A 286,756-nucleotide genomic window follows, 5' to 3' on the forward strand; every position below is an offset into this window, starting at 1 on the left:
ACTGCGCCACTCAGGGCCTCAACATTTGCATCCCAAACTAGCTGTCAGGGGGGGTTACATCTGACTGTACAAATTCACGAGGAAGTAAGTAAATGCTGCTGAGTAATTAAGGACAAACCCCTTAGTCTTTATATGATGCAGTCTCAGATTAAAGGGCTCCTGGGCGTGGGAGGGTTACACCAATTTCATATAAAACACTGCACTAGCGAACGAACAGCCTGGTACCCTGGTGTGCATGAGCTCCACTGAGCATTCTGAAATCATAAACAAACAAGGCAACAGACCCTCCGCAGCCACGCTCTGAGCAAGAGCTTCCCTTGGGGGAGTGAACACCGAGGAACAACCAGAGCTAGTGCCGCACTTCTCTTTTGTAATGTGCTGGGGAGGCTCTAATTCACCACTGCTGACCCAGCCTGGCTACCCTCACAATCACTGTGCTCAGTGCACGCAGGCCCGCTCGATCGCTTGCTGGCCCCAGGACTGACTCTATACAGCCCTACAGTATGTCCATGTAATATTTGTGTTGCATTTCAAATTTCCTTCAGCAGCACCCATTAGAAAGGTCACTCTCGCTGTTAGAAGTGACCTTTCAGAAGAGAAGCCCAGTACATGGGCAAACTTTACACTCAAATCTACAAGTCTTTTCCTTCTTTTACATCATGATTTCAATTCATCTTAAATATGTTGCAATTTAGTCTAGAATGTCCTCCAAGGGAAAAAAATCTCAAATTATACTGCAAAGAAATTAATGGGAAAAAATGCAATGCGGTCACTGTTTCTACAGGGCCTCTGAGGTTGTGTGCTCAGTGCTAGTGAGCCAGGAGAGGGACCCATCACTCACGCAAATCATCAGAAGCTCTACTCTTCCTGTAGAATCACCATGTGAATTTGCAACATGCTCACAGAAAATTTGTGCATTTTCTTTTGGGATCAGGGGACAGTGAAAAGATTTACGTTAGTATTATAGAAACATACTAAGAAAAATAGCCTGGAATGGTTTTGTCTTTGTGGGAGATGGGTGAAACGAATCCATTGTTTCCCACTTTTGAAAGCCAAGTCCCCCTTCAAGAAATCCTAGCCACAGCCCCCTTTAAACTCACCCTGCTAGGGGGCAGCATGGGGGAAACTAGCTCTACTACTGTACTACATCCCCCTGGCTCCTCCTCTGTGCCCCACACTGGTCCAGTCTATTCAGACAGCACAGAGAGCTTTTCTGCTTGCATAGTCTTGGTGGAACTGTAAACTGACCATAACCCAAAACACCTGTTTGAAATTCATGTCTCTGTAGCTTGCCTATTAACTTAGCTATACAGACATTTTCAAAAAACACTGTTTGGGTTGAAAGAGGACTGATTACAACCAATGAAAGTATAACATGAGGATTTGTGATAAGATTTTGCACACTTACGTGCTGATCCTGCAATGAGCTGTGCACCATTAGACCCCAGATCTTGCATGAAACCTTATTGACTTAAAATAAATATTCAAACTCTTGCACCGCTTATTAGCAGGGTTACATAAAGAGCAGCTCTGCGTTTACACACTATCACTAACAACATAGCTTTCATTAGGCATATTTATTAATAATATTAGGAATACCATGTTCTGTAACTCGGGCTCAAGGCATATTTTAATATGACTGCAATAACCATATCAAATGAATCCAATTTATTATGAAACGCAGAACTGAGTCTGACTGGTAACAGGCTGAGAAGCCAATCAAAATTCTGCCTGATATCTGGGGATCTTAGTGAGTCTGACTCTAGGGTGACACAAGAGTAGTGTTCTCTTTACAGGTTTCAGAGTAGCAGCTGTTTTAGTCTGTATTCGCAAAAAGAAAAGGAGGACTTGTGGCACCTTAGAGACTAACCAATTTATTTGAGCATAAGCTTTCGTGAGAAACCTAAGAGACTTACTATTTTACAACAAATATTGCCTAGCTTCTCATGGTTAATTTGATTTTCTAGACCTGCTTCTGTTTATTGTTCAAAAGCAGAGATAGACAAAAACTGGAGCTACTCTGGGGTTTTGGACGAATGGAGAAAAGATTCAACTCTCTTCCCCTGCTTCTGGGTTTGATTTTGCAAAATAAAATCCTGACTCTGCAGTTTTTGTAGATTACCCATTTACTAATTTTTCATTAACTGCACCAGGGAGCTGAGCTCATTCAGTGGAGAGGGCCAAATTACATTTTTAATTAGGGTTGATGCACTGTGACTATAAGGACATATAGTACCCTCCACAGTAGATTTCCCAATGATATTGAGGGCAAACTATGACCCTGACGTAGTAATTTGATTTTTAGGACCACTGATATTTCTGCCCTTTGTTTAAGTGTCCACTTATGTGTGGGACTGAAGTAACTGTGCATATGAATTACACAGGCAGCTGCAAGCCCATTCTGTATGCACAATTGTCCATCTATGTTTCTAGGACCCTGGGATGTAGCCATTAGGCTTCAGAATCACAAACTCATCAGCATGAATAGGAGACGCTCACATCTTTCAGAGATGTTGCAGTCGCATCACTCTGAACGGCACAATGACCCTCACCCCACAACCTACAGGGAGGGCTTTGGACTTGACTGTGAGCTGCTCCCCCTGCCCAGAACCTGGCAGCCTAGTGCCCCCTAAATCCCCAGCCCTATGGAGTGGCTACATCCCCCAGCAACTCTGAGCCCCAGGCCTCCAATTCCACTACAGATCCCTGAGCCCCCCAGGTCCCCCCCAGCACTCCCCGCCCCCCCAATGCCAGAGGCCCCCCCAGCACTCCCCACCCCCCCAATGCCAGAGGCCCCCCAATGCCAGAGGCCCCCCAGCACTCCCCGCCCCCCAATCCCAGAGCCCCCCCAGCACTCCCCGCCCCCTCAATGCCAGAGCCCCCCCAGCACTCCCCGCCCCCCATGCCAGAGGCCCCCCCAGCACTCCCCGCCCCCCCAATGCCAGAGGCCCCCCCAGCACTCCCCGCCCCCCCAATGCCAGAGCCCCCCCAGCACTCCCCGCCCCCCAATGCCAGAGGCCCCCCCAGCACTCCCCGTTCCCCCAATGCCAGAGGCCCCCCCCAATGCCAGAGGCCCCCCCAGCACTCCCCACCCCCTCAATGCCAGAGGCCCCCCCCGCACTCCCCGCCCCCTCAATGCCAGAGCCCCACCCAGCACTCCCCGCCCCCCAATGCCAGAGCCCCCCCAGCACTCCCCGCCCCCCCAATGCCAGAGGCCCCCCCAGCACTCCCCGCCCCCTCAATGCCAGAGGCCCCCCCAGCACTCCCCGCCCCCCAATGCCAGAGCCCCCCCAGCACTCCCCGCCCCCCCAATGCCAGAGGCCCCCCCAGCACTCCCCGTTCCCCCAATGCCAGAGGCCCCCCCCAATGCCAGAGGCCCCCCCCGCACTCCCCACCCCCCAATGCCAGAGCCCCCCCCCGCACTCCCCGCCCCCCAATGCCAGAGCCCCCCCAGCACTCCCCGCCCCCCCAATGCCAGAGGCCCCCCCAGCACTCCCCGCCCCCCCAATGCCAGAGCCCCCCCCCGCACTCCCCGCCCCCCCAATGCCAGAGCCCCCCCCCCGCACTCCCCGCCCCCCCAATGCCAGAGCCCCCCCCCCGCACTCCCCGCCCCCCAATGCCAGAGCCCCCCCCCCGCACTCCCCGCCCCCCAATGCCAGAGGCCCCCCCCGCACTCCCCGCCCCCCAATCCCAGAGCCCCCCCCCCGCACTCCCCCTAGCGCCTGCCCCAGCGAGGCGGGCCCCCGGCCCGGGGCGGGTTAACCAGGGGGGAGGGGGACGAGCCCCGCGTTCAACCTTAAACCGGACCGCGTAGGCCCCACCTTCGGCTCCGCCCCTCACTTGTTATTGGCTGGCAGGGAGACCCGCCCCCGCATGCCCCCTTCTCTGAATGGCTGCTGGGCTCCCCTGGCCACGCCCATCCCTCCGGCGTCGCGACTGGGCGCCTCTCCCCACCCCCGCCCCTTGCCGTGCGGCCGCGCCCCCAATCGCCTCGCCCCTTGCCGCGCCCCGCGCCGTGAGTGGCTGCTCCCCATCCTCGCCCCGCCCTTCCAGCGCGCCGGTCGCTGTGATTGGCCGGGGCCGGCCCTCGCCGCGCCCCCTCGCGCTCCGCGCTCCCCCTCGCCGCGCGTGGCCGCCCCCGCCCCCGGCCCCGATTGGCCCGGCGGCCGGGGGGGCGGGGCGCGCGCCGAGGCGAGCGGGCCGGGCGGGGGGCGCGGCCGGGATGAGGGAGGCGGCAGCAGCAGCCGGGGCCGCGCGGAGTCGGCAGCACCATGGAGACGGGCGGAGGCGGCTTCCTCGTGCCGCTGCCGCTGCTGCTGCTGCCGCTGCTGCTGCCGCCCGGGGCCGCCGCCGAGGAGGGTGAGTCCGGCCCGGGGGCGGGGGGTCCGAGACGCGGGCAGGGGGCACTGGGGGGCAGGGGCAGTGGGGGGAGGGCAGGATGGGGCAATGTGGGGGGCTGGGCGGGGCAGTGGGGGGGCAGAATGGGGAAGTGGGGGGCTGGGCGGGGGGAGGGCAGGGTGGATGGGGCAGTGGGGGGCTGGGCGGGGTGGATGGGGCAGTGGGGGGGCAGAATGGGGAAGTGGGGGGCTGGGCGGGGGGAGGGCAGGGTGGATGGGGCAGTGAGGGGTGGATGGGGCAGTGAGGGGCTGGGCGGGGTGGATGGGGCAGTGGGGGGGCAGAATGGGGAAGTGGGGGGCTGGGCGGGGGGAGGGCAGGGTGGATGGGGCAGTGAGGGGCTGGGCGGGGTGGATGGGGCAGTGGGGGGGCAGAATGGGGAAGTGGGGGGCTGGGCGGGGGGAGGGCAGGGTGGATGGGGCAGTGGGGGGCTGGGCAGGGTGGATGGGGCACTGGCAACGTGGAGGAGAGGGTGAGTAGGGGCAGCGTGTGGGATGAGTGGGGAAGGGGCAATGGGGGGAGGTAGGGATGTGACAGCGAGTATCTGTGTGGGTGGGAGGATTGATTGTCATTGGACCATGAGCTGGGCTCTGTCATGAACACCTTCAACCTCTCTGTGCCCCATGTGGTTCCTCCCAGCCTCCCTAGGAGGGTCCTTTGCCAAAACAGGTGCATTGAAGAAAGGGGAACAGTTTGGGGATGAGGCAATGGGGACTTGGGGGATACGATGAATAAAGAGTTTCTGCCATCTGCATATAAATAAAGTGTTTCCAGCATGTTTATAAATAGTTGTTGTCGTCGTAAATTGCATTTCCTGAATTTCCCTATAAACAGCAGCCAGTCCTCATCCTCCTTTCCCTTCCCCTGAGCAGAAAGGAGGGTAGCTGGAGGCTGGGATCAGGGGAGTGGAGTCTGCAAGAAGCCTTCCTTTCTGTGGGGAGTCTGTCCTGGACTCAGGTTGCTCATCCCTTCCCCCTAGACTCGGTGCCTAGTCCCTTTCTATCTTATGCCTGGAGATTCCTTGCACAGATCATTCTCTTTGGCACGTGCAGCTTTACAAGGAGCCCCTGGTTCTTCATGCTAGTTTTGTATGCTATGTGAAGAGAAAAGACAGAATGAGGAAAAGCAAGCAGGTTGCTCAAAAAGTCAACAGCTGGAAGGGTACACTTGTTTCCCAGTCTGCCTCCAAGATCCAAAACCTCTGTAGACTATTATTCTGGCTGTGTGAACTCCTCCTGGTTCATAATGTATGGGATCAGTAGCTAGAGAGAACATATATAATGTGAAATCATGGTAGAGCTGTCAATTTGTGGTTGTAAAGATGTGAATTTTTAGTATTGTACTTGTGCTATTGTGGGGACAATAGACCATGTGACGGTAGGTGAGTTTCGTTAGGCTGTGCAGTTATCATTCCCTTCTTAACTGACAGAATAACACAGAGAGACACGGTGGGTGAGGTAATACCTTTTATTGGACCGACTTCTATTGGTGAGGGAGACGAGGTTTTGAGCGTACACAGAGCTCTTCCTCCGGTCTGGTTTGAAGAACAGAATAACACAGAGGCTACAGCCAGAGATGGGAAAAGGTTGCAGTGTAGTCTGGCCAAATCAGTGAATTTTCACTTCCTGCGTCCCTGGACCTATAAAGTCTAATTTAGCTGAGAGACGTGTGTAGCTTAAAGATTTGGACAGCAGTTTTATGGTTTCCAGGAACAAAGAATCGAAAGCTTCCATTCTTGTCTGATTAATTCTTACTGTGTTTGCTGGGTTGTAATCCCATCACTTAAGGAGAGTGTAGAAGATGGACACCTGGTGATGTGAACAGTAGAGTCACTACTATCTCTAAATTCCAAGGCAGACTGGCTGACGTTGTGGATAATCTGGTAAACTAAACCATGTAGATTGTGTACTTTACGCACAATTGTCATTCAGGTGAACTAACATGAGGTACTAGTATAGAGCTTGTAATTAGTGCTGTAACCAGTCTGTCCTTGTATTATTGGTGAATAATGCACTAAGTGAGAACATGATATATGACTTAGGCCCTATGTGATAAAAGTTCATAATTCAGGTAGGTATTGCAAGTTCCCCAATACGTTGTTGCTTGACTGGAGTTTTTTTCCTCTTTGCCATGCACGTGTATAGTTGGAGAACAGTTCTGCTTTTCTGTGGTATGCAGAAGTTAATTTAGAGTCCCAAAATTCTCCCAAAATTTACATGACTAGAATATTCTCTGGAGTGGAAACTCTAGATTCAATTCCTTTTCCTTTCTTGAATTAATCTAGAGGAGATCCTGGTAATAAAGTCTCATCAAGTGTAGTTTTTGACTTGAAATACTATTTCTGGCTGCTAATTTCCTGTATGTCTAGGTGCCACATGACTGCCATTGCATTAAACTGCACGACACAGCTCTGTTTTGTGTTGAAAAGTGTGAACTGCTGCTTCTGTTTCCATTGCCAATGCAGTGTGGATTCTCTGGAGTCCTACACTTCAGAGCATCCTTCATTATGGGTTCCCTTTTGGCTTACAAAAAATGCCCCATGGGTATTGTGTGTGGTTCCCCATCTGGTCACTTACCCAGCTGTGTATTTATCTGTAGATAGACACACAAGCTTGCCAACACTGGCTGCCTCCTCCAGGTGTTGAATAGATTACCAAGAGCAATGCTACAGACAGTGGATCTCACTGGAACTCTGCTGAGAGAGTTGAGTGTGCCCACCTCTGGGATGGGACAGTATCTGATAAAAATACACAACCCTGAGAGTGGAGAGGGGGAAGGAAAGTGAACTCCTGTAGGTTAGGACTGTGCTTGCTATACTAAATTTATCCTGAGGCTTCAACCTTCTCTCTAATCCCCCCATCTTCCTGCCCTTACCTCTGCCCACCTCAGCTGCTGCCCCTTCTTCATACTTTTGGATGATGATGCTCCCTATGCCTGGAAAGACCCTCACTCCCGCCATGCTCTTCATCACTGAACTCCCCTCCTGGACTGTCTTCTCCTCCTCCTAGCTCAGGCTCTGCTTAAAAGTATTTGAACAGATCAGATTTACTTCCCTCAGTTCCGCCTCTGTAAAGAGTGATGATAATCCTTCCTTTCTTGATGGTAAATTCTTCAGGGCAGGGGCTGTCCCATGCTATGCTTGTGCAGTGCCCCGCACAGCAGGGCCTCTTACTGCTATTGTAATACTAATAACTGGCTTATATTTTAAGCTTCTTACCTTCTCCCTGTATCTATCACTGCTGTGTTCTATGCTTCTCTTCTTTAGAAAGAGAGCTCCTTGGGGCAGTGACCCTCTCCTGCAATCCCTGGAAAATGCTGTGCAAAGCTATGATGTTGCATTAATGGTTAACAATACGAATAACAGGATGCATGTTGAAGCTATATTTGAAAAGTGTGGTTCTGTCTAAGTGTTGTGATCACCTGGAAATTCTTGCTGGCAAGTTCCCTTTCTTTACACTTGGTTACACAGCAGCTCTCTGAACTTGCCTTCTGGAGGTACTTAAAAATGTCCTAGGAGGAAAACTCAGATAGGCTGACTTTGTTCTAGGCTCTTGTCTCTCACCCCTCTACCACCTTCCTGCTTTGCTTTCACACTCAGAATCATTGAATTCAATCTGTCTATAGCATATTGATCTGCTTTCTGCGATATTTTTCATTCAAGCAGGCAAATAAATGGCTAGGAGTTCATATACTTTTTTTCTAAATGAGCCCAGTGAAGCTTAATTTAACATTTGCATTTCTGAAGAGCTGAAGTTAAAATACACTAGAGTCACTAGTGTTGCTGAAATTCCCATTTACACCATGAAGATGGTGCTCAGTGTTGCACTGTGGTGTGAAGTGGCCCAAGCCCTAGAGGATGCTACATGTTGTAGTTCTGTTCTGTCTAGAAATGGCATGGCAAGCTTGGTTTCTTTCCCCATTTTGCCTCTTGCTTTCTGATTACATTGCACTCTGCTTTTCCCCTAACATGGAGCTCTGTGCTCATGTTGGCCTTTGCTTTCCACTTGCATGGTTGTTCTGATGGGTAGTGGTTTGATTTATCACTGATTGATCAATCTATTCTGTCCTGCGTGTGCTCGATGCATTTACAAATTCCCATGGGGGAGAGGAGCCAAGACTCATCTGAATGTCTGTGCCATTCTCTTCACAGCAGAGGGCCTTAGCATGGGAGGCTGGACAATGAAGATCTGACACTTAAGATAAGCCTTCTCTCTTTCCTCTTGCCCCTTTCACAATTCATCCATGCCTAAAATACTGTATTGGTGCCCCAAATCTTATAGTGTTGTCCTTGTCACAATATCCCTCTGGGGGTGTGGTGGAAGCATCGGAGTCTGAACACAGTCCACCAAGAAAGCTTACGGTACGAGGATAGAAACATGCTGAAAGCCCAGCTGGATCTGGTGGTCGAGTGGTTGCAATGTTCATATTAACAAAGCCTGATTTAAATCTTGATCTGCAATTAAAATGACCCCCAACATCAAGCTGCAGTGCTGGTTTTCAGCCAAGATCATTTGACTGAACACTCTGGCTTATTTGAGACGGCTCCTCTGCCTGTCTTCCCCTCTCAGTAATTAGGGCAGGTGCAGTCCCTTGGAATAAGGCAGTTTGCTGTCTGCCAGCCTTGTATGTTTTTAGCTTTGCTTCACTCTAGTGACGCCCTCTGGCGGCTGCAGCTTTTTCATTCCAAGTAATCCCACTGATTACACCTATTTAGTTCCTGACATGGGTTGCATTAACCTTGCCTGTTAGCCTCTGTCGGCTCCAACCTTTTGCTTTTCCTCTAGGATCCTGAGGAATTTGGAGCTGTCTGTTTACAGTACTCAGCCTTATAGGTAGGGAGACCAAAGAATGACTGTTTGTAGCTTTGTCGGTCCCAGTATATTAGAGAGACCAGGTGGGTGAGGTAATAGCTTTTATTGGACCAACCTCTGTTGGTGAGAGAGACAAGCTTCCGAGCTTACACAGAGCTCTTCTTCAAGTCTGGGAAACTCATTGATGAATTGATCATAATGCTCCTTTCTTGCCTTCGAGTCTACAAATCAAGGAGTCCTACGCTGACTGTGCTCTGGGATTGCTTTCATATTTAATGCCATAAATACCATGTCTAACTCATCTGCAGAACTTGGCATCACAGTGCTATGGAGCCTGGGGAGCCTTACTGCAGGATTTTGACCCTAGTGTACCGTAGTGTACATGGTGGTATCCCTACATTCCCACTGTTGGAAAGCTACTGAACTGTCACAGGTTTCAGAGGGGTACCCATGTCAGTCTATATCAGAAAAAAACCTAAGGAGGACTTGTGGCACCTTAGAGACTAACACATTTATTTGGGCATAAGCTTTCGTGGGCTAAAACCCACTTCATCAGATGCATGCCTTTCACAGTGGCTTCACAATGAACTGGAAAATGAAAGGATTTTGCCCAGTGTGCTAATTTAATTTCCTAGACACCTGCCTGTCTTTCTTTCTGGGTGTCCCCTCTCACTTTCCTGGGGTGATATGTACTTGGTGGGGATCAGTATTCACTTCTTCGCTTGCCCTATCTTTTTGCCACACTCCTTAGATGTCCAGGAGACAGAACCACTTGCCTTGAGAGGAAAAGAGCTTGAATGAATGTTGTTAGCAAGGGATGAATGGAATCCAACAGAATAAACTGATTCTTAGTCTCTGGATGATGATTATCAAGAGAGTTTATATGCCTGTGTCTTCAAGATGTGTTTTTCAACAAGAGTCTCCTTATTACCCAGCTATATAAGGAATCTACAGGAAGATGAGACTCTGAAAGGCAGAAGAGAAAAATAGAGACAGAAGAGTGACACTCAAATGTCTAACTATGACATACAAGAATTTTAAGGAATCCATGTAGCACTTCAGTCATCAGGTTCCTATGGCCTGCCAGGGATTCTCATCCTTCTACAACTCCTGTAACCAGTTCAGTCATCCGGGGCCGAGTTCAGGTTTGCAAGGTATAGCACTGCACAGAGCTCTCCCAAACATGGGCAGAGCTAAGTTGTCCTTGACTATATCTTCTGCCTCTTTTTTAGAAGCATTGGAACAGATGTGTACATAAAACTGCCCGGCAGTCCAGAAATTGTCAGCATTAACCCTTTACAGTCTCTGTCCCAAGCCCACACCTTCAAGCATAGCTGTACTCTGTCTGGACCAATAGCTCCATCTCAGCCAAGACAAAGAGATTTTGAGTATCAATCCTGAGCTGTGACAGTTTCATGGCACCAGAGACCCAGGGGCCAGTCTGATAAAGGAGGTTTCATTATTCTGTTCAGATGTCTCTCCGCCATTGCTATTACACTGTGATAAAGTGCCCTCCTCCAGCATCTGCAAATCCTTCATAGAGTAAGTTAGTGGGAGCAGACACAGTTACAGCAAGGCTTACGATTTAAAATAATAGACCATCATAAAAGTAGTTTATTGCACCAATATGGAGGTTTTCACACACTCTGTTTTTTGCAGAGTAAGAGCTCTGGCTATTCAGCTCCACTGATTTCACAAATTAAACAGAGTTGCCATCCCTTGTGCTGCATCAGAGAGCAGGGTTATTTTTATTCAATCTAACACAGCTCGTAGGTCAACTCTAGCTCCCTCTTGGCAGGAGAGAGTTAGCATTGTACAGCCAGAAGCAGTAGTGGGGGAGAATCACTGTCCTCTTAACCCTCAAGCAAAACACAAGAAAGGTGAAAGCCTCTATTGCAGCTAGCCCCACGAATGAGCCACCCACACAATGGACTGTGCTCCCAGGAGACTGACTGGAAACTCAAGAAATTGGAACAACAGCGTCTCCGTGCAAACCTACTTTATTGGCCTTCTAGTAGGACTATCCCAGCGCATTTCTCTCAAAGCGGGTTGTCACTTAGATAGTTTGAGCTCCTGGGCCCAACTATCCCCAAACAGAATACCTGCAGCTCCTGCTAGGGCCAACCTCCCAGCGACCAGGGGTCATAGTTAGACACTTGAATGTCGCTCTTCTCTCTGGATTTTTCTCTTCTACCTTTCAGTGTCTCAGACATCTGCCTGCAGATTCCTTATACATCTGGTTCATAAGGAAACTTTTGTCCAAGCACACATTTCGAAGACTCTGTCCTCAGGAGGCTGCCCAACATGCTAGGGGCCTTGATGATCATCATTGAGAGACTGAACCAGTTTATTTTATTGGATTCCACTAGTCCCTCGCTTGACAACAATGTTCATTCGAGCTCTGTTGCTCTGGAGATGAGGGCATCTGTTTCCTGGCCTCCAAAGGAGTGTGATTCAAGGAGAGGGACTGCCAATTCAATAAGTTAGCAAGTATTCAACAACTCTGCTGCTCAATTAAATTTGGGAGTTGGTGCCATAGCAACTGTTACGGTATGGCTTAGCCTTCTCTATGCTGAGCTGGTCAGACAGTTTGAGGCCAGAAGGGACCCAAGATCATTTAGTCTGACCTCATGCATGGCTCAGGCCACCAACGCCCACACGCTAAACTCAGCAACCAAAATTAGGCCATATTATCACAGCCCACAGGAGACTAGACTGTTACGTGCCGCAAGCAGAGAATAGGAGGGACTGAGGTGCACCAAAGCCCGAGACGCATTCAGTTGGCAGGGAATTGATTGAGAGAGATACCCGGATAATCCTGGCAAGTGACCCTCATGCCATGCTGCAGAGGAAAGCAAAAAAACCCCTCAGATCACTGCCAGTCTGACCTGGGAGCAATCCGTTAGACCCTGAGCATGTCAACAAGAACCAACGAGGCAAGTATCTGAGAGAGGATGCTCGCCTGCCCACCCGTCCGGTGTTCTACCTCCGGCCAGGGCCATCTCAGAAGAAGAAGAAGAACAAAAAGCTTGCTCCAGAATACATTTGGAGGGGGGAATCCCTTCCTGACCCCTGTGGGTAACCAGCTAAGTCCTGAAGCATGAGATTTTTAGGAACATAAGACATGAACCAGAAGAGACCCCAAAGGCAGCTGACCCCTGCTCTCCTCCCAATCACAAGCAACCCTGCCATTAGGGCCGGATTAATGCAGGGGCTTTAGGGGCTGCAGCCCAGGGCCTCAGGCTAAAGGGAGCCCTGCATAAATAAATCCATAATTATATACAATTCAGTGGTCACCAACCCGTCAATCCTGGAGCCTCCGCTCTGCCAATGGGAGCGGTGGGGGTGGCACTTGTGGGTGCGGGCAGTGCAGAGATACATGCTGTCTCCCTCTCCTCCTCCCCCTCTACTGCCAGGGGCGCGCAGAGATGTGCCAGCAGCCATGTGCTTCTGGGAGTGGTGTGGGGGTATGGCAGGCAGGGCAGCCTGCCTGAGCCCTGTTGTGTTGCCGGCCGGGAGCCACCTGTGATAAGTGCCTCCCAGCCAGAGCCTGCACCTCGCACCCCCTCCTGCACCCCAACCGTCTGCCCCAGGTCAAAATCTCCTGACCAAACTCCCTGCCAGAGCCAACACCCCTCACCCTCTCCTGCACCCCAACATTCTGCCCCAGCCTGGAGCCCCCTCCTGCACCCACACTCCCTCCCAAAAAGAAACTAATATAACAGCTGTTCTAAGGTAAGATGTAGGCTATTTTGAATTAACTATATTCTACATGTTTTAAGACTGAATTGTAACCACAGAACGGCTTTATGTTAATTAAAAGGCAAGTTTAGTATAGCGTTAGTAGCCTTGATGCCATAATTGTGATCATTTTATTTTAATTTAGGAAGAAGACTTGTATACGGGGGCCCCACACAATCTAATAGCCCCGGGACCACAGGAGAGTTAATCTGGCCCTGCCTGCTCTATAATCCCACTCCGATTTGTTCAGAATTTAAGTACCAGGTTGTATTAGATGGGAAATATCAGGTTCTAAGTGCTGGGGAAGATGCTGCTTGTGTGTCGGTTCTGCAAAGTACATAACGCAGCCAAAGTGTGGGATGGAATTTAGGTCTGGAGTTCTGGCATGCTGTGTGCTTTACCTGGTAAACTAGGTAAAGTAGGTTGGTCAGAAAGACCTGGAGCTCTTGGGGAATCTGGCTGCACAGTCCCTCGAACAACCAGCTTGAAGATACCGTTGGAGTCCCCGTTACAAAGTTACCTGGTGGATGTGGTGCACCCTGTGATACTTGAGTTAGCCAGCAGAGCATGCTGAAGGACACTGGCATCGGCTGGCCAGCTGGTATTCAGAGAGCATTCAGTCTTCAGCAGACCACTGAGCTCCCATTGCCCTGTGGGGACTCCAGGAAGAAGGAATGACTGTGTATATGTTTAACCTTCTGCTCTGCCAAACACATGCAGTCAGTGCTCCCCATGGGGCTCAGTTACTAAGGCAGGTAATCTTGGTAGTGCAGACGCCTGCGCTTCACTGGAATCCATGCACGCTGACAGGCGATGATAAACTCTCCTGAAATTGAGAAATCCAAGAATTCAGCATCAAACGATCTATAAATGACGTGATTTTTCCAAAACATCCCTTTGTGTTTTTCCAAATATTACAACACTGGCCATCTCTGTCTCTTTAGGTTCATGTTCTATGACAAGCTAAATGTTCTCTGAAATAAAGCAGAATTTTCTGCACCTTGGGGTGTTCTGTAGCCCATGGATGAGTGGGAAGAGTGGAGCTGCAGCCTAATGCAAGGGGAAGGATGGGCAGGATAAAGCATGTGGGATGCTGGCTTCTGGGACTCCCACCCTGTCTCTTTGCTTGGCACACTTCAGAACTAGTGTCAGTGCCTATGGGACGGTATTAAGAACAGGCATGCATCTGGGATTTTGGAGGGTGAAAGGTAGATCATATGGTGTGAGAGGGGAAGGAGGGTCAGGGAGCAGCTAAAGCAACAGTGTGAGATACTGGGGTCTGAGAAAGCTCCCACTTGTTCCTGTGGCTAGGAGCCCTGGGGCTTGGGACATGGAGTTGTGGTGTGTATGAGAAGATGGAGTCAAGGAGCACAGAGGACTGTACCCAGAGGAGCCCCACAGAGATTTCTGGGACTTAAATTTACTGTACTTGTTACTCCACTGCAGCTCTGAAAGCTGATTTGCATATGCCTGCTTTCTTAGCTACTGTGCAGTGGTAGCACTAAAGAGAGATCTGAAATCTCAATACTTTCCTGTCATGTTGTGGTGCTGGCAAGGAGCAAACGAGCGCTTTGCTGTGCTTTGAAAAACATGCTTTATTGCCACTCCACCAGGAAACAATATTTGAACATCTCATTAGCTTTTAAGGCCTCTCTTGTATGTGTTTTTATTCTCTTATCCAGATGTGCATATATTTGCTTAATTTCTCTATTAAGCTTCAGTATCAGAAACATCTGTCTCTTTGGAGATGGTCTCTCCCAGGGGATCTCTCTTCAAATGGTAGCACAAGTGGATTTTATAAATATAATTTAAAAGGGCAAATAATTAATTTTGTAAAGTATTGATTGCTCCTTTGAGAGCTCCCTAATACAATCATGACGTTCTGTTACCTGATACCAGATCTGATCAATCAGCGGGTCCCTTGGAGAGGGGATTACATATTCCATTACATTTCAGTTACAATACAGCCAAATGGACTGCATACAAATTTGCCTAGCAGGTACGATGATGTGTTGCAAATGTGGAACTCAGCAGCGTTGCCTATTGGTTGAAGCATGTGGTGCAGGAAGGAGAGAATCTAGCTTCTGTTCGTGGCTCTAGAACAAACACGATGTGTCTCGGAGAAGTCTCTTTCCGTTGTCGGCTGAGCATGACACCCACTGAGGTCTGACACACTTGAGTTTATTCATTCAAACCTTTGTCTGAACCAGAAGCATGCCTTGGGATTGCAATCACTATTAAAGTAATGAATGACAGATATACAGAAAAAGACAATGGCCAGCTGTTGTCTCCTGGGGCATCAGCGGGTCACAATGGGTTTCTCCTACAAAGCTCTGACAATCTATTCTGTATTATGCGCATCCAGATTGCGTATTCATTAGTTCTCTTCCAATCACCATTAAGTATCATGAATATTACATATCTTATGTAACTCATACAGTACATGTGTAAACTTTAATTGGTATAACTTCTGTTTATCTTTGCTATTTTCCTGTTGTTATTTCTCTTATCTAATTGCTTTATTACCATTGATCATGTAAATTTGGCCAGGTCACTTTGACCCTTTACTCTGTGTAGGGACTTTTTACCTGTTTTTCTCTAATTGTCTCTTGGCAGTACATTTTGCGTATCTATTGTCCCAATAACTCCCTTCAGTTTCTGTAATATCTGTGGTCAAAACATCCCCTTTGTCCTATGCAGCCTCGGCTGTAAGCGAGTTTGCTGACTAAGAAGTTCACTAAGAATACACTCGAGTCAAACAAAGCTGAAGGCAGCCAGTCAGTACAAACATCACCTTCGTCTGTCCAAACCTACTCAGCGGACATGACTTATAGCACTTCTCATGACCTTCTTTGCCTCTGTTCCTTCATCTGTAAGGCGAGGACAATGTGCTCCTCCCAGGGATGATGTGTGGCTTCATTCATTACTGCTTGTAGAGTGCTTTTGAGGCCTTCAGTAGAAAGGTGCTAGAGGACAATGAGTTGTTAGTGTAAATTGTGTGGTGGTCCACATTATTGACTGTTTTCCTTGTTAGCCTCTGTGTCTGTCACACTTTGTTGCAATTAAATCCAAAGCAGCCCAGAGTAACACTGTTGAGGCAGGGAAGGAAACCCGATGGGGCTTCCTCTTTACCCTCCACCCATCTCTTCCCCATGCCCATTTTACTTCTAATACTATAAGACTCCGTTATGGGCATGTAATGATGCTGCTGGCTGGGTCGTCCATGAGGAGTGAACCCAAGATCTGTGGATTTAAAAGCATGAGCAGGTACTGCCAGAACTCCAGGTCTGTGTCTATTAGCTGGAGGTAACAGCAGCCTCATACCTACCCATGCCGAACCCCGAAAGGGACACAGAGCCAAACTGTGTTAACATGGGTTATATGCAGATGAAATCTGGATCTTTTGCCTAATAATCCCCCTGGAATTGTGGGTACACTGAGATCGCTAGAGTATGTCCTGCTGACATTTTTAACCACAAAGAGCTCTGTCTGGAGAGGGCAGAAGAGTGTCTAAAAAAGTGATGTGAAAACTGAGTCCCCTCTCCTTCCCCCCCACCTCCCCAAATCAGAAACCCCTAAACCTAGAAGAAGAAACTGGTTGCCAGTGACTTGCTCTTGCGGTCTGTTTCTTAAATTGTCATTCATTTGTTGAGGGTTTTTATTCATCGCTCTAGATTTTAAAATAATGAAAGCACCATTACTGGGCTATTTGGTGATTAGGTAAAAAGTCCCACGAGTGTGGTGAATAATAATAATAATTCCTCTAAACGCAATTGTGATCTGGAAATACAGGTGCCTCATTTGCACATTCTCAGCTTGAAATGAAGCTGCAGACCATGAAATGCAGGGAGGGAGGTTATTTGCGAGAAGTACCGGTTTTGTCAGAATTTGTTGCTGTAAATAATTTCAGCACAGCTGTAATCCACTCTACTGTAATGTAGGAAAAGAGCATTATCTGAACTGTGCCCAGTGGATTGTGGCCAATTTGATTGAGTTCTGGAGTAAAATGTATTGTTTGCATTGTAACCAACACCCCGCTGCAAATGAATGATTTGAGGATGGAGAGAGCCAAGGTTTGTTTTCAGTTCACTCTGAACTTCACATCTTACAGATTATATTTCTTTTAAGTATTGCTTATTGTGCTGTCCAGAAACAGCCCTGTCTCTCAATTGGCTGCTCAGATACTGAGAAGCCTAATGCTGCTAAGCACCGTTGGTGGTGATCAGTGGAATTTATGAAGTGGTACAATATGGTGGGTATGGCAGGGGGCATAGCAAACGACCAAATCAGCAGTCATATCATTTGATGGAAGAACTAGCATCTGCTAGGAATGCACAGCAGAGGCTGGCAATTTAAGGCTCACAGATAACTAAACTTGATGGTGGGGGGGAATTCTGATGTGAATTAAAACTTCTTTGATTCAATGGAAACCGAAGGTAGAGATGCGACTAGTCATTCTCTGCTATTCAGAGGCAAGCAGGTCATGAACTGTATTTTGTCTGAATCTCCTGGTTCCCCTCCCCTCTTTCCTAGTCCCTCCCCCCGCCCATTCTCAGGTTGGCTTGGGAATCCCTTATTCTCTGGGGAAAACTTTATACCAAGGATACTTTTTAGTCATAGGTATTTTTAGTAAAAGTCATGGACAGGTCACGGGCAGTAAACAAAAATTCACGGTCCACGACTTTTACTATATACCCCTAACTAAAACTTGGGTCGGGGGGGAGGACAGGGGTGTTGGGGGGTGTGGCCCGGGACTCCCCCTGGTGCTGGGGTGGGGGAGGGTTGGCGGGGCTGGCAGGTTCCCTACCCGGCTCCAACCGGCATGTTCCTGTAGCTCCTAGGGGGAGGGGTGGCGGCTGGGGGGCTCCCTGTGCTGCCTCTGCCACAAGCGCCGGCTCCACAGCTCCCACTGGCCAGGAACCACAGCCAATGGGAGCTGTGGGGTGGTGCCTGAGGTTGCGGGCAGCGCACGGAGCCCCCTGGCTGCTCAACCTAGGAGCTGCAGGGACATGCCGGTGGGAGCCGGGGAGCCCCCCTCCCAGGTTAGCGCCACCCCCCCAGCCCTGAGCCCCCTCCCACACGCCCAAACTGCTGCTGCTGGCCCAGGTTGCTGCAGAAGTCATGGAGGTCACAGAATCCATGACTTCCATGGCCTCCATGACAGACATGCAGCCTTACTCATGAGGGAATCCGTAATGAAAAAAAACATTTTAATTATTGTCTGTTAACTGAATAAACAAGCTACCCTCTGTTTGTCTGTGACAGAAGTTATAGCCATAAATTCCTGAGAGCTTAATATCTTCATTCTATCCGTTTAAATGTTTGACAGTCTTTATATTCCAAAGTGGGTGTTAAAAATGAACATTTTAATGACTACTGGTGATAGTCTCTTCCAATAAAAGGCCCGTGTGGCACACATACACCTGAGAAATGTTTATCACTGTGATAAAAATGCAGATGGTTCCAGCCTATTATTTTTGGCATGAGCCTGTAGGAGATTAGCCTTTATACCCTGTTAGTTTTAGAGGGAATCCCACTGCAGAGAGACGGGGTCTTTATGACTTTCAGACGGGGGAGTGAGTTTGACCCTGCCTTTCTCGGGGTACTCTGCCAAGAGACCTGGTTCACTTCTGCACTGGAACAAATGAATGACTTGGTATATCCCCGGCATGGAAACTACAGCTATTGAGAGTAGAAAAGACCTGCTGGGTCATCTCGACCGTCCCAGGATCTGTCCCTGCTGGTGACCTGTGGTGTTTGGCCATTACATACGGGAATCGAAGTGGGCGTTCATATTTAGTGTAAAATGATATCTAGTATCTGAGGCCTGGTGGTGGCAATGGTGCATTTGGAAAAGGCAGCACCATTTTCCAGTGTGTCGGAAACTGACCTCGCCCAACCCCTTTTGAGTAATTCGGATCAGAAAGTGGGGAAATTTCCAGCAATTCTGTCGTTGTAAAGGTTTTGATGTTTGTAAAGTGGAACACCGTGCTTTGCTCCAAGGAGCCGGGTGGGTTAACCTGACCTAATCTCAAGCATTAAAGTCAATTTCAGTGTGGTATTTAATGTCAAGTGGTTGTCATGGGAGTAGTACTGAAAATCACTTGTTGTAATGTCCTGATATTTCTAGACCAGACTTACATGTGGGAGTCATGTCCCTTGGCTGATGTTTTGGTCGTAGTATGAAGGGCTGTGTGGCTAGGCACTACACAGAGGCCAATGCTTAGGTGTCTTTAGCTAGCTAAAGGTTTTTCTACTAGTGCCCATCACCATGGTATCTGAGCGTTTTGAACTTCTGGGATGAAAGCTGTGCCTCATTGAAGTTAGTGGGACTTTTGCCATGACCTCAGTGACACCAGCATTTCACCACTGAGATGTAATTTTGCGCTATAATGTGTATCCTGGGGTGGTTCTTGCCGCTGTAAAATAGACCACCCTGATAGCTACGATTACAGGGTAGCTGGGTAGGGCTGCTGAAGCTTGGTGAGGGAGCTCTGCCATCGCTGGCTTGTCGGAGGTACACAGGAAAGACTGTAGAAAGGCGATGAAAGGCTCCACGTGAGCAGTACAGTACAGACCCGTTTACGTGCGAATCCGCTGAACGTGCGGTAGCGCCAGGCCTCCCCGTGCTCCCTGTTTAACACGCGAGACTCGTGAACACGCGGTACGGGAAGTTGCTATGTGGTGCTAGAGGTTTGCTCACTAACTCGCTGACATAGCAATCGACAGGAAGTGCGGAGCGGAAACGTGTTGTACGTCTTTACCGCTGACGGGGAGGGAGAAGGGGCAGCAACGTTAAAGCGCTGCCGTGGCAAAGGACCCTGCAGCGCTTTAAGGTCCCTGCCCCTTTTGCCCCCCGTCGGCTGCTGACGGGTGGGGGGAGCAAAGGGAGCAGCTGCCCCGGGACTGGCGATTTAAAAGGGCCTGGGGCTCTGGACACCGCTACCACAGCAGCGGTGTTGGGAGCCCTGGGCCCTTTAAATCACCACGGGAACCCCGGGCAGTGCGGACCAGGTGGCCTGGAAGGGCTGGCTGGGGGGATGCTGACCCCTAGCCCCGCCCCTTCTGCTGGAGGCCCTGCCCCTTCCGGGGGCCAGAGCTGCCCCTGCCCCATACCGGTAAGTGTCCTGAGTTACTTTCACCCCTGTGTAGTAGCAGCAATGTTTTTATCAGATTACACATTTGAATTTATATTCTTGCAAAGCACCATTAACAGATAGGCCTGCAGTATTTGGGACGCTATTTCAGCATGGTCCTCTTAACCCATGGTCTGTTAACACGCAGTTGTGACGGCTTGACTCCCGACATCTGCGTGTAAACGGGTCTGTACTTTCAAGTAAGTTCTTGAACTTAACAGTTCTCTATTCACTTACACGTTTGTAACAAAATATTGGATGGTCTGTTCCCTGTCTTTCTCACCCCACCTGCCCCATGTTCAGGGCTCTGTGGTTACCCAGCGATAGTTGCTGACCCTTCAGCCCCCAAAGCAGCATGCCCTCTGTCAGTTTTGCTGCTGTTGTTGGCACAGTAGAAGTAAGCAAATGCAGAACCTGCAGCTTGGGTCTCAGCTGGTCAGGGAAGGCAAAATGGCCTTTGAAATAGTTTGAAGATGTGACAGTTGTCATCATTAGTCTTTAAGGTGCCACCGGACTCCTTGTTATTTTTGTGGATACAGACTAACACGGCTACGCCCTGATAGTTGTCGTCATTACATTTCAAGTGTCCGCTGGTGACAAACTGGGATTTTAAACTCTTTCAAGGTCTCCTTTAGAGCATGGCAGCGTCACTCCTGTGAAACTGCTCAGTGGGGTGTACGTCTGAGGCAGACTGTGCCCTTTTAAAAGTGAGAAGTGATCCGAATGCCGTTTCCAAATGGTCGAGCCAGCTGGTCATTTCAGAGGCTGGATGTTCAGTGTAGTTCGTCAGGGTGGTTGAGATGGGTGTGAGTTCTATAAATTCACTTTTTAACACATCTGTCTCCCATGCAGTTGTTTTGCTGGATTCTAAGGAGTCACAGGCCGAATTGGGCTGGACATCGCACCCATCGAATGGGGTAAGTAAAAACATATGCAAACATGTTCTGTCGCTATTACTCACCCGTCCCACCCTGGTCAGTCTGGTTAACTCTGATTTAGAGCAATGGTGTGCATCTAGCAGTGGTCTCCTCCTACACGTGTCTCCTGATTCTGCGTGGTGATTCCAGGCTGTCTGTATCTATGGGAAAGGCTTCATGGCTTGAGTGAACTAGCTTCAGCAGCTGAGTAATGCCACCTGTGGAAGTGCATTCGTTGGTGCACTCCCTTCAAGGAGGTGAAGACGGAATTCTTGATCCCTATGATCTCCTCAGGGGTGTCAAATGCTCTGTACTGTGGAGGGCCTTTGCTTTTTGCTATTGCTCATCTAGATAGGTATCTGCCTTCAGCCACTAATAGCGTTAGAATGATGGGTAGACAAAATTCTGCTTAAAATCCAGATCCCAGAGGTGAGCTGAGAAGCAGCAACACGTCTCTGTGATGCGAACAGCAGGCTTGACAAGCTGACACAATGCTGCTGTGACCTGAACGGTGATGTTTGTCAATCCCAGACAGCTGGGGAGAGGAGCTGAGTGAGTGTATTGATTATGTCAGAGGAACACTGCAGATTGAGCATAGCTCATGACAATGCGTTTTGCATTCTTGTACTAAGAAAAGGAACTCAAGTCAATTAAAGCTTTTCTCTGTAGTTCACTTTCCAGGCCAGTTGCCTTAAGGATTCACTCAGTTCCCCGATGAGCAGAAAGGGCCGGATCTCTGGAATTCTTGGGGAACTTGAGCCCATACGTATATGTGACTCCTGCATGATTTATAGTTTGTCTAAGTGAATGGCTGCATTGCTGCCTTTGTCTATAGCTGTGCCCACTTTCACCTGAAAGGGCAAATCACTGAAATCAGATGTTTCTTGCTGCACTTAACTCCCTCATCAGAAGTGATTCTGCATGTTTGGAGCTTGGCTCAGGGGTCAGCTGGACTGGAGCTGTGGGTGGCTGGGAACGAACTCCATTAGGGGGTTTCTTTGGTTATCTCACTGCAAACTCTGCCACCTGTGGAAGGACTTGCTGTGAGCAGCCCTCAGATCACTTCCTTCTCAGGGCTAAGATGATCTAATCACCATCTCATCAATCAGCACTTTCCTGGCCGCTGCAGGGAAATGCTACTTCACTTACACTTGGGTGAGCTTGTTCCTTGAGAGAATCAATGTCCTTGGCCTGCTTTCAGGCTGGGGATTGTCCCTGTTGGGTTTGAGGCACCCGGCTCCTTCATCACCAGCCATCTCTAGCTTCTTTTGATATTTGGCAGTGTGAGTTGCTTCTGGGTGAGAGTGCAAATACTACCTGTCCGGGAAGGTAAAGCCGTGAGAGACAGCCGGCCTTGGGGACTTTGCTCCTCACTCTGACCTGAGTTGCTCAGCGTTGCCGGAGTCATTCTTGTCAGGGAGGGTGGAGTCCTTCCTTCTCCTGCCCACCAAATGACAGGCGAGGAGAAGTTGGTCTGACACTTCCTCTCTCCTTACTCTCTCCCCTCCCCCTCTGGTGCTCTCTAATTAGGAGGGTAGTTTCCTCATTGGGGAGCTGTAATTACTGCTGTGCTATACTAAAATACAGCCTATGACCTAAAGCCAGTGGAGTTGCAGAAAGACTGGCAGTCACCACCTTCAGAACAGTTCGGTTGGTGCTTGGAGAGAAGAGGTCAGTCAAATGGGATTGGAAACTGGCCCTGATAATACACTTAACTATGACATTAGTCACTAATAAAGGGAATGCCATCCCTGGCCCTGCGGGAGTGAACTGGGGGATAGTGTACCTTGCCTCTAGCTTAGCAGACAAGACTTCTCTGGCTTTTAGAAATTAGATCCTTTTTAGACATTAAATTCTGTGTCCATTGTCTGTTACTGACTGTGTTTCTCCCTCCTAAATATTTAGAAATTGGAAAACACTGCAGAGTGGCTGTGTTGGGATTTGTGTATTCTGTGGGCTTCAGGGTTTTTTTAACGCCTGTTATAACGATGCATAGGTTAAGGGGTTTTTAGTGACTGTACTTACAATGATCTTGGTATGGAGGGGGCTTTACTTGAAAGACTGGTTCTCACTAAATAGCGGGTATCAAGATGTGTCTGTTCTTTTTATAGTGGGAAGAAATCAGTGGAGTGGATGAAAACTACAAGCCGATTCGTACCTACCAGGTCTGCAACGTCATGGAGTCGAATCAAAACAACTGGCTGCAGACAGGCTGGATTGCCAGGCGCAGTGGCCAAAGAATCTTCATTGAGCTGAAATTCACCCTGAGGGACTGTAACAGCATCCCTGGAGTGGCTGGCACATGCAAGGAGACCTTCAACCTCTACTACGTTGAGTCAGATTCCGATCTGGGCCGCAGTATCCGTGAGAACAAGCATACAAAAATTGACACCATTGCTGCTGACGAGAGCTTCACCCAGGGGGACTTGGGCGAGCGCAAAATGAAGCTGAACACAGAGCTGAGGGAGATTGGGCATTTGAGCAAGAGAGGCTTCCACCTGGGCTTCCAGGATGTGGGTGCTTGCGTGGCTCTGGTTTCCGTGCGGGTTTATTACAAAAAGTGCCTCTCCACGGTGCAGAACTTGGCGGTGTTTCCAGACACTGTGGCAGAAGCAGCATTTGCAACCCTGGTGGAAGTTAAGGGCACCTGCGTCAATCATGCTGAAGTAGACCTGGATAGTCCTCCCAGGATGCACTGCAGTGCGGAGGGGGCGTGGCTAGTCCCCATTGGGAAATGTACATGTAGTGCTGGCTTTGAAGAGAAGGATGATGGGTGTGAAGGTAAAAATGGCCATTCATGCTCTATTTCTATCTCAGGCCCCAATCAGTCCGTCACATTATTATACTGCGTCCAGCACCCTGGTATCAGAGCACAGTGTAAACACACGGAATTGCATTTTGTCACTCTTGTGTTTGTGGTGTTTTTAGTTCATTATGATTTGCTAATCCAATAACCAGAGTTTTATTTGGGGACCAGGGAATAAGGTATATTGTTTTTGGTGGTGGTGGTGGTTGTACTGTGCCGACTGATTCAGCAGCATCTAAGAATAGCTTCAGGTATTTTCCATAACTTTGTACGTGCCATAAAATGACTCTAGAACATTAATGTCCCCATTGTCGTGCTTTGCACTCAATTTAATAATTCAGTGACTTTACAGCTTGCAAGGTTACATTTAATGACAGCTGTAAAAATGGATATAACCCCTACTTAACTAGTGTCACTTTAATGATGCTGAAATTCACTTCAGTTTCTCTCTTTTAAAATGATGGTAAGAGAAAAACTCAGCATTACCAAGGGGCTGAGTGAGCCAGGGGGCTGGTGCTGTCCTTGGAATCAGTGTTTGGAAATGCTTTTGGAATGGAAGAGGATTATTTTGTTAATGTCTTTTTCTTAGTTCTTGGTCAGTACCTAATCTCAGCATTGTAGCAAATGCTTCTGTAAATCAAGTTAAAAATGTCAAAGTAACTAAGATGCATCTCTTCAAACAATTTCAAGTGGTGCTTTGAGTGGTGTTATCTGTGCAAATACTAGGAAGTTCTTGTGTACCCTTTTGTCACACGTCTAGTCGAGTGTCCCCTCTTGGGCACTGTCCAGATTGCTGTGAGGGGAACCAATTCTCGGATCCCGAGTGCTTGAGGCCTAACAAGTTCCTGTACTGCCCTTAGTCTGGAGTCCCAGCATGCAGATCCTCTGTCTAGCAACCCCTCTTGTGAGCTGAGGCCTCCATGCCCAACGGTCCAGCCCCTGTGGTCAGTGCTGACTCCCCCTCCCACCGTACTCCCCCAAAGCTTAAACACACCCTGTTCCAGAACTCCATCTGTGTGAGCATGCTGGTCCCACAGGTTAACGTTTCAAGGGCCTGAGATAGGTGTAACGCAATGCATATACAGCCTTTGCACAGAAATCTAATATGATTGCTCTTACTTAATCATACAAGAAATACACAGTTCTAGACAAAAATAATAAACTTTTCATGCATTTGCCTTGGTTTCCTCCCTACTCCAGAGCATTCTTTGGGCTGGGGTCAGTCTTCCCTGCAGGCCTCCAGGGTCCTTCTGTGGCTGGTTTGTCTTCCTAATCATGGCACCTCTCTCTCTTTCTGTCCAGGTCAGCTTGCTTTGACTTTGGTTGGTCCCACAGCTAAACTATGGATGGAACAAGCAAGCCATATGAGCAAAGTCTGAAGGAACTGGTTATATTTAGTTTGGAAAAGACGAGATTGAGGGGGAACATGATAGCGGTCTTCAGCTACTTGAAAGGCTGCCATAAAAAAGATGGAGAAAAGTTGTTCTCTTGCCACACAGCAGATTTAGATGAAATCTCAGGAAAAACTTCCTAACTGTAAGACCAGGAGGACAGTGGAACAGACGCCTCGGGAGGTGGTGGAAGCTCCTTCACTGGAGGTTTTCAAAAGGAGGCTGGCTAGCATCTGTCTTGGATGGATTAGACACAAGTAGTCCTGTATCATGGCAGGGGGTTAGTTAGATGACCCTTGTGGTCCCTTCAAACCCTGTGATTCTATTATTCTAAAACTGAGGTTATCTTGGTGACTGTCAGGGTAACTTTATTTTTAAGATTGCAGTGGCTCTGTAGCTATTGCGAAAATGCAGATTGCGTGAAACCCCAGCTACACTCTACTTCTGGAAGGCCATGCAAGGCTGCAGAAATCTCACACAGTGAAGAGGCGAGAGGAGACAGGACGTAAATATGTCCTAAAGTGCTAACATTTCTCTGGTAGAAATGCACCCATGTATTAGAAGAGTGAGCTCTGCCTAAGGACAACGGTTCAGTTGTCAAATGAATACTTGGTGCCATGCAAACCTTAAATTCCCTTTACAGGATGCAGTGTGTCGGCCATCTCACTCTGCTCCCTCCTCCTCCGGAAGGTGGGAAAGCCTTTAATGGTGCTCTTGGTAGTAGTGATTCACTTAATGCCCTCTTTAAGAAGACCATAATAAAACTATTGAATTGAAATCTTGGTATTGTTCATTGCTTCAGTGCTTGTGTGGCAGCTTGCCATGCTCTTCCCATCTGTTTGGAGTGGGGAATTTACATAGCGAGTCCCAGAGGGCTCTTGCTAATGTTTCAGGTTTCTCCGTGTTGAGTTTAAATAATTCATATTCTCTTAGGAAAAATATTTGAAGTAATTTAATGGACATAATTAAGTTTTTTTTTTCCCATTCACAGAAAGCAGGTCATTAGTCACTCTCTGTGGAGCTGCGTCTGATGTCTGGTCAAATATCAAAATAATTTTGAAAAGTGGAGATTTCTTTAAGCCTTGCATTAGCATAGTGCTAAGTGAATAACGTTAAAGATTTATGATGAAAGCATCCAAGGCAGCAGGAATTCTTCGACAAGGACAAAAAAATTAGCTTCACTTGAAGGCAAACAACAATGGCTTTTTGTGGATGTTAAAATCGACTGGCTGTGCAGCAAATCTGTCTCCAGTGCTTTGCTCCCAAGATCTGTTCTGAGAAGGGCCCTACTCCAGGTTAAAGTTTTCCAGGACCTCCTTCCCAGTGAAACTGTGACTCTGATCACTGACACCGGTGCGTTTGCCTACCAGTGAGGGAGAGAATCCAGTGGAGGGAGCAGCAATCCCAGCCCATGTGATTGCGGGCCAGCTCAAGCCGGCATGCCCCTGGGGAGCAGCAGCTCTGACTTGGGATAGTGGGAGCAGCAGCAGAAATCCTTTCCCAGGGTATCATTTTGGTTGCAAGGCACCATGCTGATATGTGAGCTGTGGGGTAAAGGCCAGGGTCTAGGGGAGAGTGTGTGCAGCGCTGTCTCTCACACACTGAGCTGGCCTGCCAGAGCGTTTGCCATGGTCTTTTCTCTCCCCCAAGGAGAGGGCCTCATCAACCCTGCTGGGTTATTCTGCTCCTCTGTCTGTTGAACACCCCCTCCCTTTCCCTCTGGGGCCATGTCTGAAACATGGGGCTTGACTGTTTTGCAATGAATTGCCCTGAGGCTCCATTTGCCTGTGAGTGTCACTGCCTGATTTGGTGCTGTGGCTGTGAGCAGGGCCCTTAATCTTAATGGGTTTCTCTGGTTCACTCTTTGTTGGCATCCGGAAGTACCTGTTCTTTTGTTCAAGGACAGTTCCCCGTTAAACTGGGATTAGCCCGAGGCAGACCATTTGTCTGGTGTAATGGGGGCCTGCCAGTTAGGAGGCCCTGCTCTTTGCCAGGCCTTTCCTCATGTTATGCTTCAGAGCTCCCTGGCCTCTGTCTGTTTATCCTTCGAGACCTTCTTTGACACCCTTCTGGCTGCACCTCATGTTTTGAGATTTGCTGGGAAGAAGTAACATGTACGGGACCACCAGTCACCTGGCATCACGTCTGCAATGAGCTCCCTAGGGCTGGTAACTCTCTGAATGCGGAGGGGCGGTGCCAAGCATGAGAGGGAGAACTGCCCCCACAGTAAGATCCTGCAGGATCATGCAGACTGCCCAGCTGAAATTGTGACCTGCCTGGGGGCTCTGCAGTAAGAGGATGCCATGCCACATGAGCACGTCAGGCAGGAGGCCATAAATGTGCCTGAAACATGGCTGCTGAGGGCACAAGTTCTGTGTGCTTGCTTGGCGCCAGGCAGTGGGTTATAGAGGTGGCAGTGAGCTGGATCAGAGCCGGTGCTGCCCCATGAAGAGGTCAGTAGGAGTCAGGCAACTCTTTGTGGCCTCCCAGCTGCTCTTCCCATGAGGGCTGCCGGTCACTATGAATAGAGTTGTACGGTGATAAAAAGCCATGGCGTGCCAGACCAAATCCAGCCCTGCTGTGAGCAATGGCAGCCCAGCTGACCTGGCATTACACCTACTAATGCAAGCTTGGATCTGGCCCCAGTCTTTTAAAACATGTGGAAACAAGAGAGCCTGCAGCAGGGCTGTGGCTCGGACAGAGCAATGAAATTATTGGAGCACCTCTGCCGGAGTTAACCTCTTCTCAGTATTCAGCCTTAAAGGGGAGTGCTGAGCAAAGCAGTGTCTGTCTGTCAGGACCTGATCCCCCTCCTCGGCCTCTGCTCCTCTCCCCCTACATAAGCCAGGACCTAGTGCTTTTTCTTTTACTCCCTCTTCCAAATGTTTCCTGCCTGCCCTGGTTCTGACGCTGTCATTAACGGAGAGTGCACCTACCCTGCGCCCTCTAGGAAGAGTGAAGAATTAGGCATTCATTGCAATGAGGAAATGATAAAGTAACTAAAGCTAGATGCATCTGAAAGTGTGTGATGCCCTTTGCAGATGAAAAAGCCAGGGCTGAATCTTTCTCCCTTACCAGTGGCACTGGCCCTGCTCTTGACTGGCCTTTAAAAATGAGCCCTTGAAGACAAGACACAAGCTGGCTCCTGAGCTAACTCCAGACCCGGGTAGCTGCCAAGCCAGGAGCCTTTCCCAATAAATCAATTTTTCATTTTCAAAATCTGCCCCATTCTCCAGCTCACAGTAAAAGTGAAGAACGGATTCTATTGTTTTAGATTTGTAATGTGCTGGGTGCACAGAGCTCACGGACAGACGTGTTTGATTAACTCTAACTCCAAATAGGAAGAAAAAATAAATTAAATGGTGGCAGGGAATGAGAACCACGCGAATAGCCCCCCCCCTCCCCCCGGACAATAGCATCCTTTTGTAGTTCTCCTCGGCAACCTCTAAACTTGAGCTACAATGACCCTGGTCGCAAGCATGGTGCACTACATCCAGATCAGAGTCTTGTGAACCAAATGAGCGATGGGGTCTGTAGGAAGCGTATCAAGACTTCTGGTCAGTTTTATTTCCTGTCTTGCTGATCAGTACCTCTTTAGTTGGGTGCTATAAAATTGGGCATTAAAGCTGGCATCTCTAGCAAAGCAAAAGGGATGGGGATCGACACAATGAGAGTTGGATAAAATAAGTGGGGCGGAGTCATGGACTTTGAATGGGTGGGGAGGATGCAGAGCTTAAACTTGATGTGGTAGAGAAGGAAGCTCATTTAAGACATGCTTTTCTCAGTGGGGAAGAAACGGATTTCTGTGTCTTCTTGAATTTGCAAGGCTGGGTTCTAATTGGATTATAACGCTCTAGTATTCTAGTGATTAAAGTACTGAGGTTATTGTAGTGGTAAGGGAACATTCATGGTTTAGCACAGTAATCAGAGATTTTTTAAAAAGGACTAATAGGATTTATAGCATGCACTGATCACTGCTGCAATAAATCCAAATATTTTTGCTGTTCATCTTTCTATACAGTTGCTTTCATCCTAACGGATCCCAAGGCAGGTGACAAACTTTGTATGTGTTCTCATATATTATAAATCACTTCACCAGCCACTGAAATGCAGCCACCTCTAGGGTAGAATGAGGTAGCTGTTGACTGTCTTCTCAAATAAGATGAGGTTCTGTCACTATAAATACATTTGAAACATTCTTCTTGTTTAGCTGGGGCTGCAGCCAGATGCTGCTCTGTGCTTATCTTGATTTTGAAATCTAGCTCCAGTGATCACATAGTGAGTGAATTAAAGGTCTTATTACACTGCAGCTGATCAGACCTGTCCACTCCTGCTTTTTTCCTGACAGGCTTCCCAGCAGCTGTGTCCTTTTACCCTTAATATCATGAGACACATGCTTTGGCCCCTACGTATAATTTACTTTCCAGTGTATGCAATATCTTTTGTGTAACTGAAGCCCTAATGTAGAGACTCTGCCTGCCATTTGTTCTAAAGTTCTCTCTGCTTCATCTTCTCCATCCTTCTCCTCTTTGTATCTGCAAGGAGAATTTCAACAAAGCCCAAGGTTAATATTTACCAGCCAGATTTGTTGCAAATGAGACAACTTCCACCAGAGGGTAAATTAATATGATGGAGACCAGATTCCAAAAATAGCTATCAGCCGCTTTTCTTTGACAGAAACGTAAATTCGTGCTGTAGCTAAGGTTTCTTTTCAATTTATTTCTGCCCCGTTTTGACGGCCCTGGTGGGAGCTGGCTGCGCGTTAGTATTCTGCTGGGCTTGCAGCAGGCACTGGAGAAATAGCCTCTTTGTATGTCGTTCTTACTTCACCTCTATCACCTGCCAGTCAGCATCTTTTTCCCCTCAGGAGGCTATGATCTAATTAGCAGGCAATTCCACAGGCTTTAGGACACCTTCCTTGTGGGGATAATGGCACCGAAACCAATTTGGGGAGGGACATGGAATCTCTACTGCTTTGTCAGGATTTAAAAAATCCTGTTAAAGTGAATTTAGTGCTGGCGTAAAGGGCCAATTTGACAGGTCGGGATGGTCTCTTGTTGCAAAACCATGCTCTGAAGTGTCCTCTGTTTGCCAGAATCTGGGAATGGGCGATGGGATGGATCACTTGGTAAATTGTCCTGTTCTGTTTATTCCCTCTGGGGCATCTGGCATTGGCCACTGTCAGAAGGCAGGATACTGGACTAGATGGACCTTTGCTCTGACCCAGTGTGGCCGTTCTTATGTGCAGAAGAGGTCCAGGCACAGCAGTGGTACTGCATGCTCCTGATTCCTTGGTCTGCCTCAGGGTTAACCGGGCAGGACTGATCTCACTGGAGTTCAGCCTTGTCTCGTATCTGCCGTGCTGTAGGAGCTAGCGAGATGGCAAAGGGACAGTCCACATTACAAGCCACCCCCATAAAGAAGCTGCCTGTGAGCAGTGGATCAGTCTGGAAAGTTTCTCGGGGTGGGGTGGGGGGGTAATAGAATGTGCCAGGATGTGAACCACTGCCGAAGGGTTAAACTATCTATAAATGCAGCAATGCTTCTTTCTCCAAATGCCCACCTCGCTAACCCTCTTTCCCCTTCTCTATCCTTAGTACACTGAAAGCAAAGCTTAGATTGTGAGCAGTCCCCATTTATACTGTGCCTTGCTGCCCCTATAGTTCTCCTCTTCCTCCTAACTACAGGGAGTTGGATTTAATCATTCCTGGTCTCAGGTCACTAGGTCTTTTCCTTAAGAGGTGCTGACAAGAACTCAAATTAAATCAAATACTCAGGTGACATTAATTAGAGAGAGATTCTTGACACTAAGACCCAGCCTACCTTAGAAAGCATGGTTATGACACAGACCATCAGTATGTGTTAATGATGGGAAGAGCACACACTCTGACATGAATATGGAAAGGCTTTAATATTAACATAACAAGCAGGGCACGTTCTAATTGACTCTGTCTTGTGCTCTGCATGCTGAGATGGAAATGTGGATTTTGCTCCTGGACACCTGAAACTGTGCTAAATTTTAATCAAACTTTCCAACAGATTTCTACTAGTGGCGTGGGACATAGCATGGGCTTAGCCCAGTGCTCGGGAACACCACAAATGAGATGGCAATTAGAAATGGACGTGCACACTTAAGAACATCGGGGCACCATCCCAGAGGGGGTGATGGACTAGTATTCTACTTTCATAAGGTAATTCACACTGAATTATGTAAAAAGAAAAGGAGGACTTTTGGCACCTTAGAGACTAACCAATTTATTTGAGCATAAGCTTTCGTGAGCTACAGCTCACTTCATCGGATGCATGTAGTGGAAAATACAGTGGGAGATTTTATATACACTTATGTATCACTTTTAGAAAATGCACTCTTACGTGTCCTGGGCTTGGAGCCCTTTGTGCGGCAAAGCGCTTTTGGGGATGAGGGGCTCATCTCGTGAGCTGCTAATCTGTTCATGGGAGAGATTCCTCTGATTTCTCCTTTATTTGTTTAACATATTGAATGAATTACTGTGGTAACTGCAACCACACTCAGTGTGAAGGAGCAGACTCTAGAGACACATCCTGTCAAACGCTTGATGGTCATGAGTTCTGTCCTGGGCTTATAGTAGTTAATGCAGAGAAGGAAAATGTACGTAAACGCTCTCCTAACAGATCAGGGTGATGGTAACACTAAGCGCTGTGTGCGTCTGTTTTGCTGTTGAGGGACACGCTTGTCCCACAAGTCATATTGGCAACTTACTGGCCTCATCAGCTCATTATCTAAATTGTTGTTGGGTAACTGGTGTGAAACACATTCTCTTCCCAAGTTGCTGATTGGATTTTTGAGCAGCCAGTCAGACTTGACACAGCACATAGCATTGGAGCTGTTAATTCACTGTGTGAGTAATTGCAGATGTTGCTTACTCACTAATAAATCTACAGCAAATAATGGCCCAAATCCCTACTTACCCATGGACTTGGGCTGGGACAAAAACCTCTTTAAATATGGATTTTTTTTTCACTTCTCTGGTATGACATGTTCACTTTATTTGCGGGGCAGGGGAATCTCGTGGTTCCCCCTGCTGTCTATTGGCCATTGAAACCCCATCACCCCACACTGGTGATGGAGATTCTGCCCTCTACAGGAATCAGTCTGTGGGAAGATAAGCATGTTCAGTGAAAAGAACAGGAGTACTTGTGGCACCTTAGAGACTAACAAATTTATTAGAGCATAAGCGTTCGTGGGCTAAAACCCACTTCATCGGATGCATACATTAGGTCTCACCCTTTCATGAGTGTGGAACGTGGGGTGGAGCATAAGTAACTAACCTAATCCTTGCTTGAAAGGTGCCATTATAATTGAGGCCATGCAATGTCTAGGCAGGAGTGGTGGGAGCTTTAGTTTTCTTTCATGTTACGCTCTGTGCAGGTTGTGTACACGACCGTGTCAACAAGCACGGTGTAGTACCCGCTGGGCTGTAATCCTGTAAAATCAGCCGTCCAGCGGAGCGTGAGGGGGTCTCGTGTTCCCATTGCCACTCACTGAACAGTGGCTGTAACAGCAGGACTCTGCTTGACCACTCATCTCCTTTAGAAGAGCGAATGACTCGTCCTGCTGATGGTTAGCTTTCCAAATACACACCACCTTCCTGCCCTGGAGAAGGGCTGTGTAACTGTCTAGTGTTTTGTTGATCCCTGAAGCTAATCGTTTGCCCCGTTGTCTTTTTCAAGTGTGTGCTGGGGTGTCTTTGCCTATATCCAGTATGTTGCTTTCCTATTTTGCTCTTCCCACAGCCCCCTGTTAAGTTAAATTAATACCATCCTACAGGAAATTCTAATAACCCAGTAAACAGAAGCTTCCCCTTGCTGACCATGTCCCAGTCAATGTTCATGAAATTATTACCTTTTAGCATTCTTAGATGGTTACGTAGCAATTCCAAGACCATCACACGCACAGGCAGAAGTGACATTCAGGAACTTCTAACTTGTTCCAGTCTAATGCAAAAGCACCTTTAGAAACAGCGGGAAACAAGGAGAGTCAGCACCACTTGACCAGCCATCTCTCCAAACCCATCAGCAAGTTCCCTGTGGGAGCTCTGTCCTGTGTTGCAGTTACTTCTGAATAACCGTTCATCTTCTGACTTGCTGCATCAATGGCAAAGGCCCCTGGTCAAGTGTGAACTCAGCAGAGGGAACAGTCAAGGTTCAGTGAGAAAAGTTTATTTTGAAATGTTGATAGAAAAATAAAATGTGCAAATGAGAATCCTAGGAAAGGCCTTTTCCCTGATCCTGAAGTTGGAGATACAGCCATGGTCAATGACCAGTAGCCTTACACTGCACCTCAGAGTGATGAACTTCTGTTGAGCTCAGCTCTTCCTAGCTGCATTAGACATTTGGAAAAGGGGAGTCTGTGTGACAGGCTCCATCTCATGCCCTGTGTGCCATCCCTCTGTGAGCAAACTGTACTTCTGCAGGAAGTCAAGATGCTCCCAACGACCCTGCTGTTTCTCCAGGTGTCTCCTGCCTGTTCCATTCCTTCTAGTCTTGCCCAAGCAGCTTCTGCCATGAGACTGTGACAGAAAGAGCTGATGTTGGGAGAGCATAGTAATGGACAAAATGAGTCTGACAAGGGACAGCCAAGCAAAACTTCCTGCAGAGCCGAATGTTTGTTGCCAGGCTTGGGACTCTGTGCCCAAACCCCTACAAATGTTGCACTGGTCACTAGGTTTGAGTCCCCATAGACAAGTCACCTAGCCCCAAACTCTCCTCCATTCTCCCACCAAGACACCTGGGTCAGCCGCTCTTCTATGTCCCCGCTCGTATTGCAAATGTGATGCTTCTCCCACCCGTCCCTTCTCAGAAACATTCCAAGTAGTTTAAAAGGAGCCTGAGGAGGAGGGAAGGGAATGCGGTGGAGCTAGTGGGGTTGCTGATGCAGAACTTTCAGCAGCTGTGTAGATTTTTGCAGCATACACAAGTTTTTCCAAAATTCTGTAGATGGGAAATGAAAGCTGTGCCCCGTGTTGGGGGAGGATTCTGGCCAGTCACATCACTCTCTCTTGCATTCCTATCAGCTTGGAGCTGTTTGGCATGTTTGTTTATGTGGGGATTGCTGTATTGGCCAGAGTCTGTGGGACTGAAGGTAAAGTCATTAGCTGTTCTGGAGTTAGGAGCCTGCTTTTCCACCTGAGAGGCTCCCAGCAATGCTGCTGGGTGCTCTGGGGAAGGGATTAGCAAATGGGATAATTAACAACCTGCAGATATGGTGTGCGCCTTTGGAAGGCTTCCTCACTGGCTGAAAGGGGCCCTGTATTTTGCAATGTGTTTTTAATTAGTAACAGTACTGTGCCCTTTCTAGCACCTTCCACCTGAAGGGTTCCAAGGACTTTACAACCACTAACTCAGCTAGTGTTAGTTATTTTGTTCATCTCTAAGATGCCACAAGTACTCCTCGTTTTTTCAGCTAGCGTTGTTAGCACTTCCCGATGAGAGACAAGGCCCACGTCGATCGTCATTCCAGTTACAAGGAAACGGTCCCAGAGAATGGTAGGTGCCATTGGCACTTGCTTAGAGCTGTGCAATGGGGACAAACAGCTTCGTGCTTGGTTATGCAATGGGATTCTGCAGTGGGCAGCATTGTACCTCTGCTGTGTGATTAGGCCAGAGCATGTTATTAATAGCTTGAATTGGCTGTTGAATCTAACCGAGTGCACAGTATAATTATGTTCTCTGACAGCATGTAATTGTTGTTGGTAATGATGAGACAAGATTTACGATGGCAAAGCCTGGCTTGTTATCGGGGCTCCTCACCCATTCTTTACGTACTCGAAACACTGAACATCCAGAGACACAAGGTGGGGGAGGGAATAGCTTTTACTGGACCAACTTCTGTTTGGTCAGAGAGACAAACTTGCGAGCTACACAGAGATTGCCTTCAGGACCTGAAGAAGAGCTCGGTATAAAGCTCAAAATCATTTCTCTCACCAATAGAAGTTGGTCCGATAAAAGCTATTCCCCCACCCACCTTGTCTCTCTATTAGCCTGGCAGCAACACTGCCCTGTACCTCTAGACTACTGCCCGAGAGTGCAAACGCAGCATGGAAACCTTCAGTCTGCCTGTGCTCTGGGTGTTTCTTTCTCTTCCTTTGGCAGTTGCTAACAGTCCAGCTATTTCTCAGATGCCACCAATCTGCCTCAACCTTTGGGGAAATGCCTCTTGCTGAGCAGCCACCATCTCTGCCCAGTGACCATCCCTTTGTCAAAGGCAAGGACTTTGATTTGCAAATACCTCCCCACCTTTCCCCATCGTAATTCAACCAGCTAAGATCCTGCTGCAGCACAGGCTCGGAACTGTGGTCCGCCAAGGACAATTAAATTGGGCCACGGCCTTTCTTGCGCTGATATATAAAGAAGGCCTGAAGTATCTAGTTTGGTTTTTACTGCAGAAATCTCAGGGCAGAAGTCTTTTCTTTCCTATATTTGGCTTCTTGAGCCCTTTAGCTGAAGGGTTGGTGCGCAGAGCCCTTAACAAAAAGCTTCCCTCTGTAGGACTTCTCTACCATTCAAATTGGTTATGGGTCAACTTGAATCTTTGTGTTAAAAGGCCACACAGTGTGTTGCAAATCTGGCTTTTTAGCGCACGTGATCAGTCAAAGCATGAGCATATAGCTGCAGAACGAGTTATCCTGCAGCAGCAAGAAAATAGCTTTAACTAAACAGGGAAACAAATCTTCACGGTGTCTAATCAGGCCTCATTTACATACAGAGCTGATTGGAATTTTTTACCACAATTTTTTTCCTGTCAAAAAGGGGATTTGTTGAACTGTAACAAGAAAATCTCACTTTGGATTAAATTGTTAGATTTTTTTTTTTTTTGAAGGAAAATTTTGAAATGAAATTAAAATTTTGTTTCATTTTAGTTTTTGAAAACAAATAATTGGTGTGTCCCCATCTTTCTTCCCTCTTTGCCTCCTCTCCCCCTTTTGACACTGAGTGTAATATAATGTATCATGCCCAGGGCATGTGTGGGGATTTTGTTTTATTTTATCATTTTGTAACTTTTCAGTTCTTTCCCAACTTTGGAAGAATTGCAGCGTGGCAAAGTTAGTGTTTCAGTTTTCCTTTTGCTTCTCTCTAACTTGTCCAAAGCTGGGGAAGTTACAGAATGTTAATGGGGAAAGAAAGAATGGGAGAAAACCCAACCTCTGCCTCGGGCTCTGTCCACACTACGCAGTTTTTAGCGACGAGGCTGTGCCTTTACAGCCGTGCAGCTAAAAGGTGCGCAGCGTAGCCGCTGTTTGTCAGCAGAAGAGAGCTCTCCTGCTGACAGAAAACTTCCACCCCCAACGAGCGAGCGGCATTAGCGTTATCAGCAGGACAAAGCACTGTTCACACCAGTGCTGGTCATCGACAAAACTTTCGTCTTTTGGGGGGGGGGGTGTTATTTTAACACCTCAGAAGGACAAAAGTTTTGTTTTCCGCTTGCCAGTGTAGACATAGCCTCATTCATTGTTACAGTCCATGCCAAAAAGAGAAGACCTGTCCAAAATTGATTTTTTTTTTCTGTTTTAGAATACTGATATGAAACAGCAAAATTGATTTGACTCAAAATGAAATCTTCCTGCAAAAAAGTCAGATTTTGAATGAAATGTTTCATTTTGAAATCTTTCACAGGGGGATGGGGAGAGAAGTTGGATTTTCAACCAGCGTTACATGCAGGAGTTGTCCAGTATCTTAACCTTGCTAATTTTCTGGTCATCTATAGAGACTTCTAAGACAGGTTGAACAAGACCTGAATGTCTGTTACAGTGGGGACATCGCTGCTTTTTTAAGAGTATTTGAAAGGGGGAGATTAAACCTTTCAGGCCCTTTCTACCCATCATAGAGAAGCAAATAAAGACACAGTGTTTTCCTGCCACGGACCCTAAGATGGGGACTCAGCAAAAAATGGAAGAGGTTGGCACAGCTGCAGGAACTGAGTTGAGCATCAGTGTTTGCTTGACATGTGAGAGGCTTGACACAGAGAGCTCCTCACTGAGAGGTTAGTGGGTGCTATAATCGCTTACTCCCAGAGGCCAGATGAGGATGAGGGAGCAGCAAGTAAATCCAAATGCCTCCCCTCCAGTGTCTTAAACTCAGGACTTGATTTAGTGTCTTCTGCCAGAAGCTGGCAGTGAAGTTTCTTCATACAGAGGAAATGCAAACATCAGCTTTATAAAAGGCAGTTGCTGGCACTGAGTGAGTTATTGGTAATGTCTTTCCTGTATTGGCACTCAAATGCGTACTGCCCTTTTGTCCTTGTAAATCCTAAGCGTTATTTGTTTGCATTGCACATCAACCCTTCTCTCGCTGTCCTCAGTATTCATCCTGTACTTGAACGGCAGAATTACTGGAATGTGGAACAAATAAGACTGTACTAGAACTAAGACGAGAGGGGCAGATGTGGGGATTCAGGAGCTGCAGAAATAGAATATATTTATTTCTATAAAATGTGTAGGTTTTAAACACAGGTGTTTAAAGAAAGACTCCATCTTCGCTAAATAGGGACAGTGCTTTTGTGGCATCTTTCCACGTGGCTGGGACGGTGTGTCTGAATAGTACTTGTTTAGATGGGAAGTCTGGTGCAACATCTGTCTCTTTGTTCTGTTTGTACAGTGTCTAGCATAGCGGGGTCCTGGTCCATGTTTGAGTTCCTTGGCACTATGATAATACAAATAACTAAGAATAATAATACCTAAATCCTGGAGTGCTCCATGCCATGTTGGGAACAGAGACGCTTACATTAGCCAGGTAAGAAAGCAGAATTCAAAAAGGTTGAAGACCATCTGAGCCTTGAGATTTGATGGGGGCCACACACACTTTCTCCTGTGCCTTTCCTTATGAGAGATGTTTCTGCTGTAAATTTCTTTTTGGAGTGCTTATCAAGCTTGGGGATATTTTATTGTCCTGTAAATACTATTGCTATGTTATGGTGTGTCTGACATAATTAGGGCCCTGGAAATCATGGCAGAGCTAGATACAAATTACCCAATGACTCTTAATTTTAGCATGAAATACTCAGAAAATTACAAGACTCAAACTTGTTTGCATAATTCCTGTCAAGCTTAAGGTTCTAGATGCTGGGCTCCTAGATGGACATACTAATTGTTCTACTGAAAGGCAAGGCCGGTGATAAACATTGCACTCTCAGCCAGGGGAACTCTGGAAGGCAGGTAGGTTCCAGGTTGTTATCTGGGGTAGGCTGGGGATATTCCTGTGTAATGTACGGACTGACCTGTAACTTGGTGAATTACGTTACGAAATTGAAACCGACAACCGTAAACTACAGTTGGCTTCTGTTGATGTTTCTGCTTTTATGTGGCCTTGGGGAGAGCTCTGCATAAATAGAAATGTTTATAAGGGTTTTTGTTCAGTACTGGTGATTGCACTGAATTCAAGTGAATATTTTTGTGGACTTCACATAGTGGGATATTTCAGCGCTGCCTTACTGAATACAGTTGGGGTATTTAATTTTCCTTTAGATAAAATCACTGAATTTAATTTCTCCTAGTAAGAGCTTATTAATATTTCAAGACATGCTCAAAATTCTGGCATCTGGACATAGTTTATTTCACTTGTGTTCTTAAAATTATTTAAGAAGGGCAAAAAACATACTGTAGTGTTGTCCTAAGGATTTCAAAGAGACTGAGAACACATTAGACTGTAGACTTTGAAAAGTATTGTTGAATACCAGTTCTCTAGCAGAAGAAAAACCACCTTTTGATTTCCCTCCTGTTCCAAAGCGGCCCAGTTTGAAAGATCCATTTTAACAGTAAGGTACCAAGATAACAGGAGTTTAAAAGGGAAGAGCATAATTGTCCCTTGAAGAACTGATCCACTGCTAGTATTGATCTCTTTCATACTGACTTTGTCCCTCTTCCACGGGCATGGAGATTGTACAAGATGTCCTTTTCTTCCTCACAGTGGGGCTCTGTTCCAGTATTGCTCACCGCCTGCAAAATATTGATGACACTTTTTGCAATAAGACAAGGCAAGATTGCAAACCCAGCATGTATGGGGAAGACAGGAGAGCTCCTCTGTTAGACAATGACAGTTGTTGACTAGGCTTTTTCCCCAGCTCAGGAGCTGTACCACTGTAATGATGCTGGTTCTGGTGGGACCCAACTGAGAGTGCCAAGTATCAGAGGGGTAGCCGTGTTAGTCTGGATCTGTAAGAGTGGCAGAGAGTCCTGTGGCACCTTATAGACTAACAGACGTATTGGAGCAGGAGCTTTCATGGGTGAATACCCACTTCGTCGGACGCGTTTAACTACATGCATCCGACGAGGTGGGTATTCACCCACGAAAGCTCCTGCTCCAATACGTCTTCTAGTCTATAAGGTGCCCCAGGACTCCAAGTCAGGACAAATTGCTTCAAGCAGGGCAGTTACCACCCAAGGCTGGGGTTTTTTCACCTCTAAGGCAAACCAAACCAGCCAGACAGAGAGGACTTTAGTTTTACCCCACTGGCTAACCACAAGTCACACAAGCAATTCCTTTAGACACTCCAGTTTCCCAGTATCACCACCAGTGCCACTCATTATGGGGATGAATGGTTATGAAAACTAATATCCCAGTAAAAGAAAAAAGGTTCTCTCGATCCCAAAGGACCAAGCCCCAGACCCAGGTCAATATACAGATCAGATCTTACCCACAAATCACGCTGTTGCCAATCCTTTAGAATCTAAAATCTAAAGGGTTATTCATAAAAGGAAAAAGATAGAGATGAGAGCTGGAATTGGTTAAATGGAATCAATGACATACAGTCATGACAGAGTTCTTGGTTCAGGTTCAGTGATGGAATAAACTGCAGGTTCAAATCAAGCCTCTGGAGTACATCCACAGCTGGGATAGGTCATCAGTCCTTTGTGTAGAGCTTCTGTTTGTAACAAGGTTCCTCCAGAAGTAAGAAGCAAGATTGAAGACAAGATGGAGATGAGGCATCGGCCTTTTATATTCTCTTGCCATGTGGTCTGTCTTTCTTTGTTCCAAAGACAAGCATTCCATCACACGGCATGGAAAAACCTGAGAGTTCTGTCCATAGGCATGTCCCTGCACACCTTGGTGAGTCGCAAGGCGTCTACCTTCTCTCTGTGGGTCAGTTGTATAGCTGATGGTCTTTAATGGGGCATCAAGCAGGCTAGGCAGAGCTGACACCAACTTGTGCTATGCTACTGGATGACACCCCAGACAAGTTTGAACTACAGACAGTATAAAGCCAATACTTACAACTTTAAATAAAAAAATGATACATGCATACAGATAGCATAATCATAACCAGCAAACTATAACCTTGTCTTAAACACCTTATTTGATCCCCTTTATACAAGATTTGGTGCCACTATAGGACTTTGGTTGCAACAATGATCTATACGCTCCCAGTTCATGTCAATAACGTCACAACCACTTACACTTTATTATAGATTCCAAGGCCAGAAGGGATCATTGTGATAATCTAGTCTGATCTCCTGTATGGGGGATGTGGAGAAGCCTGTAGAATTTCCCCCACCCTGTCCTGCCCACCCTCTTCGAGGGGGTTCCCGCAGTAGGTGCTGGAGCAGCATATAAATAAGACATTCAATAACATGCCTATATGAGTGGAAGAAATTGCTCTGTAGAGATTGGTGTGTCCTTAACTAATTGAGCCTTCCTGCCGCTGCCTGTCTCTCCTCCACTTCCTTGCAGATGCCAGGTGTTGATTGCTTAGTTACAAGAGGGCTGGTGGTGATTCCTGAGAGGTGCCCATCGTAATGAACGGCAGCTCAGCTTTGATCTGTGGTGCAGGGGCAAAAGTCTGGACAGGAAACGTGAAGATGATTTTTCCCAAGAGCCCTGAGTTTTCTTCTCGAACAGGCCATGTGGCCACTGTTTGATTTAAAAGATGCTCTTCAACAGAGCTGACCCTTATTTTAAAGTAAGACCTGCTGCATTAAGTCACTGATCGAGTGCAACAGTTTTAAGGAACAAATACCCGATGTTTTTTTCAGAAATATCAGGGAGGGGCAATTTCAAGTGGGGTAAACTCCAATTAGCTCCATCAGTGCAAGCTACACGTATGGGTCAGCACCGGGCTAGCTGTCCCACGGGCTGGGCATTGATTGCTGAACAAGAGCTATTCCCTAGCGTAGACCAGGCCTGGGATGAGGAACTGGGAAGGTAGTGAGATCTGTCAGACTTCTGAATGAGTCTGCGTAGAGAGCAATGACACAAAGGCTTCTCTTCCAATTTTCCTCCAAGTAAATTTCCAGTAATGATAGCAGATGTGACACATTGGTATCAGCTGCATCTCCATCCGGATAAGTGTCCTGCACACTCTGCTGGTATTTCTCATCTTGATGTAATTGGTGTGTGTAGCCCAGGAGTAAAACACAAGAGATTGCAGCCCTAATGAAAACACACTTGAGCAATCTATCTCACCTGAAATTACTTCTGTCTGAAGAATAATTTTTTTCTCTTCCTAGGTAGGTCTAGAGAGTTGAACAGTTTGTTCTCTTGTGGTCAGGGGCTGGGCCAGTTTGTGTCTTGAGCAGCCAGATGGTATGCTAAGCAGCAGGCTTGTGTTCTGCTGTATTTAAGCTTTTTCTTGCAGTGCCAGAAAATAAGATATTTGCAAGAGCAGACCAGTATGCTGCCCAGAAATCTGCCCCATAGCTGGGCATACCCAGGGGCAGCTACCTCTGCTGCCTGGTGTTGTGAATTACTGTCTGAGTGCTATGACCCAAATCTGTACATCACCAGGTGTGTAGTGGAGGGAATGGCCCTTCTGCACGCTGCCTGGCAGGGTTTGGAACTGCGTAGGACTCTGTCTGTGCTTGCTATTTGGGAGAGGCAGGGGTCGCTGCTGTTGCCCTCCACCCGAGGGTTTCTTCGCATGACTGTCACAGTGCTGCCAAATTAACCTGATGGCAGTCTCAGCATCCGAGCAGCTGTCTGTCTATGAGTGTGGTCCTTATGTCGGTCGCTCTCTTTATTCGCTGTGGGAGGAGGATGGAGTGGAGCCCGTGCTACCTGCTGCTAATTTGGAGCTGTCACGGTGAGCCTCAGAGAGCCCAAGCAGGGAGCAGTGAGGGCTCTGTAAGGACGACACCTCTTTCCATTCTGACCGCAGACTTGTTCACAAACCCACCCAAAGCGTTAGGATGAAGCTGATGCTGTCTGCAGAGTTACTGTGTGTTGATTAATCCTCCTGCTGGAGTTCACTGTCCACAGTGCGAGGCCAGGTGCCGTTACTTCTAGGGTGACCAGACAGCAAATGTGAGAAATCAGGCTGGGGGGTAATAGAACCCTATAGAAGAAAAAGATCCCAAAATCGGGAATGTCCCTATAAAATCGGGACATCTGGTCACCCTAGTTACTTCCAATTCAGAAACAAGCCCAGGACCTTCTGCGGGGAGGATCCACAGAAACTTGCTTCCTTGTGGGCAATAAAATAAATGTCTTTAGACTCCTCTGCTTTCTGCTGCATCCCAAGAGTGAGCACTAGCGGGGCTTTCTCTCCAGAGCGCTGACTGGGCCCCTACCCGCATGCACCGCAGGCGTCTCAAACCAGGAGCACAGCCATATTCTCCCTTGATGGCCCTCTGCTGAGGGAGATTTTCAGGGCTTCCTGGGGTTGGTCAAAGCAGGCTCAATGGGGGCTGGACGCTATCTACATCCCAGAACCATAGACTGGCCTGCACGTTCTCTGCTTAATACTGGCAAGAAATTCAGCTGTGGTTATTCCAGTTCATTAGACTGGGCTTCTCCTTTCCTTGAGCTCCTCGGCACTGCAGTTAATTGCCAGACACCTGGGGTGGAAGGATTCAAACAGTCAGTATAATGGGGGCGGGGGGACTAGACGGTTCAGATGAGAGGTAATGGAACTTGTGAGGAGGGCCAGCACACACGTGGCAATAGCATTTTACAAGTCAGCTGGCAAAACTTCCCCCGGGGCCAGGCGAATGAAGGGAAGCGGCAGCTCACCTTTGTCAGTAACTGATGCGTCTCGGTAGTAATGGAGGGAAACCCAAATGATGGACAACTTCAGTGCGATGATCTGATGCTCACAGGGGTCATGGCTGCATTGTCCCTCAGAGCTGTGAATCGAACACTCCCATCCTGGCAGCAAGCCGGCAAACTCCAGCATTCAAAGTGTGTACAGTTATCCAGACTGGCTGAGCTTTGCTCGACCTATAGGTTGTGTGTTCCATGGGCTACCTTGGCTCTCGGGTGCCGGCAATGGGTGTGTGTGAGAGAGATGCTTCCTTCCCCCCAGTTGGAAATAGAAGGGAAATGAACGCTGCTACCCCTCCAACAGCTTCCATGGGAAGGAGAGGGGTATGTGGCCAGCTCCCATCCCCCACCCCCATCCTCCAAGCATCTCTTTGGGGGTATCAGGGCTATTCTGTCCCTATTTGGGGTGAGGAGCAGGGCATGATGCTTATTTGGGAGATTGACTGGCCCGTTGTGAGCACCACCACTTTGCACTCCAGATAAGCCTTGGCTGGAAATTAGTTGGCCTGTTTCTACATTAGAGCCAGGTTTGCTGCCCAGGGCCAAGCCACTGTGCTTCTAGCCCAGACTTCCTTAATGATATTTAAATGAAATCTTTAGAGTGTGAAACTTAATTACATGAACTCTGCAGCACCTTGTAGTTCCTGTCGGTGCTGGAGGAGCATAATAAAACCTCTGCTGTGCTCACAGGACAGAGGAAGGACCTTGGTGCTTTGTCCGGGGATTAGTTCCTTGAAGATCTTGGGCTTAAATTTGAGACGGCAAGGGGCAGATTTCCAGAGGTGCTGTGCGTTAACAGCCCAAGTGCTCAGCCTGCTAAAAACGAGACCTTTCATATCTCAAGGTGGGAACCCGAAGTTAGAGACCACTTTGGAACATGTGGGTCTTGGCTCGAATGTGTAGTGAGTGCCAAAAATGGGGACATTTTCCCAGATCCAGGTGATCACCCAGTGGGAATGTCTCTGATCTACCTGGCATGAGATTGCGGGTGAATTTCTCCCAAGTTTTAGTACTTTGATATTCAGATCCATCTCCCGCCGCTCCCCGCCTGCCATGGGGCTTGAGGAATCTATGACGTGCCTACACAGAGCACTTGTAGCTCTTCCTTGACAAAGGTTCTCTCTTCACCCCTGCGTGTTAAGAAGCACACGTCCCCCCTGATAGTCTGATACAATGTTTGAAATATAACAGTGAGTTAAGCTTAATAATGGCAATCAGATGGATGAGAGGCCAGGAGTCAGCCTGGTACAGGGGGCATCAGTGGTAGCTAAAATCCATGGGAAGAACTCCAGAGAGAAATTGCAGTGAGAGCAGGTTTGTAGTTCATACCGCTGAAGGTGACACAAATCACAGGTGCAGCGACAAGGGAGACTGATGTTTGTACAGTACTTCAAATGTCCAGTTTGCTGTAGACCGGTGTAGTTAGGACCCTTTTCCGCACTGACATTAGGAAGGGGGGTGGCGTGCAGCTGTAACTGTGCTTTCATGTTACTTCAGTCACACAGCAGGACACATGGAAGTAGCATCTGTGTAGTCCACACGCAGGGCTCCACCTAGGGACCTGCAGTTTCCAGTATGTGTAAAATGCATAAGACAACCTGTGAAGAGCTGTTCAGTCCTTTGTAATGAAAAGTCACTAACGATGTGTGCGGTGATTGTGCCATAGTTCTGAGTGACCACTTCACTTGCCTTGCACTGGAGGAGAAGATACTGGCTAGGCAAAGACTGAAAGGGGATTTGTGGAATCACTGGAAGAATGTGCTAGGTTTTTCAGATGACTAGACAGCTGAAAGCCAAGAATGCTACTGGGAGAAATGAGATAGAACAGGATCATCACTAAGAAAAATGAAGACTGATTCTTTTATAGGGAAAATGGGCTATTTTAACGGCTGCCCCTCTATCTGTGATTCATCTCTCATCCTTGCCCTTTGTCGGGGAATAGATTATTCAGTTAATCCTTGGCTCACTGTGGGGACCTGTTGCTCACACCCCTCCCTCTCCTACCTGCTGATGTACTAGACCAAATCCAGTTCAATGGATTTTTTCTTTTTCTCTTATAAAAGGTTTCATCCTGGCATTTCATTTAGTGACAGCAAAATCTGTGATCTTATACAATGGACACCAGAGAATTTGCCCTTGTCTCCAGGATTGTTTTTCCTTCCTTTTTTTTTCCCCCCCGGGTGGATGAAGTGAGTGAGTGCTTATGAGACCCCTTGGCTCCTCAGTGGAGCAGAGGCTGGAAGTCCGGTAGTACAGGAATGATTTCTCTGCAGCTAGGGAAAACAAGGCCCACTTACCAGAAAGATCTTTGTCTGTTGGTCTGTGAAAACCCAGTTTGACCCAGTCTAGGAAGGCCTCCCTAGGGGGAGGTGTTTACAAGCTGAGTGATATATCTTAACTCCCCCTCCGCACCCCCGCCCCGTGTTTGGTTCCTGGAGGAGTTGTGGGAACCCTCCCCTCTGGAGTTGCATACAATCTCTGGCCCATGGTGATACATAAACGTAATTCAATGTGGTTCCCAAAGATATTGCATGATATAGCTGTTACAGCTGAGACGGGGGCAAGGCACCAAAGACGATCCCATGAACTGCTGGGTAAAATCCAATTTGCTACCTGGCCGACAGAAGTTTCTGCTCTTCCCTTCCGGTGTCTCCTGTGTCTGAGGGCTTGTCTACAAGCAGATGTTTGTGTTGCCTTATCCGTTTCTCAGCTGATACTGTTTACAGTTAAAGCAGGATGACCTCCCAGTGTGGATGCAGTTCTAGCAGCATAAAGGGGTTCAGGGACCAGGCCACTTTAACTCTTTGTCTAAATCAATATAGTTACAGTGAAGCAAAAGCTGTGCGTGGAACAGCCCGAACACAGCAAAAGCCACTGCAGAGTTTCTTTAACACAGAACAGCATTCGTGTTCTAGACATCCACCTCTCTGCTCTGTCTCGTCTTCCCCAACCTGGCACCTGAGAAGCTATAGGCAGAGTTGGAACTCCTCTTCCCAAAGGAGTGGGACTAAATGTGGGTCCTGCAGCCTTCTGCTCGACTTCTGTTTTCCCCATAGGCAGCGCCAGCAGCTTGTCGGACTCTGACCCCACTTGGGGAGGGTGGTACTGGGTTTCCAGCACATTAGCGAATGCTCTGTTGTCTCCCGCTCAGGGGCTTTGCTTTGAGGCTTCCCTGTTGGGACACACCAAGTTTAGTCTGACATGGACTCGCCCACAAAGGTAACTACCATCTTGAAATGTGGTGGTTGAAGATTTTGGAGAGGGGAGACAAATCTTAGCTATCCTACAGTGTCAGCTGGTTCTGCCCGTGTCTCCCCTCTCCTAGGAACCCGGATGACGAGGCTTGGGCATTCTAATCTATCGCGGACGGTGGTGGAAAAGAAGCCCTCCAGGCAGAGGCAGAGTTGACAAAGTGAGACTCGCGGAAGGGAATGCACTAAAGCTGCAATCCCTCTCTCCGAGCTCAGCAATCCCACTGCGGGTGGGGCTAAATGAGGGGTGGGAAGAGGGGTTTTATGGTAGAGCACCAGTGTGCCAGTGTCCATACTCTGCCTGTTTGTTTCTCTCACAACAGTGTCTGTATTTTCTTCCATCCCAGTCTTATGCCCTTTCTGAGCTGGTCTGTCCAGCCTCCTTGGCATTCAAATCCTCCCTGAAAGCTCCTTCTGCCTCCACCCCCACAAGCGCCCTGCCAGGCGTCCTTGGCTCGGTAGCAGAGCAGCAGGTGCTCTAGTATACGTGCAAAATTAAAGTGGGGAACTAAGACATGTACCACATGCCACCCTGCCCCCTCTACTCCCCCTGCTTTCTCTTTCTCTTTGGAATCTCTGCAGGGCAGGGGTTTTAACCTCCTACTTCTGCCCCAAGTCCAGCATGCTTTGGGTGCCACTGCACTGCATCTGCCTGATCCAACTTGCACCCTGTCAGAAGAGAGACAAGTTCACGTGGTTCAAGACGGGAAGGTAGAACAGCAGACGGGGTGACTGCCCCTGGGAATTCTTCAAGGCGGGGATGATGGCTCCCATTCTCCTTAGTGGTCTCCAGAGCAGTTCCCCTGGTTTTCCATTGTCCCTTCACTCTCATTAGTCTTGCCTCACCCGATCAGACATGTAGTCCATCTAGTTCCATGGCCTGCCTCCCAGGAGCGGCCAGCGACTTCTGATTCAGAGGGAGGAGGCTGTCTCTAGAAAGTGCCTGGCAAATTGTGCAGTGCTGAATGTGCCACCTGGACTTGTCCCAGAGGTGGTGTGATGTGGGTTCTTCCCGCTTGAACTTGTGTGCTGCCCTAATTCTGACCACCCCTCAGTTACGTTTGCACAATGACAGTAGGTGAGTGCTAATTGGGTGGAGGGTGAGGGTAAGGGCCAGAGCCCAGATGTCTGTTCATCCTGGATCATTGGCACCCAATGCCACAGAGCAGACTGGAGCGCTACAAAGTAGCTGACTATGGAACTTTACAAACGTCATTGTGGGGAGCCACACACAGATAAATATTGATTTTTATTTCTCCTCTTTGGCGAAGAGCAAATTAATTCCAGCTCACGTTGTTTGTAGCTATTGGATTAATAGGCGGCAGCGCTGCTCCAGCTGGGACAGTGGCATTTCTCTTTATATGAATAGATGTCAGCTTGAAACATCATTTTATCTATACAACAGAGTTGAAATTTGCAGCAAATGCTCTTGCCTTAGGGGAAATGATGTAACTGTTTTACCGCCATGTGACAGGAGCTGGCTTTGGAATAGGGACTTTGAGGGCGCTCAGCATGTGTGATTCATCACAAGGCCTCGACACAGCAGCACAATTATCCTCTGTGAAAGCCAGTTCCCCTCCCTTCTAAACCTCCATCCTATGCAACTGATGGAGTCTAAGGAGAAAATTTGTTTAGTGCTATGTTCTGCCCTGTCCTTCACCCACGGGGAAACAAAGAACTTTCTCCTGCAATGCTGTGTGCTGGTGTTTGTTGCCACTGTGCTTCAAAGGCGGTCTTTCTACAGTATCTCAATACCTACCCAGTAGTGTGTTAATTTGTGTATAATACCTAGAGCTTTGGGTGAGCCCTGTTACATGAGCAGAGAGTTGAAGGGGCTAGTTTCTGAGCAGAGGTTAAGGGGAACCTAGAATGTACAACAATCCACTTCTCTTTCGCCCCTGCCCTTCAATGTTTTCCCTGCAAGAAACACCCACCACTAAGTGGTCAGCCATGTTCTGCTGGGAACAGATTATCAACAAGCCTCGGAATGAACCTGTAACCGCCCCCCCCACCTCCGAATGCAGTAATGGGGTGTATGATGAGTGTGTGTAGCACTTGGAGTGGATAGAACAAGTTAATCCAAATCAGCTTGCATTCCCTCTCCAGCTAAATAACTCCTCTGGCTCCATGTCAGGGACCTGTTTGAAGGAGGGTGGGCTGGTGGCTCTGTGGCTGGGAGGATGTGAGGGGATTGAAGGTTCCACGTTTAACTCATGAGGACGTGTACATGTGACCAGTAACTGGTCTGAATCACTAGGTTTGGCATGTTTGTCCTGTCATCTCTCCTTTATGGCCTTTTCATGAAGGCATGCTATTAAACATCTCGGCACAGAAAATTAACACACGTTAAAAGTGTACAAACTTAGTCAAATACAATTTCTCCCAAAAAAATGAAAGGAATCGATTTTAGAAGACTACTGAGCTGTAGTGTTAATTATAAATGATCGTATAGGCGTTTGGGGGAGAAACTGCAGGCAGTATTGATTCGTGCTGGCAAGCATACAGCACTTCCACTACAGCTATGAATTAAACAACATGAACAAGTTCAATAGTGCTAATGCATACTGTGTCCTTCAGGTTTTTTGCCTCTCTGCTTTAGAGATGTCTGTAGGGTTTGTGGGTGAACAGAGTAAGTTGAGACAATGAGAAGAATTCAGATCTGTCAAAAACGTTCAAAAAGTAAATGCTTAAGAGGTATATAAAAAAACAAAGGTAAAAATGACCATATTGAACAGCAGAAGAGCCATTGTTAAGGGAAGAGAAGTTTCAGAGTGACAGCCGTGTTAGTCTGTATTCGCAAAAAGAAAAGGGAAGAGAAGAATTCCAGAAAGGGGGAGTCTGATTTCACAGAGACAGCTATCTAGAAGAAACAAACTCATGACCAAAATTTGGCTGCAAAGCCACAGTGAATGTGGGAAAATCCCAAAGAGGAGAGAGGTTTTTTATAGGAGTTCAAGTAGAAGGTGAAAAGCCAGTGTGGCAACCGCTCCAGAAATTGTTTACTGGTCTGAGGATTGGGACAGCGCCCTCAGGCTGTTATGGAAATGTGATGAGGAAAAAAGCAATCTGTTTCCTCCTACACTTACTGTTAAACAAACTCTCTAGATTTAATACATCTGAGCCTCACACAAGAGCGAAAAGGGGAGAGTAGAAAGAATAGAAGAAAACGTGTTTAATTAGAAACTCCGCTTCTGTTAGGGTGTTTGAACTGTGAAGCTCTACCCTTTGATCTGAACCACTGTACATCAGCGGGCAGCTTTCTACCGTCTCTGAATGTGCCGCTGCCATGTGATGCAGCAGGCAGCCCTAGCTTTGGTGAGAAAAAGTGAGTTGGATTTGAGGGTTTTTCTGTTCAAGACTCCAAGGGACCAAGTGGTCTAGCTCTAGCATAACTTCCCCACCAGAGCTGGAAAGCAGACCCTTTCAGGCCAGGCTCAGGCTACAGTGGTACCCCCTGCTGTCCTGTCCGGTGAGCAACGTGCGAATGGAAATCCCATGAACTTCAGTGGGATTCCCACCTGCAGATCAGGCCCCAAAGCCACAAAAATGGTGTTTGTGGGAGACCAGTCAAAGCCAGTTTGAGTTGCATTTTGCAGAGAAATGTGTGTATTTGTCCCATAATGATGCTCTCTCCTCTGTGGGGGCTGCTGCTTGGCTTTGTGGAAAAACATTTTTATGTGGCTCTGGGGCATCTGCTGCTGCTCTGCCTTGTTTGTGGAGGAGCTAGAAGAGGAGGGAATAACCTACTTTCTGCCTCAGAGTTGGGGAAATCTCTTGTAGGTACTTTTGCAGAGAGGGGTCTTGAGAAGAGGAACGTGGCTTTCTGCATCGGTTCGGGGTTAGCATTCCATGTGCAGGGCTCAGAGGTGAAGATGGTCCAGTGCCACTGGTTGAGAAACTGACGAAGAGAGGCGGATGAAGGGCTGGGGGTGTGGCCCAGAGAAGATGTCTTGATAAGCAACTAGGGGAGGTAAATAAGAAGGCGCAAGAGCAGACGTGTAAAAGTGAGGACCGTAAGCTTGGATTTTGGGTGATATGAGGAAGGGGAGCCAGTGGAGAGATTGTGAAGGGGTGAGGTGGTTGGGGGAGAGAGGCACTAGATGGAACACTGGCCTGTTCTTGTGTTCACCATTCAGATGTTGGCATGTCAAGACTTCCCACCACATGAATGCTTAGGAAGCGTGTATGCGAGCAGTCCCTGCAGTCTGAGTCCGCTATAGTCACACGGGGGCCTCCCAATTATCTCCCTCCCATTCCTCTAAACAATGTAATTTTGCCACTTTAATAATCTGAAACTCAAGCTGGGTTCTCCCTAACTGCAGCAAATCAGAGCCCCAAGTCCCTGTCTGTCTGCCCCTCCCACCCATGCTTGTGATGTCACAGTAGTGTTAGATGCAGATCTAGCGGGGAGGTGAATTGGCAGTGGTCACAGTTCGTTTAAAAGCCATTCTCTGAATGCTAGGTGAAGATGTTTGCAACTTCTGAGAGTGCCTCCTTCCAAATCTGTGGGGGTTTCTCCCTACCACTGGAGCCCTGCTAATGCAGTGGGGGGGGGAGAGAGGGGGGAATACCTCAACACTCTTGCTCCGACAGCTTCCTGGGGGGTGCGGAAGGCTGGCAGCTGCACTGAAATTTGGAACTTCACAAATAATTTGACATCCTGTGAGCTAAAGTAGCTAAACTTCCTTTCAGTCAGATCCCTCCTGCCTTCACCATGCTGCTCTCCCTCCTGCGGAGGTCTCCTAAGAACTTCTGTGACATGAATCTTGTGGCTCCTGCCAGGTGAAATGCAAGCTGCCCCCTCCAGGCTGGGGTGTGTCCTGGGAGTTTGCGCAGCACGGTCAGTTATTTTTTGATGAGGGCAGAGCATGTTTCGCTGTTATTGCTGATGGGAGAGATTGACATAACTGACTTCATTTCTCAGGTCTTCTCTTATTATTCTGGATTGACCTTGCCATGAAATCGGTGCTTTCCGTTTCCACAGAGAATGTCTCTACTGTCCGAGGGCTGGATTGGCTGCATGATGCTGTTTTGTGAGGTTCCGAGGCCTGACAGTATCCACAACCATTTAGCCTTTTACAAATGTTTTAAAGTGTCGCTAGAGCATCGGCCTTGCAAGGAGATGGAGCTCCCCTCACAAAGGCCACCTCAGTGTGGTTACATCTGGAAACGGCTCCATGGAGGAAATGTTCAGAACATCCTCCTTTATCCTGCGGCTTGGAAAGATGAAGCTCATATTCAATATGGAGAGTTCCAGATTTTGACTAGACAACACACAAGGCAGCACGGCATCCTGGGTGGGGGGTAGTGGCAAGAGGCTTCGCTCCCAGTTTCAAGGGAAGAGCTACTAGCACAAACCACAGGAGAAGCTCTTGGTTTTTATAAGCAGTGGCATCATGCAGGTGGGCTAAGAAACCCAACCCTGCCCCCTGGGCAGCAGACAGTTGTGATCTTCAAAGTGCTTGTCCTGAAATTCACGCAGAAGGGGAGCCCTCTCCCAGCCCTGCTGCCTGCTGGAGCAATTCCTGATTTTCATTTGCAGGTCCCTCACCTTTTCTCTACAATATCAACCTACCCCTTTTGAAGGAAGGTATGGAGGAGGAGACATGTACCACGGCTGTCGGGGCGGAGAGGAAGCATATAGAAGAGTTTGTTCTCATTTTAGTATTAGCATTAGGCTTCATTCCTACATCCAGAACAGGAAGTGGCTTCCGCCTTGTATTTAATCTCCCCTCTGTGCTCATCCTCTTTATTTTATGCTAAAATGCAATATTTACTCAGGTCTCTGCCCCACTCCTCTTTGCAAAACGATAAGCATATTTCAGTTAGTCAGGTGAATGATAAGGCCACAGAGAATGGATTATTGATTTTCACTGGACTCTACTGATTTGCTGGGTCAGTTTTAGTGGGTTTTAACATGCTTACATTTGTCTGATTAAATACCATTGCATAATTTACAAAGCACTTTGGCTGGCTCTTCATAATGCAGAAGCAGCAGCTGCAGACACCCAGTGTGAACCTGGGAGAGGAGGGGAGGTGTATGGCTCCACTCCAGCTAGCCAAGCCCCATCAAGGAAGGGTTCTGACTTTACCAGTGTAATAAAGCTGCAAACATCTAAATGTGACCGCTGTAACAAGCAAGTGGCTGTGGAATCTGAGCAGAACAGGAGGATTTCTGACCAGGACCCCTCTATGCAAATAAAATTTACTTCCACAACAGACCTTTGTGTACAATTTAACTCAGTGAACCCAACAGCACAGTGGTTCTCAACCTGCGGCCCAATCAGCAGAAAGCTGCAGCCCATGTGACATCCTCAGGGCCATACAGGTAGTATTGGATGCAGCCCCCATAACACGTTGTGGTCCACTTATGTGGTCCCTGATGGTAAACAGGTTGAGAACCACTGCAGCAGCAGGATCACAGCCTCTGCTATTACTTACTCCTGGTGAGTTTCTACTTATTTAGACCTAGCCGTGTCTCCATGGTTCTTATAGCAAGACGGCAACAGAAAACTGGCTGTAGATTTCCCCCCTTAGTGAGAGTGGCTGCGACTGAATCTCTTTAAACTCTTGGCCGAGTTATAAGATGCCACTAGCACTATCCCAGCCCGGCCTCCCGTTCTTGTAGAGAACTGTCTTTCCCCTGGGAGCTGTGTTACTGCCAATACAATTCCATCCTGAGAGGAGCTGCTCTGCGCTGCCGTCTGTCCCGATCGGATTGTGAGCTGCAGACGGGAATGTGGGCGGCAGACACTGACAGTAGCTGAGAACTGCACTTGCATTGTTAGCCATTAGGCTGCAGGACACTTACAATTTCCATCTCAGATGCTATGTTGGCATCAAATTAAATCCCTATGCCAACTGGACTCCATCACTCAGCCAGGTCATGATGGGACACAGTGCAGAGCCTTGGCCTTCGAGTGTGTCTGTGTCCCCCTGGAGACCTGGGGGGAGGGTGGTTCTCATGCTGCAGGTCACAGAGCCCCGGTTACCATAGGTACCACTGCAGAGCAGTCTTCACTTGCCCGGCCTAAGGGCTATGGGGTGTAGCTTTGTGTGCACTGTCAATGGCTTCATGTTTCTTGTGTCTAAGTCACTATCTCACACTACAGTACTTGCGTGGAAGAGCTGGAATCCCATCTGTGGGTCTAGATCAGTCTCTGTTCTAGGGGCCTGGTCTTGTTGTGCAGACACGGGAGTGGGACTCAAGACCTGGGTTCAATTCCTGGTTCTGCCATTCTTCCTGTGTGACCTTCAGCCAGTCATGTGATCTGTACCTCCATTTCCCTATCTTTAAAACGTGGTTAATACTTTCCTACCTTGCAAGGAAATGGAGGATAAATTAATTTGTTTGAGGCTCTCAGTTACTATAGTGTGCTGTGAAACAGAGAGGATATGGCAGTTCTGTTGGGCAGGGGAAGACACAGATGTCCTACCATAATCTGAGCAGCTTTGCCTTGTGCATCTGAATGCTGCATCCCTACTAGCACCTGCTCTCCTTCCAGAAAAGGTCAGGCATGAAAGTTGATGTCACTTTGTTCCTTCGATAGAACCATCTCCACTCCTCCCTCCACTGAAATGCAGCAGCTGTGTATGTAAGAGTGAACCTTCCCACGGGTGCATCTGCCAGGTTATCTATCTGCCAACCTACAGCACAAATCAATGATGCTTGTTTTGCTACTATTTTGAGCGCACACAGTGTTTTAACAAGATGGGAACAAGTGCACTTGCTGTAAAGAATGCATGGTAAGCGAGGTTGCTTGCATGAGCATCAGTGATGGGACTAGGAGGGAGGCAGGCAGTTTGGTGTGCTTGGCACCACAAGTTTGGTCATAGAATGCTACATTTTTGGGTCATTACCATTATTTAACATTTATATTGTGGAAGCACCTGGAGGCCCAGGAGTGGGGTGCAGACGACAATAAAAATTGGGGTGCCATTATGTAAATCAATGGTGTGTCCTCATGTGAAATACTTTGTGCATCATTAGTCCCCCCCCTTTCCGAAAGGATAGGGCAGAATTTGGGGCATGGGAGAAGATTGGAGAAGCATTCCAGAAATGGTTAGGAGGCCTGGAAAAATTCTTCTAGAAAGAGACATTGAAACATTTGGGGTGGTTTTCCTTAGACAGGAGACAAGAGGGGATGTGAGAAAAGTCTATGGCATATCGAATGGTTTGGAGTAGATAGGAGATTGGGGGATTTTGTTCTCCCTAACACAACAAGGGGACATTCAAGGAAATTCTTCATCATCATGGCAAATCCCACAGGAACGTTGCCTCCTTGCAAATCGAGCACCATTCTCTTGCAGCAAGAAGTGAACAAACAGGAAGGGACAAATCTGGTAGAGGGGAAAACGCTGGGCTTGAGCTTTTTGCAAGGTTTGCTTAAAACAAAGACTGCCAAAAATATACACTATTGTGCTCTCTTAAATGGACCCAAGCTAAGAGAATAAGAGCAGGATCCAAAGGACACTAATATTTGTATTCTCTGAGTCCTAGTTTGGCTTCCTCACCATGATTAAGGGCCTGTGGTTAGTTATGACTTGGGCAAGGCATGGAGATCTGGGGAGGCAGTTGTAGGCAACTGCATGCTGCAGACCCTGGTTCCCTATTTCAGTGCATCATCCTGCAGCTTCCCCAGCATTCTGGTGAGTGCCAGGAAGACCGACAAGGAGAGATCAGCTGCTTCAGTGACAAGATTTCTCCCGATCGCTCTATTTTTGCTTCCGAGAATTCTGACCTGACCAGGCTTAGGAGACTTGGCTTGCATCCCGTACAGAAGTAGTGTTGACAACGGCCAAGCAGTTGTTAGTTTTTTGCATGGCTGTAACGTTGTGCAAGAATCCTATTTAATTTGGGTTTTCAGAGAGAAGAGCGGATTCACTGTCCTTTTACAAATAGGGAAACAATCCTCATTTTAAGGTTGAACGCTGCACAAGATGCTATCGGTACCCACTGCAGCAAAGCTCCTCTGCTGTACAGAGCTGAGAACGGGAAGCAGCTCATTGCAGCGCCTGCAATACTGACTGTATGCAATGCTTCCGTTTCTGCCGGCAGCTTAAGAGAAGATGTCTCTTACCGCGCGAAAAAGAAGAGTTACAGACCTCTGGGAACGTGGCACATTAGTCTTGGGAAAACGCAGAGCTGGAAGTCTCTCCCATGCTGAGCAGGACTTGCAGTCTAAGCTGTGACAGCATTTTGCTGTTGTTACTGGACACATTTGGGGAAGCTTGTTGGCAAAGTCTGCTCCATTCTTTCCCCTGATGCTCTTGGTTTGCTTGGCTGGTATTGGGTAAAGCACTCTTGGAGGAGGTCTCACGGACATGTGCTCTGATTCGACACTGAAAGTCTATGGCTACTGAGCATGCTTCTCCTCTTCTCTGGGTGCACATGTACGTAGAACTGAGACAGGACATTGCAGAGATCAGGACTTAAAAATGTGGGTTTGGGGCAATTCCTGAAAGGCCGTTTATGTAACATTTAAAAAAGAAAAATTTCTCTCAGTTGTGTGTTAGACCACAACTCTGCCAGCCAGCAATCCATACCTGTGCCAGACTCCAGGCAGCACAGAGAATGGTCAGCTGAACTTTTCTCTCAAGGAAGAGGAAGGATTAATAAGATGCTTCATGCCCCACTTTGATTTGACTTCCAGGGCGATGTGAATTCTAAAAATACTTTGCAATAGATGAAAATCTGCCTTTCACTTTAAGTGTTGCCTGAGCATTCCATTGCCCTATGAATAAATGTCATCCACAGCTGATGCTGTATCTCTGGTACTTTGTCCTAAGATTACAATTGTAGCTGCCAGTATTCTATCACAGTAAAAAATTAATGAACTCCATGGAGTGCCCTGGAATAATCTCTTGTAAAAGGAACAATCTCAGCAGTGAACTCCTTAACAACGATAAGATAGGGGTGTTTTGTGGGACTGTGCAGCTAGGAAGTTTAAAAGTGATTAAGTTTAAATATTCAGGAAGCTGATGCAGGCATAGCAGACAGCAGCACCTCACAAATGAGAGGAAGGAGAAGCCAAGCAAAGCGTGGTGCCGAAAGTTATGTTCTGCTCACATGTTCGGCTTGAACTCCAGCTGAGTCAATCTCATCGCAGCCCCTATTGGCTCAGCTGGAGGTAGCTCCCGCAACAGACACAGGAGCTGCCCAACATAGCAAAGGGGTCCCGATTGGAGCTCCTGCTCCATAAGCAGCGCAGGAAAGCGCATATATCCAAGTCTGTCTGGCTGATCCCTCCATGACTCTCACGCATTTGTTTTCAGGCTTCTCTCGTCCCAAATGCTTTCAGGGTCACCATTGAAACTACTTCCTTGTGTAGTTGAACCTCAAAGGTAATTGACAGAGAATACATGGGAACCAAAAGTTGTTTGTAAAGTTTATTAGGTGATAAGTTTATATTCTTATCATTCAGTATCGATGACTATATTATACCACCTCACCACCCACAATCCATCTCCTGTGTTGATAAAGCCATACTCCTCCTATTTGCCCAGGCATGCAGCTTTGTGACTTGATTCTCATTTACAATGAGTCTCTTTACACCACTCTGGCAGTGTGAAGGGGCCTTAGTGTAAATGCTCTAGTTGTCATCGTTGGCTCTTCCCTTTCTCAGGGCATGTCTACACTATGGAATGAGGTCGAATTTATAGAAGTCGTTTTTTTAGAAATCGGTTTTATATATTTGAGTGTGTGTGTCCCCACAGAAAATGCTCTAAGTGCGTTAAGTGCATTAACTCAGCGGAGTGCTTCCACAGTACCGAGGCTAGAGTCGACTTCCGGAGCGTTGCACTGTGGGTAGCTATCCCACAGTTCCCGCAGTCTCTGCTGCCCATTGGAATTCTGGGTTGAGATCCCAATGCCTGATGGGGCTAAAACATTGTCGCGGGTGGTTCTGGGTACATATCATCAGGCCCCCGTTCCCTCCCTCCCTCCATGAAAGCAAGGGCAGACAATCGTTTTGCGCCTTTTTTTCCTGAGTTACCTGTGCAGACGCCATACCATGGCAAGCATGGAGCCCGCTCAGGTAACCGTCACCGTATGTCTCCTGGGTGCTGGCAGACGCGGTACGGCATTGCTACACAGTAGCAGCAACCTGTTGCCTTCTGGCAGCAGACGGTGCAGTATGACTGTTAGCCGTCATCATCATGTCCGGGATGCTCCTGGCCACGTCGGCCAGGAGCGCCTGGGCAGACATGGGCACAGGGACTAAATTTGGAGTGACTTGACCAGGTCATTCTCTTTAGTCCTGCAGTCAGTCCTATTGAACCGTCTTATGGTGAGCAGGCAGGCGATACGGATTGCTAGCAGTCGTACTGTACCATCTTCTGCCGGGCAGCTATGAGATGTGGATGGCATGCAGTCCTTCTGCACCGTCTGCTGCCAGCCAAAGATGTAAAAGATAGATGGAGTGGATTAAAACAAGAAATAGACCAGATTTGTTTTGTACTCATTTGCTTCCCCCCCCTCCCCTGTCTAGGGGACTCATTCCTCTAGGTCACACTGCAGTCACTCACAGAGAAGGTGCAGCGAGGTAAATCTAGCCATGTATCAATCAGAGGCCAGACTAACCTCCTTGTTCCAATAAGAACAATAACTTAGGTGCATCATTTCTTATTGGAACCCTCCATGAAGTCCTGCCTGAAATACTCCTTGATGTAAAGCCACCCCCTTTGTTGATTTTAGCTCCCTGAAGCCAACCCTGTAAGCCGTGTCCTCAGTTGCCCCTCCCTGCATCAGAGCAACTGCAAACAATCGTGCATCTGAGTTGAGAGTGCTGTCCAGAGCGGTCACAATGGAGCACTCTGGGATAGCTCCCGGAGGCCAATACCGTTGAATCGTGTCCACAGTACCCCAAATTCGACCTGGCAAGGCCGATTTAAGCGCTAATCCACTTGTCAGGGGTGGAGTACGGAAATCAATTTTTAAGAGCCCTTTAAGTCGAAATAAAGGGCTTCATCGTGTGGACAGGTACAGGTTTACATCGATTTAACGCTGCTAAATTTGACCTAAAGTCCTAGTGTAGACCAGGGCTGAGTACCTCCCTCCCATTCAGACTGTCACTAAATCCTACTGCTGTGTCTGTGTCATCCCTGGAACTTTCCCTGTCCCTCCTGACTCGTAAAACCCTGGGCCATGCATTATTCATTGTCTGCCTCATCCTGCAGCCCCCTCCTCCTTGTCTTTGCTGAGAGCCCCCTTCCTGCCCCCCCCCCATTGCTCTCCTCATGCCTCTCCAACCTGCTGTTGCTAAAATCTGGCAATTGCCCAACTCTTTCCTTGACTCTGCAGATAGATTTCTGAACACTGAGACCCAAAGCAAAGGGGGCCTCAGGAACTGGGAAAGGCTGGTCACTAACAACCGCTCTGTTTGCTTGCGCTGCCAGAACTCGGCTTGCCATAACAGTCTGTCTGTCTCTTCACAGCTTGCCCTACTGGATTTTATAAGCTATTCCCCCGACTCCCTCTCTGCTCTCCTTGCCCCGAGCACAGCTTCACACATCGAGAAGCCTCCACATTCTGCACGTGTCAGAAGAACTACTCCCGGTCCCCATCAGACCCGCCATCTGCCTCCTGCACCCGTACGTCTCTCTCAAGCAACATCCGTGGTTCGGTAACTGGAAGGGAGAGAGAGGAGCCAGCCAGATCTGCCGCATGTGCATGGGGCTGGCCAGGCCCATGGCAGGCCAAGGAGCTGCCCCCCCCCCCCAGCACCTAGGCCACCGGCACCCAGGCAGAGCCGCTTGCCCTCGGTAGCCGTGTCCCAGGGCATTAGCATCACTGGGCATTGTTCTGGGTATTTCAGTAGCACCCACAAGGAGCTAGGTGCTTTCCAAACAGATAGGAAAAGCCAGGCCCTACCACAGGGAGCTCATAGTCGGAGGTTACAAGGCCTGAAATCTGAGGCTATAAACACGCCAGTAAGGACTGCAGGCATTACCCCAATAAAACTGGGGCAAGCTTGTATAGACACAGGCTAGCCTGGCAGACGTTTTTAATTAAATGGCATCAAGTTAATTAAATTTGATTAATAGATACTACGGTGATGGGCACTTTAGAATTGCTTCTATAATAAGAAGCAGACTTCGTGGTTTGACTGACAGCTAGCACGAGTGAGATGTGTCTTATTCTTGGCCTCTCTGCAGAGCCAGATGGCTTGGCTCTGAGCTATTTCACGGTGGGAACCCAGCAAAGCTTGGAGCAGTGTGAGTAGCCGGCATGTGTAAAGTGTCGGCAGGTGTCAGACACTAAGGATATGCGGGCACTGCAAGAACGGGTGTGTCCTTAATCGGGGTTAAAATAGCAAAGTTACGGCGTCTTGGCTTTTAACTCCAGTTAGCAGCTTGAGTTCAACCCCATGCTTCCCTACAGGCTTTCATTTAAGCTGCTAATGCAAGTTAAAAGACAAGCTGCTGTGTCTTCACTGCTATGTTAGCCTGAGTCCGCTAATGCGGATTAGCTAACCTGAGTTAAGAGCACACCTTCCTCTGCACTGTGTAGACATACACTCAGACTGCAGGGAGACTGATCATCAATCCCGTGCTGCCTTGCTCCTCGCTTTCTTTACAACGTTGCTTCAGTGTGGACACTCTCCGTGCTGCACCTCCAGCACATATTGCACGTGGGCGAGGCTGCGGGACCCCTGGTGTGACTGGATGGCGTTACCATTGCCAGGCTCTCTTGGATCCAGCTTTGCCTCTGCCATTCTGTAATTCCCCCTGCGCTCCAGTGCAGGGCCAGCGTGGTGTTATCTGTGATGGCCCTGCACTGGTGCTGCTGGTGGCTGCACCCAGTGCCCAGGCAGTGAAACGCTCACTCTTCTGCTTGCAGGTCCCCCGTCTGCTCCAAGGAACCTCATCTACAGCCTGAAGCAGTCCACGCTGGTTCTGGAATGGAGCGCACCAGCAGACTTGGGCGGCCGGACCGACGTCACCTATAACCTCCTGTGTGACCGCTGCTCGGTGGCTCTCCGGCGGCAATGCGAGCAGTGTGGCAGCAGCGTTGGCTTTGTGCCCCAGCAGACGGGATTGGTGGACAGGACCGTGACCCTGGTGAACTTGCTACCACATGTTAACTACACTATCCGTGTGGCAGCTGTCAATGGCGTCTCTGATTTCAGTGACTTGTCAAAGCCGCAGTACGTGGAAGTGAACATCTCCACCAGTTTCACAGGTACGGGCCACCCCTGGCTGCACTTGCTGCTTTACTTCCCCTCTGCTCCTTCCTGTGAGCTTCTGAAACGTGCCCTTTGTGATGCAAGAATCCTGAAGGGGTAAAAAGGGAGTGCTATAGAGAGCGCCCCCCGCCCAAGTCCAGCGAATGAACCTCCCCCAGCCCACTTGCACTACGAATAAGGTTCCAATCTTAGCCCTTGGTTGCAAAGCCCACAGCCACTGGGTTTAACTCCCCTCAGTTTCTATGAGCTGCACCCAACAGCTGGTGGGATGGCTGGACACGCAGAGCTGGAAATAAACTATAAAGCTGGGCAGGGCTCTGTAGGTAGCTGTTCTTTAATACAAGTAACTAGTGAAACCAGCAATGCCTTGCCCCTTTAAGGGCTAAGCAAAACAGAGCCCACCTAAAGGGGTTACAGGAAGGGGACGGCTCAGCCTGCTAGACAGCGCTAGGACACCACACTGTCTCCCGTCCGCTTCAGTGACTCCCCCGGCTTTCTGCTGACTCTAATGGGAGCTGCCTGGCTACATGCAGTGCCACTCTGGCCAGCGAGGCATGCAGCTGACTGTGGAGTATTGTCCAGCATGGCAGTGGCATAGAATGAAGTTAGTTGGCTTGGAGTTCCTACCATTTTTGTTAATGTAGTGCTCTCCTGGAAAGCCCAAGGTTTTCTGAGCAGCTCTGAGCCCCGGGACCCCCGGGGAGGAACAGTCAGGTTAGCACGCTGCAGCGCCCATCTTTACAGAAGGGGCGTGGGTCACTTTCACTGCTGGGCCAATATGCTCCTCTTGAAGCAAGTGACATATACAGGAACCACTGGGCCTGATATGCAGGTGTGTGATCGAGAGCAGCTGTTTCTGGAATCCCAGACATGCTCTGAGGTCATAGTGCTGGGACGTGATGTTCCTTGGCAGAGCTCCTGGGAATGCCTGGTTGGATGTTGTCTCCCCAGTAACATGAGACCATTTGCCCCTGGAACTGGCCTGTCCAGCACCGCAGCCCGTGCTCCGTGCCGAGCTGTCAGGGTCTGGGCTGGTGCTAGCTGAGGGAGCAGCAGTTTCCATTGTCTCTGAAAGAACTGCTGACCCGTAAGCACTCACTGAGAGCGCTGGGCTGGGGGATACAGTGCACAGGGCTGAGTAGTCACTTCACAGGTCCCTGTATTCCCAAATGTGCTGGTCATGTTCCTGTCCTAGTCCATTTCCTGGCACCTTTACCAGGAAGCCAGAGATCCTCTCATTTGTCTACCTGCTCTCATGATCTGCTAGGAGTTTTTCAAAGATGGCTGAGCGAGCCGGAGGGGTTGACACGCCTGAGCTGGTTTTAACATAGCTTTGGCTGCTGGGAGGATGTGATTGCCATGGTGATTGCTCACGTACAGCTCGGCCAGTGGATTTCCCCAGCGTGAGGACTTGACAATGCCGGCCCCCACCTCCACCCGGGGCCTCTCACCTTCACCCCGTCCGCTGGATACTCAGAGTCACACAGATACTACAGCAGTGATGAGGACCGTACTAGCGCCTAGGCAGATAGATGGGAAGAGATGAAGGCAGCTCTGTGACGCTCGGGCTGGGTTTTCATTGCTAGAATACAGAGAACAGAAGCTTGCTGGGTTTAGAAAAGCCCATTGCTCAGCAGTGAAGATGGCCAGTCGTTCCTCTGCTACAGACAGGGCTGGATTAATGCAGGGGCTTTAGGGGCTGCAGCCCAGGGCCGCAGGCTAAGGCGGGCCCTGGCGCAGCAGGGCTCAGGCAGGCTGCCTGCATGCTGTGGCCTCACGCTGCTCCTGGAAACAGCCGGCTGCTGGCACATCTCTGTGGCCCCTGGTTGGGGCAGGAAGGCAGCTCCACGTGCTGCCCCTGCTCCCAGGGAACCGGCCAGTGGGAGCTGTGGGGGAGGCACCTGTGGGCTCAGGCAGCTCACGGAGACACGCTGTCCCCCTCCCACCAGGGGCATGCCACCCGGCCGTTTCCGGGAGCGGTGTAGAGCTGTGGTAGCAGCCAGCCTGCCTGAGCCATGCTGTGCTGCCGGTCAGGAGCCACCTGTGATAAGACCCCGCACCCTCTCCTGCACCCCAAGCCCCTGCCCCAGATCCAAACTCCCTCCAGACCCCACACCCCCTCCTGCACCCCAACCCCCTGCACCAGGTCAGAATCCCTCCTGCACCAAACTCCCTTCCGAAAAGAAACTAATATAACAGCTGTTCTAAGGTAAGACGTAGGCTATTTTGCATTAACTTAACTATATTCTACATGTTTTAAGACTGAAATATAACCACAGAACGGCTTTATGTTAATTAAAAGGCAAGTTTAGTATAGCGTTAATAGCCTCAATGCCATAATTGTGATCATTTTGTTTTAAATTCGGAAAAAGACTTGTAGACAGGGGCCCCACATAATCTAATAGCCCTGGGCCCACAGGAGAGTTAATCCAGCTCTGTCTGCAGAGCCCTTAGCTCTCCTTGTACTGTGCTATTTCGAAGCTACACAAGGCTATTCTGACGGTGAGGTTCTGAGCTCCATGGAGCTGAGAGTCCATTGCATGATTAAGTTACAGTCTGAATTTATGGATCACAAAAGTGTCTTCAGTTCTTGCAACCCAGCCACGTGAAACTCCTTAACAGAGTGATTCAGCAGCTGGCTGTCCCATAGGACTAGGAGAGCGTTAGAATTATTGGTTACATTGTTTTCTCCAGGCCACAGTTTCAGGGCACAATTTCCCATTGTAAATATCTTCCTTCTCCCTAGGGGCTCACACCTTTAATTTCCTGACCTGAGCAGAACTGAGGAGCCTTTCTGTCTGCATGCCAGAGCCCTTCCCTGGTGGAGAGGGGCTTGTTCTCATTGCTCCAATCCCGTTATATTTCTGCAGGTCCCTCTCCATGATTTAAACCTCCTCAAGGCAAGCCGGCAATGGCTTGTTGTGTCCTTGTCTCTCCCTCTGTTGTTGTTAATTTGCATGAAAATCCATTCCCCAGCCACAGTTAATGGAGATGAGCCATCTCCATGTCCCTCTCCATAGGAATTGGCCAACAATTTAATCTTGAGAGATTAAACTTTGATCTTGTTATGAATAATTTCCCCACTGTTTGATCAAATGTTTTTGCTCACGTAGCTGCTTTTCCTTTCCTCACTCAGTCATTTCTGTGACTGTGCAAGGCCAACATGGACCCATCCTTCCGTACAGGAGACCTCTTCTGACCAGTGGAGGGTCCTAGCTTGGTAAAAAGCTTTTAGTGTCTGAGCTCATGTTAACCCCGTAGGTCCATGTCAGGCAGTCAGATGGCTTGATTCAAAAGTAGAAAAAGTCAGATTAGCCCCCAGGGAAATGCTGCGGCTGCAGGAGAGCTTGTTAGGGGAGCTCTCGGAGAGGCGAAGGTGGGAGGAAGGTGTGTTTAAGCCACTCACAGGTCACTGTCTGACAGATTCTTGCTGCCATTGGAAAAAGACTCTTTCCTGGTTTGGCAGCAAGCAGGCAGAATGTGTTTCCGTGTTGCTTTGACTTATCCACAGGTGGGAAGCCAACACTGGTCACAGCTGACAAGTGGGGAAGGACAAGAGGGCTGATTTGCAAGTTTCCAGAACCAGAGTGTATTAGACACAGGGGCTGGGTGAATCTGTTGGCTGAGAGGGATGAGAAACAGAGAGAAGTTTCTCTAAAGCAGGGGCTCTCAACCTGTCCAGACGACTGTACCCCTTTCAGGGTCTGATTTGTCTTGTGTACCCCTAAGTTTCACCTCACTTAAAAGCATCTTGCTTACAAAATCAGACATAAAAATACAAAAGTGTCCCAAGCACACTAGTACTGAACAATGGCTGACTTTCTCATTTTTACCATATAATTATACAATAAATCAACTGGAGTATAAATCTTGTACTTTTCAGCGTACAGTATATAGAGCAGTATAAACGTCATTGTCTGTATGAAACTTTAGTTTGTACTGACTTTGCTAGTGCTTATTATGTGGCCTGTTGTAAAGCGAGGCAAATATCTGGATGAGTTGATGTACCCCCTAGAAGACCTCTTTGTACCCCCAGGGGTATGTGTCCCCCTGGTTGAGAACCACTGCGCTAGAAGAGCTCCCACAAAGGTCTCCCAGCAGAGGGCGGTCGGGAGGCAGGTGCTCTCAGAATCTGTATCCTGAGCTATTATGTCCTGCAGGATGAGACTAAGACAAAGCTAGGACAGCAACTATTCTGCAAGATCCATCCTCCTCTAGTGAGAGAGAAGCAAGTGGCAACACAAGTCAGATTATCATACGCCCCAGGTGTGTGTATGTAACATGTCCCTTCTCCTTGGTTAATGGGAATCCTGGGTGGTTCTCGCAAACTGCTTAACAAATACATGACTCCTAAAGAAACTGAAATCCAGACAAAGAATATGGCAGAAGTAATCTCGTAAACTATCCCAGATCCGTGTCTCTTGTCAAGCCGCTGAGATTCCAGATGCAGCTGGCAATACAGAAATTAGCTAACCAGCTGAGACTCCTGCACCATTTGTGCTGAAACGGACTTTTATCTAGGTGGTGGGAATCCATGGAATTGCTAGATTGGAATGGTTGATTTTGTTCTTTTTGTGTTTGGTCTTTTGGGGGTTGTGCTGAATTGCAGGAGACCCAATTCCTCTGTTTTGATATGTTGTGTAAAAAATGACTGTGATAATTAACTTGTGCCCACCAACCAAGAAGGAAAAGAGGGCACCTTCCCACACCAAGGTGGCTTACAAGTCTGACTTGCCTGCAACATTCCTGCAAGATAAAAGACCAACCCTCCTTGGTGAAATCCCTGCACCTGTGTGTGTGCTCTGCTCTGGGGTGGTCAGACGGGAAGAGCAGCAAAACTCATTTTGAATGTGCAATCCAAACCCTGGGCATTGCAGTCACAGTGCTCTGGGCCTCCGCTTTGTTTAACAAGCTGTCACTTGCAATTTTCTGTGAGCCTTGATGTTCCCGCAGGAGAGCAGCTCTGTGCCCCCAGTTAAAGTGGGCTATTAATGCACTGCAGAGCATGAGCCCATTCTGCGAACTCTGTCCTGGTGATATGGGTAGGGCTGAAGTTCACACCTGGGGTTCTCTGCAAACAGCTCCCTTTGTGGGGAGGGATGTGCTTCCCTGTGCTGCCAGTGGAACATCCCTTACATAAGGGAAAGACAGTGACCAGAGGAGAGCTCCGGGGCTGTTTATATTCGCTCCTGCCTGCCTGGGGAGAACTGTTTCTTTTACAAGGGCTTTTAAACTACTGGTCGGATCCTGAATGTGCACTGGTCTTGGTCGAGGTGCAATAGAAAAGAGCAGTAACCAGGGTTTTGGGACTATAGTTCGTCGCTCTGAGCTGTTCTTAAGAGACTGGGTCCGAGAATCTCTGAACTCCCGCTATTTCAGAGCAGCAGAGACTTCGGAGACGTGTGTTGGACTGAGCCAGGCACAGGGAGGCTGTAAGGGGGTGGGGGAGGGAATGAGCTAGTGTCCTTTAAGTCCAGCTTTCCCTCTGGCCTCCCACCTGCCTCCTTTCTGGGTGTTCTGCCTTAGAGCCTGGGTACCTGTGCGGCACGCTCTGGCTCTGAGTCTGGAGACAGTGAGAGGCAGGAGGCCTTTCAAGGCAGCATGCTTAGCACATGTGAGGAATCCACCGTATGGCTGGGGACCCTCGGGTACAAAACCAGCAGCAGTGGCGGCCGCAAGAGTTGTCGGTGGCGGCAGCGCTGAGAAGCTCTTTCACGTCTCAGTTGCTGCAGAGTTATGAGACCCTTCTAGGTTCCTGGAGCACCTGTGAGAAGGTTGAGCCTGAGCATCCCTGTCTCTTGTTCCCTTGTCGGGTGCCTCAGCAAGCCCAGAGCTTTCGGACCATTCCAGGCCTCAGCTAGTCTGCTTCACAGGTGAAGAGCATCCTGACTGTGGGCCTGGAAAGAAGCAAAGGGCCTCAGGCTTCCTACATTGCTGAAGTGAGCTGTAGCTCACGAAAGCTTATGCTCAAATAAATTTGTTAGTCTCTAAGGTGCCACAAGTCCTCCTCTACATTGCTTCAGTTACTATCCGAGCACAGATGCACGTGTAGGAGGCTCACTTAGCTAAGGAAGGGGTGTTCTCTTTTTGGCATGAGCCCTGTAAGTTAGGGTTGTCGAGGACTCAGAACAGGCGTATCTCCAGCTGTGTCCTGAACTGCCAAAGCTGCTCTGATTTCCCATGATAGCGCAGTGTGGACCTGCTCTGTGGGAGCAGAGAAGTGTGGAAAGAGAGAAGCCAGGACCAACTGGAAGATGCAGAAGCAGAGGAGACCTTGTTCATGGCTGGGACGTGGCAGCTTCAGGGGAGGAGATCTGCAGCAGCAAAGCTCCAGCTGCGGATATACAGATTCAGAGGAAAACTTAAAAAAAGAAACCAGGTCTTATTTCACTGCCAGGTCCCTGTTCCTGTAAATATAGCTTTGACTAAAGCTTTCAGCTCTAACCACTTCCTGCCCCTTCAGTGTTCACAAGAGGTTTCATTAACATGTCTCCATTGTGTCTGCAGATGCAATTTAGTCCACAGGAGGCAAAATTAACACTGTGTTTTTTCTAATCTGGCCCAGCATGGGGCTAAGTAAAAGTGTTTAAAGAGAGAATGGAGCTGCTTACCTGCGGGGAGGAGTGCATTAACCATGCAAATGTACACTGTAGGACAAGGTCCTTTACATTCCCGGCAGGGATTGGGTTCTGTCTTTTTTAAATTTGTTGCAAATTAATAGTGCGGCCATTGCTGAAATACACTCTAATTTCTGTGTCTGTGGGAATGTGATTTGTGCCCAATTAGGGCCTGGCAGGGAAGCTTTATGTGGCCACACGTGGCTGGCATGCTCCTGACCACCCTGCCTGGACAGGGTGGTAACCGGGTAACCAGACTTCTCCTGGCCTACTGCACAAGTTGAGGACATACTAGGTCAGTCTCCTGCAGAAACACCCCTGGGGCTCTTTCCTATCTGCTCAGAGGAGAGAGGACCTTGGTTTTTAGTGTCTATTTTGAAAGAGCCTCCCAATGAAATGCATGGAGCTTCATTTACAGCTTAGATGGCAAGTTCCTCGTGGCACGAACTGTCCTGTGCAGTGCTCAGTTGGCCGAGGGAACAGTTCATTACCCCAGACAGGCTGTTCTGTGGAATGTGTGAATTATTTTGCTCGGTTCCCTGATCTTCTCCCCACTTATCTCTAGCCTCCAGCAGGCAAGTGCTGGCATCTCCAAGTGCTCGCGTCAGTCCCTCGGCGTTTCCTCGCTGATTTCAGACTCCCTTTGAACCGGCACGGGGCTGGCCATATGCTCCCCTTTGTCACGCTTCATCTGGATGTGCCAACAGCGGCAGGAGATGCAGCTGGACTGTATTAATGGGGGAAACTCCCTCCTGGATTTGAGTAAACCTGAGGTTTTGAACTATAAATTTTACAGTGCTCTATCTTCACCAGCCAATAACTACTCAAAGTGACACTTGTTAACAAGGAAATTCAAATGTCCTCGTTCTTACCAGTACAGGGAGAACCATTAGGTACCAAGCAGGAGCTGGGCACAGCCCCTGTTACAGCAGCAGCTCAGCAAATAAAGGGGAGCCGCGGTTACCTGCAGAATTCCCAACAGGCCTTGGCTTCTAGCCAGCTGACTCAGCTGAACTGCCCTGCCCAAAGCTGCAGTTCAGTCCTGGCTCCCAGGTGGTCCTCACATACCTGCACTGGTCATTGCTGCTGGGTACGTGCGTTTAATGGGCAGCTTTTCTAAATACGTTAAAACAAATTCCAGGGCTTTGTTCGTACTAGTCCAACACAAGCCATGCCTTTGAGTGCTAGCATCACGCTCTGGATCTTCTGGAGGGAATGCTGTCTCCTATGGTGGGAAAAGAAGTCAGGACTCCTGGGTTCTATTTCTGGCTCTGCCACAGGTTTCCTGTGTGAATTCCCCTGTCTGTGCCTCACCATCCCCATCTGTAAAACTGGTCAGCATGATTACCCCATCTCCCAAGGTGCTTGCGTCTGTCAAGCGCTTGTTTGCTGAGCACTCAGTTCTCACTGAAGTCAGTCCCCCTGCTCTCAGGCTCTATGTGTTTGATTTTCAAATACCCTATGGAGTGAGAAGTGGGGTTATTCCTGGTAAATCCACTTCTTCTGCCCCGATATCTGGTCTGTGTGCATAACTGGGCAAACTACCAGGGCAGGAGAGTCAGTGCAGTGCCTTTCAGGGACACTAAGCACTAGATTTATGGCTCTTTTCAGAGTTCATTTAATGTCACTGCCTGGAGTTCTCTGCAGCCAATTCACACAAATTAACAGGTGTGAATTAGTGTTTGTAGCTTAAACTTCTGCTGTGTGTCCCTGTTGTCATTCAGGCTTTGTCTTGCCTCTCTTATGGCTGCTGAACACAATCGGACCTCAGGTATAGAGTGTGCAATGGCTGAATGCTGATTTTTGTAAAGCAGTTCACAAGATAGGAGTGAATAGTTCCCAGCATCACACATCCCCAAGCCATCTTTTCTTTGGCATGTCTCTGTGGCTGTTGGGCTCTGTCCAAGTTCAGAGAGATCAGCTGCCTTTCCACAATGTTAGCTCCAGCATTCGTTCTCTTCCCTTCCTGCCTTCGCTTTGGAACCCTCACGCTAATTTCTTTGGATGGTTTTGGAGTGTGACTTTGGTTGCAGGCTGGATGTGGTTTGCTTCGTAGCTTTGACTCCTGGGGGTCCTGAGCTCTGTCCCTTTGGGCTAGGGCTCTGTCCCATACCTCTCCCCTCCCTCCCCCAGTGTGATAACTTGGAGTGTGTAGCTTGACTTGTGCTTATTACATGTGTTCTCCCTGCATGCCAAATGGCAACAGAGACAGACAGAAATGTCTGTGGAGAATAATATTATCCTCTAAAGCTTTCCTGAAGGGCCCCTCTCAATTCCTTATCCATTAAATCACACGTTAAAAGTTCTTTTGCACAGATACCGTAAACACCATTAATTTCCCGTCTGTGCTTTCCTGGGAAGCTCCCCTGAGAGTCCAACAATAACTGTTCGTGTGCTTTCCCGGTCTGAAAATTCTTCCTTTTGTTTCTGGGATTTTTGATACTGACCCAAACGGGGCAGGATTTTCAGGGACTACTTGCTGAACTTCTCTAATAACACGTTTCAGAGGAGCAGCCGTGTTAGTCTGTATTTGCAAAAAGAAAAGGAGGACTAGTGGCACCTTAGAGACTAACCAATTTATTTGAGCATAAGCTTTCGTGAGCTACAGCATCTGATGAAGTGAGCTGTAGCTCACGAAAGCTTATGCTCTAATAACACGATGGCTCATGCTCTGTTACACCCAAATCCTCGCCAACTCTGTGTATAAACTGGAATGCCTGATCTCATATCTACTGCCAGCATGCTGTGCGAGGAAGCTGGCCCGAGGTGGAGAGGAGTTTAGGCACTGAGGTCTATTATCCATCTCTGGCCATTAAACCCCAGGAATAGCTGCACGTAAGTAGTTAGGTTTAAAATGAAGGGTGCGTCTACGCTGCAATTAACCACCCACGGCTGGTACATGTTAGCTGACTTGGGCTGCAGGGTGGTAAAATTGTGGTTTACACGTGCAGGACCCTGTGATGGGGGAGGGTCCCAGAGGCCAGACTCCAGCCTGAGCCCGAGCCTGAACATCTACACTGCCATTTTACAGCTGTGCACCCCGTGCTGACGTCCGCTGACGTGGGCCAGCCCAGCCACAGGTGTTTAATTGCAGTGTAGACATAGACCACCTGAAACGGCATTACCCAGAAAAACGGAATCCTCCTGGCTCTGAATTTTTTCAGTTTCAAGAGAATTAATGTCTTGCACATTAGCCACTTAGGCTATGTCAGCCTTTCCCAACATCTCATTGAATTTATAATGATAAATACCTTGGGGGGAAGGAGAGTGGGGAGGAGGGAATCTCTTTTACTGCCCTATTAAAGCAATGTGTCCTGTCTCTGCCCTGCAGAATTCTTGGAATTATAAATTGGGCAGCCCCAGACAGAGCTGCTTTCTCCTATAGATGTTATGTTAGTGAAGTGTTCTTTAAGTCTGCTGACATGATGCCCTCTTGGTGGGTGGGTGGGAGCGTTTAAAGCAGCACTGGTTTAGACCTCATGTTACTAACTGATTTCAACTTTGTTTTCTTGGGGTTGCCCTGGCCAGTCTCTGGCTGCATCTGCCTCAAGTCACGTTACAAACCTTTGCAAGCATGTTCATCTTGGAGTTGTTTGGCTTAGACCTTTGTTCCATGCAGAATAAAAAACCTGATATTTCCCTGCTCTGGGGGACTTGCATGATGCCCACAGTTTACAGGGAAAGATGCTAAATTAATGCCACATTAAAGGACATAGGATGCCTATGGGAAGAAATTGAGCTGGAAAATGAAAGCTTCTCTCTCAGAATAAAGCTGACTTGGTGAACTTGGAAGAGAGATCCCAAAGCTCGCTCTTCTGCCATGTGGCACCTTCCCCAGGATGCAGACTAGTTTGCCTCTCTGATTATGATGGAGAGAGGGGGATTTGTCTGGCATCCCCACAGATCTCCTCTGTTTCCCTATTCTCTCCTTTCTGAGCCTCCGCTTCCACTCCCAGTAGCACCACAAGAGTTGCCCATATGCATAGAGAGGAGACTTAATGTCTTTGCAAAGCCTCCCTCTCCCATCCCCCTGGGGAATGGATTGGAGAGACACATTTCAATGAGTGTGGATCCCACCCTCCCTCAGGTCTCCTGGGTGGACAGGAGGCAGGAGCCCTCCCCAGGTATTTAGGACATCACTAGACATCTCCTGCTAGAATCCATATTTCAGATGCAGTTGTTTTCTCAGCAGATGGCTGCAGTGAGTACACCTATTTTTATGCCTTTTCTGCTGGCTGGTTTGTTAATTAAGAGGAACAAAGCCACGCACAGTGAGATGGAGTTTATAAAATCAGGCAGAATGGTGAATAATTTAATGTTTGCTTTTCAGAATAGAGGCAATGTTAGGGAGTTTAAAATATTAATAAGAAACATTTTATTCACAACATGAATTACTCTATAGCTGTATGATTTTTTAATTCCTTTTTAATGCATCTGGGGCTTTACTTTGTAGCTGGTATCTAGCATATGGCACGAACGAAGAAGTCTTGCATACAGGTCTGCAGCAGATCATGGAGTTACCAGAAAAAACCCTAAGTATGATTAGCAATGAATAGGGTTTGTGAGCCGCAGCAACGATTGGAGGCGATACAGAGGTGGAATTGTGTGGGTGGCTCTGATCGTTAACGAAAACAATGTGACTTTCCCCAGCTTGTTGGGAAGCAGAAGGCCCAGGAGCAGAACTGGATTTGGAGGGTCTTTATTTAAATTACGCAGAGCTAAAAAGGCCCAGGCCCTAGGCCCCCTGCACAAGTTAGGAGAGCAACAATGACGATCAAAGAGCAGGCTGCTCTCCAGAAGCCAACAAAACTTGACCTCTTACAAAGCACAAAGATATTTGTCCTCTGACTATAGGTTAACGGCCGTTTGACAGTGATGGTCCCTTACAATCTGTGCTAACTTCTTATGCTAAAGTATCTGTTTGACCTTGTATTTAGCTGTGAGTACCTTTCCCAGACCTGAAGGAGAGCTCTGTGTAGGTGTAAAGCTTGTCTCTCTCATCAACAGAAGTTGGGCCAATAAAAGTGATTACCTCACCCTCCTTGTCGCTCTAAAAATACTACAGGCATGCAGTAGCCACTAAACATGGTGGAGGCGGGCATTTTTCCAGCTGTTCCAGTTACTACAGTTACTGAGGAAGTGAGCTGTAGCTCACGAAAGCTTATGCTCTAATAAATTGGTTAGTCTCTAAGGTGCCACAAGTCCTCCTTTTCTTTTTACAGCTGAAACTGTGTGTGTGTGTCTTTGTCTTTGCAAGGCTGGCAAAAAACTATCATGGTTTCACCTAGAATATTTCTGTTTTTTCTCTCTTGTTGAAAGATTCTTTGCAGGTAAAAATAGTTTCTCCCTCCCACCCTCATTCCTTAGCAAATATTGCACTTGAATTTTTGCCATCACAGAAAATGGCTCTGAGGGAAATGGTAGCCGGGTGTAATTTGCAAGATGCGGTAAAAGGAAGTGCAGAACCGGCAGTAATCCTGTCATATTAACTATTGTTCTCTGAACTACCACACGGGGGCAGCAGGCTTCGTGCCATTCCTGTTGTTCCTGTAACCATAGCTTTTAGTGTCTTTGGTGGGATGGGACCCTTTAATTGTTGACATTTGAAGTTTTCAAATACAGCTCCACACCAGAGACTCTGGTGCAAAGGCCACGCCAGCAAGACTCACGTTGCAGGAATTAGACGGAATCTAAGAGTTGTCCTCTGCCTGTTGTTGTAACTGCCGGACAGACCATACAGGATGTAGAGTTAGCAGCAATGGCAAATGCAGGCACACTGGCAAATGCAGCTTCAGACCACACCTGGACATCCACCTGCAGAGCTGTCACAGGTCTGCTTCTCCGGCTTCATGCTGTCATTGGGTCTTTCGCAAAAAGAAAAGGAGGACTAGAGGCACTTTAGAGACTAACACATTTATTTGAGCATAAGCTTTCGTGAGCTACAGCTCACTGCATCGGATGGCATCATCATTTGGCATCCGATGAAGTGAGCTGTAGCTCATGAAAGCTTATGCTCAAATAAATTGGTTAGTCTCTAAGGTGCCACAAGTCCTCCTTTTCTTTTTGCCAATACAGACTAACACGGTTGCTACTCTGAAATTGGGTCATTAATTTCAAACACAGCAGAATCCTCCCCCTCCTTCCCCAGCACTACACAGGGGCTATCATCTCGGAAAAAGAGTTGCCAGAACTTGAGGGCTCAGGATGAGCCAGATGTTTGGCTTCAGTAATAGGTCATCCTCTGTTTCAGGTCTCCGTTGAGCTGTGGGAATGAGGTCAGACTAGATGATCATAATGGTCCCTTCTGACCTAAATATCTATGAATCTATGAAGCTGACCCTGGTGTCTATGAAAGTCCCAAATGGTCCCTTTTCATTCTGGGCCTTGAGAAGGATTCCAACCTCTGCATTCATTCATGCTGCTCCCACCCAGGAAACTAGGCCTCTTCTGCATGGTCTGTCACTATGTTCTGAAACATTAATAACCTTTGTTATCCTCTTTCCCCATTGCTGGAGTGAATTTGCTCCACCCTCTTTACATATGGAGAATTCAATATCCTCCTAAAGGTCAGTGCGCAGACCTTGTGTATTTACTTGGAGCATTTGTTCTTAAAATGTCAAATAACAACGTCTAGTCAGATTAGAAGCAAATGACAGGTGACCTGTGCAAAGAGAGCGTGCGCGCGCGTACAAACAGCAGCTCCCTGGCTTGCTTTTGCTGGTGGCACATGTTGAGGCTGGTCTGGCCTGTGCCAGCTTTTAAATAGAGGCTGAAAGGACCAGGAGCCAGTCAACATGAATAATTCATCAGCAGGACTTTTCTCAGCAGAGATTAATGAGCTACATAATAAATCCAACATTTCACAGCTACTTAAGTTTGCTTTCCAGGGACTTGTTCCTCTCACCAGAATTCCCTGTAGGATAGTCAGGCTCTAGCAAGCTCCCAAAATCTGGGGAGAAGGAAGACAACATAGAACTAGCTAATTTCCCAGACAGCTTTCCTCAACAAGGTTCCGTTCAGGCTGTCAGCTCAGCCCTGCCGTCCCCTGTGCCAGCTAATGGAGGGGCTGTGAGAGACTCTTGCTCTGATTAACAAAAAGTAAAATCTGTCTGGGCTTTAACGATTGGGGATTTGTGTTTGAATGACCTGGCAGGATATAAATGAGGAAGCCAAAACTGACCTAGGAAGACAGATAGAATCCATGAGAACAGGGCACCCTTTCACATCTTTTTCTGACCTGCCCCAGGCCCCCATTTCCTGTCAATGAGCCGTGTGTGCGGGGGGAGATGGAGGCCTCTGGAGCCGGAGACATCCTAGGTGTGCTCATGTATATAAGAATGCTGGGAGCTCCCCAGAGGAAGGATGCTACAGAAGGGCAAAATAAAGTGCCAGTCCAGTGATTAAAATTCACAGCACTCCTGCTGTGAGACAGGAGGATTCTGGTCTCAGCTTTCCAGAGGAAGACACTGGGGAACAAAGATGAAGCATCTTGCCAAAGGCCACCCACAGTGTTGGTGGTCGAGTTGGTGTAGAACCCAGGAGACCTGACTCCCAATCCCTTGCTCCAGCCTCCCAGATACGGATGCTCCCTCTGACTGTGAGGGAGGGAATGTAGACGCCCAGCTCAGTGGGTGTGATGGAAAATGGGAGCAAACCAGAACTAGGGAAACAGCGAACTCCACTCCTTTGGGGTCTGACCGCTGAGACGGATTATTGCTGCTGTTCTCTGGTGACTACTGAGGATGGGGGAAAAGGAACATCAAAGAGTTTGTGTCCCTGATTTGGGGCCATGGTTCGGCCTCTTTGTTGCTCCAGCAGCAGGTGCAAGCAGTGTCCCCATGGAGACTCTGTTGTGAACAGCCACCTGCGGACCAAAAGTTCCCTCAAAGAAGCTCATTTCAGAGGATAAATCAGTGTAAACTCTCTTCTCTGCTCTTGCCTTGCAGCTTAAAGGGGTGGAATGCGATGGTCTGCTCCTTAGGCATTTCCAGGACCCAGATCTTAGAATGAACAGGGGAAGGTGGGAGGTGATGGCAGCCCAACAAGCTGCAGCAGCCGCGAAAGAGACTTTATATCAGGAGGAACAGGCCAAGGACGGAAAACATTTCCCCTCTCCTGTCAGAGTGATCGGTACTGCCTCAGGGGAGAGTTGGGTTTCTCATTAATCTGGGACAAAAAGAAACTTCAATGGACATTTGTATCCAATGTACTAGAGATGGATTTTCTGTGCTGAACTATTTAGCAAAGTGGTTGGCATCTCCCTGGGCTTCTCCAGTCCAATCAGCCCATTGCCCAGTTCCTGATAAATCAGCAAAAAGTACATCAGTGGGGAGGCGAGGCTTGGAGTCTGACACCTCTATCCCACAGCGGGTGCCCCGTCCCTGACCCCGCTCCCTGTGTAAGCGTAGCCAGGCCCGCAGAGTCAGGCTGTCACACGGGACTATCTGGCCAAATAAAGAGCCGGATTTTCACGTCCTGTGAGCAGGAGCTGTGCTCCTGGGTGGTGACTGGGGAGACACTGTCTGCGTGTCAAACTCTGCCCCGTGTCTGACGCTCGGTGAATGCTAGGCCATGCTATACTGAGTTATGTCCAGGCAGAGATTTGATCTCTCTTTATTATCTAACGGGCTGGAAGGGCCTGACCTGGGCTCTGCTCAGATTTCCTCTTCTAGTGTGAAGCTGACTAATGGGAGTGTTGGTATTTAGTCGTACTTCCCATGGAGTCTGAAGCATTCCAATTGTCTGCCCAGGGGGCCAGTTACTGCCTATTAACAGCACAACAGGAGGCTAATGGGGCAATAAACAGCTGAACTCTGGTCTCCTTCATCTACTCCACGTTCACAAAGCATCCCTCAGAGCCTAAGCAAAAGGTTTTCAGTGAAGAGATGCCAGTGGGCTGCAGCTGAAAATACCTTCCTGCTCTGGTAGCTTGCCAGAGAGTTTGCTCTAAGGTTAGCAGCAACCTGTAGCAGCTGATGGTCTGTGCATGGGTGAGTTTTGTTCATATTTCTCAAATGACTGGAGCTTTCTCTTGATAAGCCTTGAAATCCAGCTAGTCGTTCATCATGGTCAATGGCAAGACAGCTCTTGCGTGCATCCCCATGGCAATAATATAGCCCTGTCTGTTGCCCCAATGAAGGGGGTGCGTCTTTCCAGTAAATACTGCTAGCACAGACGGTTCCAGGAAATCCCAGTAGCAGTCATGTTCCCTTCAATTCATGGGCGATTGCAAGGCATATGCTTTTGGAAAAGAACCCCAGGCCTCCCAGTGGAGACAGCCTTGTTAGTTTGTTCTCAGATCTCAGCTCTGCTAACACCCAGCTTCTGGTGGAGCTTTATAATTCCTCTGGCCATAACAGTCACTTCAAGGAAACCGAGGTATGAGTTAATTTATACTGTCTGTATTTTGTGGGCCAGATTTCCAAAGGGAAAGTGAAAAGGTCTAAAAAACCTCACTACCGGAGATGAAAACCAGGAGCTGTGACCCTGTGGGGCTGAACTGCGGTACAAGTATCTAGGGAAACGGGGGGGTTGTGCAAATGGACCTTTGTGTCCATTGGTATCTGTTTTGAATGCACGAATATGGGCTCCTGACTCTGGGATGCACCTTGCTCCCGGATGTGCTGCACTGTACCCCATATTATTCCAGTGCTGGAAGTTGCCAGTTGTGGAGTGATTTTCTGATAGACCAGTGTCCCAGGAGACTCATTTGTACCTGTGACCATGCAGCCCTATAATACTGTCTGACTGTAGTGAGAGTTCACAAACTCTGACCAGCAGAAGGTTCCAGGAAGTTGTGTGCTATAAACCCCAGTCCCACTCAGTCTCCCTCCTAAACAGCCCAGCATAGACTGACTAGCCACTAATTTATCTGCTGGCAAAAAACGGTGCTCACTTAACCCAATGGGCTCAGGGAAAATTCCCCTCCCAGCTCTGCACTGCAGAATGCTACTCCAATACCCTGCTTTCCACACACTTGCAGAATTCCTGGTGACAGTCAATGCGGGGATGTGTGTGTAGCAAGAAGGGAATGCTGGAGCTAAAATACAGAGCTGGAAGGGGAACCGCTCCCAGTATGGACGTTCAGTGCAAGTCCACAGAGCTAAGCTGGCTGGCTGGAGACCCCCTTTGGGCGACTGGGGGGATCTGGCTCAGGGTGCCTGAGTTCCACACTTAATAAGGTCCTTTTTTAGCAAAGAGCCTGTTTGTGTTGCCTGGACTAATTGACCAGACAGATCCCTATGTGTTAAGCTACAAATTATGCAGCAGCAAAGAGGGTCCCAGAGTCCTGTAGTTTTTGCTGTCGCCAAAAAGTTAAAGCAGCTTCCTTCTGTTTTAATGCAAAAGATTTTGGCTGTAACAAAGCCGCTTTTTTTTTTAGAAACGTTACCCTTTGAACGTGCCTTCGGATGACCTTTCCTTGGCTCTGCCAAGCCACCCTGACAGGGTCAGTACTTTTAACCAAAAAGGAACAGCCTAATGAAATTAACAAAACAACTAAGGTTACAAATTCAGCTGCGTTTACCCCCCCAAATGTATTTCTGCCTGTTTCATCAGTTCTTGACCTATCCGGTTGTAAATGCAGGCAGCCAGGCCAGGATCTAAGCAAGCCCCAGGGAATGTGAACAGCTGACTGAATAATATATCAGGAAGAGCTGATTTCCTCTGCTCCATGTTTATACTCTGAATCCTGAGAGTTCCTGCACGTTTAGTGCGGGACAGAGCCCCAGGATTTGTAAAATTGCAGACAGAGCACAGCTGGAAGGCCACTAAAGGCAGATGCAATTGAGTTTATTTCATGCCTTTTAAGTGCCCTGTGGAAACTTCTTGCCTTCTAAAGGAGCTAGCCCAGGGCCTATTTTATCAGCACAGGATTACAGTGCAGTGGAATTACCTGGGCAGCAGCAACTAGTTGGTGTCTTGTGACTAACCTTGGGCCTCTGTCTCCTCATGGCTGGTCAGTAGTCCTAGGGAGGGACTTGTACTTCAGGGTCTTATTGCTCAAATAAAACCCAGGCCTCCTCTGCCGTCTCACTTCTTGGCCACAAAGCAGGTGCTTGCGAGATGGGCAGCAGGGTCTTGCTGCGCTCAACACCCCGGTTTTATAGAATCATAGAATATCAGGGTTGGAAGGGACCTCAGGAGATTCTAGTCCAACCCCCTGCTCAAATCAGGACCAATCCCCAATTTTTGCCACAGATCCCTAAATGGCCCCCTCAAGGATTGAACTCGCAATCCTGGGTTTAGCAGGCCAATGCTCAAACCACTGAGCTATCCCTTTATGGTAGAAGAGGGAGATTTTCCCTCTGCCCTTCCAGCCTCTTGTCTCAGCAGAGAGAGAAAACAAAGGCGGTTCTGTGCACGGTGTGTGCGTCAGGCAGATGCCGACTATCCCTTTATTACAACACAACTTAGGCTAACGTGGAGTGACACCTATTGTGTCAAAGGGTTTGTCTGTGAAACTCTGTCTGCCCAGAAGCTGACGCCCTTTGTGCTGCATTCACAAGTGATCTGTCACTGGGGCACATTTGTATTTTACTACCCTGACCAGGCATAGAAATGGGTTGTTGATACTGTTCCTCGAGGGCCCAATGCTGCCACAGCTCTGCGCATGGAAGTCTCCCTGAGATGTCTCTGCATGACACGGCTGCACAGTCAGACTCTATAATCAGGGTGCTGTTTTTCTGGGGAGAGTGGTGGGGGAGCCCAGCCTTCTGGGGCGATGGTGTTAGTGATCTGCTTGTTTCTTCTCTCTGCTTTTTCAGCACCAGCTCTTGTCACTGACATCCACACAGATACAATTGAACAGAAGAGCATTTCCTTGTCATGGCAGGAGCCGGGCTTCCCAAGTGCCAGTAACACTGAATACGAAATCAAGTACTATGAAAAGGTAGATCCTTGTTTCCCGTCTTTTCAGTGATATGCCAAAAACTCAAATGAGAGGTTCCCCTGCTTCCCAGCCAGATTTGTGATACATAGTGCTGTCCTTACCGATGCTGTCTGCATGATGTTTGCTGTGACCCACTTGCTTTGTAAATCCTCAGGAATGGAAAATGTACAAGGGGGTATGTGTGTGTAGTGCATGGCATTGTTAAGACTTTACTGGCATGAGTTTGGGATGCTCCTGCTACTTTCAAGTTCCACGTTCCCCAGATCACCACCATGCAATCTGGTTATACTTTAAATTATTTTAGCTATTTTTAGAGTTCATTTTAATTGTTTTTTTTCTGTCTCCACCTGTGAAGCCAGGTTGCATCAGCACTTAGAATCATAGAATATCAGGGTTGGAAGGGACCCCAGAAGGTCATCTAGTCCAACCCCCTGCTCGAAGCAGGACCAATTCCCAGTTAAATCATCCCAGCCAGGGCTTTGTCAAGCCTGACCTTAAAAACCTCTAAGGAAGGAGATTCCACCACCTCCCTAGGTAACGCATTCCAGTGTTTCACCACCCTCCTAGTGAAAAAGTTTTTCCTAATATCCAATCTAAACCTCCCCCACTGCAACTTGAGACCATTACTCCTCGTTCTGTCATCTGCTACCATTGAGAACAGTCTAGAGCCATCCTCTTTGGAACCCCCTTTCAGGTAGTTGAAAGCAGCTATCAAATCCCCCCTCATTCTTCTCTTCTGCAGGCTAAACAATCCCAGCTCCCTCAGCCTCTCCTCATAAGTCATGTGTTCTAGACCCCTAATCATTTTTGTTGCCCTTCGCTGGACTCTCTCCAATTTATCCACATCCTTCTTGTAGTGTGGGGCCCAAAACTGGACACAGTACTCCAGATGAGGCCTCACCAATGTCGAATAGAGGGGAACGATCACTTCAAGTCCTAATATATAAACCTCCAGGGAGAAAGAGTAGAACTAATCATTTTTAGAGGTTTTTAACAGCTTTTCCTTAAGTGCATTAGAATTCTGAGATGTGGGAGCTTGCAACCAGCTTAGTTCAACACAAGTGCTTAGTCCCTTTGGATGAGAGGCATTCCCAGAACTGCAGCAGGATGAGGCTTATATTTTTGGCACTGACGGGTCACAAAATACTGAACCTTAAAAATTCAGTGAGTTCAGGACTGATTATTACCAGTCCTGGATTTTAGAGCTATGATTCGTGAGTGAAATTCACACTGGAGGGGAATGAAGCAAATGTTTTTGTGATTGTATTTTAAATTTAAAAATGGCCACTGTTTGATAGCTGTTGCGAGGTTTGAGAGTGTTAGAAGTAAAACTAGTGAGCAGAGAGCAGGTGAATATGTAGTAGTGGTAATGAGAGTGGTCCATTTCAAACAGTTGACAAAAAGCTGTGAGTAACAGTAGGGGGAAATTAGTATGGGGGAAATTAGGTTTAGTTTTTGTAATGACCCAGCCACTCCCAGTCTTTATTCAGGCCTAATTTGACGGTGTCCAGTTTGCAAATTAATTCCAGTTCTGCAGTTTTACGTTGGAGTCTGTTTTTGAAGTTTTTTTGTTGAAGAATTGGTATATGCGAATGTGATATCTGCCATCATGTGCCAGCAATGCCCCTCTGCCATGTACATTGGTCAAACTGGACAGTCTCTACGCAAAAGAATAAATGGACACAAATGTGACATCAGGAATTAAAGCATTTAAAAACCGGTAGGAGAACACTGCAGTCTCCCTGGTCACTCAATAACAGACCTAAAAGTGGCAATTCTTCAACAAAAAAACTTCAAAAACAGACTCCAACGAGAGACTGCAGAACTGGAATTAATTTGCAGACTTCTTTTAAAAGGTGCAGTGACATGCTGAAATTCTTTCCCTTGAAACAGATGATTCTGAAATAGATTCACATTAACTTGCTCTTTAATATCTGATAGTTTCCAAGAGAGGAATTTGTTGTGAGGTCAGGCGCTGAAATATAATATGATAATTTCTTAGCAAAAATAGTATCGTCACGAGATTTGGAGCATATGTGAAATAACAATCCATTGCCTCTGAATTTGGTAAGTAAGTTTAACTCTTTGTTTACCTGTGAGCAATTGCTAAACTGCATCAATATTTGAGCTGACTCCAGAAAACTGGCTTGGTACCTGGTCCTTGTATTTGAGGACTTAGTTTTTTCATGATTCTCTACACAGAGGGCTCTGAGGAAAAAAACCCCCTCAAATAGATAGCATGTTGCATAACAACATATACAGACCCAGGAGAAATGTAATTAACTATATCCAGGCTGTGGCATTAATGCTAGAAACTAGGGTTTGAGAAATTTGTTACGGTTAGTTATTCAGCATAAATAGTGTGTGAGAAACCCAGGCTTGAGCTCTGCAAAGCCTTTGACACAAAGTACAGCTGTATTAATTCTGGAACCCACAGACCGCAGTAAAACCTGGCCTCAAATAACTTCTACCTGAGCTTTGGGTGAAAAGAGACTAATCTGTTTGCCAAGCAGTTTGTTCCAAAATGCCATTGTTACCTCCCATAACAGCAGTAATCCATTAATCATCAGCATCTAATGTCCCAGCTTTAACAGTGCGTTTCCCCACATCTCACTCACGCCTGCACACACAGCCCCAGCTGGCTGGGAATGTCTCCTTCCTGCCTTGAAATAGCGAACAAGGCAGTGAAAATCCTTCAGTTGCTACCTACTATTGCTGTTACTTACTTTACAACACCCAAAAACATATGAGGCACCTCACAGAAAACACTTAAATTTAGTCCCTGCTCCAGGGTGCTCCAGCCTAATTGATGGGAATGTAGCAAACACACCCTAACGGGGGAGGGGGGGCAAGGAAAGACGTAGGTTCTGGACAGGGGCGTTGGAACAATTTGTGTAGTGGGGGTGCTGAGCGCCATTGAGCCAGACTAAACCTGTATCTGAGTCGGGGCAGGAACCGGCCAATGGGAGCTGTGGGGGCGGTGCCTGTGGGCGAGAACAGCGTGTGGATCCTCCTGCCCCCCCCCTCACCCCGTCCCGCCTAGGAACCAGACCTGCTGGCCGATTCCGGGGCGCAGAATGGTGCCAGGACAGGCAGGGGGCCTGCCTTAGACCCTCTGACTGGGAGCTGCCCAAGATAAGCCTGAGCCCCAACCCCCTGCTCCAGCCCTGAGCCCCCCCCACCAAACCTGGAGCCTCCTCTTGCTCCCCAAGCCTGTCATCCCTGATCCCAGCCCAGAGCCCACTCTCACTCCCTGAACCCCTCATCTCTGGCCCCAGCCCAGAGGCCTTACCCTCTTCTGCACCCCAACCCTCTGCCTCGACCTGCAGCCCCCTCCCGCACTCTGAATCCCTCGGCCCCACCTCCCCAGCCTGGAGCCCCCTCTTGCACCCCACAACCCAGAGCCCGCACCCGTACCCCAGCCCAGTGAAAGTGAGTGAGGGTGGGAGAAGCAAGCCACCAAGGGAGGGGGAATGTAGAGAGTGGGGGCGGGGCCTCGGGGAAGGGGGTGGGGCCTCGGGGGAAGGGGTGGGGCGAGGGTGTTCGATTTTGAGCGATTAGAAAGTTGGCAGCCCTATAGATGATGGAAGTCACTTCAAGCTGGGGGGTGCAGCACCTGTGGGATGCTGCGCATGTCTAGATGCTTTGAGTGGTTTGTTAAGCCTAAGCTCCTTCTCTGGTGATGCTGTGCGAGTGATTGGATTGAGGAGGTGGAGGCTCTGGGAGGAGCTTTCCTAACCTGAGGTGCTGCCAGGGAGAAGCATGAATATACCCAGGGGCCTGAGACTTCGAGATTCCCAATGGAGAACGTCATCTGCCTGTGGCAACATATGCCTGCTGTAGAGGCTGCATCTCTGGAGCCCATGGGAGTGCAGTGAGTGTCTTTAAGTGCAAGGAATACAGCAAAGCCCTCAGAACTGCTGTTCTGCCACACTGCGACCCATTGCCTTAGGCAGTGCTGCAGCCGAGCTCCTCTGTTCAGGGCTGCCATGCAGACACAGCTTCCCCCTCCCACTCTGACATTCCTCAGCCGCTGCTGGAAAGGTTCTGTCTGTCCCTGTCATAACAAGGCAGAAATCCGGAGCTAGCTGGGTAGGTGAATCACATTCGTGGGACTGGAATCGCTAGAGAATGTGTCTGCCAGCTTTGATTACTCCATGCGTGCTAACACATGTTTATTTAGTCTTGAGACACAGCGCAGTGCGGGCGCCCAGAGCAGCCTGCATCCGCGAAGAGCTCGGCCCTCGGCACTCCAGGCTGTTCACAGAGCTCTCCAGCAGGGCTGCTCCAGTCAAACATGCCTGGGAAGCGCCGGTGGGTTTAATACCATCCCCCTGTCACGGCGCTGGTTACTAACAAAGAAATCAAGTTAGACTGTTTGCAAAGATCCAATGTGCTGCCTTCGCATTAGCCATAATGAGAACAAGTAACTCTCCAGACTGCTTTCCCTCTGGCCAAAGAGCAGAGCAGGCAGCACCAGGGAGCGGGTGCGGTACTCTCTCTGCTGAGGCTGTGTGACTTCCATCCTGGGCAGGAGAGGCTGGGTGAGTGAGGCATTGCAGGGCCACGGCCGCTCCAGACCAGCTCAGCTAAAGCGTTTCTAAGTGGACGTGTCTTTGCTGTAGTTGGTGCCGTGGCCGAGAGATTCCCCCTGATGCTGTTTGCTGGAGCAGTTTAAAATGCTGTGTTCTCTCTAGGAAACCTGGTTTGTGTGCCAGGCTCTAGTCCACTCTGTAGAGTTGGGAGGAAGGGCTTAGATCTACCCGTCCGGTGGCTTTCCACTGGCTGTCAGCTGATGGCCCAGCTGGAGTGTGGTGGGATTCTGGCATGGAGATGGTGATCTGGTGCACAGAGGCCTTGTTGGGCTGGGTAACCCAGGTCTCCCTAGACCACCTGCGTGTAGAACAGCATTCAGAGCTGGCTCCAGTTTGTGGAGAGGGCCCTCTCCAGATGGCCTGGTTGCAGCAGGTGTTCAGATTCCAAACGGTGGACGTGTTGTCCTCCTGAGTAGTGCAGTGAGTATAAGCGTTCCTCTGGGGCGGATTCTGTTGGGCACTGTCTCCTCTGCCCCTCACACCTCTACCCTGCTCTTTGCTTTTCAGGGTTCTCCTGGGCTCTGGCCCAGCTGCAGCCAGAGCCCTCTTTGGGGCTGTGGCCCCCATTTGGTGCCTTTCACTGAGAACCTGCTCATTGCTCAGCCTCAGCCCCTCCCCTCTGCCTCTCGCCAGAGGCTGAAGGTCCCTTCTCCTCTCCTTGGAAATGGCTTGTAGCAACCCCCCAGGGCCAGGGATGTGCAGCAGCTCCTATTTAATTTAAATCAACCCCTCTCTGCAGACCCAGCTGCAAATTCTCACCCATTGTCCCAGCCTGAAAGGCCCCTTTGTTACAGAGGGAGCTTAAGGAGATGGCCATACTGCTGCCAGGATGCACCAACTTGCCTCTGTCCTAACCTGCCTCTGCTCTCGCTCAGCCTGCCCTTTCCCCTTCCCCTGATTCCTCCAAGAGCCTCTCTGTTCGAGCCTCCACCCTATCCAGGGTACTGAGCATGGGACTCTTGGCCCCTCAGGTGACTCATCCCCCCAACCTGCCCTGATGCTTTTAGGGGTCATTTAGCACCTTCCAGCCTGTCCCTCCCTTCGGACTCTTCTCCTCTGATATCCCTTTGGGATGCCGGCATCTTCGGCCAGCGACTTCCCAGGGCTGCTTTCAGGCAGTGTCGTTGCGCACCCGTGTCCCCTCGATGAGCTGGGCCCGGTCACTGGCTTGATTGTGTACTCAGTGCTTCCCCCAGGACATGCCACGCAACCCCTCCGAATGTCCTTCCATATCAGGGCTGCCCAAGGTACATCCACAACCACCCTCTGCCCGTCCTCTGGGGTTCTTTGGAGATGGTCACTCGGGCTGGGGTGGGGGACAGGAGTGCGCTGGCTGGTGTCTGAGTGCATGCGGTGTGTGAATGCACCCAGTACCCTTTGCTGGCTGGAACGCCAGGCCTGGTTAGCTGTTTATTTTCAGCCCTACCTGGTGGAACTACTTTTTGCTATATGGTGATTTAATATTAATCGTGTCCTGTAAGCAGTGCCACGCTCAGGACCTCCTTGGAGGCGGAGGGGGAAGGGGCTTGGCGTGCACTCTCCCAGCATGCAAGGTGGTGTGAAAGAAAATGTAAAGACGTGAATGGGAGAGGACAGCCCACGAAGCTGGTGTCGCCCCTTTTATAACCACACATTCCCCAGCCTCTCACTAGTCACATCGTCTAGTCCTCGCTGCGTTTGATTTGCTCTTCTTGTAACTTGTAATTTCTATTAATGAGGCATCTAGCAAACATTTCATTTTCGTTGATGGTCTAACGTTTGGCTAGTCAGCCCTGCTGGGACCCAGAGACACAGCAATAAGACAGCTGCTCCACAGATCAGCTAGAGGACAGCTGTCCATCTTGTTAAATCTCCCGTGTTTCATTATTTCATAGGATCAAAGAGATCAAAGTTACTCGACCGTGAAAACCGCGTCGACGGCCGTGACAGTCAGTAACCTCAGGCCTGGCACGCTCTACGTCTTCCAGATCCGGACGGCGTCAGCCCAGGGTTATGGAAACTATAGTCCTGCCATCGAAGTGGAGACCTTGGGGGAACGTAAGTGCAGGCAGGCCAGTGGGGTGCGTATCGAACACAGAGCACACGTCAGGTGCGTTACTTTGAGCTGGAGCAGCTCTACGGCTCACGGTTCGTGCTGGAGACTCAACTGAGTCTGTTCTGGGTGTAGGCCTGTCCCCTAAGGAGGGAGTGGGCCCTTCTGTTGAGCGAGGGCCTGTTCCTTCCTAGGCCCTCGTTTTCTTCCAATGTCAGAGATTGATGTAGTGCCAATGAGGGCTGCTGGCTTGACAGCCTTGCAGGCTGACGCCCTCGGATCGTCCACAGAGCACGTACAGCACCCACCTGCACAAGGGCACCCACCTGCCCTGCCCTAGAGGGAGCCCCCTCGGCAGTAGGAGGGGAGAAATTTACTGGACATCTCTGAGATTTCTACTGAGGCTGCCAAGGAGGACGCCCACTAGGGCCAATTGTGACTCGGTTTTTGTGACATTGACATCTGGATGGATCCCCCCGGTTCCATTCACAGGGGCCACCAAAGAGCTGTCAGATGGGAATGGCTGTCCGTTGCTGCCTGCTGAACTGTGAAGGGCACTTTACCTGTCTTTCTATCCTCTGAGCCACAAGTAATGCCACAGAAAAGAGGGGTTAAGTGCACGATCGTCCAGTGAAAACAAAACCAGGGTCCTTCAGATCATTTCACATGGAGGCAGAGCTGGTCTCGAGCCTGCGTCCAGATCAGAGACGGTTGCTCTACCCCGCTAGAGCCCTGGTCCATGGAGCACTTAGGGTTTTTGTCACTTTGCTGACTAGCTGAATCGGCTTCACTGGATTTTGTTGGGGTTTTTACCTTTTACAGCTTCCATTCAAACCTGTTGTCAAGAACATCTTATTTCACTGTCTAAAGGAGGGGGTCAGGGAGACGGTAGGTTTCAGTTTAATACCCCACTCTGGCTGGAAATGAATGTCCAGAGATTGTGTCTAACAGGGCTTTAAATTGCATCCATTTACCACACGGAAATATTTTCAGAATTCATTGAATCCAGTAAAAGTTGTCTATCGAATGTCCTATCTCAGACCTCTGTTCGCCAATGCAGGAGAGGAAAGTATTGAACTAGTGAGGGAGACCATCTGTACATTTTAATGTGTCTCCCCCATAAACAGGACTATTTCCTAAACATCAGCTAATAGAATGAGGAGTCCGCCATGAGAGCTGATGGCTAGAGGTTCCTCTGCTCACCCTGTCAACACTGGCCTTCACTCTGCTTGCGCTGGCTCTGGCTGCCAGAATGGCCTCAGCACGGGAGCTAGAGAAATAACAATAAAAAGCAGCTTGCCGCTTGCAGAGAAAGTTTCTCAAGGTCTGTGCTAGAGGAACCTGAGCTGGTTTAGCAGGAGGAGGGGCCGAGCTCTGGGACAGGGAGATGCTCCAAGGGATCATGGCAAGATTTGAGACTCAAGTGTGTTTACAGCCTTACCAAGGTGTGGCAAATCCTCTAGCTTTTGTCTAGCTGCTTTTGGTTTGGAAAGAAGCTACCAGTCTCCTTGTGAAATTAGAGTTAAAAACCAGCCCTAGTGCTGCAGACCCTACGAAAATAGCACGTGGAGCTCCCCTTGCTGCCTTTACATGAGCAGCTACTGTGACCCCTTGCTCTCAGGTCTGGCCTGACATCAGACAGGTCGTGTGCTGCTAATAAGGGGTCAGCATGAAAATCACTTCCTGCATTTCAAATGTATCCTGGTGGAAATAAGAAAAAGAGGACCTGTGGCACCTTATAGGCTAACCAATTTATTTGAGCAGAAGCATAAGTAAGCTACAGCTCACTTCATCTTATGCTCAAATAAATTGGTTAGTCTCTAAGGTGCCACAAGTACACCTTTTCTTTTTGCGAATACAGACTAACACGGCTGCTACTCTGAAACCTGGTAGAAATGTTTTCTCAGCTTCAGCCATCAGGGCAAGGTTGTGGCTTAGGCAAAGTTTTCAGACCACGTAACATCTGCAAACTGCCGGCTTAGTCTAGTGCACTGGACTCTCAACTTAGTCATACTACTGTACCCCTTTCAGGAGTCTGATTTCTCTTGTGTACCCCCAAATTTCATCTCACTTAAAACCCACTTGCTTACAAATTCAGACATAAAAATAGAGAAGTATCACAGCACACTGTTACTGAAGAATGGGTGACTTTCTCATTTTGTTTGTATAAAATTTTAGTTTGTACTAACTTTGCTAGTGCTTTTTATGTAGCCTGTTGTAAAAGTAGGCAAATATCTAGATGAGCGGCTGTACCCCCTGGAAGACCTTTGCATACCCCCGGAGCTACGCGTCCCTCTGGCTGAGAACCACTGGCCTAGGGCAAATGTGTAAGGGGAGGCTGTTAAAAGTGACCTGCTTTGTCCCCTTTCTTGGTGCTTTATGATGCAGAAAAGCCTGCAAGATTTTTCACCCTACCTCAGTCTCTCTCTCTCGCTTTTGTTTTGCCCTAGAAACACCCAGAGTTTCGTCCCCTTTTCCAGTTGTGTTTAAACAGGAGGGGCCTATCAAACACTGCCAGTGATGCAGTGCTGTCTGGTGCAGAAGCGCCCTGGAGCTTGGTGCTTTGGCGGGCTGGGAGTGGACACACACCACGACCTTGCCAGGGCTCTGCACTTGATGCTGGCTATTCCTGGTGCCCTTGGTGCAGGAATGCAGCACGAGCCAAGGCAGGCTGATCTGGAGTTGTAACCATGGTGCCGGGTATGTGCAGAGGGGAATACAGACCTAACCCCTGTTTCGTTTCCCTCCTTGGCAGTGACTGTGGCTCCCAGTGAGCAGAACCCTATCATCATCATCATCGTGGTTGCAATCGCTGGGTTGATTGTGCTGGTTTCCATGGTGATTGGTGTGATGATCTGGAGGAGGTGAGCAGACTTCCCGCCTCTTCCATTGTGCATATGGCTATAGACCAAGGATTTCTGGGGGCGGCTTGCTGACTTGGTGTAGCTAATGCTCCTAATGCTGCGGCTGGGGTTCGGGGGACACTGGGAAAGAGACACGTCTCTGTAGCAGCCAAGTTCTGTCCTATGGACTGCGTGTTTGGCTGCCTTAGGGTCAGATCCACTCATAGACAGGGCCAACACAAGGCCTAGAGCTGGCCCTCTGCACAGGGGTGAATGTCACCTTCCTGTTCCAGGCTTGGAATAGCCGGTGTTTGTGCCAGGGGATCAAGTGGGCTTCCAGGGTTCTGTAGCTGAAAAATACTTTGGCAAATCAAATACTTTGGCCAGGAGCGGCTGGTGGCATTCAGAGCTCCCCCAGGCTCTGGCTAGAGCAGTTTTCCGAGTGGTCCACAGTCTGCCAAGGCCCAGGCTGGGCTGTTGTCACACACGTGAGGCACTTTCCCGAGGTCAGAGGGTTTTGGGGAACGGGCAGTGGGGAAAGCTTACCCAGAGCCGTGTGTCTGCAGCCACAGTGGTGCTCAGTGAACTATCGATGTGACTGTGACAATGGGCCTGGGTGGGAAGCAGGGGAGAAATCTGGGAGACTTTGTTGGCTACAGTGGATAACAACTAAACCCCCAGGATTCTCTGCACTGTTTGCAATGTGGCCACCATGCTGGCCAACTGGAGACCTTCAGAGAGAGCATGAGAGTCTCTGCACTCCTGGCTGTATCTTGGAACTGTAACAGACTTGCATTCTCTGTGGTTCGGGTCATGTGTCACCAGTGGGTTACACTGGGACATCTCCAAACAGTGTGAAACTCTTCACTTCACCAACTGGTAAATCAAGGATAGAAATTCCCTTAAGTTACCTTAGCATTTTAAAAATCTATATTTCTGTTAATCTTCCTAATCTGGGGCTTTTCCAAGGCTCAGGTGTTTGCTTTGGCTGGGTCTAGCTCTGGAGTTGAAGGATGGGTGAAACCCAGACAGCTGGAGTTCCAAACTGCATTGGGAAGTATATGAAGCAGATAATTGTGCTATCTTCGGAGTCACTCGCTCCGATCTCCATTCCTCCTGCCAGGACTGCTAGAACCAGAGAAATGGTTCAGAGAGGCATCTGTAGTCATCTGACAGATGGTTCAGTGTAACGATCTATATTTTTTTACTTAAAAGATTAAATTGAGCCCCAAATGAGACTAATTTAAGTAAACAGAATAATAAAAAATTACGAGTGAAGACTAGTGTGTTGTGTAACGACAGGGCTGGGGTGAGAGCAAGCCACTGTCACTTGCTTCACCTCGGGAATCCCAGGTCCCTAGGCCCCTTGTTGGAGCAGCGGGGGTGGGGTGGGGCTCCAGAGTGGCAGGCCGAGCTCGAGCTCTGGTGCACAGAATGCCTGAGCTCCAAGAGCCAGGCTCACACAGGCATCAAGAATTCACCCCCCCCCCCCCCTCAGTAGCTGCCGTTTCCCCTGAATGCCCTGGGGTGGCAGAGGAGCAGCTCCAAGGGAGGGGAGGCTTGTTTCCTTTGTTTAGAGTTGCACAGTTTGCAGGTGCAGGCAGCCCTGGTGCAAGGCTCTGGGCCCCTGCTTTGGAGCTGGGGAAATTCTTTCCTCCCTCTGGCGTGGAGCTGGTGTCAATGGGGGTGCTGAGGTGGGAAGTTGCCAGAGGAACAGCAGGGTGTGGTGTTGGCTTTGCTTTTAGTTTATGAACAAAATGGTCCTCTCTAAGACAGAGGCCACCCAGCATCTGGGGCAGCCTCACACTCCTGCTTGGTCCTCACTGGGGCCCTGCTCCCTTGGATGCCAGCAGGACTTTTCCCACTGCCCGCAGCCAGTGCAGCATCAGCCCAGGGAGGGTTTAGGCTGCTGACTAGTGGTCCATAGGAGCTCAGCAGAGCTGGCTTTGTATCTATGCTAACAGGAGTCCCTGAAGGTCAGAGCAGGGATCTGACGGTCACACTACGAGTGCCATGTCTGAAATCCTGGTGACTTTGTTGCTTGCGGCACTGAGGCGAGTCTGTCCAGCCCAGGGCGTTTGACTAGCATCTTTTCTAAAAAAAGGGTGGTGTCAGGCTGAGATTACAGGGGTGTGGACACACGGGCAAATATCCTGGCTGCTGCAGGGTTTAGCTGCACCTGTCAGAGGATGTGGACATCTGAGTTATCCGCATGACCAAGCTAGCAAATGCTCTGTGTGTCAGAATACCAGGCGTCTGGTGCCCATCGGCTTAGGAGACCAGAGTGCTCTTCGTGTGGGCTGGAAATGACCTGGAGATGCTGCTCCGTCATTATCCCTGGGAGTTCAGAACTTGCCTTCATGTTGCTGCTCCAGATTTGACCTGCCCTTTGTTGGCTTCTACCCCAGCCCCGGATCTGCCTGGTCCCACTCTGCGCGGTTTGCCCCCAGCCATTTGCTTGTCTGCTGTGCTGCAGAGTAACCCCTAGGCTCTTCCACTCCCACAGCAGAAGATGCAGCTCCACATCCAGTCCCTGCCACAGCAATTCTCTCCTGCTGGGGTTGGGATCACAGTGGTTAAGTGTACAGGTTTGCTTGGCCCTGACCTCTGGCTTCTTGTGCTGGTGTATTTTGGGGGGTTGGACAGCACTCTTGGGCACTGGCATTTGGGGCTTTGTATCCAGTGGGAGATTCACACCCAAGGCCTAACATGAATATTGCTTCTCATTGCAGACAGTGTGGGTACAGCAAAGCCAGCCAGGACGGAGACGAGGAGCTGTACTTCCACTGTAAGTGACGTCTGGCCACTGTGCTGTCCGATTGCATGGGGAGCTCTGCATTTACTGTTATTAACAACCCTGCTGTCTGCAGAGCAGCCCGGAATCCTTCCTTTTGAAGTGCTGTCATCCCGTGTTAGCCCAGAGAAGGCCAGCTCAGCACAGCAAGGCTCCCTGGAGACAGCTGGCTTGACAGCTTCATAAGCCAGTGGCCGTCCTTCCTGCGCACAGAGCGCTGGCTGCTCAGGGAGGTCACTGGCAAGCCACAGGAAACGGAGGTGCTTTCAGCTTTCTCGAGGGCGTATGAATTATTCTGTCAGCTTTTCACATCCAGCTACGGGAGGGCGGGGGTTTGTTTTCTGGGGCATCTCTTGATTACCAAGCAGCGATAATTTTACAGACAACAGTTGTCAAAGGAAATGCAAATGTCAGAACTGACGAGTGTATTTGATTCCTGGCATATGCCAGTTAAGCACAGACCTCCTCTTCTGCTCCCTGCAGCATCTGAGAGGCAGCAGAATCCGTACGCTTTCAGACAAGCCTTTGCTGCCATCATCCGCTTTTCAGGATCTTTGATTATTGCTGAGAGTTTTCCATACAAAGCAGGGAGAGATGAAGTGCAGCAGCTGGGGTTTCTTAGGCTACGTGTTAGTGATCTGGGTAGGGAGGGGGTTGCTCCTGGTGTCCTGATCCCAACCTCCGGTGCCATCACACACAGGCAGGACGCCAGAGGAACCGCATGCGTTATATTTGCTCTTTGGAATTTGTGCTCAGTAGACGTGGGATTGGCCTTCGCTGCTGGTTTGGTTCCCCAATAGGAGCAGCCCCCTGCCTGTTTGGAATGTGCAGAAACTCAGTCAGTCTTTGCCCCTCTGGGTTGAGCAAGGCAAACCCCTGAGGTCAGGGCACCCAGTGCTGTTGTGTTGGGAGCAGAGGCCCCAGGAGCAGCAGAGCCAACATGCTCCTGTCTTTGTTATTTGTTCTGGGAATTTAAAATGAAGGTTTACAGGAAACCTGTGAGTGGAAGCAACGGTCCCCACCCGCGCTGTGCAATGTTCTTTGTAACTGTTTTCAGAGTAGCAGCCGTGTTAGTCTGTATTCGCAAAAAGAAAAGGAGGACTTGTGGCACCTTAGAGACTAACCAATTTATTTGAGCATAAGCTTTTGTGAGTTACAGCTCACTTCATCTGAAGTGAGCTGTAGCTCATGAAAACTTATGCTCAAATAAATTGGTTAGTCTCTAAGGTGCCACAAGTCCTCTTTTTCTTTGTAACTGGGTTGCTCTCACTGCACTTGGCTCTCCTGGGCGCAGTCCGGGCAGTGTCAGTTACCATTTAGCAGATGGTAGTGGCGTGCGGGGAAGGCTTTGCAATCCATGCTGCTGATCATCGGGGCCTGGAACAGCTCATGGTTATAATTATCCCTGCTGGAGGGCTTGGACTGTTCAGGTAGGCGAGGATTAACCTGGGAGGCGGATCTGCTCAGACTCCGAGGGGCGGCTCCTTGAGTTCAAGGGCTGTCATCTCTGTTTGAGCTGGGCGGTGTGAGAATGAGCAGAGGGAACGGTTCCCTTTTCTCCCTGTAGGAACTTGGTAGCAAACTGATAGAGCCAAGTTTCTCATAGGTTTTAGCTAGTGCAGTGTTGGTCCCAAAAGGCAGGAGGTTCCTGCTGAGGCCGATCCGGGGAGAGGCAGCACGTCTGCTCCATCAGTCCTGATGCTGGAAGCAAAGCTCCTGCGTTCGGACCCAGAGAAGCACTCCAAACAATGCTCCCCGGCTTGTCCTAATGGCAGTTCTGACCAGCCCTCCAGCCCACATAGAGCAAACCTGACCTGTAGCCGGAGCTGGCTGTATCTCTAGAGGTGGTCTGGGGGCTAAAGCCATGAGGAGAGGAGCTCTGCGTGTTGGCACCGTGATATCACTGGTGGTTCAGAATGGTGCTGTGTCAATATGGCTGTAGCCTGAATGGATGGCGCGTCCTGGGGAATGGAAGCCCGGTCCCCTGGCCTTAGTGATCGTTTCCATAGACGACCCTAACAGCTGTCTGCCTCACTTCATTCTGTTTCGTTAACAGTGTACAGAGAGGAGAGGACCGTCTATTTGCCAAATGTAGTTTGGGGCTGTGAGATAAAGAGCAGAGCCTTGCAAAGATCTCCCCGGTGCGGGAGGGGCTGGGAGCCGCGGAGCATAATGTAGGTTGCAGAGCTGCGTGTTCTTTTCCAAATCCCCTTGCTACGCAGACAGGAGAGGGCCTCCACAAGGGGCCCAAGCAGCACTGCCGGAGGACACAGGTTTGTAGGGTCCTAGGGAAGTTATTGTTGGGCTTCGTTAAGCTGAAGAGCTAATTACCTGTTTAAACAGCAGTGTTTTTTAGTTAAATTAAATCCAGATAGATGCTGTTGCTCCAGTGCTGAGTCCGGCTCCTGCTGCTGCTCCCATCCTCTGCCGAGGCTTGCGTCCTGGCGCTCTGGGTGCTACAGAATACTTGGGCTTTCTGCATTTACATGGAGGACTGTGCTCAGCCGATATGTGGACGCTGCTCTGGTGTGGCTTTCTCTGAGCGGCATTCTCAGACCCTGAAAGGGGACACGGTGTCCGAAAGGAAAGCTGTAGGCGTGGATTAGCTGCTGCAGTGTCCCTCAGTGTGGGCCCAATTCAGGTCCTGAGCCCCAAAGCGCAGCTAAAGGCCAGGGAGCAAAGAGCAGCAACAGGAGTACTGGAGACAGCGAGGGGACTGCAGCCTGGAGGGGGTTCGCGGTGCTGGCAGGTAAAGAGAGGGCAGAGCTCCTGCTGGTTCGCACTCTGCTCCCTCTCTCTCAGTGGGATCCCGGCTGGGCAGAGCTTTGCGGAGGTGACACAGGGTTTTCTTCTCACACATACTCTGTTTATTCCCCCTCTTTGCTGTAGTTAAGATACCAACCAGGAGGACATATATTGACCCTGACACCTGTGAAGACCCCATGCAGGCCGTGCACCTCTTTGCCAAAGAGCTCGACAACTCGAGTATCAAGATCGAGCGGATCATTGGAACAGGCAAGTATTCTGGTTCGAGACACTGCAGCGTGGCTCCCGGTGGGCTCTGCAGAGGGGCATTCCTGCTGGGCCGAGGACGCCTGTGCCACGGGGACACAGCGATCAGTCTGAAGAGGAGAGCGTGTGCTCAGCCCATTGGATGGGCATTGGGTGTGGATTTACAGCCTCATGGGGAGGGAGGGTTTCTAGCTCCTCTTTCACCCCAAGGGGCTAATTCCCAGCAGGGTTCACAGGGCTCCAGGCTGCAATCCCAGGCTGAGGCAGGATTTCCAGGTGGAGCAGGTCACAGCTTACCTCCCAGCTCAGTTCTTCTCCAGTCTCTGTCATGTAGCCCAGCAAATGCTGCTGGCACCTGTCTGCAGCCTGACCCCCAGCTAGGAGCCAGGGCGAGTGCAGTGAGAGCTCACTACCCCTCTGGCAGGTGCCGGCGGGCCTGCGTTCTGAGTGACGTTGCTCACCCCCCAAAAACCCTTCTACACTCCCAGGGGATGAACCTCTCAGAGGTGAGGGAGTGTGGCCCAGTTCTGTGTAATCCCCAGCCTCTGTCTGGCCTCAGGGTTTGCCAGGCACAGAGCCCTGGTGTAGCTCTTGCCATTAGTTGGGACTTAAGCAAAACCGTAAATTCATTTTGCGAGCAGTACGTTGAGTCAGCAGCCAAGAGTTTTCTGTTTTAAAAAGCAGAGCTGTGTGTCTGGCTGGCTGAACTGTCAGACTGCTGTCTGGCCCCCTCCTAGGGAGCCAGAGAGTATGAAACAGACACAGAAACTCGGCAGTATCTGAGACCCTGCCTTTTTCACCCTGGGACTAGAGTTCCTCCTGCTGACTGCAAGGGACAAGAGACAGAGAATTATTAATATTTTGGCTTGCACACACTTCAGAGGTGCTCAGACACTACAGGCATGGGGCCGTATAAGCACCTGAATAGAGAGATCAAATGTCACTCGAGCCTTTTCTAGATGACAAAATGATCTTCCAAAACATTGTCCCCTGCAGGGACTCGGGGAGGCTGTGGATGTTACTGGGGTGTGCAGAGAAGGCTGGCTGAGGTGTGGATCTGACTAGCTGGGTTCAGGGTCACAAGTCTGACACTTTGCATTCAGGGTTGCATCGGGTCGTTGTTCCGTGCAGCTGTAAGGAGCTGGTTCCAGAAGTGCTACTTCTCCATCTAACGCAGCTTGTGAGATTTAGACAAGTCACTTGGGAACAGGCTCCTGTCAGAAATCAGCAGTGTTGCTCTCTAGGGCATGGGGACCCACTTAAACAAGCTTTTAACCAAGATCTTTTCCCTGCAAATGTGTTCCAAGGTGCTCTTCCCCCGCCCAGGAGGCTGAGCCATATCAACCTGTTCACAGTAGCTACTTAGCTGAAATCGATGCAGCTCGTGACTCCCTGGCTCTGTAAGGTGTTGGAGCGCTCCAAGAGATGACTCCTTGCATTATTGCCGGTGTATAAATACAACCCTCGGTTTTCTTTCCATGGTGAGGTTTCTGTGGGAGCTGCCATGTGCTAGGAAACAGATACCTGGGACTGACTGGGGTGGAGAGAGTTGAACTGTGCCATGCACTTGGATGGTGGTCCTGGCAGGGCCTCGCCAGCTGTAACGCAGGTGTAAACACCTTACTTCCCCCAGAGCCCTTGCGGCCTTGTCTCGCCTGACCCCTCGCTGAGTTCTGGGGAATGAGGAGAAATGTAAGAACTCACAGTGCCTTCCACTTGGGCTCTGGATGTGTTCAGCTCCCTCCTTCTGCTGGAGGGGAGGGTCTCACCTGAGACAGGCCTTGGAGGAAGGTGGAGAGTGGCGCCCTCTGAGGAGAAGTGAGTCCCAGTCTGCAGCATCAGTCAAACACGTCAGAGATTGTAAAGGAAGGAGGCACCACTGGGGTGGAGGCACAAGATCCCTGGGGATGACGGAGAGGATTGTGATTTTCACCTGCTCCCTTGAAGCCAGGAGGACAAGGGCCATGGTGCCCGTGAAGTGCTGCTATGTGCACTGAGGGGACTGTAGCAGGTACCAGTGTAGGAACGAATCTCAGCAGCCCATTGGTACCTGCTCGGCTCTTTGTAGGATTCTGGGAGCCTCGTCAGGGTTCTTAAAGCCATTTACATATTTCATGTTACCGGCTTCACTAGTGATTTTCAGTCTCATTGTGGTCCTGGCCGGTTTTGTATGCTCGTAGCAGGGAGAAGCAGAGTGCAGTTGGTTAGTACTTTGTACATGAGCTTGATTTAGTGTCCCTGTGTATTTCCTCAGGCAGAGCATACAGTGACGTGAGCAGCATCTCATAGAGAACATCGGCAATTATCTGCTTCTTAGCAGGTTGACAGCGGCGTAAAAACTTTTTATGAATATGTTAACTCTCAATGATTGATTGATTTTCATCAACTTTACGGCCTAAAACGTCAAAGCAAATTAAAATCCCTGCAGCTTTAATTGCTAATACAAGCCAGATCTGTGGAGGCCTTGGTATGCTGGGTGTCATTTTCCCAAAGAGAAGTTGCAGGGGAGTAGCTTAACTAGCAGCTTAAATATGAACATGGAAATAGAAGGTGATTGTCAGACAGTGGAGGGCAGAGGAATCTTAGCAGCCATCAGGGCAGAGAAACTGGCCCAGTGATTCTGAACTTTTAGCAATAGATAATTAATGAGAAGGAAATCCAAGTAGAATAGGTCTTTTAAATGGGAGGAATGTAGAATAGTTTGTATTAGTCTCCTGGGTGACCTAGCCGGTTACCTGTCTCTCAGATCAATAAAGCTCTTCATATCCATTGGCTTTTCCCTGTAAAACCAAAGTTGGCCTTTTCTTATTAGAATTTGTCACTTTGTGCTGCCCTGATTGTGGCTGCGACTGAGCAGAAAGTTCTGTCTCAAGTGCTGATGAACAATGCATGGCCCTGACTATCCTTCATGTGGGCAGGAGGGAGTCACCAGAGAGCGGACATTTGGGATGGTTTGGGAGTGGAGAGAGTCAGAACCCAGCGAGGACTCTCTTGATCTCTGGGAGATAATCGTCCATTCATGGAAAGCACTTCAAAAGTGCAGTGTGTGCTCGGCTGGTGCATTCAGGGAATGGCCTAAGCCGCCAAAGAGAGGAATTTGCATCATGTGTTGTTGTAACTGCTAGTTGGCACTAAAGAGTTTCATGGTCTGTGTGTTCACAGCAAGTCATGATGCCCCCCAGAAGTGGGGGAAGATGGTAAACTGAGGCTAGGGTGAGAATTTTTACAGGGACCTTAATCCACCTTCCTGTGTTGTGGGTGGATTTTCCCCCTGAGAGTACAGATCCCTGCTATGTGAAAGCAGAGCCCATCTGCCCAACTAGCCAGGTACTCTCACACTGGCTGCCCACATCCCAGGACCCGCTTCTATGCTCCCAGGTCACAGTGTTTGCAGGTCCAGAGGCAGAGGTCCTGTTATGGGATGCGGGACACAAGGAAACGCTACCAGAAGGGGAGCTGATTTTCTAGAAGAGCAGCGCTGCCCCTTGTTCTGAGTCAGAAATTCCAGCGCTGCGACCCAGTGCGCGGCAGCAGGTCTGTGCAGCGCTGTTTTGCACAGTGATATTCAAAGATTTGAGAAAGCCGTAAATAAAAGCAGCTGTAGCAATAGCTCCCGTTTTCATAGCCTGTGAGTGACCAAGAGAGCAGCCAGCTCAGCTCCTAGAATGACAGTATGAAAACAGTCCCATGCCGCATTCTTTTGGGATGTTCGCAAAAAGACAAGGAGGACTTGTGGCACCCTAGAGGCTAACAAATATATTTGAGCATAAGCTTTCGTGAGCTACAGCTCACTTCATCGGATGCATTCAGTGGAAAATACTGATGTTAACACTCTCAAGTGTCTAACCACAGGGACGCTAAATGTCCGTGCTCCTTCAGCTGGAGACACTCTAATTCCCGTCTCTCCTATGGCACAGGAGAGTTTGGAGAAGTCTGCCGGGGATGCTTGAAACTTCCCAGTAAGAGAGAGCTCCTGGTTGCCATCCAGACCCTTCGAGCTGGCTGCTCAGACAAGCAGAAGCATGCCTTCCTGGCAGAGGCTAGCACCATGGGCCAGTTCGATCACTCCAACATCATCCGCCTGGAGGGCGTCATCACCAGAGGTAAGGCTTATTAACTCTGCACGTCATGGTATGCAAACTCATTGCGTTCCAAACAGACCAAGCTTTCCCTGTCTTGTGCTATGCCTAGTGCTCCTGGCATGGATGGTGCCCACAGCATTGGTTTGAGCTAATCTGGGTTCAGGCAAGGCATTTGTCTGAGCCTTCCCCTTCTTTACAGTTGCTCTGCCCCTCACTTCAACCCCAAACGGCACCATCATCTGCTGATTTGGTCCTATGTCTCTGTGGCACAATCCCACATGACTTTCTTTCTGTTCCAAATTTTGTGGTGTTTGGGTTTTTTTAAATGACAGGGCCAATTAATCTAGGACGACACTTGCCAAACCCATTGTGACTAGATCCTAGAGCTAGATTTGAATCCAGTCCTCATACATGGAAAGCCTAACATACTAGGTTCACTGACCCCTGCATCCACCCCCTCACTTTCAGCTTGAAAAGTTTTGGATTCCTGTTCCCTCTCTCTGAGAGAGGGCCGAATCCCAGAATACCGGCAGCTTTGTGCTGTGTTGTGGTGAGAGAATCCCATGCTTCACTCACTATCTTTGCAGTTTTAACACTGTGCGATTCTCAGAGTGAGGGCAAGAAAATACAGAGAATGGTCACACAGCCCCCTTCATCCAGGGCACCCGAAGCCCTCCACAAGGACAGGTGTGTATTGTCAACCCTGCCTGATGGGGAAACTGAGGCCTGGGGAGGAGTGAGGACTTGACAACACAGACTGTGCCTACCCTGGACTGTTTGGCCAGCTATTTCCAAACCAAACACACTAGCACTGGCTGATCACCACTGTGGTACCAATGCTGGGAGCGCTTAGCTGTTGACTTTTGTATCCCCTGCTTAGAGTAGGCCTGCATGACATGGTGGTGAGAATGCCAGTGGCTGCCGGTGCTTTGGCTACAGGAAATGTTGAGGACAAAACAGAACCACAGACCAGGAGCCTGTGTCAGAGCTACAGTGGAGGCCAAGTGCCCAGGCACCTGCTCACCGTCTGAGGAATCACTATGTGGAGATATTCAGGACCAGAGAGATGGGCGTTACATGAGACTTTGTGCTCCACACACGTATGGGACCGCTGTAAAAACATCCTATCCACACACAGCAGTAATGACATGTTTGCTTCAGGTTACGACACAATTCCAAGTCCTGTGTAACTCCGAGCGTTTGTGGGCTGATCATTGTGCAAGCTGGGCAGCGTGAGGGAGATGTGCACAGGCGGTCGCGCAGCGATTGCATGGCACTTACTCTGATCAATAGATACAAAGTGATTCCGGTATTGTTACACGGTTATTAGTGCCCAGCAAAATGAAGCGATACGCTCCCTGATCTGATTTTTGTGGCAACAGTGCGGCCTCGTTTACTTGGTAATTTAAAAGCAATAGAAAGTGATTGTCCTGTGGAAAAGCAGGAAGAATGCTGATTGTTTTCTTAATTACCCACCATGGAGTTTGGGTCATTAATGCAGGAGTCTCGGCTCTGAACTAATCCGGTAATATGCTGGAGCAGTTGTTTAGCTATGTGATTATCTGGTGGTGGAGATGCTGTACAGTTGCCCTCTGGAAGCCAAACGTTTGCTTGTGTTGGTTTTTATTATTTTATGGTTCTGATGTTGTTTAATAGAATTTTTACAGCTAGATTAATAAAGCCAGGGAGCCAAACTGGGTTAGCAGCGAAACCCAACTCTTATCATAAAAGTAAATTAAAAGGAGGGTTTTGTCAGCAAACAGATGTGTGTGGTTGCTGTCTGTCCCTGTGGCAGGGTGTGTTCTCCGTGAATCTGAGGAAGGTATAGTTAAATAGAGATCCACATAAATACAGAGAAACATGAACACGCATGTTGTTAACCGTGCTATTTATAAGGCAGGGGATCAGCTTCTGTTTTAACATAGGGCCCGATCCAGCTACCCTCCCTCACGTTGAGTAATACTTTTCTCCTCAACGGTGCTACTCAAAGTGTTCCGAGCAATAGTATTTAATATTCCTCCCCAAATCAAGAGCAGGGCCCCTTATGCTGACTGCATTCCTCAGGGTGAGATCCACGACTCCCTGAGACACCGGACCTGCGCTCGGATCCATGGAGGCAGAGCAAACTGCAGTGTTGGTGTCGAAGGAACAAGAGAATCAGGCCCTTAGAGTTTAAGCCGCTTGCATGCAATACAGATGTACAGAAATCCATCATTTGATGGTCAAGTGCTTAAGTACCCCTAATTATATCCATTCCATTTCCTACCTTTTACTAATTTCTTCTTCAAAATACGACGAGCATGCTTGCTTTGTGGGTGTGTGAATTACGCCAGTTAGATGAACAGCTCCACCGTTATTAGTAGGTAGTCAGAAACGCTAATTAGTTGCTTTCATTATACATTTGTGATAGAGAATTGCAAGTCTCTCGCCCTGAGCAAACACACCCTTCTCACTGTTAATGGCCCTTTTTCTGTGTAGTTCCCTCCTTTTCTGTTTGGCAGATGTGATCTTGTTTCAAAATAAATGAATCATCTAGCTGTGACTCTGGAGACATATCAGGGTCTGATAGCCTCAAAAACCCACACAAGCTTTGTGTTCCCATCATTCCCACAGCTACTTGATATTCATGAAGCATTTCACCATATAGGAATTGTATAGTGAGCCATACTTTTGAAAGCCCTAATTCACTGTTCTCATAGCAGAAAGTTGAAGTCTGTGGATGTAAAATCTGAATGATAGCTGGGAGCTTGTTGAAAGGGAGAAAAAAAATGTCTCTGCCTTTTTCAGCCATCTGATGATACGGGAAGGAGGCCTGGATTATTGCTATTTATTTATTATAAGGTTTCTTTTTCTGTTTTTTACCTGAGAAATATCAGGAGTAACAGGTCATTGCTGTCTTGTTTTTTGGAGGTCCCACTGCAGCAGTGGTTCTCAACCAGGGGTACACATACCCTTGGGGGTAAGCAGAAGTCTTCCAGGGGTACCTCAGCTCGTCTAGATATTTGCCTAGTTTTACAATAGGCTGCATAAAAAGCACTAGCGAAGTCAGTACAAACTAAAATTTCATACAGACAATGACTTGTTTATACTGCTCCATATACTCTACACTGACATGTAAGTGTGATATTTATATTCCAGTCAACTTATTTTATAATTATTTGGTAAAATGAGAAAGCCAGCAATTGTTCAGTAATAGTGTGCTGGGACACTTTATGTTTTTATGTCTGATTTTGTAAGTAGTTTTTATGTGAAACTTGGGGTACACAAGACAAATCAGACCCTGCAAAGGGTACAGTTGTCTGGAAAGATTGAGAGCCCCTGCACTGGAGGATCTAGAGACCTGAAGCAGGACCTTTCATAAATTCATAGAGTTTATAGCCAAAAGGGACCATTCCATCATCTAGTCTGACATCCTATATATCACAGGCTAGTAAATTTCACCCAATTGCCCCTGTACTGATCTGGATAACTTCCAGAATGGCATCTAGTCTTGATTTGAAGATCAGAGAGGGAGAAGCCACCACTTCTCTTGGTAGTTGGTTCCTAAGGTTAATCACCCTCACTGTTAAAAATGTGTCTGATTTCTAATGTGAATTAATCAGCCATTGGGTCTTGTTCTGCCTTCCTCCACTAGATGAAAGACTCCTTCAGGGCCTGCTATTTTCTCCCCAGAAGGTCCTTGTAACAGAAATCAAGTCTCTTCTCAGTCATCGTTTGGATAAGCTGAGGAGACTGAGTTCTTTAAGTCTCTAACTCTCAGGCATTTTCTCCAGCCCATAAATAATTTTGTGGCTTTTTTTTTTTTGCATTCTCTCCACTTTTTCAACATCCTTTTAAAAACGTGGACGCCAGAAGTGGACACACTATTCCAGTACAGGTCTCACCGATGCCATATACAGAGGTAAAATCACCTCCCTGCTCCTTCTCCCGCTTCAGCCAAGGATTTCATTAGCCCTTTTTGCCCCAGCACTAGGAACTCTTAGTGAGTTGCTGGTCCACTGTGACCCCCAAATCCTCTTCAGAGTCGCTGCTTTCCAGGATCCCAAACCCCATTCTACAGGGATAGCCTGCATGCCTGGTTCCTAGAGGGATAACTTTACATTTGGCTGTATTAAAACACTGTCTTTAGCTACCAATGGACTGGAAAGTACTTCATCGTCCTCATGTAATATGAGCACATGATCCTGCTTCTTTCAAAATATAGAACAGGGAAATTCATTGGACACTTCTCCCTTTTATGAATCAATATTTATGGCTTTATCCTCTACTTTTAGTAACAGGCCTATAAGATTGCTAACTCCTCCTAACTGTCCTGAGCCTTGCCTGCCATGGATTCTCCTCTGATGTCTTTAGCTTTTCTTATCAATTTCCTACATTCCTTCACTTCTAATTCACATTGGTTGCTTTCTGTTTTCCTCCTTTTTCCTTGCGATACATTGTTGCTAATTTATTTCTAATTGCTACCTTCATTTAAACTCCTGAACCAGGGTGGGCTTTTACCCAGAGGTCTCCTCTCTCTTCATTGTGGAATTGTGGCTTTTACGCCACGTAATAAACTCTTCTCAAAGAACTCCCCCACGTTTCTGTATTCCTGGTTGGGACTGTCCTCTGTTTGCCCATATTGAATGAAATGGGGTCATTATCACTGGTCCCTAGGCAAGCACTAACTTCCAGTAACTTCCATCATAGTAAGGTCCAAATCAGAGATGCCTAGCGCAGGGTGAAACCCTTTAGTGGTACATTTTACTGATGGCTGCTTGAGACCTCAGCACATGACTCCCAGTAACGATGCGTACTCCCTGCCAGCATGCCCACTTGTCTCCGGGTGCAGTGCTGCAGGGGTTTCCTCTCCGGTGCCCCCGCAGTCTGTCGGCCTTTGTGCCGGTCAGCCCTCTGGCTGAGAAGCGGCTGGTCCAAACTCCTTCCGGATAACACAATGGCCAGGTGCAGTCCAAATCCCAAAGAATCAGCCTGCCCTCTGGGCCCTGGGGTTCCACTGCCTTTCCCTGGCTCTAGTATCAAGTCCTGTCCTGCCCAGCCTACCTCCTCCTGAGGCTGCTAGCCTCCAGGGTCGCTGGCCTTTTGGCCTGTCGCAAGGGCCAGCCAGCTCCCTGTGGCTTCTCTCCCTTGGCTACAGGCTCTCAGATTATATAGAGGGCCCAGGTGACTGTTATCACCTCTGGCTGAGGAGTAACTACCTAATTACCACCCAGGTGAGGTGGCTATGACTGACTGGGCTTTTAATCCTTTCTTGCCTGGATTGGGGGTTGAAGTCGTCCCCCGCCATAACACCACAATTTCACTTTCCACACATTGTTGACAGGTGCTTCAGGAGTAGCTCATCCTGCTCTCTGGTTTGAGTTGGTGTCTAACTCACCTGTACCCCCTCCTGGACTTTGTGACTTAACACATTGAGTCATACGCATTCATGGTCCTGAGACTGAGTCATTAGTAACTCTACAACAAGTCCTGTCTCTCATCTAGAGTGCTGGCCCACTCCACCCTTCCTGAGTAGGGTGTAACCAGTGATGTTAACATTCCCCTCATGGACGGTCCGACCATTCGGAAATACCAATTTTACCAAGTTTCTTCTCATCAAGGAGAATTTCCAGTTCCTCTTTTTTGTTACCCAGATTCCCAGTATCGGTTTTTAAGCCACTGAAAATTTTCTTCTCTTCACCTTCTTTGTCATATTGGTTCAAACTTTTTGCGACAAGCTAAGTTTGTGTTTGTTCTGCATTTGTCTTCGGAGCACCCTCGCCTCTGTTGCTCTGACTGCTCCAGTTAGTCTCCAGCTGAGAAGATTAGCCCCCTCCCTAATGTAGGGATGTAGACCGTCGCCTGGTACAGCCCCGTCTCCCACTGGACTGTGGCCCAGTGTTCCACAAGACCAAAACCTTCAGCTTCATGCACGGTGTGCAGCCAGCAGCTCACCTCCAGGAGTTCTCCACTTTGGCGGCAGGAGGTGGCGTTGCTGAATCTTTGAGAGAGATTTTCTCCCCACTATTTATCAGGCATTTGAGTTTGAGGCTTTTAAAAAGCCGGTTCTAAAGAGTGAGTAGAAATCCCTTCCCTTCCCCAGCTCCCCTCCTTCGCTCAGGAGTCCCTTCCTTTGAATGTAGACTAACTCTCTAGTTATGCACAGAGATTCCCATGACAGACAGAGCTGACAAGACCCAAATCTCTTGTGTGAAAAGCAAGCAGAAAACAATCTTTAAAGGACTGGAGTGTTGAGGGCTGGGCTGGGCAGGGCACCTTTGGGTCTGCAGGTTTTGCTGGGTGTATGTATTTATATCTGCGCAGAACTGTGCTCGATAAACCCAAGGTTAGCTAAATACTCCTTTTCTGTCTGTGCACCCAGGAAATACCATGATGACTGTGATGGAATACATGGGGAACGGAGTGCTGGATTCGTTTCTCAGGGTGAGTGTACCTGGGTGTCGGTTACCCCCTTGAACTTTGCCGAGCAGTGCTGCCATTTTCCTATCTGAAGAGTCACAGCATGAGCTGTTTGTGCTACTTGAGCCCAAGCTGAACCTCCCTGAAATGCAGCCTTCCCTACTCCTGCCTTGCAGAAACATGAGGGCCAGTTCACAGCCGCCCAGCTGACTGGTATGTTACATGGGATTGCCTCCGGCATGAAGTACCTGACCGAGATGGGTTACGTACATAAAAGCCTTGCTGCCCACAAAGTCCTTGTGAATAGCAACCTGGTTTGCAAAATATCAGGCTTCAGACAGTCCCAGGAAGATAAAATGGAGACCATCTTCACCACCATGGTAAGCTGCAGGGGACTAGCAAGGACGGGGAGCTGCTCTCAGTGCAGTATCTGTGCTGTGACAGAGCTGGATACTCACTAACTTTGTGGGGTCATTGGAGGGGGGAAGTGGAGGGGCAGGGTTGGGTTTGAAGGTGCATGAGATGGGATATCAGGGACAGTCACTGAGGAACACAAAGATGAGCTCCCTGGGTAACGTGGTTATAAGACCATCTCTTGTGCTTGGAAATAGACTGATATGTTTGTGCAGTGTAGAGTTTGAGAAGGAAAACTTTCCAACCTAGGTTCAGAAGGCAGGAGGAATTCCCTTGTACAAAGTTCAAATCATGGAGGTCCTGGAAATGTAAGAATAGAGAAGCCTCTCTTCTATGGACCTGGCGGGTGACAGAACCACATTCCCTGCAAAAACCTGATAGAGAAAAGAACAAGTCCAGATCCCTCTGAGATGCTGAAAGCCCCTTCCACGATGGAGCCAAGGGTCTGAGGCTATTTGTGCAGATGCTGCTGCCACCCATCAGAACAGGAACATAGTTCTGTCATGGCAGGGACTCAAGGAGTGTCTTCTTGCACCACCCTGCCCCTGAGAGAGAGATCTAACAGTCTTCTCCCAGCAGCTGGGGTTACTGCTGTCGCCAGAAACCAATCTGGTTCCACTTCACAGGGTTTGTGAGAAAGTTTCCTTTAGCTTTGGCATCTGGTTCCAATGTTTCCCAAAGCAAAATGCAAACCTTGGGCAGAATGGCCACGTTCTCATGCTGAATCTTTGCAAAACTGGATCTTTCCTTGTTTCGATGCAAAGCCACAATCAGGATAACCTAAAACTAGGCCCAGCATCACCCAAGAGGTTTGCAGGCCTGATCTGAATGTTGAGTAGGGATCAAAATCTGAAGCCAGCTGAGTTTCACGGCTCTGCTTAATACCAGGTGCAGCAAACCTGCCGCAGAAGCAGTATGTTTCCTGGTTGCCTGGTCTCTTCCTGCTACATGAATCCAGTATTTGCATGTAAACAGTTTTCTTTTCAGCTGGAGATTAAAGTAAATGGCAGTGAAATGCTAAGGCTTTCTGCTTAAGCTCCCTATGAATCTGAATCAGTGCAACACAAATTCTTCCCCTCTCATCGCCTCTGTGTGTGTGTGTGTGTGTGTGTGTATACATACACATGCACGCACTGGGAGCTGTAAGCAGCTCACGCAGCCTGAGGGTTTGTTGTGTGTGTTTTATCACCTGAATTTCATTACAAGGTTTTCAGTTAAGAATTTAGGACCTGTCTGATTCACATACGTACCTATTCAACATTCCCAGCTAATACACTTCCTAAACACACACACACACAGATGGGGCTTGAGATCCCATTACAGTCCCCCAGAAACACACCCACACCCCAAACATGGCACTTGGAGGGGGGATCTGTCCTGCAGACTCCGTTAGGGAGGCAAATTGCAGGTTTGGGGGAATGACGCACACTTCCCCAAGAGCACACCTTTAGCATGGCAGTAGAACACTGCTCGCACTAATTCACTCACAGTCCAATTTAGACCATTTCACTTGCCAGTGAAGAAATCAATGTACAGTATAAAAGATGGTTTCATTTGATGCCCCACTGCCAGCGTAGGTGAGCCAGCACCATTGTGTCATCACAGTAACCACAGCATTCGTCCTTAAAAACGACAGTGGATTCTTCACTCCAAAGAACACGTACTGTCACAGGCAGTATTCTGGTAGCTCAAAGAACTAGCGGCCGCTGACACCCTGCCTTCAGCCAGCCCTTGGGACTGAGGGTGTGACCCTCCCTGCCTTGCTGGCTTGCGCGGGGAGCTGCTGACGCTCACCAGCTCTGGCAAGCCTGACACTTAAAGATCTGGGTTAGTCTGAGTGTCTGATGCTGGTGGAGTGTTCCGCACGTCCCCCCAGCCCAATCGAGTGTCCGGCCAGGGGAGAGCCTGACTTGGAGGCTCTGTGGAACTGGAGAGGAAAGCATGTTGCTCGGAGCTATACCTGAGACTCCGAGTCCCAAATGTCATGGATGGAAACCTCGTTGGTGTTAACGAGAGACTGGAGGCCAGATATGTCCCAGTTGAGGAAAGGCTGGAGAGACCTGTGGAAGCACCAGGTCTCCCTCTCTCTAACAAGCAGGGTGTGTGACTGCTGGAGTCTGTCTCTGTCTCCAGCAGTTAATTTTATTAAAGTTAATGTTTAAAATCAAATTTACCCAAGTTAAGAGGGAAGGTGCTGTACCTCTGGGGTCAGGCTTGGGTTATGGGGGATTGCAAGTCTCGGTTCCAAGGTTCCCGAGGTACATACATATCGCATAACCAGCATAGATCCAGACGGGGTGTGGGAGTTTTTTAAAGCATCAGTGGCTAAGTGGGCTCAGGTGCGCCACCCATGGAACGTCTCCAGAGTCCAAGTCAGCGTTGGCGTAGTGCGTAAGCACATGGGTTAGAGGAGCCCAGTGCCGGCTGTCCCACGTGCAGCCAGAAGGGTTCTGCAGACACTAAATACAAGAGAGGTGAGGTGGGAGGGAGTGGCAGTGTGTTTTCGTTCAATATTAATGGATAAAATGCCATCAGCTCCTTCAGGAGACGGAACCTCCCACGTTAACATTTCAGGTCTCGCCCTGCCCTTCGGACTAGCATTGGTGCTTGTTCCATTGTTAAAGAATTTGGTACAAAGTTTTCCCCTCGCGTTAAAACTGTACGTGGTGCCAAGGTCTGTGGTCGCTAAGTGCTCCACGACCCAGGTGGGCCGCATGCTGATCGGAGGCGTTAGTGAGCCTGTGTGAACGCCTCCCTTGTCCTGCTGCTGCTGAGAACCTCATGTTTTCCTTTCTTCTGCCTGGCCAGAGCGGGAAGAGCCTGGTGCTGTGGTCAGCCCCCGAAGCCATCCAGTACCATCGCTTCAGTTCTGCCAGTGCCGTGTGGAGCTTTGGCATCGTGATGTGGGAAGTGATGTCTTACGGGGAGAGACCCTACTGGGACATGTCCAACCAGGACGTGAGTCGCTTTGCAGCCACTGTACTCTGACCCCACGGAGAGAGCGGCACTTGATACGTGACCATGTTTCAATGCTGGGCATTGGTGGATAGCGGGAATTGCAAGCCATGCATGTCGCTCGAGTGGCTCCGTATTTCCGTCTTGGGTTAACGTGGTGCAGGGGGACGTTTGTATATTTTTGGCCTATAAGAGAAGAGCTATGCAAATAACCCAAAACATTTAAAAACAATTGTTTCGGGTTAAACAAGATGGTCTCTTCAGCCTGAAACAAAACTTTTCATTTACTTTTTGACTGTTTTTACCCTTTTAAAATTTTTAATGACACTGAAAGAAAATTTGAAACAAAATAAATAATTTTGAATTGATACATTTTGTTTTAACGTTTTCAGAACAAAACGTTTTGGTTTTTTCAGGGTTTTTCCCCCACCCAAAACAAACAATTTGGCAATTTCAACACGAAGTCACTAAATGTTTCGGCAATTTGCGGTGAAAAATGTTTCCTCTGAATAATTTCGCGCCGCTCCCTCCAAGCAACGGGAATGTCGTCCTCCAGTAGTGCTGACAGACGGGGACTGCTCTGCTGCTCTTCAGTGACTCCTTTGTATAACTCTCTTCTCTTCTGCCCCGGGTGGGATTTCAGGTGATCAAGGCCATCGAGGATGGGTTCCGGCTGCCTCCCCCGATGAATTGCCAGCCTCCGCTTCACCAGCTCATGCTGGATTGTTGGCAGAAGGATCGCAATGAGAGGCCCAAGTTCTCACACATCCACAGTACCCTAAGCAAGATGCTTCAAAACCCAGAGCCACTAACATGTACCGCCTCCGCTTGCACTAGGTGAAAATCTGCCTATGTCGCTGCTCTTTCTCCTTCATTCTCGAAGGCCGCGGCGTTCGCCTCTGTATGTGTCCCGTAGGCCGCCCCACACAGCTCGCTCCAGGGTGGCACCAGGTGCTGAACTCAGTTACGCTGAAGCAGATCCAGAGCCACTCCATCTAAATCATTACAGTAACTCCCAGACTCGCACTGAGATCAGGACTGGGCCATCGTGGAATCTGGCTGGGTTGCCGGATTCCTGCTCAGTTGAAGCTGGGTTCGCAGCGTGCTGCGTGGATCTCACTGGGCTGACACCCGTGATAGGAACCTGCCAAGCCTGGGCTCCAGCGAGTTGCCGCAGGGGAATGGCCCCAGTTCTACCCTCCCACTCCTCTGGGAACACAGGGCCCTGGATGCAGCAGGACCAAAACAACCTCATTGCACGGGGTGGGTGGCAGGATTCCCAGAGGGCCCCCAAGGAGTCTGTCTCCCCTGCCCCCCTCGATCCGGGTGGCACCCTGCATGCCAGTGCAGAGACAGGTGTCGTGGGAAGTGGGATCCAGCGAGTGCTCTATTGTGAGGGTCCCCTGGCCACTTAACCCACGTTGTTTGATGATTTCTCCCACGCTGCCTCTACTGCAGAGCCAAACCTCTCCCCTCCTCCAGCGAATGCAGCGCCGCCGGGTCAGAGAGACTCTCCTCAGCCCCAGCGGGTGGGTCTGGGAGCTCTGGCTGCAGGAGGATTCTGTAACTGAAGTTGACTAAAAGCAGAACCCTTCAGATGAGGAACCAGGGGTTTAAGAGCAGCTCCTCTCCTGACTTGTCAGCAGAGACGCTGCACGTTGGGGTGTGTCTGTGTCAGGCCGTGTTATGTGACTGAATGACTTCATAAGCAATGGATAGCCATGCTGCACGACATCTGGGACTTTCAGGTGCCCTGCTCTGCTCCGGTTCTTGGTGGAGGGGTGAGACCTGCTCCAGGCAGGCTGAGGCTTCTCTATTGTTGGATCACTTGGGAGGAAGGTGAAGTGCCCAGTAACCGAGGATCACAGCCAGAGACAGCTCCTGATGGAACTGCAGAACATTCTGTGATCCCAGATCCCCACAGAGTGGGTAGGATTAGGAAACCAAATAGCCACCACCCCTCAGTTCTCCCCTTCCTTACATGGCCAGTGCTCAGGTTAAATTTCCATGTGCCTTGCCTCAGTTGTTCCCTGAAAACTTGCATGGGCCAAGCCCACTTTCATGCCTGCTAGAGAGGTAGCTGCCAGGTTCAGTCCTATGGATGGGAGCTTAACCTTCTTTTGGTGTGATCTAACTGCTCATGTGCTGTTTGAGTTGGCAGGCCTCACAATCCATCCATCCCCCTGGCCGAACGCACTTTCTCAGCCTTCCCGTCCTTCAGCTCCGTGGGTGAGTGGCTGGAAGCCATAGAGATGGGCAGGTACAAAGATAACTTCACCGCTGCAGGGTACTGCTACCTGGAGTCTGTGGCAAGGATGATGGTCCAGTAAGTGAAGAGTGTCTTAGGAATAAACCAAGAGAATAGATGCGGCTTGAAAAAGCCTGCTCTGAAATACCAGGCAGCTGCTATTACATGTGAGCAAGAGATATGCATGGAGCGTCTGACCCCCTGGGAGAACGTGCTCCAGGAGAGGTTGGAGCTGCATGTGTTTGTGTGTGTATCTGTCCTTTGTTTGACCTGTAGATTTTAAAGCTGGAAAACCGGAGGCCACCTATAGTATTTATGGGAGAGTGGCTGGCCGGCTACCTCTCCCAGCACAGCTCAGATCTTACCTGGAGTTTATAAAGCTGGAAATAAATAGTCCTATTTCCAGATAATACAGGTAGCACAGCCCCCAAGTGAGCTCCTGATCTCACTGTAACCCTTTTCCTCCAGCCTGCTTCCTTTGGGTTTGGCTTCTCTTGTCGTGACTCCTGTCACTGTTCCAGTCTTTCTCTTGTATAGTGGAGATTACAGTGTGGGATCCCTTCCAAAGTCTGCAGGCCAGAGAGCATCGGTTGCCTGTGAAATGCCCAGCATGCTGTGGGCATCCATGGTCATTGAACAGTCTCTGTCCCTGAGCTGCTGTCTCCTTTGGCTGAGACTCCTTGTGTGGGCTGCTCCAAAGAGAATTGCATGGGGCTTCGCATCCACACGAGCTGTAACCCTGAGTCCACAGTTGCCTTTTAGTCTAAAATCTCTATTTGCACCATTTGCTGGTGGCCTTGGGGTCTGACGCTGCGAACTCACCTCTTCTGTGGGGCTTGTTTTCCAGAGATGTCCTGAGTCTGGGAATCACCTCAGTGGAACATCAGAAAACCATCCTGAGTGGGATCCAGACCCTGCGAGCCCAGGTGATACAGATGCACGGTCGCGGCGTGCAGGTGTGAGCCCAGCAGGGACGGACACTTTCAGAGCACTGACTTAAAAGTCCCTGGGGACAATGATGCAGCAGGACCGGGAGCTGGCCCCTAAACTGGACCAAATCTCTGAGACTTTACCAAGAGCAGCTGTGTGAGTGGGAGGTAGGAAGTACAGGTCTGCTGCAAACTAGTCATTCCAGAGTAGTGAGGGAGTCTAGGAATTGGTGTTTCCTTCCTGGGGGCCTCCCTACAGCAGCTTTAGTGCAGTGTGCTTGGTTGGTTGTGTTTTTCCCCAGCAATGTTTTGTAGGGTGAGAGTCAAGCTACAATGATGCTGTTTCACATGGTACCTAGGTTAACAGGGTGGACTGGACACTTGTGTACTGGATTTGACCGTGTTTTAGTATCTGGTGTTCTACTGATAAATCCATAGGTATTTTTTATACAAGCTGATGTATTTTACTGACCCCACGAGTACCTTCTGTTGTATAGAGTCCAGAGCACAGCACACGCTAATGGCCTAGCTTTGAAAGATGACTTGGCCCATCCATTCCTGTCCCTCCAGAGCAGATTCTGAATTCCCACTCTTCCCCAGCGTGATCCATTCCATTCCAAGGGTTACCTCGTTAAGTCACAAAAAGTGTGTGAAAAGTAACTAATTCAAACCAAAGTGGCAGGCAAAAGTCCCCCAATTCCGTCAGAAATGGGACAGATAAAATTAGGGAGTCAGGCTGGAAGAATTATTATTGTATTATTGAGAAGAATGCAGCGTGTATCTGTTCTTCTTCGACTGGACTCTGTCCATTCTCATTCTTGGGACGTGCCCACAGCCACTGACAGAACAACTCTGGTTACAGGTGAGTAGCCTCCATTTCTCCCCCATAGACAGTCCCAACTAACTCCCTAAAACCGTTCTCTGGAGGAGGACTAGAAATGGCTTCTCAGAATCACCCTGTTAAAGCATAGCACGATGTTGACGTTTCACATCACGGATCAGTATCCCTCTATGTCAGAGCCAGAGGGTGCATCCCAAAGCTGCTCGCTGGGTGTGGGATGCCTGATGCTATAGCACCAGGAAGGGTTGGGCCGTGTGCGCTGTCTGGGATGAGAACGCTCTACGCTGTTTGGGAGTTGGTTTGATTAGCCACAGCTGGGGTGTCAGTTTGAGGTAATTTCAACGGTGGTGTTGCCAGATTAGATCCCAAGATAGGAAATTCTGGCCAAATGGGTATCCGAACGGAATCAATGAACCAATGGGATCTCTGAAACTGTCATGAAATCCAGACAAGGCAGGCAGTATCAGCACCTTGTTTTGTTGTAAATAACAGGCCCAGTCCTGCATTCCTTGCACATCAAACACACCCACTGTCCTCAGTCAGGGATCAGACCCTACATCACCAATGGCATTTGCTTAGCAGTACAAGTTTCCTTTAAGTTAGTTAAGTTAGTTAGTAATGGATTTTTGCAGCCTGGATTCAGTTGGATGTACAGAGTTTTGTAGGCCTTTGATTATCATCTATAAGCATTACAAGAGAATTATCGATGATGAAAGACAAAGATTTACAAAGGGAATTCATGCAGTGGAAAGTATTCAAAGCACATTTAGAAATCTGTTTGCATTGTGATTCAGATCTGCCTACTAGACTGCACCATAGGGATAGAAAACTAAATTGAAACTAAATACAGGACCTTAACTCCTCCTATCCCCGGTAGTGTTGGCACAGTATTTACCCACTGCCTGGGCATTCTTCCTTCTGCTCTCGATGAAACAAAGAGGCAATCGTATGTTTTAATTTATCTCTGGCGTGGTGACGCTGCAGAGTCTGTTACATTGGGGATCTAACACTTTTGTTCAGAAAGAGATACTCTAAGGCGGGCTTTTTAAATTGTCCATACTTGAGTAAAATTCTGCTTCGGCTCAGGTGCTGTGATCTGTTCAGATTCCGGAGACCAACGGTTTTGTTAGCAGGATTTAGTTTTGTTCAGATTTACGTTGGTTTTGTTGCATTTCAAAGCAAAACGGAACGTTCTTCTCGAGAGGGGATTTTCTCAGATAACGTTTCACAAACACTGCCTATAAGGTGGGGAATGATGTGTACATGTTTTGTGACTCTCTGTTGACAGTTACATGGGACTTGGCTGGCTTGCTTTCTTGGTTATTTTGTACTGCCTCCTTGCCTCATCAGGCTGGATTTATATCTGTTTAGTTCCACAGAGGGACAGTATGGCCCTGGGGATGGATGTACAGAGAGTGTTCATCATGGAACTACATTAGATCCTCTAGATGTGGCACCAAGAGGGTGTGTATTTTAAGTATAACAGAGGTTGCAGCTAAAGCTCTTTGTAATGTTCCTGCCCATATAGAGGCTTTCAGGCAATGTCACATCCGAACTCTCCTGTCAAAGGATCCTGAATCCAGGCAGCTCAGACTGTGTGAGCTGACCTTGAGGAAGTTGTCTCCTTTCTTTGCAGGCTTCTGAAACATTTAAGCAATTCCTGCTAGTAAAGGAAAGGAACAATGGAGTAACCAGAGCACAAATTGTGTGCAAAGCAAGAGATAAGAAATATTGCCCTGTAGAGAACTGGACCGGTCATTTGTGCTACAAATCTACAGAGCATGCGGAAATCAACATGCCTTTCAACACACCATTTCTTCGGGGAATTGCTGGGGTTGGGAACTCTCCCTGAGGTAGACAGACTCTCTTCTCCTTGTCACTTCTTCAGTTAAGAAAAATACACCTGCCCCAATGTCACCTGGTTAACGTTTAATGGAAAGAATTTGTCTTCTGGGTTCATCTAATTCCAGCCCACTTAGTCAACATCCTGTTGTTTCCTACCCAGACAAATAATAATTGTGAACTGAAACCTTCATTTGGTAGAAATGCCAGATCCTAAGGATCAAGTGCAATTTGTATGCTCTTTATGTTTACATTTTATCTATAGAGAAAGTGTACTATAGTCCTCTAGGTAAGAAATTGAACCAACTTGATTCCTGATCATTTCATTGCATTTGACATCTTCCCTTGGGTTCCCAATATCTGTAACCTCTTGGCTGTGATCGTTTCTAAGGGTTGTGTGCACTCTGGATGGTGTGCAGAGCTGCTGTGGAGACCATTTCTGGAATAACTGGGTCCAGCTCTGGGGTCTACTCTTTAAATAGGTGTTGAAAAATTGGAAAGGGCCCAGAGTATGCTGAGACACATGAATTAAGGCCTGGAAAACATGCCGTACAACAGGAGTCTAAAGGAGCTCAATCTATTTAGCATATTGAAGACAATGTTAACAGGTGATTTGTTCATGATCTGTAAGTACCTGCAGAGGGAAAAGCTACCTGAGGACTCGAATCTAGCAGACAAAGGCATAACAAGATCTCATGGCTAGAAACTGAAGTCAGCAAAGCTCAAAGTGGAAATCAATTGCAGATTTTAAGCAGTGACTCTAATCAGCCATAGAAACAGATTGCCAAGAGATGTGGTAAATTCTTCATCACTTGGAGTCTTTAAATCAAAACTGGATCTCATTCCAAAAGATGGGGTTGAACTGGAACATAAATTGTTGGGGTTAGATGGAGGAATCGCTGAGTGAGGTTCTCTGGCCTGTGTCAGGCAGGAGGCCAGACTAGGTGAGCATAATGTTCCCTTTGGCCTTAAAATCTACCATGCTAGCAGAGGAAGGCCTAACACGAGCCCAAGGGCTGGAAGTTGAAGCTAATCAAATTCAGACTGGAACTAAAGTGTGAATATTGACCCATGAGAGTAATTCACCATTGGAACATGGCATTGAGGGTTGTGGTGGATTCTCCGGCACTGGCCATTTTTAAACTGATTGGATGTTTGTCTAACAGATTCGCTGTTGGGATTATTTTGGGCAGTTCTCTGGCCTGGGCTAGGCAGGAGGTCAGACTAGGTGATTACTGTGGTCCCTTCTGGCCTTGGAATCTGTCTCTATAATTGGCAGCTCTTGGAGCCAGATGACTTGTATTCTGGAACATGTAATCAGTTCACTGTCTAACCAAGGAGCAGCGTTTACAGTGATATGGCTCCCCTGAGCTAGATGCGTCCTGTGTTTATATCCAGTAGAATACTATGCTGCCAGCTGGGTGGACTGACCGACCAACTGGCAGACTACCTAGAGGCTTGGCAGTGGAGGTTAAACGGCTGGGAAGTCCCAGTAGTGTTTCAGCAGCAATGCTGCGGCTTGCGGGATGGTCAAGTTTCTTGAGTCCTCACAGAACCGAGACTGAAACGGGAGGTTCCCTTCCCAGAAGATTAAGCATCATTCCCTGTTGCCTAGGAATGATTCAGGTGCCTATTTTTAGAGAAGCCCTGCACACCTAAAAATGGCAACCTTACTAACCTCAGATCTACTTGCTCTTCAATCAGTGCAGAGGCTCCAGGAGCTCATTAGCCAATCGGTAGGTGACAGTAGGCTGATTAAGGAAGGATCTAATTAATTCAGAGCGGCAGGAGAGGGAGAGTCAGCGCACAGCTGCCCTCTTAGCCCCAGCTTCTTAAAGGGCCTCCTGTCTCATCAGTTAGCTGTGTACTGAGGGGCAAGTCACAGCTCCATTGACTTCATCAGAGTAACGACCGTTTATGGCAGCTGAGGATCTGCTCCTACGTTCTGAAACACCTGGTTTAACGTAGTTGAAAAAAGTTCTGTCCCTTCTTCTCAATTATAATCAGAATTGCAAACTGCCGTGTCTCATGTTAGGTGGACTCTACCTGTTTCCAGAGTGAACCTGGGAGTTTAATTACTTTGCTAACTAACTCTTTTGAGGGGCTCAGGCTTGGTCATTGGAAGGGCCTCTCTGTTAGTCCCATCCAAAAGCTCTGTACTGTGTCTGTCAACAGAAACAAGACATAACATTGCCTAGGTCAGAGAACACTTTCCTTGATCTGAACGATAAACTTCTTTAACTGGGCTCCCTCCTCAACAGTGCAGCTACTAAACAAGATGAATGGAAGACGTCATTGATAGGGCCCTACCAAAGTCATGGTCCATTTTGATGAATTTCATGGTCATAGGATTTAAAAAATTATAAATTTCATGATTTCAGCTATTTAAATCTGAAATTTCACAGTGTTGTAATTGTAGGGTCCTGACCCAAAAAGGAGTTGGGGGGGGGGAAGGGGTACTGCTACCCTTACGTCTGCACTGCTGCTGGCGGGGGGCTGCCTTTGGAACTGGGCGCCCGGCCGACATCCACCGCTCTCCAGCCACCAGCTCTGAAGGCAACACAGAAGTAAGGGTGGCAGTACTGTGCCCCCCACCCCAAATAACCATGTGAAACCCCTGCAACTCCCTTTTGGGTCAGGCCCCCCCAGTTTGAGAAATGCTGGTCTCCCCCTTGAAATCTATATAGTATAGAGTCAAAGCACACGGAAGTCCAGATTTCACAGTCTGTGATGCGTTTTTCATGGGCATGAATTTGGTAGGGCCCTCGTTATAGATGATTGTTACATTTTTAATATTAACTTCTGTCCCATTAGTAGCTAATCTTTAGGGCTGTGTTCATTGCCTTTATAAGTAAATGAATTAGCAACACTGTTTTTCAGCAGCTCGACCAAGGGGATTTATTCTCTTTCCCATCCAATCTTGGACACAGTGAGAACCGGCTTCCCTCCTCTATTAGTCACAGGGATGCCCTGATCAATTGGGCTGTAAGGAAGGTTTAATGCTTCTGCCCCAGTACTCCCTCTCTTTCCCATGGGGCATCAGTGTAATCTGACCTATTACAAGGAGAATAAAGAACCCTTTTTAGTCATCAGCAGGCTTTACTAGAGCTAATAAATGCAATTACAACAGGATTAGATTGTGGACGTTAATGTGGCCAAGGCACCAAGTGTCTGTGTGTGTGGCAGAAACCACACCCAAGTAGGATCGTGCTCGGGTCTCCCTTCCCCTCCCCTGCTCCAGGAGTGGAAAAAACCACTGAACCCAAATCAGAGTTCCTTAGCTTGTCCCATTGGCCAAAGGCGCCTCACTGCCATAAGCCAGGCCACAGTTCTGTACCTCTGTAGGTATGGGGCCGTTACCTTGTATGTAAACAGCTGAGCTCCCAGTGGCCACATGCTGGGTGCTTTTCCTCAGCCAGGGCTCTGGCTGCAAGCATGAAACAAACAGAACAGCCGTTAGATCCCAGATGTCCTTCCGCAGAGCAAAGCGACCCAAAGAACTTAACATGCAAAGGCTCTGTGACCTCCTCAGGCGCAAAGACTTTGTCAACATCTGCATTGGCAAGTGATGTGGTGGCCAGTGAGAACCAGCATTTCCCTGCAGGAGGGTGCTGAAAACCCCCAGGTTGTCTGGGTAAGTGAGAAGGACTTGTCAGGCTGGTAGTGGGTGTCCTGGTTCAGCACATGCCTGTATGGCCAGCAGGCCATGCTCCCAGGGACGGATTTTCTGCACCCATCATGCCTGCAGAACCTGCGTTTTCTTATGCAAGAGGTGCTCTTGGAAAGACACTGTAATCTGAGTAACCAAAAATTACTCCGGGCTCACAGGTCAATTATATTTTTAGTGCAAACAATTGGCCCTGAGCAGCAGCTTCAATCCTCCCTTCAAAGAGGCTTATCAGCAATTGCTTCCTCTGTCCCTGCACTCTCCAGTGAAACAATCTCTCTTCTGGAGCGGGAGGGGTGTCCATCTGCCCACCTTCCAGGCTGCCAGTTCAAATTCACGCAAAGCTCCTTTGGGTGCCTCTGCATTAATCTGCTAACAACGCTGTGACAAAGGGTTTTCTTTGGATGATGACGATCGGAACAAAAGTGCCGGTGCAAAAAGCACTCGACAGGCAAAGCTGCTCTTGGCATGCTGCTAATGCAGGGCGATGCCAGCGGGAGGACTTAATTCTGTTAATTTACAAAGGATAAACTTTGATTCAGGTCTCGGCTGAGGGCTTGACATGAGGCTGTTATTCTCACACTTCGGCTTTTCCTTTTGTCGCTTAGTCTCCGGCTCCCTTCTGGCAAGGATTCTGTGCCTCGTGTGGCTGCCAGGGCCTCCTGGTACTTCTCAGGAAGAGTATGGAGCACACCCGAGCATGTCATCCCCATCTCCTGCTAGGTGTCTGAGCCTATTATTGGCTTCCTGAGACTCATTTTTCCACTCCTTGCTCCGGTAGCATAACTGCCAGCTCAACCCACGAACAGGGAGCAACGTTTAAGGGCTTTTCCACGTAATCCCTAACTAATACCTCTCCGTTGGAAATGCAACTCTGCCTGGGTACAGGTCATTTGTCTGCAGCAATCTGACTGTCCCGCGGCGGCAGGGGGGAATAATTGTACAGTGTCTCTGCTGTTCAGCTCCACCGGCATTAGCTGCGTTAGGAGCCCGTGTGTGGCCAGGCTGCCATCTGGCACCGGGGTCGGAGCTGGACTCCTCAGCTTCTCTCCCATTGTTTGTTAAAGCCGCTTCTTGCATCTTGTCTTCAGGCGGACAGGCCCTGTCCTGAAGGATTTACCTGTGTGGGCCATGCCCTGCACAATGTGGCCCTAATCTGATCCGGGTCTCTGGCCACTACCACAATTCCCAGAATCCCATACCAAAGTGGGGTCAGGCAAACAGGTGTCTCTCTGCTGGGGGATACTGAGGGGAGGTTTTAAAGTAGGAAAATTAGCATCATATTCGATAGCGTTAGTACCCACGAGACCTGAGGGAAGGGACAGCCTGAAATGAGGATGGTCCAAAGTCCTGAGCTTAAAAGCACTCAGCACAAATTAGCTCCATTCTTTAATTTAACAAGAGTTCGTGTGTTCAGACTAGCGAGGTATTAAATACTGCGTCCCCCCTCTCCCTCCCCCCCAAACCAAAATTGGAATCAAGTTGGTTCAGCAGTTTAGGTTTTTTGATATTCATTAACCACATGTGATATAATGTAAATACATACTGGAAAAGTCAATATATATTTTTATAAGTTTCAACAAATGTAATATAAGAACACAAGGGACACTGAACATTTCACTATTTGAATTCTAGTCAGGTGTCTCCAGGAATCACTATTGTTTTGGAATAATAATATAATTAATAAAGCTATATTGACATTTTTGTTAATTTTGTATGTATTTGACTCATGTTTGAAGGTTGCAATAAAGAGATACTATATGCATAAGTGAAACCCAATCCCAGCTGCGCCAGGACTTGTCTGTGTGGGTTTATTTCAGGTTTTCCAGCGAAATGCACCAATTAGCACAGATGGCAATTATCAGCCAATTAGTAGTTTAAGCTCTGGCAAGGTGTGACATAATATGTCAATGGTTTATTAAGCAGTGTGCATGCTGAAAGGGAAACCTCCCCTCCTGCGGCAGAGGTGGTGGGTAAGGCGGAAGCCCGTCCAGTGATATTTTTTTGCCTGGTGTTCTACCTCAACAGTCCACCCCAGGTACTTTCTCGGGTGAAGAGCTGTCTCCATCTGCCTGTTTCCAGGAGCAAAGGATCCCTCAACATTATTCCAAAGAGCGGGTGACCTTGGAGCTATCAGCCGTGCAGTCTCGCTGTCAATACAGATGCAAACTGTCAGTCTATTATGCATGTTGCTGCAGGGAGGGGAGGGGGAAGGATGCTTGGGATAGAGGGAAAACCACTGTAGATACTGTGTGTAAAGCCGGTAATTGTTTTATTGAGTAAATGAAAGCAGCGTACAGCCAGCAGGTTAAATGCAAACGCAGCACAGAAATAAGCCTTTAGAAATAACCAGTTCAGTGCGACTCTTCGTCAGCCCCAATTTCTCCTCTCAAGGGGCTTGAATATTAATGCTAATCTACATAAACAAAAGCCCCTTTTCAGCATCCTGACAGTAGCAACAGCTGCTAGAAGGAAGCTGAATGGAAACTAAAATGGGTGAACTCCTCTGTGCTCCCTGCAGTCTACCAATTAATTCAGCCAGCCTCCACCAGGAGCTGTCTCAGCAAATCACACGGGCACTAAAGAAATCATCAGAGGCTTTAGCAAGTCAAGGGGATAGTGCACTCAGCTCTCCAGCTGGGAAATAAGGCCCCGGTTCTGCCAGCACGTAAGCACCTCCTTAGTCCTGCTGAGGTCAGGCGTAAAGTCACATGCATGCTTGTTTGCAGGAGTGGGGGCCTCCCTCTCGTCTCACTAGCAAAGAACATTGGCTCCATCAGTTCTCCTCTCCTCTGGGCCAGGGGGCTCACTGGTCTACTCTCTAGGATCCTGCAGAAAGCGCGAGACCAGGTGCAGCTGGGAGGGGTGAGCGAGTGCAGATCTCGGATCCAGGATCTTTGCCTAAGCCAGTGGTTCTCAGCTTGCGGGCCACTTGCGCTGAGCGGTGGCCCGTGTGACATCCTCAGGGTAGAATATACATAACACTTACAGAGCTGCATATGCAGCCCACAATGGTAAATAGATTGAGACCCACTGTCCTAGGGGCTGTGACGGCTCCACCCGGGCCCGCGCCCTAGGCTTCAAGGCGCACCGCAGCGGACAGGAGGCTGGACAGGTGGGGCCTGACTCCTTTAAACGTGGACCAAGGAGCTTAAGTTCATGCCTGTCCTGCACAGGTGGGTGTGGGGCTCATCCATCACTGGCTGAGGATGCGCTTTTGCTACACCCCAGCCTCTCCGAGGGAGCTTGCCAGCCGTGGGGTGAAGACGCTGCCTTTGTAAATCAAGCCATTTATAACTGAAATCTTGTCATACTGAGACAAACCCTCCACTGGCTGCATGCGGCGGCACGCAGAAAGAACTGAAATCATTAGCGGCTGCCTACCTGCACGTGAGGGAAAGGTTAGCCTGAAAGGCAGGGTTAGCAGCTGGGGCTAATTGGAGACAAAACCAAGGTTTAAAAAAATTGTTCGGGTGACAAGACAACCGCCCCCTGCCCCGAAATACAAACCAGCCCTGACCTTCACCGTCCTCAGGGGCTCTGACGGGGAAGGCTCAGTAGGAGGAGCAGCCTAAACACTGAACATCTGCCGGTTTGCCTCCCCTGGGCACTGGGCCTGGGGTTTAACTGCACTCGGCTGAGTGACTCTGGTGTGCTTTCTGCACCAGCATCGAGTAGTTGAATTTGGGGACCGCAGTAAAGCTCATGCTCCTGAGCATAAAGAAGTTGAACAAAATTTAAATCCATTAAAATTACAGTAATTAGAGGTGGGCTTTGGGGGATCTGGGGTAGATAAGGTCAGATGAATAGTTTTTAATACAAATGTTTAACTTTTTTAACTGATGGAAATGTAATTATTTGATTGAAGCAACTAGGGGCACGAGATTATATAAACATTGCTGATCAGACAATTCAACAATGGTTTTCTAAAATGATGTACTTAAAACTGTAAAACAGATTTTAACTCTAGAAATAAATATAAAAACAGCACCATGGTCCCGCTTTGCATCAGGCCCTTCCATTGGTACAGTGACTATGGGAAGGCGGGAGCCCTTGACCAGTGCTCTTGTCCCCACTCGGCATCCCAAGCCTGGGGCCTTGGCTCGAGTGCTGCGAGGATGGTCGTGTTAGTCTAGTGAGTGTCCGTAGGGCACAGCGTGGCCCTGCTGGTAGTGACGCAGGAACTCTGCTCGAGTTAGGTTGAAACTCACTGTTGAACAAGTATTTCCCACCCCAAGGTGCTCTAAAATCCTCACGCTTAGGCAGATCGTCTTGAAAATCTCAGTGCCTCATGGGCATCTGGGGTAGGGTACGTGATCCAAGTTTGGGGGGGGGGGGCAGAGGTGCCCAAGATATAGCCCTCCTAAAAGATCATTCAACATCACAAACGCATAGTTTGGACCTCCCAACACCCCTGGCCATGCAGTGAGAAGTACCATTGCGCCCATTCCACGCAGGGGGAGCCGAGGCACAGAGAGATTAAGAGTCTTGCCCACGGTCACCCAGAGAGTCTGTGGCAGAGCTGGGACTTGAACTCAGATCTCCCGGGGCGGAGTCTGGAGCTGTAAACCCACAAGACCAGCCCCCATCGTTTGCCTGACAAACCTTGTCTCTACCTTAGCGTTCCATGTGGAGAAAGGAAAATTGCCAAGAACTGAGTTGTTACGGCCCCACCACCTGTCTAATTAGCTGGCATTAATTAATGGTATGAAATGGGCTCCTTCACCTCTGCAGTTCAGGAAACAGTTCCACTGCTGTTGGATCTCCATCTCACTGGGCCACTCTTGAGCAATTCCCTGCATTGGCCACAGCGGAGGCTGGGTTTCTGGCTTATTGGATTAAGCTGTTGTATTGAACAGCGTCCATGTCTCTCCGCTCTCCTCATGTTGGACGCTTTCTCCTTATCGCTGTTCACAGTGTTAGAACTGGCCCCGTTGCTGGGACTGGTTCCAAAAGCTGACATTGACTTTGGGGCTGTTCCCTCCCACCCCCCAGGCTGATGCAGGTGACTGGTCTGCAGATATTTTCTGTACAACACACCAAACCCCCCCCCCGTCTCGACTCACTTCTCCTAGAACAGATCCTGCAGTGCAGCAGAGGAAAACTTTACAGCCCCATCCATTACCATGTGTATGCCTTGCATATTCAACAACATTCTTAGCATGGTACCAACCTCTCCCAGGAGGAAATTACCCTCTGAAAAATGTCTGCCACAAACACAGCAAGCATCCTGGCTAATTGTAGCTGTCCCGCCCACCCAAGGAAAGCCCCTGGCTGCCAGAGCTACAACTGCTGCATTAGTGTTTGCCTTCGAGAGCCTGGCTGGATCCTCCCAGAAAGATCTATCCCAGGGTTCTCAAACTTCATTGCACCTCAACCCCCTTCTGACAACAAAAATTGCTACACGACCCCAGGAAGGCGGACCATAGCCTTAGCCCACCCAAGCCCTGCTGCCCTGGGGGTGAGGGCTAAAGCAAAAGCCTGAGGGCTTCAGCCCCAGGCAGGAGGCCTGTAACCTGACCCCCACTGCCCAGGGCTGAAGCCTTCAGGCTTTGGTCCCAGATGGTAGGGCTTGGGCTTCAGCCGCTGGCCCCAGCAAGTCTAAGCCAGCCCTGGCGACCACATTAAAATTAGGTCACGACTCACTTTGAGGTCCTGACCGACAGTTTGAGAACTGCTGGTCTACCCAGTACTTTGCTGAAATTGCTGCTGTCCACGTCTCCTCTGTTTACAAAATTTCCAAGTCTCGTCTCTCTCCAAGCCTACTCTGCCACAGCCCTGCCTGCATCTAGAAAGGAAGCCATCTGATGCATGGATGGAAAACAATTCAGGGAATCCCTGCCCCCATGGGGCTAACAATGGAAGGAGTGAAGAACCCGTACCCTGGTCTGTGATAGAGGCAGGACAAATGGGAGGGGAATACAGTGCAATCAATCACCAAGCAGGTGTATCAATTGCCCTTCAGTGTAATCTGTTGTCTGGTTTATCTCCACTTCCTAACTGGTCTCAGGTTGAAAGGTTGATCAGAGTATCCCCCCAATCCCATCGCATTCGTGGAGCTGTGCCAGCATCCATGTGTGTAGGTCCATGCTCCAGACTGGGTGGGTGTGACATGTTGGGAGTTGACCTTGGCATATTCCTTCACCAGAGTGTGTTCACCTGCCATGGGAAGTAACGAGACAAGGTGGGGGAGGCGTAATCACAGACATATACATGGAGCACATCATGGGACACCGCCAGGACCAGGTCGAGTAATCAAGACCGCCGGCCAGGGAAATAACCCACTTCCTTCCTTGATGAATCAACGGACGCACCCCACCCATGTGCTTACGCGCTACACCAATACTGACTCGGACTCTAAATACATTGGATGGCGTACTCAAGCCCACTTAGCCACTGACATTTTAAAAACTCCTACACCCCAATCTGGGTCTATGCTGGTTATGTGCTATGTATGTATCTCGCAAACCTTGTAACCGATACTTGTAGTCCCTCATAACCCAAGCCTGACCTCAGAGGTACAGTACCTTCCCTCTTGGGTAACTTTGACTTTAAACATTAACTTCAATAAAAATGTTAAATCTTTTACTGGACCAACTTCCGTTGGTGGCAGAGACAAACTTTCCCGCTGTTCAGAGCTCTGCTTCAGGTCTAGGAGAGGTAATCAGAGTGACACAGCCCTGTACAAGGTGGAACACACTGTTTTGCGTTAAGGTTGCAGGAGACCAGTTAAACGAAGTGGGCAGTTAACACCTCTGCCCTCACAGGCCAAAGGAGGGTTAGTAGGTTACAAATTGTCCTAATGAGCCATAAAACTAGTGTCTCTGCTGTGGCCAGGCTTTTTGGTGTCTAGCACAGTTAGGAAAGTGAATTCCCAGGCTCCTCTGTGGAAGGTGTTGTGCAGGTTTCCTTTGAGGAGGAGGATTGAGAGAGTCACTGTGGAGAGTTAAACTGCCACTAGAACAGAGGGAGCCCTTTGGACTGGGCAACGGCAACGATTAACCCAAGCGAACTGGGAAAGCGGATGCAGCAAAGCAGCCGACTGGCTGGGGAGCAGAGCTGGTCAGCCCGGTGGGGGATCTTGGAGGGGTGCGCCCGCCTGCCTGGGCTGGGGCACAGCGGACACTAGACTTCTGCCACCAGCTCCTGATGGGCCTGGCTGCCTTTCTGGAAGATGCGTTAGTCAGAGATGAGTCACTGGGCTCAGCACAGGGGTGACTGGGTCGCTATGCAGGAGATCAGAGTAGCTGGTCTAAGGGTCCCTTCTGCCTTAAACTCCAGGCAGTGCCCCTAGGGCAGGGTGAAGGGCCTTGTGACTTGCCCTCTGCTCACTCCTTCATGGAGTTGGTTCTCACAGGGGGATGAGGGCCCAAGACGCTCAGCAAGGACTGCTGACCAGGGTATCCAGGTGAACTTGCCAGGAGCTCTCCAGTGTCTTGAAGGGCACTGACCCTCTGCCTTGCTCTGCATGGAGCACTGTGAATGCCTCTCACTCAGTGAATGCTGAAACTGTGGCCAAGGAGGCAGAGAGAGGAGCCAGGCCAGCCTCTCCCTTGTCATAACTTCCTCACTATGGGACACCCTCAGAGCCAGCTCCTAATCAGCACTCACCTTAAGTTCCTAGCAATTACCTGAGCCATTATAACGGGCTTTATGGCCTCATTCATAATCACTGTCCAGAAAGGCGCTGTGATATTTTCCCAATGAGAATCTATTAACCCATTCGCTGGAAGTGAACTGCCCTGTCTTTGAAGTTCCAGCTTGTTAATTGGCCAATTGCAACAAACAGGGACATTGGCCTAAGGTTCTGAACTTGCTTGGCCCATCCCATGACCGGCATTTGACCTGTTCCAAGGCATGCTGCCTTAGTACAAAACCTGTAATGAACCATGGGCAATTATATGGGTAAGTCGTACTTCCCCTGCCACTTCTGCAAATGGACCGTACAGTCTGATCACCCTAACAAGCAGAGTAATTTGCTGGGATGGCGGTTCCGTGCACGCTCACGTGCGGGGCTTCACTGAATGGTCTGTGTGCTCTCTGGCATGCAGAGAAAGGCAGGAAGAGGCGGCCTCTCTCTGTCAGAGTGGGCTGTGCCGCAGGAGCGAAACGGGGGTTTGTCACAGACGTCTGTCACCTCTTCCACCTGCAGCAAAGGCTGGGAAAACTGTCCTTGTGGGCATGTGGTTTGGCTGTGGAAGGACAAGTTCCAGCCCAAACAAAGAGATGCAGGCTGGTCTTGTGCCCTGGATTAGGGTTCTGGTAAAGTGGGTTCAAGTCCCAATTCTGCCACAGACTCCCTGTGTGACCTTGGGCAAGTTCCTTAACCTCCCTGTGCCTCAGTTCCGCCCCGTACAGAATCTGATGCACCTGCTCCTTAGTTTGTGTGGAGGAGTTAACCAGACTGCAATTGTTTCATTGCCACACACAGCAGCTTGACTAAATCGCATTCTGGTATCCAGAAAAAGGTGTCTTCATTTTCCAGGTGAGGGACAGCTCCTTAGCTAGGGAAGCCAGTGTTGCTGTGTTGACCTCATGGCAGCAGCAGAGCACGTGCTGAGGAACTGGACTCTTGTTCGCAGGGACAATCTGTTTGACACCTGGCAACAGAAGAGAGTTTGGAATTTCACTTCCCAACGATGGAATTATTATTGTTGCTCTTATTAAATAATGAGTCTTATGTGTGGTACAATGGAGCCCAGAGGGCCCCATGCTGGGGGGAGGGGCCTGGACTGACCCTGTCCCTCAGACAGGTAGAGGGTGAAGGGGAAGGACCTTGCCCCAGGTCACTTTGCATGTGACTAGAATATTGTAAAAATGTGTCCCGTGGCTCTTCCCTCTGCGACAGTTTTATTTATTCCAGATGCATCATAGTTTTCCTAACTCGGGGTTTCCCTGTCAAGTCCTGGAATTCACAGGAAACCGGGACAGAAACCAAGTTACTTGAAAATGTTAAAGACACAGTGGAAACGTCCTCAGAACAATGATCAACAACAGGGAAGATCAATGCTGGTGTTGCAGCCTCTGCGGTCCCTGATCAGCCTAGATTAAATTCCCAGGCAAATGCAAATGCTTCGTGCATGAGACTACAGCAGCCAGGATGAAGAGCTGCAAGGCTGAGGAAGGGCAAACCACGGGGTTTCTGTTGCACCATCCCGATGTATCGTGTGCACGGCCGTAGCCTCTGGAGGCCCAGCTCCGTTGCTCTCGGGTGGCACACACAGGTACCGTGCTCTGCCCAGGCTGGACGTGGTCTGTCGGGTGGACTGTCCTGGGCGCTCGGCTGCTGTCACTGCTCGTTGCTGTGTACCGGGCAGCATGGCTAAGTTACCGCTGCTGGGGAACAGTCAATTTTAAACACGACCAGGGCACAGAGCTTGCCTGCCAGCTGCCCAGAGCCGTGGGAGGTTTTTCTGGCGGAGGCGGGAATGGCCTCAGAACACAGGCCAAGCTCTTCCACCATGCTGAGGAAAAGAGTGTGTGTGGGGGGGGAGGGAATACACCTGCTCCCGAAGAAGGAACTCGACTAGTCTCCCTGGTGGAACACCCCCCTCAGGAAGTACAGGAAATGGGCTTTTTCCTCCTAACCTTGCTGCAACACCACACGCCTAGGGCATGCAGAGCCCTTGGCCTGGCTGAGTAGCAGAGACCCTTGGAAATGTGCAGTGCTGAGTGTGGACAGACTAGCCCCATGCTCCCAGAAGGCAGGGATGGGGGCCGGTCCGATGACCCCGCCTGTCTCCCTGGGGCCACGGCAGGCCAGCGCAGTGAGTGCAGGCTGTGGTTTACAAGGCACCGGAGCAGGGTGGGCTTGCCGTCTCTGGAAGAGCTGTTGCCGCAGCCCCTTGGTTGGTTTGTGGCTCGCTCGGTCCCTGGGGGGACAAGGAAGAGTTCCACACAGAGGTCACTCGAGTTGGCTCCTGGGAAGCAGCCCCATAAGGGGACAGGATAGAAGGAGACGTGATTCTGGGGACTATTAATGAGCGCCCAGGTCTGGAGGGAGTGTAACATTTAAATATGAACAATTGCTAATTATCACAAAGAGCCTGCACCATCCATCATCCTAATCAGCGATTTGTCAATGCGAGTGTCACGGAAATGGCTGCGTCTTTCCTATTCGTATTAATCTCCGCTCACCTGCTGGATCCTAGCCAGCTGCTTTCCAGCCCCCGACCCGTCACCCCTGCTCTGTGGCTCTGGGGGCGGAGGCAGGAGCGAATACTTCGCTGCTTTCTTTACGGCCAGCTTTCAAGCTGCTAACTACATTTGGCTAATGAATGAGGCTTTGTGCTCTCTGCTTCCATTGTGACACTGCAAAGAGGGACCAGGCTGTCTGCACTGACAACACACACCTGGTCCATGCCCAGGCCTACAGCATGGCGGGCTCCCAGGCCAGTGATCAAACCCTTGGGATAAGGGAAGCAGGGAGTAGGTTTAAAAAAATAAATTACCCCTGCAGCGCTCACTGCAGATGGGTCGTCTCTGAGCGAACAAAGCAACATCCCTGAAGAAGGGTCATTTGGGAGCCACTGCAGACGTGTCGATTAGCAGGTGGTGACTCCCCCGGAAGCTCTATGGTGTTAGCACCAGGGCCACGCGGCTGCTCCTCCCTGCCCTGCAGGCAGTGTACACAGCCTGGATCTCTGCCAGCGGATGAAGCCGCCGGTGGAGGCCAAGTCTGAAGTGACTCTCTGGGGCTTGTGGTGTCTGCAATGTCCAACCCAGGGCCGATAACCTTTGCAGCGGAGCTGGTGCACAAGGCATCTGCGCTATCAACCCTTCCAGGGCAGAGGTAGCCTTGGGTGTCTTGCCATTTCCTACTGATGGCTGACAATAAATCTGGCTGCCCGGCAGCGGGAGATGCCCTTCAAGCACAGGAGCTGTTTAACTGCACAATTAGAAATGAGGTTTTATCACAATGAGCTTGACAAGCACCTTCCACATCCAACAAAGGGAGGCCTTTATCACTGCCACACACAGCCGCCAGGGCAGGGCAGCGGAGGGGATGTGAACGGATGTAAACAAAAGCTAGCCGCAGAATGGTAACGAGGATGCGTTCGATGGCACCGGGGAAGGGAGGGGTCATGCAGCTGGCAGGCGTGGTGGCATGGGCTCTGTTACACCGACGGAGCTTGAGGACCTTGTTTCTGTTTGTTCCAGGCCTTATTTTTTGTTGAATTACAACAATCTGCTACATAATGAGGCCAATGTTGCCACCGGGCGTACAGGATCCCTGGGGGGTGCGGGGCGGTGGGGGTGAAGCAGAATGCACCCAGCTCTCCAGACGGCTGGCGCACTGAGCTGTAATGAAGACGCATGTGGAAGCCAGCAATATATCTCCGGTGACAAGGGGAGCAGAGGAGAGGCACAGTGGGTTATTTATAGGCTTTAATAAAAGCAGAGATAAGACAGCTCGTCGGTCCAAATTTTTTAAAAGCAGCATCTAATTTACAGGACATAATTAAAAATGACCTTTATGAGCCCCTGATTTATTAACAGGCCCAGAATTTTAGGGCTCAGTCCTGCCAGAAGCGCAGTGCAATGCTGCAGAACCAGCACCGGAGACGTAAACAGCAGCGCCGACAGCTGGGGCCTGGCCCACCTGGGTGCATCACAGGGGCATGGTCACCTGGGGAGATATGAGCCCTAGACCCCCAGGAAACTGACCCAGCCTCTCCCTTGGATTAAAGCTTTTGGGGGAAGCAGCAGCTTTCCTTAGCGTAGCAAAGATGCTGGCTTTGCAGGCTTTACTGTCTGCTGCTCTCTCTGGGTCTGGGTCTGGGTCTGCATTTCAGCCCCTTCTCTCTGCCGGCTGAGCTGGGCCATTTCCCCAGCTCACCATGTCCCACCCCCACTTGGCTGGTTTGTTTTCAGGCTCAGATGTTTTTAACGAAGGCAAAAAGAGGCCCTGTGCCCCCTGGCTCCATGCTGGCTGGGCGAGCAGAGAGGCAGAGGTTGCTAATGCTGCGGCAGGCTTGGAGTCTGTGTTCATGCCAGTGGGCTATGTAGCAGCCTTCTCCACCTCCTCTCCACCCTCTCGCCCCCATCGCACACTTGGTCCCTACCCTGAAGACTGGGGCCCTTGCCCAGGAGACTGTGGCTTTGACACAGCAACTCATTCCCATGCACTGTCTGGTCACAAGGGCAGCACTGTTGGGAGAAGAGGGAGTCCAATTTCTAGCCATCCCGTGCGCTCTAGAATAAAACCCAGCAATATATGGCATATTGAATCACAAGCCAAAGCAGCTGCCTGCTGGAGGAGGAGCAGCGGAGACATTACATCAGCGAGCTCCTTCCCTCTGCAGCCCAGCTCACAGAACGCGAGGGCCCAGAGTTTTAAAGGGATGGAGGTGTTGCTGTTCTCAGTGTTTTCGGGCTTGCCTGATGGTTCAGTGCGGCAAGAAGGGAGCAGTAGCCCGTGCGTAGTGGAGTGCAGCCCTGACGCAGCACGGGGCTGGCTGGGTAGTCATCCTGCTCAGCATGCTCCGAAGATAAACCTCATCTTCCAGTGGTTTTATGGCCAGACAGCACACAGCCAAATGCGATTACAGTCCCTGTATGGAGCGCAGTTCACTGCTTTATGTACAATCATAAACGTCTCCATTAAGTTGCACAGTATTTAAATTCCGTAATGGACTTGAACTAAACCAGCCATCTCGTATCTGAGTTAGAATCACAGCTCATACGTTACAGAGTCACCGCTGTGCCACCCTGCACGTTTCCAGCATGAATTTACAACCAGGTGATTCAGGTTTTGCTTGGAAGAATCCTTTGCTTTAATGATGCCCACTCGTGCTGCTGCGCCTGGCATTTGATAGCACCCTGCCACCCCCCGTGGGGTGGGGACCGGACTGACTCGTGGGACTGTGTGACGCTCAGGGACTGCCAGGCAACTTGATACCGTGTCACTCGCCACCGCTTGGCAGAACCTCAAGACAGCAAAGTTCTGCCCGGCCGGGAGCTCGGGTCCTCCCCCTTCCCCAGCAGCGGTTGCTCAGGAGGGGTGATGAGCCTCCGAGGATTCCCCTGAACATCGGGCTCTGTATGAGGCAGCCCTGCAGCATGCACCCATGGTATTGTGGAAGTATAACATTGTATAAGGGGACATGCTGGATACATTGTATCTGAGAGGGCATGCCAAAACATGTTACAAAGTATCTGAGGGAGCACACGTAGGGACAGTTAGCTTTTGAATGGAGAAGCAATTAAGATAGAGCCAGCACGTCTAAGAAGCAGGCATCAGAATGGAAGGTATGAAGGGCAATTAGTTAAGTTAACGGGAAGCTGTTAAAGGAGATTGTTAAGGGTGGCAGGTAATTGAAGATACGTGACTGGTCTCAGGGATCTCGAAGGGTGGTGACTAAAATCTTTTTCTTCTTTTGTCTGTAACTTCTCTGTAACTTGTTCTCCAAAAAACTGTATAAATTAAGAGACACAAGCCCCACTCGGGGGGCTCACTTCTAAATGTATTAGCAGAGCAGCTTTGCTAATAAAACGGAGTGGTCTGATAAATTGTGAGTCTGAGTCAAACTTTGACAGTATCATCCCCCAGCCCAGGGCATGCATGTCCCCAGTGCAGCGCGCTCAGGCCAGTGCGCAAGGAGCATGTGCTGCAATCTGGCAGTGTCTCTGAGAGGGTCAGAGCCAGAGCTAAGCCAAGCAGGGAGGTAAAGAGTGGCACAGAGGCAGCCATTTGCATCAGCAGCTGCTTTTACTGGGACCTACAAAACCCAGCTGCTGTTACCTGATCTATCAGCTATTCAGCTCCAGAGCAATTCTGCAGCAGCCAGCATCTGCCCTTGAGTGCCACCCCCTCGCTCAGGCACTGGGCCCAGCCTCTCCCAGACATGCCCTGGTTATCCAGAGAACCCTCCCCTTTGCAGCCAGATGTTCAGCTCAAACCCACCCACGAGTAGCGCTTATTGTGCAGGGCAAGGGAGGGGAGGGATGAGCCCTGACAGGTGCAGAGCCCTTGCCCTCACTGCTGGAGGAGGAGAAGCGGGGCAGGTGCTTGGCATCGCCAGGACAGCTGGGCAGTAATTCAGATGAGAGACTCACACCTATCTCGAGGTAACGACTTCCAAAGACCCAGGGCCAACAGGGCCAGAGGTTGCCGTTTGCTTTGCATAGTTAGCGCCGGAGCTGCGGGCCCAGTGCTGAGTTACGCTCACGATTCATATTTCAAGGCAGTGCAGGGAATGATATTCAGTCATGGCATTTTTATTCTGTTAAATATTTTTAAGTGAATCCTATTAAAGCTCAGGAAGAGGCGAGATTGATGGGCAATGAAAATGCTTTTTGTGAGATTTAGGTGCTCTGGAAGCATGGCAATTGCACCTCTGAATAAATAGCCATTGGAGGCTGTAAATATAAACTTCCCAGGGTAAGTGGTATGTAAATTGGCAATATTGTACATCTCCTGAGAAGAATAGACTCTGGGACCCAGATTGCATTCATTGCGCCTCTTTCTGGACAAAGTTGAATTAAGTGAAGATATAATGCAGTTTCTGCTGGGAGAAGTAGAATTCATTACAATGGCTCATGTGAGCAAGAGCAACAGATTTATTCCCTCTGCACAAGCTCATAACCGGGAGCTCCGAGGCAATGTCTTTCTGTGTGTGTGTATTGCACAGGCTATGATGCAGCTGCCTTTGTTATCTCATTCAGAAGTCGATATGCCTGTACAGTACAGTCTGAACTCGAATGTCGGCTCGTCCAGGCTATAGTCCGTCACCCAGCAGGTATGTGGGGCCCCGACCTACCAGCTACCCTGACTGCATGGAGTGTGGGTCAGGAGTTTGTTCTCACACTTAAAAGTTCCTGTTGGGGTGGAGCGCCAGCCCTAGGGCGGAAGGGCTCTCCCCAAAGGGCAGGTGCTGAATGGCAGTAGCCGGGCTCCACTGATGGGCTGGGCCGAGGCTTTTCATCGGCGTTTCTAATCACACGAGATTTTAAAGCAATGGTACCAGCTGAGTGCGTGTGTCATACAGTGAGTGTGAAACTGACTCGGGACAGCTGTCACGCTGTGCCTGCTATTGGTTTAGTTGTGTTAATTAATTTATTGCTGCTCTAACCTTGCCTTGCAGATGTGAGGCTCAGGCTGGCAACCAGGATGGGAACACTCTCCCCTTTCAGTCCAAAGGTCACTGGGGTTTGTGCGGCACAGCAGGGTCACACACTCGCCCAGTTCCTGCTGGCACACACACGTTTGCTCACTCCATCTCCAGTAACTGTGCAATGGCACCATTCCAAGTACACCAGCAAAACAAGATGCAGGGCCGATGAATTTGGGTAGTAAAAGCCCATGAGCTGCAGTCTAAAGTCGTCAGGTTGCAAACACACGTGTAGGTGAAGAAGGTCGTTAACTTGACAAGTTACAAGAACTCTGATGGTCTTCCAGCTGTGGCTCAAGGGACTGGTAACGAAGACATCAGATCTGCTGAAGTCCTAGTCCTGCCAGAATAATTCCATGTTCAATTTCCCACCGTATCCTACGGCCAGGCAACGACAGCATCTCGAATCCGGGAAGCCCCTCCAATGCAGCACTGTCAGCTGTAGTCGTTTCGAACAGCAGCTGTGGTTTTGGCACCCCCTAGCACTCTCCATGAATGAAAACATCGCAGGACTGATTCAGCATGAGCCCTGCTGCGAGAGGAAATCGCATGGGCCAGATCAGACATGGCCTTTTCGGGAGGCTGAAGCATGTTATGCAACTCCCCAGCTCTCCTCGGCCACACAAGGCAAAGCCTGAGCCCTTCTCATTGGTAGCCTTGGCAGTCTCAATCCCAGCATTACGGGGGAGGGATGTTGGTGCAGGAATTGCCCGGAATGCAGAACAGCCTTTGTAGCAGTGTAGTCCATACACGTCACTCGTCGCATTCGAAACACATGGCAAAATGTCGCCCCTAAGTGGGAGGGACTCGCCTAGTACCTGCCGTTTGGGAAGATCCCTTGGATCTCCACTGTCCATCGGTCAGGGTCAGGAAATGCAGTTGCTTGCACTTCAGGTCTCCTGAGTCCAGTCCAGTGCCTGGCCACTGGTCCACCCTACCACCTTCCAGCTGGGCGGAATTTGGCCCTTTGTATTTGTTAGCCTAGCCGGGGTGCCCTGAGGATGGCAGTCTCAGTGGGGCAGACCATTTGATACATAGCAGTTTTACAGCTTCCTGAACGTTTTCCATTTTCTGTTAAAATGTGTGATGCGATGTTCAATGTCTGCACTTGGGCCAGGTCCTCAGGTTTATGTCTAAATTGGTGATTTCTGAATGTTGTTTTCTAAAGCGCTATGTGAACTGCTGCATTTGTCTGCAAAGAAGAAAGAAGGTTTTCCAAGGGCCTGTTACATTTTCATCTTTAGGATGTATTAATTGCGTTGCTTGGTAAGGTCGGGGTGGATCTCAGCTCTTTAATTTATTTTCAGAGGCTGATACATTGTGTTGCTGTATAAAGCAGAGTTATACATTAAATCGTTACTTTGTCTTGCATGGAAATGTGATGTGTCAAATGTCACATCACACACTGTCAAAATGTGATGTGGCCATAATGAATCAAACTTCCGAAAATAAACTTTCTTCTCTGAACAGACCCATCACTGTCAGTTACTGTCTGCCGCACAATGGCCATTTAATGCAAATTACTTTTGCCCGCAACTTGCAAAGTGGGTGTTTTTAATGACTATTTATAACATGGGTGGGGCTGCAGAAGGGGGGGAAAGACATGGCTACCCAAGTACATGTTACAGACACAATGGAAAACCTCCAACCCAATCCGTACACACCGCGCTGCCTTTGCCGGGGTGCCTGCCAGAACACGAGCTGTGCCATACTGGGTGCGCTGCATGAATACGGCATCACTTAAAATAACAAACAGTCAGTATTGTACATGAAAGTATAACGAGGAAAAGGACTAGAAAATTTACCAGGTCCTTAGCTGGTGAAAATCAATGTAGCTCCATTCACTTCAATGGAGATATGCCAATTTACAGCAGCTGAGAATCTGGCCCTACAATATAAGCAATATGGCTGCATAAAGGTTGCAAGAGAAATTATGGGTCTGGTTTTTGTAAGTCAGCAGGAGGGGAGGGTGCTCAGTACCTGGGGACGTCTGGTCTCGTGTATTCAATCATGAGGCATGCTTTCCTCCTGGCTTCAAGACCCCTCCTCACTTTAGCTTGCTGGATTCCTCAGTATTAGCATTGTGCAGGGACACAGAACTCGGGCATTTCATGTCCCAGGGGATTTAGTTTGTTTTTATACATTTCATTTTAGTCACAAAAAGGGGCAATGCAAGGAGAAGGGGGTGAATTAGAGGCAGACGTGGAAAGATAATTCTTTGCACTTGCACATGAGTATCACAGTACAGCTACCGGATAAAGTCCCTGCATTTTATAAAACGTTGTTTAAGTGGGAGAGTAAATTGTTCAAGGTATTTTAACCATGAACGAAGAACTAAATTAGGCTTTAGTGCAGCCTGCTGTTATTGTCTCCTGTAAAACAGGATAATTAACAAGGGGAGAGTTGATGAACAATTTAACAGTCAGCACGTAAAAACAGGGCATTTTTGAATGGCAATTTATTTTTAAACACTCCCCACCCGAACCAGCAAGCATGAAGTCACCCTAAAAAAAAATCGCCTGTTTTATAATCTTTGCATAAGGGTACAGCTGCACTGCGATACCAGACTCGCCGCACAGCTGAGGCTGGCCCAGGCTTGTGGGGCAGTGGAGATGTTCAGGCTTATGCTGGAGCCAGGGCTCTGGGACCATCCCACCTCGTGGGGGCCCTGCTAGCCTGAGTCAACTAACCTGGGCCAGCCAAGGGGTTTTTATTGCAGTGTAGCCATACCCTAGCCCAGAAAGGACCCCCTGCACCCAGAGAGTTACTTAGTAATTTCCAAGCTGGAACAAATTGCTGGCTATGTTTGCACAGAGCGTGATCAGAACTTGCATTTCCCAGATTGCTATGGAGAAAGGGACAGGAGGGCAAAGTTTCTTCATTTTCGGCGGGGCTGCTGGGTCAGCAGCATCAAAGGGCTTTGAACACAGGCGGCCTCCCTTGAAGGAAGTTTTCATGGACCCAAGGTGGGGAAAGGACAATTTCTAGTTGGGGGATGGGGAGGCTGGAATATATTTGTAGACGCTGACAGGAGTTTGAGCAGACTCAGGGGCAGAACTTTCTTGGGGGCTCTCTGAGACCGGAACAAATGCCTGCGGGAATGAAGGATGATCCCAAACCTCCTGCTGCAAGTGCCAGGCATGTTCCTCCAACCATCTGTCTTTACTGAACACCGAGCACCGGGTTTTTAAAAACCCTACCCAAACAAACCACGCTGCAGCACACAAAGCTCTTCCCACGGGAGACGGACGGAGCCACCAGTGACAGACATTAGTCACAATGTTTCATGAACAATATTGCGGGGTGACGGAGGGATACGAACCTGAACCGAACGGCCCAGACTAGCCAGGCTGGGTTTTCTTGGCATTAACCTTGCTTTACATCGGGCGAGTGACGCTGCTCAGTATCGGGGGAAACGCTTCCCGCGGCGCTTGCTGGAGTATCTAGGAACACTCAGCTGGGGTCTGGCCCTCAGCCAGCCCTGCCATTGCTGCCGGTTGCCCTTGGCTAGCTGCAGCTCCCTTCCCCCACTCACCGAGTCCCTCACAGCTCAGACACATTACCTAGCCATGCTGGGTTGACACAGGCCTTGCCCAACATGCAAGAGCTTGAGGGGGTGGCGGGTTTGGAGCTGGAGCTCAGGGCCCATTGTGAGAGAGGATCTTTGCAACTGCTGAACGCCTTGAGTCTGCCAAGTGGGCAGCTGAATTCAGCTGGATGTCACCCTCCTAAGGAGTGACGCAGCAACCCTGCCAGGGAGGGCGACTGGAAGGGAGAGCAGGCCGTGGAAGGCAGCTTTGCCTTTTGGAGGCGGCACTGGCTGGTGGCTCCAGAGAACGGGCATCTAGTCCCAGCTCTGCCACGGACTCCCCGGGCGACCAGAGCCTTGTCTCTTTCCCCTCCGTGAAATGGGGTGGACTATTTTCTCCCACCCTTGTCTGCCCTGCCCCTTAGCCTGTCAGCTCTTTGGGGCCGGGGCTGGCTCTGATTAGGTGTCTGCGCAGGGCGCAGGGCGCAGTGCAACGGGGCCTCTAGCGCCAGCATACTGCAAAGACTAAATCATGGCAAAGGAGCTGAGGAGGTACCTGGCTTTGCCTCTGCAAGGGTGAGGCTGCAGGGAGAGCCGGATGGAGGGATTAAGACAAGACAGCAGATGGCCTCTCCCTGTTCTTATGTGGCAGGGCAACAGCTCTCGGCAGAAGGTCTTTTCCTGCTCCGAACACGCAGGACCTGCCAGGCTGGGTGCTGGGTAACAGCCTCAGGCATTGCCCAGAATCCCTGCAGGGCAGACCAGCCCTGGAGCTCTCCCCGCTCACCGAGCAGCAGGCCCGGCTTGGCACACCCGCCCCAGGACCCTCTGCCAGGCCTGGCAGATGGATCTGAGCTGCTTCCTCGGCAGGCAGCTTCTGCTGCCCCTCCCCGGACAGACGCCCTCTCGGCGTTTGCTGGGGGCTGGATTGCCAGGCACGGTCCAGGGTGATGCTTTTTCAGCCCTGTCAGTGGGGGATGTAATCAACTATCTTTGGTGAACTTCGTTTCAGCTGCGTGCATGGGGCCCGGGGTTGAGCTGGCTCACGGGGACTGGAAGTGAGCTGCAGTCCTCTCTGGACATTTGAACTCAGGGAGGCCATGGCCGTGGCATGTGTGGAAAGCTGAGTTCGAACATGGGGCCAGCTTTGCAGCTGGCGTACGCTGGCTGAGCGGTCCTGGCCGGGACAGGGTTTCTGGTTTGTACCCGCTGAGAACATGTGGGTCAGAAATTTCTCACCTCTGCTTCGCATCCTACTTCCTGCTGCCTCACAACGGCAGAGGGCCCGCATACAGGCTCTGGGGTGTGGGGAAGGCGCAGAGCCCGCCTCAGGGAGATTGGAGCCGACCCTGCAGGGCCTGCAGGAACTTCACTGCTCTCAGGTTAGGTTGGGATGCAATTACAACTTCACCAGTCTCCTGCACAAGTCCGGGGAAGGCAGCAGGCCACCCTCACTACGGCCATCCTTGTTTACCGCCAGGCAGCAGCCAGAGACCTCAGCCAAAGCAGAGCCCCACTGGGCCAGATTCATACAGATACACCCATGTAATCAATGGCAGTCGCTGGCCCGGACAGCTCAGTGTCTTAGCAGCCACTGTGGTGAGGCTGGGTGGGTCGGGAGGGCGGTTTATGTTCCCCCCTCCAGTCCACTGCACAAGGCCCAGTTACTCAAGTTCTGCGAGGGAGCATGAGGGTTTCACCCCAACACTCTCACACTGAGCAACCTGAGCGTCAGCATCAGGCGTCCAACAGCCCCACAATGATCAGCAGCCCAGCGATGCCGGGGCGCATCCCCTATTCCCGTCTCACAGCCACAGAGAGGCCACCAGGCAGATTTCATTCCGAGGGGGTAGTTTATAAATATAGACTGCAAAAGGTGGGTTACCATATCCCCTCCCTTCCCCACTGCTACGTCCATGACATCGCCCCAGACAGCCAACACTTGTTTCAAGGAACCTGATCTTCAGAGCACACACAGTAATTATACACCTCCTCCCTCCGTGTGAACGTGCACAGATCTCACGGCTGTGAGGTCTCCTCATGGTTCATGATGGTAACAAACTATCTGCAAAAAGAAAAGGAGTACTTTTGGCACCTTAGAGACTAACCAATTTATTTGAGCATGAGCTTTCGTGAGCTACAGCACCAAAACTCAGCAACCTTATTCCTTCAGCAAAATAGGCCCTGGGAGACACTCCCCTGATCCAGAATCACTCAGTGGGAACTACAGCCTGATGCCCCTTCCTCCGCCTCCAGCATCACGGTACCCCATCAAGCACTGAAATGGGAGCCGGCCTGCCTTTCAGCGTGACACACTTCAGCTCCGCGTCTTCAGTGATTCCTCCCATTGCCAGAGGCCCAGAACGGCCATGCTTCATGGAAACCAAGCAACCTCTCAGCCCCTCTGGGGAGGGTTCCCACGTCCTTCCCCAGGATGTGCGGAAGTAGGCTGCTGATGATTTCCAAAGGGAAACACAGAAAATCCCTGCCGCCACCCCCGTTTTCCCATCAGAGCCCTGGAAGGCCTGCGGCCGAGAGGCGGTGGAATAGTTCTGTGCAGTGCTTGGTCATGCCAAACTTTTGACCCACTTTGCCAGCACTTCCGCCCTTATTCACTGGCCCGGTGAATCCCCTCTGGACGATGCACAAGGCTTGGGCACCACGTAATCTCCAAAACATGGGTGGAATGGGACAGCATGGAGAGCTGGTTTCATGCTGGCTCCTCGGAAGGGGGAATAGCTGGGCACCCTCCTGACCATAGTGTCTGAGCACCTCACAACCATCCACAGGTTTCATCCTCCTCCCCTCCGCCCCTTGGAGGTAGGACACATTCAGCCTGTCACCCGCAGAGGTCTGCAGCAGCGGCAGGGACAGAACCCAGATCTCCCCCGTCTCAGCCCAGCTGCTCCCACCCTATGGTCACCCTGTTTGTATGTTAGTTGTGATAACTGCGTAAGGGGATGTTGTCAGGAGCAGGCTTGCAGCCGTATCCCCATTTCTCCAGGTATCAGGCCTGATGCCACGCCCTGGCACACGAGTCCCGTCCATCCTGTGTGAGCAGGGGAGGCAGGCTCGGTGGTGGGGTGGAGTCCTGGGGTAGCCCCAGGCTGGGAACACAGCCCACCTCATTCAGTCCAGTCTGTCAGGGACTGAACCAGGCTTTGCTCAGCCGTGGGGGCACAGGAGGGATCCCTTCTCTCTCCAGCTAGTGGCAGATCGGGCTATTGGGAGTGACGCATCAGCCAGGACTTTAGCACACCCAGGATGACCCTCTCAGCACAATTACAAGGCAAACGTTGCTGTGCGGGCGAGCTCAGCTAGGAAGTGGGGAAGAGGGGGCAGAGGAAGGGAAGACCGCTGGGCAGGTAGTAGCAGGGACAGAGCTCTGTGCAAACCTCCCTGTTCTTCTATTTTATTGTTACCTTCCATATTCATTTCCAAACAGCTGTTCAGCTATTCTGAGCCATCCCAAGCCCTCTGCTGTATAAATCACAAAATGCAGCTGGTCAAAGTGACTGTCGTTAGAAGTAGGTGTCTGAGGACTGGGGAGAAGTGGGGGCAGCTTAGGCGCCGTTATTGATGGGAGGAACATTTCAAACTGATCATTTATTTTCATTAGGCTTCTGTAGACGTCTTCATTGGAGTGCCCCCTACATAGGATGACATCTGTCCTCAGGAATGCGTTAATTGCATTTTCCTCGCTTTACGCAGCGCGTAGCTAATGCAATCTGGCTTCATTAGATTAGCCACCCCTTGTCCTGAGGATGTTGTCATGTTTTCAAATGGCTTCAGTCAGAACCTTCCAGGCACTGGCTAGTTCAGGAGATAATAAAACTGAAACCTCCTTCAGCCTGGGTGAGTGATGGAGGTGCAGTCCCACCCCCATGCATCCTGGCTTTAAAGCTGACATGCCCCGGGATATTGACAGAACACAATTAGCTCCCATGTCTTGGAGGCATTGGCCGTGTGTAGTTACACACTGCTTAGCAAGAAGAGCTTTGCCACATAAAGTTAGTTTTCAGTGATACTGCCATAGCGAACAGTGCGGCAAGATTCAGTGACCGGCCGGGGAAATAGTCAAGATCAAAGCTTTGATTGCCAGGTGCCTGAAGAAAGCAGCAGCACTAGGGAGCTGGTCTCAGCAGCCACAGCAGGAACTTGGAGAGTCCCCCGAGCAAGCCGAGGGCCAACTCCGCTAGGCAGCCAGTGAATCTGGTTTATGCCTGTCCCTCCCACTCCCTGGGGAAAGAGCCCAGCACTCTGTAAATCTGCCTGCAGCCCCATATAAATGCCAAACAGAGCGCTCTCCCCAAGGCACAAAGGGACAAGGAAGGTTTCCAGTGCCCTGGGCCTGCAGCTCCCTAACATGATCCCCACCCTCCTCGGGGGAGAGCCACTGCCCAGGGCTCCTGTTTAATCCTGAGTTACAACACCCAGTCAGGGAACAGATGCCATAACGTGTGACTTGGGTGACCAATCACACCACCTGGATATGTAACAGCCAAGGCAGCATGGCGCACCCATCTGCCTGCAATCATTCCCTACAGCAAACAGGGTCAGGGAAAGCACCACCCCGTTTGCAGTGAGAAAAGAGAGGGATGAGTAGTCCACAGCTAGTAGTTAGATCAGGTCTAGTAGAAAGCTGGAGGGGATGACATTTCTGAAATGTGACTCTTATTAACATGCAGTGAATTTTTGAAGGATAGGGATTATATATTGCATTTAAAAGAACTCTGAGGGGGCTAGCTAGTACCTGGGGAATGCACGTCTTAACCACACCCCAGAGGGCTGTTATTTAGTCTTCAGGGCAAAGGCTGTCTTCTACTCTGTTTGCACAATGCCCAGTGCATTGGGGCCCCATTCTTGGTTGGTCCTTAGCCACTACCATACCAATGCACATTAAATAATAATCCGCATATCCCTGGGCCCCACCAGCTGATTCCAGAGTGGGACAAAGAATGAAAGTCCAGCAAAATGTCAGACAGAAAGATCTGTGAGGGGAAAGGCTATTGCAGTAAATCTAGGTTCCCTGTCAGGTTATGATAAAGGAAATGGCCATTCAAATGTAAGGGTAAGAAAGGGGACCAAATCCAGAGAGAGCCCCCAGAATGTGGCCCTTATTTGTTCTGAATAACACATGTTTTAACCACATACTTTGGTTACCAGGAAAAGAAACAGAAGATGGAGCCTTGTTCATAGCACAGAGCTCAACAGCAATTCGATTACTAGTCAGCACAAATGGCCCCTCTCAAAGAGCCTAGGCCCGGCATAGCAGCGGGTGCCAAGGCGGTGCTGTGGGGCACCTGTGTTGAGCACTGTACCGGGAGCACAGGTCAGGAATGAGGGACACCGGGAGAGCCGCGAGTGGGAAGTGTAGACAGCCCCTCCCTGCACTCTGCCTAGCGCTAATCAGCACTACCCGTCCCTCTTTGTATGGACACTAACCAGTTACAAGAAACTCGCTCCCTATACGTGCCCTGGTTTCAACTGCCTGCTGAAGAGGGAAGAGCTGATCCTTCGCGGCTGCATTCTCAGCTCACCAAGCCGTGCATGGATTCCGCAGCCTGGGAGACAGACTGTGGCTTTCCTGAACTCAGCCCTGGATACAGGAGCATCTGCTGCCCGACACCAGGCAGCTCCTCTCCATGACTCCTGCTACCCCTGTTACCTTCTGGCAGTCGGGCCAGTGGGAGCGTGACCAAGTGTCTAATGTGAACAGAACCGAGCCCAGCATTATTCCTGCCAGTCCACCCAGCACAACCCTAATTGAGACCAAGTGCGACACGGCAGGGGTTTGTGTGTGTGTGTTCTTTTTCCACAACATAACAATAGATAGTTAGTTTCCTCTGTTTACCTACAGCGGGAATCTGTTAGCATAATTTAGTGTATATTCCACAAGGCATATTGGCCATCATTAAAAGAAAAATTAGTTTGATCTAATGAAAGAGAATAAAATATAAAGAGGCAGTAGCAAAGATCATCAATTTTCAATGGGGCTTGGGGATTCTTTCCTTGATAACGCAAGATAAAAGTAAAACTTAGACCCTGTTCTGAGAAAGCCAGTTTGCCCCCTAAAGAAATCCAAGAGTGCATTTATTAGTGCTTACGACATCTAATGGCTTCATCACACAGAGACAAACTGCTCAGAGATACAGGAAATGAACTGAGGTAAAATGAGACAACAGGAGCGTTTGGCTTCAGGGATTTCAGCAAAGCAGCTGCTGGACGGCACATCCAGCTCCTGCGTCAGGGCATTTAACGCAAAGCTGTTTGTCTGGGTCAGAATTGGAACCTGGGTGCAGTTAGGGCTTTGAATTGGATTCTGGGGAGCAGCTGATGCTGGGTGACCTGCCCCATTTTATTCAAGAAGGGAACTGGAGCATCCAACTCCCTCTCTCCAGAGCTGCAAAAAACTCCTGCCAAAAATGGAGCTTGGAAAAGAGCAAAGAATCCAGCTGCCTGAGATTGATTCCTTTGGTTCCCACTGATCCGCTCCTGAAACCAGTGATTTACTTTGTATGTTCCAGAGCAGGCCAGTCTGCATCTCCGGGGAGACAGTTTGTTGCCGAAGGGCGGGTCGTGAGGGCCGTGGAGCTGGCTGCGATAGTTTGATCCTCTGTGTTGCCCTGGCTCTGGCCTCCTTTCCATATACAGGTGTTTAGTGAAGCATCTGGAGTGGTCCTGGCAGGAAAGAGAGTTCAGTGGTGACCTATCAGGCCCCTTCAGAGCGTTGAGGGACAATGCCAGAACTACTAGCTCTGAGGCCTCCTGGAAGGACAAAGCCAGTCAACCCTGGAGGGTTTAAAGGAGCTGGATCAGGGTAAGAGCCAGGTGGGTGGCTGTGGAGAGCCACGGACGCTCCACTTGCCCTGGGCAGGGGGCCCAGGGGACGGGGACGCGGGCTGGGGGCTGCTCTCAGGCCCCCCTCAACCCCAGGCAGGTGGAGGAGCCTGGGCGTCCCGGCTCTGGCTTGGCCAGGGGGAGGGGGAGGGGCAGGGGCATGGTCGCAGAGGGGGCAGGGCCTCCCCCCACTTTTAGAAAGAATCCATTGCCCCTGCCTCCAGCCACTGGTCACAGGGCTCAACGTGGCCTGTGCCAACCCATGGCAGTTCTGGCTCAGTTTCCCGTTTAACCAGAAAGCAGCCGGCGCTCAGCTGCCTTTGTGCAATATTGGAATCCACCTGCCAGGCTTAAACAAGGGCTCCATTGCCATTGTCCCTGCAGAGAGCCAGCCCCAGCCCGATCTCAGACCCGGTCACACCCATCTCTCTGCTTTTCACCCCAAAACACAGCGGTTTCATTTCTAGTGCTCGCCCTAACTTCCAGGGGATTCTAAATAGATCCGTGACAATTTCCTCTCCTCGTTTTTAATAAGCTGCTCTCAGTCTTAAATTAGGTTTTGGACGTCTGTATTGGAGATAGGCTTTTCATCATGGTGCACAGACAATATTCATCACCCCAGTGTCTTAATCCCCACAGCACACGCACATTCATTACATTATCCCTGCATTCATTATAACAACATTGAATTCATTACAACTCTATTTATTACTGTGTGCACACCGTCCCCATAATAACCTTGCATGCTATTTAGCATCCAGTTCATTACAATGAACTGAAGTTATAATACGCACCTATGCCGAGTCCAGCATCCACATGCTCCCGACTCAATGTGTGCTCATTTCAAAGCTCAGCCCATCAATTACGACGGCTGCTACTCTGAGACCCCTCAGGATTCATTCCCACTTCCATACGCTATCAGAACTAACAGATACAGTTACCACACCCACAGCTTCATTTCAAGCACTGATGGATTTAAGCTCTGGCTCCTGTGTTATTTACAACGTCATACTGTATCTTCTGGGAGAGGAATGCTGCCACTGGCTTAAGCTACTTCCCAGGGTTTCAAAAGATCTGGGTTCTAGTCCCAGCTCTGCAAAAACCTCACTCTGTGCTCCTGGACTCACTCTCTGTGCCTCACTTCCCCTTCTGTAAAATGTGGAGAACCACCCTTTGCCTATTTAGATTAGAATGACTAAAGACCTGGAAAAATTCTCATTTGAAGAGAGACTGAAAAGACTGGGATAGTTACCTGAGAAAGGAGATGGAGCCATGATAAAAGTCTATCAAATAATGGCTGGTCTAGAGATGAGAGATCAGGAGCTTCTGTTGTCCCTGTCCCGTAGCACAAGAACAAGGGGACAGACATGAGACTGAAAAATGGCAAATTCAAAACCGATGAAAGGAAATAGTTTTTCACACAACTCATAACTGGACTGCAGAACTCATTGCCACATGAAGCTGCTGAGACCAAGACCTTAGTAAGATTCAAAGAGAGCGAACATCCCTGTGGATAAGAGTATCCAGTTAGAATACTGAGTGCCGATAGGAAGTTTTGGAACGGAGAGAAAACCTCATGCTTCCGGGCATAAGCCAATCTCTAAATATTAGGGGTTGGGAGGAAACTTCCCTGGGGCAGATTATCCCACAACTGCAGCTTTTCCTGCCCCTTTCTCTGAAGCAGCTGGTGCCAGTCACCGGTAGAGATGGGACCCCGGGAGCAATTCAGCCAGCCAGTTGCTATGTTCCTATATAACCTCTTCAGGTCAGGCACGATTATATGCATGTGCCACCCCAATGCAGTAGGGTCCCAATCCTCGTTGGCGCCTTTAGATGCGACTGTAATACTAACAAACTCACTGCGGGCCCTTCCCAGCAGGTGAAGGCAGGTGGCTGGGCTCTGGCAGTGGGAGAACGGATGAGTGGGGAAGGAGGTGGAGGGCAAACAGGGAGGTGCTGTTACTAGAAGTCTTCAAACATGCAGTGAGACTCTTGTCTGAGGGCCTCTGCAGCACCCAAGAGCACCTGGAAAGCGCTGTCTGAAGGCTAGTTGACTAACGCATGGACCATGGGAGGGTCTCACACAGCCTTCTGCGCCAAACCTCTCTCTTCCACAAAGCTTTGAGCGCCTCCAAGGGAAGGGAACCCACTCTAAGCCAGGTGGGTGGGTGGGTTCTGCCACCCTGCCAGCTGTACAGGCTTTTGAAATGCTGTAGGTCTATGTATACAATTCTGCACACACACATACACACCCTCTCTCTCTCTCGCTTCTGTTCTTGGGTGAACGGTAGAAGACTTTATTTATTCCCACTTTTATGAAGTCAGCCATATAAGCACCATGCTTCAGTGCTCTATCGACTGATGCCCTGAACTCCACCTCACTGCATCTCCGCATTCCAGTCAGGCCAGGAAGAATGGTTATACCTGTCTGATGAGGTTAGCAGCTTGCCAAGGGAGAGCCAAATGTTTTCTGGAATCTAACTGATCCAGGAACAAGGAAGCATTTAACCACTGGGCAGAGTTTATACAAGGCACCAATTTACGAAGAGTCAATACATCAAAAATATCACCGATTTGCAGACAGCGGTGCTTGTCGCCAGCCGCTCAGCTTGCACCGTCCCCCCGCAAAGGAAAAGGTGACCATGTTCTGGGAAAGGGGAGGAGAGGAAATAGCTCCCATGACACAGCAGCCGTTCTGCAGTGAGAGGTGCACGTCGTCTGCTGTGGTGCAGCTGAGCACGTTTTGTTCCCGGAAGGCACTAAACCCACGGAGAATGGAAAGTCTCTGCAAACCAGGGAGAGAAGAGGAGCCCTCACTGGTAGCATTATGCTCAGTACATTAGCCACAGGACATCACATCAGTGCACAAGCATCCACCCCACCCTCCTCACATGCCCCGACAGAATGACAAGGCAGCGCTTCCCTGAAGCCACCTCTTCTCTTCCTCCGCCGGAGACAACACCAGAATCCCAGACCCTTTATTCCCCTCCCATGTCTCACTGGCCCACCTAATGTCCCTGCATGTACCAGTCAGCATCTCTTTTGGCCCATGCTCGGCCTGTTGTCTGCTTTGGGCTCTTACTCCCAGCACTGCTTCCCCGTGAAGACCATTAGTTCTCCTCTCAGGCTGCCTGAACCCAGCAAACACTGAGGGGCAGGTCTCCTCTGGCTACATTTCCAGGCCGGGGATGGCGCAATATTAGACGCTGTTCAGAATCAGATACACTGGGCTCTTCCCAGCCAGTGCCCTGTGATCTGCTACATCACTCACTTTGCTATGGAAATCAAATGATGCTTGCAGATAAGTAAACTGAACTCCTCCACAGTTGTGCTTCCTTGCTACAAAGATGATAGGGCCTTTCTTTTCTATTCAGTCGTACCAGCTGCAAGAAAGGACAGACAGATAGACACAGGTGGAGTTCTCCATACAGACAAGTGGCAAAGCTACACAAAGTTACCAGCATTCACTGTGCACAATGTTTCCTAGATAAGAGATCTTCATCCTGACCCTGATGACAATATCTGCATCCCCCTGGATGGTAAAGGGATAAATGCAGCTCAGGTGTCTCTGCATCACACGAGAATGTCTACATTCATTTTGCCTAGCAAAGCCAGATCAATTATTTCACAAACATCAAGTGTCCACTCAGAACATTCATCTCACAAGGTTTGGGCATTCCACCCGTCCCTGTGGAAGCTGCAATCTGTCTCTGCAAGAAGGGAAGTAAAGGAATTACAGCTTGGGGTCCTGCCTGAAGAATGATGGCAAGACTGGTGATGTTCGGTGTGCAGGCTGAAGAAATGGATACAAAAAACGGGCAGGGTTCTGCAAGACACTCAGCCACATGCAAGAGACCATGGGCAGGCACCATCTTCCCACCTGCATGGCAAGTCATGATTAGGGCCAACAGAGGTGCTACTCTTCCTACATCCCTCCTGGCAGGGTGCTCCCTCTGTAGGTGGTACAGCACAGGTCTGAAGCGACACACATTGGCCCTAGAGATGCATCATGTGCAAAGCTGTTCTGTGGGTCTAGCATTCAGGAGCAACTACACCAGAAGGAGTGCCCCTCGGGCTGTTCCAGGGACTGGTTTTGTTTAACATCTTCATTAATGATCTGGAGGATGGGATGGATTGCACCCTCAGCAAGTTCTCAGATGACACTAAGCTTTGGGGAGAGGTAGATATGCTGGAGGATAGGGATAGGATACAGAGGGACCTAGACAAATTGGAGGATTGAACTGAAAGAAATCTGATGAGGTTCAACAAGGACAAGTGCAGAGTCCTGCACTTAGGACGGAAAAATCCAATGCACTGCTACAGACTAGGGACCGACTGGCTAAGCAGAAGTTCTGCAGAAAAGGACCTGGGGATTACAGTGGACAAGAAGCTGGATATGAGTCAACAGTGTGCCCTTGTTGCCAAGAAGGCTAACGGCATATTGGGCTGCATTAGTAGGATCATTGCCAGTGGATCAAGGGACGTGATTATTCCCCTCTATTTGACACCGGTGAGACTATATCTAGAGTACTGCATCCAGTTTTGGGCCCCCCACTACAGAAAGGATGTGGACAAATTGGAGAGAGTCCATTGGAAGGCAATGAAAATGGTCAGGGGGTTGGGGCACATGACTTACGAGGAGAGGCTGAGGGAACTGGGATTGTTTAGTCTGCAGACGAGAAGAATGAGGCGGGATTTGATAGCAGCCTTCGACTACCTGAAGGGGGGTTCTAAAGAGGATGGAGCCAGGCTGTTCTCAATGATGGCAGATGACGGAACAAGGAACAATAGTCTCAAGTTGCAGGGGATGGGGAGGTCTAGGTTGAATATTAGGAAACACTATTTCACAAGGAGGGTGAAGCACTGGAATGGGTTACCTAGGGAGCTGGTGGAATCTCCATCCTTAGAGGTTTTTAAGGTCAGGCTTGACAAAGCCCTGGCTGGGATGATCTAATTGGGGATTGGTCCTGCTTTGAGCAGGGGGTTGGACTAGATGACCTTCTGGGGTCCCTTCCAACCCTGATATTCTATGATTCTATGACCCAGCTCCCACAGCGAACTGCTCCCACTCAAGGCATGCTCCCTCAAATGCCTTTCCCTGTAGGGAGTTTCCCCTCCAAGGCAGGGGTTCTCAAAATTTTTTTTGCTGGACCCCTCTTTGAAAATATTTCAGGTTGTGACACCCCTCCCCCGCCCCCTCAGCGGTTACCGTATTTCAAGCTCCCAATAGAGGACACTGCCGGAGGGAAGGAGAGTTGGAGGGGGAGGGAGGTACAGCTCTCAAGCCACCCAGCTCTGAAGGCAGTGCTGCCATGAGCAGCAGCGCAGAAGTGCGGGTGTCGATACCATACCATTAAAAACAACGAGGAGTCCTTGTGGCACCTTAGAGACTAACGAATTTATCTGGGCATGAGCTTACGTGGGCTATAACCCACTTCATCAGAGGCATGGAGTGGAAAATACAGTAAGCAGGTATAAATATACAGCACATGAAAAGATGGGAGTTGCCTTACCAAGTGGGGGGTCAGTGCTAACGAGGCCAATTCAATTAGGGTGGATGTGGCCCATTCCCAACAGTTGACAAGAAGGTGTGTGTATCAATAGAGGGAAAATAATTTTTTGTAGTGACTCAGCCACTCCCAGTCTTAATTCAGGCCTAATTTACCTTCTTGACAACTGGTTGGGAGTGGCCACATCCACCCTAATTGAATTGGCCTCGTTAGCACTGGCCCCCCACTTGGTAAGGCAACTCCCATCTTTTCAGGTGCTGTGTATATATACCTGCTTACTGTATTTTCCACTCCATGCCTCTGATGAAGTGGGTTATAGCCCATGTAAGCTCATGCCCAGATAAATTTGCTCGTCTCTAAGATGCCACAAGGACTCCTCGTTTTTACTGACACAGACTAACACGGCTGCCCCTCTGAACCCTAATACCACACCATGGCACCCTGACTTCTGCCCGGCTGCTGGCAGCAGCGCTGCCTTCAGGGCTTGGTGACCAGCCAGCAGCCCCCCCCTTTCACAACCACCGACACTAGCCTTGAGACTCCCGTTTGGGTTGGGACCCCCAGCTTGAGAAATGCTGCTGAAAGGCATAAGCTAAATGAAGACCAGGGGGCCGATGCAATCCTCCTGGCACCCTGTAAAAGGTAGTCAAGAGTCAGTGAATTATTCACTCAACAGCCATTCCAGTTTCCCCTTGTCTGGGAGAGGCAGAGCTGTCCCTCCCAATCCCCTTGTCTCCCTCGGTTTGGCTTCATTCTGCAGGTCACCAGACCACAGATGAATTTATAAAATAAATTCATAAAACCACCTGTTTTTATATGTTTTCAATGCAAGTTTCCCTTCCCTAGAAGGAATCAGGGTTCCTCTCTGATCACAGGCAGTTTTCAGGTGTCCACACTTCGTTCTAATGCTTCTCCTCTCCTATTGGCCAGCGTTGCTAGCACTTTGAGTAGCAAGTAAAATAAGCCCTGGGCTATATGTCAGGAATGCAGAAAAGGGTCTCACAAGATCCCCAAGAGTGGGTTATATTCAACTATAAGAAATGAGAGCAAAAACCCATTTTTAGGAGATTTATTGCACCTCGCAGTTTCTTTTAGCTCAGCCCAGCGTTTTCAGACCTCTCAGGAGATGGAATTGTTGGCAGAGCTCGTTACATTAGAACTGCTGCTTCAAAAGCTATTTTGTTTTGGCAAAGCCAAGTTTACACAAATCTCTGCATAAACTGGGGTCTGTACATTAAGGCAAACGACGTGCCACCAAACCCTTTTTGTGCCAAAGCTTGTAGAGGAAGGAAGAAGTGGCTTAATCTGGAGGCTCATGATGAAATTGGAAGTTGCTGAAGCCGAAGGAGCTCAGCAAGTTGTGTGAGTGTGAGAACTGCAGACATGGTGGAGTCTGCAACATCTGTCGGTCCCAGGATCTCTCCGCTGTCGCTGCATGGAGCTGTCTGCTTGGCAAAAAAATCAAATAAATCTAGCAGGGGCAGCCTTTAGAGACCAAGGACAAAGAGACACAGAGCCCAGACTCCCGTGTCAGCTGTTTTTATCCCACACATTGCCCCTATCATTAGCCTGCACATAAAGGAGTGAGAGCAGGGATTTATATGCTACAGAATACATTCTGGGAGGTTTATGGCGCCGTAAAATGACTGGGTTCTAAACAAACAGAGCTAAACAATTCTGTATGGCTCTGTAGGCTTTTTTTAAACTGTTTTATGATTCTGCTTTAACATGACTGATTTCCTTTTACTGCACCAGCTGACGAAAACTCTCACAGGGAGCTCTGCCATTCACTTCTGTTTCTGTGGGATGGAGGCGTCATTTCATTCCACACGGTGCAAGCGCTGAACCGTGTCGTTACAGGGAGCAAGTACGTTTGGAACACAGAAGGGGTGAGTATTCGGCAGGGCAGTGGGATAACCAGTGGGTCTTTCAAGATCTTCCTGGCAGTTCAGAACTCGGTTGGTTGCAGACTTGTTCAATGCTGCATTTCGTTATTGCATTTCAATGCATATTTCACTAGGCCGGGGTGAACAATGCAAAAATGTCCCCAAATATTCACCTGGATTCTGATTGGCTTCACTCACACCCTGTCCACAGACACCAGTGTTTGCAGATGGCAGGTCTCATAGTCACATGCATGAGAATTATTGCCAGACAGGCTTGTGCTGACATCCAAACAGGGAAGAAATGCTCTACCATGTGACTTAGCTGACCAAAAGAACACAAATATTGAATTCTTACAGGCAAAAGAGTGACCCTTAGAGAATTTTTTTTAAGTTTAAAATGTCTCAAATAATTTCTGACACTGACTGGCAGGGAGGAGACAGCAGTCTGCATGAGGAGAGTCCAGAAAGCAGGAAAACAGGCAAATCTCACCAGATAAATTATTTGCTGGGAATTATGCACTCCTCTCTGTATTTAACATATTGATTAGCTTTAATTAAACCAGAACTATTGATTTTAAAGACATTAATGGACTGACACATTGGAAGGAGCTGGATTGCAGCTCCAGGAATCAGCCTGGAACAGACCAGAAATAAAATCTCTCTAAACCCAGGCACTGGAGAACATGCCTCAGTGGATTAGCAGGACAGGGCTGGTCTAAAGCCCAGCAAAAATGACTTGACTCCAAAGCCTACTTAGCCCTGGCTGATAAGTTGATTTAGGTGGAATTAAACGTCAGTGTTCATGGTATGTGCGTTTGGGCCACAATGACCGCCCCTGCCTCCGGGGGCAGATTGGGAAACAAAGGGTGGTAAGCGCTTCCACATTCACAATATGATCGTGCCGCTCTCTGGGCTCAGCTACCCATGGGCTCTGCCAGCTGCTCCTGGCTGAGGCCCCTCAGGGCTTCTGGAGCTTGGATCCCCTTTGAGGGGCTCAGATACCTGGCTGGCTCTGGGTGGCTCCTTGGTTTTGGCTCCCTCTTGACTGGGGGAGTGCAGGTATCCCCCACGCCCACTCGCTCATGGTGCCAGTGACTGTCATTCACAGGAGATCGTGTACCATCTTCCCCATCCTTTCTCATATGCTTTAAACCTCACCACTTATCTCTGGGTGTCTGTCACCCCCCGGGCTGCCCGGGGCAGGCCCCCCCTCAGCGCTGGTGCTTCGGGGCCTGCAAACACAGGCACACAGCCCCGCGTCAGCACAAGGAGCGCTCAGCGTCTGGTGAGCGAGAGGCAGTGCGAGAGGGGTGCCCATCTGCTGCACCGAAACAGGCCGGGTGAAGCCGAGCCCTGCCTGCCTGCTGCAGGCCCAGGCCAGGCCAAGCAGGTGCAGCCCAGCTCCTATCAAAGGGGAGAGGGACAGGGCTGTGGTGTTAGAGTCTGAAAAGCAAGTCTGGCGGTTTTTTCTGAGAGACACTCTAGCTGCATTGTGGGTTATTGGGCTCAGTGCAGGAACTGCAGTCCATTAATGTGAGGTTCTCTGGCCTTTTATACAGGAGGTCAGGCTACATGATCCCAGCAATCCCCTCTGCTCAGCGCCTGGGAGCCTGTCTTCTCATGGGCACAGAGCAAATTCTGACTGGGGCTGTGACTGCAGACTCTTCCCGAGCCTTTTGGAGCCCTGAGCTCCTCCTCCATGGATGGACAGAACACCTCTACATGGCTGGCCCTGCTCGGTGAGCATGACATCGACAACGGATGGTCACTGCACCTGTCCTGGGGAGAACGCTGCAGGGAGCGGCCTCTTGCAGCACCCCTGGCACATTCCAGTCTGCTGCCTAAGAGGGTTCAGGAGACATGCCAGCGCTCTGGTTACCTGGAGTCTGGCCAAATGGGATGGTCTGGATGTGGTTTTACATGTGGTGTTCGGGGCTGGAACAGGGATAGAGGAGACAGCTCCCGTGCAAACTGGGTAAGGAAAGGAGAGGGCCATTGCTGGGCTATGCTTTAGTGGATTTGGTACTGGTTGCCAAGCCAGCAGCCATCCAGCACAGGAATGCACTGGGCATGAAACAAATCTAGTGCACAGTGCAACTGGTGGATTCCCCATGACAGAGCTACCTCTGGGGTGGAACAGGACAGCAAGAAACCAGGAGGGGATATTTGGAGGCAAACTCCCACTCTTAAAAACATGGCTGTAGAAGATGCAGGATTTAACCTGCCGGGGACGGGTGTGAAATGCCACAGAGCAGGGGAAGAACCAGGGGGAGGGAGGGCTGGCTGGCCTGGCAGAGGCAACGTACACACCATGCTGCTTGGGTGATGCTGCTAGATGCCCAGCACATGCTGCTAGATGCCCAGCACAATTTCCCTGCTCCCCCTTGGGCTGACTGTAAGTGACCCCTCCCCCACTGATTTCAGCAGCTGGGCCAGGAGCAGAGGGGGAGATGAGTACCTGGAGGATGGGGCACTACACACTCTGAGGGAAGGGATCTCCCTAAGGAGCCTGCCTTCAGCTTCCCCGCACAACTGCTGTTACCCTGGATTTGAGGGGTGTGCATACCCTAGAATGTGACCAAGCCAATTGCAACCATATTATGTGCATTCAGCCACCATGAATTAATAAAATGGAACATCACATAGTTAAGGGTTAATTTGGAGACAGGCTTTTAGATGCAAGGTTAAAACTAGCCAGCAGTTTCTGCTAATCAGAACGGGAGGAGGGAAGAGAAAAATAAATAACTGAGAATGAAAGAAGACAAGTGGATGGAAACCTTGAGTCTAAATGCCTCTGATATTAGAAGTTTATTGAAAGTTAGGAAGAGTGATGATTTTGTAAGGGTCATGATGACCTATGTGTTTTGTATGAGTTCGTTATAAAAGACTAGCTAGTAGAATGCACTTTGGAGCAGTCTTCTGAAGCCATCTTGAGGGATATTTTTCCTGACACCTTTTCTCCCTGGCGGGTGAGAAACTGGCCACTGAGACCCTGCTGTTAATTACTCAATACTGTCCAGATTTTAGGTAAATATTTGGGATGTTCTAAACTTATTGATTATGTCTGTGTGTGCTTAAATCTAATAAACTGCAGTGTTAGATAGACACGCTTACTTGCATTAATCTTTTATCAGACGGCATTGCTGTGTTCCTATTGATTTATTCCTGACACCACCTGGAGTGAAATGGTTATGTTACCTCTGTTGGGGATTCTGAAAACCCTGGGTACCACCACCAGGTCTCTCCCTGGGCAAGGGAGCAATGGATGGGACCCCAGCTCCAGCCTTTATCTGAGGACAAGCCAGTGGCTTTTGCCATGAGGCAACCATTCCCATCCCCACCACTCAGTCACCAGCTGTTATCTAGTCTCTGCCCTTCCCCTAGTGCCAGCCTGCCTAGATCCCAGTCAGCTGGGTCCTGGGAAGGGAGAGTTTGGGAGCCACTGCTCTAAGCCACCCATGAGCCTGGCTGCTCCCATCATTGCTCTCAGGGGAATTGTTTGCAATGATCTAAAGCCATGGTTGGGTTTGTAAAGAGTTTATGTAGAGACATTTCTTCCCACCCCCAGCCTTTCTGGCTTAGCAGCTGGCCTAGAGTACCTGTTCATGCAATATCCACACGGGATCATCATGGCCTATTTAAGTGCATGTTAGATCATTGCAGGGGGCAGGTGCTGTTGATTGATTTGGTTTGTTTTGTACTGGGGCAGCAGAGGCTTCTGGGTCTGAGCATAGAATCATAGAAGATCAGGGTTGGAAGGGACCCCAGAAGGTCATCTAGTCCAACCCCCTGCTCAAAGCAGGACCGATCCCCAACTAAATCATCCCAGCCAGGGCTCTGTCAACCCTGACCTTAAAAACCTCTAAGAAAGGAGATTCCACCAGCTCCCTAGGTAACCCATTCCAGTGCTTCACCACCCTCCTAGTGAAAAAGTTTTTCCTAATATCCAACCTAAATCTCCCCCACTGCAACTTGAGACCATTACTCCTCGTTCTGTCATCTGCTACCACTGAGAACAGTCTAGATCCATCCTTTTTGGAACCCCTTTCAGGTAGTTGAAAGCAGCTATCAAATCCCCCCTCATTCTTCTCTTCTGCAGGCTAAACAATCCCAGTTCCCTCAGCCTCTCCTCATAACTCATGTGTTCCAGTCTCCTAATCATTTAAGCACCTGCAGGTAAGGGCCATTCAGACCCAGGAAGGGCTGGCCAGGCCCCTTGAGCAGAGCCAGGGTGTGCTCTGAACCCTGCAGACATGGTAACAGCTGAGAGCAGGACACACACCTCCCCGCCATGAGCAATCAGGTATCTGCTGCTAATGATCCCATCAGCAGCCCTGGGGGAGGCACCTTCTAATGCCTCAGCCTCATCAGCTTGGCTGGCCTTTACCCCTTTCCTCAGCTCTGTGACCATCTCCCCAGTACGCACCTTGGGGCTCATGCCCCCAGCCCTGATTCACCACAGCCCCAGGAATCAGAGCACTCAGCCTGTTCAACTAGCACACGCGAGGCAGCCCCAGCCCCCTCTTCCCTCCTGCATTTCCTGGGAAAGTCTGTTTGCTGATAGTCTCTGACCCTGGCTCCCGCTCTCACTGGTTACTAGTGACCCTGCCTGGCTGCAGAGGCGACACAGGGTGGGGGGCACACAGGGTCACATGCTCCCCCCCATTTCTCCCAGGGTTATGCCCTGCCTTGAACCCTGCTGCATCCCACCAAGACCTTTAAATGGTGCCCCCCACTATCAACAGTCACACAACGGCTCTGCCTGACTGACGCGCGAGAGAGGTTCCTTGTGCGTGCTGTGAATGCGCAGGTAGCTGGCACGGAAAGCCAGCCCTGAGCTACGCGATAAGAGGACCGCACACAGCCCCTGCTCCTGCAGCAGCCAGGCTGGACCTAAGGGAGCCAGCCCCAGCAGCCACACCCCTTTATACGAAAGTAGTTTCCCAGAATCCCTCGCACAGAGCCCATCGGCCTGACCACAGGGTTTGAGCTAGTGGCTGCCCACACATACCGGGTACCCCTGCCCGTGGTGCGCGGGATGCCGAGGAGACGCACCCACGCTAGTTTGGGCAGAGCTAGTGCGCTGAAAATAGTGTCCCCGTGGCATTGGGAGGGGCAGCCCACCCCGAGTCCATCCCTGTCCGAGATGCTAGGCTGGTATTCGGGGCGGCTAGCTTCTCCCACCGCTCACACTGCCATGGTAATGCTTCCTTTTCAGCACACTAGCTCAATCAGTCCTAGTGCAGTTTTGTCTCCTCGAGCGGCGAATCCCCCCAGGTCCCTGTGCGGCCATGCCCAGCGAGCGAGAGTCCCTGCCCCAGGAGCTTGTAGGCAAAGCATGGGAGGAAAGACAGGACACCTGGGGAGAAGGTGTGGAGCTGAGACACAGGGATGAAGTGAGCTACCCAATGGCATACCGGGATTCTGGCAGAGCCAGGCAGCTAACCTGGGTCTCCTGAGTCCCAGCCATGCACAGTGAGACACCTAAAAACCCGGGGGGGAAAATTACATGGTGAGAACTCAGATTTTCCTCTGGCTGGGACCCTGCTGTCTGTCACGCGCTCCATCCGGCAGGCTCCTCCTGCCCCAACCAACAGGTCAAACGGACTCTCCAGGCAGAGTGGAGCCAGGGGTCTTGCCCTGCATTGCAGGAGTCCTTGGCTCGGGCATGCCTGGCAGGTGGGTCACTGTAAAACATGCAAAACTCATTCACTGCCCCCTCCCCAAGGCTTGCCAACCATGCAGGATTGTCCTGGAGTCTCCAGGAATTAAAGGTTAATCTTTAATTAAAGATTATGTCATGTGATGAAATCTCCAGGAATACGTCCAACCAAAAGTGGTAACCCTCCCCCGCCTCTCAGTGGGAGCATGACACAGAGGGTCCCTGTCGTGTCTGAGCTCTCCGATCCCTAGCGCTCCAGCCCAGGGGTTGCAAGCGGAGGCTGTAACAGGGCATCTAACAGATCCCAACTGAAGGCCAAGAACTCCCTCCCTCTGGCAGTGGTGAGCTCACTGGGAAGAAGTGCACCATTCCATAGTTTTGGAACTGCTGGCTCAGCACCAACTCCTGCCAGTGACATACTCCTGCCTGGCTCGTGCAGATAAATCCTGCACTCTCCGCTCGAGGGGAAACATGCATTCTCTCCTCTCGCAGGACAAGGTGTTACTGAAAGGATTGGCTTTGCTGACAATAAATAGGAAAAGGAACATAAACAGCGACTGGCTGCAGAACCACTTTGTTCTAGTCCCAGACTCCGGTGACTCCATGAGAGCATATGGTGTGTGAAGGTTACGGTTATCTGGGTCATTTGAAGTCTAGGAAGACCCCATAGCAGGAGGCTGTGTCTCCAGTGGAGACATTAATAGCTTCTTCAGGACGGGAAGTGACCTGGGTGTCTCTCTATAATTAACTGTAGAGCAGATGACACATGCATAAGGTTATTTGTTTTCTGGCCAGCTGTCTGATGCAGCCCCACTGACGCGCAGGCCTCTCCCTGCGTCAGGGGTAAATCAGATCACTGCAAATATCCCAGCCTAAAAAATCACACTGAAAAGTGGCCTCTGAGGTTCTGAAGAAACAGGAACAGACGTGCTGATGTGGCCAAAACCCTGGCCAGGAAAAGCTAGGGTCTCACTGAAGCTGGAGTCTTTTCATACCTCCTCGGGGACGACAGACAAAGGTCCGTCTGAGCCAGGAATCGGAAGCTTTGGGGATGTGCAGAAGGCTGAGGGTCAGTGTCTAGTTTGGCGGACCTGTGGCATTTAGCCAGCTGGGCTCTGTGCAGCCAGGACAAATGCCATCCCCATGGCATCACGGCTGCCAGGATAAGAAGGTCAAGTTGTTCCCTAATTCAGTTCTGACTCCAGATTCCCACACAGGGACAGGCCCGGCCCCCTAGGCACCTCTCACGCCTCTGGCCCTTCACATCTAGGTGGGGACATGCAGCTGCCGGGGAACCTCTCACTGGGTTCACCCGCCTGGCTGAAAGGTTCTGCTTTGCCCCTTTCTCATCTCCCGGAGGCATTTCTGCGCGGACTGGGCTGGCCCAGGGAAGATCTGGTCTGAGGAGGTTCCAGGGCCGTGCGCTCCATGAAGGGAGCCGGTGGCTTGTCCCCTGTCCATTGCGCTGCTGTTTGCTTCCCGGTATCCCTAACGCTCATTGACCCATGATCCCATTCTGGTGCCACCTGGCTGCTTGGCAGCCAGCTCAAGCGCCCCTCAAGGAGGCTTTTCTCAGCATTGCTGCCTCTGGGAGGAGACGATAAGAGGACCACACACAGCCCCTGCTCCTGCAGCAGCCAGGCTGGACCTAAGCAGTCCAATAGCAGCTGGGAAATCTCTTGAGGCCCATCCACTGGCCTCAGACACACACCCAGCAGGGAGCTGTCTCCCTTCCCGAGTGTGTCCAGTGCCCGCACTGTGCCAGGGCTTGAATGGGATGGCTCCGTGACCAGCCATGTTCCAACCCCGCCGGCCCGGGCAGCACCATGGCCCTGCGCCTGGGCGCCATTCTGCTGCCGTCAGCTCCTCTGCCGGCCTGGCCAGGCCAGATTCTCCCCTGCAGCTGTGGCAGCCAGCCACGAGTAGTCAGGGGGTTTCCCCTGCCATATCTGAGAGGAGTGTCGCGAGGCAGAGCCCACCCTCGTGGCCTCCGGCAAGTCACTTAGGCCCAGAGCCTCAGAGGTATTGAGGTGCCTAAAGCCCACTGACATCCGTGGGAGTTAGGAGCTGGGCCTGAGGGTCTGTGGGCCTGAGATCCCATCTGTACAATGTGGGGAATAGCTCTGCCCTGCTCGACCCGGGGCTCCGATACCATGGTGAGGGGTGGAACGGCACAGGACGCGACAGAGACACACCGGTCCACTCAGAAGCTGCACTGTGCTGAGTGTAGGGCTAGGCAGGCTTCCCTGCCCCCCTGCCGGGTCGTCCCACCCAATGACACCTTGGCCTGCTGTGAGCACGTGGCCGGGCATTTCCTGCTGCAGCCCAAGGCCCTGTCAGTTCAACACTTGCCCTGGCTGGCATCTGGCTACATGCAGAAAAATCTCTTTCCTTCCAGCTTTGGCGCAGAACGGCTGCCAGCCCCATCAATCACCCAATTGCTTCGGACAAAAGTGCCCTGATTAAACAGAGCGCCTCTGCCATTCCCCAGCGCTCGCCTGAGTCTGCTCTTGTTTATTTTCTGCTGATGTATATTTAGTTGTGTCAAAACATCTGTTAAACTGAGCAATACAAACAGCAGCCGAGAAAGGAGTGGAAACCCCAGGAGACGGGGGAGAGGGTTTGTCGATGCATCAACAGACTCCATTAACTCACTCAGGCCCCACCGTGGAGCTGGCAGAGCCAGTCCTGCTGTGTGCGCTGGGGTGTTTAATCGGACATGAAGAATGGGCTCCTCGAGGGGCAAGCACAGATAAACAGCTATGCCAGAGCTGCAGCCTTGTATCTAATCCCATGTTCTCAGGCATGGCTGCTTTCAGGTTTTACACACCAGCTTCCTTCGCCCCTTCAAGGGGCAGCAGACCCAGGGAGCGGGTGAGCCAAGCGCACCCAGGACTGGCCAGTCCTGAGCCCTAGCTAGTGACTCCGTCTCCAGCAGTTCGGTGGCTCTCTAAGCTCCCCAGCGCTGCTTGTAGACGGCCTCCCGAGCGGAGCCAGGTGGGAGATGGGCATGCAGCCAGGCAGGCAGCGCCTCGTGGGCTCCTGTCCCGCGATTCTGTATCGAATGGTCCCATTCTCCTTCTCCTTTGTTTTCCCCACTTTATCGCTGGTCTAGGGAAGCCTCCGCTCAGCTGAACCCGTCCCTGCTGCCAGGTCCCAGCGACTCAGCAGGAGCCCACCGGTGAATGCATGCCGGGAGTCATTGTTTAGCCCCACCTCACCAAGTGGGGGGGTGGGCAGGGGCCACTCAGTGGCTTCTGCCCAAGGGAAGCTGATAAGAGACCAAACGAGGGAGGATTTTGGAGCACGTCCCATTAGCCAGGAGCCTTTTCCGGTCACAATGCAAAATTCCCTTGCCCTCCACGAAGTCTCCTGTACTGTCCATGTTATCAAGAGCAGCAAGGAGGCTTACACAGAGCCAGGCAGGGACTTAAATGTCTCTTGACCTGTGAAATATCTTCTGAGTTTGGGACTGTCATTAAGGGGCTTTATTTCCTCCCTGGCTCTGTCTTTGCTATTTAGCCTGCCAGCTCTTTGGGGCGGGGACTGTCTCTCAATATACATATGTACAGCCCCGAGCACAGTGGGGCTCCTCTGGACACTGCAACTCATTCCTCACTTGTCGATTGTGTTTGCTAGCGGGTTGCATGCAGAGACGATGTCGCTGCTATAGCATGGGCTTTTCAGTGGTGTTTTGGGCTCTGCAGGTTTGTTGCTTTAACACTGTGGCTGGGAGGGTGTCAGGTCTCGCAGAGAGCAAGGCTGAGCTCTGTCTTGGTGCAGGGGCAGAGATCAAAGCAATAGAACAAGAGTGCATGTTCCGATCATTCATTGTTCCCTAGGGATGGAATCTGCTGTCTGAGCTCTGATGTTCCAGGCTTGTTCACCCTCCCTGCCCGGACGAGTGCACCTAACCTTTTGGGCAAGCATCTGAGGAGTCCAGTTTAGATATCAGCCGGGTTAGAACTCAGGGCGTTTGACCCTCTGTTGTTTGAGAGAACCCTTGAGCTGGCAGCGGTAGTAGGCTTTTATCCTGTCATGCGAGCCAGCCACTAGAAAGAGCCACAGACCAACTCTGGGCTAGTGTGGGTTACCAGATCACCCGCTGGACACAGCGCCCCTATATTCCTGGGTCAGTGCCCCTGAGATGACTGCACTAGCCTGCCATTCCTCTTAGCTGATGATTCTCAGGCTCTTAGCAGACATGCAGAGGGTTTGAGACCCTTCCAGACTGCCCTGGAACACCCCTGGTCGGTGCAAGCACACCTGTGGGTGGGAGGTGCTGTGCTGACACCAGGCCCTGCCCCAGTCCAGAGCCCAGCTGGGTTCGGCAGGGTGTGGGATCACTGCCATGGAGCTGCACCATGCCCACTGTAATCACGGGACATCTGCCAAGCCGGAGCATTTGCTACGACCTGGTGCGGAAGTCACCCTAGCTCCCGGGTTGGGCACAGCGAGGCCAGCCTGGCTGGAGAGCAGCTGATGCCACGTTCAGGGCTCTTGTCCCGAGCGAATCTGCACGGGGAAGGCTTTTATTGCAGCTCATGAATAAAGGAAGGGAAACACAGTGCAGAACAGATGGTAGGTGCCAGAAGGATAGTGTCTGAGGAGTGACGTGCTATTATACAGAGAGAGCCATCAGTTCCAACGAGCCCCACTCCAAACAATCAGGAATTAACTCGGGCCATTAGTGCCAAACTTTGCCTCTGAAGTTTCCCCCCTTCGCAACCAGGCCACTTCATTTCTAGGGTGAGCTGGGTTTTCGATGAGAAAACGATTCCGTAATTCATTCGCAACAAGACGCCTGGCTTCCAACCCAGTGCAAAACCACCGGATGGTATCGTCCAGCGCAGGCCCCAGGGAAGGAGGGAAACTGGTTCCGTCTTGCAAGGGCTTGTATTTCTAGTGAGCAGATGGAGCCCTCTGGTGCTGGTGCTGGCTTGGGACTCATCCCGTAGGGGCGGGAAGGAAAGGGGGCTGCGCAGGTGACGTTTCCCAGCATCAGGGTGTGCAGAAGTGAGCTGGTGTCTCTTCACACACACTGCCCAGTGCTCTGCTCCCACCCCAGAACGCTAGGCAAACCACATGCTCCCCCAGCCGCCTGGTTACCCTCCCTTGCCTGCCCGTGTCTCCTTGATCTCGGAGCGTGCTCCTTGCAGGCCATGGGTTCAAGTCTAGGCCAGGCCGGCAGCTTTTACTGGCTGGCTGGGCTCCCAGGCCTGTCCTCACTGGCCAGGTGAGCTCTGGGGGGAGCTATGGATAACTGAGGGGCTGCTTGTGCTCAGTGCCTCCCTGGAGCAGGGCTCGCTGGCCCATCACACTGCCGAGAGCGAGTCCAGGATGGCCCGGGAATGCAGGAGCGGAACAGCTGGCAACTTTGCCAGGCCCGGCCCAGGCTCTCTCCTCTTCTCATTATTCTGCACATTAAAGGGTCGCTGTTTGAGTGCCCAGGATAGGGAGGAGCCTGAGTCAGAGTGGCCAGGTACTGGGCCAGTTCCCCCTCCATCCCGCAGGTCCTCCGGCTTCCCCAGACCTGGACCCTGACGCTGCCCTAGGGCGGGTGAAACTGGGAGACAGATGTGGGCCCCACTTGCTAGTTGAGGGAAAACTTGCCCCATGTTGGCAGCGAGCTCTAGGGAACCCTGGAACCCTCAAGTCAGAGGTGAGATAGGGAAAACTCCCCGGATGTTGGGCGAGGCACGGAGCCCAGTGAGTGCCCAGTCTGCCCCCTACCTGCTCCCCCTCAGAGCTATGCAGCCTGTGGGGGACAAAGGGAAGGAAGCTCCTGGTGGGAGCATTACCAGTGGCTCAGCAGGAGGGGCTGGGAATCAGGACTCCTGGGTTCTATCCTGACTGCCCCCTTGTCTCCCTCTAGCCTAGGAATAACACCAGAGGACTGAGCCACCCTACGGGGCTGGGGGCTGATGATCATCTCTTTCCTTTTTGGATGTGGCATTCCCAGGGCTTGGGATCAGCAGACCAGCCCGCTCCAAACTGCGCCCTCCCTCCCCAGGGATGTCTGCTCGGCGTGCCGTGGGCAGTGACTGTCCATTTGTTCATTGGCTTGGTGGGAGCCTGCTTGCAGCAGCTGTGATCGGGGAAATGCCCAGCAGGATTCAGCTCACCGTCCTCGGGTCCTTTCCCCACTGGCCAGCCTCTCCCTGTTTTTCCTGCTCTCCGTCATTCACGGCTAGCCTGCCAATTGCCCCTGCCATCCCCTAACTCGCCTGCCCTCGGGCAGGGTGGCTCTAGGGCCATGATGGGCAGCAGCTGTGCAGCCATTTGTGGGGAGAACTGACCCCTGGCCTGACCAGTTCTGAACAGCAGCTGCCCCATCCTGCCTCCCGCATGACGCGAAGAGCCCAAGGCTGCTCTGTGGGGCGATGCACATGGGGCATCGTCTTGCTGCACTCTTTGGAACTGGATCCCAACTACTCCTGGGTAATCGTTTCTAATGACATTCAACAGCTGTGATTACCACATCCCGTAGTCCCCGTTGCTGCTGTTTACGATTAATCCCGTTACCACGAGGCTTGCAGCTCATCCGGGCAAACAAACCTGAGCATTCGTGTACCGCCTGGCTGTTGTCTCTGCTAGCCCCACCTCCCAAGTCCCGTCAGATCGAATGCAGCCCATCCACCCCCTCTCCTCAGCACCGGCAGAGCATCCAGCAGCCTCCACATTGATGGGCAGGGTCCATAGCCTTTTTCAAATCAGATTCAGCCCCTTGTCCTGTGAGCTCCCATGCTCCTGCAATGATCACCTAGAGGCTTCCAAATGAGTGCAAGAAGTTGTGTGTATATATTGAAAGTCCTGTCCTCAGCCCCTTCCGATGCCAGTGTCGGCTTCAATGTGACGCTCAGCTGCAGCGTTTCCTGTCCTGTTCCATGCCCTGTGCCATCCTTATCTGTTAACGGCTCTACAGAGAGGAGCCTTGTCCCCCTTAGACTGGGAGAGTTTCATTGTATTAAGGCAGAGTGTGATTCTGTCCTGCGAAGGGCTGTCCATCACTGGTAATGAGCCCGCATGACTGGAGAAGCCTCGCTTGTGGCTCCCATTCCATTTAATGCCGCTAAATACTCTAATGGTATTGATGCTCACTCAGATAGCCTGTTCCGTCATGGTGCTACAGGACATAATGCGTCTAAATGCACCCGGGGCCATTCCCTGTAGCAAACTAACGCAGACCTTTAATTTTAACAAATGTTGCCAATACCGTGTTTGAATACTGCCTCCTGTGCCATTATTTTCCCCTTGACACATGCTACATGCCAAACTTTCTCTCTGTCTGAGACACTAAAGAGTGTATGAAATTCCTCTTTAAAGTGTGCCCTGTAAGTGTGAAAGGGGTGTGTGTGTGTGTCAATTTTTATGAATTTGCTGAGATACTAGTTAGATTTTAAAGCTGAAATCTAACTAACTATGTTTGCCAACATGACAACCCCTTTTTATTGAGTCCAGAGAATGGGAGCTTATGAATTTTAAAGCTGTGTTCTTTTTAGGTCAAGTTTTAACTTAACAGTATTCCTCAAATCGGGACACTGGCTTACTCTTAATGAACCAACAGTTGACCAATTCACCCAGAGCCACATTAGCATGCAATCAAAAATTGTCCACTCAAGTGTAGACACAACACAACCAGTGTTCTAGGTGTGCACTGAACACACAGTACAATCTTGCAAGCAATTATCACAGACTGAAGTTGATTCTCAGCAGTTATCTCAAGCAGCACTGCAAATTACCAAGATTTCTCATTACGTGTACTTATGATCATCAGTTCTCAAGCACCTAACACATTTATCACACGTCTTTAAGACACTAACCAGCGTGATTATTGCTGTTTGAATGGACTGGGCCCAAGGAGGACTTATAAAGGAGTTGAAAAGCTAAAATAGGGTTACTTGAGGTTTCACCAGGGAGAGCAGACTTAACAAGATATCCTACCATTATTTATATTAAAGAGTAGAAGGGGAAAAACAATCTTTGAGATGAAATCTCACCACTTCTTCTTATCCTCAGAACCCTGGGACTGGGGAACAGCCTTTCCACACAGCTGGTCTGTACATCGCTCACATTTAGGATTCTTCAGCTTCTGAGTGGATTCAGTCAACTCTCAGTTGCACACATGGTGACCTCAGTTTTATATACCCCAATTTCAGGGTTCCTTTCCAGGTTCCTTCTGATTCCTATTGGACACGTGCCAAATGAATGCTCAGATTTTAGCTCTCTGTTTCTCTGCTGCTTCCGTGGGTATCCAGTAGATGTTGATGGTGTATAACAAATTTCTTCAATCCTTTTCTTATCAGAGGCTTTTTAGGTTAGGTTCATTTCAAGGTTTGTATTTCACTATTAGCCCCAGCTATCAATTGGGATCCCCCCTTTTAAGCAATTTCCCTTAATATTCCAAAGTTACATCCTGGTTTATAGCTTTCAACACTCCTTCTTCCTTGTGCTAGACAATTCCTATTACTTCTAGAGTGCAACAATTATTTACAATGAAAACCAATAGAATCCCTTATAATCTTCTAAATTTGGAGAACATATGTACAGTCAAAGAATGTATGGAGTAAGCATTTCACATTATTTAGGATTTACAATAGAACAAGAAACATTATCCACATATAGAAAGGTGTAGATCTGACTCACAAGACAAACAAATTTGGCATGAAAGACAGATTCTCCATGGTCTATTTGATTTATAGGGAATGTATAGTTTATAAGTTGGGGTGAAACCCTAGGGCTTGGGTTTCTTGGGGGTAACTGGTAGTTTGTCCAATTTGACTGCCAAGCTTAAGCCAATCATTTCTAGTTTGCTTAACCTGCAGTTTCCCTGCCCATCTCTTGCTCCACTCACGATGTGCAGTGGCCAGTTTGCACAGGAAAACAGGGACTCACCCTTGCTTGGTAACTTGGAGTTCTTTTTGGTTAGGTTGGGATGGAGAAAGAGGTTTCATTCATGTGCAAGTTGAGAGGGATTCTTGCATAGGTGATTAATAATACTCTCATTTAGCCATTTGACTTTCTATTCCTGGAGAAAGGAGCTCTGGACCTTGGCCGATCTGTGGGTCCTTAGACAAAGTGTCTTCCATGATGTGAACCATTTTCTTATAGTCTTTACCTGTTTGGGGATAACCAGAGGTGGAGAACTTTTCTCATTTCTTTTTGAGGGCCAGAAGGAATCAGTTGTTATGAATCATTCAAGGCCTATCTGGTTTATATATGTATGTCCCAGTTCCAGCCGATTTCTCCTATCTAAAGCCTGGCATTTAAAGCAGGGTGACAGGACTGGTTCAGAATCCCAGTCAGACACAAGGGATCTTGGGAAGGCCGGGGAGCCTTTAAACCACATTATCAGGTTGATGGGTGGTAAGAAGCATGTTAGTACCTCAGGTTTTTTAATAGTCTTGATTTGCTTTTTTTAACATTATACTGCAGCTTCCAGGGGGAGATTTTTAGAACCATCTGTAGCTGCCGAATGTTCCATAGTCTGGGCAGGCTGAGCAGATCTGCTAATTCTGCCTGATTTAACCATCTACCCACACAGAGATTGTGACTCTGTCAACGAGAAAGCACAATACCCCGATGCACATAATTATAATGTTCATCGATCCGCAGCAGCAGCATGTGGATCCCTGCCGTGAGGACAGCTGCTAATTTACAACGGGATGCCGATGGAGCCTCTGCACCAAGAGCTCGATTCTCCTCTCACATACCCTGGGGCAACCTGACGGGCTCCCCCCAGCTGGAGGAGGGGGTTTGCTATTTAATTCCAGAGGCATTTGTTATGGGTGATGTTAAGTGGAATGTTAAAGTAATTAGAAGCATCACCATTGTCAGACCCAAACATTCATACATCATGAGTCCCCCTCCCCACAAATCACAAGATTGGCTGTAAAATTATGAGATTTTTTTTTAACATGATAAATGTGAGGTTCGTTTTATTTGTGTCCTGATGCAGGAGCCTTTGGGGGGTCACACTCTCAGGCTTTTCTCCACAACCATGAGGATGAGAAACTGACTTTGCATTTAAACGAAAGTTGAGGGTCTCAAAGGATCACGACTCCAGCAACCGGAGGGTTGAGGAAAACACCAAATATCATGAAACTCATGATAAAAATCACAAGAGTTGGCTGCAAGAACCTACCACCAAGTTCAGCAGCCTCACTAGTCCGGCAAAGAGAAGCAACAGCTTCAGCCATGCAAGCAGATCTGACATGTGCCATACAGTGGTTCACCCACACCCAAGCTCATACATGTCAGTGTCTACACAGCTACGTGGGAACCATATGCTGTGACTTCTGTGTTGGTGCCTGCTAAACCCTGAACTGTAAGAGACCAGAAAGCAACAGCATAGAAGAAAGTCACTCTCCATTTAACCACACACTGCAGAGCAGTTACTTATTAGTTAGTGCTGCCCTTGGGGTTCTCCAAAATACCCTTCAGTGCACTCAGTAAGTCTGTGAAATAATCCAGCGAGAGCATGTAAATGTGTTTTAATCCTGACCTTCCTGACAGAGACAGGATGTGGAACAGGAACCAATATGACAAAACAATCGTCCCATCCTGACAGCAAAATCTGTGGGGAAGCGAGATGCCCTCCCAAGGGAAGCGCGGGAGCCCCATTGGTTGGGGTGCCTGAAAACAGACTCTTTTCCACAACTCATCCTCAGCCTGTGGAACTCACTGTCACAAGATATCACTGAAGCTAAGAGCTCAGCAAGATTCGGAAAGAGATTGGACAGCTCTGGGGATAAACACCAATGTCCAGAGCTAGCCATGAGAATTTCAGAAAGGCAATAAGCCCTCCCAAATCAGGGCATAAGCCAACCTCTAAGATAGAGGGGGTTGGGAAGAAACTTCTCCTTTGGACAGCTGGATCCATTCGGGGAGAGACGTGCTGCTTATCACTGAGGTGGCTGCTGTCCCCTGCACCTGGCCTGGCTGACATCCTGCACAGCTGGGGCTGGGACTCGCTTGTAGCAATGCTGTGGGGGTGCCTGTGCCAAGGCTTTGCTATAGGCTGGGGGCCCTTCCAGATTTGCTGAAAGACGCTTCACAGTTAAGATAAAGAGTTTTTTAGCATCTCTGCTCCCCTGTGCGGCATGCTAGGGCTGGATTTGAGCCATCGGTTTCCATGTAAAGTGCTGGAGTATGAATTAGGTTTCCACCTTCTCCTCGCCAGGATAATGATGCCTCATTTCTGCAGAGGCTGGCCAGCGCAGGCATGTTATTGAGCACTGCAACACATGGCAAAGAGCTTCCTTGCTTGCTAAGTTCCTGTGGAGAGATGCATGGTCTGTAATAAGTTAACACCAGAGAGAGAGAGACTCTCTGTATGTGTGTGTGTGTGTGGCTGAGCTTTCCTCCCAAGCAGCCTGCTCCAGACAGAAGGCATTTTCAATTGCCTTTTCCATCTGGCATTGATTACTGTCCAATTTCTTGTGCCTTCATTTGTAGTCAGCAGAAGCAGGCTGACTGACACGGAGGAAAAACGACTCATCAGATCTTATCAATCAGGCTCCATCAGAATTCAGCTTCCCAGGCTCTGGGGCCTCCCAGTCGCAATCTGCCATACTAGGTAACAGTTTCAAAAGTGTTTAAGTAATGGAGGAGCCCAAATCCCTTTAAAAAGTAACTAAATCACTTAAGGACCCAATGAGACTTTGGTGCTTTTGAAATTTATGACCATTGTCTCTTTGGCTGCGTAGTGTAACTGGCAGGGTTGGTAAGATGAGGGGCCATGGCCACAGAGGCTGGGGTACAGGCACTGCCTGGGGGATGACTTGGCAGAGCCAAGCTCCACGGCTGGACTGGAAATGCAGCTGTGCCAAAGAATCCCCTACAAACCCCGAGAAGGTTCAGCAAAGTAATGGAGAATGGGGGCTGACGCCATGAGAGCCCAGGGCTGAGTGTGGGAGCTCAGACCTGCTCCCACAGCTGACTCACACTCAGGAAACATGGCAGCATGAGGCTGGATAAGAGCGTGCAGCCCGTAGTGGCCTCAGGAATATCCTTGACTCTCTGTTGATGACAGGACAATCACAGTATCCTATCACGAGCCCATTGTTTCCAGTGCTCCTTGGGAGGCACTGACTTGAGAGCTCACTGCCCCCAGCTTCCCTGGAGCATCATACTGGAGAGTGGAATAGAACGGGGGACCTTTTCCTGTCATTGTATAGGAGCCTCAGTGAATTAGGCACCTAGTGCCCATTGAACTCAGCCAACTCCTTTGGGCTGCAAGCCCAGCCTGCTTGGTAAGTTAGCTCCGTGTTCGTGATGGGTGAACCCTGGGTTTGAAGGAATCGATTCAAGTTCCTCTGCCTCAAGTTTTTCAGATTCTCAGATCACTGCAGCCAGCTTTCTAAACCTAAAAAGAATCTCCTCTGATTTCCTTGACCTTCTTATCGGATACGGCACCCTCCTGTATTGGCTGTCAATATATCGATTTCTTTCAGCCTGACCACGTGAAAGATTTATTTAGCTGCAGACAACCAATTAATTCCACACAGTTAAGAATTCCTCTCCCTCTGCCTCACCCTCACTTGTGTATGCCAGACTTAGAATTTAGCAGCTGGCACAGTCCTTATAGGCAGATCTGCCACATACCAATCGCCCTTCCTGAGTTCCAGCTCAGGCCAGGCTGAGGTCTTGGTAGGGAAGGATATAGTCCCTTGCAGTCAGCTCCACACACGTGTGAGGGGCTGCTTTGGGTCTGTATCAGTAACTGAACCGGGGGAAAATCCACATGCAGAGCATTGGGAGTTCATACATGTGAGCACTGGAGACAAAGAGGTCGTTGTCTGGAACCAGATTGGGCTAAAGGGGCGGATGATCCTTATTTACAAATAGTTATTTATAAAGGAAAACTTTGCAGTGCATTAAAGAATGAAGCTGTTCTGTTCTGCGTGCTTCTACAGGCCGCGGCTGGACAGCAAGGATGTGTCTGGAGTCACCGCTCATGTGCCTCGTCTGGGAAGTAAGAATTCACACCTTCAGTTTCTGTAACTGGTGTTTATAGCCTTTGAGCTGCTGGTTTCTACTGCATCTGCTGTGTGGTTTTGTCTCAGGGAGCTGGGGTAAATCTTGCATCAGCAGGTGTGCCCAGCTTCCCTTGACCCCCGTGTAAAACAGAAGCCTGTGCATTTGTCGGTTCGCTTGAGAGAGTCAAAGATTTCTCAGGATTGGAAGCACGAATCCAGGGGCTGTTACTCTGGAGGGTTCAGCTGTTCCTGACCTTGTTCATTTCAGCCTGACTATCTTGCAGGGAAAACAACCTGTTCCGATTACAGCCCTTTGCAGTAAAGCATCTGTTTCTTCCAAAAGACCCAGATTGGTGTGTTTGGAAAATACGACCCAAGCATTAATGACCAGCTCCAGGATTCTGCATGCATGGTCTATATTAATGTGGCAATGAAGGCCTTCAAATGGGGACAGTGCAAAGGGAAACAACCATCCCAAGCCAATTGCCCCAGCCATTCTGTTAATGGTGGGCTGGACAGAATGATCTCTTTGCTCCGGAAACAATATGAAAGAATCCACCTGCTGTTCACATGGGCTGACACTTAATACCATTTAACACACCACACTGCCCTGCAATCAGTTTTCTTTGAGAAGACAACTCAAGGTCCTTTGCAAAGAGGAAAACTTTGAACCAGGGAATGCTGTGCATTAAGGGGCAAGGTTCCAAGGGGTGCCATAGGAACAACAAGCTACTGAGATGATTTTAAGCACCCAAACAGCAGATAAAATCAGAGATACAGCAGCCTGACTGATAGACAGTGATATCACAGCATTCTCTGATCTGAATTATCCTCTGCAGCGGGGACAGGAAATTGACTAAACAAAGCCACAGAGAGGTGAAAATATTTATCAGTGTCACAAAGCATCAGAGCAGGATAATGCACATTCTGGGGCATGGCAGGAGCTCTGGGGAAGCCACCTCCACTGTCCAGGGTGGAATTCTAAGCAAACAGCATTCTCTGGAGGGCAGGGAACATGCTTATCTGACAACTGCACCAGGCAAGCGGCAATTAACCGTAATTGTTCCGTACAAACTTTGCATGGACTTTAGCATGTTACACAATAAGTTACACAATAAGAGGCAGGTGAGCTGCAGAGATGGATACGCAGCGTGACTCAGAGCTGGAGGCCTGTGAAAGTTGCCAGCCGCAGTGTCTGTGTGGAGGTTTGTGGGAACACAGTGACTGAACTGGGCGTGGGATGACATTTGTTCTACACCAACAGCTCACTGCTGACGGGTGGATGAAGTAGCTCTGTCTCTCTCTTTCCTTGGCATCTCCAGTGCGGGCTGCAGAGAAGGGAAACTCATTTGTCTACTCACACAGCTCCAGCAAACACAAAGCAGCTATCTCCCAAAGACAGACCAGTCACTTGCCCACACCATGAAACCTGTCCCAGCAGACTGCTTGGCTGGCAAAGTAGAGAGCAGCTGAGTGCATATAACTCAACATGGCTCCAGGCTTCCTAGCTACCCTGGATGAACCTGACATGAAGTTAGAAGCTTCTGAGCAGGGAGGGGGCATGGTGGGATTTGTGAGAGGCTCTTGTGTCCATCCAATGGCACTGGCATTTCAGCAGGGTCATTCCTCCCCCTGGAGGGACTCACTGCCTTCCCCAAACATCTTCTCCTCCTCACTTTGAGCCACAGAGTCTAGGGCCATTTCCAGGGTGATAATAGCTGCACTGTTACTGAGTGCTGGTACCAAAGTCCTCACATGGCCTCTTAGATTAAGGCATTTCTCATCACCAGGAATATCAAACAATGGTCAAGGTCCCCCATATTCTCCATCCATGAACATCTGAGCAAGCGGATGAAGGTTTGCAGAGTGGCCGGTCCTCGGGCGAATGCCCACCTGTACTTGCCTGCCAGCAAGGCTGCTCCTTATTTGCCATTGGCTAGTTGCTCTACTTTCCTTAAAACGTTTCCAGCATCCAGCCAGGAAGCAGAAATGATACCATGCAACCTCTGTAACCAATCCCACCGCCCCAGGAATACAGAACAGGGAATAGCTGAAGGGAGCAGTTGGCAAAAAAGCCAGAGGCTCAGATTTTTCACTTCAGCAGTTCATCGAATGATTGCAAATAGATTAATAAAAGACAAAGCTCTTTCATGACTCATTCGCATGCAGAATAAAGGGCCAAATGCCCCACAGCTGCCATTCACAATGAATGACTGTCCTTTGCAAATCAGAAAGGACGCTCTTGTATTTTTTGTTCACAGCAAAGCTCAGCTGTCTGGTGAGCGACCCGGGTCTAGGCCACACCGCTGCAGCACGTCCGGTGAAGATGCTCGAGTCTATGCTGATGGAGCAGGCTCTCCCGTCGGCATAACGAAACCACCTCCACAAGAGCCAGCAGCAGCGCTGCCCACCCTGGTGCTCAGGTTGGTGTAAGTTACATTGCTCAGGGTGTGTGTGCGGATTATTCATGCCCCAGAGCCACGTAAATAAGTTGCAGTAGGGACAAGCCCCCACTAGCAGCAAGTGATGCAGCAGGCAGGCTGAGTGGTAAGAGATCCTCACTCACCATGCTCAGACTCTAGAGCTCTATACTGGGTCCAGGCCCGGCTTACATTTCAGCGTCTCAGGCTGGGGTCCTGCCAAACTGGGTCTCCTGTTGTCTCCAGTGAGCACAGAGGTGCAGAGCCCTTTCCCAGTGCACATAACTAGCTAACAATTCCTGCCCAGCTGTCTCTCTCTGCCCTTCCTAGTCTTTAATATCCTCTGTGTACTCTCCTTGTTCCCTGGACCTTTCCCCATGCTCCTTAAATACTAGATTCATTGCAGTCCCCCTCCCCAGTCTCTCCTTTTGCACCCTTTGGGATAACGGTACCTGTTTAACTAGCTGGTTTTTTCCAGATCCCATTTCCCCTGCCTGCCTGGTGACTCCATCCAATCCCATGCCCCAGGCCTCTCTCTCCTCCTCCAATCTGTCCAGTTGCACCTGTCACCTCCACCCCACATGCCCACAGCCACACTGGCAGATGCTGCCAATAATCTCCAGCATTGGCTGGTGTTGGCTGGAGATAGGCTGTAATTAGCTATCACCCCATGGTACTTTTGTAGGAGTGTTGCTGGACAAGGATAAATTGTCTTGTACTTAACCGCCTGCTTTGTGCATCAGTAAATAGCAAGATGCAGACTTGAGCGCTCATTTTAAGATCTAAGTATCTTCAGTAGAAAGCTTTCCTCATTCCCCCCATCTCATAGCTCCGGCCAAGGCACTGCCCCAGCTATTTGCATGGGTGGGTTTTTGACACCATGAACAAAGAGGGGTCAAAAATACAGCTTAGATCTCTGTAATATTTCCAGCTACCACCTTATAGAAAATGAGTTAATTTCAAATTGTGTCTGAGCTGTATCAGCTTCCCTGCTTCCTGTGGTACTGAGCAGTTAAAACTTGTCAGGGTTTGTTCTTTATAAGGAAGGTTGACCCATAACTAGTAAATATTGATTTTTCCCTTGAAAGCTGCTCTCAACTGGTTGTCATAGGATTATGCAGACCAGAGGTGAAAGTAAGCCGGTCCGGTCCGGTATGGTGTACCGGCAAGAGCCAGTACGCTGTGCCAGACCGGACCGGCTTCCCCGACCGCTGCAGGGAGCCCTGGGCCCTTTAAAGTGCCCCTGGGGCTCCCCGCAGCGGCCGCAGGCCCCGGGCCCTTTAAATCTTGATTTAAAGGCCCTGCCTCTTCCGGTCGAGGTCCCGCCCTCCCCTCAGGACTCCGGAGTACCGGTAAGTCCTTTAAGTTACTTTCACCTCTGCTGCAGACACTGCAATACAAAAGATAACGAGCTGTATGGTAACACTGGACTGCAACACAGATTTTCTCTCTGAAGAAATAAGCATGGACTTTCTCAGGGTGAAGTTCACTGGTTGGGTGCCCGAGGTGCTCTAAGGACGCTGACTGTGTATTTTGACTCTGTGATATGGAATTGTACGTCCAGAGAATGTGTGCATATAACTGAATCTACATTGGATTTGATAGCACGGAGAAATTTGTTTTGGAAAAGAAAGCCCCGAAGTTCATGCTCTTTCCGAACAAGTAAAACAAATGCACATTTGCATTCTGGTCCTCAACTGTGTTGTTTTGAGCAGCGGGGCTTTGTCGCCCTGTTACCACGCTCGGAGCAAAGGAGTGTGACCAGCCCTGAGTTCAGAGGTCACTCGTGTGCAGGAGGACTGCTAATGGTGGAACATTGTACAGAGTTTCACGTAGGAAGCCATTTGCAATGCACAACAATTACCCATTGGTCCTACAAAACCCTATGAACAAGGCTGTGTATGCTTGGCTGGCACCTACGGGTGCCTTGTCTATTAACCGACCAGCTACCTCTGTACAGACATCGCTTTTGTGAGCAACCTTGTAATAGGGAGTAAGAATTACAAGCTGGATTTCCAGCTTTGCCAACTCTTACGATTTGATCACAAATCTTGTGATATTTAGTATGTTTCTTAAAGCTTTAGCTCCTGGAGTCCTGTGATTATGAGATTAGCAGCTCTTAGGCATTGTGGTTGGGGAGGAAAGCTTGAAAACATGATCTCTCAAGGCTAAGAAACCAGAAGACAAACATAACTCACTTTCACTCTCATTCTTTCCATGCTGCCTTCTTCCTAAATTTGCCCTCCACTTACATGAATTAGGGCCAGTGAGTGACTCTGAGATAATGCAGCGCTTTGAAGCACCTGCCAGACACATTTCATCTCAGCTATGCTAATTTAAGCACTAGCCGAGCAACTACTCTTAGCCCCTTTTTAGCACTCAGAAGCCTCTAGCCCAACTCCCAGCCTCCTGGCAACTCCCACCGCTCCTTGAAAAACGAGCGCTATCCCTGAGACGCTGCTTTGCATGCTAGGCAGTCACTGACACCTGTGCAAAGTGGGCGTGCCATGCTACCATTCTGATTGGCTCTCATTTCGCACAGGTGTGATGGCCGACCCAGGCTGAAGGGCCCTGGAAATCTTGTCCCAGGTGGATGCTCATGGTGATGGCCCACAAGAAATGGATCTATCTGTCAGAGCAACGGAGTATTTTTGGGTGGGAGCCCCATGTCCTTCCACAGCAGCTGTCAAGGGCCACAGCACCTTTCTCTAGTGGATGGAAAACTTTCTGCTTCCATCCCAAAGAGCAGCAGGTCTTCTTTAGCTACACAACCCCCTGAAAAGAATTAAGCTGTCATTTATCCATGGGTAAGACTAACAGTCCTGCTAATAGTATTTTGTGCTGGCGAATGAACGTCCCTTTGCCAGCTCCTTGTGCTGCCTATTTAGAAGTTTCAATGTGTTTCTCATTTCCTCCCTAGACAGACCTAAAACCTGTTGTTTCGGAAAGGAGCAGCCGGCACCCATCAGGCGTTCTGCCCCCGCTGCCTGGGGGTCTGCTGCAGCTCAGCACCGTGGAGAGGGTGCCCCATGGTCACTGCTCCCATAGTCCCCATTACTGACAGAGCCTTGATATTCCCGCTTGGGTGCCCAGGACACTAGGGTTTTGTGTTGTGCCGTGCAAGGAGCTAAGCGACCCCCCACTGCTGCCTCTGAGTACCAAACCCTTTTATGTTTGGTGTGTTGCTGTAGCCGTGTTGGTCCCAGGATATCAGAGAGACAAGATAATATCTGTTAATGTAGAGAAGCTGGTCCGATAAAAGCTGTTTCCTCTCCCACCGTGTCTCTCCTTCTATGGCACACAAGGGACTGAGGAGCGAGTTCTTTCCTAGGGCAGGTCACCACCAAGTGTCATCTATTCCTATCCAGACCCAGGCAGCTACTCACACGAAGGGCTTGTCTACACTGCAAAGTTGTTGACAAAACTTTTGTCTTTCACGGGTACTTTAAAAAGCCCCACCGCAAAAGACAGTTTTGCCGACGCAAATGGCAGTGTGAACGCGGCTTTGTCGGCAAGAGCGCTCTCCTGCAGACAAAGTTAATGCCACTCGCGGGGCTGGAAGTATTTTGTCAGCAAAAGTGCCAACAAAGTACCGAAAAAGAGCGTTTCAATAGGCTGACTTTTAGTGACAAGGCTGTGTTGACACAGCCTTGTTGCTGAAAGCTGTGTGGTGTAGAAAAGCCCTAAGAGAAGTTCCTCTTGCTCAGCCCCTTGTCATCCTCAGCTCTGTTCGAGACTGAAATTTCTAATCCAATTTTGGATTGCACCTTTCCTACTAATTGTTTCTCCCCCTTTACGGGAAATTATTTTAATTGGTTACACTGTAACAGGCAATATCAACTTTGATGGGGAGACAGAAAGCCTGCTTGGGACTCTCGTCCGTGTGTGATTTAATATTTAACAATTCCATCTAATCTCATTTTCAGTGCAATCTCCCATCTCCGCTAGGTCTTTGTGAGGCCCCGTGCCTGATGGTTGCTAATTTCTTGAGATGAAATAGAGATTTTCTCCCTGCTCTCATCAGAGCTGGGGGTGAAATTGCTCTGAAGTCCGTGCCATTGTAAGCTTTGCTTCCTATTCCAGTATTTTAAGAGAACATTTATATTTTGCTCAGCACTCAGATATGGCAGCCGAGTCACGGTGCTCTGCAATTCCACTGCTCTGAAACCGACTCCAGCCACATCAGTTTTCATATTATCTTACTGTAAATGAGATTCACTGGACAATCTGGGTCTGATTTGCAGCACAGCTGTGAAAGGAATCCTGCCTTTAAGAAACCCACCATCTATGAATAAATTGAATATACTTATTTTGAACTCTTGACAGAATCAAACTTTCTGTTGTCTGAGCATGTGAAAAGAAAAACTCAGCCAGCTCTACAGGGAGGAAGAAGCAGGTACTGCTTTTTAAAGACAATACTTTGTTTACATGACAAGAAAGGGCCTTGAATATAAAGTTGAGAAGCGAGTGGATTGTTGGAGGGCACAGAATGAAAAGCCCACTGTCAATAGAGCTGCTTTCAGCGCACCTATTGGTTCACTGCATTGAGTGAGCCCAGCATGCGGCCTGACCTGAGAGGCCCCGCAATCCTGGGAGGGGAGATGGGGAGTTTGAGTCACAAATTATTTCCTTTTGAGAGGGCTTGGCCATTTGTACAGCTGGCTCCTCCATTTACCCTGAGAGTAAAAGGCCAATAACTAACCTCAGAGCTGCTCGATGAGTTCCAGACAAGGATTGCTAAGGAAAACGTCCACTGCTTTGCTGGACAGGATATGAAATCTTTACATTGCTGGCTGGAGGAGGCCAAGAGAGTAGGGTCACTGGGGATACAGGGGGGAAGGAGGCAAAAAGGGCAGTTTGCCCTGGGCTCTGTCATTTGAGAGAGCCCCCTAACCTATGGGACATGAGCGAGTGGCAGTGTGACCTGCGCACAGGATCACAGTGCCACTCAGGTTTGGTCCAGCCATCCCTCTAGATGACAGGGGGTCGGCCAGGCCAAACCTGAGTGATGCTGTCACGCCATGTGCTGGGTGGCAGCTTTTGGCATGGGGGGCAGGAACCAGTCCTGCAGGACAGGAGTCACTGCTGCAGAGAGTGTGGGGAGGGTTTGTTCTCCACCCTGGGCCTCTTTTGTCTCCATAGTCATTTTTTTTTGGAGGGGGGCCCTTCAGTTTCAGGTTTTGTCCTGGGCCCCCAAAAACCCTCTGTGCGGCCCTGCCAGAGAAGGGCAGCAGGACTCTGAACAAACAAGGGCTTATTGACCCAGGAACTTTACATGCTGGGGTGGGGAGGGGACGGCCCAACAGACAGCGCTCACTAGAAGAAACCTCGATCCCCATCCAGAGGTCACCTCAGAGATGAATGTTAGTGTCTCTGTAATCCTTCCTATGCCACCGTTCCGCCCTGCCACCCTCTCCTGCCCCAGCACGAAGGTTATGCCTCTAGCACTCTCTGAGCTGCCCCATCTCCTCATTCTCTCTGTTGCCAGATTTGTCTTTGCTGTTCTCCTTTCCCCTATTCTGCCCCCTTCTGGTCCTATTTTCTTTCTCTTGCTCTCCTGTGGGTGCTCAGGGCCACTTTGGTTGGGAGCCTAGCTATGGGTTCAGGAGCCAAACTTTAGGCCAACCTAGCCTAATAATTTTAGCCTTATTTACATGTTGCTCCTTTGGTGAGCCAGAGCAGGGGTCTGGAGCCTTGCAGGTAGGATTCCCAGCACAAGAGAAATTGGTGAGGTGGCATCTGGGTGTACTCCAAGTATAACAGTCTTATTTACACATGCACCAGTCCTGGAACAGTGGTGATCACAAAGGCATGCAGAGCAACTCCTTCTCCCAGGAAGCTCAGTCCAGCACCAAGGCCTGGTTCCTGAAGAGCAACCCTGCCTCATGAGTTTACTCCAATCAAAGACCAAGGCAGAGCAAACTCTGCGACTGCTCACACAGCTCCCTGGGCGCAGAGCCTTGCAGAACAAACACTACAGCATGTCATCCCAAGACTGAACATTTGCTCACAAGCTAACAAAAGGAACTTGAGGATTGTGTGTAGCAGAGCCACTGGGGACACCTGGCATAAGAGTATATACATGCATTCTCTCTCCCTTTTATAAAGAGATGGGAGAATTCACCATTCCTGAATGACTCATCCCTCCTCTGCCTAGTCATTAAAAGAAATGTCCCAACAGATCACCCTGTGTCTACTCTTGTACATACACACTCACAGAAAGTGGGCCAACGGTACAGCAACAAGCCTCTGCTTTCACTAAACATGTATGTGATTCATTCACAATCCTGCAGTACAGTCAGTCAGAGGAAAACAAACTGCAGCTGAGTTCATGGCAAAAATTCCTGTTTGATTTGAATTTCTGATATCCCCGTCACCTGTACTACATGATACGGGGTCAGGCATAAAGGCCATGAGATCCCTTCGGTTAGGAAGTGATAGGTGACAGTAGTGAAGACCCCGTCTGCCCAGATCTGTCCTGACACTGCTGGTCACCATGTAACACAGCTTTAATTCAGTGAGGCTCCAGACCACTGAAAAGTGAGCACCAGTCACATCTGTTAATTACTGTCTGCTTAATTAAGGGCCCGATTGTTAACTGATGTTAGTCAGGTTAATTAAACGTTAAATCTTTGTCAGACAGCAAAAAATTGAAAGTTACAGGAGCTTAAATTGCAAAACACTTACAAGCCTGTTAATGTGAGTAATGCACATACCTAGACATACCCCCCAGTATATAAAATCACGAGTGGTGTGGAGAAAGTGAATAATGAAAAGTTATTTACTTGTTCCCATAATATAAGAACTAGGGGCCACCAAATGAAATTAATGGGCAGCAGGTTTAAAACAAATAAAAGGAAGTTCTTCTTCACACAGTGCACAGTCAACCTGTGGAACTCCTTGCCAGAGGAGGTTTTGAAGGCTAGGACTGTAACAGGGTTTAAAGGAGAACTGGATAAATTCATGGAGGTTAAGTCCATTCATGGCTATTAGCCAGGATGGGTAAGGAATGGTGTCCCTAGCCTCTGTTTGTCAGAGGATGGAGATGGATGGCAGGAGGGAGATCACTTGATCATTACCTGTTAGGTTCACTCCCTCTGCGGCACATGGCATTGACCTGTCTATCCTGTGGGTAGACAGGATACTGGGCTGGATGGACCTTTGGTCTGACCCAGTATGGCCGTTCCTATGTTCTTAATACACCCCAAACTCAGAGTCAGCACCAGGGACACTGAAGAGCCCAGGGAGATGGCTTTGCTCTTTATCCCTAACCCTTCTCCCCAGTCCTGCCACTTTCCTTCTGTGCACTCGAAGGCTTGAGCACCAGCACCCAGTTCAGCAAGGCTCTTATCCACAGGCTTCACCTTAAGTAGGGCGCAGTCCTGTTGACTCCAATGAGATTGCTTAAAGCAGTGGTTTTCACCTTGTGCTCCAGGGCCCCTAGGAGCCCCAGAAACGAAGTCTAAGATTTCCAAAGGGGTCCACACCTCCATTTGAAATGTTTTAGGGGTCCCCAAATGAAAAGAGGTTGAAAACCACTGGCTTAAAGTAAATCCTGGTGCCAAGCTCTTTGTTGGATTGGGCAGTGTACTCGTGAGCTCGTAGGATCGAGCCTTGTATGCCGACGACTGTGTGTGGAAACAGGCTCAGAACGGGCGTGTCGGGATGAGTGAGAACAGGCCGCATGGTGACTGTTTGAGCCTCTGACCTGGCTGGGCTGGGAAATGACGCCGTTTCTCCTCTCTAGCAATGGGATCATACACAGATAAGAGCTGCGGTAAAAGAGTCTCATATCACTGATATTTTACAGCAGAGGAACTTAAAATGAGGGTCAGAGCCCAGCCTTTCATCTCCAGGCACCTAACACAAGCTGCAGATGTCAGATAAGATTCCAGGTAACACGTCCTTGCCCAGGGGGCCTCCTTAGACATAAACGCATAGATTTCCCGATTGTAGATTGCTGCTTCCTCGGGGGTTTTCCCCCTCCTTTTCTTACTGCCATCCTAATCACCTCTCACTTCCAGAGAGGATGCTCTGCCCGTTCAGAGACGCCCCAGTAACTACCAGTGCTGGGCTGGAGCAAAACCAAAACACAGCACACTTCTGAGCTACTCAGTGGGCTCCCTCTCTGGGAGAGTAGCTTTCTGAGGCAGCGACGCCGCGGGGAGCAGGCCAGGGACGAAGAGCTCTTCAGATCTGACTCCCCATTTCTATCTTGTGCTCCCCCATTTCTTTGTGCAGCCACCTGTCATTTCTCATCCCTTATTTAGATTGTCAGCTCCTGGGGGCAGGGACAATCTTTTTATTATTATATATATGGCTGTTCAGTACCCAGCACAATGGGGCCCTGATAAAGACCCTCTGGCACAACTGCAATGCAAATAATCTGTCAACCCCCCTAACAGCAGCTGTTGCTGCCAGTATAGTCTCCTCCAGTGAAAACAGGGTGAGGAGCAAAATGCAGAGAGTGGCTAGCATCACTAACCCCATCTCAGCTCCTCTGGAGTCGCTGGAGAAGCGGACTATCTAAGGGAGAAGTGACACTGCTCTGCAGCGTCAGGAGAGGTAAAATAGGACCAAACCTGCCCTGCGGCATGCCAGACACTCCGGGCTGCCATCTAGGGCAGATTATTTCACTATTCCACCACCCTTCATCATCCTGATGACCCTCAGCATCCCTCCTCACAGCAGATGGATTCTCTGCCTCTAACTAATGCAGAGTCGGGGCTCCAGCTTGCCCGGGCACAGGAAGCAAACAGCCTGGCAGGGTCCGTGAACATGGATACCACGTTCCCAAATGGACACATCTTCTAACAGGGACAAATGGTTTTCATTTAAAAATAAACCCCCTGCTCATTATTCAGCCATAATTTCCAGTGTGGGAAGCATCCAGCTGTCCTGGAGTCACAGTCAAAACCCAGCTGCAGAAATCCAGAATGAATCAGCTGGCAAGGCTGAGTCCAGCTACAATATCATTAGGCAACGTGGATGCTGCAAATTTACTCCAAATAATGCCCCTCAGCATCCAGGTACCTTGGGCCCTTTACCCCGGAAGACCTCAACTGCTCCCTGTTGTGAGGCTGTCTCTCCATGATTCAGCCTGATTCATGAATACTACATGAATTAAGAAAGTGAGTAATACATGTACACACTCTGGCTGGGACAGTTTGTTGCTACAGAATGGAGTTGGGCAAATAATTAGCAACAGATAATTTATGCAACAAATTTCATCTATTTTCACTGTCCGTGGACACATCAAAGAACTCTGGAATTTGTTCATGAATTCCATCAGTAGATAATACTTGGTCTGCAGTATAGTCTAACTGCTACTTGCAAATATTACAATAGAATATAAAGCTGATATTTCATGCTGCAATTTATGCCACAAAACTCATTCAATTGGCGCAAATTTAAAACTGTGCATTTGACCCAATCTACACTTCCTATAAGTCACTCCATCAGGAAACAGAAATAATACACATCACCATGTAACTAACTGATGCATCACAATCTGCAAATTGCATTGTGTATTTAATACACATTTTGCTACTTGAGCATTTGCTCTTTCCAGGTATTCGCTGTGGCTGTACATGTGTATTAGCAGAAAGTTAACACAAAAAGGCCACATTTCTCATGAGCATTCATGGATAAAGCGTGCTCCCCATTTGCTCAGTTCTGATACACCACCCTAGTACGACACTACGCTGAGCACAATCCAGAGCAGGCGATCCCTTTCCTAATATGCAGGAATTGCTTGTTTACGTCTGTCCTCCTTCCAGCTCAACTGTACTGACATTCCCCACTCCACTGCCCTCGTACTACGTGCAACTTCTGAAAACTCCACAAGGGTTAAAATTCATGGTTCGCTCAGGGTCTAAGGCAGCCCTGAACCCTGGAACCAATATGCTGCCATTTTGTAGTTATTCTCTAACTGGGAATGAGGTATTTTCCAGATGGAGCAGCACAGGGTGAAAGATTGTAGTTGGGAGGGGCAGTGCCAAAGAGTTGTTAAGACCGCAAAGAGGCACAGATTTTTTGGAGGATGTTCTGTCCAGTCAAAATAAATCTAGGCACCTGTGCAAATTACAGTGCTGTGCTGCTGACAGAAAGGCAGCATCCAGCTTTACCCTGCATCACAGCTCAGGCATGGACTGCGCTCACCAGCAGCACTGGTTTGGTCAGGCAAACGGTTGTTTGGTTGCCTTCCAGTAGCACAATACTCCACTTTCCAAGGGACTGATTTCTGGAGAGGCTTGGCAATGGAAGAGGTGCAGTGGAAGTGGAAGTAGAAATGACGTCATAGAGGGAAATCTATGGAAACCCTGAGAAATCAAGAAAGCAAGTTTGAACTGGAGTTGGAGCATGGCCAGGTAGGATGGCCTTGAAGGTGATGGATAAGGACATATGGTCATCTTTGCCATATTACCATCATTGCTCTGAAACATTCCTATTCCATTTCCCAAGCCCTGCTGCTGAGTATGTATGGACTCAAACTAAGTAAGGTCAATGACCCAATACCACCTGTGAGGATGCCTTTTTAGTCTCCAGAATCAGTTTCATATAATTTTTTTACATCTAAGAAGTCCCTCGCCCTTATGGTGGCAAAGTAAAGCTTGAAAACATGAGCCAAGTGTAACTGATGCAGGATGTTTGCTTAAATTGGGAAAGAGCCTGAAAAACTTTCTGAGAGAATAGCGGAAGGCATTCCCCATTCATCTCGATGGGATGTTAACTGGGGATTAATAATGGGGTGACTAATTAATGCCAACATTAACTATTTCACTGCTGATCCAGCTTATAAGAAAAGACAGGGAGATTTATATGGTGAAGCTTTACACACCCTGCTGAGTAACATTTCATTCTAGTGGCAAAAATTAGTTGTGACTGGAAGATACACCTCCTTCTTCCACCCCAATCTGACTCTGGGCACATGACAAAAATGATTTTGATTTTGGGTATGAAGCAGACATGTCAGCTAGAGAAGGAACATGTCAGCACTCCTGCTCCTTTAAATCCAAAACTCCCACAGAAAGTGACTGCCTAGAGCCATCTCTAATTTGTTCTAAGCTATCATCCCTTCTATCAGGAGGCAGGGAATCATCATCTATTTATTTCTTACAATGTCACCGAATTAGCGACCACCTGCAAGGTGTCCACGATGATAAACACTTGCTTTGTATATGGAGCTATTTTTGACAAAGCTTGATAGGGCACATCTATCAATTTGCCTAGAAGAACCACCTGTTAGGATCATTATCTAACAGAATCCCTTTGTAGGAAGTTCAATGTCAGTGCATCTCGGGAAAGATACCTTGCTGGGTATCTTTTTAGCTCATTATATTCCTGAAGATTAATAATATTTCAGATTTCCATCATCAATTTGGGCTGAACTTTGGCGTTTGATACCCAGAACGAAGCCAACGGCAAGCGAAGTTTGGAGCATGCATTGAAGAGAGAGCTACCCCAAAGCGCAGCTTGCTGCTGCTCCCATCTGGCACAAGTTGGAATTGCTGTACCGAGGGCTGGGTGAGCTTTACACCTGACTTGCCAGACCTGGCTGCCTCAGGTGGGCAGATGGGGGGTGAATTTTCCTGTGATGTTCTTGCTCTCCTAATGTGGACGCACTTTGTGGAAAGAAGGCAACTCACTGCTGCCGCCTTGCTTCATGGTGGGTCACCTACACTCTAGGGACTTGCCCAGGCTCTATTTCTGCCCGACCCATTAGAGGAACTTGTTTTAAAATTCCAGCAGTCCAGGAAAGCTGCTTGGACCCTAAAAAGATGTGCTGGGCCCCAGGTAAAAAATGCCATCACTTTTCAGGATTGCTTGTTTTAGGGGATTGCCAGGCTCCTCCCAGGGAAGACCACAGCTCCCAGCTCTGGCAGAGATACCTCTGCGCACACCTGGCACCACCCCTGTTCCAGGGAACTAGATATGAGAAGTGGAGGTCTCCCAGTGCCTTCTACTTTAAAAGAAAAGCCTATAACCACAAACAAATGAACAAAGCCCTTGAAGTGTTTTTTTTTTGATTTTCAAGATGAATATTTGCAGAGCAGCTGTTCTGAGAATGCCTTCCTGGGCTCCGTGTGCGGGAAGGAGGCACCAGGCCTTTCCTCTGCCTCCACTGGGAGGCGTTCCCTTTACACAGCCCAGTCCATACAATCACTGATGCCTACCCAAAGGAAAACTCTCAGGTCTGTCAGTGGCAGCAACTGTGCATGTAACACAAAGCTGATTTCAACAACCTGTCAGTGATGCATGCGGATGCCTTTTCAACTTGACAATCATTGTTTTGCTGCATTGCTTTTCATTTCCCACGACTTAGTTTAAAAGGACAATGCTGGCACTAGCCAGGCTGGCATGCAAATAAATGCACACAAGCACAAAAAGCCTAAGTCCCTTCCTTGTAATGTTCCAGTAATCCCTGCACTGAGCAGAAAAGGGCAGTTGTAATTATTTTGTTAAACAAAATGCATCTGCCACGTAATGTGCAAAGGGGCCAGAAGTGTTGCTGGTAATTTACACGAGTGATAGAACAGCAGAAAAATGAACTACTACTTACCCGTGTTCCAGAGAGCAAACAGCACAGGCCGCATGGGGAAACGGACTCAGGTAATGAATGGGTTTAGCTACTGGCTGCCAGGTTGCTTTAATTCATGTCTGGTCTAATTAACTCTGGCTGACAGCAGTTGCAAATGTAGTTGAATATTATGAGTATTCTTTGCTACACTACAACAAAAACTGAAAGTCATTCTCAGAAGGCACCGACCCAGCCCCAAGGGAGTCTACAGCTAACACCCTCAGACCCCACAGAGCAAGTCCATCCCATGCTAGGGCAGAGAGGCCAGTACGAGTCATAAAACCACCCAAACAGAAATAAATGAGAGGGACCCTAGAAATGCAGCCATAAAACATTAGTTTACGTTCTGCAGGTCCTGCTTTGTCCCATTTTCCAGGAGTTAAAGTTTGCTATGGCTGTTTGCTGCCGCGGGTGTAAATGCTGTGTTAATTCCTGCACCAGTGTGGATGCAGCTGCCTTTCATTGCACTGAAACATCAGAAATGTATAGCAAGATTTTAGTGACACTGCTTCGAGGATCAGGACTCAGCTGAAAAAAGCAGCATTGCTACTCCTAGGGATCAGTGCCAATTTTAAAGTCCAATATCTCAGGAGCCAGCAGAGCTAGGAATGAATGCGGCGTTCCATAACCGGAGAGCTGGGAAGGTAGGCTAGGGGTCTAAGGCATTCATCTGTGTCTAGGGTAAGTTATGAGACAACAGACCAGGAACTCAAGTCATTCCAATTAGCATCTTGTTTCTTCCCATTACCTGATTTTAATACCTGCTATCTCAAAAGCTACGAGCGCTAGAAACCGATGCTTTCTACGACCTGGGAGCTAGTGAACCCAGCTTTCAAGTGTTTGAAAGCTCAAAGGTAAGCGGCAGAAATCAGTGGAAGCTAGAAGTGGAAACTGTCTCACAGCCTTAACAATAGTGTATCCAATGGGGCTGCATGAAGTCATGTATAGATACACCATTCAGTACAGAGCAAAACAGGAACAAACTCTGCCTTCATTTAAAGACTGATTTGTGCACCTAATCTTTGTCATTTCCAATGGGCTCCTCTCCATAGCACCTTGGCTCAAAGCAAGTACTTAGTTAAATGACAATCCAGGTCCAAAAGCACCATGCCATCCACATCTTGTCGTTTGTTATGGCTTCAGGGTATATTCTGCAAGGGCCATGATCGGGAAAAGGCTTGCACAGAGCTGTCTTGCACTTTGAGCTCTGTCCTTCCACCAAAAGTGTCATGCTCTGGTCCCTGAATATTTGATCAGCAATAGCAGTATTGCGGCTCACTGGTGGGTCACAGACGCTGATGATTCTAAAGTAAGTATGCACAAGCCAAAGTAGATAGAACCCTGAGTGGATACATCAGCTCCAATCAGTGATCTGTGAACGTGGCCTGTGGATAGCTGCAGATTTGCAGGACTCTAAAAGTAGGACCTTGAAGACTAGGACCAGGATGTTGAATTAAGTCCAGGATTTGATAGGGAGCAAGCGTAGAGGGCAGAGGAATAAGGGAAATGTTTGATCTGTGCTGGACAAATTTGCTTTTACATGGAGAAGCACTGAAAGATGAAAAAGATGAAAAACATACTTCTGTCTTCCAAACTGCAGTATTTACACAGCAATTAGATTCTAAGCCAACATGACCATTTTCATATTTACATGTCAGTGGAATTCAGCAGAGGTAGTAAAGCTGAGACAAAGCCCTGAGGCTTAATAATTTGCAGAGTGCCACCTGCAGTTAGGATTTAGAGAAGGCTGCCAAAACCATCAAGATGTTAAATAACTGAGCTCCTTCAAGGTATGTATAAACTGCAATCTGAGGTGTGACTGCAGCTGAGGTAAGTATACATGTACTGGCTTAAATCTAGCTAGCGTGGCTAGAAATGAAAACAGTAGCACAGGCTTCTGACCAAGCTGTACAAAACCTGCCCTGGACTCTGCCTGTGGACTCATGTTGCTGGCTGATACCACCACATCCATGCTGCTATTTTTAGCCGTGCTAGCAGATTAAAGCTAGCACAGGTATGCCTACCCTACACTATGCTCATACCTTCAACTGAAGGGTAGACGTATCCTAACTATATGCAGTCAGTGGTTGCCCTACACCCTGACATGCTTAGCTACTTTCTAACCATAATCATACTTTGTATTAAAATATTCTTCACTGTGGGCCGAAACTAGAGAGGCAGTGAATTGCTGGCTACCAGCTGAGAGAAACAGTGCTTTCCATGAAGTGCTATCGTTTTCTAATCTTTAAGGCCAGGTTCTTACTGGAGTAGGAAGCGTGCATGTTGTTGTTGTTTCAGAAGTATCAATCCTTCCATATAAATATACGGGCTAGAAAGTGATTATGTTTAAATGTTTAAAGGAATACTGTCCATCAAACACAAAATCACATTTCTGCCTACATTTTTGTTGGCTCAAGTAACAACATTACTCTAATGGGGGAGTCAAATTGTTGTTCCTATTTTTTCCAGCTTGATGTTATGCAGCTAGTTAGCTATCTTCACCTTTCTTTTGTGCAGATATTTCAGTCTCCTGAAAAATGAAAAAGTTAAGAATTCAAGTTGATGGCATCCCTTGAATCCAACAGCCTCACAAATCTGCATAGAAAGTATGATGTGCAGGATGAACAAAGACGCAGGGTAAACTGTCCCATTCAAGACAGGGACATGGATCCTAAATTCTGATAATTTCCCCTCCAAACCCATGCAATATGGTGATCACCATTAAGAGCTACAAAAAAGTCCAGCCTTTCTTCCAAACCCTGCAGGTTGTCAGATACACAAACAGATGCCAGGCCCAGACCTCTAGCGTCTTTCCCTCTGTGTTAAAATACCCTGTAACTCAGCTTTGAAAATGTTTGCTGTTATAGCTTTTCTGAAGTTGAGGGAATTTTGGAAAGTTACAAAGTGGCAGAGTTACAATTTCATTTTTCCTTTTACAACTCAACTTTTCCACAGTTGGAAAAGGATTTGAAAAGTTACAGCAGATAAACGAAAACTGAAAAGAAATAAGTGAAAAGACAAACCCTAGACAGTCATTCTATTGAAGTCAGTGGAGGAAAAAAAGCAAAGAGTGGTCTGGAAAGGGAAAAAAACAAAAGTTTGAAATTTAAATTCAAGTAAAATCTAAATGAAAATTTTCCTACAAAAAAATTCAAATGAACTTTCTTCCCATGATTTTTTTCCAGCTAGTCCCATTCCCTTTCTTGGCAAGAGGATAATAGTTACCTTTTGTAATGCACATTGAGCCAACTACTATGTACTAAGTGTCACTGGAATTATGTGGTGGGACAGAATCAGAAGAGGGCATGTAGTTTACTGTTAAGAACTGCCTGTTCCAGTATTGCCTTAGTTTATATAATGTTAAGTACACTATAGAAAAACAGACATTGGAGGAAAAGGGGTTGACAAGCCATTATTCCTAAAGTTCTGGAATGAAGCACAGAACAGAAGCCCAGACAACTTGGGGCTCATGTTCCACTTTGGAAAGATACAGGGTGTTAACTCTTGTTGCAAAGTTCAGCTTTCTGAACTTTTATTCTGGCTTCTTAAAGCTCTCTTCAGAACTCTGAAAACTATGTGTAAAGACACAGAACAGATGTTGTTGTTGTTGTTCCAGGCCAGGTTTCAGTCACATGATTCCTACACAGAGGTTATGAAGTGCTTCAGGCTTTTTCCATCACAGAAATGCTGGAGAAGAGTAAGGTGCTGGACACTGACCATTCTAATGCATCAGTGCTGTCCATGCGCTATTAAGCGAAGCAGGAATTTTCTAAAACAGTAAAAGTCAATGAATATGTAACTAATTTTATTCCATCTATAAACAGTATTTATTGTGTAAAACTTTTTTAGTTCATGAAAAGAATGCAGGGAACACCGCAGTGGAGACCTAGACATAGTGGAACCTGGCCCTGCCACATCCCCATCTCCTCCCTAGGAGCTAGTGCAGGAAACAGCAGTTTCCCTGTGCAGAGGGAACTCTCCACTGGCTGTCTCCAACCACTCTAAAGGGACTTGCCCAGTAAGTGTATGTGCCTTAGACTTAGAGGATCGGAGGTCTAGATGATTGGTTTTGTAGATAGAAGCTTTAAAACTCAGTAAAATTATGGGTTTAAGAACACACCAGTGTATTCATTTCTTTAAAAACAACGGTAGGATGTACAATAAAAGACTTCAAGTACATTGTTCACTGTAAACTGGAGAGCAGGATTGAAAGTTCAGTGGCTGCTGTGAGAAAAACAAAACAAAGGATTCGTTGTACCCCTAGCACCCCTGGCAGCTTCATTAGCTGGTCTGCAATAAAATGTTCTTTTAGCACCCCCTATTAATTATTTGTAATTGAGGTTCATATTCCAGCTGTTAGAATACAACTAATTAGCACCTTGCAATGATGACATCAATAAACAGAAAACTTGCCTGGTAATAAGTGCAATGAGCAGCTCCACCGCTTTTGCTCCCAAACCAGATAAAACTTTTGTCAATCACACCTGTAATCCAATAGATCCTACTGCTTCGATCTTCTGCAGATTGCAGGGCAGCTGTATCCACCTGACTTGTCTCTCATACACTCTGGAGGATCCAAGGCCAAGGTATAGCTAGCTATCTTGAAACAGGAAACTAAGTACTTCTTTCTGTACAAAAAGAAGTCAACCTATTCTAATCACATTATATATTACAGGCTGAAAATCTGTTCCTAACTTCCACCGTGTAACAGAAAGGTAAAAGAATAGAGTAAGAATTCAGGTTGTAGTCCTAAAATTGATGTTCCAGATTTACAAAAAAAGTCAATTATCCCTGAAGTTTCATCTTTGGGTGTTCGTGCTGCTGCATACTTGTGCAAGATGAACCTAAAAAGGAGAAAGATTAACAAATAGCACTTGTAAAGAACACATGCTGCCATATCCTAAAGTAGGGGTGGGCAAACTACAGCCCAGGGGCAGCATCCGGCCCTCCAGACATTTTAATCTGGTCCTTGAGCTCCCTCTGGGGAGCGGGGTCCAGGGCTTGCCCAGCTCCGTGTGGCTCCTGGAAACAGCAGCATGTCCCTTCTCCAACTCCTACACATAGGGTAGCCAGGGGGCTCCGCATACTGCCTCCGCCCCAAGCGCTGCCCCCGCAGCTCCCATTGGCTGGGAACCACGGCCAATGGGAGCTGCAGGGGCAGCGCCTGTGGACGGGGCAGAACTGCCTGGCCGCGCCTCCTCATAGGAGCTGGATGGGGGACATGCTGCTGCTTCTGGGATCTGCTTGAGGTAAGTGCCCCGCAGAGCCTGCCCCCCTGCCATGCCCCAACCCCCTGCCCCAGCCCTGATATCCCTCCTGCCCTCTAACCCCTCGGTGCCAGCCCAGAACACCCTCCTACACCCTCATCGCCAGCCCCACTCCATAGCCTGCACCGCCAGCTGGAGCCCTCACCCCCTCCTGCACCCCAACCCATAATTTCGTGAGCATTCATGGCCCACCATACAATTTCCATACCCAGAGGTGGCCCTCAGGCCAAAAAGTTTGCCCACCCCCATCCTAAAACCACCTACACTGGAAAAAAAGGAGGGCATATTCACCCTTGAATTAAATCCTAAGCACTACCGGTAGCTCTCTCCCACTAATGAAAGCACGGTTTGTATACAGACCAGTTGAGTGTAAGACCCACCTCTGTGTATTTTGCTGACTAGGTGAACAGACCCACATTGTATAAAACCATATTTTCTGGGCGCGCCAAGATCCAGGCAAACACAAGAGGAAAAGAATTTAACAAGAAAGATGACTGGCAGAGTCTAATGGAAACTGATGGCCCATTAACTTGACTACAGGGATGATGACAATGCTAGGCACCACAACAGACCAGTTTCAATTCATAGCCAAGTATATATTGACTTACTGATAACTTCTTCATAATTCCCAGGGTCTCTGGATTGAGATGACTTAAATTCCTTTTGGTCAGGTCACTGGCTGCTAAACGAATGTTCTGTACGAAAAAGACCACAAGTCTCAGTTACTGTTCAGCTGTATCATACTGGTACATGTTAGCTTGTAAGTGAAACCAGTGAAAGAACCAAACAAGATTGAAGTATCTGGATTATATATTAGAAAGATTGATAGACCACTATATTTAAGAGCAGGGAATCATGTACTGCTTTTATAGCAAGTGATGGACCCACTGTCCTGGGAACAGGATAAGGTTACTGATAAACAGGACTAGTTACAAATAGAGGACCAGATGCAGCATGAGATCACAGACTTATCTCACACCTTTTCTGTATTGCACCATGGCACATACTGCTATCAGCCATTATTTTAAATTGCATTTGGTGCACTTCAAGACCCACTAAAATATTTCCCTACATTTTTAATAAGTTTCTGCTTTACCTCCCCTCCTCCGACAGGGACCGTAATGATGACATCGTTGCTGTTAGCAAGAGGGCTGCCGTTTGCAGAGACGATGTAAACATGCTCATGTGCGGCAGGCGTGCGTAGACCTGGTGTCTTGAAAAGCCTGAAAGATGTTCCGAAGTTATTGCTGAATAACTTTATTCTAGCCAATTAAAATGATCAGCAGTACGTTTCATGAGATTCTCCCCAACTAGAGATTTCAAACATCTCATTTTCAAGGGAAACAGGTTGGAGAAAAATGTGTATCTTGAAGTGCGAAACCAACAGAGCTTGTCAGAACCCAACTGTACTAACAAAAAACTCTGATTAAACTAGGACATGATTTATCTTATCTTCTTTTTTCTATTTATGACCTCCATCTACCCTCTTCTGTGGGACTACAGGCTTCTGGCTCTAAATCAATCAAAACTCTGAGGCCAAAACCTAAGGCTATTAAGTGATGTGTTGTAGTCGTCTCAATATTCCATATTTTACACTGAAAGAGCTAATTCTGAGAAGACATTTGACATATTTAGGCCAACATTTCAAAAGCAGACTCTGGTTTTAGGTGCACAGCTCCAGACATCCTGAGCCCAATCTTCAGAAATGATGAGCACCCACAGCTCCCACTGACTACAGCTTTACTTGAGAACGATAAGATAAGCACTTCTAAAAATCAAGCCCAAGCGGTTTAAAAAACCAAAAGCACCCAACCTAAAAACTAAAGCACCTGCTTTTGAAATTTTAGATCCCTATCATATCCCTCCCTTAGTCATCTCTGTTCTAATCTGAACTGCCCCAGGTTTTTTAATCTGTCCTCATATGGAAGTTGTTCCTTAGCCCTAACCATTTTTGTTGCCCTTCTCTGTATCTTTTCCAATTCTAATGTATCTTTTTTGAGATGGGGTGACCAGTACTGCAAGCAGTATTCAAGGTGTGGATGTACCATGGATTTGTATAGCAGCACTATATTTTCTGTCTCTCTCTTTTCTAATGGTTCTTAACATCGATAGCTTTTTTGACTGCCACTGCACATTGAGCAGATGTTTTCAGAGAACTATCCATGATGACTCCAAGATCTTTCATGAGTGGAACAGCTAATTAGACCCCACCATTTTGTATATAAAGTTGGTGTCACGGGTCCACTTACCATTGGGGTACTTTCTTGTGGCCACATCTGGGTATTAGCTCCACTAAGGTCTGATGTCCCCCCTCCCACTGGTGGCTCACATTGCATCCTCTCTCACTCTACAGGACATGTAGTGCTCCCTCCTCATGATTCAGCCCTCTGGCCAGGTCATTATGTAGTCCTCCCCTTCCAGGGTATTAAAGTCCCACTGGATCAGCTGTCCTCATCTTTTCCAGACAGTCTTCCCATCCAAGGCCAGGCCCTGTACCATTTTCCCAGTGGCAGGAAGGGGAACCCCAGCCCACACACTACTTTGGGTTCCAGTCCAGGGACCCTATGTCCAGCAATTATGGTCTGCTTGCTCCCTGTTGCTCTTTCCCTGGACTTCTTTCTACTTCTTTGCTCTATCTTCTGGCTCCCCCGGGCCCGAGTTTACCAACCCAAACTTCCTCCACCCAGGGAGGGACTGCAGACTACTTCTGCAGCTCATGTTCTCAGCTTGCTGGCTTTATATGAACTCAGCCTGCCTCTGCTCAGCTGGACTCCACTTAGTGCCTGTCCATCAAGCCCAAGTCTCCGCGCAGGTGCAGCCTACCAGGTTAATTGACCTAATTTAACTTGCTCTGCCTTGTGTGGCGTGGACACCCCATCACGGCTGAGACTATGTTTTCCAATGTACATTACTTTGCACTTATCAACTCTAAAATTTCATCTACAATTTTGGCGCCTGATCACCCAGTTTTGTGAGATCCCTTTGCAATTGTTTGTAGTCTTCTTTGGACTTAACTATTAAGTAATTCTGTATCATCTGCAAATTTTGCCACCTCATTGTTCACCCCCTTTTGCAGATCATTTATGAATATGTTGAACAGCACTGGTCCCAGTACACATCATTGAAGGATCCTGCTATTTTACCTCTCTCCACTGTGAAAACTGACCATTTATTCCTGCCCTTGGTGAAAAGATAGGAAACAAGTTACTGACTCATGAGAGGATCTTCCTTCTTATCCCATGACTGCTTACTAGTCTTTGGTATGGGACCTTGTCAAAGTCCAAGTACACTAAATCCACTGGATCACCCTTGTCCACATGCTTGTGACCACCCCCTCAAAGAATACTAATAGATTGGTGAGGCATGATTTCCCTTTACGAAGGCTATGTTGACGCTTTCCCAGCATATCTGCTAATTGTTCTTTACTATAGTTTCAACCAATCTGCCTGTTCCTGAAGTTAGGCTTACTAGCCTGTAATTGCCAGGATTGCCTCAGGGCCTTTTTAAAAACTCGGTGTTCTATTAGCTATCCTCCTCTCATCAGGCACAGAGGCTGATTTAAGCAATAGGTTACATACCACAGTTGTTAGTTTTGCACGCATCAGATGCACATATTTGAACAATGGAAAAAGGAGAGGGAGAAGGGACAGTGTGGAGATGGTTCAAACAAGTAGACTACAATTTTGCTGATTGCACAGTACAAGACTGAGCACAGTAAGCCATGCACAAATGAATACAGAATCATGAAGTCTCAAATTCCAATCCTGGCTCTGCTCGTGACACTCTACTAATAGTAGTCAAATAATCTCACTTCTCTACCTCAGTTATCTCATCCTTAATATTTCAGGGTTGTGACGGTTAGTCAATATTTCTACAGCACTTTGAATATGTGAAGTGTTATATTATGGCTCTTATAACACACATCAGATAGGAACAGCCACTGCCATGGGGCAGAATGGTAACAAGCTGATCTACATTGCAACTGTTCTGTCCCAGCTCATGGAAAACTAATGGCAAGACACACTAGATGCCTTGACACCTAGCAAATTCTGACACTTAATAGAGACATTTTGCAGAATACTATAAATATACAGCAACGTGGCTTTGCTAATTAATGCACACTCACCTGGAATCAAATTTAGGGGTGACAGTGGAGGTCCTTCCCCATGTGCGGGCACCAGCGACTTGGCCAAGGGCTGGAGTGACAAAATTATTTTTGCTTGACCTGCTCAAAGAGAGTGGCAGTGATAAGATGATGCCCTTTTAAAAGACCAGTTTAGCAGTTGCTTCTCAGTTCTGAACATCTGTTTTATTAGTTAGAAAAGCTGAGAACAATGTGAGGGTATTTGGAAACTAGAGGTTTCTCCTGATTTCAGGTAATGCCTCTTGACATGGCAGCAAAGACTGCAGTTTTATGACAGCTTGATTCAGTGTAAAACCCCACACACCCTCAAAGAGAATAGCTGATCAGTCACCTTACCATACTATGAGACTGCCCTCTGTAGAGCTCCTCCATTTACCCCTACCATACCTTTTTGTTAGCTCCTCCAGCACAGTACGCTTTGTCAGCCAGATCACTCTCTCCTCCATCCATCCACCCCAACCATGGTTACTTTGGCAGTATCATTTCTGGTCTCCCCTTTCCATCCCCACATTGAAAGAGAGGGATTCACACCACTCCAGACTCTCACCTTTTACTAATGCGTTTCACTCTCGCTGATGGAGCTCTTCTGCTCTTCGAAACTGGCACTTTTTTGGTTGATGTCTTCACCTGGAACACACAGAACTAACTGAATTATTTACTGTTTCTTGATCAAACCACAGCTGAACTCCAGTTCTGAAGAAGTGCTCCCATAACTGAACTAACACTGGTAACAGGAACTGAAGAACAAGACTCACTGTTCCCCTTCTCAGATGATCAAAACTGTGGAAAACCTGTCCCTTTTGAGTCTTGGCTTTATCATAGCCTAGAGCTGAGCTGGGGGAAGACACAGGGATTTGTGCAGAATTCTTTTCCATAGATATCAAAATTCTAATAGTTAGTTAGAGCAGTCTTGGGTAAAGAGACTCCTGCTCCCAGAACATGATGGAAGTTGAACATACAATTTAAGAGAAAAGGGATATAAAATGTTTCTGTACACTTTCAGAAGTGGTTGGGTTCTACCTCATAACAGAATCTATCTAAGGCACTCAAATACCATGTGGACTCTGATCTCATGACAAACAGAATTCAGGCTATGAAGCAAAGGGAGAAACTAATTTCTCATTGAAGGTTTGGAGACACACAAAATATATGAAAATACCCTGAAGTCCCCTGACAATTTGTGGTTTTACACATTTTAAAAGAAATTCTCTCCCCAACGGGTCTTTCACACAGAAACAAACTAGGGAAATTGACTGTACAGTACAGAGGGGAAACAGTGAAAGAGACTACCCAGAGAGCTTTTACAAATGTACAAGAAAACAAAATGAGAAATCTCTCTCTTCCCATTATAGTCATCTTGGATATTACAAATAGAATAGATAACATTTTCAGATGGTCATGTGATTTAAGCTGCATCTGAAAAATACATATATTCTTCTGCAAAATAAAACTAGTTGTAAAGTTATATTTTACAAATTTTAAATAAAAAGATTATATAAACCTATACTGCTGATTAAAACAGGTAGCTAGCCTACGGCAAGCAAGCTATAAGCATCACCTCCATCAAAAGTCAACTCACTTCCTGCCTGGGCCATAACCACAACAAGATCAGTTATTTACCTTCCCTGTTTTGGGATAAACATTTTCATGTTCTGGTTCTGGTTCTTTGCTATCCTGTTTCCTCTTCTTTGCTACAGGGAGCAAACTAAGTTCTGTTTCTTCTTCAATAGCATCAATATCCTGTTTGGATTTTTTAGCTAGAAGGAGAAAAAAGTGTCCAAATTGAAAAAATTCGAAGCATATTAAAATATCCACGAACAGATAAGGTGAAAAGAAAACAGTCGTGAAGTTTGTTTGGCAAACAAATTATTGAACTAGTAGTTACATACTTATATAGAAATAAAGTAGGATTTTATAAGGAAAGGGGTTTTATGGGTGGCATAAACAAATGTGAACAACACTTCTATAAGATTTAGCAAATCTAAGTTAACACGCTGCACATGTAACATCACAAAGACTGAAGCAACAATTGTTTCTTTGAAACCTATTTAGGCCAGTTAATGAGAGTTGGAAGATAGCTGACAAGATCCATAAGGAACAAAAAAACATTCCACTATTGATTGCACCCAGAACATTCAGCAATGCTTGTAAACAAACTGACCTTTCTTGACAATTCTGAAAGGCGTCTGGATAACTTCTGCTGTAAGTTTGTTTATTTCTGATAGCTCCAAATCTGCCTAAAACCAAAAGCAATCACAATACCATGTGTATTATTAGTAAAGAACTCATTCCTAACTGCCTGCAAACAGCAGTGTAAACCCATAATTATTTTACAATAAAAATGCTTCTATGCTGCTTTGCACTTTGCTATGTAAACACTTCTCTGGTATTTTAGAAATGGTAACAGCTTGCAGGACCTGCACAGCACTTAGTACTGAAAGACTTTATTCACCTGCTACAGCTATTCCCAACCCCCAAACATTTCAGTCCAATCCCAACATAGAAGTTTTCTGGTTTACAAAGAAATGCATATTCCCTGGTGAATGAGGCAGGGCAAGATAACAGTAAGGAAACATTGTTTAACTGATAGTCTGTTTAGTCAATTAGTATCACTGGTAGGCAAGCCAAGATTTCATTGCAGAAAAATGGCTTCCTATAAAAAGACTGCTAAAATTGAAAACTTTCAGCTATCTGGGCCATGAGAGAAAGTAGGTCAGGACACTTGCTATTTTCCACTTCTTTAAAAATCAAAGGCAGACACCCACTATCAACTGCAGAGACCCAGCTTGAATTACAAGGTCAGTTTTCTGAAACTTGAGAATCCTCTGAGTAAGAGGAGCAAAGAGGTAGTTACAGAATTCAGGAACAAGTCTTCCAGCTACCAAATGCTTCAGACTCAGGGCTTCTCTACACTTGAAACACTGCAGCTGAGCCACAAAGAGCTTCGGTATAGACACTCACTACAGCAAAGGAAGGGTTTTTTCAATCAGCATAGTTAATCCATGTCTCCAAGGCAGTAGCTAGGTGGTGGAAGAATTCTTCCATCAACCAAGGGCTGTTTATACTGGGGCTTAGATCAGCTTAACTATGTGGCTCAGGGGTGTGCATTTTTCACATTCCTGAGTGATGTAGCTGAGTTGACTTAACTTTTGAGTGTAGACCTGGCCTCAGTAAAGATTTCGGAGAAGTCTGTATTAGGTGGCAGCCATAACAATGAAGTGAGTTTCAATAGTCATTAAAGTGCACGGCACGGGAGACTGGATATGTATCTTGGAAAAAGGAGTGTCAAAGATTTACCATAAACCAAGTAATTGAAGGAGAAGGCTAGCACTTTGGCCAGACAGGAGAGACTACAAACGTTTCATGTCTTATTTAATCCTTTCACCAAGTGCTGTGCTAAGACTCTTAAAATGATGCAATGGTTTAAATAAAGATTGGGTTCCTAAAAACATTATCCAGTTGTACCAGAAAAGAAGTTTTTATTTGGCTTAGGAGCTACACTAGATGTATGTTACCTACCGTTGCTGCTTCTTCTAGGGCCTTTTTACTTCCTCCTTTAGCTGGAGACAGAACATTTTTTTATCAATGTATAACCAGAGTAATTTATGCAATATTAAAGTTTTAATACTTGGGTAGAATTAAACAAACAGGCAAACAATGAGCATTTCTTGACAGTTAATGACCATCTTAAGATAAAGGAACTAGTGGGAAAGCAGGATTTATCGTAAACAGAAAATCTGTGGTTGTCTACGAATCCATGTGGATAGGATATTCAATTTGCCTCTTCTTGTTTCCAAAGGTTTTTTTTTAAACACATGATTTTGTACCCAGTTAACCCAGTGCCACACCTCTTATCTCATGTGCCAATGAGTTTAAGACATCCAAAGGAAAAACATTTGAAGCCTTATTTTGAATTAGCACTTTCATACAAATAAACTTATCCAATATATTGACTTTAAATGTGATATGTTACAAAAGAAATAATTTACTGTAATTATAGATAACAACGTAAATAGTAATTACGTTTCTGAAAATCATGCAACTAGGATATGTCATTAAACAGAGTCCACTAACTGGATGAATGACTTATTAATTCACTTTTAGCTCTAAATTTAGTACATTTTTGAACTATTTTGTCAATACATATTGGAGTGGATGGACCATACCAAAGTAGTCAAGCCAGTTCATCTCTCTCAGTGCTAGAGGAAGTCGGAGGTTTTCTATGTTATAAAGATTATCCAATTCCTTGAGAAGATTTTGCCCATTTGTTTGTAGCTGATCAATTCTAGTTTGGACTAAAACAAAAAAAAGAAAAGAATTTTGATTGATTACTACATAGAACACAAATGTTATTCAGGGATTTACATATCAGGGCTTGAATTTATATTTCTCTGAATATCAGCAAAAATCTACTCCCTTGTGAATGCGCTTTTCTGATCAAATCTATTTCATTCTTGCCAAATAAGCCTTTTTGAGCACTTATATTTTCATTTGCTATGAGCCAATGGTAGAAAATTAACTGGACTGTATAAAGGTATGTCTGCAGTGCTTCTGTGTAGACACTCCCTAAACCAACAGGAGGGTTTCGCACATTGGTGTGGGCAATCCACCTCCCCAAGAGGCAGTCACTAGGTTGATGGAAGAATTCCACAAGGTGGAACAGATTGTCACCTACCACCCATATTGGAACCCATATCATTAAACAATTACAACCCACACTTGATGGGGACCACATCCTGAAAGAAATCTTTCCTGAACCCCCTTTCCTGCCCTTCAAACAACCCCCCAATCCCATCATCAGAAAAAAGTTCTGCACAGACCAAGACACATTAACTCAAAGCAGCACCAGACACTGCCAGAACAACAGATGCAAAACCTGTGGACCTCTCCACTGCTGCGATGATGAACACCCCTTACAAGACACCTCTCAAAATCCCTGGCTTCTAAACAATTCTATCGCAACATGTGGTGTATCTCAGCCAGTGCACTAAGTGTACCTCGATAACAACAACTATGTGGGTGAAATCAGGTAATCACTAAGCTCTTGAATGAACTCACACAGAAAAATGATAAAAGACAAAAATACCATATCACCTGTGTGGTACACACTTTCCAAAGTGATCATTCTATGTCTGACCTCTCAGTCCTCATCCTCAAAGGAAACCCGTGCAACACCTTCAAAAATCGAACTTGGGAACTTAAATTCATAACTTTGCTAGATACTAAAAATCATGAACTGAATATACACACACTGGATTTATGGTTTATTACAAAAATCTATAAAACACTAAACCTCCCCCCTATAACTGGAAAGGTATTAACAGGCCACTTCACATTGAATGATCCCTTGAAATATGTATTAACTATTTATGCTGGACAATCTGTTCTACCTTGCATTTAGCTGTGACACAGAGTACATTTCCCAGATCTGAAGAAGAGCTCTATGTAAGCATGCAAGCTTGTTTCTCACCAACAGAAGTTGGTTCAATAAGAGATATCACTGCATGGACCTTGCCTCTCTAAATAGCCTATTGACAAGCACCCAATATTAATATTTAACAGCTAACAGTTGTTAGGATATAGATAATTCAGGCCTGTCTGTAAAGGCCTATACTCTAAGAATTTAGGTGTATTCTTATCACTTGGCTAGTTATAGAGGTATAAAAGAAAGAATCAAAATCACTGTCTGCAGTGTAAGGTCCTTCTCTTACTGTGACAGTCTGAGGCCCTGTTCTTAGGCTAAGGCCTTTGGCTAAGCAACAGAGGCAGCCGTAAACTGGGAAGCAACCGGTCACATCCTCACATTCCAACCTAGTCACATTGAAATAAGGTGCTATTGGGCCGTTAGGAATACAATCCTGTCCTGATAATGCCTATCACCTCCAGAGAAAGGAAAGTGCCTAGAAGATGTAAAAGGAAACTTAGTTTGATAGCATCCTGTCTGGCAAGAACTCACTTATCAATAGCTGGGATGTGAAATCCTCACTTCTGTATTGTTTTGTCATTATAGTTCCCACTTTGCTATTGTTCATCTGGTTCTGTGATTGTTCCTGTCTGCTGTATAATTAATTTTGCTGGGTGTAAACTAATGAAGGTGGTGAGATATAATTGGTTAAATAATCATGTTACAATATGTTAGGATTGGTTAGTTAAATGTCAGGAAAATGATTGGTTAAGGTATAACTAAGCAGAACTCAAGTTTTACTATATAGTCTGCAGTCAATCAGGAAGTTAGGGGGTGGGGGGAAATGGGAACAGGGAATGGGGGTGGGGAAATTAGAATCATGTTTGGCTAAAGGGCATGAATGGGAACAGGGACCCAGGTGTAAGGCTCTGTGGTGTCAGAGCTGGGAAGGGGGACACTAAGGAAGGAAACTGGAATCATGCTTGCTGGAAGATCACCCCAATAAACATTGAATTGTTTGCACCTTTGGACTTCGGTTATTGTTGCTCTCTGTTCATGCGAGAAGGACCAGGGAAATAAGTGGGTGAAGGAATAAGCCCCCATAACAACCATGACCTCAAAAAAGATTTCCTATTTTAGTTTAATTCCTAGAAGACCTGCATCAACATTGCAGCATACTCATCACAACTAGCCCCCTGGATAGAAGCCTCAGGAAAGGTCAAGGATTGCATAAGCATCGAGAATTAAACCACCTTCTCCAATCCCTCAAAGTCATCCTTCTGGATCAAAGCTACAGTTTGTGCTCTATCTGTCCTGAGGTGTCAGTTTCCAGGGTTGTTAAGACAATAACTTTAACCAGCATTAAATTAACCTGGAAAACAACTCAGGACCCTGAACCCTTTGTAAAAAGCAAGTTTATGAATGAGTGCAAAGGTTACCTTCACGATCAAAGTCCTTTAAAAACGCAGCAAGCTTTTTCTTTTTCACATTGTTTTTGCTGGTTCCATTGGCTGTTTTCTTCCTGGATGGTGCCATGGTGTCGGATGGAGCTCTGCAGCAGAACAGAAACAGCCAGTTGGGTTCATACAAGGGAACACTTGGCCAGTCAGAGACAAGAGGCCCTAGTCTTCTGGGAGGCTGGGAGCTACTGCTGCTCTATCCCTATTGAAAACCAGGGCTCCTGGGACTACTGCAAGCCACAGCAGAGAGTCAGCATTGGTGCCCCACACAGGGGAGTGGATCCCCAGCATCAGGACCAGGCAGCAGACGCACCACTGGTGGCCTGGGGCTGAAAGCCTGGCAGGGGCTTGTCTGAACATAGGGCTGCTCCTGATCAGCTCCAGTGGTGGGGGCTCTGGGCCGGTGAAGCTAAACAGGCCCACAGCGAAGTGAGGACGGGTCAGAACCAGCCCGGGCCTGTCCCAATCCGCATCACCTCTCTCTGGAGTAGACAATGCCATCTGGGAACCACCTGCTCGGCACCCGGCACCCGGCCAGGGCAGTGGTTTTCAACCCTGTGGTCCTGGTGACCCCCCCGCTTTTCACATAGTCGCCTCGGAGTGTGACTCCTTCTGAATTAAAATGGAGGGATCGTTTCACTGGGGCATGGAGCTGGCAGCTCGCCACCCCTGTGCGGGGCAAGGCTGGGGCGGAGGGACAAGGACCGGGGAGCGAAAACGTGACAGAAGGGAGGTTCTGCATGTCCCCCCCCGAGCGGGCCCCTCTGCCCCCCCCCGCCCCCCCGAGCGGCCCCCCCGCCCCAACAGCCCCCCGAGCGGGCCCCTCTGCCCCCCCTGCCCCCCCGAGCGGCCCCCCCGTCCCAACAGCCCCCCCTGCCCCCCGAGCGCCCCCCCTATGGGCCCCTCCACCCCAACAGCCCCCCGAGCAGCCCCCCGGCCCAACAGCCCCCCCCGCCCCCCGAGCGGGCCCCCCCGCCCCGGCCCCTCTGCCCCCCCCGCCCCCGAGCGGGCCCCCCGCCCCAACAGCCCCCCCTGCCCCCCGAGCGGGCCCCCCCGCCCCGGCCCCTCTGCCCCCCCCGCCCCAACAGCCCCCCGAGCGGGCCCCTCTGCCACCCCGCCCCCCCCTGCCCCCCGAGCGGGCCCCCCGCCCCAACAGCCCCCCGAGCGGGCCCCCCGCCCCAACAGCCCCCCGAGCGGGCCCCTCTGCCACCCCGCCCCCCCCCTGCCCCCCGAGCGGGCCCCCCGCCCCAACAGCCCCCCCCTGCCCCCCGAGCGGGCCCCCCCCTGCCCCCCGAGCGGGCCCCCCCGCCGCTCACCGGCTCGCTCCTGGCGTCCCCAACGCGCGCGCGAGCCCCAACAACTACTTTCAAACCCGACCGCCCAATCAGCGAAGCGGCGGGACGGCGCCCAAACGCGCACGCGCTCCCGCCGCCAATGGAAAACGGAGCACGAGAGAGAACTACAATTCCCAGCATGCCTCGGGGGCAGGCAGGTGGGTGACTTCCGCTTCGCGCGAGCGCCCGTCGCTGGGGCAGCCGGTTTCACTTCCGGTCTGAGGGGAGCTGGCAACTACACTTCCCAGGGCTCAGGTAAGGGAGGGCCCGGGGGTTCGCCTGCCCCCCCCGACCTCTCCCCCCCCGGGGCCCTGCTCCCCTCCCCCACAGGCCCCGCATCGAGACCCCCCCCTCGTCCTGCTCCCCTCCCCCATTGGCCCCCCGTGGAGACACCCCCTCCCCCCCGGGGCCCTGCTCCCCTCCCCCACTGGTCCCGCATCGAGACCCCCCCCCGTCCTCCTCCCCTCCCCCACAGGCCCCGCATCGAGACCCGCCCTCCCCGTCCTGCTCCCCTCCCCCATTGCCCCCCCGTGGAGACACCCCCTCCCCCCCCGGGTCCCTGCTCCCCTCCCCCACTGGCCCCGCATCGAGACCCCCCCCTCGTCCTGCTCCCCTCCCCCATTGGCCCCCCGTGGAGACACCCCCTCCCCCCCGGGGCCCTGCTCCCCTCCCCCACTGGTCCCGCATCGAGACCCCCCCCGTCCTCCTCCCCTCCCCCACAGGCCCCGCATCGAGACCCGCCCCCCCCGTCCTGCTCCCCTCCCCCATTGCCCCCCCGTGGAGACACCCCCTCCCCCCCGGGGCCCTGCTCCCCTCCCCCACTGGTCCCGCATCGAGACCCGCCCCCCCCGTCCTGCTCCCCTCCCCCATTGGCCCCCCGTGGAGACACCCCCTCCCCCCCCGGGTCCCTGCTCCCCTCCCCCACTGGCCTTGCATGGAGACACCCCCCTCCCCCCCGTGGCCCTGCTCCCCTCCCCCGGGTCCTGCTCCCCGTCCCCATTGCCCCCTGCATAAAGACCCTTCCTCTCTTTCCTCCAGCTCTGTCAGGGCTCTCACCTCAAATATGTTCACCCCCATAAGCAGCAGTCCACCCCGAATTCCCCCCCACCTTTCCCATTTCTAAAGCAAACTCTTGTCTAGGAGCTGCCTGAGCTCCTGGAGGCCTGCGCTCCTAAGCCAGTGGCGCTGGTCTGTGGAGCGGGATGGTGAGTGTGGACAGTGGCTGCTTACTGGAAGGCGGTGGGGACCCTCAGCCCTAGGATCTCTGTACCTGTGTGTGCATATTGCAGGTTTCTGTGTGGTGCCCATCACCAGAGCCTCTCTCTTCCTGCAGCTCTGGGTCTGCCTATAAGAAGATGTCAGAGAGCCCAGCCATCCTGGTCCTTCATCGGTCCCTGCAAAAGTGCTTCCAGGCCATACAGCAGCAGCAAGAGGCTTGGCAGACGGCGCTGACGGACTGTAAACCTCTCCTGAGCTCCCTCAGCAATCTGGCGGAGCAGATGCAGGCCTGCCAGAAGGTCACATTTGCACATACACCACTGCGAGGCTTCCCGGATCTGGAAGAGCAGTTAAAATATAAGCAACGCTGTGCAGCAGAGACTCTGCTGGAAGAGCTGGTGGGCAAAGTGTAAGAGGCTGTTGTGTCAGGTTGTGAGCACTATGAAAGCCTGGGCAAACATGCTGAGAGAGGTGGGATTCCCCTTCTGGCCTGTTTGCAGGATTCACATCTGAAGGAGAGGAGATAATGTCAACCTAAGCATCACGTTTCTGTCTGGAAATGTTGTACCTATTGTTCTAACAATATGTAAAATCATAACAACTGAAAGTGAGCAAAAAATTGTCCCCTGCCTTTCAATTTGTTTACTTTGACTTTACATGGTGGGCCAGATTCTCAACTGGTGTCAATTAGTGTAGCCTCATTGAGTTCTGTTGGACCTTTGTTCATAGAATCATAGAATATCAGGGTTGGAAGGGACCTCAGGAGGTCATCTAGTCCAACCCCCTGCTCAAAGCAGGACCAATCCCCAATTTTTGCCCCAGATCCCTAAATGGCCCCCTCAAGGATTGAACTCACAACCCTGGGTTTAGCAGGCCAATGCTCAAACCACTGAGCTATCCCTCCCCCCAAATTGTTGATTTACAATAGCAAAGAATCTGGCCGAGTGTTGTCAAATATTCATTTTCACCCTTTGTCCTCATTTTGTGTCAGTCTTTCTCACAGAGTCTTGGAAGTATGTGTGTTTGTGTGGGATAAGCATTTTAAAAAAGGAGAAATATATAATTGTAAAACCACAAGAATTATTAGGGGTCTCAGCCATGTGTAATACTTAATAGTTTAGAGGAGTTAATAGCACTCATTAGATTTCAAGTTACAGTGTCTCTTTAAATTATGTGATTTGTTCAGCCTCTCAGCAGCATGTTCTATACGATCAGTTATACAGTCACATAGGCTTGCCTTTTCCTTGCATGAATTCCCTAGTTCCAGTTCAGGTTACTGCATATTGTTGAACTCACCAAACTGTCAGTGCAAGGGGAAGCACTTTTTTTGTTTAAAGCAAGTACTGAGGCTTGTCCATGTAATTCATTTTGGGGTACAAAGTGAGTGAGGCCACCCTTTGGAAAACACAGCCGTGAGTATGACTCTCTGTTTTCACAGAGCTGACTTGCAGAAAGTGCGGGATGTAGTTAGTGGCTACGTGGGCACTGTTTTCCAACTCTATGAGCAGCATGCGGATGTGCTAGGTTTTGAAGCTTCTGTGCAGCGTACTGCTCTTATCCCCTCGCTGGCAGACATGTTGGAATGGCTGCACAATATTGAGAGATATTACCGACATGTGTATCCTTTGCTAGAAAAGCTAAAAGTTTGTAGCTCAAACAGGTCAAGGAGGTTGTTGTCTTGATTCATGTCAACAGAACTGGATTTGGCTTTCTTTATTTGTGAGTTGTCATCAGCTGGTGACCAGTAAGGTCACAATAAAACCTCACCAAGCATCTTGATGGACAGCTCTGGCAAATTGCTCCTGCCTCCACCTCCAGGAGTCAGTCTCCTGGCCCTGCTGTTTGGCCAAGGGAAATGAGATGAATAGGGAACATTTTTAGTAAGTGAATTTCTCAAAGAATCTAGAAAATACAGTCCATAGAGGGGGAAGAAGCTTAGATACTTGGGGTGACTATCGTTAGTGTGTTTTGACAAGGAACAACAAATAGAGCTCTTTCAGCATGTCCTGGTGGGAGGGGGAGTTGGATTGCAGGACTACAATGGGTCCCTACTCTCTCTTTTGAGCTCATAACTTCCTAAGAAGTCAGCTTGCTTGTGTTTCCTTCTCACCTCCCACCGGCCCCATATTTCAATCCTTACCTTCCAGAAAGATACCTGGAGAGTAAATTCCTTCTTCTCCAAGTCAGATATGAGAACTTGCCAGACATGCAAACCCTGCCGCAGTCCTGGGAGAGGATTTTGGAGAACAATAGCCGAAACATGGTTCAAGGTATTTTCATAAAACTCTTAAACATCTTAATGTGAGCTTAGTGCTATTGAAAGGGGCTGGTGTGGTGGCCCTGGAGACTGAAAGCCACTGTTTATCACCTGAACCTGTACTGTATTGGGTTTGTTTAGTCTGGAAAAGGGAAGACTGAGGGGGGAACATAACAGTTTTCAAGAACGTAAAAGGTTGTTATAAAGAGGAGGGAGAAATTTTTTTTTCTTAACCTCTTAAGGACAGGACAAGAAGCAATGGGCTTAAATTGCAGCAAGGGAGGTTTAGGTTGGACATTAGGAAAAACTTCCTAACCGTCAGGGTGGTTAAGCACTGGAATAAATTGCCTAGGGAGGTTGTGGAGTCTCCATCATTGGAGACTTTTAAGAGCAGGTGAGACAAACCCCTGTTAGGGGTGGTCTAGAGCAGTGTTTCTCAAGCTATCTGATGTGGGGGACTGGCAATTTTTTTTCCAATGTGTGCGCAGACCTGCAGCCGATGGCTCGTGGACTAGCACCGGTCCATGGACCAGCACTTTGAATAGCACTGGTCTAGATAATACTTAGTCCTGCCTTGTGTGCAGGGGACTGGACGAGATGCCCTCTCGAAGTCCCTTCCGGTCCTATGATTCCATGCAGCCACAACAATGTCTATCAATTAGTGCTACCATTGCAGTATTGGTTATATGGACGCTTGTCCTATGAGAACTGGACTGAGACCCACTGAATGATCACTATCTGGTAACAACTTGAAGTCACTGCACACCTGGACTTGACTGGAAATGGGACCTTTGAATAGAGGCAAAAGGTTCAGTATCCCATTTACCAGTCCTAAGATATTGAATTGTTGGTGGGTTATTCCCCGTTGGTCCTTGGTAATAAGTGGGGAAGTTCTCTCTCTGTGTGTGTGTGTGTGTGTATGTGTGTGTGTGTGTATTATGACAAAAATAACACTTAGTGCAACATTAATGGCTTCTGTTTTTTCCTCCCAACTTAGACACTCTTCTGAAGGTCTCCTTTCTGGAGACTCTGTGAGGAGCTCTATTACTAACCAGCTTGCAGAGAGAAAACACCAGAGGATTTGTGTGAAATGATTAGTTTTGGGTGCCTGGGATAATACCTTGTTCAGGATACCCATGAAGAAGCTGGATTTGCTGAATGAGCTAGCCCAGTGCAGGGGTTTCCCTTGCTCTCTGCTATGAGCTAAGTGGTGTGTTAAAAGTCAAACAAGCCTGGCACCCAATGCGAGTGTCTCTGCTTGGCTTATGAAAGTGGACTTGATGTAGCAGCTGAAACAGTGGCTTGGATCATAAACTGAAGACAAAGGGAAAATGACAGATGTGGAATTTCTTCTTTAGCTCAGGGAGAGCTGCCAGCAGCAGCGCTCGTGGACTTTTTGTCTGCCAATGGAAATATACTTTTTTAATAAATTATGTGTCTGTCTGTGGTTAATGGCACACTGCAGTTCTACCCCAGGTAGCTAAATAAATGTTAGAGCAAAAACTTCCACTTAAAAATATTCCTTGTGTGATACCTACTGTCATTACATGTAACACTAAAGATTGCTACAGCATGAAGTCTAAAGAGAAACTTCTGATTGCTGACAAATGCACAAAAGAAGCCATCTCTCTGTTCAGTTTCCTTTTTTTACTTGTGTGGGGCCTTCACCCAGAAAGGCCAAAGAAAAACCTGTTTTCAAAAAGTGATTATGAAGCTGAAATAGTGGCAGGTGCCGCTGTAGTTGTGGAAACTACATTTAGTATTTTCTGAATTTACTAGATTTCAAATTGCTGGCTCCAAGTAGAACAGATAATAGATACAAGTCCTTAAGTAAAGAATTCTAGCTCACTTCTCTAGCAAGGGCTGGCATTTTACTGCTGCTCTCTGTCCCATGAGGTAAAGTGATTAATATTTAAAAGTAAGATACTTCTCCATTACAGGGCAGATAGTGATAAGCAATTCAAATTGGCTTTATATCCCAGCCAGGCAGCTGTAAGACAAGCTTCCTGTCAGTGCTGTTCTGAGCGAGCTTCCCCTGATTTTAGCACTTGCCTTTGGTGGGGTGCAGGCTCCTTACGTGTAGAACCTTGGGCTTCTGCAGGGTAGAGACTATCCAGTATGCTGTGCTGAATTGTGCTTCTGGGCCTCCCACCAATGTTACCGGGAGCTGTGGGCAGTGTGAATCCATTTAGCTGTAGCCTGATGGTTTTGGAATGTAGTCTTTACTGAGAACACCAAAGTCATTTCACTTAAGACCTAAAGATGGACTTGACCTCCGTCCTAGAGGTGAAAGATGAGGGCTTGTCCATGCTATGCGCACCAGTGGTGAAAATAAAATGGCCAAGCATCCTATTATGAAACGTTTAACATAGTTTCATCTTCCTCCACAAGGGGGAGGTATTGCAGTTCTGCTAATCAAGTAGTTTTGGCGGGAATGATGCCAGGAACAGGAAGGGCTTTGCACTATGTAAAAGGGAGAAAGTTGACTATCGTGGCATTGCTTACAACCCCACCAGGAAGGTGCTGGTAAGAAAGTGCTGCCCTTTGCTATACAGCTCTCCCTTTTCCTTCTGGGTGGGTTGATGTGATGGAGATTTTGAAAGCAGTATGTAGACCAATGTCCTCCATGCTAAAAGTATCACACCCTTTTGCTTGTGGCAGGTGCTGTCCCCTGGGGCTGAGGCAGCATGTGCTGAATAGGGAACAGAAGATTTAATTCTACACCTTTCTAAAAGCACATGGCACAGGCTATTGAGAGACTTGTTCCCTGTGTTTCTCTGTGCAGCCTAGAGAATAAGGGTGGGTACCTTAAGCACCACTGAAAGCATTGCCAAGAGATGTACGAAGGAGGGGGCATTCTCCCCAAAATGTGCATGCTTGGTCCTCACCACTTACTGGTGACAAGACACTCAGATGGCAGAATAGACTCCAAACTATTAAGACTTAATCTATAGCTCGTCCCAACCCACCTCCAATTGCAGCCTGACAGCCTGAGCGAAGAGATGAGCCTTGTCGTGTGCTGGGGGAGTGAATTCCAAACCCAAGAGCCCTCGGCTCTGCAGCAAACCACCTCCCCTACCATGAGCCTGTAAGTCATTAACCAAACATCACGCTCAATGGTATCGAAGGCTGCAGACCGCGGTAAACATACCACGTAGGACAGGTACCTGTCCTCTGGCCACATTGCCTGGGGAGATCAGCAATGACCCAAACTAGGGCCTAGGCTGACACCAGATGGATTTCGCTTTAAAGACCCATTCAGTGAGAGATGTAGCTCTTTGTTTCCTGGCTCCAGACACTGTGCAGTTAATAGGAATTATACCTGCTAAAGGGAAACAGAGAAACACCTCTTTGTGCTTTGCTTTTAGAATGAAATGACTCAAGCCCAAGGAGCCATTTGGCCACATGAGGGCACTGCTAGACCTGCCTAGGGAGGGGAGCATATTATCAGCTGTGTGCTTCTGGGAGCACGAATGCCTCCTGTCTGCTGACAGCGTTGGCCTTATGGATTTTTTTTTTATCTGCACTTTTAATTGGAATGGAAGATAAAAAGAACTGCCTCCCTGCCTTTGCTGTGTCTCAAGTCTGCCCAGCTTAGTCCCTCCTCTGCTAATACAGAGCCCACATTAGATGCCAGGGAACCCTTTGGGTACACCTGCAATGTACATGTTCTCTCAGCAGTCAGAGGTACACTCGCAGGGGTGTCTAGCCAGGGGGCAGTGCTCCCATACAGGCTCCATCTGACTGGTCCCCATCCCTGCCGTTTGTGTGATTAAGAGTTAAGGCAAAGGTGCTCAATGCATCTCTCACATAACAAAGCTTTTGTGCCCAGCAACAGCAGGGGTGTTGATTGGCCACGGAGCACCCTGTATCCCTCTGAGTTGGACTGCGGGAGGTCACATGGCAACTTCTGCACTGGCACAGGAGAGGCCAGCAGTCCTGCTTGGGCAGTAGCAGCCTTGTGAGTTACAACACTTCTTGTTTTTGGCCTATTGCAAGTGGTGAGAGATGCCTGGCTGGTTTCCTGGTGAAGACCATGCCGCTTTCCTCCTCTGTACCGGGGGAAGCAGCTTGGAGGGAGATAAGACTCTTGACTCTGCCTTGTCACATGCTTGGTTTAGAGATTTCACCCCAGAGGCTCTGTCCTCCTTCACGAGATGGACTTCAACTTCCAGGGTTGGTGGCCTCTATCATAGAATCATAGAATATCAGGGTTGGAAGGGACCTCAGGAGGTCATCTAGTCCAACCCCCTGCTCAAAGCAGGACCAATCTCCAATTTTTGCCCCAGATCTCTAAGTGGCCCCCTCAAGAATTGAACTCACAACCCTGGGTTTAGCAGGCCAATGCTCAAACCACTGAGCTATCCCTCCCTGTCAAGGGGCATTTATTACAGTAATGCTCCCTTCTGTGCGCATTAATGGTAGATTGGCTAAAGGGTGGGCTCAAACCAGCTTGAATTCCATGTGCATGTGAATTCATAGAATCATAGACTTTAGGTCAGAAGGGACCATTATGATCATCTAGTCTGACCTCCTGCACAATGCAGGCCACAGAATCTCACCCACCCACTCCTATAACACACCACTACCCTATGTCTGAGCTATTGAAGTCCTCAAATCGTGGTTTAAAGAATTCGAGGTGCAGAGAATCCTCCAGGAAGTGAACCGTGCCCCATGCGGCAGAGGAAGGTGAAAAACCCCCAGGGCCTCTGAATTCTGTGGATTCCCTGCAAAAACTTAACACAGGAATGTGACTGTGCAATGAGTCAAGGTGCAAATATCCCAGAGCCTTGCACTGAGTCATCTCCCTCTAAAGGAAGTGCGATAAGACCTCTTCCTCCTCCGGCAGGGTTTTAAGCTAAAGCAGATGATGTTGTGAAGATGTTAGCTTGGGAGATCAGTCTTGAAGAGCATGGCTTCCCGAGGGTCACAGGTGCCACAGAACTCTGTCGGAGGAATGCTCCACCCTGCAGATGGAGCACTCTTTCCCCTAGAGAGAGGCTCTTTTCTAACAGCCTGCCCACCACTAACCAAAACCCACCACTCGCTCGCTTCTGTGGCCTGTATCAATGGCTTCTCGCTATTTAGTGCTTCTCTACAACTGGCACAGACAGGGCTGCAGCACAGTGGCAGCTCATTAATGAGGCTGGTGAACGTTTCCCTGTGTACCTCGCTGGGTGGCAGCTTCTTGTGTTTCTATTCATCTCACCTTCCCCTCCCAAGAGTTTATCTCTCCCCCGCCCCCATTCCCACCCCACACCCAGCCTCTGAAATTCAGCACCTGGCTTTATCTCTGGTTGGTTTGCGACCACTTGTGTCCCATCCAATGACGGAGTGACTGGTGAAGGATTACAAGCCATTGGCTGCTACCTGGGATTCACCTCATCCAGGTTCCACTGAAATGCTGCCTGCTTCTCCTGGGCTTAAGGGGCAAGCTGTGGCAGGTGAAAGGGGAGGACTGAGGCTGGTCTGTGGGCTTGTGGGGTTCTGGTGTCCGAGTGTTACAGCTGCACCTGGTGGCCCTCTCTAGTGTTAGAGCTTCAGCAGAGTTCCCTATGATGGGTCGATGCATCCTCCAAAGTACTGGCCTTTGGAGGGGATCTCAAACTGAAGTCCCCTCGCCCACACAGAAATTAAAGATCCCAAGAGATAATCCAGGTGTCCATGGTCACATCACCGCCTCCTCCCCCCAATAGCTGGGGGTTTGAAGCAGTGAACAAGCTACTGCAGACCTGTAGGTCCGTACACTTGCACAGGGCTTGTGCTGCCAGGACGTAGCTCGTTACTCTACAAAATGCTTTGGGAACAAGTAGCATTTGGGAGGTGGTGGGGAAACCCAAGACAGTTCTCAGGTGTGTCAGGGTTATCACACCTTGCTTCAGAGTATATGCTGCAACTTAGGCCCTCGTCCCTCCCTGTTGTACACCTGCCTGAACCAGCCAGGAGAAGAGACTGCTTCTAAGCTCCTGCTTCATACACCGTTGGAGTGTGTGCAGAAGGAAGCGGAAGTCTGGTAATACAAGCAACTGATGCTGACACATCCCATCAGCATACTGGCATCAAGCTTACATGTTTTATGGGCTTTCTTCGGCCTGCTGTGTGATGGCTTTCACATCCCATGACTGTCACCCATAAACACCTTCTTAGTTTTAATAACATGCACCCAGTCAGCTTTAATAACACTTTCTTGGCCAAGGAGTTGCTATATGCAGATAATGTGCGGAGTGATTTCTACAGCCTGGGAGCCTCATGTCACCCCCCTCCCTGGCCCCCGGCCCCCCGCCCCACACCAGTCAGACCGCAACACCGGAGCAAAACAAACGCCAGCCAGGGGTGGGGTACTGGAGTTTGTCAGTGGTTTTTCCAGGGGGCAGAACTGCAATTTGATTGCTAAAGCAAAGGCTGTGGGCCAAACGCTGCTGCCCTTACATGGAGCAGTGGGTCAGCCCCAGATCAATGGGAGTATTTGCAGAGTAGCATGCTATCCCACCTGAGTAAGGATAGCAGCTAGGAAGTCAGGCTATTCTGGGTAACTGTCCACAAATAAAGACCAGGGTTTCTAAGGTTTAGAAGCCACTCTCCTCTGAGCTGCTTGTCCATGAAATGCACCCCCCTCTCTTTTGTGTCGTATGTGGGTAGGACGGGCTCATCCAGACCCATTCCATCAGGGCTGTATCACTCAGTGACCTTCATTCCCCATTTCTGAAGCAGCATCAGTGAAGACAAAGCAAAACATGAAACCTACCCCAAATCCAGGGAGTTTAGGAGCCAGCTCTTGCAGGAAGAGGGACGAGGCTAATGGAAAACATGCCAGGTCCCACTGCAAATGCTGATGCTCAGTTCTTGAAATATCATTTAGCAACATGGGCTGACCCCCCTCCTGGTTTTTGAGGGATGGAATCTGAGAGGGCTGGCAGCCCCAACTGACGAAGAACATCTTTGTGGGCTCATTCTCAGTATGCAGGGCAGGATGCTGGCAAAGACAATGATCAGACATTGACTTCCGTTGAGATGGAGGTTGAGGTATCTGCCTTGGCCCCAGAAATCTCAGGTGACAATAGATCATGATGTTCCCAGAGCCAGGCAGCCTGTGTACTGCATGGATCACTACCTGCAGATCTGAGTCCGGAAACCTCCGCTCTGACCATGAGTTTCTGAAGCACAGCTTCATAAAGGAGGAATGGAGCTGGAGACCTGGCACAGGCCAGTATGAACTTGCCTTATGTTCTCAGCCAGTCAAGAGCCAGGGGTTTGTGCCATTCAGATGAATGGGAATGGGTGTCCACTTCCTGTAAGACGTTTTGTGAATCATCTCCCCCTGACAGTACATAGGGACACTGGAATGGGACTCTGCTATTGGTGACATTTGCCTCTGTCCAATGTGGTGTCATACTTTGAGATCCGAGAGACTGCCTAGAGCCCGGGTATACCTGCGTATCGTGGGGATTAGCTGAATCTGCACGGACATATTAAAACAATATGGGGTGGGATCTTCAGCAGTGCTTGGCCTTTGCCTTACCCTTCTCCCACTGCAGCCCATGGGAGTTTCACCAAACACCCAGTGGGAGCAGAATTAGGCCAATGCAAACTTTGAAAATTCTACTCAGATTAAATTAATTGAGCTTCACAAGAGCTCTGGGAGACCATTAAGGGCTAGAGAGAGTTTACTTCTCCCACCCCTGGGATATAACCTACACATCGTAGTTTAGGACAGGAAGTGAAGGCTGTCTTGTTGAACTGAAACTGTAGGAAGGCAGAATATAATGGAGTTGGAATTTGACTAGGACTGTTGAGGGCTCATTAATCAGGGAGCCGTTTTCAATGCATAACAACAGCAACTTTATTGAAGCTCTAAAGTTCTGGACAATGTTCCATAGTCATCAGAAAGCATTCTGAACTATCCACACCCAGAGATATGTTTGTCTGTTATGCAGAACTTTATACAGAAAGCCTTAATTTGAAACACTTATTTCTAGCTCTCATGGTTACGGAGAAATGCTTGAAAACATGACCCAAATGTAACCTGGTGGCTCAGAAGCCAGAAGGCAAACAAATCAAAAATAACCAATTTTATTTTTAGTCGAATGATTTTTTAGCTATCGTCATGATGTTTGCGGAGCCATTCTTCTGGACTGAGTTAACTAATAATCAGTGAACCAGGGCTGGCCACGCTGCTCTACTTTTGAAGAATACCATGAGAGCTTGATGGGTCAGAAGTGGCCATGACCCCGCTCAGACTCCAAATGGGGTGATGCTGAGTGCCCCTGCATTTTGGAGGTGATTATTTCATTGTGCTGTAACACTCACAGTTGACAGGACATTCCTTTGAGTGCATTTGTCTGCAGTTCTCTGGGAAGGCCAAGGCCCAGATGCATCTTCACATCAGAGTACTCTAATTGAACACAACTGTGGGCTGAGATGGATTTCGGGAACTGTACCTTACAGCTCAGACAGCCTGCCAAGATCCCCAGCTGTTAACAAGAATGTCTTTCCTCACATGTGTTAATTCCTTTTAAGCCAGGATCCATCAGAGGATCTCTGCAGGGCAGGGGGCTTCCCACGCTGAAGCTGTGAATTCAGGACATCACTAGTTTGCATTGTGGAGGAGAAAGTGGTTTCTACAGAAATGATACACACTTCTCAACACTCAGCTTTGCTTTTGAAAAGTGTGGGAGGAGGATTGGGAATGGTCCTCTGGACAGAGTCCTGGCTGCATCTGAAAACAGTTAATCAGTCAGCATCCCTTGTAGCACCAGAGAGATCCCCATGACCCAGAGCGTGCTATGGGGCAAGGAGTGTCCCATTGCAGTGGGTATGGCTATGCTACAAGCATTACTGCAGCTAGGCCGCTGTCACGTCGACACTTGGTGTGCGATGGAAGGGGTTCCTCTGTTGTTGTAGAAAATGGAGACGCGGCAGTGAGGTCGGCAGAAGAACTCCTTTGACCTAGCAGTGTCTGTAGTGTGGGTTAGGTCAACCTGCAAAATTGTTCACAGCCCTGAGCTAGGTTGAGCTAACTCTTAAGTGTAGACCAGGTCAAAAGCTTGTTTTTTCACAACTCTTCCTCTGGAATGTCCCATTACATGTTGTCACACGCCCTGTCTCCAGGCTGTGCCTCAGTTTCCCCTCTGGCTATATAAATCAGTCCTGAAGCAAACTTTAATTCAAAAACTTTTGTGTGTGTGTGTGTGCGGGGGTGGGGGGGTTGGGGGGGGAGGGGAGGGGAGATAACAGGCGCTGCCGGGAGCACCCGATTACTCCCAGGGGTATTCCACAGGTTGTCGTGGGCCAGTTAGGCCCTAATCCTTCCTGAAGATGCCATTTTGAAGAGCATGCCACTGGGACAGCACACTCTTCAAAATGGCATCCCCCATGCAATAGCAGACTAATCCCCTCAGTACGGGATGGGGACAAACCACCCCAAAAGAAGACTGTCCAGTTTAAACTGGATGAATGGCTGGCTGGCCCGTCTGTCTGATCTCATCACTGCAGCATCTGAGAACCTATCCTGGGCCTCAAGAACAGAAGTTCTGTTCCTCCTGCCAGGCAATGAGGAATCTCCTGAGTGGTGTTCAGTCACCACTCAGTGCCCGAGGCACTTGCAAGAGTTCTGCTTTATTCTGTACGCGGTTCCAACTGGCTGGGCAGAACAATAATAAAATCTTCCCAGAGCCCCACCCAGCCTCTCTGTCTGGGGAGGTGCAGCTCCTAATACCACATTCTGTAGCTATCTGGGGACCCTCATCCTGGGGGCTGAAGATTCAGAGTTCTAATCTCCATAGGAGCCTCACAGTCCATGTGACTAATTCACCCTGAGTAAATACATCTAGATGTAAATGAAAGTGAATCTGAGCTCTTTTACTTGTCGAGGAAGTTCCTTTAGAGAGTATGCTGGGCAGCGCTCTGTCTTTCAGGAATGCAATAAAGCAAGATTAGCAGCTGGAGCTACCCTGTTAAAATAGAGTACAAAGTCCATGCTTTGATTTTCAGCTCTGCCCCCCTCTGATTTAATGTGAAAATAGTTACTTTCCATTTGCAGGAAAAGCACAAAGTAATAAATCAGTTCCGAAAATTAAATAGCCACAAAGCGTTTATAGAAACAGCTGACTTTTATCATCTAGTTTGGATTTCATATAAGTAACATTCAGTACGGACGTTGCAGTGAGCTTATAATGTGATTATAGCGAGACTGCTCTGCACAGCTTTGCTTGAAACATGGGGGATTTGCTAAGAGTAATTTGACTTTCAGTGCATTTTCCTCGGTTCTTTCTTCTGGTCTTAGAGTGGTAGCTGTGTTAGTCTGTATCAGCAAAAACAACGACAAGGCCTTATGGCACCTCAGAGACTAACCAATTTATTTGAGCAAAAGCTTTCGTGGGCTAGAACCCACTTTAAATTTGTTAGTCTGTAAGATGCCACAAGGACTCCTCGTTGTTTTTTCTTTTGGTCTTGCCACCATCAGAGCAAATTTAGGGACTACTGAGCAGTATGCCCTCGGAAACCTGCCAGATGGTAATAACGTTGTGTCTGAGACGTGCCCTTGAGCATACGTATGTCTAAAAGCTGCACTGAACTCCCACTGACGTGACAGTGACCCCAGGCTTGCCAGCTAAATGAATGTGCTGGATGAATCAGACTGAAAGAAATAGCAACCAGACAAGAAACTTTGCACCAAATTTATGCCTGTCTGTCTCTCTAGCTTAGGTTGCAGGCATTAAATGCAAGTTTAAGCCAAGCACTACAAAAGCCCATTGAAATAGACGCTTCTCTTGCCTAAAGTTCAGAGAGTTACATTTCCTTGGTTTTTTTCTTTTTCTAAATCCTTCTTGTGGGTAGAGGCACCTGCAAAGAGGGGAGTTTTTGCACTGGGCTTTGAAAATGGACAAAGTAGGTCTCGTTCCAACTTCCCCCTTTGAAAAGCTGCCCCATAGTCTAGCACCTAGAACTTTGAGAATGCCCCAAAATGTTCCTAAGCATTTTTAATGTCTGCTTCCTTGGTGAATGAAGCTGTCTGGGTGGGTCCCAGATGGAGAGGTGCTTTCTGAAGTAGTCTGGACTCATCCACCATGGAGATGGGCACAGTATAAGATCTTTAATAGATAGACCACAGAGGGCTTTGACACTTAGGACCAGAATCTTAGATCCAGAAGCAAACTGGGAGCCAGAGGCGGGCCCAGGACACTGGTGGCTAGTCCACCTCCAGAGTTGTGTAGCAGGGCTGCTAGGTCCTCAGCTGAGTGGAACAGGCCCAGACTCCCAGCCCGTAGATGAGGTGGATAGAGATGCTTGTCTTTTTTTTTTTAATAGAAGGCTTTCGTTGGTGAACAGTCTGTATTGAACAGCCTCTCCCAGTGCCTTGCCTTGCTCTGGCCAGCAGAATGCCACTTCATTCTGGCCCATGCCCACATTTGAAATACCAGGCTCCTGACCTTGTAACTCTGATGACTGTCTTCTCTCCTTTCCAAAGGATTTTGTGGATGAAATCATCACATCCCTTTGATATCAGGCCTGGGGCTTTGCTGGCCTCTGCATGAGCGGGACTTCAGCCCTGGACTTGCATCTCACTAATATCTCTCGACAAAGCACATGCACGAGAGCACTCAGGCTCAGTCCAATGCAGATTTCTGTTCCCTTGAGCGTTGTCTTTGCATATAATTAACTCTGATGTGGCAACTGTGCCTTATTGACCCACCAATACCTTGGCAAGTTAGCGTGAAGCCGGCAACCGGGGACGCAGGGAGGATGCAAGTGAGAACAATTTGACATTTGGTGTTTGACTTTTTAAAAGATGAGGATGTTTTCTGACAAGGGGGATTCAGATGAGTTTACTCCGCTCTGCAGACTAATTCATATGATCAAGTTCCCAAGAACTTTGCCCTCATGGCATGCTGGGACTAGTGGTCTGAAAAAAGTGTGTGTGGGGTCTATCATAATCTGGGAGCAGCAGTTTTGGTAATCCAAGTGCTTATAGTGCACCCATCAGTGACTTGCTCAGTTTTTATTTTTTTCCCCAGGTCTGTGACCCCTTGTGACTCCCTCTACCTTTAAGCATTGGCACCTGGCATTGGCCCCTGTCGGAAGACAGTATTCTGGGCTAGATGGACCTTTGTTCTGACCCAGTGTGGCCATTCTTATGTTCTTATGCTGAGACTAAAACACACAGGTGTCTAGCCCCAGACTCAGAACTCCAGACTTCACCAATTCGATGGAAAGCAATAGAATCATAGAATCCTAGAATATCAGGGTTGGAAGGGACCTCAGGAGGTCATCTAGTCTAACCCCCTGCTCAAAGCAGGACCAATCCCCAACTAAATCATCCCAGCAAGGCCTTTGTCAAGCCTGATCTTAAAAATATCTAAGGAGGGAGATTCCACCACCTCCCTAGGTAACCCATTCCAGTGCTTCACCACCCTCCTAGTGAAAAAGTTTTCCCTAATATCCAACCTAAACCTCCCGCACTGCAACTTGAGACCATTACTCCTTGTTCTGTCATCACCTACCACTGAGAACACTGAGTACTTTCTGGGCTCCTTACCAGTGATGAAACTCTGGGTTTAAAGTAGATTTGAAATCTGAATTTATCACAATGTTGTTTAGCCACATAGGAAATCGCAAAGGGATTTGGAATTTGAATTTCAGTTTAACGTTTAATTAGGGACAGAAATGTATGATAAAAAGCTCCAGGAGCCATTTAGTTCCATCAGCCTCCATGGCTTTCACACTTCCTCTCTCAGACTTTCATCTTGGCCTCAAACAGAATTTCTTTGTGATTGCAGGCTGCTTCATGGGCTTCTTAAGTTTTATCCACTCAGAAATAAAACACCTCCCCTGCCCCTGTACATGAACAAGTTCAGTCTCTCTCATTCCTACCCTTTGTCTGGCTTCACTCTAATGTTTCTTTAGTGTTTTTGACTTTATTACAGCATTTGTCCTGTTGATTCATTGCTGAGTCCCAAGGAGAGGGAAGGCTCTTAATCCTATAGATGGGAGTTGAATAGGAACACATGTAAATGGGAAGCAAGTTTTTGTTCTTCTGAGCTAACGGGAGGCTCCTGCGGAGTAGAGAATTAGGTCATGCCAACAGGGGAATCCATGGAACAAAAGGTTTTCTGGGCTGGTATGCTCCATCCGGCCCAATCTGGTCAACCCAGCCAACCACATCCAGTCCATCCTGTCCCTGCTACAGTACCAAGACAGCTAGGATGGACTGTTCTGCAGCCTCGCACAGCCAGCCCAGCCAGACTCAGCATATGTACTCCAGCCTAACTCACCTCCTCTGCCAGCTCTGGGGAGGTTTTATCATAATCCACCTTCCCGCTTTTCCCCTAGGCCCTTCCACTTCCCTCTCTCCTTCTGTAGAAACAAGTCTACAGTAGGTGTCTCTTGAACTCATTAGAACTCCTTGTCCTGGTTGCCTTCCCGCTAATCTATTCCAGACGTCTAGGACCCTTTATGTTTAGGAGTTCTGCCTTCGTTCCCGATTTATTCTTGGTTTCCTAACTCTTAAATTTAGCTCCCTTTGTTTTCAAACCTTCTCACCAGTTTGAGGAAAACCAATTATATTTCCAAACCTAAGTCAGATGAGAAGTCTGACATCTGCCTTGTATAAGGCTTTGAAAACTACCAACAATCAACACTTTAGAAAGAGCATAGTCTTCCACAGTGCCCAAATTGGAGAAGGCAATTAGAATAATCATTCACAAATAGCATAATAGTTTGCCCTGTTCTAGCCCATTTCATTCAAGACTCTGACAGCGCTTTAGAGGAGAGCTCTGCTTATATTCTCCTCTGCTCCGCGTAGCATGTCTTCACGCCACCCTCCTCTGGTACCTTGACAAACCTGCAGAGCACCAAAGGAGACTGGCTGAGGGAATTCATCAGGTCTCCCGACCCCTCTGATCAGAGCAATGACCTCCCACCTCTGACAATAACAGCCATGGGATGAGGCAGCTGCCTCTCTCTGCACTGCCCTTTCGTGTTACCTCCGACTCCATGACTCATTCATGTCTGCCTGTTCCCAGCTGAGGTTTGGGTGACCAAAAACACTTCTCATGCACTCCGCTGGTGCTTGCACCTTTTCCAGTTTTGCTTAGTGCCCTTCCAGTTTTAACCCTTCCTTGGATAATTTTGTTGCATCCACCACTTTCATATTCCCTGGAATTTTACATACTTCTCTCATGTCCCCTTCCTTGTGCCTAGCAAATGCAAAGTGTGGTGGTGGAGTGGGGATGGGGAGGATTGAACAGACTGAGATCGGAGCCAAGCCTAGAAATATTTGACGGGTGTCAAGCGTTAGGGATGAGAAGAAATGTTCAGGAAGGAATAACTGGCAGTGACAGGATCAAAATGAGCAGAGGACAATTTAGGCTATTAGGGAAAAAAAATTCCTAGCAAGTATGTGGCTTAGATTTTGGAAGAGGCTCTCAGAAGAAGCTGAAAGAGCTGTACCCTGGCGTTATGGGAGCATGGGTCACACAGGCTCTCGGGAATGTCAGTAGGAACCGGCCTGGCCTGGCTGGGAACAGGATGGATTATTCCACTGGGCATTTCCCATTTGAATGTCGGCAGTAATTACCCCATAGCTCCTAGTTATGCCACAAGAATAAAAGTTGTTTATTGGCTCAGAACAAAGTGACCTCACAATCCAAACCTTGTTAAACAGGGCAAGGTTCCCCTTCATTTATCTAAGATGCTTAAAGAGACCCCATTACTGCAGCATTTGAGCACTTCACAATGTTTAATGTATTATTCTGGCAGCACCCCTGTGCAGCGGGGCAATGCAATCATTTCCCTTGTCCAGATGGGGAAGTGAAGCACAGAGAGGTGAAGTGACTTGTGCAGGGTCATCCAGGGAGTCTGTGGCAGAGCCAGGAATTGAATCTGGGTGCCAAGCTGGTGTTCCTAACCACTGACCAATCCTTCGTCTTCAGCTGGCTAGGAAATGTCCAACATGAGAAAGTTCACCTTGGATGTTGTGCGTGTGATGCCATGGACTAGGGCAGCAGTTCTCAAACTGTGGGGTCAGGACCCCAAAGTGGGTTGCAACCCCATTTTAATGGGGTCATCAGGGCTGGCTTAAACTTGCTGTGGCTCTTGGCTGAAGCCTGAGCCGCACCGCCCAGGGCCAAAGCTGAAGCCTTAGGGCTTCAGCCCTGGGTTGCGGGGCTCAGGTTACAGGCCCCCTGGCTGGGGCTGAAGTCTTTGGGCTTTGGCTTTGACCCCTTCCCCACCCAGGGCAGTGGGGCTTGGGCTTTGGCTTCCCCACCCAGGGCAGCGGGAATCAGGCGGACTCAGGCTTCGGTCTCCCCTCCTCGGGTCGTGTAGTAATTTTTTTTGTCAGAAGGGGGTCGCAGTGCAATGAAATTTGAGAACCCCTGGACGAGGGTAACTCACAGTGGTTTACCTTTAATTGCTTCTTTATGGTACCCTCCGAGACAGGCTGGGCTGGAGTATTTGCCCTGAGTTACCTGTGCAAGTGGAAAAGAAGCAGTTCTGCTCCTGAGAGGTGACCATCTTGTGGCTGTTTGCCTTGAAGAGGGGTTTGTGCTTTATGAATTTGTCCATGAGTCAGATGTCAAAAATGGGTGTGAGGAGAGGCGAGAGAGAGAGAGAGAGTCTGGAAAAGAAAAATGGATTTGAAGTGATTCTGAATCCCTGACAGGAGCAAAAAGCCCAACTGTCTGTGGCAGCCAGAGCTGGCATGATATCCCAGACACAGACAAAATGTCCTGCTAACAAGGGATTAGTGAATAATCCAGCGTTCCCATTTGCATTAGTCACATCTCTGCTGCAGTCATGTCAGTAAAAGGCAAATCTTAGGGCATGCAGAGTCCTCAGTTAAGGCAAAGAGGAACCAGAGAGCCTGAGTTTGTCAGGACAATCCTTATTTCTCGTAGTAGTGCACTGGCTAAGAGTCGCAATGGTGGATAGACCTGCCTGGAGGTGCCTGCACAGGACACTGCTATTGGTCTAAGCACTAAAGAGTCAATGGTTTGGAGAAAACCCAAACATGCTAGTGGAATAACCCAGAGCCCCTTGATCTGGACGCTGTTCCACCAAGTCTAAAAAGCTTTTTGATTGAGTTTAACAAGATTAGTCTATAAGCCTTTGAGATGTCAGTTTGCTGGCAGGTTTGCATTCAGTAGTTTCTGCATTGCCAGGGAATGCAATTGCTCATTTCATTGGCTTGCTTTGATTTCACTAAATCAGACTGTTTCTTTGCTTCCCAATTAGTCCCTTCTGCTCAGCAGTAACAAGCTGAAGAGAGAAGAGTCTGGGGAAGGGGTGCAAAACATTCAACATCCTGGGAGGAGAGTTCCCTGCCTTCCCCCTTCTTTGGGCCAATGGAGATTCAGCGCCAAGAAAGAGAACAGCTAAGCTGTAACAATGTGCCAGAGTGACAGATGTCTGTGGGTTCCAAACCCCCTCCCCCTTCTCTCTGCAGCTCCGGAATAAATTCAAACAGCAACCACTGATTGCACCATCTCCCGGGACACCGTTGTGCTGCTGATGCTCAGAAAGTTCGCATCCTCCTGACCCCGGAGCCGGCACTGACATTACTGAGGCTACTAGTGAAAAAACATATCACTACAGAGGCCAGGCCCACTTCGGACCCTGCAGTGGGGAAATAAAAACTCCAAGCAGACGCCGGGCCTGATTCCAGGGGTATGGGGCGTTCAGGACTCCAGCTGGAGTCCATAGGAGGTGGCACCTTTCCCACCTGTGAGTCTACAGACGGGAACGGGTGAACAGGTGGGATTTCCAGCCTCCTGCAGTCAGGCCACGAGTGAAAGTGTAAAACACTCCCACACAAATGGACGATGAAAGACACTCGTCAGTGGCTTAACCGTCCCATCGCGAGCGTGTCACGATTTGGAGCTTGGCTGTCGCAAGTTGCTGAACTGGCTCTGATAAAAAGCTGTCTTGACTTTTCTGTCTAATCTTGCTAGGTATTTATACTTGACTCCTCACCATGAGATCTGAGCTCCTACTAGAACTGGCCCAAACCCGAGCCAGGCCTCTTTCAGGCTGGAAAAATTCAGCTAACTTCTGTGTGGGTTAATTTACAACCGTCCTCCACGGTGGAGCTTCTGGTCTTCCCCATTTCTGCCGGAAGGGGAAACGCTATGGAAGAATCTGTTCTCATTTGTATCAGCTCTGGCCAGCGTCCCCAAGAGCTGAATCTTTCGGTGTGTCTCTGAAGCCAGCTATAGGGTCTTTTGATGTTAGCTTAGTTTTTCCGAGTGTCACTAGTGCCTTGTGAGGTTCTGGTCCTAAACAAAGCACTGTGTGACAACCAGTGAGGAGGTTATGTAGGCCACTGCTGCAAACTGCAAAGAAACCACTCACAAGGAGGTGCTGTTCCAGGTGACTTCTCATGGTGCAGAGATTATTTTATTGGCTTTTGTTATACATAGCTGAGAAATGCAATGATGCCGCTTGAATGACAATTGTTAAACAAAAAGCTTGGGCCCTATGTTGGTTTAGTGCATGATTTGCATCTCTAATCAGAAGGGATGATGGGAATAGACACATGCTGTTCGCGGAGCTCTATTTACCATTGGGGGAGTTGTGTCGCTGGGGAGGAATCTCTTGGAGAGATGCAGTAAATTCCAGTCAGTCAGGTAGGAATTGCATTAGCTACCTGGGAAGCATTTTCTTTTATCAGCTGAGCTACAGAAATCACACAGAGCAATGTGCGTAACACTACGGGGAGGACAGTGACTAAGGGGACAGCTGGAGGTTCTGAATATTGCTGCTTGCAATCTGAGCAGCCGTTTCCAGTTTTTGCAGGGCAGTGAAGGGTGTGGCGTGCAGAGGGTTTTTTACAAATCAGACGGAAGCTGTTTGTGCATCTCAGATTCATTTTAGGATGTGTGCCAAAAGAACAAAAGACAGCTTTGGCCTTACAAATAACATAGTCTGCGTCAAACCCTGGGTCGCAATTTAGAGCCTAAAACTGGCAGTCAGATGTTCTCGTGCAACTTTCTACGGGGATTGTGAGTGTGACTGACTGAATGAATTCCTTACCCTTGCTGAGGTGTGAGTGATGTCATCAGCTCCTGCAAAAGAAAGAGCATCCCCAGTTCAGGTTCCGGGTTGTGTCTGACCCAGCTGCAGTCTGAAACGGATTAAGCTGAGCTATATGAATTTTATAAGCAGTAACACAAAACCAGTGTACACATTAGGCTGATACGAAGCAGAAGATGAGTTGGTATTTGTCTTAGAGGGAAATGAATGGTAATGAAATGGAAACATCAGGTTTTGCTCATAACTCCGTCATGTAGAAAATATTTAATAGAATTATCCCAGGGGAGGAGATTTATTGAAGGACAATTTATTAAAGACGAATGGAATCTTTTAAAATATGTCTCATTTAGGGCAGCGGTCTGCATGCCTCAGAGGGCTGGTAACTAGAGATTGCGCCTTGGCCCCTACAGGTCACTAATCCAGAGTGCTAGAGATGGTAAGAAGCTTTGCTGTGGTAGGACAAGTATCCATGTCAAAACCCCCCCGCCCACCATGCACAAAAGGCTCAGTCCTGCAAGATGCTGAGCACTAGGACCCAAACCAGCAAAGCATTTACATACGTGCTTAACTGCAGGCGCACCATGGACTGTAATGGGAGCACTCACATGCTTAAAGCTCAGTGTGTGCTCACGCACTTTGCTGGACTGGGGCTCAGCAGAGTGTCCCCGGGTGGAATGGGGCCGCGGAGAGGGAGCACGGGATCTCTGCAGGGTGCTCTCTGTGGAGCTGCCCTGGTAACCCGGTTAGAGGGAACAGGTGATTACAGTTGCTGGCTGAGTGGGGCTGGCTGCAGAGGGAGCACAGAACCGCTGGGGTCTAGACGCTCCACTGATTCTTCTCTCTGCAGTCCAGAGAGCCCGTGTTGCTCTTTATTTGCTTTGGATCCCAGCCTCTCTCCTGCACTCAGCCACCTGGCTCTGGCTACCAGCCCTGGGACTCGGTGTCTAGGTCTAGTGGCAGAGTCGTCAGTGGAGAAATACCCAGAGTGGAAGGTCCGTGACAGCCCGACGTTCCTCTTTCTGGACAGGGTGAGGGTGGGGGGTTATTTACCTCCTTCTAGCAGAGCTGTTTGGAGGGTGTTTTCTGGGTTCGTGTGGCTGTCGCCGTTTGGGCCCTAGGATATTAGAGAGACTCAGTGGGGGAGGGACTGGCCCAAGAAAAGATGTTACCACACCCATTTGCCTTGGTAAGCATTGTACGTACATAGGGGCAGGTCCAACGGGGGGTATTTAAAAGACACTGTAGCAGGGTGGCCACTTAGCGAGCGCCCCCCTCATGGCCGGGGGTTGCTGGACAGGCACCCTGCCCTGATTAGCCCCCTCTTGGAGGCTCCTTAGGCACTCCAGACACTGCTGTGGCTCTCAGCACCCCTTTCTGGGGCTGGATTAGTATCACAGAACCTTCACACAGACCGCAGAGTCCTTTGTCTCAAACTAACCCAAACACTCCTCAGTGGGTCACACGTCAAGAGTTCAGACTTGGCTCTGTTTCTTCAGCCACATCCAGACCTCCTTCTCTGTCTGCCAACTCCATCCTAAGCCACCAGTTCTGGACCCTTTCTGGCTGGAGTGCAGCCCTCTGGCCCTCATTATGCCTCCTGTTAGTATCTCCTAAGCTTCTCTCAACCACACCCTCCTGCAGCTCTTCTGTTTGGATGCTCTGATTCCCCTCAGGTGGGGCTCCTCTTCTCCTTAGGGCTAGCATTAGCCCCAGGCTCTCCAGCCCCAGGGCCAGCTGCCCTGTCACAGAGACAAATCAGTGAAATATAAAAGCCGGGAGACGCAATTAGACACCCCTCTCCCCTCGGAGTCCCTAAGATACCGGAGACATTTCACAGTCCTGTGAAACCATAAGGCCCAGAGCGTCCCCCCAGCAGCTGCTAAAGGGTAATTCGCAGTATAAAGATGTATGGCGATATTTACCCATCGAGGTGTGCCCGCTCTTAAAGTGTGATTGTAGCACTTCAGTGTAGATACCGCCCACACCGACGGGAGGGGCTCCCCCACTGCCCCAGGCGACGCACCTCCCTGAGAATCGGTAGCTAAACTGATGGAAGAATTCGTCTGTTCACCTCACACTGTCTACACAGGGGTTATGTCGGTATAGCTACATCCCGCAGAGTCACACCCCGAGAGATGTAGCGAGACTGATGTAAGTTCCTAGTGTAGACCAGGCCAGAATTTAACCATATTGGACCAAATTCTGCCTTTATTTACCCCCATGCAGCCGCACTGATTTCTGCAGTGTTGCATTGGTGCACCTGAAAGCAGAATTTGGTGCCTTAATTCAGGCCGACATGTTCAAAAGTCACTGGTGACTGGGGTGCCTCTGCTTTTGTGAACTCAGTTGAAGGTATCTTTAAGGGTAGATGATTTTCAGAGGGTGGATGCTCAGTACTTTTTGAAAATTAGGCTCCTTTGAGACAGCTTAGCTTGGACATCCAAAGCCACCAGCCACTATTGAAAATTTGAGTCACTGTCTTTTCATTTTCTGACTTATTGATCCTGAGCTGCAGGGCAATTGGTTAACAACTGCTGTTAAAGTCACATCTGCAGGTAATTTCTCTGTTCAGCGGGAATGGAGCAGCATTCATTCAATTAATTAGAAAAATACATGCTGCCTTTCTGAAATCTATCTGAAGAGGTCATGTCATACCCATAAGACTCTGTTTATTGTACTTTACATATGAAATTATATGTCTGGTACAATAATGTTATTTGTAATAAAGAGTAGGGAAGTTTGCATGGTCATTAGAAGCATACATTTAGTTGGTTGCATGTAGGAGAACTTGCTGGCTAAATTTAGTTTGAAATTTGCAACCATTTAATTTGAGTAAACATCCTTTTGTGTTCCATCCAGCTTTTAATAAATCCGCCAAATCATTTGTAGGGGACAGAACATAAATCCTGCCACTGTTTTCTCTGCTGCGCTATCACCAGTATCTGTTATTTGCAAAACTGCTTGTTCTCTTCCCTTTCCAAGCCTCACCCAGGTCAGCAGTTCAGATGCTGAAAAAGAGCTGGAGAATGCTGTAGATTCCTGATGAGTGCAAAGTGTCTCTCAAACGTGAAAGGCCTCGTGCCCTTTGTCACCACTGAACCTGCTGGGCTGCACGGCAAATCAATAAGTTAGAGGGAAATGCACTCCCCTGTGAGAGCCATGCCCAGGGCTACAGAGGAGAACAAAGTAGATGGGCCTTTGAAAAAGGTATTTGTACTGCAGGGCATGCTGACAGGTGGCCACTTACTGCATTTTGCCCAAGTGTCTAGAGTTGTCGTGCAGCAGTTGAGGGAGGCAAGTCCTCATCCTGCCTTTAGGAAGATCACTTAGGTCATTGGTACAGGAGCCAAATCCCTGGGAAATGCTGCTCTGAATTGTACAGCGTCACAGAGACACGGGTCACCCAGCTAAGGTGACTGTGGTGGCATGAAAGGCGGCACTTCTAAAGGAAAACTCTTCTATGGGGGAGCGTCCCAGTCAAAGGACAAGAAGTGGGCAGTTTCTGACTTTGGCCTCATCTGAGAGCATCAGTGTCAGGAGACAGACAAATAAGTCAACAGTAGGAGATTTGAAGGCAAGAGAAGAAAAGTTCTACCCCTTGAAAATGCCCTTCCCTTCATATTACATATTGCTCCAGAGACCTCGGTAAAGTGAGGGTTCTACTACATCACCATGACTCTGGCTGGGCTCTGCTGCAGATCATCTCCTCTCTGTGGCACTGGAAACACTAAGCCAAAGACTAGTCCATGATCTTAACTGGAGTGAGGATTCATACCACCATGTCTTGGACAACGTCCTGCAGAGATTGATTCATAAGTGTCTCATGTGTCCAATCAATTAGCTTCTGTGGCACTTTGAGGCTGCCGTCTCCCTGCTCTAAATGGGAACCATAGCCCCCCGAGCTCTACAAGTGGAGACACAAAGAGTGTCTCTGTCTTGTTCTGTGTTTCATCGACTCATAGACTTTAAGGTCAGAAGGGACCATTATGATCGTCTAGTCTGACCTCCTGCACAACACAGGCCACAGAATCTCACCCACCCACTCCTGGAACAACCCCCTGACCTATGTCTCAGCTACTGAAGTCCTCAAATCGTGGTTTAAAGACTTCAAGGTGCAGAGAATCCTCCAGCAAGTGACCTGTGCCCTGTTCTGCAGAGGAAGGCGAAAAACCCACAGGGCCTCTGCCAATCTGCCCTGGAGGAAAATTCCTTCCAGACCCCAGATATGGCGATGAGCTAAACCCTGAGCATGTGGGCAAGACTCACCAGCCAGACAGCCAGGAACAAATTCTCTGTAGTAACTCAGATCCCACCCCATCACAGGCCATTGGGCATATTTAATGGTCAAATATCAATTAGTTGCCAAAATTAGGCTATCCCATCATAACATCCCCTCCATAAACTTATCAAGCTTAGTCTTAAAGCCAGATATGTCTTTTGCCCCCACTACTCCCCTTGGAAGGCTGTTCCAGAACTTCACTCCTCTGATGGTTAGAAACCTTCGTCTAATTTCAAGTCTAAACTTCCTGATGGCCAGTTTATATACATTTATTCTTGTGTCCACATTGGTACTGAACTTAAATAATTCCTCTCTCTCCCTGATATTTATTCCTCGGATATATTTATAGAGAGCAATCATATCTCCTCTCAGCCTTCTTTTGTTTAGGCTGAACAAGCCAAGCTCTTTGAGTCTCCTTTCATAAGAAAGGTTTTCCATTCCTCGGATCATCCTAGTATCCCTTCTCTGTACCTGTTCCAGTTTGAATTCATCCTTCTTAAACATGGGAGACCAGAACTGCACACAATATTCCAGATGAGGTCTCACCAGTCCCTTGTATAATGGTACTAACATCTCCTTATCTCTACTGGAAATACCTCGCCTGATGCATCCCAAGACCACATTAACTTTTTTCATGGCCATATCACATTGGCGGCTCATAGTCATCCTGTGATCAACCAATATTCTGAGGTCCTTTTCCTGCTTTGTTACTTCCAAGTGATGCGTCCCCCAGTTTATAATGTTATAACGGACAAACAAAGAGCATCAAAGCCGTGGTGGCAGAATGGTGCCAAGATGGCTTGGGAAGTCAGACAATGCCAGATGATGCAAACAAAGCTAGGGAGCACTGGAAGGAAGAGAAATTAGATGTGTGAAAGGCAGATTGTCATGCCCTTATTCATGCTGAATGGCACCTTCCTCCATCAGTGGCCCATTGGTGTCCATGGGACTACTCATGGAATAAATATGTTCAGCATGAGTAAGGCCATTCCATCGGAGCCTGCGCTGGGAATGAGGAACAACTTGGGGCCTCCCATCATCCCAGAAGGCTAGGATAAGAGCATGATTAAATATTGATTATAGAGCCTGAAATCCATAATGTGATGGGAACATCCCAGTGCAGGGACACATTTACTCTGCAGGGTTTAAATTACCATGCCCACAAGACATGACTTTATGACCCTGTGACTGGGTGCAACTCACCCCTGCAGCGCCCCCTGCTGGATGTCCCAGGGATCAGCTCTGCTAGCCGGTGCGCCCTCTTCTGGTGGCATCTCACCGCCGTCACTTCTGCGGCAGAGACCCACATCCCTCCTGGGACTGCAACATCCTCTTCATGACACAGCCCTCCCCCTGTGCCGCACGCCGTGCTCTGCCCTTCCAGGGGACTGGACTGCAGTCTGACAGCCCAGCCACTTCCCTCCGTGGCGAGGGGGAGGCACCCGGGCCCATGCACTACTCCAGGTCCTGGCCCAGAGACCAGGGAGATGGCTGCCACTTGTTGCGTCCCCTCCGACTACTCTATCAATCTCCTCGTGCCACTTCCCCGCAGCCCCAGCACCCTCTTGACCCTTGCCTCAGGGCCTCAGCCTGCTGACCCTGGCAGCCCACCAGGAGCTGCCGTTAGCTCCCCGGGTGTCCGCCTGCAGCACGGCTCTGTCCAGGGTGCTTGCTGCCTTCAGCCTGCCAGGCAGCCAGTCCCCCTCCCTCCTCAAGCTCCAGGGAGCGACTGAAGCGGGTCTGCCCTGCAGCCCTTCTTATATGGGCCTGCCCAGCCATGATTGGCTGCCTCCCATGCAGCCTCCGGAGGGCTCTATTAACCCCTTAGAGCCCAGGGTGGGGAAGGCGCCCCATCACAGCCCGGCACACTAGCACATAGACCGATGGATCGATACTTTCACCCCAGCTACAAGCAAAGAGGAGAGTCCGTGACAGCCAGGAGATGCCGAGGGAACATCAGATGAGCAGACGGAGGCGCTGCTTCTAGCAGAGATGGAAGGCTGCGAGCGGCAGGAAAGAGTCGTGAGCAAGCTGGGGGCTGTCTGGATTGCAGAACGCCTCACAGAAGCCTTGGAGGACACAAAGAGAGTCCTCTTGGGGAATGGCTCACACAAGGGCTTGATTTCCATCGGCATTCAGGAGACCCATCACATCAGCCAGCTGGTCCTGCTCCACGGCTGCCTGTCTCTCCTCCCCAGCAACGCTGTGACTCCACACAGAGGGTCACTGCCTGACACTGACTTGTCACTGGGCTGGGCAGACGCCGTGTTCACACTGTGCCCTTACTAGCTGGGGGCAACACTTCGCTATCGGGCGGTGCGGGGGGAGATCCTTGGAATAATGTTATTTCCCGTTCCATTGTGTCTTTCAGCCCAAAGGCCTTTGCAAACCATCCAGAAGGGTCAGGAAGCCACCTCTGGCTGCCATGCAGACAAACAGCACGCCCCGGGCTGGGGACATTTGATGGCTAAGGATCCAAGCCCTGACTCTTATGGAAAGTGCCCTGCCAACTCTGATGCCTGGGCAAAGCAGAAAGGACCCCGGTTGTTAAAGGGTCACCAGGAAGAGGTGCTCACAGTTCACTGACCCACCCTCAGTTTCTCTGCTGAGGCAGTTGAAGGGCTGGTTTGCCCCGACGAGGATTCAGATTTGTGGTTTCAGGGAGATTATGTATGTCCAGCCCCATGCTCAGACCCAGGCAGGCAGCAAAGGCCTTGAACACTAAAGGCAATGTTTTCGAAGGCAGGTGCCTAAAGTTGGACACCCAAGTCCATGAGGGGGCCCTCAAGAGGGGTGTGGTTTTCAGAGATCTAAGTACAGATGTAGCTGTCTAGTGTTTGACCCCCAATTCTGAAACGTGTGACCTAAAGCAGTAGAAAGGAGCTGGTTCCATGGCTCCAACCCATAATGGGGACTTGGAGGGCAGTGGATCCCTCCACCGTGGGAGAGTCTGGGGCTGTCCATGCTGGTAATTATGGAATCATAAAAGTGTTGGGCTGAAGGGTACCCTGAGGGGTCACCCAGTCCAGCCCCATGTGCTGAGGCAGGACCAAGTAAACCTCGACCTTCCCGGCCAGGTGTTTGTCCAACCTGTTCTTAAAAACTGCCAACTCCACAAACTCCCTTGGAAGTCTGTGAACTAGCCTGAGAGTTAGAACATTTTTCCTAATATCTAACCTAAACCTCATCTCCTTTGTTGCAGATTAAGCCCATTACTTCTTGGCCTGCCTACAGTGGACATGGAGAACATGTGATCACCATCCTCTGTATAACAGCCCTTAATATATTTGAAGACTGTTGTGAGTTCCTCCCCACTCGGCTGTCTTTTCTCAGTAATGCCAAGGATGCCGCAGGATTTATTCACTCGTCAGTTGTACTTAGGGGACCTGAAGATCCCAGTATTCTCTCTCTCTCTCTTTATGACATACTAGCTGCCAATCTTTCATTTTAAAAGCACCCTCTCTAATTACTTGGAATGTCCATAGCCCTAACCAACCCAGAAAAGACCATTTAAATAAATTGTGTGCAGATGTGTCTTATCTGTAAGGAGCAAAAATCTCAGCATCTGCAGATCTGCCATGAAGAAGCAGTGTGGGGCGAGCCTTTGGCAGGATGCACAGCCGGTGCTCGGCATCAGTAAGAAGACATGATTTCTGTCCTGCAGAATTGCCTGCAGAGCCACTGGGTTACAGGTGACTTGTCCCCAGGAGCTTGGCTTGTGTGCGCTGAATTGTTACGGAGGGGAGAGCTGCAACATGACTTGCTCTGAATGCCCTCAGATATTTGTCCTGTTGGCTGTAACTTTCCACACTTGGCCTCAGCCCCAAGGGTGAATTTCTTGGACAGCTTAAATTAAAGGCATTTGACGCTGGGGAGAACGGTCGTGTTGTCGATTAATTTCTGACTCCCACCAGGGCTTGTGCTGGGGGTCCCATTGTGCTCGGTGCTGCTCAGACACAGTCCCCACTCCAAAGAGCTTAGAGCCCAGATAGGCAATGGCTGCAAGGGGAAACAAAGGCAAAGTGTGGTGCAGGCAGGACTAGAACACACATCACCTGAGTCTCAGCCCGGTGCTCGAGCCACTTTGATGGTTCTATGGGACATTCATGGGAGTCAAGAACTCGGAGGGACTCTGCTTTCCATAGTAACAGGACCCCTGGGGCATGCCGGCTAAGAGCGGGACAGCCGTTCTCCAGCGGAGATTCCCAGAAAGCAAAGTGCTCTTCCAGAAATAAAACAAACCTTTTATTGTGGCCATTGTTCTCAGAAAATGGCCAGTCCACACGTAGCAGACTTGCCATTACACATTGGCCCAGTGTGGACACGATGGACAGCATTCTGATGGCTTCACCCAGGCTCATGGTATCCCCCCACTAAGGGCCTGTAAAATGGACCATTCATTATTTTTGTATCTACTCTGTGTGGCTGGAGAAAGGAGCTCATTAAAATAACATCCTCCTATTAAAAAATCAGTTCTCATCTTCCTGGGGTGGCGGTGGGGAACCAGGGAGGACACTAGATGAGCCCAAGGCCCCATCTCAGAACGGAGTGGTTGTGGTGGAAATTGTGTTAGGTGTGCAGAAAGTGAGTATTAGCAATGAGAATGCCGAGCTCCCTAAACCCATTCAATCCGCCCCCCACTCAGCGCCAGCCTCAGGACCTTGGGGGCTCTGCTGGGAGAATCAGAGAAGGCACATTGAGAGCCCTACATGCTTCTGGCAAGCTTGGGGTAGAAGCTGCTAATGGCAATTGTTGTGTTTCCTTGCTGGTGCAGCGTTCTATATACCTTCAGAAAACAACCCATCAAAAGCACCTTGGTTTTGAATGCGCAGACTCACATCTCTCTGGCAGCATTGCAGGAATCATTGGGTGGGGTTCTCTGGCTTGTGCTGTGCAGGAGGTCAGAGGAGCTTTCTGAATGCTTCCATCTGGACTCTATGAAATCTCAGCCTTTGTTTTCAGTTGGTCAGTGGAGAGGTGGGGCAGGGGTTGCAGGTGTTTTCTCTCCATGTCTTTATTTTATTGGGTGGCTGCTGGGGCTGTAGATGTCTGAGCCCTGCCTGTTGGTTGCAGCTGTGCAGGAGGGAAGAGCGTGCATTGACTCCTTCCAGGCCATTGTTTGTGCTGCTCTCTGAGTTGCCCAACTTGTATCCCATGACACACCGGCCAAGCAGCCAGTGACAGATCCAGGCTTGAAATGCAGAGGTTTGCCATGACACCTCTCCAGATTTACGCTGGCTCCTTTGGAAACCACAAAAAAGTTTCTCCCTCCACAGTTCAGCGGTGCCCAGACGGAGATGACATGAAATCTGCAGGAAGCTTTATTTTATAGCAATATTATAATTCACTGAACCAGATGTTGTTGTTTAGTTGTCACCCCTTCATGTGAGCAACACTGCTACGGTTCAATGCAATCATCTGCGAGATTATTTCCAACCTCTTCAACCTGGGTCTCTTGCTGCTGGGTTCTTTAAAAGCTGGCCAGAGCTTTGGAAGCCTGGGCAGAAAAGCTCCTATATTCTTCTCGGTCGCATGACAGAGTGGGGATTAAAAAGCTACAAAAGCCCTGGCAAGAAGGCTACAAGGGGAACAAACATATTCCCAGGACTTAGCACAGTGGCTGACAGTCCCTCCAGGGTCTGTGCTTAATCTCCCTTGATGCCAAGGCCTTCAGTAGCAGGGAAGACAAGATGCAGCCATGGTAACAGTGCACATTCCCCTGATGTTCAGGGCAAAGCACACGGGAACAGCTCAAGGTAGGACTGGCTTGGCCTATGCACCCGTTTGAGGGGTCACCTGCTCACAGCAGCAAAGAGTGAGCCAATGCCAGCCTGGGAGTGCAGCCGGCAGTGCACTCAGCGCTGGGGCAACGGGGGAGGACGGGAGGCTGTCTCCCTTCTGGTTCCAGCCCCTGCCAGTCGCCAGTTCTGCCTTGCTCTGGAGGAGCGTGCCCTCCTTCTGTGCTTTGTCCGTGGGGAGGGCAGCATCCAGTGCTGCAGATGGTGCATACTCACAATAATCCACTGGAATGACCCCTTGGTTATTGGCTGGGCATTCTCATGACTCTTAGTGGGATATACTTTGACTAACATACAGATATAGGGCCAGCTCCTCAGCTGGCCTAAATTGGTGTAAAGAACGAGATAAGTTCATGGAGAATAGGTCCATCAATGGCTATGAGCCAGGATGGACAGGGATGGTGTCCCTAGTCTCTGTTTGCCACAAGCTGGGAGTGGGTGACAGGGGATGGATCACTTGATGATTCCCTGTTCTGTTCATTCCCTCTGGGGCACCTGGCACTGGTCACTGTTGGAAGACAGGACACTGGGCTGGATGGACCTCTGGTCCAGTATGGCCGTTCTCATGTTCTTGTGTTCTTATGGTGCAACTCCTTTGAAACCACGGGAGCAAGGCCAGTTCAGCCATCGATTTTTATCTGAAGTTTATGCCACCTTCTTCTAGACGTTGTAGCTGCAAGAAGCTGCTGGGTCACCATCCGTAGCTCCTATATCATGGGGGTGGGGGGCATCTACTAACAAAAAGGGGAATGGAAACCACTGGTTGAAGCTCCTTAAAGATTATTCAAACTTTTTCCACTGGGTGGAACATATGAGTGCTGTCTCTGCCAGGAGAGCATGTGAAAGTGGTTGTGACATGGGGCCGAGCACTATGGAATAACTCCCTGCCACACACACTGGCTTGCCCAGGGAGGAAGAATTAGGGACTGTTTGCAAAGCATCTGGGGTAAAACACTCCTGTGGAGTGGGCCAGCACATGGGCTAAGTACCACTTAATTATTAAGTATTATTATTATTGTTCACTTACAATTAGTTCACTTACATCCCAATTATTAATTCACTCACAGTGAGTCCCTCTATCCCCACTGCACAGGCTGCCCTCAGCTAGAAATGAACATTGTTTAAAAAACTGCATTATCTTTGGGAGGAAAAAAAGAGCCATGGGTTTAAATGAAAGGAATAAAACAATTTGTGACTCCCCCGAACAGGAACATTTGCAAATCCACCAGCTCCAGAAGGCCTGCCCAGAGCTACAGTTTATTGTAAGTGCTCAAAGACACAAGGAGCTCTGCAGTGGCCATCTGGTTCTAACCTCAGCGTAGCCGATTGCACTATCCAAAAGTGTGTTGTGAAGTTGTGTTGCAAGCTTCACTTGGTGGCAGGAAATGCTGCCGGCTGGTATATTTGGACCTTGAACACATTAAACCCGCGGCAAGTATGTAAAAAGCAAGGAATAAATGCGCTGGCTTCATACCTGACATAGATTTGATTCTGGATGCAGCAGTTTGTTTATTTCCTTGGATGGAAACAAACCTCAGCCTTTCAGCTGTTCTGGATTTTTCTCAGCAGAATAATTTTTCCACCAAACCTCATTACTTTTCTAATCCTTTGTAACTCACCAAGCCATGCTGCCCTCACTTTAAAAAGCCATTTTCATAGCCCATTAGCAAATTCACAGGTTTTTTTTATACACCAGGAATTAAAGTGGAAACATAAGGCCTAGCAAATTATTTTCACTCGATATGCAGTTTCCCTAGTAAACAAGTGTTGCAAAAGCCTCTGTGTTGTCAGCAAAGCATGGAAGGGTGAGGAACAGAACACAGTCACATGTGTTTGTAGTCAGTGAATTATTTATATAACCCAAAGGATAGGACCGATTTGTTTGGATCCAGCGGCTCCTTGCATTGGAGCCTCTTTAGATTTTGCTTCTCAGCTTTTCTTTTGTTACAGAAAAGTAAATAATAAAAATATTAAATGCGAAATCGGTTCCGAGGGGGTGAAATTTCCTCTGGTGCAAAGGACGAGCACATGGTCTGTGCAATACCCTCATTTGGAGGGCTTGGGCTGGACTTTGTGCGTGGGCCTTGGTCTGGCCCTAAGCACAGGGCAGAAGTGCACCTGTTTTCCATCACAGCAATAGACAGAGGTTAATGGAATAGCCTGTTGACTCCAAGCACTTGTGCACCTGACTTGAAGCCAGTGGTCGTTTTGCCCAGTGAAAGAAAGTAGGATCAGCCCCCATGTGCTTCCTCACCCAACAGTCCTGTTAGATTATTACTGATTTCTCAGAGACGTTTATACTTCATGCAAGTAACCAAATTACTTAGCAAGGGCAAATTATTCAGAATTTGGTCAGTCCTATTATTTCAACTTCTCATACAGGCAGAGGCCAATACTTTCAAGCTTGGAGGCCTGATACTTAGGTTCCTAACCCAAATTTGGATACTCAAATTAAAATTGCTTGATTTTCAAAAGTGCTGAGCAGCAGAGGCTCCCACAGCTTACCTGGGTTAAAGTAGAAGCGTGTCCAGTACCATCTTGTACCCCTCAGCTCCAGACAAAGGTCTAGCAAGAAACAATAGAAAGTAAAAACCAACAAGGCAATAATGTTTCAAATGAAGTCCACCTGAATACTTTCTCCATTTGCCCTGTTGCTGTAGGGAGGTGAATTCAATCTGAGATGTATGGAAGAGCAGGACAAATGGAGCTTGCAGAAGCAAGAATCTGGCCCAGCAGGAAGTGAAAGGCCAGGGAGAGCTGAAACACGGCAAGTGGAGATGCCTATGGAATGCTCCATCCCACACCACACACCTCCCTGTTTCAATTTTCTCATAAAGAGCCAAGCGGCAACAACAACACTGCAGACATCAATTATCTCATGTAACTCTGCCAGCTAGGACAGATGCCTTGGCCTTTCCTTCTCAAACTCAGGTTCAGCCATATGCATCCTTGTGTATAAAGGGAAAACAATTGGTGGGTGCAATCTGGAGCAGAGAAGGCCAGGATATCCCAACTTTACCCAAGGCCAATAAGCAGAGAGATGTTTGGACAAGCACAGAGCCTGCACAAGATAATTTCTGAACCCTCAAGCCTCCTGTCAAACATGTTTTTAATTTCACTGGTATCAAAAAGCGCTGCAGCCATTCAATAGGCAAGTGAAAGGAATTCTTGATCAGGGCTATTCTATCTCACATAACAATAAGGATTACCTTCCAGAGTCTCTGCAGCTCAGTTCAAGCCCATGACATGTGTTTGTAATCTTCCTCGTTCTTTCAGGCTATGCCAATAACCTCAAGAAGTTCTTAAACTGAAGCTGTAAAGTTTAACAGGTATCTGACAAACTCTTCTAAACTCCTTGCAAGTTTGCATCTCATCCTGATGTATGATTTTTCTCTGGTAATGTACCTACAATAATTTACCTTCAGCTCTCTTTTCCACGTATTCTCCTTCAGCCATGAAAATCAGAGCAAGGACAGCACTGCATGATGGGGCACTAAGTGATTGGCTTGGGGTTTTCTCAAGCAGCCTGTAGTAAAACATCACGGGAGTTTCTAAAAATTATCGATGATAAGTTTCTAATACAAAAATGATTGCACCCAACAAAAGGTCATTCGATTTATAACCTTATTATGACAGATAGACATTAATTACTCATTGGACTGGAAGTTGGTGGTTGTCTAGGGACCAATGATCATGATTTGATTACATTCAATGTGACCAAACAGAGGAAATGCAGTATGTATACTTGGTATATCAAGAGATCTAATTTCCCAAAGCTGAGGAAAATTATGAATAAAATTGACTGGGAGGAAAAACGTAGATAAAAAAATGTGCATGAAAATTGAAAGTTCTTTAAGAAGTGTTTCTTCGATGGCCAAAAAACCACAATCTCACAATCAAGAAACAGGGCAACTTTGGCTTTCCTGGTTACATGGTGAAGAGAAAGCAGCAGTTATGACAAAAAAAAAAAAGACAATATATAACACATGGAATAAAAGTGAAATAAATAGCAAGCAATATGAATGAGACAATATGAGTGTAAAAAATTGATAAGGGAAGCTAAAGACATCAGGGAAAAATTCTGTCAGGCTGGCAGTGCTAAGGACAATAAGAAGGAATTTATAAAGTATATTAGGAACAAAAGAAATCCAAGCAACAGTACAGACACATTACCAGATGTAGAAAAGGCAGAAATATTAAATAAATATTTTAGTTCTATATTTGGAAAGAAGCAGAATGATGTACTCATATCACACAACAATGATGAAATACCTTCAAGTCCATTAGTAACCAAGGAAGACATTAAACAACATCTAATAGGGATAAACATTTTTAAATCAGCAGGCCTGGATAATTTGCACCCAAGAGTCCTAAAAGGACATCTCCAGCCCACTGATGTTACTTTTTAATATCTCTTGGAATGGTGAGAAAATTCCAGATGGCTGGAGGAGTGCTAATATTGTGCCAATATTCAGAAAGGGTAAGTGAAATGACTTGGATAACTATAAGCCAATTGGCCTAACATGGATCCTGGGCAAAATATTGGAAAATCTGCTACAGGATTCAGCTGATAAAGAGTTAAAGGACAGGACTATAATTAAAGCCAGTCAGCATGGCTTTATGGAAAATAGGTCTGGTCAAACAGACTGATTTCATTCTTTGTTGAGATTACAAATTTGGTTGATAAAGATAACTATGTAGATGTAATATAGAGAGACAATGTTGGTGAGGTAATATTGTTATTGGACCAACTTCAAGAGACAAACTCTTCTTCACATCAAAGAAGAAGAAGTGCTTTTGTAGCTTGAAATCTTGTCACTCTCACCAACAGAAGCTAGTCCAATGAAAGATATTACCTCACCCCCCTTTGTCTCTCCGACTTTTGTAAGGCATTTGACTTAGTACCACATGACAGTCTGATTAAAAAAATAACATTATACAATATAAGTAAAGCAATAAAGCACACGCTAAATGGATTAAGAACTGGCTAACTGACAGACAGTAACCATCAGTGGGGAGTCATCATGCAACGGGGATGCATCCAGTGGGGTTCCACAGGGATCGGTACTAGGCCTGATGCTAATTAACATTTTAATCAATGATCTGGGAGTAAATATAAAATCACTGCTGATAAAATTGGCAGATGACACACACAAAGATTGGGCATGGTGGTAAATGATGATGAGGACACGGCGGTCAGACAAAGCTTGGTAATCTGGACTCATTGAAACAAAATGTGTTTTAATACAGCCTAATGCACAGTTACACATCTAGGAACCAGGCCTGCAGGCCACACCTACAGAATGGGGCTCAGTTTCCTGGACAGCAGTGACTCCGAAAAAGATTTAGGGGTCACAGTGGATGAGCAACTCAGCATGAGCTACCAGTGCGATGCTGGGACTAAAGGAGTTTATGCCACCCGCGGATATATAAACAGAGGGGACTAGCAATAGGGGGGTGATTTAACATCTGTGTGCGGTGTTGGTGAGACCAATACTGGAATTGTACATCCATAGTCACAGTGTGTAAGGATCTTCACAGGGAGAAATCCCAGCTATGAAAGGGCTCCCTAATCTAGTGGCAAAAGGCAAAACAAGAGCCAATAGCTGGAACCAGAAGCCAGAAAAATTGAAATGAGAAATGTAGGCACACATGTTTAACAGTGAGTGTGATTAAGCACTGGACAAACTACCATGAGGAGTGGCCATTTCTCCATCTCTTGATGCCCTTCTGGGAGATCTGCTTTGCCCAACACAAGTTACACATTAGACAAACACTAGCCGGTGGTTCAGTACGGCTGTAACTGGGTGAGATGTATTGGCCTGTTATACAGGAGTCAGACTCAATGATCTAATGAGCCTTCTGGCCTTAAACTCTATGAAGCTATGAGGCGGAAATTTCCAACGGGACATAGGACACAATTAACCATTGGAACTGCTTGGTAAATCCATTGCCACTTGGAGTCTTCAAATGAAGACTGGATGTCTTTCTGCAAGGCCTGCCCTCATTTGGTCCTGAGTCATTGGGCTCAACAGTGTCATGTATAAAGGAGGGAAGAATATTTTCCTGCAATGCTGGAGTCACGGGGCGAGGCTCTCTGGCCTGTGCTATGGAGTGGTCAGACTCGGGGATCAGAATGGTCCCTTCCAGTTTTAAAATCCATGAAACTGAGGCACCAAAGGAAACTGAGTGTGAATGAAGAGTAAAAAAACACGTGGCATCAGCAGCTCAGAGCAAATTATTGTGAGATACAGGGGAGCGGAACAGATGCTGAGTGATGGTGGTGGGGTGGATGCATCGGCACACTGGTCTGATTTACAAAAGAGGTTATGGATTATTCTGGTTCCAGGATGGGGAAGTGCCAACATTCAGACTTTGTTGCTCTCACCTGGCAATGACTGTGTGGCCGGATTTGCCAAGTGCCTTAAAGCATCAGATACTCCAGTGATGGGCACCAATGGGTTTTGAGCCGGGCATTTCTTCAGGCATGTCAGGCAGGCAGGTGGCCAAAGACTGCAGTGAGATTTGGTCCTTTGCTCCTTTAGGCTGCTTTGAAATCCCAGCCAATAGCGAGGGCTCTGTCCATGAGATGCCTGGCACATGGGTCGTGTGTCAAAGCCTCTGGCTCTGTGCCTGTCACTGCTCACCAGCTGCCTTTTGCAGTAACAACACTGTGCAAACATCCAGTTTCACTGTGTAAATTTCATGGAGATGAAACCCAAAAGCATTGGCTCTGCGCCCAACCCCAGCGCTGCCGGGAGAGGGTAAGTCAAGCCACATTCCCCTGAGGCCCGTTCAGAAGTGTTTTTCGAGTCTCAGACGCCTTTCTTTTATGAGCCAGTAGTTTTCACTTGAAATGAACGACAGTAATTGCCTAATCCGAAGGAAGGAGGTTGTTGCTCTTTATGTGCCAAAGGAATGAAAAATTGTCGCAACATAAACACCACAGGGTTGCCCTACACGCAGGCGGCTTCCATGGGCATTTGCTGAGGGCCATGCACATGTTACACGTTTGCAAGATGCTGACTTCCCCAGGGAAGAGTTCCATTAATTTCTATTGTCCCTGTTGTCACAGCGAGGGTGCTCAGAGTCCGCTTCCTGGCTGCAGACCCAGCGCTGCAGTTTAGGGGAGGATGGATGACATGTGCAACATATTTACAGGCAATGCTGAAGCATAGACAGGATGCTGCGTTTCATGCATCTGTAACTGCAAATGCAGGCTTGTGGTAACCAGAAAATTCATTGCATCCATTTCATATTTTCAGTCGCCCCACAACGGCTCATAAACAGTCTAATTCCAGCTCCTGTTGTCTGCGGCTGACAAGGAACAGTGAGTTAGCTTATGGTTTTGAATCAGGCTGCATCTGTTGGCAGTGGAAGTGGAAGTTTGTGGGGTCATGTCATTCTGTTCCTTCTTAAAATCCTACTTCAAAACCCACTTCTTTCTCTTAACCTTCCACCGCCCGCCTCTGTGCCAGTTCTGTCTCCTCCTATTCGTGTGCCTGAGAGTGATCTAGCATCTCTGGCTAACGCCGGCTGTAGGGAACTCGCCTGCCGGGTCACAACCCACAACAGAATCAAGAATTCTGCTCAGATGGGACTGACTCTTGCACACGTAAGGGTGAATGTGAGCTGGTGGGCGCCCATGTTACTTCATCTGTGCTGCCAAAAGGGACTAGTCCATAGAAGAGCACTGCGATAATGCACCAATGCCTATCACAAGAGATTACACAGGAAATCTAAACTCATTTCTACCAACCGTGGAGCAGAATAAATATAGAGGAGGCTGGCAGAGGGATTCGATTTGATTCCACATACGTTCTTACGCTGCCTCATCATCTAGTAGCTGGGTGCCATCCAGCTGTGCGTTTAGTACGTGACTAACAGCTGCCAGGTGTGGTCCATCCTCGCTTGTCCTCTCCCTGGGGGAGAGCGGTGCCTGTAGAGTTTTGTTCTGGTATGTTGGGGGGAGGCGTGGGGGGCTGGTGTTTGTGTGGGGGAGGGTTGATACATATGGGCCCTATTCTGCACGGAGTAGGCTTACACTGGTATTTCTCCTGGTTACAGATTATTTTAAAAGAAAGGACCCAGCTATTCATTTGTGCATCCTTATATTATTTATTTTAGCTTCACTATATGTGCTATGAACATGGTGGGCTGCCAGAATCTATGCCTCAGGCTATGGTAGTGCTATGTTTCCATTCAGACTGAACTGTTTGCTCCAATTTTATTAACATTCTTCTATATAGAAGTTTCCTATGCTTTTAGTTCTTTCCTAAATACACTGTAGGTATGAATGAAAGCCTCTTTCTGTAACTCAGTAGTGCCTTAAGTATATCCTTGTGTGATCAGGAACAGTCATTCCCAAAGCAATCTGAACACCAAAGCCATCTATAGCCTGGACTGGCCAGGAAGAATTGTGAATTAAATCAAGTGGGAGAGGCTGGAGTGGGATTCCTTGCTTGTAAACATATTAAGTCCCATAATCAAATTACAAACATGTTAGCTGCTGTTCAGACTAAATCAGCCACCCAGCATGAGTTCAGCCTTGGAAGGCCTCTGGTGGGAGCAGTGTCACATCTGAGGGATGGTGAGCAGGAGCTCCCCTTCCCTGCTGCGTAGTCTCCCCTGACAGGCTGCCCCAGCCTGCAGGTGCTGTGTACACACTGACCATTGGGTGGAACAAGCTGGGGTGTGGACCAGGGTTTCATTTCTCTTACAGAAGCCCACTGTGTGCTGGCGAGAGGCGATTCAGCATCTCGGGCTGGCCTCATTTACAGCCCCTCTGCGCTCTGTGCAATTCAGGGCAGGCTCCTGCTCATGCCAGAAATGGCTATCTTGTTAACCTAGAGAGTGACTCCTTGGGGACCCAGTGAGAGCCTGGCGGATTATTCTGGTGGCACGAGCAGTGTCCTGGGCACTCTGCCCTCTGCGTCCCTGACAGGCTGCACTCCTGCTCCCATTTCTCCCTGGTGCTTTGTAAATTCTGCCATGGCCACATACTGGGTGTAGTGTGATTTGTCATCGCGTCATGCACAGCCCTGTGCAGTCAGGAAGGAGAACAGCCACCCAGTGGCCAGTCCAGCCCAGGCCCCGCTGTCTGGGGCAAGGAGCCATAATTTCCACTCTCGCAGAAATCCACAGCCTCGCTCTCGGTGTCCTCCCATCTGCACACATATATTTTTCTTGTTTTCTGTTTACAAACCAGGTAAGTATTGAGATTCCCGAGGCTATTGCTATCCATTACCAGTGGGCCTCCCCCACCAATACACCCTCCCTCTGCGATCCGAGGTTTGCATTTGGGTTGCACGCAGCCCTCCCACACCCCCAACGCCCTGTCATGGAAACAGCGTTTGGTTCATTTCTGTATCTTGTTCATCAGGCCCAAACCAGGGCCTCCACCCTAAGCCTTTCTATTCAGAACCACGTTATTGCATTAACTAATACAGCACGTTGTAGGGGACAAACCTGCAATGCCTCTGAACAGCAGGGTCCTGTCCTGCATGGCTAACGCATTGTTGGAGGAGCTGAGCTGAGCACCTGTGCAGTCCTGCCATTTCTGTCTGAATAGAAGGAAAGGGCAGCAGAAGGCATGGACTTTCCTGAGGGAGACGTGGCAAGTGGAAGCTCATCTGAACCTCTCGCCCGATAACAGATCACAAATGAGCATTCAAGTCCAAGGGCTTATTCAGGAGTGAGCTGAGCACCTACTGCTTCCCCGAAAGCCAGTGTGCACCAGGGAGCTCAGCAGGGCTAGAAGTGAGCCTGCTCAGGCACGGGCGCTGGGCCATGTGGAAAGGCCAGAGTGGGCAGGGTTAGGTCACACTGTGCCCTAGCGTTTGCCATCGAGATGGCCCAGGCACAAAGGGCTTCAAACAAGACAGGCATGGCAGTGTCAGGAACCAGCAAGCTACACAGACTGGGACAGCCCTCCTGGCTGTCTGCTCATCTGGGGCAATGATGGGTCTTTTATAGGAAGACTTCCTCCTCCTCCTCTGGCTGCACAGGGCACTCGGTTCTGTAAAGGCTGCCAGGCTCTGATGGGTGCATCTCACCTCTGAACTTCACAACCCACCCTGTGGGGAGCTCCAGTTCTTCTGGAGCCTGCCGAGAGCCCCTGACTGAGCTCAGAGTCATGTATTCATGGCCTCCCTTGTGTGTATCAGGGCAGACTTGAGGGATAGTTCTGTAGTGAGCCCTTTTTATTTGCATATAACAGCCCCCCACCCCCTGCCAGCCATTCCTGATGATTTCTGGCTCCTGGGTTCAAAAACATGTAGGGCAGGGATTGTGGTGGGAAGGACAGCAAGTACAAACAAGGGTTTTGTTGGTTTTAGAGCCAGTCTGTGCCAAAAGGATGTGGGAGAAAATCCCCTTTGTGCCAAACACAGAGGATAATAGAAAACAGGGATGGGGCTGGGTGCCAGCTTGTAAAGAACGGATTGGCAGCAAGCTGTGCTGTTTTGGTAACAGTCACCTAGCAGCAGGGACCAGTGGAAGGGGAAGGGGGGAGAAGGAGATGAGACTGGGTGTAGGGTGACCAGATATCCCAATTTTATAGGGACAGTCCCGATATTTGGGGCTTTGTCTTATATAGGCGCCTATTACCCCCATCCCCACCCCCTGTCCCAATTTTTTATATTTGCTGTCTGGTCACCCTCACTGGGCGCGAGGGAAGAGGTTGGCGTTTCATCAGCAGACCTCAGGGCTCTCGGACATCAACTTTAAGAGCTAGCACCAAGAAATGGCTGGACTAGCCCTCGTCCCTTTGCCTGCTGTTAATAATACTTCCCACGAATGCAGCAGGCTTCGTGCCTATGGATCCAGGCCACTTGACAATTACACCCATGCCCACGCACACACACACAGGCACACGTGCGTACACACACAGGAAGCCTGTGGCAGAACGGGGACTTGAACCCCAACTCCCAAGCTAGCGGCCATGCTTCCGCTCGAAGACTGAATAGACTGCAGGGCATGAGCCTGTGCGGCCAGAGTCAATGACCTACCGGCTCCCTCCCCCCAGTCTCTCATTCCACCATTCAGTGACAGCCCCTGCGCCATGCCCTGGGTGGGCAGCTTTGCACATCAGGACTCCTGGCCTGTAGCAGAGCCTGGGCAAAGGCTGTTCCGTGCTGCCAGACGCGCCTTCCAGCTGCCCTGCGGGGGACTGCATGGGGTCCGCAGATATTTCCTTTTCTCACAGCTGCTCCTGCTTCGGGGGGATGGGATCCCGTGTGCACCCTGCCCACAATCTATCAATGACCAGCTGGGGAGGAAAGGTGCGAATGCACCCTGTGCTCCCATTCCCTTTGCAGATGCCAGCCCCAGTGCTCTGTGAGCAGGGCCTGCCCCACTCACGCTTCCTTGGCTCTTGGCCAAGCAAAGGGCGGGGCGTTCGATTAATGAAAGCTGAGCTCCTCCTTCACAAGTCTCGAGCCGCAGTCTGCCCAGAGACTTTCCCAGAAACAGGGCATCCTCTGAGCTCAATACAGGGTCTGCCAGCCTGAGAGACACCAAGCGAGTAAGAGGACTAACTCCACTCACCTGCCTGTAGGTGACCCTGTTCCACACACAGACCCCGGGGCACCTTTGCTCCTAAACCTGCCCAAAAGTGACCCCCAGTGGCAGCAGCAGGCGTCTTCCAGGCTACTGCTTCCTGCCCTTTGAACGTGAGACAATTACTAACTGAAGAGCGAGGTTGAGACTCTCCTCTCTGAGTCACGCTGTAGCTTTGATTTCAACTGTATATTCTGCATCTGGCCTGCTAACCGGCTGGGGAAAGCAGCTCCCTCTTTCTCCCTCTCGTCCTCCTCAGGAGCCGTGTCTGATTCCCCTCACCCCAGCACGGGCATGCAGCTCCTGAACTCAATTGCCACCGGTGTAGACACTCACAGACGGTTCGTTCCTGCAGCTTTCTGGTTTTCAGTTCCACGGCTGGTCCTTCCATGTGCCCATCTCACTGCAGGGCACTTTTCAGGCCGTAACTTCCCAAACAATTCATGGTCCAACCTCACCTTCACCGTCTCTAGAGCGACAAATGACTCTCCCCTCCGCCCCCCCCACCCCAACTGGCAGCTGTGGCGGAGGGGGACTGGACCTGGTTGCACCGGGGCACCTGGAAAGCACAATGGCCTGCTGCTATCAGGGCTCTGGGCACATGGTGGTTGACAGACCCTGGGGAAGGAGGAGAGGCTCCTGACTGCAAGGGGCTGGTTATTGCAGAGGCAGCTAATCATGTGTCCCTCTAATTACCACGGGTTCCTACCTCTTCCCTTTTAACCCTTCTTTAAATCTATTTCAGAATGATAGACTCTCCTCCAGGATCCCTGCCAAGCGAGCACAAGAGGGACGTGGCGGCAGGGCCCGAGGGAAAGGGAGGATAAAACACAACCACAGGAGGAAATGAATAAAGCATGATGAGAAGCGGGGGCAGCATGGCTGGGAAAGTGTGCAGTGCACAGGGCTCCCAGCACACATCAAAGCCTGACTCTGAAATTAGCCAAACTGTTGGGAATGAAAACCAGGGAATTCTCCCACTGGGCCGGGGATTGCGAGTCCCCCGGCTCTGAGGCGCTGAAGCGCCATTCTGGAGCTTTTCAAAGGGCACTGCTGGGACACAGCAGGCCACCTCTCCAGCGCAGCAAACACGGCCCTTTTCATTACTGCTCCAAGACAGCACATGTGCCAGACCCCCACACTCATTCTTCTTGCAATTACAGAGATCTAATTGAGTTTATTCACTTCCCACGGCTTGTGTGTCTTTCTTTCTCTCACTCCCTGCCGGTGAGAGCCAGGGCCCCCATTGATTGGTAAGGGAGTAATACGGGCAGTGTCAGACTGCGGCCCCACCTGGGTTCCCGGCATGGATTTATTGTGTCCATTGAGCTGCTGGGAATTACAAAACTCTTCAGAGTCAAAGCCTGGGCCCAGGGGGACTCACAGTCCTTCAGCTGGCTCAGACACAAACTCATACTAATGGGAGGTTTCGGAGGGGCAGCCGGATTAGTCTGTATCAGTAAAAACAACGAGGAGTGCTTGTGGCACATTAGAGACTAACACATTTATGCCCAAATAAATTTGTTAGTCTCCAAGGTGCCATAAGGACTCCTCATTGTTTATACTAGCAGGAGTTTTATCTCCGTCGTGTTTGGGTTTCCTTTAATTTTTTGTTATCAACTGAAAAGTACCTACAACTAAGAGAGAGTTTACCCTTTGGAGACTGCAGGTACCGTCCATCTGTCCATACTCCCTGTGGCTGTCAGTCTGGGAATGCCGTCTCTCTGCAAAAGGGTGAAACATGGGCTTCTCAGGGCCAGTGGGATAAAGGATGGAGAAAGTTACAATTGCCAATTTTGCCATTCCCAGTGGCATCACAAATCCCAAACCTCAGGTACTCTGGTGCAGGAGCAGGGAGGGCCAAACTCACCAGAAGGCAGGTGAGGAGATGGGCCAGTGGCAGGAGTGTGGGGCTCACACCCTTGGGAGGGGGAGTGTTTAGAGGGGTGAGGTCCAATTGTTGCCATGGTCCACTGGCTCGCAATGACTGTAGGTAGGAAGTGCTGGTCCTTTGCACTCTGAGGAACATGTTCTCCATGGGACTGGCTCCCTCTTCTTTTGTCACCCTCTCCCCTCTTTCTGTTTCTCTTCCCTACTTCCTTGCTCTCCCCTTGCATTACTAGGTTAGTGGCTGGAAATGACTGACCCTTTCCTGAGTGGCTTTTCTGCTTGGGTACCTACATCCATGGGGACCACTCCAGAGGCCTGGGAGCTGGAATCCCTGGGGATGGGGATCCGCTGCTAGTGCCCACACATGCCTCCTCACTGATTTCACAAACAACAAAAATAAAATGTATTAAAACCCCAAACATTTCGCTCCCTCGTGTTCATTAACCACAGAAAGGCTGAGCTCAGTTTGGGGGAATTGTAACTGCAGCTTAGGACAACCTTCCAACAGGTTGGAGAAAGAATGTCCTTTGGCACCTGATTCCTTCCAATGAACTCGCTCTTTGTTTCTTTGGGGCTTAGCTGAGCACTAGGCTGTGGCAAAGATAAAAGCCCTGGGATCAGAGAAGCTCTCTTTGCCTGCTGAGGGGCCTAAACTCACGCTGGCTTTCTCATTGCTCAGCTGTTTAATAAAGATCCTTAATTCAGAAACTCTGTGGAGAGTGTGAGAAGTCAGTTCCCAGCCAGCCCTGCACAGGGCAGCAGGCTCTGGGAGAACAGAAAGGGCTATGAATGGACAGGGCAGCAGAGCATCATTCCGCGAAGGCAGCAGGACCTGGTGTCTCCCGAAAATGAAGCAGCACAGGAGTGGGCTCTGGGTAACAGAACATGGAGACACCCAGACGCTGGCCTGTTAACGTGACAGAGCAAGAGAGCATTAGTAGAAGCAATATGACAGCAAACTGACAGCTGCCGCTTATCAGTATGGGATTCTGAGCATAAGGCCTTACTCTGAGCCGAGGGAAATGGGTATTCCTGCTGCCAGGCATAGCTTCTAGTTTGCAAATATTCACATCCTGGAACCAGTGGGCAGCAAAGTCAGACTCCGCCCACCATGGACACCTGGACAGTCCAGCCAACCAGGGGAATGAACTTGGGCCCTTCTGAGTCTGTTTCTGTTGCTATGGCCCCTAGAGGCCCCAGTCAGGGCTGGAGGCCCGTGGTGCTTGGTGCTGTACAAACATGTGATATAGAGACAATGCCCCAAAGAGTTTACGATCAAGAGGAAAATCTCCATGCACAGTGCTAGTATTAGGGCCTGACAGCCCCGGCTGACCTCCCCCCATTAGAGGGAGACATGGGCACTCAATCACCAACAGCTTCGACATTCCACCCAGAGGAGAAGCTATTTCTGAACTGCCCTGTTAACATCTGCTCTTGGGCTCCTCCTAATGGTGCTCTTGAAGTGTGACCTTAGCAGACACCTGGTAATTGGCAGACAGCCCGATGGAGTAGGGGGTAGGAATTAACTTGCATTTAAGCCCAATTTAACTGTAAATAAACGATAATCACTTCAAACCTTTTGCTTAATAAGAAAAGGATGCAAAGCATTAACCAAACACTCAGCAGGCTTGTGTTACTGCTGGATTAGAGATATTAAACTCTAGTGATACTTGGCTTTCCAAAATCTGTCCTGCAGCTATATTATTAAAACAAACACATTTGCAGACCTGCAAAAAACCCAAACTAAAATAAAAGAAGAGATTGAAATTCTCCCAAGAGCACTATCCGAATTTAGGAACTACATTTGGTCTCCATTTGCTGAGCCAAATAATGCAGGGAAATGACACGCACAAAAATTAACATCTGGAATTAGTGTCGCATGCTTTACTACAAACAGGTTAAAATGCTTAGGTCAGAGTCTAGTGCCCTTACTCTTGCTGAGAATGTCTTACTCCATAAAAACCTCTATTGACTTCAGTGGGCCAACTTGCATGGTAAGGTCCTACTTAATGTAAGTAAGGGTGTCTGAATGTGCTTTGCTATTAGGAAAAATTATGATTTCATGCTGTCTTTTTAAGATGGAGATATAGAGCCTTCGATATTACAGTGTTGCAAACTCTTTTCTTAAAGTACCAGCCCCTGGAGTCCGGTGAAAATCTCAGCTTTCATTTAAAAAAAGAGAGGATGCTTCTAGCCCTCCTCATTGTTGAAAAATGCCTGAAAACATGACCCTAAAGGCTCAAAAAATTCAGACAGAGATAAAATGATGCCAACATTTATTATTCTTTAAAATTTCATTAAGTTTGAGCACTTGCACTTGGCATCACTGTTTAGGTGGGACTCAGAGATGCTCCAGGAAAGCACAGAGTAATTGCAGTCTGGCTAGCAGAAAAGTGGCCTAGGTAGTGTCTGTGGGGGCACGGTATGCTGATTTCCCGACACTGCCGATTGAAATATGTACACAGGGAAAGAGAGAGACCCCAGGGTCGGGGGCAGAGAGCGGAAGTGACTGTGCTGCTAGAATTCTACTCCATTATCCAGGGAAGAGCCTGTCTGAAGTCCTTGCTGAAGTCCTCTCTCAGCTCTCAGTTGTGTTGTGGAAGCAGCAGGATGCTCCCAAGGTGGAGAAAGCCAAAACTGGAGCTGCAGTGTGACTGCCAGTTGCCTAACTTCAGACCAGGTGTCTGGGATGGATCAGACACGACGCAAACCCTCCGGAACCCAGAGGAGCAGATAAAAACAGTGCCTCCTGCCCGGTCCTCCTCAGACAGAGGGGTGACTAGGGTCTGGGAGACCCTTGTTCCTGTGGGAGCCAAGCTGCCACACTGAGGACCTTTCATTCACAAGGAACAACAACAAAACACAACTTCAAAGGATCCAAAAGAACCCATTGTCTCCTCTGGAGTCTAGGCGGGGCTGAAGCCCCTGTGAGAGGGTGAACACCAAACGGGTTCAGAAGCACGTAGACATACTGCAGCACTCCCTGTGTCACCTTCTACACTGAGACGCCAGGTCCCAGGAGAACTCGCCCGCCAGCATCCCTGACCAGTGCAAAGACACTTTCTGACTCCGCTCGGATCTTTGTGGCTAGGTGATGAAAACAGACAAAGCCCTCTGAAAAATAAGAACTCTTCGCTTTCCCAAGGGCTTAAAGGCTTGGACCCTGACCCAGTAAAGGCATCTCATATTAAGGGCTCAGTGCTTTGATGAACGTGGATGGATGGAGGCATATGCTTCAAGTTAAATACGCGCTTAAGCACTTTGCTGGATCAGGGCCTTGGTGAGCAAATACATACATGTGCGTGCACATGTATTTCTGAATACTCTGGACTGTTCTGTGATTTTATAACTAAAAAAACTGCTTAATTTTAAAGCTGTTTTCGTTCCTGAGTCCTGCACAATATTATCTGCTCTTCAGGTTTTCATGCTGCACACATGTCCCAGGGGTACATGATTGCCTTCAAACGAGGCACCAAGCAACATGACTAGCATCTGTCACATGTGGCCGAGTCCCTTTGTTATTTAGTACCAGGCAACTTTACTTTTTACAGCGTCTTTCAAATATGCTGCATCCCCAAACCACTTCACAGAGCAGGATAATTACAGTCATGACTATAAATAACAGCGGGGCGGGGAGCGAGAAAGAAACTCCCTTTAAAAATTCAAAGAGTCGGAGTATCTTGGTATGTAAACAGGCTTCTCGGCAGAGGATGTGATGGGGTCCATCATAGTTTTATAGGCACATCCATGTTCAATCCTGAATGGCTCTGGAATCTAAGCAGATCTCATTCACTTTGCTGTTTCCCTCTAGGGCTGTCAAACAGAGTCCTCAAGACACATTAGGAAGGGCTGTTGGACCTAAAATCCATGTATTAAACTCTGGAGAACTGCAGATACAAGTGAGCCAGCAGGAGGCAGTGTGGTGCTTTGGGTAGGGCAGGGGTCTCTTGCATTGAATGGGGGATCAAGGCTCTGTCCACAGCTCAGTGCCTGATTCACTGTGTGCCCTTGGGTATGACATTTAAGTTCTCTGTGTTCTGTCTGTTAACACGGGGATAATGACACGTCTGTGCTCAGAGGCCTCTGGATGGAAAGGACGGAGAGTGGGTAACCCTGACAAACCCAGGCTGCTGTCTTCTTCCAGCCGTGTGACATGATTTGGTTGTCTGAGGCCTCTTCTCGTTGGACTGGGGCTCCCATCACGACTGACAGTAACTACCTCTCCTTGTGCACAGCCTCATCGGAGGGCCCAAGTAGCGAATGCGCTGTAAATCGAGCCTGGAGCCCCCCTTCCCCCCCGGGAGGGTTGAGGCAGGACAGAGTGGGGGTGGTGGCAGGAGACGTGTCCCCGCCCCGCCCCCAGCTGTTATATGGTTCTGTAGATTACACATTCAGGACTCTAGGGCCCAGGGCTGTCAATCTAGCTCTTTTCATGAATGAGACATTTATTCACAAAGACTATGGGAACACAGCACCGGGGCCAGCTCCTTACCTAGTTGCTCCAATAACTCTAGTGGGCGTCGCGGCCAATGGAGCGATGCCAATTTACACTGATGCTCAGGTCCTAGGTATAAAATACATATCTGCAATAAAAGGGAAATTACTACTATTGATATTCTTGTATATTCCTGATGCTTTTTCATTGTACTGTGTCTCCAAAATGACTGTACACTTGCAGATTTTGCAAGTCCTTATAGTGAAGATTGCTTTGGGGCGATCTGGGAAAACAGGGATCTTAAAGAATGTAATGAGCCAGTTGCGTTTGTTTATTTAGAAACTACACTATTGCACAAGGTTCTTTACCCAGCAAAAAATGATAAGGATCCTCACCATTCTGAGTAGAGCAATTAGAATCTGGAGAAGTTTTTTAACACTCTAGTACATAAGAGCATAAGAACGGCCGTACTGGGTCAGACCAATGGTCCATCCAGTCCAGTATCCTGTCTTATGACAGTGGCCAATGCCAGGTGCCCCAGAGGGAATGAACAGAACAGGGAATCACCAAGTGATCCATTCCCTGTCCCCCATTCCCAGCTTCCAGCAAACAGAGGCTAGGGACCCCATCCCTGCCCATCATGGCTAATAGCCATCGATGGACCTATCCTCCATGAAGTTATCTAGTTCTTTTTTGAACCCTATTATAGTTTTGGCCTTCACAACATCCTCTGGCAAGAGCTTCACAGGTTGACTGTGTGTTTGTGTGAAGAAAGACTTCCTTTTGTTTGTTTTAAACCTTCTGCCTATTAATTGCATTTGGTGGCCCCTAGTTCTTGTGTTATGAGAAGAAGTAGCACTTCCTTATTCACTTTCTCCACACCAGTCATGATTTTATAGACCTCTATCAGATCCCCCCTTAGTCGTCTCTTTTCCAAGCTGAAAAGTCCCAGTCTTATTAATCTCTCCTCATACGGAAGCCATTCCATACCCCTAATAATTTTTGTTGCCCTTTTCTGAACCTTTTCCAATTCCAATAGATTTTTTTTGAGATGGGGTACCACATCTGCACGCAGTATTCAAGATGTGGGTGTACCATGGATTTATATAGCGGCAACATGGTATTTTCTGTCTCATTATCTATCCCTTTCTTAATGATTCCCAACATTCTGTTGGCTTTTTTGACTGCCGCTGCACATTGAGTGGATGTTTTCAGAAAACTATCCTCAATGGCACCAAGATCTCTTTCTTGAGTGATAATAGCTAATTTAGACCCCATCATTTATATGTATAGTTGGGATTATGTTTTCCAATGTGCATTACTTTGCATTTATCAACATTGAATCTCATCTGCCATTTTGTTTCCCAGTCACCCAGTTTTGTGAAATCCCTTTGTAACTCTTCGCAGTCTGCTTTGGACTTAACTATCTTGAGTAGTTTTGTATCATCTGCAAATTTTGCCACCTCACTGTTTATCCCTTTTTCCAGATCATTTAAGAATATGTTGAATAGGACTGGTCCCAGAACAGACCCCTGGGGAACACCACTATTTACCTCTCTCCATTCTGAAAATTGACCATTTATTCCTATCCTTTGTTTCCTGTCTTTTAACCAGTTACCAGTCCATGAGAGGACCTTCCCTCTTAACCCATGACAGCTTACTTTGCTTAAGAGCCTTTGCTGAGGGACCTTGTCAAAAGTTTTCTGAAAATCTAAGTACATTATATCCATTGGATCACCCTGCTCCATATGCTTGTTGACCCCCTCAAAGAATTCTAGCAGATTGGTGAGGCATGATTTCCCTTTACAGAAACTATATTGCCTCTTCCCCAACAAATTATGTTCTTCTATGTGTCTGATAATTCTATTCTTTACTATACTTTCAACCAGTTTGCCCGGTACTGAAGTTAGGCTTACTGGTCTTACTACTATTTAATTTATCAATTTGTTCCAAAACCTCCCCTAATGACACCTCAATCTGGGCCAGTTCTTCAGATTTGTCACCTAAAAAGAATGGCTCAGGTTTGGGAATCTCCCTCACATCCTCAGCCGTGAAGACTGATGCAAAGAATTCATTTAGTTTCTCCACAACGGCCTTGTCGTCCTTGAGCACTCCTTTAGCATCTTGATTGTCCAGTGGCACCACTGGCTTTTTAGCAGGCTTCCGAGTAAATTCACAGTAGGTGGAAGGGTTCTTCTGCAGTGCAAATGAATTCAGTTCCTGACAGTCACTTCAAAGTTACCTCTGAGTTATGAGGCTGTTTTACTCTCTGTCTGTGTATGGTCTCTGGTTTTTATCCAGGGTGAACCAAGTGCCCTTCTTCCCAGATCCATGGATGGATGGTTTGGATTTTCAAACAACTATCTGAGAGATTCAGAGATGTGTGAAGTGATGTTTATTTAGTGGATACATAAGGGTCCCAGGAATATTATAATATGATTAGACTGCGGGTGTTGTCCAAAACCAGTAACGAATTAAAAAGAAACTATCTAAGAGCCCAACTCTATGAGCCATGAAAGAGCTTTGCCAAGTCTCCAAGCTGCATTATTGGGTAAGTGGAAAGTCCAGGTAAAACAAATCCCTTGGCTACACACGTGTTAGTGATTTGGGCAGGATGTTCTGAGAGAAGGACTCTGACATCATGGCGAGAGGTATTTACAGCCCAGGAGGAAGGTCTGGAGAAGGGTTTGGTTTGTTTTATTCTGAGCTGTTATAAAGTGTTATTTATGAAGTGGTGAGATCATGAGCAGCACAGGGCTGCCAAATTGAAAGCAATTTTCATCTAACAGAATGAAAATTGTTTTACCATCAGTATCTAAAGCAGCAATCCATGGATCCTAGACAGCTTTATGGTGACAGGCTATAAATTCTGAGCTCACAAATGTATTTTCTTCACTGCACATTCATGTCACCAATAGGTTTCTCTTTTTTCATCCAGTTTGTTTTTAACAAATGCCAGCTAGACCTCAAGCAATTTCCAGAGATAGATGTTAGCAGCTATTATTGCATCTAATCAACTACAATTGACAGCTTGTTCCACTGAGACACTTAGAACTATATTTTAATGCAGTCCCTATGCTACAATACTGCATAAGTTTTCTCTCACAGCTGTATGGGACCAGAGAGTAGCATTTCTAAGGGTCTCACTCAATAGAGTTCTGCTCCAAAGGCTATTGAAGTCAAATGGCATCTTTCCATTGAATCAACGGGCTTTCAAGAAGCCGCCATAGAACAAATATCTACCTGGTGCACCCATCTAACCTCTGCAACAGACATCAAGTCTGCAGCATGTGGGATTCAGACACCAGCCCGTGAGTTGCTGAGATAGAGGCCTTCACACTGCACTGAACACTCACCTCTCCAGATACACATTCTAGCACTTCAGCCTGCGCTTTACACCAGTCACCAGACTTATTATCTGTTCCATGGGGCAGGTGGCAAAAGCTTCATAATCATTTCCCCTGATGCCCTCAGAATGGGGTGGAGTCGGGGCAGGGCCGGGGCAGAGGCGGGTCGAGCACCCACCGGCGGGAGCAGAAGTCGGCGCCTATGGCCAAGGCCCACTCTGAAAGTTGGAGAATCGTATAATTCCATGTGCTGGCCCGAGGCCTGCATGGGGTGTGTGGTGCACTCTTATCGTCACAGCATACACACAAAGAAATTAGAAATAAAATCTAAATAATCTTGCTGGAAGGTTGCCATGTAATACTACTTTATTGCTTAGATTTCAGAACACACAAAAACAGAGACAAAACAGGCTGCTCCCCAATGTAGCGAGGGCACAACTCACCCCATCTTACTCTAGCTGTCTGTCTTCAAACTGAGTCTGCTCACATGCTTTGCTACAGAGCCTCCTAGGCTACAAGGGGCACTGGGGGAAACAGAAAACACCCTCCTCCTCTACTGCTAAAGCGATAGCTTGCAATTCTAACGCAGTCCTCAATAAGCCACACCCTCCAAGAGATCAGGAGGGTCAGGGTGCAGCGAACCTGGGGATGGTAACACTCCCAAACACAGGTGGTAATTTCTGCAGGTGAAAAACATCCCTCACACCACACACTGCTCTTACTGCACCTGGTGTGTAAAAGGTTGTGACTGTTGCCCAGGATGGGAGGGTGACATTTTCCTTTGCAAACACCCGTGTTCAACAGCAGAGATGGCAATGTTCACACATTCATGGGGCAGAACCTGGTCACAATGTGTACCGCTCTGGAAGGGGGAAGGGCCTTGGATTTCAAAGGCTGTTCTCAGCTTCCTGGGAGTCAAGAGACTCATCAGGGGTGTTTAAGGCTGAGGGTTATTTCCTTTGCTTCTTTATCTGGACACCTAACTCTGCCCGTGGAACATTAGCGGTTCCCTCTCACATAGTTTAGAATGCCATTTGCTGTCCCTTCGTTCTTCTTGGAGTCTCAGGCGGGCTCACTAAGCTACTGAAATGCATCTTCTCTGCAAGGCTGCTGGGAAACCACAAGAGTCACGAAATTCAAAACTGGGCCACAGCAAAGCACAGGAAATAGAATTAGAGATTCCTGCTCCTTCTGCTGGCTGCCCCCCTGGGGATGTCTGCTTTAGACTAGTCAGAACTCTACAAAGTCCGCTCTGCGCCCCCAGCAAGACGTCTGGCTTTGCAAAGACTAAGTGGGCATTGAGCAGGGGAGAGGAGAAGCGGCATTGAGAATAACTCTAATCCACACCGAAGCGACTTGTCAGGGTCAGAGGGGGTGATGAAGGGCAGCAGGAGAGCCAGGGACCATGCTGGGGTACCCATCGCTGCCCTGTCTGGATGGCAGAATTCCACATCCGGCGTGCATTGGGGTAACAGACTGCCAGGCCGTGGGGCTGGAGCCCGGAACTTGGGTGATCAGGGCCCAGTTCCTAGCTCTTCCACAGACTTCACGGGCCTGACTCCCCACTGTCCTGCCCCAGCTCAAAGGCAGAGCAAACCGTTACCATTCTGACTGGGTCGCATTCTGCACTCACCTTGCACTGGCGTAAAATGGCTCCACAAGGGACAGTCTGACTCCCTTGGACAAACCACTGACTCGCTGAGCCTCAGTTTCCCTGTTGGTAAAATGGGCATAATAGCACTGTCCTGCCTCTCAGGAGGTGTATGGGAATAAACCCATCAGCTTTGTGGGAGTCTCACACACTGCCGTGCTGGGGACCATACAGCTGGCTAGAGAGGACCCAGGTCTAGGAGCAGACGTCAGCTGTGCTCAGAACACACTAGTCTTTGGAGAGTCCAGAAGAAAGATACATTTTGTTCTTTCTCTCTGCCTTAGAAGCATCTCTCTTGTCTCCCTTCTCTTTCTCAATTCTCTCACTGTTGGAAGCACAGTAACTGAGGAGCGTCGGCTAATGTGACTCTGCCAAGTGCCATTGGCAGCATTTTCCTTCTGAAATTTGGTTTGCATTTCACTGACATGTATACGGCATGAGGAGGCTGGGACACTGGCCATGCAGGTGAACAAGAAAGCAGCTACTTTCCTGGCTTGAGGAAAGTCGCACAAAGAGCCAGAAGCTGAATATCCTGGTACAGCTGGGTCAGGGATTCCTGTTGCTCTTTCACATGCTGTTTGAGGCTTCACAAACTCAGAAGATGCAGCACACAAGGAATGCAGGAGAATGGAGTTGTTTCCACATCCCAGAGGCACAGCTTCGGTCTGGCTTTGGGGAAAGCTGGCAAGAATTGCTAATTCCTGGACATTAAGCAAACAGACCAGAGGATGTACTGCGCACAGCTGACGTCAGCCCAGTTCTCCCATTACCCCCAGCCAAAGAGAGTTCCCGTCAAGCCATTTTTACATTTCCTTTTTGCTTTAGGAGAGGGAGGTGACTTGACGGAACCTGAGAGGAGAATTAAAGTTAGAGATTTGCAGGAGTCCATTAGCCCTCTCACGGCTGGGATGGTTGGAGGAAGAAGCCCCGAGGCATCTCCCATTAAAGTTTCAGCGGGTGGGTCAGTTGTTTGTCTTTCCCAGGCCGATTTAGTTTGTTTTATGTTTGTAGTTTCAACCCTGCGGGTTAATGAGCAGGAAGCCAAGAGAGGTGAGGCTGCTGCCTGCACACCACAGGCAAACCATGAGCATCCCTGGGCGTGGCAGCAGAGAAAGGCAGGCCGGCTGGAGAGGGAACAGGAGGGGAGATGGCTAATCAGGGCTGGCTGCTGCTGCTCCTGCCTGGGCCTTTCTGTTTACCCAGCTGTCTCAGCAACCGTGTAGACACAGCTACACCCCGGTACAAGAACTGCCCTGGAGTTAATTGGGCTACTTCCCCATGGGATGAATTCAGCCTGAAAGGCCCCATTCTATAGGGGCCACTGCACTCCCTCAGAATGGCCCAGGGACAGGGGGACTTTGGAGCTCCTACCAAGTGCTGTGGGTGAAGTGGGGCTGTGAGGGGCAGTGACCCCTTGTTGCCCTGGAGAACCAGCTTCAGGGGTGGTAACATCTGGTTTGGAGGCCTGGCTATGTCTGAGGGCTGCCCGGGGCCCACCTTGGCACTGCAGCTTCCTGGGGTCCTCCCTGGGCAAGCCTGCTGTCTTACTCTGTTTTCCACCAAGCTGGCCCACAGCAGGCGTGCCCACGGGTAGGCAGTCCCTGCAGGCTTCCCTCCCAGGACTCCTCCCCAGTTCAGCTGGGTCCTGGCCCTCCAACCTGGACCATGGCGATCTATCGCAGGCCAGGGCCTGGGCTCTGCCATCTTGCCCAAGGTCCCTAGTAGCCTTCCAGGGCTTCTCCAGTCAGCAGCTGCCCAGGGCCCTTCCAAGGAAAGAAGGAAGCTGGGCTGTGAAAAAGGAAATCAGCTTGAGAGAGCAGATGCTGGAGGATGGTTCATATCCCTTCCCATCTTGGCTGGTCCCAGACCTTCCCCACCCGCTCCCTCCAGGCATGCTGAGTCCTGGGCCCACAGAGGGAGCTCCCTGGGGTTTAGAGAGCAGGAGAGGATGCTACAGAAACACGACACCCCCGTGGCCCTGTGCCTCCGGGTGACGAGAGCCCCTGTGTGTATGGATCCGGGGGGCCCAGCTCCACAGTTAGGATTCTCTTCCTTGGCGCAGACCCCAGTGGGCCTGGAAATGAGTCCAGTCCTTATGCTCTGAGGCACATGGGGACACAGGGTGACACAGGGTGCTGGGCACAGCTCACTCCTGTTCCCGAGTGGCTTTCACCGCGCGTGGTGTGCAAAGCTTTGGCAACATTTGGCGATTCTCCAAGAGCAGCTCTGCTACGGTGATGTTGTGACTGAGCAGGGACGCAGCCTGCCTCCAGCAAACACCCGTTCTCCCAGCTTTCGCAAAATCCACGGCAGCCAGCAGGCTGACTGCTGAAGGGATTTGCAGTGCCATTTCAGCTAGTGGCTAGGGTCACCCTGACTCAGTCCCGTGGGAATCAGCCCAGCCAGGGTTCTGATCCTACAGACAACCTGCAGGCAAGAGACCTGCAAATAGATCTGACCTTTCCAGAGAACACCGCCCTCAGCCATTGAGCTTTCCAGCACCTTGCAGTCGGGCGCTGTCACCTCTGCCTGCTCGGACTGGCCTTTGTCCCCGTCCTGAGTTTTGATTGGAATTCCAAAGTTTCATTTGATGTTTTCTTCTAAGTTATAGGGAGACTGGGAGAGAGACTGGGGACACTGACTCTAAATACAGGCAGCCTGAACGCACAAACCCTCTGTCCAGTTAGAGCCGGTTAACCATCATCCAGAGGGACGACGCAGGGACCAGAGAAAACAGGTGGGAAAATGACCAGTGGAGGCCATTATGAAGGGATGTTCAGCATGTGCCAAAACCCGGATTAGGCAGCTACTTTCTCACCAGCCCCTCCAGGAGACGCAGAAGAAACGTGTAATGTGAGTCTGAGCTTGCTAATGAACGTGTCCCTGTCAGGAAGGTTTGGCTTAGGGTTTAGACTTTGGGGAAAGGAAACATTTTAAAACACTTAATATTAATAGAACTGTTATAGTGAATTGATTTTAATTCAGTGAAAACAGGTTTTGTTTGGATTTCCTCCTTTCCTGGTAATGCCTGTATCCCAGACACTGCCAGGGCATGCAAGTGCCCCAGAACTGGAGGGGGAAAGAGACTGGCAGTAAATGTGAAATGGACCGGGCTGTATTAATTGTCCAAGGTGAAAGCAATGCAAAGTCAGCCAACTGTGTTAAAGGTCAACAAGATTATTATTAGTCGTTATTTGCTAAGTGGTCGCAACTGCTCAGAGCCAATTGAGATGAAAAATAAACACAACCCCTAGTTGCTAAGATCCGAATATGGTCACAAATCTCAGCTGTCCTTAGTGACCCAGGGAAGGGGCAGTGTGGTGCTGGAAAAGTACCAGCCTGGCCAACAGGAGAGCAGGGCTCTAACTTCATCTCTGCCATGCACCTGCTGTGTGACCGTGGCCAAGTCACTTCACCCCCTAGCCCCCGAATCTCTCTTTTCCCTGCAACCCCTTTGTCTGTCTGCTGTTAGAGGCAGGGACTGGCTCTCACTGGGTATACGAGCCCCCTGCCTCAGCAGATTCGGATCCTCCTTTGCTGATTCCCTGCTACACAGCTTGTTTTGTCAGTCCCCAGAGCAGTCGCTGATGTCCCTATGTACGGTCCCTAGGGATATCCCATAAGGATGGATTGTCCCCCACTGCATGCAATGGGTAGGGCATTTGATGGACCCCTATGCCCACAGAGGGCCCAAGATCCATGCAGATCTGGGGACCCATACTGAGGATAGGAGCATCCATGTTCTCGTCCATTGGCTTCCGCCTTCCTGCCCGTTAGCAGAGACCCTCCTGTCTCCTTTCCTCACCTTGCAGGGGAGAGCAGCCTGTGGCCTCTGACGTTGTCCCTTTAAAGAGATGAGGATTTGGCTGGGTTGTTCTGGCCAGTTCCTCCTCCTTTGAATGAAATGGAAATGACATGAAGGCCCAGTTTGTGGATTCCTCTCAATCCCTTGTCAGATGGCCCAGACAGCTAGGGCAGCCACCCTGCGAATTACTCTGCTACCCAACAGATTCCCACAGCAACATCAACAATCCAGGAGTGTCTCAGTTCTGGGAAACCAGCCATAGCTGTGAAATGTAGCGAGTGAGCTGGCCATGCCCAGTGCCTATGATCTGGCTGTCAGCGCAGTTTGGTACTTTATCCGGAAGTGATCACAGGATGTTAGTGAGGGAGCTAGAGCAATTTTTAAGTGACTCTTTGGAATTTACAAGAAGAAATTGTTTATTGTACAATCTGTCCCCTATCCCACCCTTCCCCTGCTGTGTACCTGCACACGCATTGTTGTGCTCTCTGACAGGTAAATAGCACCTGGAAAGCACAGACTCCAACAGCACTCTACATGCAAATGCTGGCATAGTATATTTTGCATTTTTGGACTTTAACGAGCCAGCTAATTCCCTTCCTCTGATTAGAAATTCCCTGTGGGCTCTGGTGGGATCAGTCTCCACTATTTCCCCAAGAAATTTCAGGGGTGCGTATGTGGAAATGATACTTTTCAATAGCAAGGCAATATTTTTTTAATTAAACCAGGTCTGTTTATTTTGACAGGTTTCAGAGTAGCAGCCGTGTTAGTCTGTATCCGCAAAGGAAAAGGAGGACTTGTGGCACCTTAGAGACTAGCCAATTTATTTGAGCATAAGCTTTCGTGAACATCCGATGAAGTGAGCTGTAGCTCACGAAAGCTTATGCTCAAATAAATTGGTTAGTCTCTAAGGTGCCACAAGTCCTCCTTTTCTTTTTTTGTTTATTTTGAGTTCACTGTTGCAAGTCATTGCAAAGAGGACCTGATCTTGCAAAATGGATCCAGCATGGATGTGAACCACATGAGATAGGGGTTTGAGCCAAATGCAGAAACAGTTTGTATTTGATTTTTTTAATATGATTTTTTATTGAAACAATGTGGTTTGCATTACGGTTTTGATGTTTAGTTTGAAAAACCACACATCTAATTTTAAAGATTTAAGGCTTATAAATAATACAGTAATTTCGGGGCATCCGAAGAAGATCTCATGCGAGAAAGAGATAAATCAGTACCTCATTTACATATTTAATCCGCTCCACATTTCATTCACAAGTGTCTTTGGAAAGGACTCAAAGGGACTTCTCCAAAGACTCTACACCCACATCACTGCTTCCTCCAGAGACAGAAAATTAACTCCACTTTGGAAAGAGCTGCGCTTTTACCGCAGATGTCACCAATTAAATCATCTTATGAAAATAACACATTTGCTTACCTTATTTTTCCCTTCCTCACTGGTTACACGAGGAAATAGTTCTTTCCATAATTGCATTCCACCTGGGAAGCTCCCCAGTTTGTGCCACTGCGATGTGATTTGTCATCTGGGAAGGTGTAATTTTTCAGCAGCAGCTAAAGCAAAGGGACCTGAATCTCATCCCTTCCAGGTGGGATCGCTTCATAGCATCCACACATCCCTCATCTTGGGATTCCAGCTGGAAGGAGAGAAAAATGGGATTCTTGCACTAAAGGAGGGAAATTCATACGTGTGCAGAGACCTACACACGATTTATGGCCTTTCTACAGAGATGAAATAGGACTTGAATGGTGCACAGACTTCTGCTGGGCATGGATTTCACCCTACAGGAGAAGCTAGAGAAAGCTATTTTCAGCCCAACTCTACATTCATTGGTTAACCTGCACATTGTGCATACTACAAATTACTATGCAACGTTTGCTATGGCCGTTTTAAGTGTTAATGAACGAGGCTAGAATGTTTTAATGTATCTTTACAGCTCGGTTCTTCTCAGCCCCCTCTGCCTCTTCTGAGAGCTCCAAGGATGCGTTGACATTGGTGGGGTCTAATTAATGCTGTGTGCTGTTCGTGAAATTAACTGCTCATTTTCACCTGCGTTCAAGCCATCTGACAATCATCAGAAACTGAACTGAGTTCTCCTTCCAACCACCACATGAGCAGGAATAAAATATTCGCTTTCCGCATACAGAAGGGTTAATCTCAGTCAATTAATTCAACTGTTCCAGCCGTGAATATGAAACATGCCCTAATTACTGTCTCATCTCCCATGGTGAAAAGAGTGAAATCTCATTAACACTTGAGTTCAACCGATAATGCCTTAATGGTGGTATCAGACGTGTTAATGAAACACATTTTTCATTATCTTTTTGCAAATCAAGCTGTTAACTTTCCAGGGAAGGAGAACAGAATTCCCTCTGGAGAAGCCTGCGTGCAGCTGCATGCCTGGGCTTAAGATCGTTAGCCCTTAAGAAGAATAGGACACTTGTGGGAGCAGACTCATCCTCACACCCATTCAGAGTACATTTGCTTCCCTTATTTCTTAGCCTTGTCACTTCTAACTGCCGAGGTCTGAACTCTTGTGCCAGGCCCTCAGCTGGTGTAAATCGACAGAGTGCCGCTGATCTCAGCGGAGTTACACTGCTTTACATCAGCCCAGCGTGACTCGGTTTTTATTAGGGGAGCCCTGAAGGGTTTGGCATGTGGCTGAAAAATGACACTCTGCTCTGGCAATTTCAGAAAAGAGTGTTACAGAGAGAGGGCTGCAAAATGAGCAAAAAAAGGCGAAAGGCACAAATTTGGAGCATTTTTGCATTCTCCTGCATGTTCCATATTGGTCCCATTTTCATGACGTTTGCACTAAAATATTAACTTTGTAAAAGCTAAGCTCTAGTTCAACCACGTGTTATTGGGTTTTATCCTGTCTCACTTACATAGTAAGGAGGGATCATTCCTTCCAAATCAAGGGGATTTCTCATGTGATTACAGTTCAAATCATAGAACTGTCAGGCTGGAAGAGGGCTCAGGAGGACATCCCCCTGCACTGAGGCAGGACCAAGTAAACCTAGACCAGCCCTGACAGGCATGTGTCTAACCTGGTCTTAAAAGCCTCCAGGGACAGGGATTCCACCACCTCCCTCGGTAACCTGTTGAAGTGCTCACCGAGCCTGAGAGTTAGGAAGTTTTTCCTAATGTCTAACCTAAATCCCCCTTGCTGCAAACTAAACTGACTACTTCTTGTTCTATCCTCTGTGGACACCGAGAACAACTGAGCACTGTCCTCTTTAGAACAACCTGTTACATATTGGAAGACTGCTAGCATGTCCTGTCCCTGCCCCTCCACCCCCCAGCCTTCTCTTCTCCAGACTAAACATGCCCAGGTTGCACACCTGCTTGCTGAATAGGGGCCTAATTCTATGCAAGCAGCTGGAATGGTCTCATATCTGCATGGAGGTCTTCAGAGCAATTGCACCCCCACTGCTCCTCTCCCTCTCATCCTCTTCTCAGAAGTGTGGCAACCAGCAGGCACCGTGCACAGATGGAAGTTGAACACCTGCATTCTGGAGTATTAGAGAATCCTCCGGGGAGGCAACAGCACCTTTGCCCGTTTTACCGTCACTAACAGGACACAGTTCTTGGTTCCTTCTGTCCTTGCATTACACACTGGGCAGGGAGTTTTTACCATAACTCCTGGCCTCGCACTTAGTCTCCTCCAGCCTCTTGTTTCTGGGGCCTACCAAGTCACCTTCAACGTGCTGGGTGGGTTTGCCTGGGTAATGAACTCCTCTCTCATTAGTCCAGGAACAGGGCCTTCAGTCAGTCTGAGATCTGCAATGCTCTTCCCAGCTATTCAGTCTGTGGGAGCCTGAGCCGACCTGCGACAAGAAGCATTAAGCCCAGCTGCTGGATAGACCAGGCTCTTCTGCAGTCTGCTTTGTCCCCATGGAGGCTGGGGAGCAGGTGCGGAGGCACCTGCAGCTGCTGAAAATTTGCAGGAGAAATTGGCAGAAGGACCCTGTTTTTATAGGCTCAAGGCATTTTCTCAGAGCCATAGATTACATCCCTCTATTGTCAGCAGATAAAGATGGCAGATGTTATGGCTCAGCAGCATCCCACATTGCTCTCTGAAGGTCTCTACTGGTGCCAGCTAATGTGAGAGGCTGAGCATTAATCCCCGTTCTCCTGAGCGAGTCAGCGAGGCTGCGGGGCCCATAAAGGTCATGGCTTTCACAACAGCCTGACAAATAGGAACTGGTTTTTTATTTGCGTCCAGGCAGCGGGGCAGCTACTGGGTCAGCTGCGTGAGACAGCTGCAAAACAGGAGAGAGATGCTGGGACACCACACTGACAGAGCCACAGGGAAACGGAGAGAGAGACACACAGACCCTGCACAGGGGTGTCTTTTCCGAGGACAAAATAAATCTTCCCTGATAAAGCCGTTCCAAGATTTACAGCGAATGGGCGTTTTCAATGGATCGACTTACGTACATTTTTCATGTCAGATAAATCTAACACAAGGAGTGAGTGGGTGGGGGTGAGGGGAAGGAGCCTGCTGAGACACACTCCAGATCTGGGAGCTCCAGCAATTGTCCCCTAAGGAACCTCAAGGTGGAGGAAGCTGGTCCAAGATAGTTACTGATCCTTTCCAGTGCAGAGTCAGCATGGAGGCCTGCCCTCACTCCTTCTCCCCCCAGATACCCTGACCACTCCAGTGCTTCTGCACCATCAGAAACCCAGCTGAGCAGGGCCAGCTCATCCCTGGACATGTTAAGTGGTGTCCATAAGACCTGAAGGCTCCAGGGCCAGCCACCCTCCCAGCTTTCACTGGGTTCTCCTATAAGCCCTTGCAGAAGGAAGCAATTCTAGCCAGGTACATGCTATAGAGTCCTAAGCTATTTTGTGTTTAAGGCTACAGCATTGCAAGAGAAGTTAAGGTCAGTGCAAGCAGATTCAGATTAATCCCATCTGTGGTTTCAGTGAGATCATTTCCTGGCAGTGGTCAGTCCCCTGAAGGCTATAAAGGCACTGTGGGATCCAAGAACTAGCACTAGATTATTTTGCAAAACTATATATTTTAAATGAGCATCAAGGGCACTCAAGGCCTGGGATGGGTGCTGGGTTTGAGAGTCTAGTGGAAAGAAAAATGAATAAATAAAGACACATCCAATGAGCTTTATGGAAGGGGAACCCGCTGGGGTCCTTCTCTGGAGATGCTTCTGCCCTAGGGTTGGTCTCTCCTGAATGAGACTGGGAAAAGATTTTGGTGTCTCCTCAGAGTTTGATGGAAGCAGGGGAGGATTAGCTGTAAAATTTAAGGCATTGGTTTGACTGTGCAGGAGCAGTTTCTTTGTGTGTGTGAGCATGTGTCTCCCTCTCTCTGCCTGCTGGTTCAGAGCCACTGAATTTCATTCCCAGCAGGCCATTTCAGGAATGCTGGGAGACATTGGACCAGCAGAAGGAAGGATGGAATGAGCCACACCATTTGCACCAAGGAGGAGCAGGCCGACCACACAGCTGGTCTAGATTTGAAGCAGAGGAGGAATCCCTCTTTCCACAGGAATTTCCCATATTTTACATTTCCAGAGCGAGGTGAATGACCCAGCCAGAGCTCAGCTGCCGCCTGCGTCCCCAGCCCTGCAGCAAGATCTCCCCACATCACTCCCTCCACAGAGGTCACCTGTGGAGTTCTTCCAGGGCCCCCGCCTGGGGGCACAGACATCAGGGCAGCAGATAACTCACCAGGGAGCTTCATCGCCCCTCTCTGGGTCCCCTCTGCAGCCGTTACTGAGCAACCGATGCTCCCAGCCAAAGGGAGCACAGCTCCTGCTGGAGGGAGGCAGCTCCTGGTGCAGTGGCTGGAGGCTCCCTGACCCAGTCTCCCTGGATCTTTCTGCCACTTTGCCAGCTTGTGTGAGAACACACAGACCAGGCGGGGGGCCCTTCGCTTATGGCCGGAATCCCATTTACAACTGGCCGACGATGCCCAGCCTGAGACCTTTGAAAATCAGGTTTCCCATCTAAAAATAACCTAGTAAAATAACAGCATTGCGTAGCTGGCATGAGCACGGGGCAGAGGTGCCCAGGCTAGGTGGAGAAAGCAGGTGTCTTGCCCCTGCGGGGAGGCTGATTAATATAGTGCATTTACTTCTGCAGTGCCTGAGGGTCTGGCAGGGTTTACACACCTCAGGCAGGATGTTCAGAGGCACAAAGGGCTGTGACGGTCAATGGGAGTTGGGCACTCAACTCCCCTCTGTGCCTTTGGAAAGCTCCCCCTCCTTCCTGGGGAAAAACCCTCACCACACCTCTGCACAGCCTGGAGTATCAGCAGCTCCCTCCTCCTGGGCATTCACAGGAGGCTCCAAAGGGCTAGTGAGGGGGGGGCCAGATCCTTAGCTGGTGTAAATCAGCATAGCTCTGTTCACACCAATACCTCTGGGCAGCAGCTGAAGGCTATTGTGCAAGGAACACAGCAGTGAGTCGGCGAATGGGCGCAGAGCGGCACCCCGGCAGCCCTGCGCTGCTCACCTATAGGCTGAGATGGGTAGTATGTGTAAATCTGAGAGCAGATGAGAGGCCTCAGCCCCTGTGCCAGACCCGGGAATGAAGGCAGAGAAGATCAGGCACTCTTCTCTGCCCGCGCCCAGAAGCACAGGGCTGACAGTGCAGCTGACGCAGGAAGAGACCCATTCGGATTCGTGTGGGGAACGTGCCAACACGCTGCGCCACCCTGAGCATGGCTGAGGAATGCTCCCCCCTGCCAGCCATCAGCGCTATCAAGGCTCCAGGCACCACACCTCATCCCGCTCCTGGTGCCACACCGGCCGGTGCCCCCGGAGCGAGAGTCCCTGCACGGCTGTCGCCGCATGTTCCTTCAGGAGAGTCACGGCACCGCCTCTGTGCGGTGCGGGGAGGGGCCGCTCCTGGCTCAGGAGTGCACGTACCAGCCGCTCTCTGGTGCCAGGATGATTGCCCAGCTCTGTGTGCCATGTTTACTGTCTAGGTAACCAGGATTGACGCAAAGGGCTCAGGTGTTTGCACCCTGGATTTCTTCTCCAAGCGCAGCGGCTTTTGTTACTATACAGTAATCGAAACGTGCCCAGGCATGGTTCTCCATAGAGGCGATTTAAAAGGTTAAAAGCATCTGTGATCTGGCCCCAGTGCTGATCTGTATTAGAAATAAATGGAAAAAGAGGAGAAGGGAAACCAGTCATTTGCCTTTTATGAAAGTTTCAGGAGGAATCCATGCCAATATAAACTCTTTTTTTTTAAATTTAATAATAGTATAGTTTAAATGCTGCTGCTCCGTCCCACCCCACCCCCTCTCGTTTTTCATTACTGCTGCGCTACGTTAGCCCAAACCCAGAGTCCCCACCGCACAGCTTTGGCATTGGAACGTCCAGGCGCACATGGAAGCCCAGCGATGGGCACTGGTAGGAGATCGGTGCTCATTCTCCACTGGAAGGGAGCCCAGGCGGGCAGTGGGAAGGCCAAAACATGTGTGGTAACTCCAGAGGGGACCTTGCTTATAGCATAGAGCAAACAGAGCAGAGTTTCTCTTTCTGTGCTCACAGCTTTGAAAGCACAAAGCACCCAGCCCAGCAGAGCAGGCCATTCCAGGACACAGCACCAGGAGTTTGTGCCTGAAATCCAGAGGTATTTACGGATTCCTAATGTTTACCAAGCGCTCCTTAACCTTTTGACAGCAGCCCAGAGTGCTGGACGCAGGCTGATAGCTGCTCTCATCAGAGAGATGAGGAAACAGTGTGACACCCTTTGGAGCCTATTTAACAAGAATTCTCTGGGGTTAACCAAAAAGATATGGTTTGTTTAGTTTGGCAGGGAAATTCACTTTTCTTTAACCATGTTTATTGACATATGAATCAGAGCTGGCTCAGAGAGCAAGGACTCAACAGTTGTATACAAGCGCAAGAGTGTATGTCAGGCAGCAAACTGAAGACTGGAGTAATGAGACTATTAATCATGTCGCATTCAATCAGCCAAAATCACACAGTCCTTAGTCTGTGGGACACTTATTCCCCACGAGGCATGTGTATTTCTCTGTCACACAGGCTGTAACATTCACAGGCTGCACTTCCTCTCTCAACGTAAATAAATCATTTCAAGACCCACAGATCTGTCATTTTACAGAGCACTCAGTCTCTGGGCTCAGCTATTCCAAAGTGCACTGCTGCTGTCCGCTACGGTACTGGGACCTCAGGATTCCGCAGGCATCTTTTCAGTCCAGTTAACAGACCTGGGCCAGATCCTCAGCTGGTGTAACTCATCATAGCCCACCTTGACTTGAATGGAGCTTCAGCCATACACCAGCTGAGGCTCTGGCCCAGGTTTCGGAGGTCGAGGGGACGTATAACTAGAGCTGGGCAAACTGTGTCAAAAATCGGTTGCTGAATAGCTTCTTTGAAAGACGCCATAGGACTGGTTGAATTCTTAGATGTGATTATTATTACTGCCAAGCTCCTCTCTAAAATAAACAGTCTCAGTCTTCTCAGTCTCGTCTCATATGGAAGTCTCTGCAGGCCCCCACCCATTCTCATCTGCCATCTCTGGAGAAAGCAAGGGACAGAGTTTCTTGAGGGCACAAGACTTGCTGGAAAGGCAGATATGGATTTCTGTGCAAGGAAACTGCCTGATATTGTTCCGTTCCTGCAGAATTCAGGGAAACAGGATTCTGTGAGCATTCTTTGTACATAAAAACAAGATTGCACCAAAAAAACCCTGACTCACTGTGACCCTAAGCACCGCTGTATTCACATCCTACACACTATAGAAATCAGCTTCGTACAAAATGTGCCTCGTGAGGCATCATTTGAAAGCTAATAACTCACTGGTCAGTAATATTCTTGCATGTTCTATGTACAAGGTGTGTACAAAAAGTTATGAATATAGGCTGGAATTCTGACTAGTATATGTTTAACCCAGGCTTGTCAGGGGGAGCTGGTACACAGATCTGCCTTAAACAATGGAATGGGTATTTGATTCTCTGAACAGCCCATTCTTTAGGCAAAGACAATGAAGGTCCATTTTTACATATTAAGTAATCAAAGCTATTAAGCTAACAAAGTGGGGGAAGAAAGAGCATGGAACTTTCTTCAGCACCAGACTCTGTCGCTTTCCTCACAGTTTGAATAAACTTTACTTTGAGGGGTAACCCTCTGAAGAATCCATTTCAAAGGTTTAGTGGTCTATAAAGACAGAGGGCTGAACGTCAAGTGATAAGCAGTTGAATCAAGTGATTGTATATAATATCACTGTATTATAAAAGTGTATAGAGTGTGGTCTTTTCTGAAACCTAATGACTCGCTGGTGATCAACATCACTGCGAGATGTCTGTATTAACTCTATAGGAGCAAACATGGATACTTAATGATATTATGATTTAAAGTTCCTAGCCAACAGGAACAAAAAGGGTTCTGTCCCAGATAGGAGAGAAAGCAGCTATTTACCCGTCTCCTATGTAAATTAAGCAGGTGGAGTCAAAACAATGGAAGCCCCACGGACACAGAAATCATAGAATCATAGAATATCAGGGTTGGAAGGGACCCCAGAAGGTCATCTAGTCCAACCCCCTGCTCAAAGCAGGACCAATTCCCAGTTAAATCATCCCAGCCAGGGCTTTGTCAAGCCTATCATATAGGGGATGGGATGCCCACAGGCAGAGGAAAAGAGCATGATGTCATCCTGCTTCTTGAAACAAAGTCATTGAACTTTAGAAGATATAAGCAAAGTAGAAGGCATCTTTGGCATCTATCCCTGGACAGACACAAGAGGCAGAGCTCTTGCAGGCTGAGAAAGATGGGTCCTTCCACCAATGAGGGGCTGAAGTCTCTGGAACCAAATATATGTGAGAAACCGTCTTGAGCAAAGCCTGTACCTTTCTAGATTAAGTTTGAGGCTTTTAGATTTGTTGTTTCGCTTTTATTTCCTTGTGACCCTTTCTGACTTTATTCCTTTTACTTGGCATCACTTAATCTATGTCCTACTGTTAATAAACTTTTTTTAATTTTTACTATTAACCGGCTCAGTGCTGTGTTTCAAGGGAAGGGTGTATTCACCCCAGTGAAGTTAATAAGCTGTGATGTGCTTTTGTGCCTTTAGAGGGGAAAACAAACCTCATTTCTCCAAACTGTCCAGGTGAGGGTTGGCCATTGCAGAGCACATAGCTTTGGGAAGATTCAGGACTGGGGGTATGGAGGGGTCACCTTGCTGGTTGTAATCAAGGCTGGTGGAAGTCAGACTGTCGACAGGCTGCCAGGGTCAGAACTGCTGCACCAGGGCTGCCTACCACATACAGACTCAGGATGTGACCTGCTGGTTGTGAGCATCCCAGGCTGGTTGCTACAGCAGCAAAGCACTGTAAGGCACCCAGCTTTGCAGGGCAAGTGGGGACACAACACCTCACTGGTCTGGATAGCACCCCGAACCCTGTGACACTCGCAGAATCAGTTTCCCCTCCAAATGGAAACAACCTGGCAAGGCTCCGAATACTGGCTAATCAGTAAGGCCAAAAAGGGGCAAGAGTATATAAACTTCTGACCTTTGGCGTTTGGAGGAAAGTTCCTGAGGAGCAAGTTATCCTGGACTGCCTACTGCAGGGTTCCTTACCCCTGCCTCTGATGCAGCTGGTGCTGTCCACATCAGAGACAAGTTTTTGGGCTCGATAGACCCCTGCTCTCATATAGTGTGGTTCTCTCTCCTCCATGGGGCTCTTTGTTCTTGGAGGTGCCCTGGCACGCAGGAGAATGGCTGCTGGGTGCGATCCCAACTGGGATTGGATACCTCACCGAATGAGATAGTGAGCCTACCATGGGGAGGCAAGGCAGCCCTGTTAGTGTGTGAGCAGCAGAGACTTCCACACAGCAGGAGGACACAGAGCCCCAAGCATGCATTGTGCCAAAGGCGGAAGCCCTTCAAGAGCTGATGGAAAGAGTTATTCAAGTTTATGGCAGGGGGACCCGAGAGGATTCCACTCTGCCTGGCTTTCCTCCAGCTCTCATCCATCTTCCCTGCTCTGTTCCATCTGAGGAGAACCACATCCTGTGAGCCAGTTCTGTCCAGTACTATGAGGTTTCTCTGTATTCATCCCCATTGTCTGACTGGTTGGTGGCATTATTTTCATCTCAGTTACACTCTCCCTGGTGGAGAGGGGACAGGGAGCTGCCTTGCATCAAAATTCCAGGAGTGGCTGCTCCACTCCCAAAAGGTCTGAATGGAAAAGGAACTGATGGAAGGACTGACAGGAGGGCTGAGTTCTGTGCAAAGGCGCTGAGCACGCTGCTGTCATTATGGGGTTAGAAACAGAACCTGCACACGGAATACCTTGTTATTACATCAGCATCAGCAGAACCATGCCACTACCAGGGAGGGCACAAGAAATTAAACAAACCAATCCCTACTGGTCCTGTTTTAAAAATCTTCTTACCACTCTCACACCCCCATGCTAGCCATCCAAGTGGGACTAGCACACCTGAGCTACTGCTGCCTGCCAAGACAACATGCAGCATCTGAAAACAGGTGCGTGTGGGACAGCAAACGCCTCACTTTCCCAAGACTCCACTCTTCCTCTGACTGATCACTAAGGGCCAAAGTTTGCTCTTAATTACAATGGTGAAAATCTGGATTATCTCCACTGAACTCCATGGAGTTTCTCTGGATTTACACCACAGCCAGTGAGAGCAGGATTTGGCCATGAAAATGGTGATTTGGGAAAACAATGGTCTAGCATGGAAGAGCAAATTCTCTCTCCCGCCTCTTCCTTTCCTTTACCAGCTAAAACCATCAGTCTACTTTAGACAATTTGCAGGAGCACAAATGCTGCTATGTGATATTTCAAATGAGCTCCAGATGGGCAGGGTCAGTGTGGTAGAGTGTAAATCTTTTTGGTTTTTAATTTTCAGTTTCAGAGCGAGACTCACCAGAATTCTGTGGCTGCTTCATGGAGCTCTGTGGCAGCACCAAACAGGCAGCGTGTTCTGGACAGCTAAGCTAGGCTTACAGCTGCTTGGCATCACCAGCTGAGCGGTACAAAGTAGCTAGAGTACCCATCCTAGTTTCCCACTCCTTCCTGTTCTGCACATTCCCTCACACACACACACACACACTTCCCCTCTGGTTCGCCAGGTCTGAGTAGTTCTGAGGCGGCACTCTCAATCCATCTCAGTACTTAGGCATAAGCTTAACTTTAAGTGTGCGAAAAGTCCCCTGGAGCTCAGAGTGAAGCACATTTGCTTAAGTGTGTTGCTGGGTCAGTGCCTAATAAATGAAAGGTTTAGATCCCTCAGTCTGCAAACAGAGTGGGCCAGATCCTCAGCTGGTGTACATTGCCAGATCTCCATGAAAGTCATAGGAGCAACCCTGATTTGCACCAGTTGAGGATTTGGCCAAGGGTATGTTTGGATGGGACTACAGCCCAGGGAACAAGCTCTTCTGTGGGTGTGATGAGGCAAATGAAATGAATACCATGCTGCAGCTGGAGTTTTCCACTCTGCTTTCTCTTTGGCCACCTTAAGCAGGCCCTCTGTCAGCCTCTTGCATTCCTGGCTGCCCAGTCACTGACAGCGTTTCGCAAGAAGAAATGTCAAGTCATCATTAAAACATCTACCAACAGAAATTCATTTCCCTTTGGCAGCCAAGAGCTGATTAAATGAATGGGCCAGCCCTGCACACCTATTGCCATGGAGACTTACACAACTGTTCTGTGGATCCTTGGCTTGTCTTACTGGCATGATCCAAATGTCCATGCCACTTGCCTTTTGCCCCTGTTTATTCTGCATGCCCTGTTCCATGCCGGAGAAGCAGAAAGCTCCCACATAGAGTCCCTCAACAAAGTACTTCACGTTAATGAAACAAAGGAAAGTTTTCCAAGGTCTGCTGGAAACCAAACCAGCAAGATCACCAGCTTAGAACCAGGCCAGCAACTGTCGTCTGGCATCTCAGACCTGCAACTTCTGTGAAACAATCCTATTAAATGTTGATCATACTCTAAATGTTCCTATTAAAGAGGCACCATTGGCTTGAAATCTAGATGAGTTGGTTTCTGGTACCACACCTGTCCCCTGCCAATCCTGGGAGTTTTACAGCAACAGTTTCTTTTTGTTATAAATACTTCTCTTCCCCCCCTCGCTGTGTGAAAGACCCAAAGAAACAATGATTAGGGGGCTGGGGCACATGACTTATGAGGAGAGGCTGAGGGAACTGGGATTGTTTAGTCTGCAGAAGAGAAGAATGAGGGGGGATTTGATAGCTGCTTTCAACTACCTGAAAGAGAATTCCAAAGAGGATGGATCTAGACTGTTCTCAGTGGTGGCAGATGACAGAACAAGGAGTAATGATCTCAAGTTGCAGCAGGGGAGGTTTAGGTTGGATATTAGGAAAAACCTTTTCACTAGGAGGATGGTGAAGCCCTGGAATGGGTTACCTAGGGAGGTGGTGGAATCTCCTTCCTTAGAGGTTTTTAAGGTCAGGCTTGACAAAGCCCTGGCTGGGATGATTTAGTTGGGGATTGGTCCTGCTTTGAGCAGGGGATTGGACTAGATGACCTCCTGAGGTCCCTTCCAACCCTGAGATTCTATGATTCTATGAGTGTGGGCAGGAGACGCAGTAAATATTGACTCTGTGTAGCTTTAAACCTGTGAATAATTCCACTGACCTTAATCCATGTAAGCACCCGTGTTGAGTGTTTGCAGGATTGGGGCCAAAGTCCAATGAACAGCACAAAGTAAACAAATGGGGGGGCGGGGAGAAATAGAGATAAATATTCTTTCTAATCTCAGTTAAAGCATTGTAGGTGGTACTTGTAACACCAGTATGTACAAAAACTTCAAAGAGAAGTGTGGTCTTCTAAATTGATGGCATCCCTTTAAATAAACAGAAGCACTGGTACTTGGCTATTGATCAACTTGTGACAAATTATCTGCCCTTTTAAACCAGCGTTGTCACTATACAGTGTGTCTGTAGCAGTCTTCTGCATATATTGCAACTTCCTGAATCAAAGAAACCTTTTGCACAATCATCTCAGTCTGAAAATAATAGGATTATACTCTACTTCTTCAACTTAAATTGCTGACTAGACCACAAAATTAAAGCGAAATCTTCCATCTGAGAAGATTTCCATCTTCCACTTGATCATGGAGGAACTGATGATATCTCTGAACAGTTGCATGTGTAGTCGATTTTAGCAGCTGCCACAGCTTTTGGCCAAACATTGTGAGGCTATGTTGAATTTAAAAAAAAAATAAAGATATGTAACTCCTTGGGTTTTCAGAAGCCTGTTTCTTGGGCCGTTGCCAGCCATCTCCGATCCATTAGTTTGTGGCTTTGAAGTTTGAAGGTTTCATTTTTGAACCAGAGCTTGAGAGGTAGGCATGGGGAGAGGGTGCTGCTTTCCAAAGGAGCTGAGTACGCAGCGCTCCCATGGGCTGTGTTCAGGCCAGATCTCCCGAGAGCAATTTGAAAAGGTCAGCCCAGATACATCTCTGCCACACAGGCCCAGATCCACAGAGGCCCTAAGGCAGAGGTGGGCAAACTACGGCCCGCGGGCCACATCCAGCCCACGGAACCGTCCTGGCCAGCCCTTGAGCTCCCGGCCAGGGAGGCTCCCCCCCGCTGTCCCCCATCCCCTGCAGCCTCAGCTCACCATGCCACCAGTGCTCTGGGTGGTGGGACTGCGAGCTCTTGCCAGGCAGCGGGGCTGCGAGAGCCGCTGGCCTGCCCTGGTGCTCTAGACTACGTGGCAGCGGGGCTGGCTCCAGCCGGGAGGCGCAGCTGCCAGTCCTCGTGCTCTGAGTGGCATGGTAAGGGGGCAGGGAGCAGGGGGGTTGGATAAGGGTTCCTGGGGGGGCAGTCAGGAGACAGGGAGCCTGGGGGTGGTTGGATGGGGTGGAGGTTCGGGGGGGGCGGTCAGGGGATAGTTAACAAGGGGGGTTGGATAGGTGTGGGAGTCCCGGGGGGCCTGTCAGGGGGCGGGGGTGTGGATAGGGGTCGGGGCAGTCAGGGGACAGGGAGCAGGGGGTGGGGTTCTGGGGGGCGGTTAGGGGCACAGAGTCCCGGGAGGGGGCGGTCAGGGGACAAGGAGCGGGGGAGGGGTGGACGGGTCAGGGGTTCTGAGGGGGGCAGTCAGGGGGATGGAAGTGGGAGGGAGTGGATGGGGGCAGGGCCAGGCTGTTTGGGGAGGCACAGCCTTCTCTACCCGGCCCTCCATATAATTTCGGAACCCCAATGTGGCCCTCGGGCCAAAAAGTTTGCCCACCCCTGCCCTAAGGTGTTGCAACACTAAGCATCAGAGAACCCAGCTTTTAGGTGCCTAGAAAATCAGAGGAACAACACTGCAATTGACAAAGGCTGCATTCGGCACCGAGGTTCCCTGTACAACGAACGGCGACAAATGCTTTAGAATGCGATCTACAAAACCCAGCGTGGTAAGCAGAGAGCCCCCTAAGACAGCCAGTGGGTGACACCGACAGGAAGGGTGTTTGGTAAGATCCACTCCTCTCTCAGAGACAGGTGCCTCAATCCAGGCTGCAGAGAGGCGCCAAGTGATCCACGACCAGGAACCTGCCACCTGGAGCCAGGTGATTTCGGTGCCCACATCGTTTCTTGGGGAAATGCACTAAGTGCCTGACTTACTCCACACAAAACAGCAAGAGGACAAGGTGCCCAGCCGGTATCCAGTGGCTTGTACACTCAGCGGGGATGTGGGAGATGTAGGTTCAATTTCCCCCGTTGCCTGATGGGAAGAAAGGCTTGGAACAGCCCCATTTTCAAAAGTACTGAGGTGCCTAAAGATGCAGATAGGAGCTCTTCAAATGTGCCTAAGCTAAGGAAAATCCCACTATGCCCCTCTGCATCTTTAGACACCTAAATACCCTTGAAAATCTGGTATTAGGAGCCTAAGTCCTGGCTCTTAAGCCACTGAGGCATTTTGGAAAATTGCACCCTACATCTTCATCTCAAAAGTACCTAAACTAAAAGCGACTGTCTCTTTCCCCACAAAGTTGCCTTCATCTTGTGCAACAGCTGCGACCCCGGACACTTCCATTGCTTGAACGTCGGAGAAAACCTCCCCCTGCCCCGTTGTTTCCTTTTCAGATGAGAACCCATGTAATCACCATGTAACTAAATCAGAGATGGATGATTTTGCCTAGTTTCAGTTTCACATCATCCAAACAAGACCTGACTGGCCCGGGAACTGCACTCTATTACATCTTCAAAGGCTCCCTAATGCTCAGAGAAAAGATATGTTTCATGCTATTTGGCTGGTCCCTGCTATGCTGAAACTGGGGTTTTAGCTTGATGAGTTTTATATTTAGACTTCCTGAGATCCTCCAAACTCAGGCTGAAAGATTTAACTCTTTTCTGGGCTTGTATTTTTCTGATTCCTAACTGCTGGTGGTGACTTCTAGGATAAAGCCGATTCCAATGGACCATCTCATTCCAGGAACGCTTGGGAGCCTTTTCACTGACATTGCAAACATTGCCTTTTTTATTAGAGCTGATTGAAATGTTTAGTGTTGATTTAACAACATTGAAATCCTTTGCAGGAACATATTTGGTGTTTTCTTTATTTTGATTTTATCATTAGTTATATCATATTAGTCAAAATGACTAAATCAGAATTAAGCTCTTTGACTGTATCCAACCCAAACATTTCAACAAGGTTATTCTGATATTTCCTAATCACATTTGGGGGGCGGGGGGGGGGACGACAGATTTCTTTCTGTGGGAAATTTGGACTTTTCATTCCAGTTCAGGATGAAAGGACATTTTTAAATATTGGATTTTCCCACAGAATAAAAATGCTGAGTTTTGACCAGCTCTGCTTTTTATCCGTTCTCCTGCCAGAGTGGCTCCAGGCCTGCGCTGCCCACTGCCATCCTGCCCCAGTCCTGACCTTCAGGATGGAAAGAGGGTCCATTTAGTCCTGGGATCCCCAGTTCATTTCACATAGTTCTTATTCTGCTATGGGGGGCACCCAGGAAAAGTTTAATTCAGCTCCCCAGCATCATCACAATGCGGGGCAGCCTGTCAAATCGGGAGCATGGTCTTGACAGGAGTGGTCTATGGACCCATCTTCTTCCAAAGCAGCCCAGGTGGAATGTGTGCGCAAGGAACTCTGCTGCAGGATTTGCATATAAATCACAGGGTTTCACTGAAGTCCAGCTTGCCCTAGACGAGTGTTGGTTTCGATTATGGGAGAACAATTCACCCACCTCACTGCTCTTAGAATGGCCAAAGAGAGAATCAGAGGTGGGAGGGGCAGAGCCCTACATATATTTGGGACCTTCCCTCTGCCACAGTGAAGAATTTGTTGAGAATTCACAAAGCCTGAATGAAAACAAATGTACAAATTATAGGTACATTTGTAATCTATTACCACTCGTGCTTTATGAAACCCTAAACTCACTGGCAAGGGGAGGAAGCCACTGACTTCCAAAATATTTTCTTTTAAATGAGAAAGTTGCTTCAGATCAAGTCAGTTTTCATGCAGCCGCTTTTGGACGGGGCCTTGCTCCTTCACTGGAACTGAAATGGTCTAATGAAAACAAACGCTGCACTCCACATTGATCTAATTACTCTTGCAGCAGGGGCCTGCTTCCCTCTGCTGTGGTCCCAACGAAACCATTTTACATTTTTGAAAATGTCAGGCCACTTTGTGGTGCCAGGGAGCTGGCAACGTTTGATAGAGGCACATTAGATAACTAAGTTTTGATTTTTTTGAAAGGAGTCTCTCCTTTTCCCCATGTTTGGCCCAGCAGCAGGCAGTCATGCCAGAGAAAGGGCTTTTCAGAATGAATTACCCACTCTCACAGGCCGATTGCAGGGTCAAGAATGAGAAAGAATTCAGCCTCATGAGTGCATTGGGAGGAAATTAGCCATGCAAGGTAGGCTTTCAGTGAAACCTCCCGGTACTGGCTGTCTAGTTATCTCATGCAGCATTCCAACACAATATTTTCACTACTCTGGCACTGCCTTGTCCAGTGCTGATGGTGACAAGCAGACAGGAGAATGCACAGTATGTACGATGGTAGAGTAATTGACCTTCCTTTTGGACAATATCAGTCTATGATCAAGCTGATGTCTCTGAGAACTAGAGCTAATTAGCTGGATTATTTAACATTTGTATCATAATAGCAGCATGCAGAGGGGCCCAAGACTGGGGCCCTATTGTGCTCGATGCTGTACGTACGCAACGTAAAGCAAGGCCCTGCCACAAAGGAGCTTATCCAGAACTCACTGCCGTCAGTGGAAAGACTCCCTCTAAAGACGTTGCACTCTTCCAGGAGGTGCTGGTGTCCCACGCATGGGAGAGGGCTGGCACTTGGAGCCGGAGGGTGAGACCACACGGACAGAGGCGGGGTGAGGAGCTAATGAGACCCTCTCGGTTTCAAATTCAGGGGCTGGGGGCTGGAACAGTTTGCTCTGCGGCATCCGGACAGCTGGGTGTGCTGCGTGCTTGGAAGAAAGCAGTCTGTGCTCGGCTGTGAGTTTGAGTGAAACCCTGCAGACGAGTAGGGACCCAGAACAGCTACTTTTTGGGACGGGGGGTGGTGGGGGTGGTTCTTTACCTGGGATTCCTGCAAAGCGGAGCTGCCTGCATAGAATGTGTCCTTGCTGCTGGGCCTTGGGTACAGTGAGTAAATAAACAAATGATACTGAGAAACTCTCTGATTCTGTGCCACGGCTTTCTGCTCCACACGGAAATCTGACCTGCAAGGCCCCGAAATTCAGCTACCGCTCAGCCAAGGAGACAACGATATTTGTGTGTGTGTGCTGTGTAACTTACATGCACGCGGCCTTCCTTCCTAATGGCCTGGAGCTCAGTGGAGAATTTTGATTTTTTTCAACACATGGGGGGCAGGAGAGAAGAAAAATTAAAAGAATGTTCTACTAATTTTTAATTTGTTTTTCAGACACCATCACAACGGAGCACAAAGCTCTTCACTTCACTTCACGTCACTTCACGCACCAACGCCATGCAGCCGCAGTTTTAGAAACAAGGTGGCTATTTTTCACTGGCAACACTGTGCCGTGCTTTGGGGTGGGAGCGACTTGCCCAAATGAAACCGGAAGGAAGGAATCTGGAATGTAGGTAGGAAGAAGGTAATGAGCAGAGCTGATATATGGTCACTGAGCATAAGACCTAAGCACTCAAGGTGCTGGCTTATCTGCACATGGCTTCTTGGCACCATCCTGGAACATAAGTTTCCTGCTGATTCCACGCAAAGAGCATTGCCTACTGACTCACCCACTTCCACCCAATATCCTGTCTTAGCCTTATAAATTCTCCATAATCTGCTACCAGGCCCAGTCTCCCTTAGCGTGTGACACTGGACGAGAACATAGCCTTGAAGCAGCACGACTTCAGGCATGTCGTAGAATTTCAGCCTCCTTTCAAGGGTGCAAGAGGCCGCACTTTGCGGGGATTATCTGAACCAGTGCTCTACCCCTTCTGTTCTTCACCTGTCACTGGTACATCAGGGTGCTGGCTGCTGACCAGAGCAGGATGAATACTACAGAGAACTTTCCACAAGTATTAATTCAAATTTGGAAAGGATCTCACTATGTCTGCCTGGTGCCTTTTTTTTAACCATAGAAAGGTCATTTCTTTTCATTTGGTTCTGTAGGACTTTCCCATCAGAATCCTGGGCCTCATTCTCATTTTTGTAAAGGCACTTTTACATTAATGCCACTTTCAGATCCCTTTACACTCCCCGAGAGGGAGTTAGTGTGAATGAGAATCAGGCCAAATGAGTGCCTGCAGCCTGGCTTAACAAAGTGGGGTGAGTTTCAGAACTCGTGTTGCTTCTTCTAGCCTTTGCTTGGAAGCCTGGTTGGTTGTTCCCTTAACTTGCACTGGTTTTGTCCATTTTGTGCTGGCATTTCCCGTGGCTACAAAGGCAGCAAACCAGCCAGCCTAGATACTGCCTAATGCTTTGGGGTTTTCTCTTTTCTTGTTCCATTTTCCCCTTCAGCAGTTGGGTGGAACGTACTGTTTCCCCCTCCCTTAACCTGTGCTGTAGCCCATTCCACAGCAGCTCCAAAAGCCATTCTGAAGGAGTACAGACGAGGAAATCTCAAACCACATGAAAGATCAGAGCAGCTTCCCCTCCCATGGAGGCTTTCACCAGATTAGTGACTCACAGGAAGAATTAGATACTACAGGCAGACTGCTCCAAAAGCAATATCCCCCTGTGTCGTACAGAATCCGCTGAGCTTCTGGTCTCTACTGCCTAACTCTGCTGGATTTCGTTCAGAAAGGGCAGCCATTCTCCAAACGTATTCAAATTTCAAACTTTCAAAATTCAAATTTCAAACTTCAAATTTATTTGAGCATAAGCTTTTGTGAGCTACAGCTCACTTCATCGGATGCACACGAAAGCTCATGCTCAAATAAATTGGTTAGTCTCTAAGGTGCCACAAGTCCTCCTTTTCTTTTTGCAGACACAGACTAACACGGCTGCTGCTCTGAAACTTGGAGCAGCTATTGATTTCTGGGGGTTGCAGGAGGCAATGAGTGTTCCTGGAGCGGTGGGGTGGACGCACGAGGGTGGCTGTGACCCCGCACTGGCACCAAGGATGCACAGTTCTGGCACAGCACAGCCTCGGCCTGAGAGAGTGGCCACCCACGCACTGGGACACCCAGACCCTGGCAGTCTGTGATGAAAAGAGGAAGGATGGTCTGGCGGACAAGGCCCCAGAGAGCAAGGGTCAATTCCTTGGGCAGGTCACTTGGTGCCTCCCTTTCCAATCCATAGCCTGGGTGATAACTCCCCACCCCATCTCTCATCCTTTGTCTCAAGTGGGCAGGGACAGTCCCTTACTGTGTGTCCATCACCTTCCCCCAAGGGCAGAGGGGCAGGACTAGAACACTCAGCATCCGTGTCTTGAGACTGTTTGTTCCATGTGACAAGCCCTAAGGGGACTTCAGCTGGGTAGGGAGAGGAGCTGGGAAAGGGACGAGCTGCCTCCCTCCCACACGGGACTCACCCCAGGCTGCAAGGAAGTGTATTTTCACGCAGTAACACATCAGGGCAGCTGGTTAATTTTGTGAGCCGTTTGCAACTTAAGTGCACTAAGGTGCTGCTGTTTCTAATGCTGCACATTGTGTTTAACAGCCACTAGGAGTGGAGGCTGCTGGTTATCAGGTTTCACTCACTGGCCAAACACAGAAGCATGTTTGCTCCATGTTCCTGCAACTCCTAATGGCCCAGGGCCCTGCGGTACTGTCTGGTCAGGAGGGTGGGGAGATTTCGTCTGCAGCGAATGTCGAAGAAATTAGTCCACAAGGTTATTTGCATTCTGCCCGTGGTGGTCTGACACTCAGTGAGAAATTCAGATCCCAGGCACCCACCTGGATGGCTGTTTCTGATTTCTTTAAAGCTCTAACCAGACAGCAAAGGTAGCAAACAACAACAACTTCCATTTATTATCCCCAGGTTTTTCTGAGAGAGTAGCAAGAGTGGCTTGTCTTGGATGGTGGCAGTTCTTTGTAGGCTCCCTTGTTTAATTCCTGCACTTGTGGCTAGAGCCAAATGGAAACGCTACATAACTTAATCAATAGTTACCCGCTGAGCTACTGGGGATAGTGATTCAGATTGTCCTGCTGGCTGTCAGAGGATGCCTTGGTGGGAGGAGGGATGAGGGGGCCTGTACAGATACCACACAGCAGCAGGGTTTCACGTGTCTCTCTGTCTTTGCAAGGCGAGGCTCAGAAGTCGGTTCTGAGCCAATGAGGCATGGTCAGAACTCCAAACTACTTCCCCATCCCTTCTACTCCTCCAGAATGGCAGGCTCTCCCTCCCCAAAGCTATTTAAGAGAGTGATAAACTGAGGGTTTCTTTGGAATGGGAGCTGGGAATAGTGACAATACTCACTACTTCCCAGAAAGCGATGCATCTCCACCCTTCTGCTACGTGCTTACGGGCACTACCTAATGGCCACAGGCAGGAGAGTAAAGGCCATTGCAATGCAGATCCTTTCCTTTTCTTTTCCCTGTGTGCCTGTTTAGCAGTTCCACTAGCAAACCTTATCCCCAGCAATGCACAGAACTGCACCATCTGTGACCGCAATGCATGTTCCTCTTGGAAAATGTAAGGCACTGGACACTCCTAGGGCTGGGAAGCATTAACCGAAAAGGAACCTTATGTAATGGGCCATGCTTGCTCTTATTTATCTTATCTACACCCACAGGGAGCTGAGGAAGGGGCTAAGACAACCAACTCCCAGGCTCATTACAACAGTACTGGGATTCCAAAGGCTGCCCAGATGAAGAATGGCTTTGTTCAGGAGGCAGGGGAGGGGAATCCCTATCCTCAGCCCTGGAAGCAGCCAGAGGAATTGAATCTCCCGCCATTTGGCTGCAAAGAACACAAGGCATGGCTGGCCCGGGCAGTGCCCCCTCCTGGCAGCAACCCAGGGGGCAGGAGGAGCTGGATAATCACAGTCAGACCAGGGAAACTTGACATTTTAAATGCTGATTGCTGCAACCAGGTATCTCTCCGGGTGCTACCTGGCTTTGCACATCATAGGAGCTAACAAGTGGGGGGTTAAACATAGCCCATCCACCGCCCAGCACTCACCCGTGTACCTGGGCTTCAGTGCTGGAGGGCGGGGCCGGGGGTGGGTGGGGGAAGGTCTTTACAGAAAACTGGGAAAGAAGGGAAATGAAGGGGCTTGGGAGGAGTGTGTATGGAAGTGACAGCAACAAGAGGGATTCACAGCCCAACTCAGGCAGGGGCATAGATACCTACTGAAGTCCCTTCCAGTCCTTACAGTGCTATGATTGTGTGATTCTGTGCTGTCACTTTAAGGGCCAAAGCTTCACACAAGTTGCCAGTGAAAGCCAAGTCCAACAGAACTCTGTTGGGAGGATTTTAGTGGCACTGAAGTGGTCCATAAATTCTGCCCAGGGGTGAATTTCACCCTCAGTGCACACCAGCTAGGCTCCCTTTGCAAGCACCTGTACCAGTTTTGCTGACTGAGCACATGTGCGTGTCCTAATACCCAGTTCCTGTTGACAAATGCTGCTACCTGCCAGTACTTGTACACATTACGGATGGACAACTGCATTCCTGCTTGAAAAGTTGACCCTCAAATCCTGTACAAGCCACATTAATTTTGAGGGGAAAAGTTGGTTTTCATTTTCCCAAAGCAAAATAAATGTGATTTAAAAGAAACTAACAGAATCTGACTTTGCTAAGTGGAATAAACCAAGTGAGGACATGGAAAAATGAACTCCTGCTGGCGATTCCTGCTGAAAGAGTCTCAGCTAGCCAGGCTGTGAGATCAACAGCAAGAATCGTGGCCATTTTAACTTTGCCAGAAAGTCCCCCCTGGCTTTGAGATGTTTCTCGCACTAACCCACTATGATGCTTTGTTGACTGTTTCTCTCCCGTCCAGAAGTGAATGCTGCCAAAATCAGAAACAGAACATCCACAATCAGCAACGAATGTGCTGCCCTGCAATGCTTCTGCTGTGTCCCGGGTGGGATGCAGTCCTGGGAAGGGCTGAGTGCCTCCCAGAAGGGAATGAGCATCATCAGTTTCCACTGAGACATCAGGATCTGACCCTGTTCTTGGGACTGAAGGGTCCCAAACTCTGAGCTTTCCTGTCCATTCTCCTTGGTATGCAGCTGTGAAAGCCAGAGGATACAGACATGACATGTACATTACAAAGTGTAATTCTTTAGCGTATGACTGGCCCCAGTACCACAAGTCTCTACAGCAGGTGGTAAAGGGAAATCAGAGTCAGACAGTGCCTCATCCAGCCTTATCAGCCCAGTGGCTCCTCCTTGCTATTGAGCCCACACAACCTGAAAGGTATCACCCATTGAAACACCTAGGGCTTGATTCCCATGCTGCTCTCACATGAGACTGACACCCCAGACTCCAGGGCAGCACCGGGCGCAGCAAGAGGAGAATCCGGCTGCACCGGGCACTCAGATGCATCTCCCAACACACTCCTTCTCCCGAAGGAGAAGCTTCGCTTTTTCTACCTCACTTCCCCCAGAGCAGAGGCTGGTATCATCAGGCTAAAGAGCAGAAATCTGGGGAAGGATGGCAGGAGGCCAAGGCCCCAGTCCAGGCTGTAAAGGTGATACCTGCAGTGCTGGGAAAGTAACTCGAACAGTGGGCTGGTCGACCCAGGACTGTAATTGGGTTCATTTGTCATAATGCTGCTCCAGCACAGGCCCACCGAACACAGTGCCTTTAAAAACCCTCGTGCAGGGGTTGTGATGAAAGGTATATTTATTATACTTCAGCTTGGAAAGTTGTTTCAGATGTTTCCAATTCATGAGCCGATTCAGACATCTGTTCCTGGTTGGAGCAAAAAAGCTTAACTTGCAAAAAAATAAAATAAAATAAAAATAAAAAAGTGTTTATTTTGGAGACTTTTATGATGCGCTGTCTGCTCCTAATAAGTTGATAAATGTCACTAATGCCCAGGTAACGTGCAGCCAGGGCCAACTCCTCACAGCCAAGTCACTTGTAACCCGGGCTTCCGGCTCCAACTCCTAGCAACCAGGTATATGTGACTTGTTTCCCCCAATGGATAGGTACACTGGGCCCCCATGAGTGCAGTATCTGTGCTATGCACCATCCAAGTGTTCAAAATCAATTTTATTTGAAGAGAAAACATGCTGGTCCCAGAGAGTCAGACCCAAGACCAGTAGATCTCGAAGGCAGAAGTACGTGGGGCGTAGTCCTGGCCTGCGGTCCATGCAATGGAGGCTAGGAGAAAAGCATATATTTCTAAAAGAGGCTGGCATGGTCAGGCCATGAGTATGAAGCTCTAGGATGGGAGTCCCTTGAAGGCAGAATTGGGAAGCCATGAATTTTTCCCTCATCTAAGCTGAAGAGTTGCAAATGGAAGGTCATTTTCCAGCTGCTCCACATCTTGAGCCTCTCACAGAGAGCTGGTATTATCTTTCTTTTTCAATTGCCAGACAGGATCAGACTCACAGCAGGCAGAGGTGGGATAATCTGCCCCATGAAGTTCTTATTCTAACCCCTAATAGTTAGGGGTAGGTTTCTACCTGGAAGCAGGAGGTTTTATCTCCCAGGGCTGTGCAGGGGATGGACGTTCCATTTCCCAAAGGATTTAGAGTTTTTCAAATTTGGCTTCTTTCCCAGTTGGAACCAAAGCCAATGATTTCAAAATTCCCTACAAAGGAAAATTCTGGAAAACACTGTGTCAAGTCGATCTAAATCGAAATATTTAGTTTCAAGTTCAACTTTTTAAAAAAGTTTGTATCATATGATATAAGACATAATAAAAATTCAAAATCAAAAATCAAAACCTCTCATTCCAAAAATGTGAAATCATCAGATTTCAGCATGGTCAGCCCCCACCCCCTCCGCCAAGTCTTCTTCCAAACCCAAATCCCAGTGAAATTAACCTGATTTTGCAAAGTATTGTGATTTGGAAGGAGCCGCACATTGACAGAGCATGATACGGTCCAAGTTTCTCCAACTCTGTTACCTCCCTTCCAGTAGTCTCCTGGTCAGCATTAATGATTATAAGGGTCATTGCAGGGTCTTATTATAGGGCATGTTACTTCACACCCCAAAGACTGAGTCACAAAGCTGGGCTTGTGGGAGTACATGGTAAAAAAGTGAAGTTCACATTAGCTCCTTCCCGCTTCCCGCGTTGTTTATTGGATCTCTTGTCCAACCCACCTCCCCACCCTTCTTTCTTTAGCTCAGTGATACGGGCACCCGAAGCTGGTGGCATGGGGGCGGTGCAGTAACTGGGCTGAGCACATCGCATGTCCGGGGGCTTTGCTTGTTGCTTGGATCCCAAATAACATCAGGAGAAGTCCCTCCTTTGCTTTTGCTCTTGCCTTAGGCTTCAGTGTTTTTCTGAAAGGCCCTACTTGGCCAGTCCAGGACAGGTCTTGGGGAGTCCTGTCTGGCTCCCCAGGGCCGAACACTGCAAAGCCTAGCTCTCAGAGAAGAATGGAAGCCAGAGCAGAGTGTAGGGTAGTGGGAATGGAAGAAACTCCATTCAGAGCAAAATAAAGGAGAGAGAAGAATATTTCTGATCCCCAACAGCAAGTCCCTGGGTCATCTGTATTTTGGCTTCAGATTTGGGGTACTGATGGCATTCTGGCAGACATCTACAAAGATCACTACTTTGTAGAAGCCAGTGGATCCCACTATATGCACCAGGGACAGGTGGCCTGGATCCCTGCACTGCCTGCAGAGGAAGCAGTGTCTCAGCAATGCCACAATGGGCAATTTATAGCCTGCAGGTTAAAGACAATCTGAAGAGAGAGGAGCATTCTGTCTCCTCCTGCTCCTCCCAAGGGATGCAGAATGGGGTGGGCATTGTCTGAGGAAGGGCTGGGCATGCTGGGAATTGCAGAGGCTTCAAAACACTGGGCTGCTGCCTAGGAGAGCTGAGCTGCTGGAATGTAATGGGTTATGAACTGATCCAGAACCCCGCAATCTGCCCCGCTGAGCAGAACCTGAGCCTGGCCCTAAGGGAGGGTGGGAAAAGTTGATTGATCGAACTTCTTCAAAGTCACAGAGAAACTCCTGCCTTTTGAAACCCACCACGCTCAGACTTTCCT

At 48.8% G+C, this 286,756-nt stretch overlaps 3 protein-coding genes and 1 long non-coding RNA gene across 5 annotated transcripts in view; 2 read left to right on the plus strand and 2 right to left on the minus strand.

The window, feature by feature from the left end:
* The first annotated feature begins 4,222 nt into the window (after positions 1-4,222).
* Positions 4,223-119,479, plus strand: EPHA10 (EPH receptor A10). Its single transcript, XM_084609764.1, has 17 exons — positions 4,223-4,359; positions 20,936-21,000; positions 23,112-23,781; positions 60,298-60,639; positions 79,026-79,150; positions 85,620-85,782; positions 88,533-88,641; positions 91,353-91,408; positions 94,304-94,433; positions 98,306-98,529; positions 104,870-104,931; positions 105,084-105,287; positions 108,130-108,279; positions 108,920-109,113; positions 110,438-110,602; positions 111,372-111,450; positions 113,931-119,479. The coding sequence occupies exons 1-17, from the start codon at positions 4,272-4,274 to the stop codon at positions 114,144-114,146; spliced, it is 3,042 nt and encodes a 1,013-aa protein (XP_084465890.1). The 5' UTR covers positions 4,223-4,271; the 3' UTR covers positions 114,147-119,479.
* A 68,632-nt stretch (positions 119,480-188,111) lies between these two features.
* Positions 188,112-202,002, minus strand: CDCA8 (cell division cycle associated 8). The gene is made up of 11 exons (XM_084652509.1): positions 201,915-202,002; positions 200,578-200,690; positions 197,901-198,029; positions 197,254-197,294; positions 195,896-195,971; positions 195,355-195,491; positions 194,282-194,361; positions 193,717-193,815; positions 190,687-190,813; positions 190,199-190,285; positions 188,112-189,167 (listed from the first exon to the last, which is right to left on the minus strand). Exons 2-11 carry the CDS (start codon positions 200,672-200,674, stop codon positions 189,123-189,125), a joined length of 918 nt encoding a protein of 305 aa, XP_084508635.1. The 5' UTR covers positions 200,675-200,690; positions 201,915-202,002; the 3' UTR covers positions 188,112-189,122.
* Positions 202,003-202,088: 86 nt separating this feature from the next.
* On the plus strand, positions 202,089-206,924 carry AIRIM (AFG2 interacting ribosome maturation factor). The gene is made up of 5 exons (XM_084652515.1): positions 202,089-202,187; positions 203,266-203,559; positions 204,589-204,768; positions 205,302-205,420; positions 206,405-206,924. Exons 2-5 carry the CDS (start codon positions 203,288-203,290, stop codon positions 206,440-206,442), a joined length of 609 nt encoding a protein of 202 aa, XP_084508641.1. The 5' UTR covers positions 202,089-202,187; positions 203,266-203,287; the 3' UTR covers positions 206,443-206,924.
* Positions 206,925-284,783: 77,859 nt separating this feature from the next.
* Positions 284,784-286,756, minus strand: part of LOC311533252 — a 3,054-nt gene continuing 1,081 nt past the window's right edge. For both annotated transcript variants that reach the window (XR_014714538.1, XR_014714539.1), the window contains exon 3: positions 284,784-284,912. This is a non-coding gene — a long non-coding RNA (uncharacterized lncRNA). The remainder of the gene's footprint in view (positions 284,913-286,756) is intronic.

Source organism: Lepidochelys olivacea (assembly GCF_965140295.1).
Source record: "Lepidochelys olivacea isolate rLepOli2 genome assembly, chromosome: 19".
Lineage (NCBI taxonomy): Eukaryota > Metazoa > Chordata > Testudines > Cheloniidae > Lepidochelys > Lepidochelys olivacea.

Bases quoted from the DNA above. Each gene is read 5' to 3' on its own strand.
- EPHA10 (XM_084609764.1), top strand. From the start codon at position 4,272: ATGGAGACGGGCGGAGGCGGCTTCCTCGTGCCGCTGCCGCTGCTGCTG. The intron at 60,640-79,025 runs GTACGGGCCACC...CTGCTTTTTCAG, and splicing joins CATCTCCACCAGTTTCACAG to CACCAGCTCTTGTCACTGAC. The intron at 79,151-85,619 runs GTAGATCCTTGT...ATTATTTCATAG, and splicing joins AAATCAAGTACTATGAAAAG to GATCAAAGAGATCAAAGTTA.
- CDCA8 (XM_084652509.1), bottom strand. From the start codon at position 200,674: ATGGCACCATCCAGGAAGAAAACAGCCAATGGAACCAGCAAAAACAAT. The intron at 198,030-200,577 runs GTAACCTTTGCA...TTTTTGTTTTAG, and splicing joins AAAGGACTTTGATCGTGAAG to TCCAAACTAGAATTGATCAG. The intron at 190,814-193,716 runs GTGAGTGTGCAT...AACATCTTTCAG, and splicing joins ACCCCTAAATTTGATTCCAG to GCTTTTCAAGACACCAGGTC.
- AIRIM (XM_084652515.1), top strand. From the start codon at position 203,288: ATGTCAGAGAGCCCAGCCATCCTGGTCCTTCATCGGTCCCTGCAAAAG. The intron at 204,769-205,301 runs GTATCCTTTGCT...CCTTCCAGAAAG, and splicing joins GAGAGATATTACCGACATGT to ATACCTGGAGAGTAAATTCC. The intron at 205,421-206,404 runs GTATTTTCATAA...CTCCCAACTTAG, and splicing joins TAGCCGAAACATGGTTCAAG to ACACTCTTCTGAAGGTCTCC.